The sequence below is a fragment of the Myotis yumanensis genome, unplaced genomic scaffold, assembly GCF_028538775.1.
Source record: "Myotis yumanensis isolate MYYU_CA2020_CCGP unplaced genomic scaffold, mMyoYum1.0.hap1 SCAF_13, whole genome shotgun sequence".
NCBI lineage: Eukaryota > Metazoa > Chordata > Mammalia > Chiroptera > Vespertilionidae > Myotis > Myotis yumanensis.
This window is the reverse complement of record NW_027223764.1, coordinates 17,485,937-17,774,294: the sequence shown is the minus strand read 5'-3', so window position 1 is coordinate 17,774,294 and position 288,358 is coordinate 17,485,937. Positions and strand designations below refer to the sequence as shown.

Sequence of the window (288,358 nt, the reverse complement as noted above, 5' to 3'; positions counted from 1 at the left end):
GGCTCCAGCCCTCCCCTCTGAGTATTAGTAAACTGTGAGCTATTTAAGAGACTATCTCTAAATATACACATAGTGTAGTCCCTCAGAATGCCGGCTAAGCATTCAGACAGACCTGGAGATGAAGCCTGGTTTGGCCACTTACTAGCTGCATGACCTCAGGTTCTTGACTTAACCTCTCTAAGCCTCTGTTTCTTTATCTGAAAAATGGGGATAATAATAGAACCCGCACCTCACAAGGTTGTTCCACGGATTAATTGAGTGAATGCCTGTAAAGCACTTAGGCCAGTGCTTGGCATAAAGTGTGCAATAAAAGTTTGCAAAGACTCTATTCTGGAGAAAATAAAACCAACATCGATGCCCTCACCACCCCCATATGGAAGAAAAATTACGTGGTGTTTTTTTCTAGGTCAGGGATGGGCGGGCTTCAGCTACTGGATTTTTCTTCATTCAAAATACACTGCTAGCAACATCACCCTGGGCCACAGTCTCTTACGGAAGGAAGGGATTGGCTCCAGAGGGTCCCAGCATCACCAAGTTACTTTCCCCTCCCCAACCCTGAAGGCTTCGTGCTGCTTCTGCCCAGGCCTTGCCAACCCTCCACCTCTTCCTCTCTTTTTTCCCATCCCTCCCTCCCCACTTCAAACCCTGGGAAAAAAATGAAGAAAAGCACACCAACCAAGAAGGCTTTTCACTTCATTGTGTTTTCCAGCTAGACCTGAACAGACGGCGATCAATTCAGCCCTCTCTCACCCTCCCTCCTCTCTTCTTCTCTCGTGTCCTCTTTGTTTTGTTTCTTTCTCAGTCTGTGTCTTCAGGCTTAGGAAAAAGCAGTTCCCTCCCAGCAGCAGGAGGAGACAAGCAACATCAGTTGCCAGCAGCAAACACAACATGATTGTCACAGGTCCCCATGGCCCTTGGCACTTAGAAAGGCCAAGAAGCAGGGGATCCCAGTTCAGATTCTCTGAGAAATTCCTCCGCTTGACCACTTTTGTCCTGAACCAGGCTTGGAGGCAACGAGTCACACAGAAAACCTAAAACTCCTCTGGCCAAGAACCCTCTGAAGCTCGCCCCACCCCCAGGCCAGGAGTGCTCATTCCAAGGTTGAGGAAACCGGGCCAGTTGGATGCAAAGGCAAGAGGATGGAGAAGGAATACACCCTTTCCATTTTCAAAGCAGCCTCGTAGGATTTTGTTTTTTTCCAACAGGGTGACTGCAAATTGGCAGGACTTCCAAAGCTACAAATTTCCATGTCCCCAGCCCTCACTAAAGAAAAATTTCCTGGTTACGTTGGCAGGTTTGGGGTGTGCAAGCGAAGAACATTTCACAAATAGTTAAACCAGAGCCATGAATCAAATTAGTCTAAACAAGACTCTCCCCATCCCCGTGCTGTGCTAGTTACCCTCCTTAATTCCTACCCCAAACATATATTCAAAAATAACTACTATTTATCAAGCACCCAGTGAGTACCAGGAACTGAAGTGTTTTATTTACTTATATTGACTCATTTTATCTTCAGAACTATGCAAGGTAGGATTTTTTTATTGTTTCCTTCCCGAAGAACAGACAGGTTAAGCAATTTCCCCAGTCATAGTTCTGCAGTTAATAAATGGCAGAACTAGAGTTTAAATCTCATCCCCAGCACAATAATCTCAAAGTCACTCTGCAGAGTGAAAAAAGCCAGGCGAAAAAAAGAGTATTTACTCTATGAACCTATGCAAATGAAATCACCGAAAATGCAAACTGATCTAGAGTGACAGAAAGCAAATCAGTGGTTGTCGGGGGCGTGGAGAGGGATGACTTACAAAGGGGCACAAAGGAATTTTGGGGGGTGATGTTTGTAATGTTGATTGTAGTGATGTTTCCATACATATGTGTATACATATGTCAAAACTGACCAAATTGTACACTTCACATAGGTGCAGGTTAATGTACTTCAATTATACTTCAATCAGGTTGAAAAAAAAAAAAGTACCACAAAAATCCCATCCCTTAAATCATTTCCACAAATGCATTTGCTCTTTGCTATAATTAACACTGTAGGGCCTAGCCTGACTGGTTCAGATTTTTTATGCTGTTGTGTCTGGGTCCTGTTGAGGTGAGAGGACCTAGCTGTTACTGGCTCTTCTCACTGGAAACTCCAGTTAGTCAGGACTGTGATTCTAGAAAATTTTTTGCACCACTCACCATTAGGCCCAATAGAGTATCGATGTGCTGCACATGGTGATCTAAAGCAGCAGTTCTCAAACTTTTTTTTATCTCAGGCCCTTTTTACACTCTTGAAATATATTGGGGTCTGTTTATCATATTAGAAATTGAAACTGAGGTGGGGGGGTGAGGGCATATCCTGTGGGGGTGGGGGTGCCCGGGGAGAGGTGAATGGGGGGGAAAGGAGACTTATGTAATACTTTAAACAATAAAGAACTTAAATTTAAAAAAAAAAGAAATTGAAACTGATAACTTTTAAAGATAGTTCATTCCTTTAAATAATAACTCTATTACAGATGGCATAAATAACAGTTTTATTAAAAATAACTCCATTTTCCAAGAAAATTCAGAAGAAGAATAGGATTGTTTTGCATTTCTGCAAATCTATCTAATTTCTGGCTTCATAGATGACATGATTTTTATATTTGCTTCATTCCCTCTGTCGCAGTGAATGAATGCAACAACATGAGTGCATTAAATGAAGCTTTTCCAGAAGGTTTATATTCCGTGGTTTCTGCAAAAGTCCATCATTTATTTGTGAGAGAATGAACGCGAAAAGAGCAAATAGCATCTCAGAATTATGAAAACAGTTTGGTCTTGCAGACCCTGAAAGGGTCGTGGGGACTCCCAGGGGCTCCCAGACCATACTTTGAGAATTGCTGATCTAGTGTTCAGAACCATGAACTATTTGTTTCAGTTTTCATTCTACCACTCCCACTATTTCACCTCTTCTACTTAAGACCTCGTGGAACCCTGAGGGGCCAAGGAAGGAACTGGGGCAGAGAGATGTCAAACGGAAGGCTGTCTCCTAGCTCTCCCTCTGTCACTTCCACCCTGTGAGTATGTGGCATGGGGTATTTTTCTTTTAAACGAAATCAAGAGAGCCAAAGCCTCCGCAGGACCCAGACGCACAGGATGGGGAAACTGACCCACAGTAATAGGAACACCACAGAGTTTCCTGGTGTTCCCCTCACAGAAAGCGGAAGAGCCACCTCCTCTCAGGCCTCACTCTGGTTCACCCCATACAGGGTGTCAGAGGAAAGTCCTGCGGTCCTGAGGCAATTCAGACAGACCTCAGCCCCTACTGGTCCCCAAAACAAGTGCCTGCGTGGCTGACGCGGGCTCTAGTCCAAACCCTCTATCCAGATCAAGGCTTCCCCCCTGGCATGGGGCAGCCGACAAAGCCTGAGCTCAGGAGTCAATGAGGGTGTGAATATTGTTTCCCCTTCTTACTTACAGGCCATGTAATCTTGAGTAAGTTGCTGAAATGTTTGAACCTCAGCTTCATCTGTAAAAGGGAAATCATATCTTTCCGAAAGAACTATTGTGGAGATTCAAGGATATATTATAAGCCCTAGCTGGTTTGGCTAAGTAGATAGAGCATTGGCCTGCGGACTGAAGGGTCCCGGGTTCGATTCTGGTCAAGGGCACATGCCCAGGTTGCAGGCTCAATCCCCAGTGGGGGGCGTGCCAGAGGCAGCCAATCAATGACTCTCTCTCATCATTGATGTTTCTATCTTTCTCTCCCCTCTCCCTTCCTCTTTGAAATCAATAAATATATATTGCTGAGACCGGTTTGGCTCAGTGGATAGAGCGTCGGCCTGCGGACTGAGAGGTCCCAGGTTCGATTCCGGTCAAGGACATGTACCTTGGTTGCGGGCACATCCCCAGTGGGAGATGTGCAGGAGGCAGCTGATCGATGTTTCTCTCTCATCGATGTTTCTAACTCTCTATCTCTCTCCCTTCCTCTCTGCAAAAAATCAATAAAATATATTTTTTAAAAATAATAAATAAATAAATATATATATATTTAAAAAGGATACATTATACAGGGTAGATTTACATTTGTTTATATGGAAAATAATACAATAATTAATGAATAATACAAGAATAAACTCTGTTTCACATGCTCACGAACCCACTTTTGCGCCACCCTGTATGTAAGAAACCCAGCAGAGTACCTAGAACATCACAGAGGCTCACTCTTAGTGGCGGTTACATTTTTACAGGAAAGCAAAGAGCAAGATGGAAATACCACAACATCCAGCATCAGACAGGCCTGGGTTTGAGTCCTAACAACACTGGCTTTGGGCTAATGATCATTTCACCCACCTTGTAGAGTTATTGCAAGGGCTGGTTGAAATTATGTCTGCAGCCCTAACGGGGTTGGCTCAGTGGATAGAGTCGGTCTGTGGACGGAAGGGTCCCGGGTTCGATTCTAGTCAAGAGCCTGTACCTCAGTTGCAGGCTCAATCCCCGGCCCTAGTGAGTGTGTGAGGCAACCAACTGATGTGTGTCTCTCCCCCTCCCTTCCACTCTCTCTAAAAATCAGTGGAAAAATATCCTCGGGTGAGGATTAACAAACAAAAAAAGAAATAATGTTTGTAAATTGGCATCTAACCCAAGCCGTGCAAATGGTCATTGTTGTTGTTATGCATTTGCAGCTGTGGCTACAGGGTCACTAATTTCCAGGGAACCTCATCCTCAGGGGCAGTGTCTTTGTAGGCCAGCCCTTGGTATCCCTGGAGACAGGTTAGAATGGCTGGCTCTCAGTCAGGCCTGATAGATCTTTTCCAAAGGAGTTAGCCCAGTCCTCACTTGGCATTTCTATCTCCTAGTTTTCCATCAATAGGAGATATTGCACAGAGGCAATAAAATGATAGGAGAGTTACCATCTAGGGCAGTGATGGCGAACCTATGACACGCGTGTCAGAGGTGACACACGAACTCATTTTTTTTTTGGTTGATTTTTCTTTGTTAAATGGCACTTAAATATATAAAATAAATATCAAAAATAGAAGTCTTTGTTTTACTATGGTTGCAAATATCAAAAAATTTCTATATGTGACACGGCACCAGAGTTAAGTTAGGGTTTTTCAAAATGCTGACACGCCGAGCTCAAAAGGTTCGCCATCACTGATAGGGGAACTGTTCCTAAGGCAGAGAGAGAACAGACACTGCATGTAAAAACCACCCTGTACAGGAAAGAAGCTGTACACCAGCTCTAGAGTCAGACTCAGATTCAAATCCTGGCTCTACCACTCATTTACCAACAGCAAGATCTAGGACAAACTACGTAGCCTTTGTAAGGCCAGTTACCCTACTGTGGTTGTAATGACCATACCAGTGCTAAATGTAAATAGCACTTAGCATAGTGCATGTAGAAAATATTAATAAATTTACCTATTATATCACTACTTCAATTTTTACGGCAGGACCCATATGTTTTAACAATAATACATATAAGCTCACATACCCACCTAGCCACTAGGATCACAGAGGGGCAACATGAAAAGAAATTTCCTGTTTTTACTTTTATGTACTTGCAAAAGTTTCTATAGCAAGCATTAGTGACTAGTGACTAGGATAACATGGAAAATAAACAGGAGGGGAAGTGGAGGAGGAGACATTTTACAATTCAAGCTGTGCTCAGTTCCATCAGAAAGCACTGACCTTGTCCTAGTCGGTTTGGTTCAGTGGATAGAGCAGCAGCCTGTGGACCAAAGGGTCCCGTGTTTGATTTCATTCAAGGGCATGTACCTTGGTTGCAGGCTCCTCCCCAGCTGGGGCCCTGGTCGGGGCTCATGCAGGAGGCAACCAATCAATGTGTTTCTCTCACATCAATGTTTCTCTCTGTCTTTCCCTCTCTCTTCCACGCTCCCAAAAAATCAATGGAAAAAATATCCTCAGGTGAGGATTAATAAAAAAAAAAAAAAAAAAGGAAAGAAAGTACTGACCTCAGGCCTCAAAGGACTGCACCATGTGACTGCAGTACACTTGTGCTCCAGCGGGCAGTGGAACTAAGAGATCATTGGCTGAAGGGCCAGCCAATCAGAAGGTGCTCAGGTGGACAGGATGTTTCTGTTAGCAGGACCGTGGGGCCTGCAGAGTCACCGGATTTAAAGTGGGTCAAGGTGCCACTGGTGCTGCACAGTAAGGCTCTGGCTTGAGGAAGGGCTCAGAAAAAAGTTGGGAAAGTGAGAGGGGAGGGGAACTATAGAAAGTGTTGGAGGAGAGCAAAGGTGGCCTCTAGAAATAGAAAGAATGAGTGTGGGGTGCAGGAGGGACCAAAATGAGGAGAAGGTATTAAAAAGGTCATAGAGGTGACTGGCGGTGGGACCCCTGGGGACGGGTCCCCTGCTCTCCAACGTGGGCTTGCAAATAATGCAGATTATTGAGAGCACGCTGTATGCCGCTTTGTATACTTTTGATCCTATGAAGGAGGATCGAAATATTTAGCTGCTCATAGTTCCGCAGCTATAGGTGACGGAGCCAAATGTCACTCCCGAATATGACCCCTAAGTCCTTGGCTGTCTCCTGTGCGATGGGACTAAGGGCCTTCCCAGCTTCACCTACATACATGGGACACTCGGAGAGAAAAGACAAGGGAAGAGGAAAAGCAATGGCAGTGGAGGGAGATGAGAAAAGATGGGAGCAACCAAGATGTGGAAAAGAAGGGAAGCGTTTGAGAACAGGAGGGAGATAAAGGAGAAGAGCTGGTAAAGACGGAGAGTGAGAAGGAAAGGGAAGAATTAAGAGGGAGCGAGAGGAAAGGAAGAACCAGAAGAGGGGAAGAAAAGAAAGAGCCATGGCCGAGCACGGGGTTAAACCGGAGGAGGGGGGAGCAGGAAACGCGGGTGGGGTCCTGGAGGAGCCAGAATCACCTAGAGCATAATCCTAGAAGCTGAAGGAACAAGGGTTGGGGTTTAGTAGGTGTTTGTGGTTTGCTTTTTCCTTGTGAAAGTAAGGAGCTTTGGGGATCATTGCCCATGGAGCTGTCAACAGATAGTCAGCTCAGCAAGAGTGTCAGATGGTGGGAAGTTGGAACTGAGGCCAGACATCTTATGGCCTGTTCTGTGGGGGTCTCTAAGCTGAGGCTGAGTTGCCATGTCCAGTTAATTGCTACACCAAATGGGCTCAAACACTACACTATTCTAGAGTCATCGACAATTGGAGCTGAATTTTTCCCTTTGGACCATGTAGTGGGTTTTTTTGAGGGGTATTCAAAATATATTTTGTTACCAACTACATTGTTTGTAATGTAATGTAATGATTTCACAAAGTCTTTACCTTCTCTTTTTCCTCTAAAAATCTGAACAGATCCTATGTTTCATCTTAAACATTGTGGACTAGAAAGGGCAGATTTTTCTTTTTCTTCTTGGGTTTTTGCTGGAACCCTAGAGTTAATCTTTTCAGGGAAAGTTACTGGAGGAAGAGAGTATACAGGAAAGAAAGGTGCCATGGAATATTATTCAGCAATAAAAACAAATAAGGAACTGATACACGTTACAACATGGATGAACCTTGAACACATTATGCTAAGCGAAAGAAGCCAATCACAAAAGACCATATCTGTATTCTTCCATTTATATGAAATGTCAAGCATAGGCAATTTCATAGAGACAGAAAGTAGATTAATGGTCAGTTGCCTAGGGCTAGGGGAAGATGTGGGGAATGAGAGTATGGAGTTTCTTTGGGGGTGATGAAATGTTTTAAAATTGATTGTGTTGATGGTGCCCAACTCTGAATATACTAAAAACCATTGATTGTACACTGTCAATGGTGGAATATATGAATGTGAATTATATCTGAATAAATCTGTAACAGGAAGGGAGGGAGGGAGGCAGAAAATATTGTATCTGATTTAGGAGGCATAGAATGGATTAGTCTGGCTGGCTTTTAAAGAAGCAGTTAGAAATGAAGCTGAGGCCTAATAACAAAGGGCCTCGAATTTCATGTCCAAAGAGTTTGGACTTGATCTTATAGCTCTGAGCTGTCAAATATAGTAGCCACTAGCCATATGTGGCTACTGAGCGCTTAAAATGTGACTAGTCCAAATTGAGGTGTGCTGCAGGTACGAAAGACACACCAGATTTTGCAGACTTAATATAATCAAAAGAGTGTAAAATCTAATTAATAATTTTTATATTGAGTACATGTCAAAATGATAATATTTTATATTGGGTTAAATAAAATATAGTGTTAATCTTATTTTTAAAAGTAACTTTTTAACATGGCTACTAGAAAATTAAAAATTACATATGTGGTTCACATGATATTTCTATTGGACAGTGCTATTATAGATATTGAGGGTTTAAAGGGGAACAGGATTTGGCAGATGTTTTCTGTAAAGAGCCAGACAGTAAATATTTTAGGACTTGAAGACCATAGAGTTTCTGTCATAACGACTCGACTCTGCCGTTGTAGTACAAAAGCAGCATAGACAATGCTTAAACAAATTAGTAGCTGCATTTCAACACAACTTTATGGATGCTGACATTTGAATCTCATATGATTTTTACATGTCATAAAATATTATTCTTTTTTATTTTTTTCTCCAATCATTTAAAAATGTATAAAACATTCTTATTTTGTGGGCCATCCAAAAACAGACAGTGAGAGGGGTTTGGCCAGTGGGCCATAGTTTGCCCACCTCTGATTTAGAGAGTTAAGCTGGAGTCTCTGGAAATCTTTTGCTACCACCAACACCATTGGTGCTCTCCCCCACAGGCAAGCTCACAGTGCTTGGAAAACTCCTCCTTTGCAAGCAGCATGGATTCACATAACATTCGATCTGGATGGCCAGTAGGGATCATGTACTCCTACCTTCTCATATTACATTTGAGGAAACTGAGTCTCAAAGAGGTAGACTCACATAAACAAGGTCACATTGCAGAGAAGAGGTTCCAAAGAATGGGAATAATTGCAAGACTATCAGGCAGCAGCTGGCAGAAAAGGAAGGGTCTAAGGTCAAACTGAATACCTAGGCCCCATTCAGGGACTCTAAATTTTAGCTCTTCCATCCATCCATTTATCAGTTCTTTCATTCATCACTCGTTTCTTTGAGATGGCCTTGGTGCGTCCCTATGTGAGGCCCTGGGGATCCAGACATTAATTACTTTGTTCACTGAATTAAGGAATTCATAGTATAGAAAAAAGATATTTTAAAACATATATCGGGGGCGGGGGGGGGGGGGGGAGCAGGAGTGAGGGAGGAGACAGATATCCTGGAATGAGGGGTAAAGAAAAGGACCTGTGAGATGTGGCTTAAGCCATGATCAGAAGGAGGAGTAGGAATTACAAAGTACAGGAGAAGGTGGGAAGAGTGTTCTAGGGAAAAGGAAGAGCATATGCAAAGGCCTGGGACATGCCAACATGTTTAGGGAACTGTAAATACATCATGGGTGTGGAGCAGTAAGTAGGAGGTGAAAGTGGGAGAGGTGAGCCGGGAGGTGAGTAGGAGCCAGAACATGAAGATCCTCTGTGTGAAGTTGGCCTTGATCACACTGGGTGGTGAAGAAAATCAGAGCGGTTAGAAATAGTGAAGTGACACAGTCAGCCGGCGTTTTCAAGAAATCACATTGGCAGTTTGCCAGGCAGAGAGGAGAGCAAAGAAACCGCCTGTGCAAAGGCCTGGAAGAGCGCAAGGACCAGCATCAACAGTGATCTGATCTGACTCAGGCCTGCGACAAGGAGCCGAAGAGCTAGGCGTGGGGCAGAAATTGGTTCAGGTGGTAGAGGGGCTTCAGTTCCAGGTGAGGATTTGACTTTGATGCTTCAGGTACCAGACAGAGGTAAGAGCCTCACAGCAGTAAGTGTGAAGGCAGGACACAGACTTAGGGTCAAGTTTTCCTAGCTCTGTCACTTTTTAGTTAAGCCTCCATTTCCTCGGAGGCACAATGGAGATAATAAGGCAATGAGGATTAAGCAAAAATAATGTATAAGAAGTGCGTATCACTTTTCAAGAGCCTACGTGCCATAAACACGCAAAATGTTAGCTCTCAAACCTGTAGGGAAGCACCGCATCCAAGGGCTCTCGGGGGAAGGCTCTGGTGGCGGGGGGGGGGGGTCCCCCTGCCCTCTTATCTTTCCTTGTTTATGTGGGAAAATCACTGTGAGACCACAACTGCCACATTTTGGGGTAGTTCTCTTTAGCATCCTCAGAGGGACTCACACACCTGCCGCTTTCTCCAAAGCAGAGGACAGGAAGCCAGCAACTCCACGGGGGAGAGGGTGGGGCATTCTGTCCAGGACCCGGTCACAACCTTTGGGCTCTTAGAGCCTTCCCAACACTGGTTATCTGTGCATGTCATGTTCATGTTAACAGGGTCTGTATGTACAGAATAGTTTATATATCACATGTGAGAAAGGAAACGTATTTTATGTCTATATCTTCATAAATGCATAGACTAGCTCTTAAGAACCTGGTCACTGGTCCTCTCTGGGACAGGGGATGGGGTGTGTAGAGACAGAGGTTGTGGAAGACACGGTTTCTATTCTTTTGTACCTTTCGAAGACCCATGTACATGTATTCTCTATTCAAGCAAATAAATTAAAATTTTAAAATATAACAGCATTTTGCTTTTCTGTCACAAAGGTATACCAGATCCATGGTTGGTTTAATCTCCAGTTTTGCTCTCTTTCTTTCTTTCTTCTTTTCCTTCTTTCTCTCTTTCTTTCTTTCTTTCTTTCTTTTTCCAGTTTTGCTTTCCAACACCTTGCTCTTTAGTCCAAAGCCAGAGCAGTGAACAAGAGGGTGAAAGTCTCAGCTTCCATTCCCCACTACAGGGCTTAGAACCTTTCTGTGACCCAGGCCTCCCAGCTGGGGGACGGGAGAGCGGCACTTGCCCCATGCCCCGCAGGGGTAGCACTGAGAACTGGCTATCTGTTGGTGAAGGGTTTCAGGATCTGGGAATGAAAGAGAATATATTAACACAAAATACTCCTGCTTTTTAACCTCACACAGTTCTAGGGAAATCTAATATAAAGGCTTCAGATCCACTTACAGTTGCTTCACTAAAGGTGAATGTTAATTAGTGACATTAACAATTGTCATTTTCTTTGTCAGCCTGCTTGATGGCTGGGAGCTGCAGGAATCTTGCTATATGAGCCTCCTCTCTTTGAAGAACAAAGTCTCAGTCTGACCTACCTGAAACAGACAGGAAACCTGCCCACCTCAATTACAGGTCTCAGCTGAGAAGCAGGGTTTGGTGTCCACACAGTCTCTCTGAACAGCATTTGCCTAGCTGGGTCCAGTGGCTGTGGCTGATTTTTCTAATGAGGTTCTCCCTTTCTCCTCTCTTCAGTGCCCTCACCCAGGGTGGGATGCACAGAAGGCGTTTAACAATGATGGCTGAACTGATGGCTGCCTCGCTGGCTTCGGGAATGCCCTCACTTTATAGAGAGGAACACGGAGGCACACAGAAACGCACTGCCTGGCACGAGTTCCATTATGTAAGGAATCACTGGTTCAGGCAGGACTCCCAGTTCAACGCGTAATGCTCATTTCTTCCCTCTGAACAGCTTGAAAAGCTCCTACATTTCCATCTTCAAAGTCAGGGAAATAGGAGAAACAGCTGTCATCTAGACAACCCAAGTAAATGACTAAGCCATCCTCCCTCCCCAGATCTCAGTTTCCCCATCTGTAAAATAACAGTATGAGTAAGATGATCGCTGAGGTTCGTTCACCTTCCCTCTGGTCTCTGTACCTTGGACCAATTCTCCCTCCAAGTTGTTATTTCTTTAATTCTTCCAGTTTCTCCAGAGTTTCAAGGGGGCGCTGTGAAACTGATGACCGGGCTGCCAGCAGGCTCTTCCTTCCGTGGAGCTGCCTGGCTGCACGGTCTCCCCGCTGGTAACCAAGCCCTGCCCGCCTTTTGAGCAACCCAGCCCTTTCTTATTGTGGCTGTCTGTTTCCATTTGCTCCTTTTATTCTCCAGGTTTTCCTTGACTCTGATGTTTTTCCCCCTGCTGCACAACAAGCCCTTCTGATCTCTGTGAAAGGCAAACCCGTGTCATTCTTCCAAATCATCATTGTATGACATGTTTTTATATCAGCCGGACAAAGGAGCTATTTGATCAGGGGGTATGGTGTGTGATTGTAAGAAATTCAGCTAGTCGGTGGCAACCATTGTTCCCCAAGCGGCTCCCTGACCCCATTCTGTTCCAGGAAAAACTCCCTGAGAGTGGCCTCTATTCATGGAGTAACACCAGTCCCCAGCCGCGCTCCAGGAGCATGCTCAATTCCTAGCGGTGTCACCGATAGCTGCCCGCAGCCACCCTTTAACTCTTTCATCAGCATTAGGTTTCCAACCCCACAGCTGTTATCACGGCCGTGAGCTTAGGGGGTTAGAGATATAGGCATGCTCTCTGCTCTCCCTCTTATCTTGGAGAAATTCAACCTTCCTTTGAAATGGTCATTTGGAAATTACCCGTCTGCTGCTTTCAGCACAGCAGGCCTGGCTAGCATGCCCTGCCCTCCTCGGTTTTCCCCAGGGCCCAAGTGTTTGGCAGATTGTTAATCAGTCCCCTAAAGATGAGGAAATACTTCCACACTCGAACAGATATTACTTGCTTACCCTTCCCTCCCCTTCCTTCCTGTACACACGGGGCTCCTGTCTGTGTAAGGCCTTGTGTTGGGTATTATAGGAGAGACAGAACTGTATAAAAATTGGCCCTTGGCCCTGGGAATTCAACACATTAAGGGAAATGAGACAAGTGGACATGTATCTGCAGAAACACCCATAACATTTTCTCACCGGTACACCCAAACTATTCTGACCTAACTGCATAGAACAAAAACTACCCAACTGATTAGAGTGCTCAAAACCACACACAATGCAAGCCATACCTACACCGTCTAAGGTCCAGCCTGCCCTACGTGTGTGGATCTCAGCATTACATATCTATAGAATGGCCCAGAGAATACTGGAAGATTCTGTGAAGTGTCTTAAAAACGAATAGTTTGGGGATTTTCCTTATTATCACTGCACTCATTTTACAGAGACTAGAAATGGAGGGACCTAACTCAAGACATGCAAAGCCAGTGGCTGAGCAAATGCTCAAATCCAGAGCCTGTGGTTCATTTCTCCCCTGGCTCATTTTTTAGCATTAAGTTCTGCTCTCTCCAAGAAGCTGCAATAGATTCGACTGTTGCCAGTTCTCTGTAACTACTGTCAGGGAGTCAAGGACCTCAAAGTCAATACAAATGCCAACTCAAGAGTCCAGAATCCTAAATGAGGCTCCTTCTCTGCTTTATCCCCTCTCAGTGTTACTGTGCCTTGAGCCAACCAAATAGCATCCTCAGTAAGACAATCTGAGCCTGATTCCTTCATCTCAATTCCTCTTTGGCTCCAAGGAAACACCCACAATGCAATGGCTACAATATGATTAACAGCCACATGTAGAGTGACCAAATAATGTATTGTCCAAAGTACCTATTCATGTTGTAACATGGATGAAACTTGAACTATTGTGCTAAGTAAAAGAAGCCTGAGACAAAAAGTCCACATATTGTATGAATCTAAATATATGAATTGTGCAGAATAGATAAATCCATAAGGATGGAAAGTAAGTTAGAAGTTTCTAGGGGTCACAAGGGGGCAGGGGAAATGGAGAGTGACCACAAATAGGTGTGGGTTTCTTTTTAGGGTGATGAAAAGAAGTCCTGCGATTAGATGGTGGTGATGATTGCACAACTTTGCCAATAAACTAAAAACCACTGAGTGGTACACTTTAAAGGGGTAAATTTTGTGGTTTGTGAATTTTATCTCAACAACAACAACAAAGATGGGGGCGGGGGGATGGATACCACCTAAAAAAGAAAGTTTGTCATCCAAGCCAGGACCAAGACACTTGTGAGGAATTAATAATTACCTTAGGGAAATGAAAAGTGGGGCAAAAGTAGGTTCACAGTTGTGAGTATTCAAAACACAGGGTTTATTCTCATACTATTATTTATTATTGTGTTCTTTTCCCTATGAACAACTGAAACCTGCTTTTGTCCCACCCTATATGTATAAACCAAGACATACTGTCACTCTAGCTAGAGACACTGAACCTGAGCTCTGCGTGCCATCTGCCTTTACATCTTCTCCGAGGAGCCTGAGAATGGCCTATAGAGTCTACCCAATCAAGGATTCTGTGGCCACTGGCAGCCCCAGGGACCCTATGAATTGGTGTTCTCAGCTCTTTTTAGCTTTTCTGCTCCTAAATATCCCAAGCCCATTTGCGATCCTGTTTCCTCTTGAATGTACCTCCTCTTTTGTAATGAGCTTTAAAGGTTTTCTCTACTCTGTGATATTGGACCTCTTCGCACTCACCTGAGACTTATCCATTCATCCATTTGTTCACTTATCAGACAATTATGTGATGCCTGCGTTGCCAGTCAGTCAGTATAGGGGCTGAGGATCATACAGATGGAGTCAAGTTTCTTTCCTCCGAGGAGTCCACTTTCTACTAAGAAGGTTGACATTTAACTAAAAGGAAGTGCAACCACTTGTGAGATAGAAGAGTGTACTGGGTACAGGGAGGCCCAAGGAAGGAGAAAGTTAGTTCTCCCTGAAGCTGGGAGTTTCTAGATGCCCACTGCTCGACTTTCCAGAAGGACTGTGATGGGGCCTTCCTTTGGCATCTTGCAGGAGGAAAAAGGATGCTTCCTTTGTCTATGATTTCCTCTCCCATTCCCCATGGTTCCTGTGCCTCTCGGCCTCAGCAGCTCCTGAGGACAGAGCCACTAGCAACTCTGGAGCCTCTTTCCTGGGTGACCTATACCCCAACTCAGACTCCCGTTCCCTGGATGTCATGTGGATCTTTCCTTCCTAAGTGCATTGTGTTCTTGCCCATTTTTCTGTCCACTCACAAAGGCTTATAAGGTTAAACTCCTTGACCGAGGTCACACAGCTGGTTAGGAACAAAAGCCAGGCTAGAACCCAGGTTCAGTCCTCAAAGTGAAGTCCTTATGAGCTTCCAATGAGGGGTTTTATTTTCCTAACAAAGTGCCTGTAACCTGAAGAGGGAATCCCCAGTCAATCCTAAGTCAGTTTTTAGTTTTGTTTTGTTTTCCTTTTCTTTTTTTTCTTTAGCCGTCAGCCTAGACCAGTGGTCAGCAAACTGCGTCTCTCGAGCCACATGCGGCTCTTTGGCCCCTTGCACAGAAGTCGGTATTTTGTGGAAGAGCCACAGTCAAGGGGCCAAAGAGCCGCATATGGCTCGCGAGCCGCAGTTTGCTGACCACTGGTCTAGGCCATGAAGTTTCAATCGCATGGGCCACGAAGTTTCAATCGTACTGTACATGCGCGCCCGTATGTGGTATTTTGTGGAAGAGCCACACTCAAGGGGCCAAAGAGCCGCATGTGGCTCGAGAGCCGCAGTTTTCCGACCACGGGCCTAGACCATTTCAGGGGTCATAAGTAATGATTAGTGATCCCTTCACCCCAGGGGTGCATGTCAAGGTCTCAGGACAAACACCAAACTGGGAATTCTGATCACTTGAAGCTGCTGGTGCAACCCCAGTCCCTAAGCCATACAGCTGGGAACCCACAGCCAGTGGTTTCTCACCAGGCAGAAGGAGCAATGGCACTTGGTTTCCCCTTGATACAGAAGGAAAAGCTTACACTTGGAGGAGTCAGAGGCAGAAAAGCTTGGGAATGAAGAGCTTGGGTTTAAAGGCCGACAGATCTGAATTTAAATCCTGGCTGCATAACTGTGGGAGGAAGATATTCCTTCACTTTTCTGAACCTGTTTCTCCAATTGTAAAACAGGGATACTAACTTATTTAGGAGATAAAATCCTCATGAAGATAACAACTACCACAGAGTATCATTGTGGGAATGAAATGAGATGAGGCGTATAAGGGGCTTTAGCACAGTCCCTGGTAGACAGTAAGCACTTAATAAGTGGCAGCTATTATTATTATTTCTTTTCTAAAACTACCTCTAATCTTCGAAGGGTCCTAAACTCTGGAGATTGTTGGTCAAGTCTCCTCAGAACGTGGTTACAGCCCTCTTATTTGCCCCATAATGGCAAGACCAAGCATTGCCCTGACCAATTTGGCTCAGTGGATAGAGCGTCAGCCTGCGGACTGAAGGGTCCCAGGTTCGATTCCAGTCAAGGGCATGTACCTTGGTTGCGGACACATCCCAGTGGGGGGTGTGCGGGAGGCAGCTGATTGATGTTTCTCTCTCATCGAAGTTTCTAACTCTCTATCCCTCTCCCTTCCTCTCTGTAAAAAATCAATAAAATATAATTGCTGTAAAAAAGAAGGAACTCTTACCATTTGCAACGGCATGGATGGAACTGGAGAGCATTATGCTAAGTGAAATAAGCCAGTCAATGAAGGAAAAATACCACATGATCTCACTCATTCATGGATAATAAAGACCATTATAAACTTATGAACAATAATAGATACAGAGGCAGAGCTGCCTCAAACAGATTGTCAAACTGCAGGGGGAAGGCCGGGGAGGGTTGGCGGGCAGGAGGGAGGGGGGTAAGAGATTAACCGAAGGACTTGTATGCATGCATATAAGCATAACCAATGGACATAAGACACTGGGGGGTAGGGGAGGCCAGGGAATTGTCAAGGGCAGGGGGAAAAAAAGGGACACATATGTAATACCCTTTGTAATACTTTAAGCAATAAAAAAAAAAAATTAAAAAAAAAAAAAGACCAAGCATTAAGGCAGCCAGATTGGAGTCCGTTTATTCATTCACCAAAATTGATGAAGCACCTATTATAAGTGCGGCCACAGAAGATTGCCTGCGAAACACAACGGGGAGACGACAGGTTTGGAAGGATATGTAGGCTTTCCTCCAGGCAGAGGCAACAACATGTGAAAAGACAAATGCATGGGGAACGGTAAAGAGATCTGTATCACTAGAATCTCCCGGGGAAGTAGAAATAGCTAAGTTTGGAAAGTTGTGGCCACATTATGAATTTTATCCCGTGGGCAAGGAGAAACAAGGGAGATTTTGAGCAAGCAGGTGACTTGAAAGAAATCTTTGGCTTTGTTTAGAAATTTTTATTCTGGCTGCTTTGTAGTGGAGAGATTACAGAATGAGCCCCAACCTTTGGGGCCAGGGAAGGGGGTCTCGGCCTGCCAGAAAAGTCGAGAAAGTCCTGCTGCTACTCAGCTCCCGAGAGAGGAGTTGGTTTGCTCTCCACTTGCCACATGTGCTTCTAGTTCATTCAAATTTCACACAGGTTCTTAGGGACTGCCAAAGACTTCAGAATTTGTTCTTTAACAAGACAGAGCTGAGGTGAATTCCTCTCAAAGTTTTATTGTCAGTAGTATTCAAAACTGGTATTGATTTTGGATTGTAGACGCCTGAATTTCACCTCTGACTCCAGATTAATCAGCTATATGACCTAGGGCAGTGGTCGGCAAACCCATTAGTCAACAGAGCCAAATATCAACAGTACAACGATTGAAATTACTTTTGAGAGCCAAATTTTTTAAACTTAAACTATATAGGTAGGTACATTGTTATTAACTTAATTAGGGTACTCCTCAGGCTTAGGAAGAGCCACACTCAAGGAGCCAAAGAGCCGCATGTGGCTCCCGAGCCGCACTTTGCCGACCACGGACCTAGGGCAAGTAAATCTCTATTCCCCAATCCTTCTTCCCTTCAACCAGGGGGGACCTTCCCTCTCCAGAATTCCCTAACATCTTGTTGGTACCTGTCTTAGGTCACTTCTTCTATTACATTCTGCTCTGCATTGTTAGTTATTGTTGTACTTTGCAGAGTAGAAAGACTGGAATCAACAGATCTGGCTTCAAATCCTGGCTCAGCCACTTGCCAGTCGTGTGGCCCGGAGACATTATTTAACGCTGCTGACCTCTACTTTCTTCCTCTGTAAATACAGAATCGCTGCCTAATACATTGAGTCATTAGAAGGTCAATAGGAGGAATGACTGAAATAATGTGTGTAAGCACAGTGCCTGAAACATGCGGCACTCACTAAAGAATATGTATGCAATCATACTACACACACACACACACACAGTAGTCTTGGGACCTAAGCACTTAGCTTAAAACATTTATGAGGATGGCCTCAGTGTCAATATTGACATTACATATATGCCTTAATTTTCTTATCTTTAAATGGTAATGACATTATCTGATCCATCTGCACTGACTAGTTGGAATAACATTGAAAAACACACCCATTTGTAATTGCCTATTTGATATCAGACCATCATTTGTGTATCTAGTTTCTCTTTGTAAACTTCCCTGCACAGGAACAAAGTCATTGCTTTCACTGTGGATGAGCAGCGAAGTGGAGCCCAGGGCTGGGTGCACGGCAGTGGGAAGAATAATAGTTAAGACCCACATTCCACAAGGAGGCAGCCCTCAAGCTGGGAGGTGCCCGTCTGCCTCGCCTGCTACCATTCTCAGTTGCCACCGTCTACTGACTACATGGCCATCACAAACCGTGACTCTACGTTTATCCTTGAACATGGTATCCTTCGTTTCTAAGCCCAAGTCCCAGTCACTAATGGCAGCCAGAAGCCAGGCCTTAAGATGCCCACATGCTGAGAAGTGAGCAGGAGCCAGAAGGATCTCTGTCTACCTGTGGGGCAGAGCCAGTCCTCGGTGCTGGTCCTAGAGGGTAGTCAGGAAGCCTGAGCTTGGGAGGCGGCAGGTGAAAGGCGAGTCAGCAGGCCACAGCCTGCCGCTAGGCTCCTGGCCATTAGCACAGCAGAACTACTCCTCAGACCGAAGCCGCCCGCCACGCCTAGTCAACAGCCTGGTCCCTGGGACCCAGCCCAACCACCTCACCTTTGCCCTTTTCCCAGGTCAGCTCAGGTCCAAGGATCCTCCAAAAGGGAGCATTCTACTGGATTGGGACTCAAAGTCAGTCTTCGGAGCAACGCAGAGGCAAACGAGTAGCTCAGCTAAGCACCTCCCTTACGTGGAAGACGGAAGACGAGGCGATTCAGCCAATGGAGGGCCTGGAACTGCTCTGGAGGGTGGAGCAGCAGGTTCCCTGTTGGCTCCCAGAACATCTCAAAGGCCTTGGGGTGCCTTCTAACCTACGTCTGAATCCTTAGAGGCAGGCAGGGAGGGAGGGGGTTGAGTTTAGGATAAATTCACTCAGGTCCTTGGGCTCTGAGGCGGGATTAAAGGCTGCAGAGCCTGCAGTGGCCGAAGACACTTTAGCACTTCAGAGACCAAAAGCCCTGGGTTCAGATCCTAGGTCAACCACTAACTAGCTCTATCACTTGGGGCAAACTGCTTAATGTCCCTTAGCCTTAATGTCGCCGTCGGTAGAATGGGACTAGGAGTATGATCTTGCAGGGCTATCGTGAGGATAAGAACTGACTGAAGATGCAGCACCTGGCACCTGGGTGCTCGATATGATTATTACGCTTCTCCCCTCCCTTGGGTTCACTGACCGCCCCAGCAGCCCGCTGGAGTAAGGGGAAGCAGCTGGGAGGGGGTGGGGAGGGTAAGGGAAGGGAGGGGGCAGCTTGAGTGACTGCAGCCCAGCCCTGAGGGCCTCACAGGGGATATTGGCCCTAGCCACAGGTGCACCAATTACTCTCCCCTTGAAAAGCCCGGGGGTGCACTTCCCCCTCATTTTCCCACCCGGCTCAGCCCGTCCTTTGGTTCTGCAGAAGGCAGTGGCAGCTCCACAGCACCAGTCCACTGGCTGGTCGTTTGTCTTCGGGTTTCATGGCCTCCCTGAGGCTCACGGTGCCTTGGAAGTTTTCCCTCCCTTTCCCAGCCACTTCCCAGGCAGCCTGGGAGCAGCTCGGGTTTCATTCCTGGGAGCTTTGCTCCGAATGGAAGTTTCTGGTTAAGATAATCCCTGGGTATGAGTGGTCAGTGCAGGAAGAGACAGGAGCCTCTCCAAGAAGCTGTGGGAACAGCCCCACTTGTCCAGGTGCTCTGAGCAGGCGCGGGCTCAGCTGCTGGTTCTGGAGGCACCTTCCCAGGGGGGCCAAGCGGGTGGCCCTGGACAGGGGGCCTGGAGCCCACCCAGCCCTTCCTCTCTGGACGGCCCTCGCATCCTCTTCCCCTGGGTGCCTCAGTGAAGCCTGAAGGGTTCGGACCCCCCCCCCCCCCTCCTTCAGCACCTGCCCCAGCTAAGATGTCAGACACGAAGGAGGAAATGGAGGGGATCCCAAGCCCTGAGCCACCAAAACAAGCTTCGTTTACATCTCTTTTATGGAATGGGCTTCTATACAGGTTTTCCTCCTGAAATCAGCTGCTCTTGTCAAAATATTTTTTTGAAAACAAACACTCTAGTTCAAACCTTCCACCTTCTATGTAAGGAAGTTGCGGGTCACGAAAGATGAATTTCTCTGAGGATGCTGCAGCTGCTCATTCTCAACTTCTGTTTCTCTGCGATCGCTTTTATGATTCGGTCAAGTGGAGTGCCTGGTACTCACCCACTCTTTGCTCACACCACGTGGGGTGACACCTTTAGGTTTACTAGTCTGTGAACCCCAATACCTGAGGCACCCAAGGGCAGGGACCTGGCTTTGTCTCCCCTTTATCTCCAGCAACTCAATATTTGGTGCACACGGCATGAAGTTGGGACTGAAATGAGTTGGGCTGTTCTCCATCAGACCCAGGTCCTTTCTCCCATGAGGCTGCCTCAACTCTGGGCCCTCCTTCCGCACACCTCCCCAGCTCCTCCTCTGTCTCAGCCTGTCCCACCCCTCATTCCACCTAACTGGCTACCGGGTCATCTGTGTGACACGGGAAGCTGTGGAAGTCACAGGTCTATCTGGCTTGCTCACCATTGCTTCCCAACACTTGCTTTAATGCCTGGCATAGAGGAAGTGCCCAATCAACTTCTCACATGTTAGTGCAAGGCCCTGGAGCATTGGCTGGGAGGAAAGATAAGGAGCCTTGAATGTTGACTCTGTGTTGTCTGTGCTCCTCTCCTTCCATTCTTTCCAATCCAGACAACTCACACTTGACTCTCTCCCCTGTTTGTGTGGGCTGCTTTGGGGGTTGGGAGAGGGGAGGCCAGACCAGGTCTGAGGGGCAGGGTGGTGAGGACCTGCATGCTGACCTCTGAGTGAGCAGGAAGACCACACCCCTGCAGAACACATCGTATCTGCCCCCCAGTTCTCCTAAGTCTGCAGGGCCTCAGGCCTTTGGCTGGCTCACTTGCTTGGATGAAGTCAGGCTTTAGGTGCATGAGGAACCTTGCCCTTTATCTCACCCCGCTTCCTACTACCTTGGGCGCAGGGAAAACAGCTCCCTGGAGACTCTGCCTTTCTCCTGGCTCCTCGTGGTGCCACTTAATGACATCGCCATGCAAACCTGGGCTTGCAGGGACTGAGCTCAACTGGCCCAACTCTCCCCCAGAGGCCCTCCCCACAGTAGCCACCATTTGTTAGGAATTTTTGGTAAGACCCTCGGCTAGACACCTTTCATTCTCCTGGAAACTCTAATCCTCATGACAACTCTATACGGTAGAGTACAAACCCCATTTTGCAGGTGAGGAAATTGAGGCCTAGAGAGGTGAAATGACTCCGTTTACAGTTAGGGAGCCAGGATTCAAGCTTAGTTCTGTCTGACTCCAAAGTCCTTACTCCTAACCATCTTGCCCAGCCACAGCTGACCTCTGGCTGCTCCTGTAGCCATGGCTCTGAATTCCTTCTCTGACTTCACTGAGGCCTGAGGACAGTAATAGATTCCCTTTCCCTTCCCCCTCCCCACCCACACTGCTGGTTGAGGAAAGTGCCCCCACATGGAGGCCTGCGTCCTGGGACAGGCTCCTGGTAGCGGTCCCTCCCTCCCTCACACACCTGCACTCTCCCACCTTACCAAGGTCCCCAGGACAAAACTCACAATTCCAGGCACTAGAGCTTAGGCTCTGACCCTCCTCTCTCAGCATCAACCTTGGGCTTCAGCCTTTGGTCACCGTCCCACCCTGTCCTCCCGCTTTTATTCAGAACCCCAGCTACCAGTCATGCCTCACCTGGGAGCACCCTAGAAACTACCTCTCCCTCCCTGGGCTGCTAGCACCTCCTCTCAGGAAACCCGTCTTCTCTGCCCAGGCCCCCCCACCCTCCACCCCACCAGGGAGGATCAGGCCTGGCTTAATGGAAGTGGCTGGAACTTGAGCCCAAGTAGAAAAGTCAGCGCAAACCCTCAGAAGCCTAAGACCCGGCATCCTACTGACCCAGCCTCTCCTATCGGAGCAGGGATCTGGCAGACCCTACATGGTGTATTACCCACGATGAATGTTTTATGAGTGTGCTCTTCATTACTGCCGGCTGTGGGAGCTGGGGCAGGGGAGGGGGGACAAAGCCGCCCACAATAGATGCTGGGCAGGGAAATGAGGTGGGAGTACGTTAAATGGCCAGGGGTAGGTTGTGATGGGATAGGGGGATTTCTCTGAAGAAAGATTTCACAAGAGTTGGTGATGTTTGTCCAACTGAAATGATTAAATGTCGGCAGCTAGAAATAGGAAGCAGTCCAAGAAGGTAGAGGTTTGAAGCCTGAGTTTGGGAGCTGTGAGCCCGGGGGCAGACAGAGGGACAGCTGGAATTTGGTGTTGACCCTGGCCACTCCCACCCTTGGAAGCCACTGGCTGGTTCTCTGGGGAGTCGGCTTGGGTCTCAGGGCCCAGGTCCCTGGCTCCTCAAGGGCTTGCCATTCTGCCACTCCCAGGCACTTCTGGTCCTCTGGGCTCAAGGTAGCAGGAGGCCACAAACCACACAGAGGACCTGTCCGGGCTTGGACTTGCCCTCTCAAAGCAGTGTCCCGTCCTGGGCCTTTGTTCCGAGCCCCCCCAGCCAGGTCCCCAGCTACAGCCCATCTGATCCTCATCCCCAAGTGCAAAAGCCAAGGGCGTTGTTTGACACAGGATAATGCCCTGATTCCCCTCCCCTGTGTGCCCTCACCATCCTACCAGTACACCACACCAGCTAAGGAAGGAAGGGGAAAGAAACGCCGCTCCCCAGTTCAACCCAGTGGCTCCCGCTTGTTTCGTATCGCTGAGAGGGGGACTGGGGGGACTGTAGGACTGAGCCTGAGCCCTTCTCAGCGTCTGCCAGCCAGTAGGTGGGGGACATGCATGAGGGTTAGCTCTGGGCCTGCCCAAATGGACAGTTCATCCTTCAGGGTCAGCAAGAGATCCAGATGGGGAAGAGACAACCAAAGGGACCTTATTGGCACAACCCTCCACAGTAATGTGGGACTTGGGGGTCCCCCTGGAGTTCCTGCCAGCTCCCCATCTGTCTTGCTACCACTTACTCCTCCTCTTTCTTCTGCTCTCTTTGGCTCTTAATTCCCCTTCACTCTCTCCTTTGAAGTCCCCTGGTTGCTATGGAAACCCAGTCGCAGGGAAGGAAGGAGAATTTGGGGAGGTTCTGAGACGTTCATCCCAACAGGCCCTACTTAGTTACTCGTTTGTCCAGATTCTGAGACGTTATTGCAGCTCGAGGAAATGGGGGTGAGCCTGGGCAGGCAGCCTTGGACCTTCTTTTAGTGAAATCGTGCATGTCTGGATGGGCTCAGAGGGTCATCCATCCCAGGACTCTTCTCAAGTCTCCCTGACCTTCCAGCATTTCCTAAAGCCTGACCCAAGTCCTAGGTACAGAGAACTCCCAACCCACCTCCTCCACTCAACACCTCCGAGTCTACTCACATTTTATCAGTTGATTGCTTCAACTAATGTTTACTGCATACCTACAACATACCGGCACTGTTCTAGGCACTAGATAATCACCAATGAGCAAGTCAAAGTTTCCGCTCTCTTGGGAGAGATACAGAAACCAAAAGCAAGTATATACATAAACAGGATAATACCAGATAGTGATAAATACAATAAACATTTGCGACAACATGGATATACCTAGAAGGTATTTTGATGCTAAATAAAGGAAATAAGTCAGACAGAGAAAGATGAATACCATATGATTTTACTTATTTCAGAACCTAAAAAAAAAACCACAATAAAATAAATGAATAAGTAAAATGAAACAGAAACAGATCCATAGATATAGAGAACAAGCTGGTGGTTGACAAAGGGGAGGAGGGGCCCCGGCCGGTGTGGTTCAGTGGTTAAGCATCGACCTATGAACCAGGAGGTCATGGTTCGATACCCGGTCAGGGCACATGCTCTGGTTTTGGGCTCACTGGGGTGGGCAGGAGACAGCCAATCAATGATTCTCTCTTATCATGATGTTTCTCTCTCTCTCTCTCTCTCTCTCTCTCTCCCTCTCCCTTCCTCTCTGAAATCAATACAAATATTTTTTTAAAGGGGGGGGGGAGGAACTTTTTTAAGTTTTTAATTAAGTAAATAAATAAGATAGTGGTGAAGCCACTATCCCAGGTACAAAAAGAAGAAAACATTGACAGACTTTTCTGTAATTGTCTGTACAATCACGTGATTCATATATATATAACAAAATTAGAGGCCTGGTGCACAAATTTGTGCATGGTTGGGGTCCGGTCAGCCCACCCAATCGGAGCTGATCAGGCCAGCTGGACAGGGAGAGGGGATACAGGAGGTTGGCCAGCCAGCCCCACCCCCGATAGGCCCCCTCACCCTAACCACCTGCAGCCCCTCCCCCTGGCCAGCCCCACCCCTTGGTTGAACTTCTGGTCTAGGGAACAATTTGCATATTAGCCTTTTATTATATAGGATAAAGCAGGGAGTGATGACAGAAATCTACATAATGAGCAGTTAGCCATCCAACTATCTAGAAGAGCATTCCAAGCAGAGAGAATAAGTGCGAAGGCTCTGAGGCAGATATGAGCTGGAAGGCAGTGTGGCCAGAAGGCAGTGGGTGAGTGGGAGAGAAGCGGTAAGGTTAGGGCAGATGGGACCACATGTTTTAAAATTTGTGCAAACCGAGAACAGAAAGGATTGTAGGGAGATAAGAGAGGAATCAGAGAGAGCAATTAGAGGGCTGTTGCCATGAGCCAGACAAGACTGAAGATGGCTTGGAGCAGGGTGGTAGTAGTCGATGAGTGGAATAGATGTATTGGATTTGAGGATGCTCTGGAGGGAAAGGGAGCAGGGTGAGAGGCAGTGGGAGGCTGAGAGAAGAGTCAAGGAGACTCCCGGGTTTAAACCAACTCTGTTGGCTGCTTCCTCTTGGCCCTGGGTTAGTGGAGGTGGGAGGAAGGGAAACAGTTGTTGACAGTAATGCTCTCCCCTAATCCCACTTAAAAGCTTCATGCTCAGAAATTGTTCTTTTGTCTTTATCACCAGGACACCACCAAGTCTACTCATGTTTTATCAGTTGGTTTTCCTCCCATCTATTTCATGGGCCACACTTCCTCAGCCTTCTTTGCTGGTTTCCCCCTTCACCTTGACCTCTAAATGTTTAGAGTATACCAAGGCTCAGGCTTGGAGCTCTTCTATTCTCTATTTATGCTCACTCCCTAGGTAATCCATTCCATCTCTTGGCTTTTAAAAATCACCTGTGTGCTGAACACTCCCAAATTTATATCTTCATACTAGACCTCTCTCCCCTGAATTCCAGACTCATACACAATTGCCTACTCAACATCTCCACTTGAATATTTAGTCATCTCAGACTTACCATTCTCTGCACCTCCATCCACTCCTTCCACTACACACACACACACACACACACACACACACTCATAACCTCCCTCACTTGGCTCCAGCCACACTGGTCTCCTTCCTCTTCCCCTAATGCAATAAGCCTTTGCACTTGCTGTTCCCTCTACCTGAATGGCTTCTTCCCCAGATATCTTTTATTATTATTATTATTATTGATTTCAGAGAGGAAGGGAGAGGGAGAGAGAGATAGAAACATCATTGATGAGAGAGAACAATTGATCGTCTGCCTCCTGCATGCCCCCCACTGGGGATTGATCCCGCAACCCAGGCATGCACGCCCGACTGGAATTGAACTCGGGACCCTTCAGTCCGCAGGCTGACGCTCTATCCACTGAGCCAAACCACCCAGGGCCCCCAGATATCTTAATGCCTTACCTCCATCAGCTGTCTACTCCAACATTAAGTTTTCAGTGAGGCCTTCTTTGACCAGCCTATTTACAATTGCTGCTACCCTACTCCACCTTTCAGCCTCACTTTTCTCTGTAGCGGTTGTCAGTATCTGCTATTCTACACATTGTTTGCTCGGCATCCCCCCACCCCCACCACTAGAATATGAACTTCATAATGACAGGGTTTTGTTTCTTATTCCCTGCTTCTCCCTTAATCAGATCAGAGCCTGGCACATACTTGGCACTCAATAAATAGTGAATGAATGAATGGAGTTAGGGAAAGACCTATAGTCCTCAAGAAGCAGCCTGGGTCTGAGAATTAAGACCTCATTTCTAGTACTCGCTTTGGCACTAGCTATGTGGCTTCTGGGCTCACCTTGTCTATCTGTAAACAGTGGAGAACTTCTGGTCCCTTGCTAGTGCCGCATTCTAGAATGAGGCTTAGCAGTAGCCCACCTTCAGCCATTTGACTGAGGGTAGGAGGCAGGGATAGACAGGACCTGGTGGAGTAAGAGGAGGGAACTCTTGCTCCTTCTTTCTAGTCAAGGTTTGGGTGGAGTCTTTGCTGGTTTTGAAATGAGAGGCAAGGTTTTGGCTTGGACTTGGAGCCCTGGTGAGGAAGAAGGAATGAGGGGTCCAGCTCCACACAGAGGCCTGGTCCCTAAGCCTGGGCTCCTCCTCATGGGGAATCTGTGCCTGTGAGGGCCTCATGGGAAGTGCTGCTATAGGAAAACGAGGAGAAGGGAAGGTGGGAAATCAGGATGGGTAAGAACCAGGGAGGGCGGACTGAGAGGGCCGCCTGCTGTGGGATCACCTGGGCCGCACATTGGCCTTCAGTGGATTCTGGGAGATGAAGCCTCCATGCAGACCTCAGCCAGCGCCCACTCCAAGGCAGACTGGCAGGCCTTTTGGCTGAGGAGAGCCCAGCCCTCCTCCTTTTTCTGGGCCTTGCAACAGCTCCCTGCTTGTTTTCCCCGAAATAAATGGGCTGAGCATATTGGGCCAGCAATAACCCCTTGAAATCAGTTGTTATCACAGTTAACAACCAGTTTGGCTTCAGTTCAGGCTGTGAACTATCAAACCACTAAGTGCCGGTAATGATTGATTCTTGGCCAGTTGCAGCTTGAGTGGGCTGTAAAACCCCATTAGCGAGGGTTCTGTGGAGGCAGCAACGCAAAGATAAACAAGGTGGTGGGTGCCCTAGCCCAGCCTAGCCCGCTGCTTTGGGCTCTGCCCCATGGCACCTTGGCCTGGGGTCCTGCTGGGATTCAGCCCCTTCCCAAAGCCTCAGGCAGTCTCGTGGACCACATACCCACCGTCCTGTCCACTTCTAGTCTCCCCCAACCCCGCTTAGTCATCTCCCTCCTCCCTATAGGCAGGTCCAGCTCTGTGGACAGCCCACCTCTTCTCCCTTATCACAGCCATAGCACAGTTCCATCCCACCACTCTGGAGCACTCAGGCATCATTAGCCTGGAGGTTTCCCGGGTAGCTTTGGCCTAGCCAGTAACCAGCCTTGGCCCAGCCTGGCCCCACTTTGTGGCCAGGATCACAGGCAGGGAGAGTCTGACATTCCACCCCACCCCAGACTCCCTCCTGTCCTTTGGCTTCCCCCAGGAATTGCTCTCAAACAAATGAAATGTGGGTAATTACTGGGCTAGGGGCTGGACAGGCGGCCCTACAGATGAAAGCATTTCCTGGACGGTCTCTTCATTTGCATGGCATCAGAAGCTGCTCAGAAGGTGTGACTTTTCCCACAGTGAGACCCCAGCTCCTTGCACAATAAAGCCAGGCTGCTCACCCAGAATTAATTAAAGGGGGAGGGGAGGAGATGGAGCAGAGTTGGAGGCACTAGAGCTGGGGAGCTGGAGGAGAGATGTCTACAGCCCCCCTCCCCAAGTCCCAGTGTCTATAAACCAAACCTACTGTATCCAGAACCCCTCACCCTCATAGCAGGCTAAAAGAAGTGATGTGGACAAACCCCAGGGTATCCCCAATCTCACTACTCCAAGGCTTTCCACTGAACCCTGGAATTCCTGATCCACCTGGAGGGCCTGAGCCTGGGACTTGTGGCTGCAACTCTGGGAGACCTATGTGTTTAGAAAACCTTGGGGTGCTCCCCTTCCAAAGGAGGTGCCGAAGAACAGAAGCACAGAGGGAAGAAGTTTCTGGATTGTCCTAGGAACTGGGAACCCTCAAAAGAGGTAGCAAAAGCAGCTAGCATGGGAGGCCTCAGTTATAAAGACTGGGCCAGCTCTGCCCTCGGGAGACCTGTTACTTCTGGGTTTGGGCTCTTCATCATACCATACCATGGTGTGGTATGAGACCAGTGTCACCAGTCCGCATCCAAACACACACCCCTCCACCGCCATGGACCGTCCCTTTGCCCACACCATGACCTGCTCTACTAGCCGACCTCTGCTTCCCTTTCCATCCCATGCCCAGTTCCCTTCCCTCCAAGCCCCATCTCTCCAAGGGTGGCAGCCTCTCCCTAAACCATCGTCCCTGGACTCTTTGCAGCACCTGAGCTCAGCACCTTCTGCTCACAGCTCTCTGACTGGATCTCCGAAAGCTAACACTTGTTCTGTGTCACAATTGTCAGCACCAGCCTTGGCGGTCCCCCCTCGGACAGACCCCCACCTTGGACCCTGGCAGCTGCTCTTTTCTTTCATTTTCTGGAGTCTGATACTCAGAAAGAATGAGCTTCGGCACCTCCTGTCTCTCTCACAGACCTAGGCACACACAGAGGCACTTCTTTTAGACTCATTGAGTCCATGATCGCAGCTCTGGTCCTAGGAGAGTCATCATTTCTGGCCCAGAGGTGGCCTGGGGAAGTGTTAGCAATAAATCCTGTTAAAAGCTAGGAAGTCCATGTCTCCCAGGACCAGCTAAGAGCCTCTTCTTGCTCCTTTCCCTGCTCCTGTCCTCCCAGGAAAACCCTCCAGTGACAATGATGGAGACAGCAGACAGACATGGGGCCTGAGGCTAAAGGGGGGCTATAGTCAGAGATGGGGCCTGATTTGCTGCATCTCCCAGACCCCTCCCCCTCCGCCAGCTGGGGCAGAGCAGGGGGAGGGAGATTGACCCCAGCAGGACTCACCCACCAACACACATTTTTAATATGCAAATTAAATAAATATTTTAGTCATTTAATAGCACTAATACACAACCTCCCCCAACTGACACCCACCCTTAAAACACCTGATCTAAGTGCCTACCCTTTCCTCCCTGCCCCCACCTGGGGGTGCAGTGGAGTTCCTGGCTGCCTGGCCAGCTTGCCCTGAGGGCATTGGGGGCTCAGGAGCACCTCTGCTGGATTAGAAAAGCCGCCCCCCCCTCCCCCCCCGCCCCCGCCGACTCCTGGGCCACTAACCGGCCTTCCTAAGAGTTAAGAAGACACCACAGCCAAGTGGAATACAAAAATAGAGCCTCTCTTTTGTTTAAAAAAAAAAAAAAAAAAACCAACAGCAAACAATTATCAACAACTAGAACCCGGGGCTCCCCAGCTGCTCCCCAGCCTTCAGTGGCGCAGACCTCATCTTGCTTGAGTTTCTCTGTCTGTGCTCCCCCGAGAAATCTCTGTGCTGGGAGCTGCAGGAGGGGCCGGGCAGGCGCCTATCTATCGGGGCTCGGGGGCCCAAGTCCTCTGGCTGCCCCGCAGGCTGCGCGTGAAGGGCGGGTAGTTGAGGAACTCGAAGCGCAGGCTCTGCTCGGTGGTGTGGTGGCCGCGGGGCAGCCGCTTCATGAAGTGGACCTCGCGCTGGTGCTGCCGCGTCTTGGAGCCCTTGCGGGGCCGGCCCTTGCGGGTGAAGGCCATGTACCAGCCCTCGTACTTGGCGTTCTGCAGGGCCGTGTAGTTGTTCTCCAGCACGATCTCCGTGAAGACACAATCCTTGCCTTTGCCGTTGCTCTGCAGGTAGGAGTGCCAGACACAGCGTTACTGGGCTCTCTCCGGAGCCCCCCCATCAGAGGCAGAGGGCAGGCGGCCCCAGACAGCAGGTGGGCACCCCAGCAGATGGCAGGGTGGGCAGGAGCTGCAGCCCCACCCCCTGCCTGGGCACCCGCTCTCTAATCCCTCACAACCCGCAGCCCACCCGGCAACTTCCTGTCCTCCTGGGCAGCAGTGACACATGGCTATCTACCGAAAGGGCTGGGCCCCAACACAGAGAGGCAGAGAGGGGGCCCAGACCCTGCCTGCCCTGGCCTGCTGCCCACCAGTCTGGCCTGAGCAGCTAGCACCCGTTTCCCCAGCTGCCCCCCTCAGTCCCTGAGGATTCCAGCTCCAGGGCCCCTGGGCAGCCACCCTATGGGGGAGGGGAGGCCTGCGAGGAGGCGCTGAGCCTCAAGCCCCAGAAGCCCAGCAAGCGGGGAGCTCGAGGCTGGAGAGGAGCCGTGACTAATGGGGCCATTTCAGAGCTCGGCCGAGGGGCTGGGCCTGCGGCTTACTGAACATTCCAAATGCTGGTACCATGTAATTGGACATAATAGCAAAGCAATTTGGCGATTTGTTAAAAAGATATATGGAATTTACCAACCTCCCCCAAGCCCCTTCCCTAGCCTTCCTTCTTCCCTCTTTGCCTTTATAGCTTTTCATCTCTCAAGCAGCTCCCTTCTCCCTCCCAAGCATTAGGTAACCCCAAGGTGGCCCTGTGGCCCTCAGCCCACCTTGTTGACATCCTAGAGGAGCTCCGCCAGCCCAGCCACTGCCCAGGCCCCCGGCCCCCTCCTCCCAGCCCCCTTCCTCCTGGGGCTTCACCTTGGCAATCAGCTTCCCCTTCTTGTTCATGCAGATGTAGAGGCCTGTCTCAGCTCCTCGAACCCGAACCCGGCTCCCAAAGGTATCTGTTTCCACAATGAGCTTTGCTGTCCGGGACAGAGGAAGGAGGTTATTGGAAGCTCCCCGACCCGCACTGACCTATGTCCTCACCCCAACTGGCCCACAGACTTGTCACGTCCTAGCAGCACCTGCTCGGAGGCCCAGGCACCCAAGAGGTGGGCTTCAGCCCCCTAGGTAAGATCAAGTCCCCTTGCAGGGTCTCAGGCCCCTCACCTAGGTTTACAGAGGAGGATGGACGAGATCACGGTGTACCGGCTGGGCTCTGCAGAGTGGTTTTGGGGCCATCAAATTAAAAAGAGCCTCTTAAAACCAGACAGTAAATGACTTTTATGTCAAGGCTTCATGACTAGATTTCTCCTGCTACTCAAAAGATCCAGGAGAATGTTTCCAACTCAAAATATTACGTGCACATGCCTACAGATAATTATATACATCTGGGTGCAGCGGTGACCTCCAGTCCTGAGGCTAAATGTCGAAGCATTCCCTCCTGCTTCTGGCACCTGGGGCTCTAACTCACACCCCTGGCCACCCACCTCCGCCCTTCCCCACTGCTGCTCTGCTGAGGAGCGGATAGGGATGGCGCAGCTCTCCCTAACACAGCCCAGCCAGGACTCAGACACCAGCTTGGAGGGTCCTGCCTCTTCCCCAGGCTTCCCAGGCACGTAAGTCCCCAGCCCCAGTGTCCAGAAAGCAACAACTCATCGGTTTTTCCTCTTTCAACCTCCATCACAGGCGGCTTCTCACCCCAGTGACCCGCCCTCTCTGTGGGTGTGGAGGGAGAGGACCAGGCACACTTTTCTCCCAGTCTGGAGAGGAAACATGGAGCTGAATTCTATGCCTTCTTCCCCCTCCTCCTTGCCTTCAGGCAGCCAACTTGCCACAGAACCAATTCCTCCCCACTCGCTAGGTAACTCCTCCCTCTGAGGCTGTCCCCACGGAGGGAGTGAGGGCTGAGTTAGCCCTTTGGGACAGAAGGGGATGGGTGTCCTGCCCTCCCTACCGCAGAGCTCAGCCTCTTCCCTCCTTGAGAAAGCGGTTCTGGGACTCCCAGAGCTGCCTCCCAGCCTACACTGACAAGGTGGCACCTCCTCTGCCTCTGAAACTACTGGGAAGATGGGCATCAAGGTCAGCAAGACAGCCCTCATCGCCCAGCCTGTGACTGCCCACCCCCTTCACATAGAGGCACAGAGCTGGGACCCAGCAGCCAAGACCTCAGTCTGGCTCCAAGTCAGCCAGGGGAAATGCAGCTGTCACCTCTCCTCCCACCCACCTCCTTTTGGATGCAGCCAGTCTGCTCATCCCTTTCCTGGTCCGTCTTCCTGAGCCAGGAGCGGGTGCTTTTAAGGGCCAGAAAGGACACTGACAGGCGAAGGGCAAGAGAGGACCCCACTCAGAGGACCTTGGCCCAGCGGGGCAGATCGGGATGGAGTAGGCCCCTCGTCACTTCCTGGGGCCATCAGGAAGCAGCTAGGACCTCTCTGCTGCTCTTTTCCAGACGCTTCCTGTCCTGGCTGGACACCCTGGGTCCCTGCTTTGGGGCCCTTCTGCTTCTACTCCTGCTGAGCAAGCAGGGCCCAAGGAGCCTCAGGAGAGAAGCGGGCACCAGCCCCCTGATGTTGAAGACGAGTTCTTCCATGGCCAGCGCAGCCTCTCCTTCCCTCCCCAAAACCCAAGGATGCCGGACCATTTGCTCTGATGGAGGAAACCCAGAAGGAGCCGGGCAGGCATTCGTTCCCTTTCCTTGGAAGCTGAGAAGGGCAGCCAGCAGCCACTTTGGAGGGACAAAGGGCCGATTGGCTGGCCCTGCCAGCCCAGCGGGGGAGCTCGGCCACCGTGCAGGCCGCCCCCACCCCCACCGTCCAGAGCCCCCACTCTCCTTCCTGGATGTTTCTGGGGAGCTGGGGCTGCAGTTTACAGCGGCTTTCCCGGCCGGGCTTTTGGAAAGCTTAACATTTTCAAACCTATTCTTCCACCCAGTGACAGATTTATCCCAGGAAAATTATGTCTCCTTCTCCAGCTTTGAAGGGAAGTCAGCTACGTCGACGCAGAAAAAATGCAGCGAGACATACTCGATCCCCCAAACTGGCTCGAGAAGAGGAGAAAGTATTCAGGAAATGTTAAAAAAGGTGAAAGTAAGAAGAGTTTTAATCGCTCTGCCAGACGCGGGGGTCTCTCCAGAGATTCATAGAGAACAATCTTGAACCTCTTTTTTAACATTTACAGACTTGCAACTCTTTTCAAACTCCACATCTGAAAAAGGGCTCGTTCTTTTTCTGTTTTATATCATTCTTCATTTTTCTTCTGAGCTCTTAAAGTGCCTCACCTTTTTATTACATTTTAATAGAGTCTTCCCCTCTCCTTTCATGCTTGTTTAACTTGGTCATTATTTAAAGGTTTTTAAACTCACAATAATCGCGCTCTAAAAACAACACCAGCCGCCCAGAGGGCTTGCTTTTCTCCGGGTACATCAGGACTCTGGAAACTGGCCTTGTTTCCAGGCAGGAATATTGAATGTTTTAGAAATCAATCAGTCCTCAGCCTCTCCCCCCGCAGTAGCTCCCTGTACTCAGCACCCCACAGGGAGCCGGCTCTGACCCACCACCTGGGTTCCTGGGTAAGTGGAGCAGAGAGGGCCCCTTCCCAAGCCTCGTTCCCATGTGTGACTGACCCTTCTGATCACAACATTTAAAGGTTCACAGCAACCCCCCCCCCCCCTCTAGCTGGGAGAGTTGGGGGGACTTCTCTCCCTTCTCTTTCCCACTCTCCTTTTGTGGGCCCTGGCGACATATCCTCTTTCAAGAGCTTCCCTGAAACCTGGCCCCCTCCCCCTGAACCCTCTGCCTCCACCTGCAGCTGGGGAGGGGTGTATGAAAGGGGGAGGTGTAATGGGAAATTCCTGGATTCATTCATCTGCTGGGCAGGGAAGGGGCACCTGTGAGCCAAGTACTCCCCAAGGTCCCTTCCCCAGACCTCTCTTCTCCAGCTGACCCCCAACATGCGTTTTGGCCTTAACCCCTTGCCTTCTGAGCTGGGGAGCCCGCAGGCCCCTGGCCCACGCAGTGGGGCTGGTGGGTGCAGGCCCAGCAGGCCAGCCGGGGGCGGGCAGGTTCCGCCAGCTACTGCAGGCTGCACCGCGCAGCCGCCTTACCGAAGGGGTCCCCGTCCTCCGCCATGGCGTTGATGCGCTTGTTGGCCAGGACCTGCACGTGCTTCCCGCTGGTGCGGCTGTAGAGCTGGTAGGTCCGGATGAGGCGGCGGCTGAGCTGATCCGTCACCAGGCTCTGCTCCCTCACATGCTGTGTAAAATTAGGTGAGGACTGAACAGTTACCTTTAGGAAATTGAAAAATACACAACACGCCATTATAATGCTACTCTGCCCAGGGGCCCAAGTGGCCCCCATCGCCCTGTCCCCCACCCCCCTCCACTGCCCCCGGCAGCCGGCAGGGGCTGGGGGTCCCCCCAACATGCCAGCTCAGGCCACCACCCCCCTCCCGGGAAAGCCGGGCAGACCCAGCCTCACGCGGACGAGCCGGGGGACGGGGAGGGTCCGGACCCACCTGTTGGGAAACACCCTGGGACTCGCGGCCGGCTCGGAACAGGGAAGCCAGCCCCCTGCCCGGCGCAGGCCCCCCGCCCGGGCCTTCCTGGAAGAGCAGGGCGCTGTTCAGTGGGGAGGCAGCGCGGCCCGACCCCTGACATTTATAAAGACGAATTCGCGGAGCAAACGCTGAGCTCGCGGAGGGCCGAGGCACCTGATCTTTCCCCCAGGCCGGCCCCCAGCCTCCCCCGAGAGCCCGGAGAGGCCCCGCCGCGGTCACCCCGACTTCTGACCACGAGCGCCCCTTCCTCGGCGCCAGGTGTGTCTGCCCGCGAGCCCCCCTCCCGCCCCGCCCCGGCGAGGACGCGGGGAGCCCGTGCGGGACTCCGACCTCGGGCTCTCGCTTCGCCGGTCGCCGGCTGTGTGACCCGGGGCGGGGCGCTACCTCTCTGTGCCTGCGCTCCCCGCTCGGGACAGGTCGGGGGGCGCTTTCTAAGGTCCCCCAGCCCCGCGGCGCGGGCCGCAGCGACGGTCGCGGGGCCCCTGCCCCACCTGGCCAGCGGGCCCCCGCCGCCCGGCCCCGGCCCCGGCCCCCGCCTCCGCGCGCGGCGCCTTACCTGGGCTTGGAGGCAGAGAACCAGCAAGTGCAACAGCCTGTGGGAGACAAAAGCGGGCGGAGAGAGGGGCGCGGGTGAGCGCGGGGCGGGCGCGCGGCCGGGGGGACGGGGCGGCGGTACTCACAGGCAGCTCAGCGCCGAGCGGGGGCTGCCCATGGCGCGCGGCCCGGAGCGCGGGGAGCCCGGCGGGATGACGCCGGCCCGCGGGCGCACGAGCCGGGAGCGGCGGCGAGCGAGGGCGGCTCGAGGGCGGGGGCCCGGCGGCGATGCCGACGCGGCTCCGCGGGTCCCGGGGAAGGGCGAGCTGGCCGCGCCGAGTCGCTGTGCGCCGCTCCGGGAGCCGGTGGCCGCTGGCGACTCCGGAGCCAGAGCGGGCGGAGGGTAACGGGCCGGCAGGGTGGGTGAGTAGGTGGGAAGGGGAGGGGGGAGGGGTGGGGGCGGGGGGCGCCGCACCGGGCGCAAGGGGGGAGCGCGGGGCGGGCGGCCGGAGCCCGCAGCCCCGGCTGGGAGCTGGGGCCGGGAGGCAGCCCGGGGCGGGGGCGGGGCGGCCGGGGCGGGGCGGCCGGCGGGTCTGGGATTGGGGGTCTGGGCCAGGGGAGGGGTCTGGGGACCCGCCGGAGGGGTGTGGGCCACCGGGGTGGGCGCCTCTCCCCCATCCGGGGCCTGTCCCCTCGCGCGCTCTTGAGGTTTGGACACGCGGGGATGGGGGTGCCTCGGGCGCCCGCTCGGTGGAGTCCCCCGACCCTCCGCAGGGGCTTCCCGGACCGCCGGTGCGGCTGAGTGGGAAGGTGTCTGGGCTCCACCGTGGGGCCCGGTGCACTCTCGCCCCAGGCTATGCGACCGGTTATTGAGCCACCTACTGTGCGCTCCTGCTGGTCCTGCCCCTGGGAAGTGGCCGCTGACGCTGGACCGAAGGGCTGTGAACTCGGCTCTCCGGAGGTGCGTGCGTGTGCGACAGGGAATCAAGCCCCATCCTCCTGCTGATACCTCGCCTGGCCTGTCTCTCCCGGCTTCTTCAGGCTCCAAGAAGCCCAAAGAGAGAGAAATCTCTCTCCTTCTCCCCTCCCGCCCCCATTATCACCATCACCTCCCGCCCCGGTGCCCCTGTCCCCCACCCCCACCCCATACAAACACACACGCCCGCCTAGACTTGGGAGGAACTAGGAACCACCTGTGTGAGGGAGCCCAGAAGTCCCTGGCAAGGACCCCCCAGTCCCTGCCAATCCCCAAAGCAGCTAGCTGATGGGGCAAAAATAACTACTGTCAGCTGCTTTTCCTGGGGAAGAGCCTTCATCCAGGTCCCCAGCTTTTCTCTCTCAGAGTCTCATCATTTGTGCACTTGAGGTATTTTCACACCTACTGTGTACTGGACAGGGACCGGTGCTCTGTGTCAACTGGGGTGGGGGAAGTGCCGAAGGAGAGGGTATGGGCTTGTCTAAGCCTTTCCCAGGCCCTCCTGGCTTCACCACCGCACCTCCCAGGTGGAGGGGAGAGGGAGCTCGGGAGCCATAGTGCTTCTCTGGGAGCAGCTGGTGGGTAGAGGTGCCCTGGGATGGGCACTTCTAAGCAGCAGGTGGAGTCGCTGATGCCCAGCCCAGCTGCTGCCTCTGACCACACCTCCTGGCCCCCCTGGCCCTTCGTGTCCTTGGGGATTGGGCTGGAGGAGATGGGTGGTCTCGGGAAGCCATTAGGCCGTAGGCAGAACGCAGGCCTTTTTCCAGCAGACAGCCAAGTTCTGCCTACCTCTCCTTTCTCTGTGTCCTACCTTCCCCCACTGCCAGCCATAATGCTAGCCCTGAGCAGTGTACACATGGGGAAAGAGAGTCAGAGGACTTGTCCCAAGATCTCAACCCTTCTCAGAGGAGTGGACTTCCTGAGCCCACCTGTTCTCCCTCCAGGAGTCTGTTCACTCCACTGGCTCTTGCCCAGGCAGATCTCCAGGCAAGGACCATGTCTTCTTAGCTCGGAACTGGCAGCTCATGGCACAGAGCTGGGCAGGGTTGTTCTGCAGTTCGTATTCAATGAACAAGTAATGGGGAAACTGGCTAAGCATTTAGACCTCAGTCCATGGGCTGCTTCCCTGACTTGCCTTCACCCTTTGTCCCAACAGATAATAATCATAAACACAACCATTTATTTGCTAAACCCACTGGGAGATGGTCGCATGGGTGGGGGGTGGGGAGACCGGTGAGGTGGGCTCCAGTGCCCACAGCCCAGACCATCCCTTTTTCTTTATTGTGCTCCTCCGTGTTAGAGGTCTGAGGGACACCTGTTGAGTGTCTACCTCCCCAGCTGCACTGCTTCAAGCAGGCGGGATACTCACCATCTTAATCTCATGCCTGTACATAGTAGGCCCTTGAAAAGGTTTATTTGCATACATGAATGAATGAATGAGTGGAGAGATGGAGAGCAGAGGATGGGAAGGGCCTTCTCCCCACCAGGGACCAGGCCTCTGAAAACAGTCTGATGAGAACAGGGAGCAGGACCCCGGCATCCAGCCTACCCTTAGTGGTTGTACATAGTCCTGCAGTCACAACCAGAGTCACTCTGGGCACCAGCCTTTCCTGGAGTGGGGGTGAAAGCCAAAGCTCCTGGCTCCGATCAGGGTCCAACCAGGTTCTGGAGTCCCCAGAAGGTTCTGAAGGCCCTGGGCGGAACCTCTGTGATCTTAACCCACCCTCCTCTCTCTCCCCCAGAGAAGATGGGCATCTAGGGCCTAAACGTGTGGAGGTCAGGGTTTTAGTCCTGCTCCTTAACCTCTACCAAAAGGCCTGCCTCTACAGGACCAGAATTCCTTTACATTTGGAGAACTTCCCCTGAACTTGATCCTCTTCAGTTTGGGGGGATTCTTCTCATCTCCCCAAAAGCCTGTGTCTCTAGAGGGTGCAGATGGGGACACACCCTAACCAGGCCCCAGGTACAGCCTGGGCACACTCTGTGAGTGACAGATGCAAATACTCCTTAGGGGCCCCAGCAGGCTGCTCTCTCCCTCCCTCACTCCCTTGCTAGCCTCCCAGCCAGCTCGCCTGCTCCTTTATCTTATCAAAGCCCCGTAATTACAATTGCTATTTTGTTTCCTTGAATCTGCAATCAGAGCTCCCTGGCCCTGATGAGGGAGCGCCTGTCAACCTGATGGCTGAGTGACAGCCTGGCCACCTTTCCCGGCCGCCCCCACACTTTGCAAACACAAATACTCTCTCTCTCTCTCTCTCTCTCTCTCCTCTTATAAACACAAACACACACTCCTCACCAACACAGCTTCTCTCCGCAAACACACCCTCGCGGATACCCAAACACACACCTTCAGCCTCTTTCCAAACGCATCCCTCGTCCGGGCCCACCCCTGGCCCCTCAAATCCCCCCCAGCTTGCGGAGGCCGCCGGGACTGGCGCTCGCTCCATCTCGCGCCTCCTGCGCCCGCGTTCAAAGCGCCGCGGACTCTCCGCCGACCCTTCAAATGCAAATCGTCGAGACCGCGTTAAGCACTTCGGGCTCCGTCTGGGAGTCGTTCCCTGTCTCCGCACCAAAGGCAGGCCTGCCTTTCCCCGAGCGGTCTGCAGACCCGGTGTGCGCCTTCACCCCTCTGCGCTCGGTGGCCGAGTGAATTGGCAGCGCTCCTACTGTGCGCTGAGGGTGCAGGAATGGGAATCGAGGAGAGACGGGGGCGAGGAGGGAGAAAAATGAATTCCTAGTTCTATCCGCGGGGCGCCCGGTCAGGCTGGGAAACTCCAGGACCGAGGGGCAGATGTGGATTGGGCCCCCACTGAGGGCAGCAGCCGGGAGGGGACCCACCAAGACAAAAGTCAAGGCATACAATGAGCCATCAGCGGCGTCGCTGGAGGTAAATATTTGAGCTGAGCCGTGCGCAGGGGGTAGCTGGGTCGGCCTTCCCCCCTACCGAGCCCCGAGAGATTACTTTTCCCAGCGTCCAGCGGGTCTCCCGCGCCTCCAACCGTGCACGTGCCAAGGGCTTTGGAGGCTGCAAGTGAGAGGTAGGGAAGAGCTCTAACAGGAGCCCTTCCAGTGAATGATGGATGAACAAACGAATTAATTCAGTTTTAGTAACTTATCCCCTCGCCTTCCGCCCAAACTTCGGTGGCCCAGACCACTTGCGGGGCACGTGGGCCCCAGCAAGCCTCAAGCCCCCAAAGAGGCGACGTGGGGGAGCGACACGGCCACCGGTGGTTTCACCCTCGCCCACCAGAGGGCGCCAGCTTCTCCCTCTCCATCCCTCTACTCCAGTGGTTCTCAACCTTGGCTGCACATTAAAATCACCTGGGAATCTTTTTAAAATCCTGATTTCTGGGCCTCATCCTCCGGAAATTCTGTTTGTTACTAATGTTGTGGCCCCAAAGAAACAGAATTTCCGGAAGATGAGGCCCAGAAATCAGGATTTTAAAGATTCCCAGGTGATTCTAATGTGCAGCCAAGATTGAGAACCACCGCTACTCCCTGCTGTGGGAAGGTGACTGGTCTCAAGCCTGGCTGCCCCATTCCACACTGGTTCCTGGTAGAAGCTCTTCAGGAAAGTCCTCTTGGCGAGGAGAAAGGGGCCTGCGACCCTGATCACTACAAAACAGAGGGATCATCTTCCGTTATCTTCAACTTAAGGAAAAAGGGAAGTTGTAAACTGGGCCTCTTCGATCCTCACCACAAAGAGGAGGGAACCTCTTCTAGGGGATGTGTTGAAGAGGGAATGCTTTCCAGAGACATTCTCTCCAAAGCTTACCTCAGCTGCCCCTACCAGCCCCTTCAGGTTATCTAGGGACCCCTCCTACTTGCGCACTCATCTGTGGGAGGGAGAGGGCCTGGCCCCACCAGGCACTGTTTTCTGTCCATCCTCAGCATGTCTGGCCCCAGGCTATCTCAGGAGGGAACCTTTTATTTGTTTGTTTGTTTGTTGGCATTGAGACACCCCCACCCCTTCAACACAGCTGCTGAACTGCTGACCCCAGAGTCGGTCACATAGACAACAAACACATCACATCAAGTAGATCCCTTTCTCTTCAGGGCACAGCAGCAGCCAAGCCCCAGAACCAAGTGATTCCAGGCACCAGAGCCCCTAGATCAGGCGGAGGTGTGTGTGTGTGCGAGGCTGAATCCCAAGGGCTCCTCTCTGCCCCCATATGCCAGGCCACCAGGATTCTGGTTTCCCTGTCACCCAATCTGGCCAACCCCCTCCATCTGGTCCCTGGAATCAGGTTTCTAAGGGCCCAGATCAGCTCGGAGACAGTCTGCACAGCTGAAAGGAGGAGCAAAGACTGGCCTCCTCCCTACCCTGAGCCCCCTCATGGGGCTAGAGATGCACATTCCTCGGGCTGCTTAAACCCCCTTATCTGCCCCCCTGCCCATCAGCCTGAGTGCTGACAGAGGCCCAGACCCCTTGTTTGGATGCTGATAACCTCCTGGGATGGCCCTCCCCCACCTGTAGGAACTGGAAATAGGTTTGGTGTTGGGAGGTCCTCTTCTAGCTAGGCAGTTTGGGCCTAGGCCTGGCCTAGGGATAACAGGATCCCACATTTCTTCACCCTCCCCCAGGCCTGGGGCCACCCTCAGTGCTGCCACAGTGCCACCTGGTGGTCCCTAGGGGAATGCCAGCCCAGCAGGGAGAGAAGCCACACGAGTTGCAAAAAAACTCTACACCACTTTATTTAATCCTTTATCCAAAAATGTAAAAAGTGTTTAAAATATGTAGTCCTGAGCTTCAAATGCTGACCTCCAACCTCAAAGGCAGTAGGGAGAGAGGGTCAGGACAGTTCAGAGTTCCACTCCTGGAGAAAAGGGAAGCCCCAGGCATGGTACAGAATTAGAACATCAGGACCCTATGGAGAATGGGACCCCCTTTCTCCTAGCACCAGCCCAAGACCCCACCCCAACCCCCCCTCTTCAATGAAGAAGACATTTAAAATTCTTGATACGTGTACAGCAACGTGGTGTATGGCATGTATGGCAGGCAGCTAGCTGACCTGAGGAGAGCAAAGAAGGGATCAGCATCTAGGCCCTCATCTGCTCCTCCTGCCCTCCCAGACCCTGCTGGGCACCCTGCCCTCCCACTCACCAAGGAGGGCTAGGGTCTGCCCCTCTGTTTCTTAGCAGGCAGAATGGGGCACAATTCAGCTTCCTCATTCTCCTCACTCCCCTCTTCTTCGCTCTCTTCATCCTCAGAAACACTGCTTACAGTAACTGGTGTACACACAAGCAGTAAAAGGAAGGGAGATGGTTAAAGCCAGGTCTCCTTCATATTATGTTATTCATTCATGCACTGTGGTGCTAGGCAGGGCCCTGAACTCCCAGCGCTTAGTCTAGATGGGAACAACCGCCCTAGCCAGTTTGGCTCAGTGGATAGAGCATCCACCTGCGGACTGAAGGGTCCTGGGTTCAATTCCAGTCAAGGGCACATGCCCGGGTTGTGGGCTCAATCCCCAGTGTGGGGCGTGTAGGAGGGAATTGATCAATGATTCTCTATCATCACTGATGTTTCTACCTCTCTCTCCTTCTCTGAAAATAAAAAAAAATATTAAAAAAAAATAGATGGGAAGAACCTCAGATACTAAACTGGGTGACAAAGAGCCAAAGGGTTACATCACTGGAGCTGGAGCAGCTGAGACAGGTTCCATGAAGGAGGTAGGCATGCGTAGGACAGAAAGTGAAGGAACATCATGCAGAACCTGTATGGCAGCTACACTGGGAGATAAGGCTGGGATGGGGCAAGAGTGTGGAGTCAGGAGGAGCCAAAACGGGGAGGAGGAGACCTGATGGAGAGTCCACCGACGGCAAAGGAGAGGACTCTCACCAATCTGGTGCCGCCCAGTGATCCGCACAGGACCAGAACCTGACTTCAGGCGGAAGGTGACAGGAGGTTGAAGCTGGAAGTCATCTAAACTGAGCTGGGAGAAAGACAAGGAGGAAGGTCTAGCCCAGTCCTTCCCTCCTCCCTCCTTCCCCGCTTCCCCTTCCCCAGGCACGGCCAGGGAACTCACCATGGGCTGGCAGGACAGCCTGAGGTTGGCCACGGGGACTGCAATCTCCTGGTGGTCATGACTACGGGCCACAACTTCTACCACATTACACTCATCTTTGGCCCCCTCGGTGAGGCAGAGCTGGGAAGGGTACACAAGACTTTGGGGCCTCCCTAAGCAGGTGGTGACAACACAGTGGAGGCATCTACCCTAGAATTTGCTCAAACTCAGGGGTCTCTCTGAATACCTGGCCAAGGGAGCAGGCGATTGGGGGTTTGGGCAGAGGTGACTCCCCCTAAAGAAGAGGTTGGGGGCGGGCTACAGGCCGCAGCCCACCAGTGGCCTGCTCAGGTCAAGCTATCCACCACCACCCCCCTTCCGCACCCCTCACCATGGTCAAAGCCAGCACGTGCTCCGCATCATCCTCTTCCTCTACCTTGAAAGTGAAAGAGCGGGTGTGGCCGGAAAGCTCGCAGCCTGGAAGAGATAATGGCGTGAGTGTGCATGATTGTGAGGGGTGGGGGGCCGCTTCCCCAAACTCCATCACGTGTGGCCATGGACTGACCGACCACCATTTACACGACCACTTCTCCGGACACCTGGGCGCTCAGCCCTGAGCCCGCCCCGCACATCTGGGCAGGGGTGGCCCCCACTTCCGCTCCAACAGCCGCGTGCGAGCCCCCTCCGTCCCCACCGATGCCGGGCACCCCCTGCACCCCTTCCTCTCCCCGCCCCAGGACGACCCTCACCCCTCCTTCCTCAATACCGAAGAAAAAACTGTCCATGGTGACCGGAGCTGGGGCCCGCAGCCCCCCGACACCCCCGGCCCGGGATCGGCTCTCCGGACCCCAAGACGCTAACGCGGCGGCCATGCTGCGAGGGCGCCCGGGAACCCCGCCCCCGACACGTACTGGGGAACCCAGCGGCGCCGCCCCGCCTATTAAAGGGGACGCTCGCCTGGGAGGGAACCGGAAGCGCTGGGCCCGGGCTTCCCCGCCCGGCCTCGCCCAGGAGCTCGCAGCTGCAAGGAGGAAGAGACTATGGAAGTGTGGATTTGGGATTAATGCTCCCGTTGCCCTCCTTACAACCACCAAGGCTTTCCGAGGGCAGCTCCTACCTCCATGTTCTCCAGCTCGTCACACCCTCTGTCTCCATCTCTCCCAACCCGGGGTAAACTTACGTCAAAGGGAAACCAGGTATAAAAACGGAAACCTTTCCAATTCCCCCAGCAGAGGTGTTTCGGGGCAGCATTTTTCTTATAAAAAGCAAAGGAAATGCGCTCATATTTGCATTTGCTCCAAGTGAGTGAGTAGCCTTAAGTGACATTCTACCTCCAGGCATCTCGTACCCAAATCACTCGCTCTCCTAGATACGCTTCCAGCTCCAATGACCTTGCAGCTTACTATCCATGGCTTATCTTCATTGAGCTTCAGAGGCTGGCGCTTGCTAGCAGGACTAACTCCTGCAATCTTTCGAGCTCCTCCCAAATCATCCCAGAACGTCCTTCCCCTTGGACTCCTGTCTCATAATTTGGACGACTCTCCCCATCTGTCATCGTTCAATGAAGAACCACACAAAGCATGTTCCTTATCCTGTTGGGTGGCAGGAACTCACTCAAAGGACTTGCTCCCAAGTTATTTACACCCAAGTTAAAACTGAGCCAAGAGCCAGTCTACTTTTATTTTTTGCCTTGCCTTGGGAAAACCTGAAAGGAGGTCTTTTACTGGAGATGGTAGGAGAGGACTGCCTTCAACAGTCAGTCCTTAACTTGGAACAGCTATGAAGAGGGAGGAGGAATACTTGCTTGCAGGTGAGGCATGAAGGGCAGAAAAGGTAGGAGGCAGAAAGAAATTAGGTTTACACAGTACACCACCATACACATTCACTTCAAGTTTTATTTTGCCTCTTGCATGATCTTCACATAATTTACAGTTCATTTTCTACAGGAACTGAGCTGTGATCTAAACAATCAAGGTAATGTCATTCCAACCTTAATAAATATTCACAACCATAGAAGGTAGCATAGCATTTTACAATCCTACAGTGATGAATGTACAGGCCTGGACATCTGTTTCACAGTTAGCATCTGTGACCAGAAGACTAGCCAAAGTTATTAAAAGCCAAGAAAAAGCCACAAGCGAATGCTAAAAATCTTGATTCCGTAGGAGGTTGGCCCTGAAATCCTCCAGATAAAATGCCACAATTGTTCACTAGTGTAGAAAATGTATTTAAAGAGAAACCCGTGACACTAAGCCACTTAAACCATTATCTTGTAGAGATATTCCTTTCACACCTCAGCCCTTAAAAATTCAAACGTGGTCCAAGCTTTCCAACATACTATATCCTATCAGTTAGAGGTTTCTACCCTGAAAATGAGAAGGCCTCCTTCCTTTCCTCCCTTCATCTCACCCATTCAGTGCCACTCATGGGCCTTGGTTGGAAGTCACTAGTGGTACCCCTTCTAGGTACCACTCTTGAAGACTCTCTCAAAGCCCATCCTGATGAAATCCTATCAAGAAAAGTATGTTTCAAGTTTCCTTCTCCTTGCCCTTTCCTTCTCAGCTCAAAGTTAATCAGCTGATACAAAGCTACAGGGAAGCTGATAATAAAATACTGTTATGGATCTAGGAAGAAGTCAGCCAGTCATAATGAAAAAATGAATCCTGCAGAAATTACCTGCTAGCCTCATGCTCAGAACCCTTAAATACACCAAATCTAAATTAAAATACATGAAGCTCTCAGAATCTGTGGCTAAAGGAAAAATTAATCATTAAGTCATTGATTAAAGTATACTCATTATTTGTCTCTTTTAAAAATTCGATACAAACATGCAAGAATTAGGCTGTGATTTAATAAAACCAGTAGTAACAGGTCTTGAAATTAAAGGACAACTGATCTGAGGGCAAATGGGACCAATCAGTCCCTGAACCCTACTTGACAGATGTCAAACTAACATTACACATGCTGACCTGTATTGAGGTTAATTTCTAGAAGTGACTGCACTTGCAACAGATTGAGTCCTATGAAGTTAGGCTCTTATACCCAAAGTGGTTGTGGCCTAGCTTAGGTGGGAGGCACTTTAAAAATAAAACTTCTAAAAAAAAAAAGCCTAAACAACCAACCAAAGACAAAAGAAAAATTCACTTTCCATTGATTTATATTATTCAAAGTGCCATCCTGAATCACACCTTTCATTTTCAAAATGAAAAAAAAATTACAAAACCGGTAAACACAAAGGTAGGCAGATCACAGCTAGTTTATATACAAAAAATTTACAAGCTTGTCATTTTTAGGCTTTTGCCACAAACAAATGCACATTTGTCCCTACGAAGCACAACATGCCTGAACCAATCATCACTACAGGAGACAATTGGCCACAGCTTTACAAAAAGCAGAATAACTGCCCAAAATTGAAACCATTTATTCAGCTTATACTATGCCACAACCATCCCACTTGGAATTTCCACCCTGAAGGCTCTGAAACCCACTAAAATCTTTCTCATCTCTGCCATGTCCCCAAAGAATAAGAGACATTTCATTCAATAAGCCAAGGAGGATGACAAATGATTTTGATTACTCTAAGGTGAGAAATGCAGAAAACAGTGCTGACTAGATTTATTGAAGACCCCCTTCCTATAAGCCCATGTAAGAGGTCTTGACACCTAACACAACACCCAAAAAGGGGCCCACATATCTATTTCATATAGGATTTGCAGAAGTACTATCTTCTAACCAGTGAGTAGTCTCAAAATATGATGCGTGAGTTTTACATAGTCTTCTTTGTTTCCAATCCCAATTGGCTGATCTGTGGCCACTCCAGAGGCTGAACTGTATAAAGACCCCCACCACCACCCACCAGGTGAAGTTAAGAGACTTTCAGGCAGTTCATAGTGTCAAATGTCACAGGCTTCGACCAAGTATAACCACATCCTTTGGAAATCCTTCCATTTTTGCAATTTCAAAACAGCCTAACTTGCTGTAAAATTCCAGAATTCTTTTATCATCTGGTCTCACTTCACAGAAAGCCCCCCGGGAGCCTAGAAATAAAACAAATAATCAAAATACATTAATAAGTAGAATTGTGGATATAAATTGTGACTACTCTTTTAATATATTTCAAACAAATCATAGAACTTGTCTATTAGCCTACAATTTTTAAAATTTGTATTAATATTAAATGAATATTAATAATGATTATTATTAAATACTGCAGTGATAACTATCTTAAATGATGGATATGTTAACTAGCTTGAATGTGGTTATTTCGAAATATATTCCAAGTCATCAAATTGTACAATAAGTATATACAATTCTTAACTGTCAAATATACCTCAATTGAAAAAATTCAACTGTAAGTGAAACTCTTCTCCAGAAGGAAAACCTTTTGGGGAAGAGTTTGTAAGAGACCTGAAAGCAAAGGATACCTCTGCTTAACGTTTTAATATTAAGTTCCAAGCACAACACTAAGAATCACGCAGAGTTGTTTAAATTATCCCACAAAAGGACAACACTGATTCAAATGATACAAATATGCAACAGGTGCATTCTCATGTATCAACAACCCTCTAATGAGGGCTCAAAAGCTGCCCACTTTTGTATTGTCCAAAGATTACAGTTAGTTTTTTACAATTTTAAAAGGCCGTTTAAAAAGCATTGCAACAGAAACTGTATGCAGACCTTAAAGTCTAGCATACTTATTAACTGGCCCTTCACAGAAAAAGACTTCATACTTATGTAAAGCCACATATTTTTGAAGGTTGAGTTTTCAAGCTTGGCTAAAGCTTGAAAAAAACTGGTGATTGCATTCCTAAATAAAATTTCTCCCCAAGGTTCATTTAACTTTCAACTATCATTTATGAGTCTTCTGGCAAAATAAATATAACCTCAGGTGTTCACTTCTCGTTTACTTGAGGCTCAAAATAAGCATTCATTGTGTAAGAGTAGCCTTTTTCAATGATTAATACTCATGCAATTCTTGCACAACTAATAATTCAGAAGCCAAATCATAAATGGGGGTGAAGGGAATGTACATTCACTATAATTCACTTCTTTTTAACCTAAAATATAGTCCTGTCCCCACCTAACCCAAACACCAGCAACTCCACAAATATGTACTCACCATTAGCCTTCAGTGAAGATAGGAGGCAAGCCATCATGCTTTTGGCTACACTTGGGTCAGTTACTTTTTTATGAATATCCACCTTTATCAGAGAAGGGAAGTTTGCAAGGAAAGTTTCTGGCAACACTTCCTGCTCTTCATGGAAACTCAACATTATTTTCTAAAAATGAGAATTTTCTAAAAATTAGAATCTCTTTTGACTTTCAGTAACCACTCATTCTATATTTATATCCCAACTACAGAACTCAGTAACAGGAAAAAAAATAATATTCAATAACTCCTCCAGTCATATAATTATCACATGGAGAATTAATTAACATAGTTCTAGCTAAAGCGTTTTCATTTTTTAAAACTTTGTCTAAATATAGTATATGCTGGATTGGATCTTGGGACAGAATATTGACTTTAGTGGGAAAACTGGTGAGTAGTGTAATTTATAGTAATGTACCAAAATTGGTAGACTTGGACAAATGTAGAAAATGGGTGAGGGATATAAAGGAACTCCGTAGCCCTGCCAGCATGGCTGAATGGTTGAGCATGGACCTATGAACCAGGAGATCGCCGTTCGATTCCGGGTCAGGGCACATGCCCGGGTTGCAGGCTCAGTCTCCCAGTAGGGGGTGTGCAAAAGGCAATCTATGATTCTCTCTCATCACTCATGTGTCTCTTTCTCTCTCTCCCACTGATATCAATAAAAATATCTTTTTAAAATAAATAAAGGAACTCTGTATTATCTCTAACTTCTTTAAATTTAAAATGATTCAAAATAAATTTTTTTTTTGGTTAATCCTCACCCGAGGATATTTTTCCCATTGATGTTTAGAGTGTGGAAGGAAGGGGTAGAGACAGAGAGAACATCTATGTGAGAGAGACATCAATTGATTGCTTGCTTCCTACACGTGCCCAACATGGACTTGACCAGAATCGAATCTGCACCCCTTCAGTCCATGGGCCGATGCTCTAACCACTGACCAAAACCAGCTAGGGCCAAAATCAAATTTTAAAAATTTGTCAGGCTTGCATAAAAAATATGAATGTGCTTAACACTGCTGAACTGTACACTTAAAAATGGTTAGGATGGTAACTTTTATGTAATGTATATTTTATCACTTTTTGAAAATACGTATTTCTTTTTATTGATTTCAGAGAGGAAGGGAGGAGAGAGAGAGAGAAACATCAATGATCAGAGAGAACCATTGATCTGCTGCCTCCTGAACGCCCCCACTGGGGAACGAGCCCGCAACTCGGGCATGTGCCCTGACCAGGAATTGAACCTGGGACCCTTTAGTCTGTAGGCCAACCCTCTATCCACTGAGCCAAACCAGCTAGAGCTACATTTTACCACTTTTTAAAGAAAGTTTGTTAATAGACACATTTTATATGGTCATTCTTTTTATGTTCCTATGCTGAAAACGATAATTGTCAGATATGGAGCAGCAACACATCAACAACTCAGTCACCAGCATGCTGCAGTCAGTGTCCATGCAATCCTTAGTGAGGCCACTCCCAAACAGCCTCTTATTACAAAGCCATCTGGCTAGGGGCAGAAGGTAAAAAATGATTTAAAAAAAAAAACCTACAGAGAGAATGTGAATGCACTGGTGTAGGGAGAGTTTCAGAAAAGAAGAGGAGCAACTAAGAGTCCAATATACACCTGAAAGTATTTATTGAACATAAAAAATTATCCTTAAGAAGGAACTATTCCCTGACCGGTTTGGCTTAGCGGATAGAGCGACGATCTGTGAACTCACGGGTCCCAGGTTCGATTCCGGTCAAGGGCATGTACCTAGGTTGCGGGCACATTCCCAGTGGGGAGTGTGCAGGAGGCAGCTGACCGATGTTTCTAACTCTCTATCCTTCTCCCTTCCTCTCTGTAAAAAACCAATAAAATATATTTAAAAAAAAAAAAAAGGAACTATTTTTTAAAAATGCATGTGTTGCCCAAGCTGGTTTGGCTCAGTGGATAGAGCATTGGCCTGCAGACCAAAGGGTCCCAGGTTCAATTCCGGTCAGGGGCACGTAGCTTGGTTGCAGGCTCCTCCCCAGCCAGGGCCCTGGTCAGGGCGCGTGCAGAAGGCAACCAATCGATGTGTTTCTCTCACATCGATGTTTCTCTCTCTTTCCTTCTCTTCTACTCTCTCTAAAAGATCAATGGAAAAATATCCTCAAGTGGTATTTCAAACAAACAAACAAACAATAAAAATGCATGTGCTGGCCCTGGACAGATAGCTAAGTTGGTTAGAGCATCATTCTGATATGCCAAGGTTGCAGGTTTGATCCCTGGTCAGGGCACATACAATAACCAAACAATCTCTCTATATAAAACCCTAATATGCAAATAGACTGAACAACAGAACAACTAGTCACTATGACATGCGCTGACCATGAGGGGGCGTGTGCGGAACATGGCAGGATGCTGGAGCAGGTGAGGGGGAGCACCAGACCAAGGTGGGGTGCTAGTCGCTGTTACGGGAACAAGCCTCTATTGTATTGGTTACTGAAAATTCTTTGCTCCCACGCACCGCAGTCCTGCCCAGCACTCGCTAGGCACTGTCAGCAGGTGTGAGGGGCAGCTGCCAGCCCCAATCACCTCTCAGGACTTCTCCACCTCCCCCTGCTCCTGAGGGGCGAGCGGGGCCGGCAGTCGCCTCTCGCACCCGCTGCTGGTGACGGCCCCACTCACACCCGCTGCTGGCACTGGAGCCACCACTCACACCTGCTGCCAGCGCCCAGCACCGTCAGCGAGTGCGAGTGGTGCCTGCTGGCCCCAATCGTCCCTGAGGGTTTCTCCACCTCCCCTGCTTCTGAGGGGCAATTGGGGCAGCAGCTGCCGCTTGTACCCGCTGACGGTGCCAGCCCCACTCACACCCTCTGCTGGCGTCGGCCCCAATAGCTCCTCACTGTCAGCAGGTGTGAGTGGGGCCGGCGCCGTCAGCACGTGGCAGCAGCGGTGGGAGTGGGGCTGCTGGAAGACAGGGGACGGGGGTGGAGGGGGCTGTGGCAGGAGGGGCCGGGCAGGGACATGGAGGATGGGCTGAGACCCGCCCCTGTGCCCACCGCAGCCTCGCGGCCCCCAGTTCCTTTCAAGGTGCATAAATTCGTGCACTGGGCCCCTAGTGAATGCATAAATAAATAGAACAAAAAAATGTCTCTCTCTCCCTAAAATCTTCTTTACAAAGTGATGTGTGAATAAAGCTAGTTGTGGGTAGATATATAAGTAAAATAGTGGGGTTTTTTTAAATGCATATGCAATATATAAACCAAAATAATCATTAATTGACCAATGTGGGGCACATTTTTTTAGAGGAAATATTCACTATAGTTGGAACAGACATAACAAGTGCTCCTATCAGAAAGCAGACTCTCAGAAGCTCATCCCTATTGTTGTTTAATTATGAGAAAAGCATTACTGAGAAAGCCAGCTTAGCCTCCTGACAACCAAGCAAATGTTGTCCTACACTTGTCCTGAGTACCCAGAGAAGAGACTATAACAGTCTTAAGTCTGGTGCTTCAAAACAGGGAGAGAAAAAAAGGAAGGTTGTCTATACTGTGTTTTTACCCAAGAAAGTATTATAACTATGCTTCCAAATTAAAAACAGTCCTAACAATGAAGGAACAGAAGAAAATAGCATGCTAAGAATAAGCCCTAAGCCCTAGCTGGTTTTGCTCAGCAGATAGAGCATCGGCCTGCAGACTAAAGGGTCCCAGGTTTGGTTCAGGTCAAGGGCACATGCAGGATTGTGGGCTCAGTCCCCAGTAGGGGGCATACAGGAGGCAGCCAATCAATGATTCTCTCTCATCACTGATGTTTCTCTTTCTCCCCTCTCCCTTCCTCTCTGAAATTAAAAAAATAAAAATAATAAGCCCTAAGATTCTTTTCTATAAGAAATTCAGGAAGCACTGAGATTTTAAGATGGATCTACTTTAAAAAAAAAATTTTTTTATCTGCTTACTTTTTAATTAGTACTTATTCAGTAAAAATTACTATAGTGGAATTCTAAACCTGTGTATTACCTCCGCCTCAGAGAGTTCTTTGTCACCATTTGGTTTGGTATACTTCTCTTGCATGAAGGGAATCCAAGAAATTTTACATTTTTTAATGAAGGGAGTCACATCTACAGTGCCCAGGGCATAACCACATATGCCATCTTCATCTTCTAGGACAAAGCAATAATCCAGGCTGAGGGAAAGCAGCCCTCCTACTAACCTGCTCCGAAGAAAAAAAAGCCAGAATGAGTTTGTAAGTTACTAACACAAAATACAGACTTCAGTAATGTTAAGGTCCAAAGTATTTGAATGACAATCTATGGAAACTATACTTGGTATATGAAAAAAACTGGAAATACACACATCTTAATATTCAAATTTTATTAAACGTGGGATTTCTAAAAAACTGTATTTCCAGTCATCACCTCCCCTCAACCTTTATCAGGCTTTGAAAAATCTCTACTTCCCAAATCCAACCAATCCAAATACTTCATCACATACTTGTCTCCAATAAGGTCAGGCTGACTTTGAAAAGGTAAACCCACTCCATCGTCATACATTTCTCTGCAAATCTTGTACACGGAAGCCTGAAAATATAATCCAGTTAACTAACACATCAAGAAAATTGGCAACATCATTTAACAACGTGATTCGTAAGTCAGACTAGACTTCTAGGACAGGGGGTAACAAAATGCCTGGCCTGTCATAATTATCAACCTTTGCTGTTTTAAATAAAATAAAGATTTGCTCATTGAATCATAGTTGTAAAATCAGTAGAAAGTAGCATGGTTATAGTAAACACTGAAAAGTGCTTTGTAGGGAGTGAATATAGGCAGTAAATAGTAGATTCAAAATCCAGCAAACTATAAACTGTCTCTGTTTTCTGGGATATGTTATTGTCTTTAAACAGGCTTTCTTTTCTCTGTCACTAGCCTGTAGGCATTTCCCAACTGAAAATTATAGAATACTAATACATTGGAGAAAATCAGCCAAGGACAACGTATCACTTAGACACTCTGACTGTTTAGTAATTTCAACTCTGAATACATTTCATCTAATTTTTTAAGGGAGGAATTAAAGAACTTAGCACAAGATAATAAGAGTCTAAACTCCTTAGGTTCTTCCTTAAATATACCCCCTCGCCCATGATCAGTGTTTAGTTAACTCTACCTAAAGTTCATGTTTTAAGACAGAACTAATTCTTTTAACCATGAGTTCAAAGGAAAAATAGTAATGTGCACCATAACCATACACCAGGTTGGTAGGTAGATAGACAATTACCTCATCTTTAGGAAAATATGGTCTGATAGTATAAACTTTGGAGGTAGGAGTCAGTGGGGGTGGTTGAAAAAAGAGATCATTTGCCCCATCAATTGGCAGCAAACGCTGTGGGAGGAAAAAGAAGATGGATTAGTGTTGGGAAGATTTTCATTTCTTTACATGAGTGAACACTGCAGACTACCAACTTAATATTAACTGGCTACTGCAGGCAGACCTAAAGATGAGGGGTATACTATGCTTTACTAAAATAAACACTTCTTTACTGGGGGAGGGAAGTGCTTCTGAATAGAAATTACCCAAACTGAATTACATAGTTTTAGTGGCTTATTAACAGGGATTTAAATTTACAGTAAAAAAAAAAAAATCCATTCCAATTATGACAAATTTCTTTAAAAAAAAAACAACAATCTCATATAGACCATCTTTCTACTAAAAGATGGCGGAACAGAATGTCAGAAGGAGAGGTTTGGTCTGAAGAGGGTTATCTGTCCAGGAGACGCTTAATCCCCAAAGCAATGCGCTTCAGTTTGCTGTGCGCAGCAGAGCACCTGTTGGGGGGAGAAAAGTAGAGCACCTGAAAAGTCCATGAACAAATTCTAATAGCAAAAATGCTTCATATTTTGTTCACATTTTCATTAACAGACTGTTCTTTCAAGTGTAAGTTTTATTTATAAAATAATTGTGAAAGTATCCATAAGCCCTTTCACCATCATTTGCGTAACTATTCATCCTTTTTGCTCATGGAATTTCCACTGGCAGACAAGCATGCGCGCATTGTGCATTGCGGGCGCAGATTAAAATGCTGTGCGACCTGCAAAGAAACAATGTGAAGTATACCTAGAGCCGCTGCGCTTCGCAGGCGCGGGGGGAATTGGCAGCATCTCCTTCAGAAATTACTGTGAAAGAGGAGGAAAATTTGATTTAAAATCCAGCTATGTAACTAAATTGAATTTGGGACTAGAAAGCCTTCGGCAGACCAATCCTTCCAGCCATCTGATGCGCAACATAAGGTTTCTCATAAAACAAAGAAAATGTCAATTCAGTTGTGAATTCATATTGATACCTGGAACTCTCCTGCTAGACCGCCTCTAAAGGCCCAGGGTTCTTGGTCTCCAATTAAGAACTGTGCTGAAGAATGACTACGACACCCTGTTGAGATCAGATCCAAGCGGAGAATGTTACGAGAAAGGGGATTTCCTGGGGTCTCAAATGTCCAACAAACAAACACTTTGTGGAAATAGCTCTCTAACAACAATAATCCAGGGTTTCAGGACAAGGCTGTGATAATTTTTTTTAATTCATAATGGAATTTCAATACTGATGTTCCTTCCTCTGATTAATAATCAATGTTAAGAGTTCTACCCTTTAATTGTTGGAAGGAAAGCAAGTCTCAAATTTGTCTGGGTCAAGTTTATATATTGTCTAGAAATGGCTATAAAAATCAAGTCAGCTGCTTGCTCTGTAGTAAAATTACAGTAATTATAAAGTGAAATGAATGAGACAGATAATGAGACATTTTATTATCACAGCCCATGAAGGAATTAAACCTGTCTGAAGTCACATTTTGAGGAAGGGTACAGGAAAGGGAAAAAGGGGAGAAAAAGGGTTAATCTTGTCAGAAGACTAAGTTCACCAGAATAAAGGAAATTGTTCGTAAGTTAGCCACAATGAGAACAATACATTTTTTTTCTAAAAAAAGACAATCTAAATTCAAACTGGCTAGTAATAATACCAGCCTGACAGAAACTGAGAACTAAGAAGAGCCAACTGATGCTCCTAATTTGTCCAGAACTAAGACATACTTTTCTTAAAAGTATGACAACATCTGGCTCCTCTGATTGGCTATTATAATCTTTGCAGTGCACTGAACAGATGCTTGAAGTAGCAAGGCTTTGAGGTCCAGAAGTCAGCATTAAGGTTTACCACTTCATCACCTTCATATTCACATGCAATAAAGGCAGCTAACAATAGAGATAATTAAAGGCAAATATGTGGAGGCCAAATCAAAATCACCTGCCTAGTCTTCTGACAAGATAAGCAGCGCAACACAGGTCTTTTCCATTTGAAGACAGCATTCTACCTCCTGTTCAAGTTAACAGTCTCATCATCAGTACAAGGTATATAGTGTGCTAGTCAGACAGTCCCAAAGCAAACCAATTTTTTTTTGTTGACAATTCAGGCCCATTAAGAGGTTATATCCAGGTTTGTCATTTTGTAGGGGTAGGGGTATTTTTTTAAAAAACATATAATGTAATATTTGTAAAATAAATATGAATAGGGTCAAAATTTAGGCTATGAAGAGAACCTGCCCCATTCCACAGCTCAGTGTAAATTTACACTGCAGCAAAAAACTGTACCTCTCAAACTTTAAGATCAGCCAATTTCCCCTACCCCCCACTTTGAGACTACAATGTAACTAGCACTTCCAACTATTACAATAAAAAGCTGCATGTACGAAGAGCTGTGTAAATGAAAATATGGTTAATGCCTCAGTCGCTGCGCAAACGTGACTTCAGTTCATATCTACTGCCCTTAAATCTACCTGAGCTACCTCACAGATAGAACCTTTCAATTTAAACTAATTAATCATGACGCGCTGTGAACATCTGCCGCTGTCCATCCAATAGTAGTAGACACTTGTGCTGAGGATTCTCCCATCTGTACACAATGGGGAAGAAGATAATAGAAGTCGTTAGTAATCAAAAGTACTGCACAGCCACATTCTTTAAAGGACTGAATGCCAGCTGGATTGGAGAGAGGAGGAAAACAAAGGGTTCTAATTGGTAACTCCCTGAAATTACTACAGAACCATGAAAATACTCTTTGTCGTGAGCTTTTTGTAAGCTTTTCGAAGATAATCATTTAAAACTAAGATGCTCTGCTTGTACAGCAGCTATCTATATAACTTGAGAAAGCTGCACCATAATTGCACAAAACAGAAGTAAAGCCTGAGAGGAAACAACACAATATCTATATAATCAAGAATTTAATTTTTAATAATTCTTGAATTAAAAGCTGAATATCAAATATTTTAAGATACACATTCTCAAGCTCAATAATCGATTTCAGAGTAGAAATTTAATATTTAAAACCCTACCAGAGTTCATTATAACCCTCTGGCCAGAATCCTGGAAGGCAATTATTGCCATCCAACAACCAACACAGAGGTTTTTCCTGAGCCTAAGAGCAGACATCTATCACAGAAAAGAAGTATCTCTTGGAGCCTTTTAACAAAAGGTAAAAATTCTCTCTTCTACCTGTTGTGCTATATGTAGAGAAACCCAAAGTTCTATATTTTCAAATTAACAATCAGAGACTACTCTTAGCTGCTAATTGTATCACAAGGAAACTTATTTTTTAATATTTAAGAACCCCAAGTATATAGGTAGAAAGTGAGAAATCTCATTGCTACTACTCCTTAATCTAAGCTCACAGTATTTCACACATCTACTTCATAACCAAGACCATGTAACCCATCATATTATTTGTGACTACTATGAAAACTATGACATATCAGTTAGCCTTGCTGCCTGCTGTGTGCTGTATTGTAAGTCCATTACATATTCCTTACAGCTGGAATGATAACCTGGAAATGAAATGAGGTCTCTGGAGAAACTTGGCCATGCTGGTGCTTTTTAACAAGTTTTAACATTAAAAAAAAAAATTACTGTTTTCAAAGGAGACATACAGAAGTCCATTTAATGAACAGAGTTCTTAGGGGACTACAATTCCCATCCCCTGCTAAAACCAATTACTTGGTAGAAAAATAAAGAAAAAGCCATGTGACGTAATACTAAGTAGCACCAGAATAGCCCACCACTAAAGCTCGCATGCGCACAGGGCTGGGAGGATGGCTTCCTCTTGCCAGGCCCCTTAGGTCATTTCAGCAATTGTTCTGTTAAAGGGCATTAATGTTATCAAGACACAGCAAGCAGCAGAGAGCTTACAGAGTCACAATTCATAGTGTCTCATCTCCAAATCAGACAAAAGTGGAATAAAGGGTTCCATCCAGGAAGCATTCAGTCGGAGTAAGTTAAAGTCAGTACTTTCTAACACATTTTCAAGATATTTATGCCGAATTAGCCCAAGGGAGAAAAATCAATGTACTCGATGTATTTACTGAGACTTGTACCTCAAGTCTGCAACAAAGGCTACATGTTTGAAAAAATTCTAGGCAAAGAATTTAAAGATTTGGAAATTTTCAAATTCCCTAAATGTTTTTCTCCTGTGGGATAATGTCTTTTTTTCTTTAAGGGACAATATATCTGAGAAGAGATTATTCCTGGTGCACCTACCTAACCACTGTACAAAAGACTTCACCATAGACATTATACTCTTGATATCCCAAACATAGGAGTACATGTCATAAAGGATTGTCCTGTTGGCACAATTGGAAAGCCGAGTGAACATTCCCATCACTAGTCCACACATTTCTTCAAACTTGGCTGCTCGTGACCGCCATTCTTCAATCTATTGAGAATCAATAAAAAGACTCAACATTTTGCAAGCTTAATAAAATAATCTAGAACAGTTCTAAATTAAGTTGTTTGCTATCAGGTGCCTGCTTAAACTTAGACAAACAATGAAAGTGTGTGTTGACTCAAACTAACAGATATTCCTAAAATAATCAACTTTGACTTTCCTTCATTCCTAACTATAAGGTCAAACTATGGAACTCTATGTACCAGATTTGGTAGAGTGCACATCCACTTTACAGAACATATTTTAAGATCTGGTCAATTTTCTGCCAGTTACCAGTGTACTCGTTTTAATACCTCCTCCGTGTCATCAACATGGGGACCCATTCAAGCTAGAGAAGCAAGTAAGTAAGTACACTCACTTTTTCAGAGTCTTTTCCTTTACAATTGACACTGACAACACTGCTATTTGCTCGAAGCCACTGGAACTCACGTAACATCTGTGCTCCTTTGGGTCCATGCTCATAAGGTAGGTAGAATAGATCAGCAAGTAACTGCAAATCCTCCAGAGTCACTGGTTCTACAGTGTACAAAGGCTTTTCATTTGGAGCTGGCACAAACTGCTCCTTGTTTATCTGTTCATCAGTCTGCATAGGGGCAATATCACTGATGCAGTCTTCCTGCATAGACATCTCTGGGGATTTTGATTCAGCTATGCTCTCTTTATCAGTGTCCATTGGTTTCAATTCCTCTGCCATTTTAGCTTCTACAATTTCAGTTAATATTTGATTGTCATTCTTGTGGTCTGTTTCTTCTTGTTTTTCCACTACCATGTCCATGGGTTCCTCATCTGACTGTTTCTTTTCTTCTTCCTTGGTCAGAACTGTAGATTCACCACTCAAGGCTGCTCCCTGACTCATAATGGGCTCCTGGTAAACCGTTGTAACTACAGTTGTGGCATTTAAAGAAGGCGCCGTAACTAGGGGAGTCCCATCAACTACACTTGCTTTAGCTCCACTGTGTGCAACTTGCCTACCTACAAAAACAAATTGCCACAAAAATAACCAGAATTAGAAACAGAACAAATTAGATCTAGAGACATTTTCTTATCATATCTGAAAGTGGAACCTCAGTTTGAGCTTCCAAATAATATAAGCCCTGAGAAAAGTACAATTTATCTAAAATCACCAGGAAAGTGGAGAAAGAACAGATGATAAACATTCCTAAACATGCCAACACCTATTATCCTCTCGTTTGAAGATCTGCATTTAAAAAGTTAAATAAGTATTCCAAAATAAATATTTTTAAAACAAATTAGCATTCCATCAAGATAACAGCTATTTACAACCAAAAGATTTCAAAAACTTTACTTTTCTCTAGATCCCTAATCATTTTGCTTGGTGGACCTATGGCAAGGCACAGTACAAATGTTCTTTACTTTTTGACTCAACCATGTGATCCAACCCCATTCAAAAAATGGCCCAAAACTCACTGCTGTATTGATGAGGTACTCCAAAATCCTGCAACCATTCTGTTAAAGCTAACTTTAGAGCCATCTGTGGACTATAAAGTACATCAGTTTCAATATCTTCATCACTGCCTTCATTTTCTAACTTTATTTGGATTGATACAGTACTGTCTTCACTGTCAGCTGCAAAAAAAAAACAAACAGTTCTGATTACAAAAGCCTCCTGACAAGGGGGACGAATGCAAAACACTAATTGTTACAGTACAATCAGAGAAGCAAAGAACCAAAACAACAAACCTTAAACATAAAAGTGCAAGACCCTTCACTGAACTTCACCTAGAATAGTCATATAAATGTATTACTAAATGCAAAATCCCAATTGAAATAAAAAAACAATAATTTTAGAATTACTGGAAAAGTCATTCATAAATGCCCAACGAGTACCAATTATTGGAAATGCAAGGTTAAAGGCACTATGCTTTTCATAAAGAAAGCATTCCCTACCCTTCAGGGGCTTATAACTTAATGGATAAATAATTATGAAAAAATAACGGGCAAACTAATTAAGAGCATTGGGGGAAAGAGTAAAAGTGATTAGAGAGTCCACATATGAGCACAAATAATAAGCGAGTAAGAAAGCTCTGAACCAGGAGAGTGGTGGAGAAAATTAAGTATGAACTCTGGGTTGGTATTCAAAACCCTCTATTCTTAGCTATCCTCATTTCCCTTACATGCCCAGTTGGGCTAATGTCTACTTCTCAACATGCTTCATGCCCTGCCTTACAAGAGATAGGAGCTAAGTGCCATGAATACAGAGGAATGGAGATTATATCCCTAATTTTGTGGGGTTTGGTGGGGGAGGGGAGAAGGAAGGTAACAATGACTGAGCTATAAAGGGAGGCATTAATTCAATAAACAGAACTGGAAGCAGGGGTACAGAACTATATACCAAATATATGGTGTTGGGAGATGATTTGATTGTGGGTGGTGGGAACTTAATTCAATATACAGATCATGTATCATAGAAATGTGCTCTTGAAATCTTTATGATCTTATTAACCAGTCACCCCAATTAAAAAAAACCACACACACAACTATGTAACTACCTATCACCAAGCATCACAATGTGGCATTTCCATATCCCCAAATGAGCCAAAATTCAAATAACTTTGAATATTCAGTGTCCAGTGTTTCCACCTACAGACCACCAACCCTTCAATGCCCAGCAAACTCTACTCATACTTTGACCTAGTTTAAGTATCCCCTCCTCTATTAAACTGTTTCTTACCACCAAATTTGCTTATCAAAAATAATCACTCTCTCCCTCTGTGTTCCTACAGCACTTTGTAGGTAATTATTTCAGCACTTACCATATTATAAGTACAGCTGCCAATATATTTTATACAACACCAGACTATGTTTTTCAAAATTAGGGAATACTTTATTTTTTGTACCCTTAGTGCTGGGAAGATACACTTTGCCACACAATAGGTATTTAAATGTTAATGACCCTCCAAGTAACAAAAATAAGATGATCCACTGCCTGTCAGATGTTACTTGTGACACAGACATGTCCCATATCTTTAAGGACAAGAATGAGGACATGTCCAGATTTCAGTTTCTGTCTTTGGTGGGGGACATAGCCATGGAGTAGCATCCTTTTGGGAGAAGCCAGTGATCCCAGCTCAACCTGAGGCCTCCTGAGACCCTGAGAAACAATAAGTGTCTCCTCTCCCCAGAAAAAAAAATGTTGAGTAAATAAGTATCAGCATTCTCTTACTTGGAAATCAATTAGAAATTTTTCATAAATAAAAAATCAGTAATCCAACATTTAAAAAATGAGAACATGGCCCTAACCAGTTTGGCTCAGTGGATAGAGCCTGTGGACTGAAGGGTCCCAGGTTTGATTCCAGTCAAGGGCATGTACCTTGGTTGCAGCACATCCCCAGTAGGGGGTGTGCAGGAGGCAGCTGATCCATCTTTCTCTCTCATCGATGTTTCTAACTCTCTATCCTTTTCCCTTCCTCTCTGTAAAAAGTCAATAAAATATATATTAAAAAAAATGAGAATATGTTCATTAAGCTGAATCTAAAGTAACTCAGCCCTAGCCGGTTTGGCTCAATAGAGCGTTGGCCTGCGAACTGAAGGGTCCTGGGTTCGATTCCGATCAAGGGCACATGCCTGGGTTGCGGGCTCCATCCCCAGTGGGGGGCATGCAGGCGGCAGCTGATCATGATTCTCTCATCATTGATGTTTCTCTCTCTCTCCCCTCACTTCCTCTCTGAAATCAATAAAAATATATTTAAAAATTTAAAAAATAAAGTAACTCAGATAAGAATATCTAGTCATCTAAAATATCCCATTAATAAAATCACCTAAAAACATAAACTAAATCAGAATTCTAAGGATAACATAACACTAAAAGACTAGTCAGTCTAGTAGTCAAAGCTTAAGTGACATTTTAAAAACAAAAACCTGAGGCCAAGAGGTTATTAGGTAACTTGCCCAAAGCCACTCAGCCCTTCTTTTACCATATATGTACACATCTCATTCATAGGACTAAATCACACACCTTTAAAAAACCTCTTAAACTATGACAACAAATGAACACTTACTTGCCAATGCCTCTAGTTAACCCCAGCTCTTCTCCCAAGGTCAAGGGTTAAGTAGTATACTTACTCATTACTACATCTTTTCTCACTCCATTCATGTTTGATTTGTACCAGGTGGCAAGGGTATGGATAGCAACATAGTTGGCTTCAAATTCGCAATTTGGATTAGTCAGGACTCCTTTTAACCGTGGGATGAGTTCTGTGGATCTTCCTTTGTATGGGCCCAGAAATAGTCTCTTCTGATCGTAATCATTAGCATGAATGTTATCCCAGATTACAGGAGCTCTCTTAATAATCTTAGAAACCTCTTCGATGGACTCTACTGGAATTTCTTTAGAAACAACTTTGGGACCTAGAAATAATGACGTTTTATTAAAAAACCCTCACACATGGTTCTTCAAAATACACCGCATACAACATTTTACTGTTTTTTCTTTGTTATATGTATACTTTCTAACAATTTTTCTCTTTATTCTTTTTAATTGATTTGAGAGAAAGAAACATCAATTTGTTCTTTCACTTATTTATGCATTCATTGGTTGCGTCTTGAATATGCCCTGACCAGAGATCAAACCTGCAACACTCTAGCCAACTTATCTACCAGGCCAGGGCTAACAATTTTTCTTTTTAAAGCAACACAGCAGCCCTAGCTGGCTTGGCTCAGTGGATAGAGCGTCAGCCTGTGGACCGAAGGGTCCCAGGTTCGATTCCAGCCAAGGGCACATGCCTGGGTTGCGGGCTCGATCCCCAGTGGAGGGCATGCAGGCGGCAGCCAATCAATGATTCTCTCTCATCATTGATGTTTCTATCTCTCCTTCTCCCTTCCTCTCTGAAATCAATGAAGAAATATATTTAAAATAGAAATAAATAAATAACACAGTAGTATATCTTTTTACTCAGTTTTATTCACCTTCCCACCCCAATATTTCTTCTGATTTCTAGAAATAGAATTAGTCAAAAGGTATGAATATTTAAGGTTTGGGCAAGCTTCCTCAAACTGTATGCTAATGAGAAACAGTTTTTTTATGTAAGCAATTTCTTTTTCCAATATAATATAGTATATCCTTAATTAGACCCCAATTAATCTAAACTCTAGGACAGTGATGGCGAACCTTTTGAGCTCGGCATGTCAGCATTTTGAAAAACCCTAACTTAACTCTGGTGCCGTGTCACATATAGAAATTTTTTGATATTTGCAACCATAGTAAAACAAAGACTTATATTTTTGTTATTTATTTTGCATATTTAAATGCCATTTAACAAAGAAAAATCAACCAAAAAAATGAGTTCGCGTGTCACCTCTGACACGCGTGTCATAGGTTCACCATCACTGCTCTAGGAGGATTTCTGACCTTAATTCTTAGAATGAAAGCTAATATAGCTTGCTGATTACTAGCTATCAATCTAGCATGACAGCTTTCATTTTATATAACAAAACGGTCTCCTAGGGCTGGGATCAATACCCTTTAGCCCAGTTCCCATACATCTATTATTTAGTAGTAAATGATATTTAGGTTCACTGGAAATCCTCAAAGATGTTTCTTTTACTAAGAGTGAATAGTTTATAAAAAGAAAATTTTAATAACAAAATTTTCTGGTTAAGGCTCAGTTTTTAAGAAGTATCCAATTGGGGGGCGTGGAGAGTGAAGGCTGGGGCTGGGGGCAGGCTGGGAGAGGACAATGGGGGGGTGGGGAACAGATGTAATATTTTCAACAATAAAGAATTTTAAAAAATTATCCAATTAACCCGAACAACCAACTTCTCTAGGTCCTAGTTAATGCAAGTATCACTGTATAAATCTTAAAGACTTACCTGTCCAAAGCACCTCAATTCCAGGTAGAAGCTTTTCACCCACAGTCCTTAAATAAGGAGACTGAGACACATTTGGATAACAGAAAGTGCCACAATATTCTGCATGTAAGGGGGAACATTAGTAAAATAGTTAGGAGTGAAATGGTCATGAGTTTTTAAATGGGAAAAATATGTCTACTAATTCTAAATTCTTCTCATCGAAATGATAAAAGGCCTCCATTGTCATGCTCCAAAGGAAGTAAATGCAAATGGGAAGTTCATTTAAGAATCAACTCATTTTTTTAAAAAGTCAATTCATAAAACCTAATATTCTTCCTCCAATATTAGAGTACAGATCAATCCTATGATCACAAAAGTTTATGCAGAAATAATTTAAGACTTTAGCATTTTCTACATAATTCTGACTTGTCTCCATTTTCTGAGTTACAATCAGAGGCCAAATAGACTGAATTGATAATATTGTAACAAAGAATGCAACATTATGCTCATGGCTATTAGTACTCAACTGCAACTAAATTATAATTTAGAGTGAATTAAGTTAATTCCCAGTATAATCTTATTGAACATTATTTGAGTACTCATGTATTATCAGACCACCAAGATAAGGTTACTGGTTCACAATACCCCAGACAGACAGACACACAAAGTTAAATAAATTGTCTAAAATTTCTTAGAACTTATTTATCTCTTCCTGAATAAGAAGTTAATTCTTGGGAAAATTTCTTATAAGCTGAATTTTAAGAGGCAATTAAAAGAGACTAAAACATTTTCAATGGAAGGAACCAGGAAAGGAAGGAGGGGAGGAAAAAGGGAAAAAATTATTAAGCTTTCTATGCTGACTTCTGAAAGTAAGAGCTTAGTTGGGAATGGGAGGAATGATAAAGGACAGAGATATATGGGCAAAAAAAGGAAGAAGCAGGAAGAAATGAGAAATTACTAAATTAAAAGCTATGTAAATGTGTTTTTTTCTAATTTTCATTTTGATAATATTAGAAATCCTGAAAATGTAATGTCCATATACAGTAGCTCCCCCTTATCTGCTGGGGGATATGTTCCAAGCCCCCAGTGGATGCCTAAAACCTCAGATGGTACTGAACCCTATATATACTATGTTTTTTCCTATACATACAAACCTATGATAGTTAAATTTATAAATTAGGCACAGTAAGAGATTAACAACTAATAATAGAACAATTATAACAATATATTGCACTAAGTGTGAATGTGGTCTCTCACAATACCTTATTGTACTGTGCACGCCTTTTCACTTAAAGGAAGCACTTTACAGCATCTCTTTGGCATATCTGAACTGCCAGCATCAATACTCTTGCACTTTGGGGCCATTATTAAGTAAAATAAGGATTACCTGACCACAAGCACTGCAATGCCTCAACAGTCAATCTGACAACCAAACAGCTAAATGACTAGTAAGTGGGTAACATAATATTTTCCAACTGTGGTTGACCCTGGGTAACTGAAACTGCAGAAATCGAAAACATGGATAAGGGGGGACTACTGTACTTCTAGTACTACAAATACATAAAATCTTTTGCCTATTCAGTTATCATTTATTAGGTCCTAAAATTTCTCCAGTTTAAGACCTTGAGAAATATCTTCTAGAAAAAGAATTTCTATCTTTATACACCCAAGGGAGGGGGTACAGCACAATGAAGCCCAAACATGGTCCTTTGAAAGTTATGTATTTCAAGACTAAATATAAAGCTATTATATACAATACCTGTGGGACAGAAGAGGAAAGTTTCTGGCTCTCCTAGGTACTGATAAATTTCATTTGTGATGGAGACCTGAGCGTGAGCGAAAGAACTGAATACCTCTTTATCTGCTGCACACATATTATGGTCAATATCATCAAAAAGCAAGGCAAATGACCTGCACCCAAACTGAGAAACCTAGGGAAAGAAAAAAACAGGAGGCCTTACCAGCTCATCTTAGAGTAAAAAATATAGAATTCCAAAAATTAAAGTATATACCTAATAGTTATATTTAAAAGTCACTTGTAAGCATTCTTTTAAGAAAGTTCTTATGCAAAATGAAGTCTGAGAAGCACTGATACCTCCAGTAAACTTTAGAAAATACCCTTCTATCAAAAGCATTAAAATAAAAAATCTGTACAGAAACAAAAAGTATGAACTTGGTTTCCTTTTAACATCATAAAAGCAACACAGAAAACTTAGTTTCAGGTACTGATTCAGGAAAAAAGAATGAAAAAGTTAAGGAAGTTACCTGGTCAAGTTTGCGTTTCAATGTAGATATTTCCTTGGGATTAGAAAAGGTAATATCCAATCCAGGTGAGATAGCATAGATGAACTCTATCTCATATTCCCGTGCAGCAGAGATGAGAGTCATAAGTTGTTCTAAAGAACAGAGTCCATGTTTTTAGAAAGCAGCACAGAAAACTAAAAGAACCTCACCTTTTGATTGAAGAGGTCACTTTCTCCAATTTACAATGAGTTAAGAAAGGAAATCCCTTAATTTCACAAAATTGTTATGTTCAATGTGACAATAAAAAGAAAAATGTTTTCTTAAAATACAGGGTTAAGTGATGGCCTTAACAATCCTGCCCCCTCATCTTTGTAACTATAGTAAAAATATTCATTACAGATTTTAAGTTTTTAAAAAATGCTACAGTTTTCCTATATAAACTGAAATACTATTGCACAACACAGAATATATCTTTAAATAAGTTTCAGTGGTATCTCAAAATACATATTGATTATGGATCACATTAAAGTTCATTACCAGCATCTCCAGAAAACAATTAAGTTGAAGACATTTATATAAAGTAGTAAACAACACTCAATGGAAATGGGATTAAGTTTTAATTGCTTCTTCATAATTTAAGAAAACTTTCTGTCTTTAGTGCCTTGGCTGGGCTCTATAACCAAACATCTTGTTTTACATATGTATATCATTTAATTCCAAGTATGAAAATGTTTCCCCATTCACTCAAGTCGCCCTATAAAAGCACCATTTGTCACCCTAGCCGGTTTGCCTCAATGGGTAGAGCATCAGCCTGCAGACTGAAGGGTCCCGGGTTAGATTCTGGCCAAGAGCAAATGCCAGGGTTGCGGGCTCAATCCCCAGTGTGGGGCATGCAGGAGGCAGCCAATCAATGATTCTATCTCATCATTGATGTTTCTATCTCTCTCCCCCTCTCCCTTCCTCTCTGAAATCAATAAAAATATATTTAAAAAAAAAAGAACAGCCCTAACCGGTTTGGCTCAGCGGATAGAGCATTGGCCTTCGGACTCAACGGTCCCAGGTTCGATTCCGGTCAAGGGCATGTACCTTGGTTGCGGGCACATCCCCAGTGGGGAGTGTGCAGGAGGCAGCTGTTTGATGTTTCTCTTTCATTGATGTTTCTAACTCTCTATCCCTCTCCCTTTCTTTCTGTAAAAATCAATAAAATATATTAAATAAAAAAAAAAGAACAAAGCCATTCTCTTATTTAAAAAAAAAAAAGCACCATTTATCTAATTTACAAGGAGGTTTTGTGATATACTACTTTATTTATGAATTTTATATAACTAACTCAACATAAAAACACATATAAGGACAGTTTGAGATTGCTTTTCACTTCAGTACAGGCCTGGACTCTGGTGAGGTCTTTATTTTAAATAAAGACAGGACCAGTAATAGTAATCAAGTAGTCAAGACCAAAACATACTTAAGCCTAAAGCAGAAGGATCAATAATACTGATCCTATCTTTATTTAAAATGTTGGTATTTTGTTAATGGATTTTTTTGTTGCATTAACTTTGGTTTTAAAAAATTGCATGAAATATTATTTATCCCCCGATTTTGTTTTTGAATCACATAACATTTGTGTCCAAGATGGGTGCCTCACTTGCCTGGCTCCAGGCATACCCCTACTTCAGCACCCTTTCATCCAGCAGCCCACTATTTAGACCACTGGCAGAAGTTAAAATGTACAATTTATGACCACAGAACAGATGGAGTCAGACTAGCATACCCACGAATAACACCACGGCTATGCACAGTTAGCACTAGTCTTTTAATCTGCACTAACTCATGTAGTTACCAAATAGAACTACCTACAAAGTGAAAAAATACTTCATAAAATTCTTGTACCACTATATTAAAAATATAGCTGTTTTCTTCACATATTCTAAATTTATGGATAAAAAAGAAAAAGATTACCAGCTTCCTCCACTGAATACATCTCTCGCCAAAACATCCTATGTTTGTAGTCGTCTTTTGGGGCATACAGGTATGTATTTAATTCCCATTTCTGGAGCCTTAAGGGGAAAGAAAATGGCATTATGTATAAACAGGCACATGCATAGGCTGTAAATCTCATTTTTCCCCCTTTATTGAAGCATCTCTTAAAAAGCTAATAATATTCTGGGAAGTAGCTTTTAACCTTTTTGTAATCCAGTAGAATTGTAAAAAATATTACAACAAATGTCAGCATATTAAACAATCTTAACTAAAAACACAACTACTCCAAATGAGGCAGTTGAAGCCCAAAATATATTTAGCTTCCCCAGGGAAGTCTGAAAACCAATGGCCTAAGTTTAGAAGAGGTAAAAGACCAAGTTCTACAACTGAGAAATCATCAAATTGCATCTAGCTTCTTGTTAGTATTTCTTCAAACAAAAGGAAATGTTAATGATCTAAGACTCTCCATCATAAAATAAAAATTTACCTTCTAAAGAGTTCTTTTCTCTGTTCCATAACCCAAGGTCTTCCATAAAATCCTGGATTCAAAGTAAGAATGAAATTATTTTCAAGTTTCAAAATGCATTAAACTGTTTGAGAAAAAGCAGGTTACAAAACAAACAATACAATCCCATTTTTTAAAAAAATGTGTACAATTATACCAAAATCTGAAGGGTATTTAGTAAGTAAAACATTAAGGTGTCTTTGGGTGGTGATATTATAGAGGAATTTTTATTCCCTTTTTGTTGGGATAAATTTTCTGATTTTTCTACCAGGAACACATCTATAATAATAAAAGCGTGAAATGCTAATTAGACCAGACATCCTTCCGGATAACCTTCCAGATGAAGCCGGGGCTCCTAGGGAAGCTCGGGTCCCAGGTGCAGGAGGGAAGCAGGTGCTGGCAGCTGAGGAAAGGAAGGCCTACTCTTGCACAAATTTCGTGCATCGAGCCTCTAGTTATTTATAAAGTCATTTAAAAACAGCAAAAGAGCTCTAGCTGGTTTGGCTCAGTAGATAGAGCATCAGCCTCTGGATTGAAGGGTTCTGAGTTCAAGTCCAGTCAAGGGCACATGCTCGGGTTGCTGGCTCCATCCCCAGTGGGGGGCATGCAGGAGGCAGCCGATCAATGTTTCTCTCTCATCATTGATGTTTCTATCTCCCTCTCCCTTCTTTTATGACAGCAGTTCTCAACCTGTGGGTCGCGACCCCTTTGGGGGTCAAACGACCCTTTCATAGGCGTCGCCTAAGACCATCGGAAAACATATATAATTACATATTATTTTTGTGATTAATCACTATACTTTAATTATGTTCAATTTGTAACAATGAAAATACATCCTGCATATCAGATATTTACATGACGATTCATAACAGTAGCAAAATTACAGTTATGAAGTAGCAACGAAAATAATTTTATAGTTGGGGGTCACCACAACATGAGGAACTGTATTAAAGGGTTGCGGCATTAGGAAGGTTGAGAACCACTGCTTTATGAGATCAATAAAAATATATTAAAAAACAAACAAACAGCAAAACAGTCCTGGTTGGTGTAGCTCAGTTGGTGGGCATCATCGTGGACACCAAAAGGTTGCTAGTTGGATTCCCCATCAGGGCACATGCCTGGGTTGTGAGCTTGGTCCCTGCTAGGGGGCGTGCAGGAGGCACTGATATTGATGTTTCCCTCTCACATTTTCACATTGATATTTCTCCCTCTCCCCTCCTCTCTCTCTAAAAATCAATTTAAAAATCTTTTAAAAACAAAACATAAAAACAGCTAAACACTGTCTCTTTTTACTTCCAGAAAAAAACCAAATATATTTAAATCTAACTTTTAAAAAAATTATCTCAATCTTACAATGGGGGAAAGAGAAGCAAAGTAACCCAAAATTGCTATTAACAACAATTACTACTTAGGAGGGGAGTTAAACTGCTTTTAGAGGAGGAAGGGGAGATAATAAGTAAGGTGGGTGCATTAAGAACAGAATTAGAAAAGAATCTGACTGACCTAATTTTATCATCAAAATTTTCAAAGTTCCTGATATAAAAGGAACCCCAAAAAAACCACCTTAAACTATATTCACAACAAATTCAACAATGGAACTGGCCCAAACAGGAAGCTCTCAAGCAATCTCAATTCCAGAGGAAAGGTTTGAACAACTGATTATTCAAGAATATTACTTGCTCCAGTGTGTCCCAGGTAGGGAGCAAAGCACTAGTAATGCACATTACAGGAATCAAATTTGCAGGCTGATGACTTTAGTGGTATAAGCACCAAACTGGTATTGGAGCTCAATGTTGTGCTTATCACACTTTACAAATTTGCCTAACCTTTATTTTCCACCTCTCTCAGTCTATACATCTGCAAGAAATTAGGACAACCTCTCAGAAGTACCATGAAGAAGGTTAAAATTGCATTTTGAATACAAAATGGTCTACACACACACACACACAGTCTACCTACCTATGAGACTAACTTAAAACCGAAATTTTTGAAATTAAACTCCAATATCTAGACAAGATGGTTACTCTGCACCACAAACATGGACAATGACAGACCCTCCCCCGCCAAAAAAAATTCATTAAATACAATGTAACAAACTAGCATTTTCAATCTTGACAATCCAGTGTTACCCTCTTACAGGTGATCACCCTCTTAAGGCGATCTTGCTTAACAGTAGGTAAATTTTATACAAATCTTTAGAGCTTTCCTAGAACACTTAACATTATCATTTTTCTCTTAAAGGATTATGCATTAAAATCACTTTAAAGCTGCCTCAATATAATAAAGAATCATTGTCAGAAACCCTAACTTTGCTCTTGGAATGTCAGGTTGGTTTTGGTTAACTGGCACCAGAAAGCGGAAGCAGTGCTATTACACAGGAGTTAAAACCAACAAAGGAAACAAAAAAGGAATTCTGATAACACCTACAGTATTTCTATCCCAGTTCATTTTAGGGAGAGTGCCAACTTACAGGTACAAAAAAACAACTATTAGGTGCTTCGTAGCCACCAAGAAAATATAGGAGGGAATGGGACACAGGTGGGACAACACATAAGAGACAAGAAAACTCTATTCTCTAAGAATAGTTCACTCTCAATACCATTCTGAAGAACAAACCAACTTATTCAAACTACAACAATCGTTTATGTAATTACTGAAGGCAAGTTTCCTTAGACTCACTCTAGTCCGGCCGTGGGCAAACTAGAAATGAATAAAACTAAAAAAAAAAAGACCGTACCCTTTTATGTAATGATGTTTACTTTGAATTTACATTAGTTCACACAAACACTCCATCCATGCTTTTGTTCCGGCCCTCCGGTCCAGTTTAAGAACCCATTGTGGCCCTCGAGTCAAAAAGTTTGCCCACCCCTGGTCTAGTCTAAGATTTCTGCATCCTCCAGCACTCCTTCAACGCCAGTCAAATACAAAAGTAGTTTTCCATTCTGTCTTCCCCCAAACGCTGTATGTTAACTTGGAACTGTTTCCCTCCTTACTGAAAATCAGTCTGTTCTCCCCTACAATTTACCTAGAACACAGTAACTGTCCCCCATCTTTCAAATGAACACACTATGCCAGCAAATTGCAACTGGTGTGGGACAAGAATTTTTAAAACATAACAGCCAACACAATAGCTATCCGGTATGAATTAATCAAAACTATCCCTATTTTTGTTTTTGTCAGATTGGCCAAAAAAAAAAAAATGTATTTTTTAGTGTACTGCAGATTTTCAGTAATTAGTTTATATGTGCCATGAGATGAAAAAGGCTGAAAAATCGCTGCTGTATACCGATCACACTGATACTAAGAGGGCAACAATCCTTCCTTTTCCATGCCTTTTTGGCTTTTTATAGACTAATTTTTATGCACTTTTACTCCTATACATACCATTATAGACAGGATAGAATAAAGCAGACAGTTAGGAAACCCTGGGTCAGCGAAAATACTTCAGTAACTCAAATACATTTGTACATGCTGTACTCGAGGAAACAGTAACAATGTAACTGATGGAGGCTTCCACACAGCACATACTGCCGAATATGTGTCCATTATATTAATAAATTGTGATACAACGTGTTCTGTCATTTCCCCCAACTACCAAAAAAAGTCCATCGTTCCCTTCAGCGGTTCTCAACCTGTGGGTCGCGACCCCTTTGGGGGTCAACGGCCCTTTCACAGGGGTCGCCTAAGACCATCGGAAAACACATATATAGTTACATATTGTTTTTGTGATTAATCACTATGCTTTAATTATGTTCAATTTGTAACAATGAAATTGGGGGTCACCACAACATGAGGAACTGCACTAAAGGGTCGCGGCATTAGAAAGGTTGAGAACCACTGCTTTAAATGGAAGTGGGAAGGGAGGCCTCGAGAAGGGCATTTTAAAACCACGTCTGCAGTCACTAAGTTAAAATTCCGAATCTCAGATATTAAAATGAAAGCTTCTTCCCTCGGGGGCAAAGCACAATGGTTGGCAAGGGGCAACTTCCTAGGCTGCACAAGAACCTTCGAAGGGTGGGGGGTGGGGATGACCGGCCAGCAAAGAAGAATTCCAAGCTAAAAGGAAAGAGTGACACCATGGGCCTACTGTGCTTCCCTCCACCCCAGGAGGACAGCAGGCAGACGGGGGCGGGTTATTTTCTCCCAAGAGCAACTAACATCCCAAGAAACAAGCATGGATGAAGCACAACCCGGAGCCCAGCACCAGGCTCCCGCCGACGCCTCCGCCGGAGAACGCCTGGCTCCCAGCCCGCGGCGGGTGGGGTCGGGCTTCCTTGCCGGAGGGAATTCGACGCCATTGAGGAACCAGAGGGGAGACTGGCCCACCTTCCCGCTCTCGCCTGGGTTAGCAGGGTCCAATTCCAAAACCAGGGTTCTGAGCCGCCCGGCACCGCCGCCCCCCTCCCCCACCAGGACAGAACCTGTGAGTCCCGGGGCGAGGCGGGGGGTGGGGGGGTGGGGGGACGCTCCCGCCCGGCCCGCGCCAGAACGCTCACCTTCCACCACGCCGCACAGGAACTTGCGGGCCCCGCCTGCCGCCCCGGACACCGCAGCTCCCCCGGCGCCGGCCGGGCTGTCTTCTCCGGGGGCCGGAGCTGCCGGGGGCTCCAACGATGCCCCCGCGGAGGTGGCAGGGTTGGCGTTGAGCTCGTTCTCCCGCTCCTCCAGCGCCGCCTGGCTCTCCTTCTGCACCATCTTCCTGCCCGCGACCGCCGCCACCGCTACGGGTCCTCCTCGGCCTCCGAGTGCTGGGCCCCCGGCCCAGAGCCCTGGACAGGGCCTCGGCTCCCAGTGCTCGCCGCGCCGGCTCCGGCCCTTCCCCCTCCGCCCTTCCCCCCTCCCACGCCGCAGGGACCCGGATGCCCGGATGAGAAGGGCGGCGGCACCAGAGCGAGCCCTTTGTCAGCTGCAGCCTCAGCCTCAGCTGCGGAGCGGGAGGCCTCTGCCGAGAGCGAAGCTGCACCTCTCGTTCCCTGGAGGCGGCTGGCAAAAGCTGCTTTCCTCCTTCTCCGTTAGCCTCGGCTGCCGGCCCTACAAGCTTACTTCTTCCGCTGTTTCCCCCCGAAACCCCGAGATCTCTCCTGCCGCTGCCTCTACCACCAGCTTCCTGTTTATCCGCACTGCGCCTGCGCCGGAGACCGGCTCAGACCGGTCGCCTCAGCCCGGCTCCCCCTCCTAGTGTCGGGCCAGCCTATTGCGCTGCATCCGGCAGGGAGATTGGGAGCCCAGGCGGCGCGCAGGGCGGGAGGGAATGAAAGCTGCAGGATGTACCACTGATGGTCGCCACCCTCCAGGACGAGCCGGGCGCCCAGGGACGGACCAGCACCCCACCCCAGGAAAGGCAATGTGGGAGGGGGCTGCAGCCGACGGGGCAATTGGGAAAAGGGGAAGAGAGCTGTTTACTCTCTCAGTGCGCAGGCGCGAGCGCGAAGCCTCTGGTTCTTAAAGACGTAGGAGGGCACTGACCTACTTCTGTTGGGGTTCTTCTCAGGGGTGGGTTCATGGCGACGGCCTGACACAGACTCGGTTCTGCGAAGACCACACTTCACGGTGCTCAGCTAACCCCTGTGTCTTGAATCATTTTCCTCTACCCCAGCTTGGCGCTAACCCCTTGGAAAGATCCGATCGTTCGTTCCTTCATTCCGCAGACACCTACGGAGCTCGCCGCGCGCTGGGTGCTGGGCTCTCGGGCCACTATGAGCTCACAGCATGGTGGCGGAGACAAAGTACACACACAGTCCCCATACAGAGTGCAGAGAAGGGGCTGATGGCATCCTCTTTGGGGGAGAGGCAGTGGCCGTGATGGTTTTGTGTTTTGAGTTGGATGTTAAAGGATGAGGAGTTAACCAGAGTGAGTACTGAAGAAGGGAGAACGCCCCAGGCAAAGGAAGCAGAGTACAAATGTAGGGAAGGGTGAAAGCGGGGGGGGGGGGGGGGGGGGGGGGGTAGGAATGAATTGTGAGTGAGAAGTGAGATCCCTTGGGCCTCAGCATAAACATCAGTTCCTTGGGGAAGCCTTCCCTTCGCCCTAGGCGGGCCTGGATCCCCTTGCTGTGTGTTCTTAGAGCTCCCTGTAGCTCTGTCAGAATGCACTGGACATTTATGTAGAGAAATCTGTCCCAAGGTGGGAGGTAGAAATGTGGAATAAGCACCTCAGTCTCATTCTGATTACTAAGGCTTGGTATTGTCCACCTTCCACTTCAGTTTCATATTTGACTCCTCCGGTGGTAGCTCAACTTGTAGCTCTGAGGACTCTTACAGCCCATGTTCTTTTTATTCCGGGAGTGTTGAGATTGGGGTTAAGGGAAGGCATTTTCTTAGGGGGTTTCCTGTGATAACAACTGGGAGTCATAAGCAGCTTCTGTGGATACTGTGATCACTTGGGGGACCTGGGACTCTCATTCCAGCTGACCCCAGCCTTTAGTCTCATGACACTTTACTCTTTGCCTCACACCTCACACCATGATATCTGCTAGCAAGTCAGTAGCCACAGTTTCATCTCTCCACAGTCCAGACTCGGGTCTGTGGCCCAGGCAAGATCCACTTTCCATATCTGTATCTCTCAAACTTGAAGGGTAGTTCTTGCTACACACTTTCTCTCCATACCACACTTACAATAGGAATCAAAATTTAATAGGCCTGTGATAAATATCTGTGGGTAAATGAAATAGGGCCCTGCTCTCACAGAGTGTACATTCTAGTTGAGGAAACAGGCCATAATAAATTCAATACACACACAGGAACTCAGTTTGTGATAAGTAATATGAACGGAAGAAATTGAGGGAGGTGATAAAAAGTAACCACCACAAGGAGGGGCTACTTTAGTGGAAGAATAAGTAGTGATCCAGGTGAGTAATGACCGGGGCTTCGACTAGGGGACAGCAGTGGAGATAGAGAGGCGGTACACCTTTGGTGGTTGATTAAAAGGGGGGAAGAGGAAGAGGAAGAAATGAAGAATTCTCAACTAGATGAGCAACTAGGTGGATGGTGTCATTTACTGAAATGGGGAAGACTTGGAAGGCATGAATCAAAGTTCCATTTTGAACATGTTAAGTTTGAACATTTCAGGTCCACATGAATATGTCAAATAGATCATTCTGGAGCTATGAACTCAGGAGTCCTCTGCATATAAATGAAGCCATGGGGTTTACTGTGATTTGGAGAAGAGGCTCAAGTCTGAGCTGTGGGGCCCAATGTTGTTTAGAATTCCAGTTGAGAAGGATGAGTCTGCAGGGGGAGGAGTCAGAAGGGTCATCCAGAAATGTAAGAGAAAAACCAGGAAGTATAAAATACTGGAAGGCAGGAAAGGAGGGTGTTTTGAGATGGAGCAGCTGACAACATTCAGAGTCTGACCAATGGCTAGAAAAAAATCAGAATGCCAACCTGTTTTTTTCTGGTTCCCATTGGTGTGCTCTGGTTCTGGGGCACTTCCTACTCCACTAGAAATGCTCAGCCCAGACTTCAACTTCCCTTAAACATGGATCTACCCTAAAACATAGAAAATGTCTCCAAACCTAATCCAGTTATATACACACACTCACTATGCTCATTCATCCAATCACACAATTATTGAGTGCCTGTTATTTACCAGGCCTTGAGGATAAGATAGTGAGATGGGGGAACCTAGTCCAAGCACTCAAGGAGCCCTCAAGAGCTTACAGTGTATCAAAGAAGACAATCACCCAAATATATAGTTATAAACTGAGAGGTGCCATGAAGGAAAAGTATAGGGCACCATGAGAGCCTGTCAGTGTCACCTTGTTTAAATTATGCATGACATGCACAGCATCCATCTTTCACACACAAATCTCTACTGTGTCACAAGGCCACCCTGAACAGACTTGGGGGACTGAGTCTAGTCTCAATCCTCCTATAAATGTGCCTGTTTCCTCTTCTCTACAATGGAAGGCTGAAAGGTAGACTGGATCACAGATTCTTAACTTAGGGCCCGTGGATGGGCTTCAGGGATACACAAATGAATGGAAAAATGTGCATTGTTTTTCCTTCTGGACAGTAAACCCATAGCTTTCATCAGATCCTTCAGAGGTGTTGTGACCCAAAGAAATCCAAGTACCTAAGGATTAGATAATTGTGTGATGTGAGCCAGGACAGATGACAAAATGATGCACTTTGGAACTATTTGTTTCTTGGATACCACACCCTTCCCTTGACCTTGTCAGTGTGTAGAGTAATAGAATAGAAGGCCTGATCCCTCTTCTATGGATAGTTAAGCTTAGTAACTATATGAAGTTACCTTAGAGAAAGAATGGGAGGAATCTACCATTGGTGGCTACTCTCCTGGAACAAAACAAAGAAAGGTTCCCACCCCACAAAGGAAGTCTCTATTACCCTAGTGTCACCTGCTCCATGGTCACCTGCCCTGGGTCCACTCCATCAGATCCATTCTTGGCTGGAGTATAGACACAAATGTATGTCCATACTGGAGGCAAGGTTGGGATGTTTACACAATGAAATTTTCATTCGAAACTAAAGGGAATGCTCCCCCTCAAAAGAAAGCACTTTGAGATTAACTGATGTCTGTGAATTAGAAATTCTTGATTCAACTTGTAATAATGTCTAGACAAAAGACCGTTGGTTTGGCACAGTCTTTTGGACATTAATATCCTGTCTCTTCCTTGTCTCCTCTAAGAGGAGAGATTCCCATGGGTGCTCTCTGAGGTCAGGGAGGTTTCCAACCCTTCCAGAACCTGTGCCTTGATCTCCTGTCAATGGTTGGCCGGACTATGGGAAAGAGAGACACTTTCTTTGGGATCTAAAAGGTTTCAGGTACATGAGTTAGAGGTATGTGTGGGGTAGGAGGGACAAAAAGGCGGAGACAGAAGCCTGTGCATAGCCATTGTGTTTTTATTGGATCTGGTGTATTTCTTATTTTACAAAATATACAGAAGAGCCAAAAATGCAAAGCAGTCAACAGTGTTCTGATGGGAAAGGGAGCTTCCCAGGGGCCCTTCCCCTCAGATCCTAGCTAATGGGACAAGCAGGTATATTAAGGAGTGGCAGCATGGCAGGGGTGCTGTTGATGATATGGGACCTGGTTCCTATGATTCCTGACTTCTAGGTGTGTTCAGGGGCATCTCTGGGTAGATTTAATAGAGCAAGAGGCGACACTAGATGGGAATTGGGGAGGCTACCTGGGGGGTTGAACTAAAGCCTGGGTAGATCAGATTCTAATGAATGCCCCCCACATTGGGTGTAGATGCTATGCCTGCCTCCCTCCTTCCCTTTTCTTCTAATGCATCCACTGGGTGGTCCCTAACTCACTCCATACTGAACCTTTGGCAGGAATCAGCCAGGACATCTCCCAGCCATATTCTTCTGCTGCCACCATACAAACAGGAAGGAAGGAGAGAGAAAAATTCTAGGGATGAGCCAGACTTCACGATCCCAGAATCTCTTGGCATACTGAACATGGTATGGAAAATTTCTGGGGTGTTTCTAAGGAGCCAAGGTCTTCTAAAGAGCCTGGAAACTCATATTCTGGTGGCAGACCTGTGGAGCTCAGAGTCATAGCCTTAGCTCTCACCATCTCTAGGCCTTTCTGCTTTACACTCCAGCTACTTCCTAGGACTTAACCACTGCCTGAAGCCTGAGAGTTCTCCCTTGTCCCTCTCCTAGGGAGCTCTCTGAGGCCCTGGTCTGAAAGGCCAATCAGTGCCAGGGACAGAGCAACCTGTCTGAGAAGGGAGTCTTAAGGAAAATGTTTACGATATCAGGGATGGGGGAAGCACCATAACAGGAGAAATTTTGTCTAGTGTTGTGGTTTCTAGAGTGGGGGTTGGAGGTGGAGAACCACTTAATTCCTTCAGCAGGGGCATCCTCAGCACTGTCAGGGAGGGAGTGGGAGCTGTTGGGAATTGGGAATACCAGCTGATACACTCTGCCCACTCCCTGGCTCCTTCGGCTCCAATGATCTGAACCACTGAATCCCCAGGCTCTTGGATTCCTACAGGCCCTAGGGCAGGTCTAGGGTGAGGAGAGAGCTAGGAAGAGAAAGATGAGGTCCAACTGGACTAGGGCTAGAGCATGGCCCCCCCAGGACAACTGACCCCCTCTCCTGGTGAGCTAGATGACATTGTCAAAGAGCTGCATGGACCTCATGATGTTCTCATCCTGTAGCCGTGGTGTGAGAGAGGCAGATTGGAGAAAGAAAGAAAAAGAGCTTGTCAGAGGCAGGGAGAGACACTGAGTCATAATGAGGACATTCAGAAACACAGAGAGGCAACGAGGAAGGAGACACCCAGAGAGACCAGAGGTGAAGAATGGCAGGCCTCCCCCAGTTGTGAAGGAACAGGATTGGGAGTCAGGGTGAGTTAAGGAGCCTTCTACTATATCATTGAGTTAGGCCCTGAGTCCAGACCAGGGAAATGTGGAGGGTGGGGACCTGTACCTTTTGACAAGATTCAATGAATTCCTCAATGGTCACCACGCCATCCTTATTCCTGTCCATCTTCTGCAAAAAGGTAATTGGGAGGGAGAACAGAATGGATGGCAGGAGAGAGGCAGGTAGAATTCAGGCAAGTTCCCTACTGGGACCTCACCTTCTCTTCACTCCAGGACCCTCCAGCCTACCCAGTCCCAAGCACCTGGAAGAAGCTCTCCACATGTTCTCTTGGGGCCTCCTCTCGGAGTGCAGGATACGTATACTTGCCCATCATGTCATAGATGGACTTCATGATATCAAGCATTTCCTGTTAGACCAAGAAAAAAAAAGGATCCCTCTTCAGAGCCTCTAGCCTCCAAACCAGGAGGCCGAGGCCCTAGGCAGGCATCACCCTGCTGGTGATGCCTATGTGGGTTACATTTCCTTCCTGTGGGCCTTTTACACCTCCCCTCCAGCTCTTCAGTTGCCTTGCACACCTCCTTGGTGATGCAGCCGTCCTTGTTGAGGTCATACAGGTTGAAGGCCCAGTTCAGCCTGTCATCTATGGTTCCTCGAAGGATCACTGACAAACCAGCCACAAAGTCCTGGGAAGGAGGCAGGGGGAAACATGTCTTTAGACATCCTTTACCCAACCTCCTCTCTGGGTTTGGCCTATACATTCTGCCCTGAAGCCCTAGGCCTCCCTGCCCCACCACCTCCAGCTTACCTCAAAATTGACTGAGCCATCATGGTTGGTGTCAAAGGCATTGAAGAGAAAAGTGGCATATGTGCTAGAGTCTGCAGAATATGTGGGGATCAGTAAGCTTGACTTCCAGACAGCAGAGGGCTTCCTATCTCTACGGGATTCCCCAAACACCTCTTATCATTGGCATTCCCAGCCCCTCCAGAACCCTCTCCCCAACTCAGCCTAGAGATGAACAGCTGCTTCCTTGCAGGCCTGTCCCCTCACCTCCTTGAGGAAAGAACTGGGAGTAAATCTGCTTGAAGTTCTCCTCACTGACAATTCCGCTGGGACATTCCTGGGGAGGGGGGAGACCAAACTGAAGACAGAGACAAACCCCCTTCTACTGACTCTTCTTCCAGACCCCGCTCTCCTCCATGCCTAGAGAGTCCCAGGCAAGGACAAAATCTTCATGTCTCCCAGAGGCTCAGCATGCAGCTTTTCTAATGGGAGGCAAGACTTCTCCCAGGACACAAATAAAATAAAATAAAAACACAGAACTAACCTGACAGTCTGGTCTGCCCATCTCAAACAGGCCAGAACTCCGGCTAGAAGTTCGGCCTGGGAGGGGAGGAGGAGGGGGTTCTCCTTGCGCCTCCCCTTCCCTCTCACACCCCAAAGCCTGGCCACCTTCCGAGAAGTCCTGGATAGGCCCCGCCTCCTGTCCCACCCCTCACCCAGTTTGGCTGGCCTTGCACTCACGTTCTTGAAGCCTCGGTACAGGACCTGCAATTCTTTGCGAGTGAACTTGGTTTGCTCTTGCAGCTGCTCCAGACCCTCGGGCCGGTGACACACGGTGGACAGTTCAAAGTCATCCTCCACGCTGTCTGCGAGGGTTAGGGGGGACGAGGGGAGGGAGAGCCGAGCCTCAGGCCCGGTCCCCACAACCCTTCTTCAAAATCACGGACCCATACATCCCCCTTATCTCCAACTCCAGAGACCAGCCTGCCAGTTCACTGGACCTCACGCCAAGGACATGAAGGCAAGGAGAGAAGACACTGGTCAGCTTCGAGGTCTATCAGCCCAAGGCCAGTGCCTGGTCCCAGAGCCAGGGATCCGACCCGTCTCAGGCCCCTGGGCCCTTGGTTCCTGGTTGGAGGGAAAAGCCCCAAGCCCATCTTCATCCCAAAAGGGGTTGGAGTAGTAAAGACAGGTTCAAGCTCTGGGACTTCCCGCACCAACTCAGATCTGCCCAGTCCCAGGCTTGCCTTTTTCCAGATCCTTCCTTCCTACCAAACCCCGCCTACCCCAGCCATGCCTGAGCCATGCCCCGCCCAGCTCCAGCCAAGCCCCATCCAGACCCCACCCCTGCCTCCGCCCTGGGTAAATCTTAGCCAGGGCCCCACCCTCGGCCCCATCTCAGTACCCTCCCCAGCCCCCGACATCCAGTCCCCAGGCAAATCCCCCCACCCCGTGCTCCCGGAGCCCCCGCCCCCGCCCCCACCAGGAGAGTAAGTCACCTGGGTCCAGCGGGCGGGGTCTGTGGGGGCGTAGGGAGGCTGGGGCAGCTAATGCTGAAGGGAGCGAACTGTCACCGAGAAAGCTGAAGACCCGGCCAACTGCAAACACACACCTCACTCCTCACACTCACTGCAAATCTCACAGACCTGCGTGTTACAGTGCGCACACCCAGCCCCGCACGCAAAAGCACACATGACGAACGGGCACAGACACATGAAATGGACCCCACGCACACGTGCCTGTCCTTTTTCCAAATCGATCCCCACGTGGGATCAGGAATCAAACAAACACTCAAATCACCACAAGACGGGCCTTTAGAGCTTGCAGAATGCAGCACGATCCTATGCCCTGGACAAGGCCCCACTGAAGAAACAGGCCTAAGACAAAGGGGGACCACGCAGCTGGGAACCAGGCTGCCACTGGAAAACCCAAGCATCCTGGCATCTGTGGACGGAGCACTCCATTCGCATGGGCGACAGACATCTTGACAACCAACACATGCCCAGGGACGCGACAGGAGGCCCGAGTGGCAGACAACCCAGCTAAGCCAGGCACAGACCTGCACAGCCGCCTGGACCCGCCGCTGGCTCAGGCCTCAGCCCCACACACCGGCCACGCCCACACACAGGCCCCACCCACAAGCAGGCACCTCCCACCGACATTCAGGCCACGCCCCCAAACTGGCCACCCCCACAACCAGTTTCTTCTGAAAGAGGTAGCAATGCTTGCTGCTCACTCTGTGCCAGCCAGCGCCCACCCTACCGACACTTGGACACACACACACACACACCCGCTCCCCACACACCGGTCCCATCCCACATTGGACACACACACACACACACACACACTCCCCACACACCGGTCCCATCCCACATTGGACACACACACACCCGCTCCCCACACACCAGTCCCATCCCACATTGGACACACACACACACACACACACACACACTTCCCACACACCGATCCCATCCCACATTGGACACACACACACACACACACACACTCCCCACACACTGGTCCCATCCCACATTGGACACACACACACACACTTCCCACACACCGGTCCCATCCCACATTGGACACACACACACACACACACTCCACACACACCAGTCCCATCCCACATTGGACACACACACACACACACCCGCTCCCCACACACAGTCCCATCCTACATTGGACACACACACACACACACACACACGCTCCCCACACACAGTCCCATCCTACATTGGACACACACACACACACCCGTTCCCCACACACCAGTCCCATCCCACATTGGACACACACACACACACACTCCCCACACACCGGTCCCATCCCACATTGGACACACACACACACACACACACACACCCGCTCCCCACACACAGTCCCATCCCACATTGGACACACACACACACACACACACACACACTCCCCACACACCAGTCCCATCCCACATTGGACACACACACACACACACACACACACACCTGCTCCCCACACACAGTCCCATCCCACATTGGACACACACACACACACACACACACACCCGCTCCCCACACACAGTCCCATCCCACATTGGACACACACACACACACACACACACACCCGCTCCCCACACACAGTCCCATCCCACACAACAGACCCCGCCCCGGAAGTACAGGAGCAGCACTTGCTTTCACTGACTGAGGGCAGGGCTTGGGGCCCGCAGCATGGCAGCAGCTGGAGGAACCGCTGCTTCAGCGCTTTTTTAGTAGGCCCTGGAGGGTGGCCTGGGAAGAGAGAAGACCCCAGGAACGTACATTAACCCCCACTGCCCCTCCGTTCCCTTTCCCACCATCACAAATTAACCCCGGTTGGGGGCGGGTGTTGGGGGAGAATTTAGAGGAAATGGCGAGGGTAGCTGGGGCTGGGTTAGAGGAGCCGAGTGGGTTTCAGAGGCATGGAAAACCCACTGAGGCCGCTCGGGCACCTTGAGTCGTGGGATGCAGCCGGGGACTGCGAGGCAGCCGGGGGAAAGTAGCACTGGCTTCAGTGTCCGCTGACCCAGTGCCCTTGCCTCCACTGTTATGGCTGAACCTCTGAGGGAGATGTCCAACCCAAGGATTGCCTGGGTAGGAACTCCTCTCTCTCACACACACATTCAGACAGGCATGTATAGTGACACATAGAATGATAAATCACGGAGTAAAGGATGCCATACAGTGACAACCTGATACCCAGTAACTCACACCCAATGGCCTAATTAAGCAGGCTTACACACACACACACACACTGACCTAAAATTCCTTAATACAAACAAACAAATGTGACCTAGGAAAACATATACATGAGGACCTCTACAGGCCACCTTACACACAGCATGATCAAACCACACAAAACACACAAGGACCCGGGGACATCATGACACAATGTGTTAACGACACACTAAGACCTTATAATATTACGCCACATATCAACGTCACAATGTCACATCCCGTTATCATATTGTGATGTATGTGCCCATGGCACCCAGATACCTAAGGCTGCACCTCACCCACAGATTCCCTGTCTGTCCTGGATATGCCCACCTTTCTGTTCCACAGCTCCTCATTCCAAGGCACCAAATCTTCTTACCAGTGGAACAGCGTTCCTCATCAGCTGACTCATCCACCCTGAAAGCATCCCTGCCCAGTCCTTTCTAGTATGGCTAACTCTTTGAAGGGGAAATGATAGCAAAGGAGGCAATAACAAAACTTAAGGTGAGTATTTTGGTGTAAGGTGGGGCTATACAGAGCCCACCGATCACCATTCGTCTCCCTTCCTCTTATTTACGCTCATGTCCTACAGCTCTAATTGCATCCTCAGGCGACCCTCCACATTCATGTGTGCCTGTCTTCCAACTGCACCCACCTCCAGACTCCAGGGCCAGAGTCCACAGGTCCTGGTGCAGACACCGAGGACCCCAACGTCCTTTGGTTGTCGGTTACTTGGGCATCCCAGCTCCCACACGGGCCCTGCCCTCCCAAGTCAGTCTCCATCTTCAGGAGGTAAGTGCTAGAAGTTATGGCCTTCTCCTCCAATATGTCCTCTCTCCCTCCTCCGCAGCAGGAGCTATGGAGAGGTGGGAGGGAGGGAGTGGGTCGGCTGGGGGATCGATGGCAGCCTGGCCCCTGGCCCAGGACTCCATTAGCCTGGACTTTGGTTTCCCGAAGCCAGATTGCACCTGGGGACTTTGGTGGTAGAGTTGCCACCAGGCAGGGGAGGTGGGGATGGGGGTAGGGACTCCCGCCCTCTTCCAACCACCACCTCTTAGCACATCCTCCTTACCTGCTCCCAGGACTCAATCTCCTCCCTCTAGGCTCCTCTGAAGGTAGAAAGAGAAAGGGGCTGCCTTCAGCCTAAGGGATGCTGGGTTCCCTAGATGACCCCTCTTCCCACTAAATAGTCTAAAGGGGGTGGCAAGTTAGAGCCCAACTGATTTCATCTTTTTAAAACTGGATGAACCCTCATTCATCTAGGACCAATTCCTGTTCCCCACCCCATCCCAATAAATGCAGCAGAGGATGGAGTTTTTTGCTCTTACTGAACACTAGAGCAGGCAATGCATGAACCTTCCTTTTCTCCCTAGCTCCTTCCACATCTCCCCTGCAGTCTTCCTATCATGGTTCTTGCTTGTTTTCCCATCCCTGGTGGAATTGGGGAACAGCCATGCTATGAAGCTACACAGCTCTTGCTGTAAAGAGGAGGCAGAGGCCAAAACACTCTGGGGGAGGCAGAATATGTCCCCTCCCTACCTCCGTTATCACTCTCCCCACTTGACTTTGGGGTGGAGTGGAAAGTTGATCTCCCACTCCCAGTGTCTGCACCCTGGAGACCATTCTGCCATTGGATCCTGAAAGGATATGGGGCTTAGGAAGCAGGGTCCCAATCTGACCCACCCCCCACCCTCCTGCCAGAGCTGACCTGTGAATGTTCCATTCACAGTGTTCCTTCTCCTGTCCCTCCAGAGCCCATCCCCATCCTAAGTCTTGGGTATAGAACTGTTATATTATCAGGGAACTCTGGGAACAGCCACACCCACAATCTGATACCCAAAGAGGCTCAACACATACGCTGTCCTCCCAGGCACAGTCACATCTACCATCTGACAAAGCCACATACTCTCTCACTTTGACACATTAAATCACATCCCTGTCACAATACACAGGCTTACATTGTCACACTTTTGTCCTTTCTCATCACACACATGAACACACACAATCATATCCCCTGTATCTGTCACCCACTGAGTCCACAAACACTCTGTTACCTATACGTGCAAGGATCGAGGTGTGGGAATCACACATCTTCAGAGCCGTTGTGGACCCCTGACCCCAAAAGGGACTCCCCAGAAGTCTAGTGTTATGTCAGGATTCCCGGAACCTCCTTCTTCTACCCCAGATACCCCTGCTTATCTCCAGACCTCTCCTCCTATCTCCCAGACTTCCCTCATCTCCATACTCCAGTCCTCCTGCATTGCACCCTTTATCATTTCTCAAACACCTGTCCACTGGTCTTCTCTCTTCACCTCCCAGTCCTCCAGATTCCCTCCTTACCTCCCCTAGATGCCCCACCACAGAGTTCCCGTCTTTACCTCTTCCAGATGTCCTGTTCCCCAAGCATCCCTCCTCACCTCCCGGAGATGCCCTATCCCATCACTAACCTGCTCACTCCTCCTCCCAGTCACAAAAGTCAGAGTAGCCCCTCCCCAATGCTGCAGGCGCTGTCCCTCCAGCCAGCAGCCCAGAGCTGCCCAGGCCCCTGGGTTACCTTCCAAGGAGACAGGCTCAAAAAGGCCAAACTGCTCCAGGACCTTGACAAACAGAGCGAGGACCACAAGCACAGCGACCATCTCCAGCCCTTCCAGGTTTATGGTGGGCCTGGGGCATGGTCCCCAGGCTGAGACTCAGCAGGCCTGCCAGCCCTACTCACACCACCTCCCCCTCAGGCTCCCCATGGAGAGTAGGACTGCCGGCAGCCTCCCTCCCCTTCTTCTTCCCTGGATCTCCTCCCTCTCCCCACCTCCCTCACCCCGCCCCTGCCCCACTGGCCTCTCAGCCACAGCTTCTTCCTCTTCACAGGCCACTTCAGCCTCTAGACTGGCATCTTCTTGGGAGCCTTTGGTGTGAAGGATATGGGCCAGGCCAGGCCAGAGGAGGGATACAGTGACCTAACTCTGTCCCCAGGACAGCTTCCCCCAGACACTCTGTGGCTATTCTGTGCTAAAGGGAGGGGGTAGAAAGAGGAGCTGTCCTTAGGGAGAAGGCAGGGAAGGGCAGTGTGAGAAATTACGAGTAAGTAATAGATGTATGGGTCAGAATATGTTATGGGCGTCTGGGTGTTTTCTGGTGTGTATATTCCTGTGTTTGTCTGTATGGAGAATATGTGTCTGTGTGCTTACACCTGATTATGCACCTATCTGTTAGGTGTGTGTCTTGTGTATAGGGGTATGTGACCTGGGTGTCTATGGTGTGTGTGAGAGAATGTATTGAAATATTTCTGAGTGTGTATGGGTGTAAGTGTCTGTGTTTCAGTAGACTTATGGGCTGTGGGTCTGAGGACTGGTAATATGGATGTGTCCTATAATTAGGAGTACAGGTCTCTGGTGGTTGTGTAATTGTATCTGCATGGAACTGTATGAGAATATAAGAGGGAAGAAAGCAGTGACCTCTCCCGCCCAGAGGACACTACCAGCATCGATTGCGGTTGCCATGGAGACAGTGGGGGGTGGGGCAAAGCGTTCTCTTCCCACTGGCCACAGACAGGAAAATTGAGGCCCAGGGAGGGAGAATTAGGTCCAATAGCCTGGGCAGGAAAAAAGTCTGCAAGGATAGAGGCCTTAGCCTTATCAGGACCTTTTTGGGAGGAGAGTTATTGCACCTGCCTTTGGGACAAAGAGTCTCAGTTTCTTGGGAGAGGAGGAGGGACTGTGCTCTTCCCTTCCTCCTGACTGGGGCTCCCTAAGCCCTGCCTGCTCCTAGGGAACCATTACTGAGCAGATGGAGAAGCCCAGGGTAGAGAAATCTGAACCAGCCCAGGGGACCACCCCCACTGCACCCCCTGGAACATTCCTGGAACTCCTCCCCCATCTTCCCAGCTCCTTCGGGGTCAGTGGTGGTGGTGAGTGTAGGGGTGGGGAGAGGCCTGCAGAGCCAGAAGACTAGGGCTGCTGAGTTACTGCACAGCTGAGTAACACTGAGCACTCACTGTGTGCTAGACAGAGTTCTATGTGCTTACAGACACTATCATGCTGAGTTTTCACAATAAACCTGTGACAGCAGTAGGATTATCCCCACATTACAGGTGGTGAAATTAAGGCATAAGAAGGTAAGATCAGTATCAGAGCCTCAATTTTATTTTATTTTATTTTATTTTATTTAAATATATATATTTTATTGATTTTTTTACAGAGAGGAAGGTAGAGGGATAGAGAGTTAGAAACATCGATGAGAGAGAAACATCGATCAGCTGCCTCCTGCACACCTCCTACTGGGGATGTGCCCGCAACCAAGGTACATGTCCTTGACTGGAATCGAACCTGGGACCCTTCAGTCCCCAGGCCGACGCTCTATCCACTGAGACAAACTGGTCAGGGCCAGAGCCTCAATTTTAAACCAGTCTGACTGTGAGCCTGCTGCACTCTAAACCACCACACTACACTGGCTCCCTTCTTAGACAGCTTGCCCACCCAGGAGGCCCAGTTTAGGATGATGGACCCCAGAGGAAGCCCTCTTTCGGGGTCCAGCTCTGGAATGAGTGTGTGACTGAGCCCCAGTTGTGGGGTGGGACTCCATTTGAGTCACTGATCTGTAGTTCTACAGCCCACCACTGGGGGTCAGGCCATATCTTACCCCTTTGGCTTTCCCCGCAGCCCAACATCCCAGGAAGGTGTTGAAAGGAGGGCAGGAGGGTAGCACCCCAGGCTTGATCCTCTGCTTTCCCTCCTCTCCTCCCCCAAGAAGAAGTCAACTCAGGGACTGCTTTCAGGTTCTCACACTTTAGAGATTACAGATTAACAGGTGAAACCAGCAAACACCTTCCTGTCACAGTCCAAATTCCACATCTGGCATTTAATACCCTCCCCTTACCCTCATCGGCAGATCTCTTTTTCTTTCAGCCATTTGGCCTCCTCACTGTCTCCCAAATACACCAAACTCGGTGCTCTCTCTGTGCCTTTGCTCCTACTATTCCCTCTGCCTGGAATGCCCTCCCTTCTGCTCTCCTTCGGTCCTACAGTTCTTACCTACCTTTTGGAGACATCTTACATTTCCTTCCCTTCAAAGCCTCCAGCCCTCAGCGGACTCTCAGATACCTGAATTTCTACTGAACTCAGTGTTGGGCCCTCAAAACTCAGTACCTAATTCTGGAATATATTAGTGGGAACAATAAAAGGAGGCAGCCTAGCATACTAGGTAATTGTTAGGTTTTGATCGAACAATTGAATCAATACCCCTCCCCGGGGAACTGGCTTTTCAGGCCATTTCACTATGGACATTCCCTTTGCTTAGACCACATCTCACTTGCTGCGACCACATTCCATTATCTCCCCTCCGGGTATGCATAAAGAAGTCTCCATCCAGAAAAAACCCCGCCAAAAGTCCTTTAAAAGCCGCTGACTGCTGTCACTGGGTGCTGGAGCCATCAGGCTCAGCCACCTGGTGTGCGGATGATTGAATAAATTCGTGATCCCTCACCCTTTGGGCCTCGTGCATTCCTCCTTTGGCGACCTAACAGTAATAGCGTGGGCCAACGTGCCAGACTGGGTTCAAATCCCAGCTTTGCCACTTAATTTAATTTGCAATTAAATGAGCAAGTTCTTAACCTTTGTGTGCCTCAGTTTCCCATCTCATGTTTGCTGGTTGGAGTAAATGAATTAAAAATGGAAAACTGATAGAATAACTCCTGGCACAGAGTAAGTGCTGAAGTGTTTGTGACATTTATTTATTTATTTATTTATTTATTCCTCACCCGAGGGTATTTTTCCACTGATTTTTAAAATATACTTTTATTGATTTCCGAGAGGGAGAGAGGGATAGAAACATCAATGATGAGAGAGAATCATTGATTGGCTGCCTCCTGCCCGCCCCCTACTGGGGATCAAGCCCACAACCAGGACATGTGCCCTTGACCAGAATCGAACCTGGGATGCTTCAGTCTGCAGGCTGATGCTCTATCCACTGAGCAAAACCAGCTCGGGCTACATTAATTTTTAGAGAGAGGGGAAGACAGAGAGAAACATTGATGTGAGAGAAACACATCAATTGGTTGCCTCCGACATGGGCCCTGACCAGGACCTGGGCTGGGAAGGAGTCTGCAACTGAGGTACATGCCCTGGATGGAATCGAAACCAGGACCCTTTGGTCCACAGGCTGATGCTCTATGCACTGCACCAAACTGACTAGGGCTGTGACTGTTATTAATAACATGCCACTCCCCCCTTATATTTCTATAGCTCTTAACAGTTCACAAACTGTTTCCACATTGTTCTCTCAGTGGCTTCTCATGACAACCCCATGAGGTAGGCAGAGTGATTAGTGTTGTGCCCTTTTTATTGATGAGTTAAACAAGGCCCAGAGAGATAAAAGGACTTGCTCAAAGTCACCTCCTTAAGTGATGCAGATTTGAACCCAGATATTACTGGATTAAACCTGCTTCCTCAACTAAATTCCAAGTTCCTAGAGGGTGAGGATGTTAAAAAAAAATTGTATAGACAAATTGAATGCCAGGCTCTGAGTCGGTGCCTGTGAAACAAAGATGAACCAAACAGGACTCTGGCTCCCACTGGGCAGGGAGAGACAGCTCACTGAGAGAACTACAAGCCATCTATTCATTCAAAAAATATTTGTTGCCCTAACCGGTTTGGCTCAGTGGATAGAGCGTCAGCCTGTGGACTCAAGGGTCCCAGGTTCGATTCCGGTCAAGGGCATGTACCTTGGTTGCGGGCACATCCCCAGTAGGGAGTGTGCAGGAGGCAGCTGATCGATGTTTCTCTCTCATCGATGTTTCTAACTCTCATCTCTCTCCCTTCCTCTCTGTAAAAAAAAAAATCAATAAAATATGTTTTAAAAAATATTTGTTGCATGCCTACTACATGGTAGGAACTGTTCTAGGCAAGCCATGAAATGAGCTATAGTAAAAACTTTCTAAGTGGGAGGCCAGGCAAAACTTGGAGAGGTTATTTTTTGAGCTGACTCTTAAAGGATGGCTACAATGTCAAAGGACCACCATAACAAAGGGATCATTTATTGAGCACATTTTGTGTCCTGAATACTTTACATATATTACCTCACTTAGTCCTCATAATAAACCTGATAGATAAGGTCTATTATTCCTGTGTTTATAGCTGGCATGGTTAGAATGAGTAGTAATAAACCTATTTTTTTAAAAATATATTTTATTGATTTTTTACAGAAAGGAAGGGAGAGGGATAGAGAGTCAGAAACATCGATGAGAGAGAAACATCGATCAGCTGCCTCCTGCACATCTCCCACTGGGGGTGTGCCCGCAACCAACGTACATGCCCTTGACCGGAATCGAACCCGGGACCTTTCAGTCCGTAGGCCGACGCTCTATCCAATGAGCCAAACAGGTTTCGGCAATATACCTATTTTGCAGATGAAATAATTGGGGCTCAGAGAAGTGATGTTCCCAAGATAGCACAGATGATAAGGGATAGAAGAAAACTTGAACCAGGCCCTGGACAGTGTGGCTCAGTTGGTTGAGCATTGTCCCATGCACTGAGAGGTCATGGGTTCAATTTCCAGTCAGGGCACATGCCCAGGCTGCAGGCTTGATCCCCAGTAGGGGGCCTGCGGGAGGCAGCTGATCAATGTTTCTCCCTCTCCATTCCTCTCTCTCTAAAGTCAATGAAACAACAGGAACAAGACAGGGATACCCACTCTCACCACTCCTGCTCGACATAGTCCTGGAAGTATTAGCCATTGCGATTAGGCATCCAAATCGGAAATGAAGAAGTAAAACTGTCCTTATTCACAGATGACATGATATTGTACATAAAAAACCCTAAAGACTCCATCAAAAAACTATTAGACTTAATAAATGAATTCAGCAATGTAGCAGGATACAAAATTAATGCCAAGAAATCTATGGCATTTCTATACACCAATAATGAACTTACAGAAAGAGAGATTTAAAAAGCAATCCCATTTACCATCACACCAAAAAAATTAAGATACCTAGGAATAAACTTAACTAAAGAGGTAAAAGACCTCTACTCAGAAAACTACAGGACGTTGAAAAAAGAGATAGAGGAAGACATAAACAGATGGAAGAACATATCATGTTCTTGGATTGGTAGAATCAACATCATTAAAATGTCCATACTACCCAAAGCAATCTATAGATTCAATACACTCCCCATTAAAATACCAACGACATATTTCACAGACCTAGAACGAACTCTCCAAAAATTCATCTGGAATAAAAAAAGACCCTGAATAGCTGCAGTGATCCTGAGAAAGAAGAACAAAGTAGGTGGGATCTCAATACCAGATATCAAGTTGTATTACAAAGCCACTGTTCTCAAAACTTCCTGGTATTGGCACAAGTACAGACATATAGATCAATGGAATAGAATAGAGAACCCAGAAATCAACCTGAACCAATATGCTCAATTAATATTTGACAAAGGAGGCAAGAACATACAATGGAGTCAAGACAGTCTCTTCAATAAATGGTGCTGGGGAAATTGGACAGATACATGCAAAAAAATGAAACTAGACCACCAACTTACACCATACACAAAAATAAACTCAAAATGGATAAAGGACTTAAATGTAAGACGGGAAACCATAAAAATACTAGAGGAATCCAAAGGCAACAAAATCTCAGACATATGCTGAAGCAATTTCTTCACCGATACATCTCCTAGGCAGTGGTCGGCAAATTGCGGCTTGGCAAACCTCGGCTCACGAGCCACATGCGGCTCGTCGGCTCCTTCAGTGTGGCTCTTCCACAAAATACCGACTTCTGTGCATGGGCCACGAAGTTTCAATCGCACTGTACGTGTGCGCCCGCACGTGGTATTTGTGGAAGAGCCACACTGAAGGGGCCAAAGAGCCACATGTGGCTTGCGAGCCGGGATTTGCCGACCACGGTCCTAGGGCATTGGAAACTAAAGAGAAAATAAAGTCAATGAAACAAAATGAAACACTTGAACCAGAACAAATGATCTGCCAGCTCCCTCAGGCTGTCTCTCCAATGCATGTGGATATGGCAAGCAATCCTGGATGACTGACTGTAGCTTAGTCACCCAGGAGCTAAAAGTGATAAGACAAAAGGGTCGGAGTCCATGGAGCCTTGAATGCCAAGCCAGACTACTTGGATTGAAAGAGTTAGTACAGCATCATCTCCCTGACCTCTGACGCTGATTCACAGATGGACAGATTGACAACCTTGCAGCCAATTGCCCTGTCCCTGACCTTCTACTTTCCTCTCTCACTCCCACCCTCAACCTTTAGAGACCCTGACTTAGCCTTGACCCAGCCTTACAGGGACTCAAGGTCCTACATCGATCAGGCCTCTGGTGGGAGGGTCTGTCAGAAGTGAAAGAGTGAGTTGTTTTTCAGGTTCTCCCTTCTCCCTGCTCAGAGATCTCTCAAGTCCATGGCCCTGTGAGAAACCTGCCCAGATGTGTCCTCCTCTAGCACCTCTAGCATCCTCTAGTTCTTTATTCAAAGGAGTGAAGTCTTTTTTAAAAATATGTTTTTATTGATTTTTAATGTTTTTGTTTTGTTTTGTTTTGTTTTGTTTGTTTTTTGTTAATTCTCACCCGAGGATATTTTTCCATTGATTTTTAGAGAGAGTGTAAGGGAGAGGGAAAGACGGAGTAAGAGAAATATTGAGACACATCGATTGGTTGGGGCCAGGGATTGAGCCTGCAACTGAGGTATGTGCCCTTGACTGGAATCGAACCCAGGAATCCTCAGTCTGCAGGCCGATGCTCTCTCCATTGAGCCAAACTGGCTAGGGCTTATTGATTTTGGAGAGAGAGAAATGGAGAGGGAGAGAGAGAGAGAAATATCAGTGTGAGAGAGAAACAGATGGGCTGCCTCCTGAACGTCCCCCCAGGGATCAAGCTCAAAACTCAGGCATGTGTCCTAAGCCTGAATTGAACCACTGACACCCCAGCGCACAGGGAAACACCCAACCACTGAGCCACACCAGCCAGGGCAAAGGAGTGAAGTCTTAATGGAAGTGCTTCAGACAGAGTGAAGGCTCACGGGAAAACTTTCTTGAAGCATTAGGTGGGCCCTCCCTGGTTCTCTCAAATCTCAGCAGAGATACTCCTACCATTTAGTCATTCAGACCTCATGCGGGGACCCACCCTATGTTTCTGTCCCACTTTCTCCATCCTTCCTCCTCCAGTGAAGATCCCAGCCAGTGAAGATCCCAATCGTTCTCTCTCAGTCCCCCGGCTCCACTCTGTCCCAGCCAGGCCAGAAGACACAGCAGCCAGAAGACACAGCAGCCCCCAGCTGTATCAGGTGATTAATGAACTCCTAGGCCTTTGGGCTATTTTGGGGCCTGGAAGTCATGCCTATGATTGAGAACTGGCCCTGCCAGGCTCTAGCCATCTGTCACCGAAGACAGGCCCAAGCAGTGGGCTTGGGGGACGCAGGCTCCCCAAGCAACTTCTAAGTATGACTCTGGCTCAGCCCCATCTCCCCTCCTTCTGAGGAGCACAAGGCAAGGAGAGGCCTGCCTATACTCCAGGGGCTCAAGTGGATACCATGGAGAGAGCCAGAGAACTACAGGTTCCAGAACGCCCCAGGGTTAGGTTGTTTTGGGGAGGGGATGCTGGGTTTTCCAGGCAGCCCTAAGGAAACCCAAGTGCAAGTGTGTACAAATAGCAGTGCCAACATAAGATGCCCATAATCCCCATATCATAAATTCCACAAATCCCACACCAAAGTACAATCTTGTGAAGGCTGCAAAACTAATGTAGTGTGACTCAGGAACCCCCAGCCCAACTCTAAAGCATAAAACTCAAGTACATGCAGTTCCACTGTCACAGAATCCCAGGGATATGCAACCGCAGGGACACAGCCCCAGCGTTCACAACCCCACTGATGTACGCACAACCCCCTCAGTACGACTCAGAGAGACAAAACAGTGACATGTAATCCTTATGCCACACAAGTTTACCCACCCGTCATGCATGAGCTCACTAGCCGAGTTCATGTTGGTCCGGTCCTACCTGAGATTTTTTTCCTTTGGACACTCACCCCAGTCATCTTAAGATCCCATTAAACTAAACAATCCAGTAAAGGGCTGTGCATTCCCCCTGCTCTGCTGCAAGCTTCTTCCTTTTATCCCTGTGAGGTGTCCTGCCTCCTACATTCACCTGCTTGAAGCCCCCTCCTCTGCCCTCAATGAGAAGCCCTGCCCCCGCCTCCACCATGGGGAGGGACCATGATGCCCCTCTCCTTTCCTCCTTGACGACCCCTATCTCCTCCACCTCCTCGGTAAGGAACCCTATCCCTCCTCCACTCTGTCAGGGGTACTGCCCTTTAACCCCCCCTTTTTTGGAGGGATCCTGCTCCCTCCATCTGCGAGGGGCCCTTTCCCTTCCCACCCTTGTAAAGCTCCATCCCACTTCGCTCACTTTTTGAGGGGTCCAGCCCCTTCCTCCCTTCCTCATACCTGGCGACAGTGACCCAGTCACCAGCTGGTAGAGGGATCGTGCTGCCTGCCCCAAAGGGCTCCTGCACCTGCGGGGGCAACGGCTCATGATTCCGCTGAGAGCACAGTGGCCAAGCTCCGCCCCCAAGGCCGGGGGTGGTCTGGTCTCCGCCTTGTGGGCCCTGCGTGGGCGGCGCGGGAGGGCCGGACCCGCAGGACCAGGACCTCAGACAGCAGAGCCTCCTTCCACTCCAGGTCTTCTCCGGACCGCACGAGGGGAACTCGCCCTAGCCCTAGCCCCAGCATCTAGAGCACGGGACCCCAAAGTTCCTAGACTGAGGCTGCAGCGGAGGGGGCACGGGAGGGGGGGGGGAGGGGGGCGGGACAGCGCGGGCTCTCTTCATAGCCTTCTTTGGGAACATTTTCTGGATTTCTGCTGGGGAAGAGCCGCACCCACGGGTTTTGAAAAAGGAGTTGTGCGTAAATGAACCTTATCTTTTACTGCCCTTCTTCAGCCCTTCCTCTGCTTGTCACACCCTCCTCTTTGCATTTTGGCAGAGATATGAAGGGGTAAGAGGTGAGAGGACACAGTTGTCATGGCAACTTCCCACACTTCCATACTTCCTGGACCAATGGGGGAGAGAGCAGAAGGGAGGAGGAGGAACTGGCCAGTGTATTGGGCAAAGAAGAGGTGGCAGGGATGTGCCTCTACTGATCTCTCTCCTGGCTCCAAATTCCTTTCTCTCATAGCTGTTTGTTTGGTGTCCCTCTGTCCCAGCAGGTTCACAGATTCTCCCATCATACACTGACTGCCAGCCAAATGCATTGGGAGAAGCCCCCCTTTTTATAAAATATATATATATATTTTTTAATTGATTTCAGAGAGGCAGGGAGAGAGCTAGAAACATCAATGATGAGAGAGAATCATTGATTGGCTGCCTCCTGCACGCCCCCTCCTGGGGATGGAGCCTGCAACCCTGGCATGTGCCCTGACGGGGAGATGAACAGTGACCTCCTGGTCCATAGGTCCACGCTCAACCACTGAGCCACCCCGGCAGGGGGAGAAGCCCCCCTCTTCTCAGTCCGAGCCCTGACCTCTTTCCTGAATTCACTCCCATCCGGCTTTACCCAAAGTAAACCCTTTTCATTACGCACTATGCTTTCAAACTGCTGGGACAGAAGGGACATAATTCCACTCCTCTCGACTGGCATCCCGTATTTTTGTTTGAAAATCTTACGTTTACAAGGCAAGAGTCGCAGCCGAACTCCATGCAAATCTTGCCCTTTGATTTGGTAACATCCCCATACAGAATCAGCTCCGTAAGCATAGCTCCTTCAATACCACACGGGGGCGCCCCAGTCCGGGGAACAATATTTATGGCCATTAGGACGTGATTCCGGAGATTCCAGGCCCAGCGACTGGAGCGCTGGCCTTGGCCAGCCAGGTGCATATTCTCTCATCTTTTCCAGTCCTTTCTTTGTTTCCAGCTAGGAAAGGACCGCCATTGATCATTGATTTTTCCCACCCCGCCTCACTGCCAAGCGGCCCTGCCAGGCTGTCAAGACCAGGGGTGTTAGATGCGGGGCGGGGTGACTCTCGCCCTCCCCGCTTCCCCCAAAAGTCTTCTCGGTCTGCACAGGGAAGGTACTTTGGGAGGACCCGGCTGCACCTCTCCCTGAACGTTCTTCAGTACCGTGGACAACACTCCCCTTCAGGTTTCTGCTCAGGCATCTCTGAGCGCCCGGCGCTTTACCACAGGGGGCATTCCAACCCCATTTGTCTTCCGCTATAAAATAAGGCCTCCTTCGCAAGGAGAGATCCTGGTAGTCCTATTTCTCTTTCACAGCCGTGTGTAGAACTTTCTACAGAGAGGATGCTCATGACACAGAACATGATTCTTGATGCTTGCCAACATTTGACCTTTCTCTTGCCCTTGGGAGGTCGGCAGGCAGGAGGTAGTATTCCCCATTTCACAGATGAGAAAAGTGAGGCTCAGAGAGAGAAAAAGTCACACGTACCTGGTATTCACATTTCCATTCCTGCACCTTCTAATAAAAGTGCTTCCCCACCGTCACCCAATCAATCTGATTCACACAGCCCAGTGAGGAGGGGATGCTTCCATTATAGGGAGAATCAATTAAAACAGGAAGCAACACTGACTAATGTGGTGCTAATAAGGGCCCTGGGCCCTTACTACGCTCAAGGATCCTGAGATGAGGACAGCACAGAGCAGAAATAGACAGCGGGACCTTTGGATTCCATCCAGATCTGAGGCACATCTAGGGCACATCCGGGGCTGCCTGAGTGAAAGGGCTTCCCTTCTGTGAGTCTGAGCATAGGAACTAGGACCTCCGCAGGCTTCGTGAGTCGGAAAGACACATTCTAGTCCTCTACTCCATCCCTAAGTCTTAACCTCATTTCCATCAGGACAGACAAGGATCACAGCCTCCTTCCACCTCCCCAACTTGTTTCACACACAGAGGAGACACTCTCCCTCCTCATTTTCTGTTACAGGGTTTGAGCAGGCTGCACAATGAGAGACAGAAACGCACATGTACATGGAAATGTACACAAGGTGTCACCCACACAAACACATGGATCTGCCTCCCAAACCCAGGAATGTGCACAGGCACAGAGGTACTGGTCTCACATACCTCCCAATGTGGGAGAGAGAGGGTATCTGGGCAGCAAAGTGGTTTGGGGGACAATTATAAAGGGAGGCCACACGGCACCTCCCAGGCCTAGAGCTTCTTTCTATCTCTGGGTCTAGAGGGAGGCAAGAGAGTGCGTTTCCCTTTGGGTTTGGGTGAAGTTCTGGGAGGGCTGTTGTGTATCGAATGAGCTTCAGTTATAAGAATGATCTCTGAGTACTTTATGGGGGGTGGGGTGGGACCTGACCCAGCACTAACCAAAGCCCAGGGACAGGGGCCAGATGCTGCTCCTAAGAGCCAGGCTGGGTAGCTAGGACACTAGAGTTCCTCCTGGGTCCACCTGGGGGAAAAAGTGATGTGTACTGAAGATCTCCTTGTGCGCCAGGAAGCTAGAGAAGCAGCCAGGGTAATACGTGTCATAGACACTCACAAAGCTCCGCTGAAGACACCACCACATGAAAGTGCGCAATCTGCATCAAATGCCACTATAACCCACATAGTCTCACAATCACAAAACACAACACAACCCACTTTAACAAAGGCTTGCCCCAGGAAGTTCACAACATCTTACAAAGAGACATACCACCATAAAGTGAAGCCCTGACACTAATGGTAGTCACATGCAACTTCATACAGGATCACACACTCAAAGCACAGAGTTGCACATAGAACAGAAACACATGGTCAAACAACTTCATCAGTGCACTCGGTACTACATAACCTCACTCAAACATCTGACGAGATCATACAATCCCACAGCCACATACAATCATGCTCACCCTGGCTGTCACCAAGCCCAGGGCACATGGCAACTGGCTGTGGGAGGCGCACATATATATATACACAGATACACACAAAGAATGACAGGCACTCACGCACCTCCCACCAGAACCCTCCTGCCTTGTCTCCCCACCTGCCCACCTACTCTCCCCACCCCCAGCCATCCCCCCTCCGTCCGCCCCCGTAGGACCCAAGGCTTTGAACCTGTGTCCAGGGGCCCAGAACAGCCGGGAGGTGCCTGGAAATGGGGCAGAGTGTGGGTAAGGGCTTGGCAGGGTCAGAGGCTTAAGGGTTTGGAGGAATGGAATCTACCCTCCCTCCCACGAGCCCCGATCCACCGACTCACCAGTGAGCTGGTCATAGGATCCGTCCAGGTCTCGGGAATCGGACAAACTCTCCTTGCGACCCTGGCCCCGCATGGCCCCCGGCGACCCCCTCCCGTCCCGCCTGGGCTGTGGGAGGGGGCGCCGGGTGGCTGGGATAGGGCGCTCACACGGCGCCCCCTGGCGGCGAAGGGGCTGGGGGCCAGGAGAGTCTGGGTTAGGATTGAGTCTGGGGACCGGGAGGGGTCTAGAGCCCACCCAGGGGTCCCGGGGCAGGAGCGGAAGGGAGGCTTGGGCAGTAGGTGAGCGCAGAGCCTGAGGCAGAGCAGAGCTGAGCGCGGAGCCAGAGCCAGCCGCCTCTTTCCTCCCGCCCCCTCCCCGCGGCTGTCACCACTGCCTCCCCCCTTTGGCGCTGCCGGGATTGGCTCCCCCTACCCCCGCCCCCTCCTCTTTGCAGCTCCGGGAGGCACCCGGTGAAAGGGTGAGCTGGGAAGTGCGGGGAGAGAGACTGGCTCTCCAATCACACTACCCCCTAAACCCGAAACCCTGGGTTTTGGAGGTGGAAGAGAGAGCAGGGCCAGAAAGGCCCCTGTGAGGAAACTCCGCCCCCAATTCTCAGGCACTTTTCCCCTCTAAGCCAGCACAGGTCGGGTAAGTCTCCGTCCGAGTGCCGGTAGTCAGTCTGTGTAGCCCCTATTTTTCTCTGTTGCTCTCTTCCTATGTATGAGGTCTCTGTGCCTCCCTCCTACCCCTGCCCCCACCAGTGCCCACCCTGCTTGAAGGGGGTGGGGACTCAGAGGGGTCAGCGCCTCTAATACAGACTTTTCTCCAGCCAGTGGGCGACAATCCCCTTCTCTCTCAGCAGTACCCCAACCCTCATCACTCCAGGACTTTGGGCCCATTCATTCTCAGGGCGCCTTCTTTCCTGATCTAATGACCCCTGTTGGCCAACTGGGGAGAAAAGGAAAAGTGAAACAGGTCAGCTTCTCAAGACTTCCTTGCTCTTCTGTTTCTTCAACTTGCCTGGCCTTCTCTCTTCTATCACCTGCTCTGTCCTAGATTCCTCGTTTATCCATAAGATTTTTTTGCGGGGAGGGGTGGCAACTGAGAGTTTGAGGATCCAGGTGAAGATCCACAGTGGGGAATAAATGCTCTTGATGTGAGAGCCGCGCTCCCTCCCCATCCCCCTGACCCCCCACCCCCCATGAGGATGGAGGGGAGGGCAGTGTCTGGTGGGTCTGGATGGTATAGTGGCACTGTCCTGGGTAATCCTGCCTGCCCAGTGGCTCCTTTGGAGGAATGACCTGTTTAGACCGAAAGTTTCTGCTAAAATGACCCAACACGTTCAATTCCTTTCATTGGATTTAATTTCCAAACATTTGATTCAATTAACCCAGCAGGAATTAAGGTGGGAGACTAGGCATGAAAAGGGGACAAGCAGCCAAAGGAAAGACTGTCTTTGGGAGCCATGTCCTGGTCGTGGCTCTGGAGGGCCCTCCTAGACCTGGCCCAGACACTGGGGAATGGAGAGAGCATGGCAGATGCTTTGGAGTTCAGTTCTAGGAGGGGATGGGATTCCTGTTTAGAGTCCTTAGCATAAGGTGTATAGGCCAGAGATGGAAGGGCCTTGACATTGGAATCCTTTATGACTTCATGCCCTTGACCTGCACTTATTCACTTCATAGGAAGGACTAGCAGGGGTCCATAATGGGCTGGCTGCCCTCCTCAATACCGAGTTTGGAGATAAGGGGACTTTCTTCTCCCTCTTTCCATCCACAGGACTTCTCTGAACTGAATTTGCTTCCTCTGTGGCCAGGAGACTCCAGAGGAGAGTCTATAAGGATAGGCAGGGCCCCCATAGCCAAATGGGACCAGTACCTGGAAATTACCTTAACAATGTATTTGAGAAATGAGTTCTGGGTAAGAGATTAAGGAAAAAGAAAGACACTAAAAAGACTGTCCCATACAAATCAATTTTTAATCATTTCAGCTTGCCACCAGCTTCCAGCTCCAGTTCCACTAAATGCCCCAGGTTGAGCTATGCATCTAGTGAGCAGAGGTGACCCAGCTGCTGATCTCTTAATCTACACCTGTCCATGGCAGCATGTTGGTGGATTCTCTGGTACTGGATTCATAGTGCATTATCTGCCCAATGCTGGAGGCAGAACCCTGGTGCCAAGAGGGGGTTGGGGGGCCAGTATCCCTCCCTGGAAGTTTAAGTGGAACAGTAGCCAGGGAGGTCCCTGCACTCACTCCTAGACTCTTCCTGCGCTGCTTGCTCCCTGCCATCCTGAGGCTTTAGGAAGTGTTTTAGAAAGGGAGGATCTCAGAGCAGCAGCTACTTAGGAGGCAGCTGTTGGGTAGGGAAAGCCTCCAGTAGTCCTATGGAGGCCGTTCAGAGGAGAAATCACAGGCCAAATTCTCAGATGTCAGGAGTCTTGCCTGTGGCTTCACCCACAATGTGGGTAGACGGGATGGCCTCTCCATGATGCTCACCTGGCCTCTTTTGGATGGAGGGTACTATGCCCCCAGCAGGTTCTCTCCATCCTAGGCACCAAACCACACTAGAAACAGATCCCTCCCCAGAGGAAATTCTCAGGCAGGCTGGATGTAAACAACAGCCGGGTGAGGGGGTGGAACACGTGGAGGGAGCCAGGCAGAGGCAGGCAAGGCTCCCAGAGGAGGGGTGGCTAGGGAGGTGGGAGGCTGCTGGAAAAGGAACCAGCTAAGTAGGCACCTGAGGGCTCCAGAAAACCTGTCAATGTTTATTTCACACAAACATCCTAAAGACAGTTTAAACCAGATTTGAAAATGAAAAGCTAAAGTTGTGACCCTAAGGTGTGATGAGTCAATGGGTGGAAGGCAGGGGAAAGGTAACAGGTACTCCTGGTACCAAGAATCAAATCCAGAAAGTGATGGCTGGACAGCAGAGCACTGGGTGGATTCTAATCTTCAGTCTCCCAGATAAGTCAGCTTTGGATTTAGAAAACAGAAAAAGATACTCCATTCCTACCCTACCCTAAGCCTGAGCTAAGAGTCCTAATGACTGGACAGAGTGATAGCGGGGGCAGGGGAGACAGATTTCACGTCCAGCTGAGCCCCAGGCCAAAGGAAGCAGAATTAGTTCCACCTACATCTGAGAGTTGTCTGTTTTCAGAAGCCTTGGAGAGCCCTTGATCCTCAGGGTACTGGCATCACCCTAAGGCTTGCCCCAACAGCGCCTGAAAATTAGTCAGTAGCCTCAACTTGTAATTGCGATTAGAAATGTGAAGGGATGTCCAGGGAGCCTTCTCTCTGTGCCCACCCACCCCTCCCCAAATAAGATTATCCCTGGCTTGCCCCTCCTGGCCTCTGCTGTCCAAGCTCCCCTGAAGCATGGCCTTCACCGAGAGAACTGGGTGTCTGTGTTGTTCTCCAACCTTGGGGACAGCCCCCTCTCCTCTGACTCCCCCTCCAGCCCAAAAGCCTCATGGGTAAGGGCAGTCAGCGGCTGGTCTCAGGAGATAGTGGAGAACTCCTTGAGCAGGACTTCCTGGCTGAGTGTGTGGAAGGCCAGGTTTCTCCGGACGTTGGTGCTAATGGATCGAACCTGGGAAAGGGTGGGGGGAGATAGGAAGAACACAGGCAGAGAGAAAAGAAGAGAGAGTTGTTACAAACAGTAGAGGGCAGTGTTTGAGGCACAAGGCCAAGATTCAGTGCTAGAAGTTTCTCTCAGGAAATAAACCCTTAATAGCTATCATCCTGGAAGGCAAATGAGCAAACAGCTCGGTGATGGGGGAAGAAAAGGAGACTGGGAGACAGAAGCTCTCGTGGATGTGAGAGGAGGATCTGAGCACCTAAAGTGGTGGAAGCAGCACAGACAAGTAAGGACAGGGCAGGCCTTTGTCCTTGCTGGGCCTTGCACAGGGTGATGGAGGAGAAACTGATGCTAGTGGGCTCACACTCTGGAACTACCCCCTTTTGGATGCATTTCTAGTCTTCTCACTCTCCCTTTGTATTTATCTACCTTTTTGGGTTGGGAAGAATGTTTAGAGATGCAGGCCTTATCTGGCATAGATGACAGGAGTATGATCCATGGAGGACGATGACCAGGATCAGGCCATATGGCTAGTGAGTCCCAGGCCTGGGGCAGGACCCAGGTTTCTTAATTCCTAGTCCAGCCCTCTTTCCATACCACAAATATGCGCTCCTACTTTAGAGGAAGTCTGGAGTGTGCCCTTGCTGTGTCCTTCCTGCTCACCTCACATGTCTTCTACCCACAGACCCAGAACCTTGCAGGAAGTGGTGCCTGTGTCAGCAGGGAAAAGATGGATGGAAAAGGGGTCAGAGGGCCAAGCTGACTCTGGAAGGAGATCCATTCATAGGAAATAGATGTGAATGTTGTATGAGAGAAAAGGGGAGGAGGGAGGAAGGAGAAAAAGAGTGCGTAACTCTGCTGGGCCCCAAAGTCCAGGGAGTTTTCCTTCCATTTCTGCTTTGCTATGGGAAAGATAATGTAGTCGTCAGGCTGGGAGCAGAGGAAAAGGAGGCATGGCAAACAGCAAGCATCTCAAGCTCATTAGCTCCAACCCTACCAGACTGTCTCTGCTCCCCTATGCCAGAGGTACAGGTATAAGGAGAGCTGAGTAAGGTAGCAGCTGGTGTCAAAGAGCCTTGAGATAGAGCTCCTCTAATGTTCTCCTCCACAGCCATCTCCATCTCCCAATAACTTAGTCTCTTTGTTAAGTTGATCCCAGTAATTCTCCATCACCTTAAAGACTTGCCAACTACCCCATAAAAATACTCTATTTCCTTACACTAAAGGCTTCCCTTTTTACCAGCTAACTCAACCCAGAGTATGTCTTCCTCACCCTGGGGAAGTCCCAAATCCTGGAAATGTCAAGTTAGGGTCAGAGTTGGGCTGTGTTTAGTTCAAGACAGATGAGCTAAATAAAATCCAGAATCTTCATCTTGGACTCAGTCAGCAGAGAGTAGTAAAAGCTGGGCTGATGCAATTTCTGCCCAGCAGTGGGAGGTCTGAGGACATGGGAAGTAGGTACAGAGGCCTGTGTGTCCTGGTCTCAGCCCTCAGCCGGGATGTTCATGTGCAACCAGGCAGGCGGAGTGGCAGGACTACAGGGAGGTTGAACTTTTCCTGAGAGTAGCTCTGAGCAGTGTGCAGGAGGGGGACCATCAACAGGGAGAGGCCAGTTCTGTGAAGAGATGCTGACTGGGAGGTGGAGTAGGAGGCAGAGCAAATGCTCACTGCTCCAGGTGGCCATGGATGGAGGCTGTAGGAAGCTGAGTGACTGGAAAGTGGGAGTAGGGACAGAGAGTGAAGACTAGAGAACTTGGTTTGGGGGGTGGGGGAGGGACACTCAGACCAGGAACCAGTTAGGAATTTAGAAAGTGACTGCATAAGGAGAAGAATCAATTATTCTTATTAGTTGCTCTCTAGACAGGATAAGGAGTAATGAGCCAGAGCTGCCACTGGGAACACATGTCAAACCCCAGGCCCAGCTGGAGCTGTGCAAGGGCTGTCTCTATGGCTGCAGAAGAGAGGTGGGCAGTGCTGTCTCAGGCTTCTCACCCTTCCCAACCTGGCACCAGTACCCTGGGGAATGTCTTCTCTCACTGCCTGGTCCTGCGCTGCTTTGGGAGAGAAGTTTGCACACCTCACCAGCCTTTGGAATACTGCAGTTGTTCTCAGCTGCTAGACGCTCAGCTGCAGAGTAGAACCAAGTGGTTGGGAAAGGGTCCCCAGAAGACACAGATAGAAATGGAGCAGGGCAGACTTACCAGCTCTTTGAAGAAGGCAGCTTCCTTGTGCTGCTCCGAATAGCGCTCATACTGGTCCAGGCCATCCTGCAGCTTCAGTGTGAGTGTGTCATAGTTGGCTCGTACTACCTCCAGCACCTAGGGGAGGTCAAGAGCCAGGCAGGGCTTAGTACAGGCAACCCCTAGATTACTTGCCCCCAAGCATACCCCTCCTGCTGCCCTACTGCATTGCTCACTACTTAATAACCACCACCCCCCCAAAAAAATCCCTAAACACGGGGAGCAATTCCTCAGGATTTCAGGATCACTTTCTAATCTCTTCCGTTCCCCACTTTTCCTGACTAGTCAGCCTGGCCACCAAGGCTGTTTACTAGGGCTGTGGTAAAAGAGCATGAAAGAGGTGACGGAATAACCAATGTCCCCAGACCAGAAATGTGTTCCAGCCACATCCTGCAGCTTTCTCTGGCCAGGTTGCCACAGCAGCTCCGTAAGACTTTGCCAATGTATCCTTCCTTCTTCCTTTTTGGGAACCATATTTCTTCAGTTCTGGGATGTTCCTCAGCACCATCTGCCACTTGTTTTCATCTCTCAATGCCAACTCAGTCTTCCTATCTATTGCCTGGATCGAACTTTTGGGTATCTCAGCTTTGGTGTGTAGAGAACACTTTCTAGACCAGGGGTGGGCAAACTTTTTGACTTGAGGGCCACAATGGGTTCTTAAACTGGACCGGAGGGCCGGAACAAAAGCATGGATGGAGTGTTTGTGTGAACTAATATAAATTCAGAGTAAACATCATTACATAAAAGGGTACGGTCTTTTTTTTTTTTTTTAGTTTTATTCATTTCAAACGGGCTGTAGTTTGCCCACGGCTGTTCTAGACTAAGCTACAGGTAACCTCATCTTTTGTTCTGATGTGGGTCTCTCCCCCATCATACCTCTCTCTGACTTTCTATGGTAGGGATTCAGACTCAACTGACACCAGGAACCTTGGATCTCTGTTGTTCCAAAAGGAAGGGACTCTCATAGCTGGTCCTGATATGACTGCAGTTTATAAGACCATGAATTAAAGGCAAGGACAATTAGGAAGAAAGGCACTACATCAAATTAGAAGAAATGAGCTGGGCAGAAAGAGAGACCAGGAGAGGAAATGACTGTTCACTCTGACAATCTGGGTGGTAGCTATTTTGCAACTTGATCTGACCTGGGAGGGAAGTCTATGATGTCATGGAGAGCTCCCTGCTCAGTAGGAAGCTTAGGAGAATGAGTAATGAGAGAGGCTTAGCTCTAACAGCAGATAAGGGTGAAGGGGATAAGCTAGAGTCAGGACTGGTCAGAGGGATCAAGGATAAACTCCTGAAGGGCGCAAAGGTGCCTCTGGGCTGTTCTCAGCAATTTAGTCTTGTGCCAGGGCAGACTTCATTTGGTAGCAAACACTTCTGCCTGCCAAGAATTCCTGAGGGGAGAGTATGGATGGAGAACACTGGGAAGGCTGTGTACCCGAGTCTGGGGGGAAGGGACAAAAGTCTGGCCTAGGCTCTAGGATACCGTGGGCAAACTACGGCCCACGGGCCGGATCCAGCCCGTTTGAAATGAATAAAACTAAAAAAAAAAAAAAAAAAAAAAGACCATATCCTTTTATGTAATGATGTTTACTTTGAATTTATATTAGTTCACACAAACACTCCATCCATGCTTTTGTTCCGGCCCTCCAGTCCAGTTTAAGAACCCATTGTGGCCCTCGAGTCAAAAAGTTTGCCCACCCCTGCTCTAGGATCACTACTCCAGAGCTCCTCAGGTGATTTTGCCGATGTATCCCAAGACCCCAGTATGAGCTGGCTTTCTTGCTTCAAATTCCATTTGAAAGCTCTGACAGGAGGTGGGCCAGTACCCAGCAATGGCAATCGCCCATAAGGTAACCTGGTCCTTTTATACACCTGGACTATGTTCAAGGCTGGAATATCTACAGCCAAGGTCTTGGCTCAGAAGTGAATGGCTCAAGTCCGGAAAAAGGCCAAACGCCTCCAAGATGAACCAGCCCCCAGAAACCAGGCAGAATAGAAGAATACATGCTGCCCAAACCCTGAACAATGGCAGCCTCGGCAACATGGGCTCAGCCTTTCCTGAAGGGTGTCAGTTGCCAAAAGACAAATATCATGCTAAAGCCAATTTCTGAGAAAGTGAGGATGTCAAGAGATGCTTCATTCCAAGAGCCTCACACCTCAGGCAAGGCTGGCTGCCTTGATCACCTGGACTTTCTCTTCCTGCCAGGGCAGAATGGAAGCTCTGAGATCTCACTCAGAACAGGGATTTTTCCTTTTCCAGTGAAGTTGATTTTTGCCAGAACAGCTTCATTTGTTTTTTTGCAGGGAGGTGAAAGCAAACAAGGCCCCTGCACTGCCAGCCCCCTAGAAGAAAACCACAGGCCTTGCTGGACTTAATGCATGATCCCAGCTCTCCTCTGTCCAGACCTTACTTCTTTTCTTTTTTTTAAAATATATTTTATTGATTTTTTACAGAGAGGAAGGGAGAAGGATAGAGAGTTAGAAACATCGATGAGAGAGAAACATCGATCAGCTGCCTCCTGCACACTCTCCACTGGGGATGTGCCCACAACCAAGGTACATGCCTTTGACCGGAATCGAACCTGGGACCCTTGAGTCCGAAGGCCGATGCTCTATCCACTGAGCCAAACCGGTTAGGGCAGACCTTACTTCTTTTTGCCCCCTTTTACCCAAGGGAAAGTTGCCCTTCAGTTCACCAAGCCTTTGTCATCTCCTGCCCTCATCATTTCTCTTAAATTCCTAAAAGAAGACATTCTAAACTCAAGTCAGGGCTCTAGCCCATTCGGGACTTAGTTTGGGACTTTGCCTTCTCTAACTCCACACTTTAGGAACATGTCCTATTTGGACCTCACACTCAACAACGGCCTGGGACGTGGCAAGGGCAGCACTTGTGCCTAACGACCTTAGGTTTTACCATAATTTTCAGCCTTGGTCTCTGGCTTCCTGGCCTCATCCTGGCTGAGATGCCTCCCTAATCCATCTTCCAAGTACAAGCCTACCTTCTGTCATCAGCTGTTGGGATTGCGGGCTTCCTAGAACCATGCTCACCACCTCAGCTCAAAGTAGCTCCAAAGTCAGTAAATCACCTGTAAGCCACATGCTCTCTAAGGAGTCCATACCTGCTCCCCACCCCCGAGACCCTCACCAGACAGAAACGTGGGTCCTGGCCAGAGGCCTGACAGAACAGAACGGGTAGTCCCGCTCTTACTATCGGATCTCAGACAATCACTTAACCTCTTGGAGCCTTAGCTCTTCTCTCTATAAAATGGAACTTGAATTTGTCTTCCTAAAATGAGATGGGAATAAAATGTTGAATTCCTAAAAGTAACATACAATTGATGGAAACATCATCCCAATGACTAAACAACTACCTGGAGAGTTCTTGGGACTCAAGGTAACTGTTTTCACAGCCCATTTCAAACTATCTCAACGATCCTATGTGCATAAATGATTCTTCATCACAAAGGAACATCTTCTGGTTTTAAGTGGAAGACACAAAAGGCCTCAGTTTAGGGAAGAACAAACTGGGGGGCGGGGTGAACCTAAACCCCTCCCATGAGGTCTCTTGAGGGGAAGGGCATGACATAGGCCTTAAGGTCAGAGAGACCTGAATTTTGGTCCCATTGACCACTAATTAGCTATGTAAACATATACACATAATGTCTTTGAGCCTCAGTTTTCTTATCTGTGAAATGGAGATAACACTACCTCATAAGGCTGATGTGAGAATGAAAAGAGATGATTGTCCAATGTCTGGCACATAAGGAATAGTCAATAAATCAGCGGTTCTCAACCTGTGGGTCGTGACCCCTTTGGAGGTCGAACGACCCTTTCACAGGGGTCGCCTAAGACCATCGGAAAACACATATATAATTACATATTGTTTTTGTGATTAATCACTATGCTTTAATTATGTTCAATTTGTAACAATGAAATTTGGGGTCACCACAACACGAGGAACTGTATTAAAGGGTCGCGGCATTAGGAAGGTTGAGAACCACTGCAATAAATCGTTATTAATTATATGATGAAAGCTTCTTTCTGGTGACAATGAGCATTTGGCAGTTCTGCTTATCCCCAGATAGAGTTAACCATAAGCCTGGAGGGCCTTGCACATATTCATTCAGGATACGGCAGATTCTGGTGAGGAGAAAAATCTACTTTCTCTGTTCAATAAGAAAGCAGGCTTCCCATAATGACCACACTATCCTGAGTTAACTGGCAATGTATCAGTCAAAAGTCAGAGAATACCCAGTACCTACCACTGCCAACCTTACCAATCTTGGTAGTGCAAAGGGATACAAGTTATACTGAAGAAAAACTGATCAGAAATACCCACAGAGGCCAGCCTTGCGTCATACAGATTCTGAGGCTCGTGGTGACATCAGGATCAGGAAGGAAAGAGGTCCCAGTGCACGAAGTTAGTTCAAAATTGCTGACTAAATGTCAGAGAGACCCACACCCTCCCCCTAACACACACAATAGACATTCCTCACAGTCTATTCAAGAGCCTGTGCCCCATTTTTTAAAACAGAGCCTTCAAAATGGGAAATAACTTCTACCCTGAAGACAGCAGCAAAGGAGAACATTCAAGCTGGTAAAGTTCCTGGCAATGGCTATCCAACCTTGATGTCAGAGAGGCTCTGTCCTGTGCCTGAAAAATTGCTTAATCTCAAATTGCTGTTGGACTGAATTCCCAGCCGAATGAGAATTAGGGGACAACTAAGGAAAACGATATGACCTGACAGCAAGCTTGTGTTCATTACCTTCTTCTCAGTTTGAACACATCTCACAAGGGCAGTTCAGAATGGATCAAACCTGGTTTCTAAGAAATTAAAACTATGGATTGTGTATTTTGGGAGTCAAGTAACATTACTTCCCATCCTTTTTACCTTTTGCTCATCCTTCCCCCCCCACCCCCCCATTGATTTCAGAGAGGAAACGAGAGTGATAGAGAGATAGAAACATCAATGATGAGAGACAATCGTTGATTGGCTGCCTCCTGCACACCCCCTTCTGGGGTGGGAGGATTGAGCCCACAACCCAGGCATGTGCCCTTGGCCAGAATCGAACTGGGACCCTTTAGTCTGCAGGCCGATGCTCTATCCACTGAGCCAAACCGGCTAGGGCTGCTCATCCTTTTTGTAGGACTTATTTTCAGCATCAGAGCTGAGTCTGAACAATCTGCCTTTGAGGCGGAGCCTAAATTGTCAGTGCCAGAGTCACAGACCTGTCAGAGGTAATGGCTGTCCCTACAGCTGACGTCTCAGGGCCCCTGCTCGCTGATGGAGAATCTTGCCTTCAGAATTAGCTGACACAGTAATGTAAAGTAGAGGAGGTGGCAGACAAAATAGAAGAGACCTTGGATTCCGTCCTTTTCCCTGTCTTAAAAGGTGTGACGTGACTTCAACCTGGCTGCCTATTCACTGGTTAGTTTTGTAGCTGACTCCAATCCACACTTAGTGTTACCAGCTGAACCCTATTATGTGCTTACATCTGTGGGCATGCCCTTCATGGTGGTTTATCTTGACTCCCCATTTTGCTTGTTAGCTCCTTAAAGGCAGGACATGGCTTTGAGGGCTTTAGAAACTATCAGAGTGCTGAGAACAGTGCTGGGTGTACTGTAATGGCCTAACTCTAATCTTATTGTGTGACCTTGATGAGAGATTCCTTTCCTTTTTGGTTGGGCCTGAGTGTTACTAAATTAGTCTACAAGTATGTTGAATGTTTACTGTTTCTTAGGACTGTTAGGTGCTATGAAAAATCTATAATGTAACAGTGGGTCTCTTCCTTCAGAGTGCTGAGAATCAAGCTGTGACACAATTCCAGTGAGGAAATCAATAGTAGTAGCATTTTTGTTTCTCCAGGAGAGAGCCTGCCACTCTGCCTGTCTACAGCTGCTGATGTTTAAACCTTAAAGCATGTGTTCTTTCCGCCACAGTATATCCCTCATTGGTAAGCCTGTAAAAGACAGGTCTCTTCCAGAAAGTCAGGGAGGGGAGCATTTGCTCATTTATGGCAGGAGTTGGAATTTCAAGTCCTAGAAAGCAGTTATTCATGGTCATTAAAATGAAAGAGATAATAATACAGCTAAGGTTATTAGGCACTTTTTGTGTATCAAGCAGTATGCTTGGCACCTTATATATGCATTTCCTTATTTAATCCTCACTATCGGCCCTATATGATAAACATTATCATCCCCATTTTACAGATGAGAAAACTGAGTCTCACCCAGCTCCACTCTGCTAGTAAGTGGTAGAGCTAGGATATGAGTTCAGGAAGGCTGAATCTAAAGCTATACCCTTAACAATGTTATCTTAAAAATTACTAGCTATTGGTTGAAACTCTTTTTCAGAGTCTAGGCACAACTAGACCCAGTGGTGATCCACCACGGTATTTACTTGGAGAACATCTTTGTAGTGTTTCTTTTTTAATTTAATCGTCACCCAAGGATATGCCTTCACTGATTCGAGAGAGAGAAGAAGGGGGAGGAGGAGGAGGGAGAAACATTGATTGGTTGCCCTCCATATACACCCCAACCAGGGATTGAACCTGCAACCTGGGTATGTGCTCTGACAGGGAATTGAACAGGCGACCTTTCGGCACATGGGCTGACGTTCAACCAACTGAGCCACACTACCAGGGCTTCAGTGCTTCTTGTTTATTTTTAACTAGTCCTAAATTTGGAAGAATAAATATGGATTATGGAGGAAGAATTGGCTTTTTCCTTCTCTGTCATCATAATTTCCATTCCAAGCTGTCCAATAACTTAGTTGTGAGAATGCCACTGAGAGCCTGTCCTTAGACTGGTGAAATTACAAGGTTAGGGACAGACCTTTATTGATTCTGGGAGAAAAGAGGGTTGTTCCTCATTGGGAGATCCATAATCAGTTCTGGGGAAGGTCTGGTTTTAGCAAAGTAAAGGAATGTGGGAGGCTATATTAGCTCCCTTCAGAGAAAACGAAAGATCAGAGCTCCAATGTCTCTTCAGTTTCTTGTCAAGATAATAGAGCAGCCGAAACTGGTTTGGCTCAGTGGATAGAGCGTCAGCCTGCGGACTGAAGGGTCCCGGGTTCGATTCCAGTCAAGGGCATGTACCTGGGTTGCGGGCACATCCCCAGTAGGAGATGTGCAGGAGGCAGCTGATCAATGTTTCTCTCTCATCGATGTTTCTAACTCTCTATCTCTCTCCCTTCCTCTCTGTAAAAAAAAATCAATAAAATATATATTTTTTAAAAAATAGAGCATTTCAGCCCTATAACAAATCCAGAGAAGGGAGTGAGGCAATGCCCTGAGTAGGTCATTCTCATTTTTACAGGAAAAGTTATCTTCCTTTGAGTTTGAAGACGTTTATCAGGTAGTAGAAAGAAAAAGGTTTTGTTTGCTTTTTAAAATATATTTTATTGATTTTTTACAGAGAGGAAGGGAGAAGGATAGAGAGTTAGAAACATCTACGAGAGCGAAACATCGATTAGCTGCCTCCTGCACATCCCCCACTGGGGATGTGCCCGCAACCAAGGTACATGCCCTTGACTAGAATCGAACATGGGACCCTTCAGTCCACAGGCCGACGCTCTATCCACTGAGCCAAACCGGTCAGGGCGAGGAAAAGGTTTTGGTCTTCCTGGCTGAGAAAAGGTATGCTTGACTTTTGTTGTTCCTCCATGGATGACAAGGAGATCTTATTTTGCTTTTACCATAAAAATTGCCTGCAACTACTTGGATCTTCTCCTCTCTGGCAGTCCCGTTTGCCACTGACCATTACTGAAGGACTACTCTGTGGTCAGCACTATTTCTTTTAGAGATAGGACATTATGCTAGAGCAGTGGTTCTCAACCTTCCTAAGGCCACAATCCTTTAATACAGTTCCTCATGTTGTGGTGACCCCCAACCATAAAATGATTTTCGTTGCTACTTCATAACTGTAATTTTGCTACTGTTATGAATCGTAATGTAAATATCTGATATGCAGGATGTATTTTCATTGTTACAAACTGAACATAATTAAAGCATAGTGATTAATCACAAAAACAATATGTAATTATATATGTGTTTTCCAATGGTCTTAGGCGACCCCTGTGAAAGGGTTGTTCGACTTCCAAAGGGGTCGCGACCCACAGGTTGAGAACCGCTGTGCTAGAGCAACGAACAGTTTAGAGCAGTGGTTCTCAACCTTCTGGCCCTTTAAATACAGTTCCTCATGTTGTGACCCAACCATAAAATTATTTTCGTTGCTACTTCATAACTGTAATGTTGCTACTGTTATGAATCATAATGTAAATATCTTTTTTTTTAAAAATATATTTTATTGATTTTTTACAGAGAGGAAGGGAGAGAGATAGAGAACTAGAAACATCGATGAGAGAGAAACATCGATCAGCTGCCTCCTGCACATCTCCCACTGGGGATGTGCCCGCAACCCAGGCACATGCCCCTGACCGGAATCGAACCCGGGACCCCTCAGTCCGCAGGCCGACGCTCTATCCACTGAGCCAAACCGGTCTCGGCCATAATGTAAATATCTAATATGCAGGATGATCTTAGGCAACCCCTGTGAAAGGGTCGTTCGACTGCCAAAGGGGTCGCGACCCACAGGTTGAGAACCGCTGGTTTAGAGGCATGGTATGGAGAGCAAAACTGATTATTCAGACTTTGGTTCTGTGGGCACATGGATAAGTTTGTCCCAAATCTGGAATAATTGTAAGGGACAAACATCACTTCCCAACAACTTTCTATGGAACAAAATCTTTATTTTTTTCATCATCAGTCTGCAGAATAAGCAGTAACCACTGAGCTTCCTCTAATTGATGGGAGAGAGAATTCAGGGCAACGTTTAGACTTATGCCTGGTGGTGCTCTTGTTTGTGGTTTCACAGCTTAATCTCTCAAGCTGTACTTTCCTGCCTTGTGGAAGAAATGGGACCAAAATATCATACTCTCTAACTAGTGAATCAATATCTGAACTAGATCACATGGCAGTGGGATTATCATGAAAAATCCTTTAAAAGCCTTCATCTTCTTTCTTCCTTTAAACTATTATGTCTGTTTTAAATCACCCAGAGATTAATTTTTCTATGATTAGGGATTTGGCTAGCTTAAAATAGAAGAGCATGGAAATGGGAATAGAGAAATTACAGTCTCTTTTGGAGAATGGAAAGTTGGCCCTGAGGTAGGAGCATTCATGTAGAAGGGATTCACTGAATCCTTTTAACACCCATCCACCCAAGCCTGGAGATCACCTGACAGCTGTGGCTAAAGAAGCCCAATAGAGCCCTGACTGGTTTGGCTCAGTGGATAAAGCGTCGGCCTGCGGACTGAGGGGTCCCGGGTTCGATTCCAGTCAAGGACATGTACCTTGGTTGCGGGCACATCCCCAGGAGGGGGTGTGCAGGAGGCAGCTGATCGATGTTTCTAACTCTCTATCCCTCTCCCTTCCTCTCTGTAAAAAAATCAATAAAATATATTTTAAAAAAAAGAAGCCCAATAGATTAAAGACCTCTGAGTTTCAAGCCTCTAAATGGGTATTTTTTTAAAAATATATTCCATTGACTTTTCAGAGAGGAAGGGAGAGGGATAGAGAGCCAGAAACATCGATGAGAGAGAAGCATCGATCAGCCGCCTCCTGCACACCCCCCACTGGGGACGTGCCCGCAACCAAGGTACATGCCCCTGACCAGAACCGAATTCGGGACTCTTCAGTCCCCAGGCCGACGCTCTATCCAGTGAGCCAAACCGGCCAGGGCCTAAATGGGTATTAAGTAATTAAAATAGCAACCCAAACCAGATTTTGCTGATAATGAATTTGGAGTGGTCTATAAAGTTTTGCTGGTGGTTTTACCAACTAGGACAGGGCTGAGCAGCGTCTTCACCTGCTACTGGTGGAAACAGAATCCCTGGAGCTCTGAGGACCTGGAAATCTTTGAAGCTCAAACATCAAACCAGCCTTTACCAGGTTACTTTCCCAGCTCTCCATAGATCATCCCTGCCATTTCCTAGAAGAGAATTTGATTTCCTTGAAAGTTTGTTCTCTAAGAGACCAAGTTTGGCCCGTAAGGTCAGGAACGTTCCCCAAGTTAGACTAGGCTGCCAGTACAGGAGGAATCGTGGATGAGGATTAAGAACCCTGCATGTTTTCTAATTCCAGCTTTTTTCTTTGGGTAGTTTACAATCTTTCTGGACATCTGTTTCTTCACATGTGAAGTGAAGGCCATGAATTAGGTAAGTGCTTTCAAAGGTTCCTTGCAAAATTACTATTTCTATGATTTTATCCCTATGCTAACACTTTGCCAAAAAGAAGTATGGTTGCCTTTTCCATGTCATTATCCTCAAATATTAGTGTTAATTCCATATGCTCCTGGCCACCATTTAACCACCTGATTCAACTTATTTGAATACATCAAATACTTTCTCTTTTCATTTTTCTTCTTTGTTCCCATAGCCTGCATTCATTTGGCACCTTTGTATTTGCTAGATGTTATCACTTATATTTTTATATTTATTTTATATATTATTTCTCTTTTCAAAATATGTTTTTATTGATTTTAGAGAGGAAGTGAGAGGAGGAGAGAGAAACATGCATGTGAGAGAAACGTCGAACGGTTGTCTCACGCATACCCCCTACTGGGGATTGAGGCCACCATAGACATGTGCCCTGACCAGGAATACAACAGGCGACCTTTTGGTGCATGGGACAAATCTCAACTAACTGAGCCATATCAGTCAGGGAATATATTATCTCTAAACTTCATACTATTATTAGAAAATATTATGGATAATAACGATGACTATTTTACAGATAAAGAAACCAAAGCTCAGACAGATAAAGGTCATATAACTAGTAAATGATGGGTTTTTGAATCCAGGTTTCTGATTCCATAGCCTCTTTTCCATTACCTCCCACTACAATCTTCTTGCTATGTTCCATGTTTATTTCCTATTTTATAAGTCTCAGTAAGTTTCTCTATTGTTATCTCGTGGTTTCCATCCTCATTTGGCAGCTTAGCAGAGAAGGCCATACATGTTGTCCGGACTGGGAGTGGGCTGATGGCAGCCTTAACTAATCTCCCCTGATAGGTTATACTGAAGATGTCAGATCAAACTGAGAAGAAGGTAATGAACACAAGCTTGCTGTCAGGTCACATCCTTTTCCTTAGTTGTCCTCTAATTCTCATTCTGCTGGGAATTCAGTCCAACAGCGATTGAGACTAAGCAAATTTTCAGGCACATGGCAAAGCCCTCTCCCATCAAGGTTGTATAGCCACTATCAGGAACTTTTCCAAATTTAAAAATGAGGAAAGAAGATAATTGACTCTTTTAAGCAAAAAATAATTTCAAAGTACTGTGAAATTTATAACAAACCTTGAAGAAAATTGTATGACAACACTAGTACAAAGGACAGGAGGGGGACAAATGGAAATAAACTACTGCAAGGTTACTGTATGTTACATGAAGTCATATATGTTACATGAACATTATTTTGATGGTATATTGCGGTAAGTTTAAAGATGCATATTATAAGCCCTAGAGCAAACACTAAAAAAATAAATAAAATGAAGAGGTATAGCTAAAAAGCCAATAGTAGACATAAAATGGAGTACTAAAAAGTATACTCAATCCACGAGAAGGCAGAAAAACAAAAAAGAATAAAGAACAGATGGGAGAAATAAAAAAAAAAAGATGGCAGATTTTAACTCAGTCATATTGATAAATCAAATGTAACACTCTAATTAAAAGGCAGAGATTGTTAAACTAGATATAAAATCACAACTCAACTATGGGCTGTCTAAAAGAAATCCATGTAAAATACAAAGACAGATATGTTGAAAGTAAAAAAGAGATAAAATGATGTGTTATAAAACACTAATTGAAAGAAAGTTGATTTACTACATTCATATATGACAAAGGAGACTTCAAAACAAGGAATTTATCAGGAACAACAAGTGAAATTTCATAATGATAATGAAACGACATTATTAGTGTCAATTCTCCCCCAGGTTATCTATAAAGTTAATGTAATTCCAATCAAAATCTTAACAGGCTTTTTTTTGGTGGTGGTGGTGGTGGTTACATAAATATATTTTATTATATGTTAATTATACCTCAATAAATTTAAATTAAAAAAAAGTCCAGTAAATCATGACTAGTCAAAAAAAATGCCATGGCAGTAAATTTGTCTTTTTTCTTTTCTTTTTCTTTAATTTCAAAGAGAGAAAGGGAGAGGGAGAGGAAGAGGGAGAGGGAGAGAGAAATAGAAACATCAATGATGAGAGAGAATCATGGCTTGGTTGCCTCCTGCACATCCCCCACTGGGGATGGAGCCAGCAACCCAGCACATGCCCCAACTGAAATCGAACCATACCTCCTGGTTCTTATGTCAATACTCAACCACTGACCCACACCAGCTGGGGAGGTTTATGTCTTTTTTTGGTCTTACCATTTCATTTTTGGTTGGGGCAAGAATGATTGAGACTGATATATCAGTCACTCTAAACTAGGAGTTCTCAGTGTTTCAACAATGTCAAGGATTCCCCTCATTGTACTCCTCCCCTCCACTTCACCACTGGCATTCTTCCCTGACAAATGAAATGGACTCTGGGTAGCAATCAACAATGTTTGAAATAATATTCAGCTGGGCACTAGCCACATGAGTTGTTGCCTTTTTTTAAGTGAGTGCACTTAAACTGGGCTTTCTGACAAAATCATTTGCCAAGCTTAGGGACTTATGCCATGGATAACTAATGAAGATTCTACTTTTGCCTTTTTAATGAAACTGAGGCAGGGATAAAAGATATGGCTCTCCATGTGGAAATTCACTCCAAATAAGGGTCATTAGCCAACCTTTTATGGATTTATAATGAGGCAGTATTTCACCAGGGTACAAGGAGAACAGGAAGGTTTATTTGTCCTCTTAAGGCTTGTAAAGAGTCAGGTGGGGCTACTGTAAGCATGCTAAATATATCACTGAGGGAGGTCTACAGGGAAGCACATAGGAAAAGGTCTAAGCAAGAAAGTAGTGATCCTGATTCTTATACCAAGAAGTCCTCAAGGATGGGCAAGTATGATTTTTGTATTTTTATAACCCCTGGCTTGGCACACAGCAGATATTTCTGTCCTTTTGCACAGAAAAGAAATAATAAAATCTGGGGAACTTGAAGCTAGAGCACCCATTATTCCTTGTCTGACTGCACTAACCAAGAACACCCAGAAACAGATAATTCTCATATCAAAGCAGGATCTGAGATATTCTTGGAAGGCAAGAATTCTTTCTTTTTCGGAACACTTTAGCTCAAAGTAGTTGAAAAAAGAAAAGAAGCCAATAGCACAGGAATTAGAAGAGATAGCAACCTGATAATAAAATCATAGACTTCATTGAGTGAGCATCTCTCTCTGGGTGCTTACAGTGACTTTCTGTCCAGGACAACCTGCATATCTCTCTAGGGCACAATTATCCAACATATATGTTTGGAAATAAGGACCTAAAAATGGACACAAATCTCTTAAGCTAAAAAAGATAATACCTTTTAAAAGATAACTATTTCCTCTATACAGGCACCCTGCATATAGAATTATAGAAGTTTTTTCCCCCTTTCTATTTTCATCTCATATACTTCAGGACCAAACACAATTTTAGAACCAATGTAAGTCGGCCAGTTCTCCCTGTCTATCCATGTCTTCCAAGCCTGCTACCAAGGGCTCTCTACTGCCCTGAGATATATTGATCTGACCGACTGGCTCTGCCCTTCAGCAAGGTGGACCAGATAATGAACCTCACAGTGGGTGATTAGCGAGAGACCATCAGTTGGTTAAAGGAGTGGTGACAGTGACTTTCTTTAATTTCCCTGGGCAGTTGCCCCACCTCTCTGACTTTATTTAGTTGAAGCCCTAGACACTCCTTGTGAAGCTTTTCTTTGCACTAATTACAGATCCAACATGCCCAGGTCTTTACCCTGCACAAGCAAAGCATGCAATCACACTAAAAAGCAGCCAAGGTAATGGGGGTGGAGAACATGATACACTAATAGCACATCAGGCCTTCTCCTTCTCTATGGTTTATTGCAGCGGGACCACTCTGCCCAGCTCAAACCAAGATGCAGATGTCTTTGTTCTCCCCATTTGAGGTTTCTTTCCTTGGAAACATATCACATCTTAGGAAGGAAGACAGAAAACACAGTCTCTGTGCCTAATTCACTGGAAATTCAACATGGGCTCTCTGTCTCCCTACCTAGCCTCACTTATCTGTCCCTCCCTAACAGGCAGTTCTTATTAGAAATCCCATCTGTGAGCTCTCTAGTTACCCTTCTGGCTGACTGGGTTATTTTTAAAATTGCATTTTTCCTTGGGCAGGATCACTGAGAAAGGTCAAAGTGCTATTATGGTCCTTAGCAAAAACACTTTCAATTAACACTTATACTAAAATAAAAGTTTGCATAGGAACACTTCTGGTCTCTGATGTTACCACGGTGGCAAACCATGCTTTTCTGAGGACATCTTACACAGTTTTAAGCTACCTCCTTGGGAAGAGGTCTTGATGGAAACAAAACAAAAGTTCCCAAAGATCTATTTGGAAGGAAGGAGGTGGCTAAAATCAAATGGAAGAAGGAAGTCCTACCCATATATTCTCATCTAACAACTGGGGTATAGGATCTTTCTTAGGTTAAGAAAGCAAGGATTATTGTCTCCTGTAACCTCTTGAAAAGCTGACAACTACTGGAATTCCTACAGCTCCAACACTATTCTTCCTATGCACTGCCAATGATGCTTCACTGGCAATGAAGCCTGACTGAGGAAGACCAGAAGTTTATGCGATGGACATTTCAAAATTCGTACTTAGTTGGAGAAAATGCTGACAGTGGCAGAAGAAGAATAAGCTGTGCTCTTCACCAGTGATCTCAGATTCATCTAGCTTGGCTCTGGGACATTAATTTTGAGAGTCTTCATTTTGCCTTTTTAAAAAAACAAAATGGAACTACTACTTTAAAAACTATTAAAATTCAGTGTGGCCCTGACCGGTTTGGCTCAGTGGATAGAGCGTCGGTCTGCTGACTGAAGGGTCCCAGGTTCGATTCCGGTCAAGGGCATGTACCTTGGTTGCGCGCACATCCCCAGTAGGTGGTGTGCAGGAGGCAGCTGATTGATGTTTCCCTCTCATCGATGTTTTAACTCTCTATCCCTCTCCCTTCCTCTCTGTGAAAAATCAATAAAATAAATTTTAAAAAAATTCAGTGTGTAAAATTTTACATTCTGACTCACATAAGTATATTATCTATTAAAAGAAATAAAAACTTTAAAAAATCACCATGCTCCTTTGGTGTGTAGAAAAGTTGTATTTCTCATTAGTGACCTTCCTGATATGCTTAGATGGAATAGGAGACTCTTCTCTCACTTGTATTATAAAGTTATCATACTGTGCCAGGAGCCTCTACTTAGGCATTTCTGCCTAAACTGGCAGCAAACTCTCCAGGCCCCTGTGTTCAGTGATTTTTTTCCTCAACTGAAAGGGTCCTTCCCAAACCAGGACCTTTCCCAACTTTCAGGAATGAGCCCTATTATCTTCACTCTTCCTGTTTCTCCATCCACTTTCCTATCCCTGGCTAGCCTCTTCCTTCAGATTAACTGACAAGATCGAGGTTGTCAAACATGCCTCAATCTACGGAAACTAAAGAAAAAACAAACAAATGGGACTACATCAAACGATAAAGATTTTTGTACAATAGAGAAAACCATCAACAAAATGAAAGGACAACTCACTGAACGGGAGAACATACTTGCTGATACATCTGATAAGAGGTTAATATCCAAAATGTATAAAGAACTCATACAACTCAACACCAAAACATACAAATAACCCAATTAAAAAATGGGCAAAAGACCTGAATAGAAACTTCTCCAAAGAGGACATAGAGATGGCCAATAGAAATATGAAAAGATGCTCAATGTCACTAATCATCAGAGAAATGCAAATTAAAACGACAATGAGATAAATCTACAAACAAAGGTGTTGGTGAGGATGTAGAGAAAAGGGAACCCTCATGCACTGTTAGTGGAAATGCAGGTTGGTGCAGCTACTGTGGAAAGCAGTATGGACTTACCTCAAAAATTAAAAATGGAACTGCCTTGCCCTGGCTCAGCTGGTTGGAGCTTTGTCCCAAACACCAAAAAGGTTGCAGATTTGATTCCTGGTCAGAGCACATACCTAGGTTGTCAGTTTGGGGAGCATATGGAAGGCAACTGACTGATGTTTTTCTCTCTCTCTCCTTTCCTCTCTGTCTAAAAATCAATAAACATATTCTTGGGTGAGGATTTTAAAAAATTATCCCTCTGCTTGACTCTGTGTCTTTCCTGCTTTAGTGAATCCAGTAAACAAACAATTCACATCAAACTTTTTTTTCTATCAAACAGGTCAAGTGAAATGCCAGAATCCAAACAAAGTCAACGGAAGGTATAGTCAGACAGCCAAAGCTTGTGTCACATGCTCAACATTCAGTAGGAGTTACCACCACAACCATCACTCAGGGTTATAGAGAGGCAGTGTAAAAATGTACACTGTTGTAGCAAAACAGGATACCAAGTACAGGAAATGGAATTATGGCTACTGTGGGAGCCTGAAATCTCAGCTCTCCAGCATATGTCTCTGCCAAGGCTGTCTTGAATGGCGGTTAAGACGCTGTTCTAGGCTGAGAAATCATCACAGGGGCTCTCAGAATGGGCTACTCAGAGGCCTCAATTGCCTGGGGGAGAACTTTATATAGGTGGCTCCCCTGGGGAAAGTGAAGCATACTCACCTCCTGCTCAGAAAGCCTTAACTCACAGCTTTATAGGCCCCTTCTCCCAGTCTTCCTCAGCCACCAGGGAGCTGGCCAATGCACACTTGGCCTGTGGAGTTGAGTGTTTAATTTTCAAGCATAGTTAGAGCCACTTGGCTTCACGTTGGCAGCCATGGTGGAAGCATTCACACACAACGCTACAGAACAGCCCCCTTCCCACCACTCACCCCCTCATATTCTAGTTGTTAAACATTTACTAGCACACCAAGGGCCAACAACTCTGAAGCTGAAGTATTAGGCTCCATTTTCCTCATAAGCCTTGAAGCTCTTAGGATATTTCTCCAAGATCTTTCTGGGCTTTCTCCTAGATGTTCCCAAGTAATGGGTGCCACCCAGGGCCCCTAACAACGATTGCCCCACAAACTAGGGCTCTTCTTATCTCATTCCTCTCTGGGAAGATAAAGCTGGGTTTCATTAGGATTTGTAAACACAGCAGTTATAGTGGCTCTTAGGACTAGGAGAAAATAAAAAAGGTTTAGAAAGACAACTAATAGATGGAAACAATACTTAGCTTCCAATGCAACCTTCACTCATTCAGCTGGGAAGCATTTTTTGTCTATTTCCCTAATTTACTTTAACATACTCCCCAAAATGAATGATACTCTGCTTTGTCATAATACTTTTGAAGATACCTTTTGTAATGTACAGCATTATACAGGCCTCCTCTGAATCTAATATTCAAAGCTCTAGTGAAAGTGGAGACTTAAAGAGATAATGGGAGGTGAAACTCCATAAAATTCCTAATATAGAAAACTTAGGAATCTGGGTACAGTATCCTATGGTCCTTGACATATGGGGTATCTGCAGACTACCTTCTGATCATCCCAGAAAATTCCTAAGTATGTATGTAGAGAAATTTTTAGCAGGCCACTTGGTTGAACACCAGCTTCAAGATAGATTTAACTACTCTTAGAAACAGAAAGTAAAACGGTGGTTGCCAAAGGTGAGAGATGGGGGGTAGGAGGAGGAGTTGTTAAATGAATAGAGTTGCAGTTTTGTGAGATGGAAAGGTTCTAGACAGCCCTAGCTGGTTTGGCTCAGTGGACAGAGCATTGGTCTGTGGACTGAGGGGTCCCAGGTTCAATTCCGGTCAAGGGCACATGCCCAGGTTGTGGGCTTGATCCCAGTAGGGGGTGTGCAGGAGGCAGACGATCAATGATTCTCTCTCATCATTGATGTTTCTCTCTCTCTCTCCCATCCCCTTCCTCTCTGAAATCAACATATATATTTTTAAAAAGTTCTAGACAGAAACTGCACAACAATGTGCTTATATTAACACTACTATACTGTACACTTAAAAATAGTTAATATGGTAAATTTTATGTGATTTTTAATAAAAATTAAAATAAAAAAGAGATAGGCTTGCCCATTAGGTCTTATCACATGCCTAGCATTGAGGCTGGCTCATACTAGGCCCTTGATGAACGCCTGTAAATTGAATGAAAGGCAGTGCAATTAGGACAGGGATGAGAGTCAGTGCATTAGGGCTTATAGAAGCTGTGATACTTTAAATGACTGAATTGTATTCCTAAATCACCCAGCCTCTGCGTACCCTGGAACCTAAGGGTAAGACTTACAGAAACTCTCAGACTCTTCGTTCTTTCTGTCCTTTTTAGGTCCCTGACTTTGAGTACATTTTATAATCTATGCCTCTCTATTTATCCAATACCTATTCCTCTTCTTTCAAGACCCAACTCAAATCTTCTCTCCTCTATATGGCCTTTCCTGACCACCACAACTTGCAGAGATATTTCTCTAACCTGAACTCACAGATCTTACTACTAGGACCGTCTGCTACTGACAATAAGTTGCCTTAAGCCATCTCTTGCACTTATTCCATTCTTTGAGAACAAAGGCCCTTTATCATACTTCAGTATCCCTCAAATGCCTAGCACAATCTGAAGCACACAGCAGATACTAAAAGCTAAAATACTGAGCCTGAATGAAGGCTGAAGAAAGCAAGAGTAGGCCAATCATTTACTTGCTTTCCAATGGGATATTTCAAAGGAATAAAATTGGTCATGAATGTGACTGAAAGCTTAAGGATTCAGATACTCAGAGAAGGCTTTGACTTGAATCTTAAATTGCCACTAAGTACTCTAGATATTCAGAGCTCTAGAGAATCTTCTGTAAAGTTCTGCTATGAAGCCTTCTCTTGCCCATAAGGAAATTAGAAGTGATATAAATCAATATGTTATACCATTTGTAAATCAAAACAAATAGTGAATAGCTTAAAAGGAGCTCAAGATCCTCAATGGGCATTTTCAAAGATCTAAGGGCTTTTGGGGCAAGGAATGTATGAGATAGTACTCAAGGCAGCCTGAGTGTCAAAGACTGGTTGAGAATTTTAAGAAAGATGGACCTTCTTCAAGAAAAAAAAAAAAAGACATACAAATAATTTTAAACACAATTTCACAGTGTACAATAATTCTCTAAAGCCTATTTTTGGACCTTAGGTTAAGAACCTGTGAAGATTTCATGACAGACCTCTTAAGTGTGGACTCATTTCTAATATGGTCTAGCTAATAATAATAAAATACTTTTCCTAATTTGAAAAATAAGAATAAAGGAGAGGGAGGAGTATAAAAGAGTTTAGGGTAAGCCAGGTAGGGGGGAGAATCCCTTGAAGAGCTCTTTTATTTCAACATAGTTCTATAAAGGGAGCATTGCAACATCTGCTGGAGGCTAAGACCAACAAGTAGTTAACATATAAATGCGAGAAGTCCCTCAGAAGGCTGATGGACTTTGATATTCAGCAAGGGCTGAGAATCAGCATTGTATTACCCTGCTGCTGGCTGATAATCCTTTATTGTTTACCAAACCTTACCATTGATGTCTGTTTGCTTTGCTAAAGGGAAAATGTATATTCTAGTAAATAAAAAGGTTTCAGTCCGGAGATTCAGAGAGCCTCTCCACTAGAGAGTAGGTCTCCTTCTGGCTCCCACAATAATTTCTAAATTTATATTTCTTATCTAGTGTATCCGTTTGTGTGCAGCCCCTTCTCCCGATCCTGAATCCTAGCTGCAAAAGGTTGAGGCATCATCAAAACAAGATGTCCTCAAAGCATCCAAACCCAAGACTTAGCCTGGGGTCAAGAGTTTCTCTTAAAAACTTTCCATCTACATTTATTTAGTACAGAAAAAGGGTCACATTTATGAAACACAGGTTGGTGACTCAGCTATCCTCCTAGGAGAAAAAAATCAGGGTGTAGGCCACTAGTGGGAGGAGAAGCATATCAAATGATTCTCCAGCTAAGGACAGGTCCTTACCAACAAGCCATACTGGGGAGAGAAAGGAGCTAAATCTCAGCTGAGGATGGGCAAGGAGCCTGAAGGGCAATTTTTACAAGATGTACTAGAGATAAACAAGGCCAGTAGGAAACAAACTGGGAGTAGTTTCACAGTTCTTGGAAAAACAAGCTGCATCTTCTCCATAATCTTGATTCATAGAAATATGTGAAATACAAAATGGCCAAATACCCTTATCGAACACCATACAAATATTAACTTAAAATGGATCAAAGACTTAAATGTAAGAGCTAAAACTATGTAACTCTTATATGAAAACATAGGAGAAAAGCTTCATGACATTGAATTTGGCAATGATTTCTTAGATATGACATCAAAAGGGCAGGCAACAGGTCAGCCAGTTTGGCTCAGTGGTTGGGCATCATCTATGAACCAGGAGTTCATGGTTTGATTCCCAGTCAGGGCACATGCTGGGGTTGCCGGTTTGTTCCTCAGTAGGAAATATGCAGGAGGCAGCTGATCAATGATTCTCTATCATCATTGATGTTTCTCTCTTTCTCTTTCTCTCCCTCTCTCTCTCTCTCTCTCTCACATCCTTGTGCTCTGAAATCAATTTAAAAAATTAAAAAAGGATAGGCAACAAAAGAATAGAGAAGTAGGATGCATAAAAATTCAAGTTTTGTGCATCAAGGGACACTGTCAACATAGTAAAAAGGCAACTCACAGAATGGGAGAAAATATTTGCAAATCACATATCTGAAGAGGAATTAATATCCAGAATATAGAAAGAACTCCTAGAACTCAATAACAAAAAACCCAAACAACCCAATTAAAAAATGGGCAAAAGGCTTGAATAGACATTGTCCAAAGAAGATAGGCAAATGACCAATAAGCACATGAAAAGACACTCAATTTTAATGATTAGGGAAATGCAAATCAAAACCACAATGAGATACCACTTCACATCCATTAGGATGGCTAGACATATATAAAAACAAACAAACAACAGAAAGCAAGTGTTGACGAGAATGTAGAGAAATTGGGTGTAAAATGGTACAACCACTATGGAAAATAGTACGGTGGTTTCTCAAAAACTTAAGCAGAATTACCATTTGATCCAGCAATTTAAATTCTTGATATATATACAAAAGAACTGCAAGCAGGAACTCAAATAGCTATTTACACATCAATGTTCACAGCAACATTCTTTAAATATCCAAAAGGTGCAAACAATCTAAATGTCCACTGATGGGTAAATGAATAAACAAAATGTGCTCACACACACACACACACACACACACACACAATGCAATATTATTCAGTTTTGAAGAGGAATTAAATTCTGGCACATGCTTCAACATGGTTGAACCTTGAAGACATTATGCTAAGTGAAATAAGCCAGATACAAAAGGACAAATATTGCATGATTCCACTTATATGAGCCACCTAGAATAATCAAATACACAAATACAGAAAGTAAAACATAGTTACTAGGGGCTGGGGAGGGGGAGGAGAAATGGAGAGTTACTGTTTAATGAATATAGGATTTCAGGTCGGGAGATGAATAGTGGTGATGGTCCACAAAATGTGAATGTACTTAATGCCATTGAACTGTATACTAAAAATGGTTAAAATAGTAAATTTACGTATATTTTATCATGCATAAAAAAGGAGTTAAGATGAACAAGCTTCACAATCAACTTCAGACAAATATGACACCTGTGTATACAATATAAAAATGCATGCAGTTTATTACATTAGAAAATGGACAACCATTCAGTTATGCTGAGGGTATTAACTGATTAAAGAGTTTTGCCCTCTATGAAGCCAATAAGAATTAACAGAAAAATGTCATCTATCTTCTGGATAACTAAAAAACAACAACACACAAAAAAAGTGAGAGAATGGACTTTGTTTAATAAGCAATAATGGATTTACAAGCATCACTTTGCAATGCCTCAAACAGAGGCTGGAATGTGTCTGGGGGTTATCAAGCTCAAAAACTCACAAATCTGTCAGAAAAAAAATGGCAGGCTGGGCAGGCAGATCTAACAAAGAGTCCTCTCTTGTCTGCTATCTTAATAGGTGCTATAGATTCCGGTTAACTCCTGTTTGTGGTCTTTAGGTTTTATTTTAGGAGTCCTTTAGAATCTATTTGGGGATTAAGTTCTTGATTTTTTTCTTTCTACTTAGTTTGCTGCTAACAACTGCAGGTCCCTACTGCATCTCAAAGCCAGCTTTTTGGGAAGCTGTGAATACACTTAACATTTAAGTGATGTTAGCTTTAATGTTCATAAGTGAAGAGAGAGAAGTGCTCCAACACATGTTGGAGATTAACAAGGCAGTCAAATACTTTGAATCTGATAGTGCTGAGAATAAAATCAAGTGTACCCTAAACTGTCATGTAGTGCCCTTCAAAGTCAGTTAGGGAAGCGAAGCAACAACTATTTTGAGAGCAGTTTTGCAAAGGGTCCCAGAATAGTATCACCCTTCCCCCATTTCCCAAGTGAAAAGGATTGGTAAGAGAGGTAATGAGTGTACAAAAACTCCATGAGAATAAGAACACTTAAATCACTCACCACTGATCCTCATTACCCAGCGCCATACATTGTATACAGCAGGCCTGTAATTATTTATTGACTAAATAAACCTTTGAGAGCTGTTATCCCTTCCCCGTTCTCAAACAGAACTATCTACTCTCCTCCATAGAAATTGCCTCATCTCTGGTTGTAGACTCTTTTTGAGAGGCACTTTCATCACTTCATTTAACTTTGAAAGAAGTTGGAGGAGGGTGAGGACATGTGCTTACTAATCATCCTTTTCCAGATTGCCTCATGCACCAGAATGGATTTTTATTATTGGTCTATGGCTGTTACTGCTGTAGAAAGATTTCAGCCTGACCTTCCCAAGCTACTGGGGGATGAACACTGCACATGGCTGACGGAGAAAAAAAATCTTCCTTTAAAAAAAAAAAAGCTTTTAGACTAACCAGAGCTCACTGTGGTAGGAAAGTCACCCTTTCTCTCACTGAACAAAATTCAAGATGTTGTATTCTTTTGTATAAAAGTGGTATGTAGTAAAATCAATCTGAATTGGTCCATCAGGAAAAAGGTAGCATCTTGAAGTACCTTACAGACAGCAGTGGTATCAAAGAACAGGATTCAGGAATGCCCCACAGGCAGAATAGAAAAAAAAGAAAATGAAGCCATTTATAAAGGCAGTTTAAATAACAGGATGGATTCTCACTGGTGGCCTCATGAAAGAGAACAAATATGTCACAGGGAACAACTGATATACTAATAGAGTCCTATCCATCTGGCTGAGGAAAGAGCCACTGGTTGGAATACTGAGAAGCTTGTCTGTTGGGAAAAAGGCTTGCTGGGTGCCTCACTGGAATAGCTGAATCGCTTTTAGGAACGCTGGAACACATGGTCACACTGTAGCTGGCTAGTCCTGCTAGCAAGAGGTTCAGAGAAGGGTTACACTGGTGCACTGGCAAAAAAAAAGCAGAGCAGAGCATATGTGGGCTTTTAAAAATTGGCTTAGAGCCTATATACTGGTACCTGGACTCTCACCTCATGCATACCCTGGCCCTCCAACTTAAGAATAAAGTGAGAAGGAAGGGAGATTATGTGAATAGGATGTTTCATTTGTTGCTTTTAAAAACAGGACTCGCCTGGACGGTATGGCTCAGTGGTTGGGTGTCAACATATAAAGCAAAAGATCACAGTTCAATTCTGGCCAGGGCATATGCCTGGGTTGTGGGTTCGATCCCCAGTGTGGGTCTTGCAAGTGGCATCTAATCAATTATTCTCTCTCATCATTGATGTTTCTGTCTCTCATTCCCTCTCCCTTCCCTTCTGAAATCAATAAAAAAAGAAAGGACTCAAGAGTCTCATTCTGAAACCAAGTTCAAGCCCCACCATGCGCTAAAGTTCCATCTCTACTTTTATATAATGCAGAGCCGAGGGCCGGCACTTTGGGAGATGGGGAAATCAGGCCAGACTCCAGGAAAACAAGCACACAATGCTATCTGAATCTCCAATCAGTCCATACCATAGAAAAATCTACTCAGAAATAATTGTTCAAGCCATATAGAACTCAATTACTAAAGAAAATCTGCCCCAATGAAGGCTCACGTTTTAACAAGCCAAAAAGCATCAAATTAAGCTGAACTCAGGGTTTTTCTAATTGGCAGTTTCATCCATTTCTAAGTTTTCATTTCTTATTTTCAAAAATCAAAATGACTCTCTGCCTAAAATAAAAAGAAAAGAAATGCCTTATCACCCACTCTAAAATAAGAATTCTCCAAATTTTCACCTACAGATCTTATATATAATTTAACAAACCTCTCATATGGCACAAAAGCTGAAGCCATCACTATTTAAAGTACTATCAACAAATCACTTACTAATTCCTCTTAGCAGCCTAGCTCTTGCCACTCCCACTAGAAGCTCAGTCACAGAATCCCTCTGCCATTAGAGAGAGGGCAACTACTTGATCCTAGCCACCAAGCAGGGTCACTCTGGGGAGAGTAGTAGCTTACCTGCTCCTCAGACAGTTGGGATATATGATTCACAGCAGCATAGGATTCAATTTTGGGGTTAAAGTGGTTGATGATGGCTCTGAAACAAAGAATTAACATTAATATAGCACCAGATGGAAAGAAGAAGAAATGAGTTAAAAACAAGTATTGCGTACTCTCTGGTTTAGAGTGCAAAAGCATGGGAATGATTGTCAGAGGGTAATTGTCTCCTTACTGAACATGAGATCATATGAGGGTGAACTGATAACTCTGAAGGGGGAAGGGTTTAATAATTTATTAGAGACAATAGAATTAAGCATCTCTGCTTTGCAAATGAACTAGAGAAAACCTCCCAACCAAGCAAAAAACAAAACCAAGCATCCTTCAGACAAGAAACAGGACCCAGTGGGCTGTCCACTAGGGGGCCCTGGTGTTTCAGTCAGGATGAAAAGTACTTGGCTCTGCTCTGAAGAGCTCCAAGGGGAGAACAGGGCACTCTGGACCTACATGTACGCTAAATGCAGCCTCTGAAGAAGCTGAGCTTTATCAAAGCCTAGAATCAATCTTCATACTTGTTAGTTAATATTTCAAATCAAAATTTTATTTCCAGCTATTGAAACCAAAATCTGAGTGTCACTCTCAAATACTCCCTCTCTTTTACTTTCTCACATTCAAGGTCACCAAGTCTTATCAAATCTACCTCTTAAAAAATCTCTGAAATCTGAAATAAATAAATTTCTCTGAAACCAATGCCTTGGTATAGGTCCTTATTTCTTGTCTGGTATAGCAGAAAAATCACAGGTTTTAGATAAATATTTGTGTGTATGACAGCGTAATAGAAATCAATGTTTTCTTTTCATATAACTTATTGATTGTAAAGAATTACAGAACCATTGAATCTAATACAGGTAAAAAAAATATAAACCAGAGATCTTACAAAAACATGGTCTGGAATCCTTCTTTGACCACTGATGATTCTGAATGATTTTAGGGAAGCTATATCTCTCATTAGAAGGAAAAATGTGGGAATAATAATACCTATCTTAGCACTTAGCACAGTACCTAGGAATAGTACATTGTAGGCGTACAATAAATGTTTGTTGAAAGAGTGACTAAATCTTAGAGGATTCTTACAACATTTATATAATAAAGCAACATCAAACACCTAGCACAATGCCTGGCACACAGCTGGTGCTCAGTAAATATTCAATGAATGAAAAAATTAAATAAGACAGAAATGGGTCAGAGTCCTATGCTTTATGCTGCAGGGCATGAATGCTCATATTGTTTGGCGGAGGATATGACAAATTTGCCACTCTGGGAATTTATATTTGGAATGAAGATAAAATCAACCTCCAACCTGCCCCGTGACATTCTCATTCCAGAGCTTCAAATCTCAGCAGGTGATTAAGGTCTCCCACCAGACAAACTGAGGGACTGTTTAGGAACCTGAGAGATGTGGAACAGTCTAAATCCAGTTAGTAATCTCTAACTCAATACCCACGAAGGGCACTTGAGTATATGTCTCTGCTTTACTTTTCTTGCTGTTTTTTTAGGGTTGTTACTTGAAAAATCTGAGTACTAATCTGATCTACTGGAGATGCCAGGTGCAGGGCACTAGGCTTAAGAGATAAGAAAAATAGCCGAAACCGGTTTGGCTCAGTGGATAGAGCGTCGGCCTGCGGACTGAAGGGTCCCGGGTTCGATTCCGGACAAGGGCATGTACCTGGGTTGCGGGCACATCCCCAGTAGGAGATGTGCAGGAGGCAGCTGGTCGATGTTTCTCTCTCATCGATGTTTCTAACTCTCTATATCTCTCTCTTCCTCTCTGTAAAAAATCAATAAAATATATTTAAAAAAAAAAAAAAAAGAAAAATAACCTGACACTGACTGTTTTTCCTGCCAGCCTCTTTAGGAAGGAATTTGAGAGCGGGATTAGGAGCTTCATACTGTTGAAATAGAAATATGTTCTGAGATAGCAAAGAGATGACAAACACTGAAACCAGGCTAAGTCAGCCCAACTGAATGACACAGGCCTTGACTGAAATACTAAGCTTCTCCTTCTCTAGGAAGTTTGGAGGCTACCAGGGCTCATCTGGGTTGTGATTTCACACTGCCCCCACCTGGCAATGGCCCTAGACTGGGACTTAAGCCTGACTAGCTCTCAGTGGAAGAAAGAAGAAGCACCAGATTTATGGATGAAAGAAGCATCTTTTTTTTTTTTTTTAAGGCTTTCCTTCCCACTGATATTATTTCCAAAAGGATTTACTGCCATCTCTTCTGAAGATTGTGTGGGCTAAGGGGTAGAAAGAAGAGGAAATTTGAGTAGGGAATAAATCATTAAACAGACCCATATGGAAAGATTAAGGCTTCCCTTTGATAAAGGTGGCAAGACAATCTAATAAGAAAACAATAGTTTTTTTTCAAGAAATGGTGCTGGGATATTGGATATCTATATGCAAAAAAAATAAAGTTAGATCCCTACCTCACACCATATACAAAATTAACTCAATGTGGATGACAGATCTAAATGTAAGATCTAAAAACTATAAAATTCTTAGAAGAACACATGAGAATAAATTTTTACAAACCTGGGTTAGGCAATGATTTCTTGGATAGGATACCAAAAGCACAAGTGACAAAGAAAAAGTAGGTCAAGTTAAAAAATGTTTGTGCTGCAAATGGTATTATCAAGGAAGTGAAAAGAAAACCCAGAGAATGGGAAACAATATTTGGGCATCAGACAGCTGATAAAGAACCCCAATGAGATACCACTTCACACCTGCTAGGATGGCAATAATATAAAAGACAGTAACAAGTGTTGGTAAGGACATGGAGAACTCTCATACATTGCTGATGGGACTGTAAAATGGTACAGCTACTTTGGAAAATGATTTGGTAGCTCCTCAAATGTTAATAAATAGAGTTACCATATGACTCAAAAATTCTACTCTTAGGTATATACCCAAAATAATGAAAACATTAAGGCTACAGAGAGCCATGGCCAGATAGGTCAGTTGGTTAGAGCACTGTCCAGATATACCAAGGCTGTGGGCTCGATTCCTGGTCAGGGCACATAAAAAAAATCAACTAATGAATGCATAAAAAAGTCAAACACAAATCGATGTTTCTCTCTCTTGCTCAAATCAATTTTTAAAAAATATTATGTCTACACAAAAACCTGTACACAAATGTTCAAAGTAGCATTATTTGTAATAGCCAAAAAGTAGAATAATCCAAATGTCCATGAATGGATAACTGAAGAATGGATAAACTGAAGAAAGGATAAACAAAATGTGGTATGGCTACAATAGATTATTCAGCCATAAAAAAGGAATGAAGTACTGATAAATGCTACAACATGGATGGACCTTGACAATATTAAATGAAAGAGGCCAGACACAAAAGGCCACATATTGTATGATTCCATTTATAGAAAAGGTCCAGAATAGGTAAATTATTATATATAGAGAAAGCGTATTAGTGGTTGCCTGAGGCTAAAGGGAGGATTAGAGGAGTAATAAAGATTGACTGCTAATGGGTATAGAGTAATTTGGGGGGGAGGGGAGATAAAATATTCTAAAATTAGATTGTGGCGATGGTTATACAATAAGTTGTACATGTTAAATGGGTGAATTATAACATATATGAATAAAGTTGTTTAAAAAAAAAAAGACTAAGGCCTCTGCCTCCAGCAGTTCTTGAGAAAGCTGCTTTCTCCAGCAACCAATTCTGCTAGAATTTACAGATCCCAGAGTGTTTCACTTACCAAGATGACTTTCCTAGAGCCTGCATCTGTTAGCAATGCTGGTGGCAGGAGGAAAAGAAACTCATTGGGCCAGCGACTATTTTATAAATTACAGCAGATAGAGTTTAAGGATCTTCTGTATATGTCTGAGATTTTTTTGCCTTTGGATTCTTCTAGAATTTTTATGGTTTCCTGTCGTACATTTAAGTCCTTTATCCATTTTGAGTTTATTTTTGTGTATGGTGTAAGTTGGTGGTCTAGTTTCATTTTCTTGCATGTATCTGTCCAATTTTCCCAACACCATTTATTGAAGAGACTATCTTGACTCCATTGTATGTTCTTGCCTCCTTTGTCAAATATTAATTGAGCATATTGGTTCGGGCCCAGATTCGATTTTTAAAACTGAATGAATGAAAGTCTGAGAAGGTTTCTGTCCAGTCTCACCACTAACAAGGAGCTCCATGATCACCAGTTATTCTCTAAAAGTATGAAAATAGCAGTAAAAATGTTTTATCCCTATCCTGGGAGAAAAGGTGGCTCAGACAGGAACAGCTGTCCTCCAAAGAAGAAACAAAACTTGTCACTAAAGACAATAAAGGTTTCTCATCTTCAATCATACCAGGAGGCCAGAGAAAAGCTTTCTGGCATTTCCTATTAATCTAGTAGCTTCTGAAAGTAAGCCTAAATTTCTGTTTATTTGGGAGAGCAGTGGGGGAGTGTGTTACACTCTGGTATGTGACCTCCTAGTGCAGCTGAATTAGTCCCAAAGGGGAAAGAGAAAAGAAACAGACAATGGCACAGTCAAGGGTATTTCAAAAGACAGCCTCCATGAGGGATGACTCTGCACCAAAGCACCTTTAAGGGCAAGAATCTGGGGCACCCTCCAAGCAACTGTCAATTTCTGAGTGCTGAAGACAGGGGTCACTTACACAAACTGAAGTAAAATGAAGTGGACAGATGGAACAGCAAGGCTGAGCTGGGGATTTCTTGGTCCATTTTTAACTTATTCTCTCTGACTCATGGCTCTGCAAAGCAGCTTTCTTTTCCCTAGTGCTGGATGGCTGATGGCTGAGACACAAGTTAATGCCCAACTTACCCAAAAAAATGTGTGGAAATGTTACCTTAACAATGTAGGCAATGTAGCTTAAGAGAAAATGTGGACTCTTCCTCATATCCAATGTGAATCTAAAACAAATCTCCAAAGATGCAATTTCTCACAATACCAGCTATCTTCTACAGACAGGGGGAACATCTAAGGGTCTTTCATGAAACATTAAATAAATAATGTTTCATCCAGGAGCCTAGAACATGGTGATTGTTTCCTGACTGAGATAGCTGAAGGAAGCAGGCTGTCTCTGAAAGCTGCTATGTAAATCCTTCAGGAAGAAATGGCAAAAAGAGACCTGGCAAAGTGGCTCAGTTAGTTGGAGCATCATCCTGTAACCAAAAGGTTGCAGGTTCAATTCCCAGTCAGGGTACATATAGAAGGCAACCGATCCATGTTTCTCTCTCCCTCCCGCCCCCCCCCCCCCCCCCGCCCCCGCTTCTCTCTAACATGAATAAACATATCTTCAGGTGAAAATTTTAAAAAAATATTACTTTTTAAAAAAGGAGAAAAACAGGCAAAGGTTGTTTACAGGAAAAGTTTTTATAGCTCTTATTCCAAGGGAGGAAACATAATTAGTATACTTAACTTGGTACATACTGGGAAGATTCTTCAATGTTTCACCCTAAAATTATTCCTATAAGGCTACCAGATTTACATTAAAGAGATTATGACTAAATACCTAAATACTGATAAAAATAAATCTGGATCTCAAGCCTCAAACTCCTAGAGCTATAATCCTGTATTTTTAAATACTTGCTAAACATGTACAACTAGATGTCATGCTTTTGTTTACATGGTCTTCTTCACATGAAATGCTTTTTTCCCCCATCACTAAAAAGACTAAGTCTTATTTTCCCTTGAAGACCCAGTTAAAATACCATTGTTTCCTTGAACATGGTATATATATAGCAAGGCTTTAGTTTAGAGGCAGTAGATCTGACTTAAAATCCTGCTTAGTCCACTTCTAGGCTGTGTCACTACAGGCAAGAGAAGAATCTCTCTGACTACCAGTTTTTTTGTCTAGTTCAGTGGTCGGCAAACTGCGGCTCGGCAAACCGCAGCTCGCGAGCCACACGCGGCTCTTTGGCCCTTTGAGTGTGGCTCTTCCACAAAATACCGGCTCTTCAACAAAATACCAACTTCTGTGCATGGGCCACAAAGTTTCAATCGCACTGTACGTGCGTGCCCGCACGTGGTATTTTGTGGAAGAGCCACACACTCAAGGGGTCAAAGAGCCGCATGTGGCTCGAGAGCCGCGGTTTGCCAACCATGGGTCTAGTTGGACTTCCTTTCCAAAGCTTTTCCTCTGTTTTCCTATATTTATACCATCTAACATGAGCTAAAGGGAACTTCCCTCCAACCCACACTCAGCTTCCCTTTTCCTAGACCCAAAAGAGCAGTCCAGTGTGATATACTACAGAGTATGTTCTCAGATATCTGGAGCTAAAGACAAGAAAACCATCATATTCATAATTGCTTCTACCTGGGAAACCTTCAAACATACAGCTAAAAGATTAGCTTTGGAAAAGGGGTGAAGGTATGATTAACTGGTATGTAACAGTGTTTAAAATGGTTTATCTGAGGTTGAGTTACTTAATTTCAAACTAACATTTCTTTTCATCTTCAGAACTGCCTCATATACTCCGATTTCATGCAGTAATAAGCTTTCTTCTTCATGGAGTCAATGAATCTTCAGCCCATCCAATTCAACAACAATAACAAAAAAAGCAATTTCCCTTGACGCCTGTTAACAGCAGTGCATTACAAGCCTCAGAGATTCTGCTAATTAACATTAAACAAAATAAAACCTCAAATAAGAATTACCTTCTAACCTTTTCACTTTGAAACTATCTACTCAAAACTTCAGTGACTGACCTGTTAAGGTTATTCCTCTAACTTATTCCCTATGTACCACGTCTTAACCCTTTCATGCCAAGTAACCCCTTCCTTATACGGCAGTTCCTGTGGCCATTCTTTTTAGGACCAGAGACACAAAAATAGAACCTTACTGTAGAAGCCATTTTGACAACCATCAGGAAGAATGAGCTACTGGCAGGTATATCTAGTTGCTTGCTTTACCCAATGATCCAACTATGTAAACTGGCCCAATTACTAAAGAGAACTTGATTTATTTGTGTACACAAACTTATTGGTCGAAAGGAGAACAGAGAATGTATATCATTGACTGCAACATAGTAACTCTCATATTTTAACCTGGAGAATGAATGATATGAATCAGCATTCCTCTTGATTTCTAGGTGAGAAATACATATGTCACACCAGGTAAGTTATTTACCTATTGGGTGACATTTTCATCCAGGCACTGCATTGGACAAATGAAGGCTTAAAATTCATTAAGTGAAGCAAAACAGGAAAGAGTTAATGTATGTGAAATGTACATGCACACAGCCTGAGGGGCAGTTGCCTCATTTTCTGGAGCTGTGTGCATGATTATACATTTTGGCAGTTGGAGCTTTCTACTTTGATGCATGACTTTGTCCAATGCAGGTTTCCACCTCATCACCTGCTGGAAATTGGGCAATTGGTTATAGCTACTTTGCTTGAAAAATGAGCTAATTTCTAGTTACAGTGGCCCCAAACCATAGATTTAAGCCAAGTAAGAGGCCATTGGCTTTACACTTTGGCTAAATTATTTCCTCTAGCACTGCCATAAGAAAATAATGAAATTCCTTCCTGTTTTAGATACCAACCTGACATTTTTTCATTGTTTACATAATCAGAATGAATGTAAAATGAACCACAGGAGTTGAAGGAACTACAAGTCAAATGGACCATCTACATTTCCATAAAAGATATTACTTAATTCGTTCCCCTTAGAAATGTCTACTTTTTATTAAAAGTATGTCTCTATAAATGAAAAGAGGCTCCAAAATTTTCCTAGGGGTAAAATTTACCCCTAGACAAGATTAACCTATCCCTGGCCCTGGCTGGGTAACCCAGTTGGTTAGACTGTTGCCACAATACACCAAGGTTGCAGGTTTGATCCCTGGTGAGGGCACATACAAAAATCAACCACTGAATACATGAATGGGTGGAAAACAAATCTCTCTCTCTCTCTCCCTCTCTCTCTCACTCAAATAAAGAAAGATTAGCCTATCCCTGCTCAGATCCCATTATTCTGTGCTTCAGCTTCCTTTAATTTGTCTCTAGTGGCAAAGCAGGATTTGGTGGCACAGTTCCAGGGAGTATAGAATGCAAACCTTTGATAGCTTTTGCAATTAGATTGGCCCTGGATTTCCTATCTCCAGAAGCAAGGCCTCTCTAAACTCTCAGATATATCTAATGAATATAAAGGAATAAAATGTGCCATGTGAAAATGTCTATTAGATTTTCTGTCCCACTTCAGGACACAAGAAAATCCTAATACATACGTGGGAGGACTTCTCAGGCAGTAGAAAGCAGCTCAAAACCCCAAGAAGTAATCTAATTTTAATTAATGGTGAACACTGCAATCCCCTGAATGTGACTCAAAAACTTTTTAAAAACTGGCATGAGCCAAGAACCTGAAATATATTAACAACATCTCATTCCCATGAGCCCAATTAATCAATTTATTATAAAACATTTAACTTTGAGCAAGAGGGCAAAAAAAAAAAAATTAGCAGTTGGCTTACTTAGACTTCTTTTTTTGATCATTTCAAAAACAGAGGGAAGCCCTGGTTGGTGTTGCTCCATGGTTAGAGCGCCAGCCCATGCATCAAAGGGTTATGGGCTCGATTCCCGGTCAAGGCATGTACCTGGGTTACCAGTTCGATCCCTGGTCCTGGTCAGGGCTTGTGCAGGAGGCAACCAATCGATGAGTCTCTCTCACATCAATGTTTTTCTCTCACATTGATGTTTCTCTTTCTCTCTCTCTCTCTCTCTCTCTCTCTCTCTCTCTCTCTCTCTCCCCCACCCTTCCACTCTCTCTGAAACACACACACACACACACACACCTCTTCCTATTCCCCAAAATGGCCATAGGTGACCTCTGAAAATGGTTTCCTACTCACTAGACCCAGAAAACCCCACGGAATCATGCATATAAGAGGCTCAAACTTTGTGTTCACTTGAAGAACACTTGTGAAACTGCCGGGCCATCAAGGACATGCATATTCTAAAAGACACCAAGTATCTGAAGAATGTCATTTTAAAGAAGCAGTGTGTGTCATTCCATCATTACAATGGTGGAGTTGCTAGGTGTGCCCAGGCGAAACAGTGGGGCTGGACACAGGGTCGGTGGCCCAAAAAGAGTGCTGCATTTTTGCTGCACATGCTTAAAAATGCCGAGAGCATTGAACTTAAGGGTTTAGATGTAGACTCTCTGGTCACTGAGCATATTCAGGTGAACAAAGCTCCCAAGATGCAGTGTAGAATCTACAAAGCCCATGGGCGATTAACCCATACATGAGCTCTCCCAGCCACATTGAGATGATCCTCATTGAAAAGGAGCAGATTGTTCCTAAACCAGAAGAGGAGGTTGCACAGAAGAAAAAGATATCCCAGAAGAAACTGAAGAAACAAAAACTTATGGCCCAGGAATAAATTCAGCATAAAATAAATCTAAAAAATAAAAATTAAAAAAATCCTTGGGTGAAGATTAACAAAAAAATTTAAAAAGAGGGAAATTATTTTAGTAGATCACATGCTGGACTAGAGAGAGAGGGGAATTGTCTGTGGATCCCATACTAGTTAGAGAAAAAAGGTACACGAATCCCAAACTAATCAGAAGAGCTGTGCATATACCTCAGTGGTAGCAAGGGAGGAATGGGATCCCATACGGACAAAGGAGGGAAGAGGCTGTCAGTATTTCCGAGTGGTCTAGTGCGGGCATATGGACACCACACTAGACAGGAGTGGTCCTAATGTTCATGCATAGCAGAGGGGGGATGGCAGACAAATGGATCACATACCAGTTTTTAAGTACTCCAAGTAAAGAATGAAATTAAAAGACATGGAAAGAGGTTTATGCTCTATCCCAGGGGTACCTTTTGGAACTCCTCAGGAAAGGCAATCAGTGAGTCTGCCAAAGTAATTAAGCAAGTGAACATTTACCATAAAGCCCACATCAGTTAAGTGAACAGAGATGAATCTTATTACAGTGCACTGTCAGCTCTGAGCCTGCAGGTACTAACCACTGAGATGTGGCGTTTCTCGGCCCTGTCTGCTCGCTCACCCATCGTGACGGAGAGCTTCACCCTTCTTGTCAGCTCTAAAAAAACAGGCTGCTTTCACCTGCTCTGGCAGTGACTTATGTTGCCTTCAGAGAGGCCTTAGCACCAGTGTTTTTTTGTAAGAAGCCTGGCTATAAATATTGGGGGAAGAGGTGTGGTTGGCTAGAGAAAGGAGCCTTGAGAGACAGAGTGTCAGAGATATGGGAGAAAGCAGGGGAACTGCATAGAAGTTTGATTAGTAAGGTAAGAAAAATGGGATAGGTTAGTAGGCCAAGTAGTAAATGAAGCCCGGGCTGGCATGGGTAAGTGGTTAGAGCATTGGCCTGAGCACTGAAGGGTTGTGGGTTCAATTCCCAGTCAAGGGCCTCTCTCCCACATCAATGTTCCTCTCTCTCTCTCTCTCTCCCCCACTCCCACTCCCTCTCCCTCTAAAAATCAATAGAAAAGTTATCCTCAGGTGAGGATTAACAAAAAAATAAAGAAAGGAATGAAGCCCTGCCTGATCTCATAGCACATGCATAGCAGTGACTGGAACATTGCCTATACTGAAGGGTTTTGGGTTTGATACTAGTTAGGGCGTGTATGGGAGGCAACCAATAGATGTCTGTCTGTCTGTCTGTCTGTCTCTCTCTCTCTCTCTCTTCCTCTCACTAAACATATCCTCAGGCGAGGATTAAAAATAAATAAACAAAAAAACAAAACAGTAAGCATTGCTTTAAAAAAAGAAAATAATTTTTTAAAAAAAGGTAAATGAAGGATAAATAAGCTGCTCAAAGTACTGGACCATTCTGCTTGGGTGAAGTTGATAGTATCTCTCACTGGATAGGGGAAAAGTTAAAATTTCACTGCAATATATTTTTTCTACAGAAAAAAAAAATACTACTGAGGCATGTTGCTTTTCCAATGTTATTGATAGCCTCAATATCAGCTTATTAATGAGTTAGCTCCAAAGCAAAAGGGTTAGATTTTTCTCAACAACCTAATCCGTATCTATTATTGAACAAAATGCACTATTTGCTAGTGAAATGGATATTTATCAATTATCCTAAGATTTACAAATGGCACCTGGGCCCTAATCGGTTTGGCTCAGTGGATAGAGTGTCAGCCTGCGGACTCAAGGGTCCCAGGTTCGATTCCAGTCAAGGGCATGTACCTTGGTTGTGGGCACATCCCCAGTAGGGAGTGTGCAGGAGGCAGCTGATCGATGTTTCTCTCTCATCAATGTTTCTAACTCTCTATCTCTCTCCCTTCCTCTCTGTAAAAAATCAATAAAATATATTTTTTTAAAAAAACAAAAAACAAATGGCACCTGGAACAATTTTTGGCCCTATTTATTTCTGAAAATAATTATGAGAGACAAAATGGAAGTCCCAAACTGACTAAATGGTAGCCTACTAAGTCAGGATCCTCACAAGAGGAAGACTGCAAGAATACCTGTTGAGACAAATCATACAACATTAAAAAAAACTCATCACAGGCCATGTGTCTATCACTCAGAGGAGCAGGTAAGCGCAGACAGGTAAGTAGGTAGGTAAGGCCCCTGTGTTCAGAAGCCAATAAATCTCTACCTCATTATAGAGAGGAGATCCTGAAGACATTGCTGGGAGATAGACATGATCAGCCAATTGAAGAAATGACATGGAATGGCTTGTGGCTGAAATTGATGGAAGTCTCATAGCACATGCACATGCAGGCACCCATACATTTGAGCTTCCCTCTAGGCCTAGAACAAGAGCAAACAAAGAGCTGTGGTAGAAAATGACTTGCAACCCTACTTTCTACCACCCTACTTTCTACCACAGTGCTTTGTTTGCAACAGGCCTGCAATTTCCTTACATTCAAAGCCAGTGGGAGGTGGGAAAAGGAGGGGAGACTAGATGACTACTATTCAAAACCAAGCAGAGCTGCCCAGGAGAGGACTTAATTGGAGGATAAATTTGGGGACTGATTCTTTGACAGCACCTCCAATAATAGCTAGTAAAGCAGGGGATAAGAGCGAGCTCCAAACATTCATCATAATAGTGCAACAAGATGAACATCTTTGGGGGAGAGTCTATGAGATTCTGGAGTAAGAAAATGAAGCCCATGTGGAGGGTGAGGCAGTTGGCTCTGGCAGATTGTCCCTGTGGGAGGCTGGATATCATTGTTTTATGCTCACAAAGTTACTAGTTGCTTTCTCTTCAATATACCAGAAATAGTGGTAAGTTTTTCCCTTCCTGAAAAGGTGACATTGTCCAAAGGAGAAATTTGGTTTTATAGTGATTACAGAATTTTATACTATATGCACCATTTTAGAAAGAGAGAATTTCTATATTTTCTCCCGCTCCCTTACTCTGCAAATTGACTGCTTTCTCCACTTGATCTTAGCCATAAGGCCGAGAAGTGATGACAGCTTTCTTATGTAGTGAAGGAACAATCGTCCCTAGAATAAAATTCTACGGTTTCTGAACCTAAGGTTTTGCTAGTACAGCCACTGACTCTTGATAGTTCAATTTGTTTGACAAACATTTGAATATTTACTATGTGCAGGTACTATGCTAGGAAATGGAGGAGGCAAATGAAATTTGATTCCAATTAGCAAGGAATATAGACGTTAATGGAAAAGACACACCATAGACAATTTCATTATGATGTGGTAAAGGCCAAATGGTATCATGGGAGCACGAGGAGGAGGCGGGTATAGCCCAACCTAGGGGCTTAGGAAAGGCATCCTGAAGGAGATAGTGTCTGAGTAAAGTCTTATTTTAAAGCTTTCCCAGCTAAAGAGTAGCAGGATACCTTTGTGAAAGCCACAAGCCTGCCAGGGTCCTATTTGCACCTTTTTGCTCAGTACTGACTCAAAGATGCTCATGGAGTTAGGCTATGGCAGATTCTGTGCCTCCTTTCACGTAAAACGAAATGTAAACACACAGCAGCTACCTAAGCTGAAGGCAGGCTTTTCAGTCTCATGGGAATGATGGATCTCAGCGGCGCTGTGCCCACCCCGCCGTCCACAGTGTGTCAGTCTCGTGGCAGCTGTTCCACTTAAAGCCACACTGAAGCCTTGAGTCTCTGATCTCCACCAAACCACACTGAAGAGAATAAATGGCTCTGCTTTGCAGCTGCCTGTTAATTATAACAGTTTCCTTGGTCCTTTTTTGGCTTATAAGACAATAATATGCATTTGGGAAGTCCTCAGTAAGAAATACATAAGAGAACTTTACTTCATAAAGAGCCTGAAAAAACACCTACTGCCAAGAGCACTAAGGTATCCAAACACCTAAAACCATAGCACGTGAAACAGCATCAGAACACACAGATTCCTTCAGCAGGGCCTCTAGCTTACATAAATGACAGCAATCCATCACTAAGCCAATGAGAGGGCTTTTAAGAAGCATCCTTATAAAATCATCTTTTAAATTCAGGAGATCTGTAAGATAAAAATAGCATTAATTGCCTTGACTTGTTACTTCAAAAAGGAAGAAAGATAGCCCTAGCCAGTGTGGCTCAGTTGGAGTATTGTCTTATACACAGAAAGATCACGGATTCAATTCCCAGTCAGAGCACATACCTAGATTGCGGGTTCAGTCCCTAGTTGAGGAGAGTACGAGAGGCAACCAGCCTCTCTCTCTCTCTCTCTCTCTCTTCCCCTTCCTCTAAAATAAAGATAAATAAGTAAATGATATATCCTCAGGTGAGGATTTAATTTAAAAAAAAAGGAAGAGAAACAATGCATGACGCTATTGATAATTCACTTCAAAGTGGCTTTAGTTGTCTCAAAGCCCCATTTTAGATAATTAAAACTTTTTGGCTGTCCTCTTGTTACTCTAGAAGGAATTAGTAGTAAATTCTACTATATTGGGATAAACAATTCAGCTCATCAATGAGAAAGGGAACTCTTCTGATAATTCCAAAGCATACTTCCTGGCTATCCTAGATTAATTCAGGAGTTGCCAAGAATGTATTTCCTGTGGTCCACTGTATGGTAAATGGGAACATGGGCCCTTCCCATGCTCCAACTCTCCCTCCCACCCTGTAAGCAGACTGTGAGACCTTGGGAACCTGGCCAGCAACTCAGTCTAAAGGCCAAAGAGAAACTGCTTCTAGATGGGAGCCTGGATTGTAAACAGCTCATGTTTTGATCTCACTACAGGCACATCCCCCTCCACCTGCATGCTCTGTTTTTCTGTTTTCTATATTCTATAAAACCTTATGTTGGGAAAGCCTAAGTGGCGGCAAACGAAGAGCACTGGTTGGTTGACTCTAGTGTGGCCCATCCGTAGGCCGGATGGACTTAGCGGGACAACTTCACTGGTGGCAGCCAGTGTGGCAGTAAACTTCATCAGTCGGCTGCCATCAGTGCACACATAAATCCTAATAAACCCATGTCTTTCACAGCCAGTCCTCTAAGTTATTTCTTTGGAGTCCATGAACAATATGCAGCACTTTGCATAACATCTATTAAGATCTGAAGCACTCTTTTATATGGGGGCCCCACAGAAACATTGGGGAGCACAATCAGAAGGGGAGCTCTACAATCACTTAGGCATCTCAATATCCACTTCCTAGCTTAGGACCTCAGATCGGCTGATGATTCTGGAAGATGGTGGTGGCAATATTAAGGCCTTGGAAGATAAAACATTCATTCCAGCCATCCACTCATTCTTTTACTGTGCTAGGGGCAGTGATTACAGAAGTAAAACAAAACAAGACAAAACAAAACAAAACATTGTCTCTGTCCTTAGGAGTTTGCCATCTAGTGATGGTCAGATAAATGAATGACAATACCACAATGTGACAAGTGCTTTAAGAGATGTATAAAGTCCTGTGGTAATACAGGTGGGAATCATACTTCTTCAAAGAACCCAGAAAGCTTTCAAGGAAGGTGACATCTGAGATAGATTTTGAAGCATAAATAGAATTTTGCTAGGTGAAAAGAGGAATGGGAAGACATTCTAGGTAAAAACATGTGCAGAGGTATGACATTTGAGATTCTGTGGTCAATTGTACTTTGGCCAGATCTTAGGACAGATGGGAGAGTGATAGTAAATAAAGCTAGAAAGGAAGGTAGGCTGAGGTCAAGGTATCATGCAAAGAAGTTTGGACATTATCCTATCCCTATCAATGATGGGGAATCACACAAGATTTAAATCTGGTAAGTTTTTAAATTAAATGCTTCAGACATAGAAAAGGGTGCAGAAAAGAATATACTGAATATTTATGTACCTAATATCCAACTTAAGAAAGCATTACAATTACCTTCGAAACCCTCCATGTACCTCTTCTTTAAAAAAAAAAAAAAAAAAATATATATATATATATATATATATACACACACACACACACACACACACACACACACAAATATATTTTTTAATTGATTTCAGAGAGGAAGGGAGAGGGAGAAAGAGATAGAAACATCAATGATGACAGAATCATTGATCGGCTGTCTCCTGCACTCTACCCACTGGGGATCAAACCTGCAACCCTGGCATGTGCCCTTGACTAGAATCAAACCTGGGACCCTTCAATCCACAGGCCGATGCTCTATCCACTATGCCAAACCAGCTGGGACCACATACCTCTTCTTGACTGCATATCTATCACTCTCTTCCCCAAATAAATAGTCTCTTGATTTTGGTATTTATCATTCTTATAAGCTGCTTTACTCTTTTAACTAAATAACATTAATTTTTGTGTGTTTTTAAACTTTTTGTGCATATTATCTTACATTCTACAACTTACTTTTTTATTCAATATTATATTTGTGAGATTTTTATTGACTTGTGTTGCTCTAATCCAACTTCAATGTTGTATAATATTCCATTGTATAAATATACCACAATCCATTCTACTGATTGAAATGTAGGTGGTTTCTCATTTTCTTGGTATGAAAGACAATATTGAATAAATGTTCATATATATATATATATCTCCCTGTGACCATTTGGGAGAGTGTCTTCAGGAAATATACCTAGGAATGTAGGAATGGAATTACTGTGTCATAGGTTTGGGAAACTTGCACTTAATTAGCTATTGCCAAATTGCCTGAAAAATCATGGTACCAACATATACTCCCACCAGCAGTGTAAAGACCTATGCTTCTGAAATTCAACTCTATGATTAAATAAATGGGAAAGACTGGAGGTAGAGAACAGTTAGGAGGCTCTTGTAATGTGAGAGGTTATGAGGCCTTGAACTAAAATGGTGATTGTCAACACAAGAGTGAATTTCCTTAACCTGGACAGATGTTGCTTTGAAGTAAAATGAATTTTAAAAAAGATGAAGCACTTAAATTTTTTTAAAATTTATTTCAGAGAGGAAGGGAGGGAAAGATAGAAACATCAATGATGACAGAAATCATTGATCAGCTGCCTCCTGCATGCCCCCTACTGGGGATCGAGCGCACAAACTGGGAATCCAACCATGACCTTCTGGTTCATAGGTCGATGCTCAACCACTGAGCCATGCTGGTGAGGCAGATGAACCACTTTTATCAATATGGATGCAAATGTTACGGAGAAATTATTTTTACTAGTAGTTACTCAGTTATTGGAAAACCTTTAAGTAAGTTTGGACAACTTGGATATTTAACTCTACTTTTTCAACTGTAAATTTTATGAAATCTAAATAGAGATAAAATATTTCCAATGAAAATACATCACCTGAATTGATATATGCTTTATCAGGTTGAGGATATGCTCTTCTATTCTTAGCATTCTGAGAATTTTTATTAAGAATAATGTTGTGTCCTGGTCAGTTTTGCTCAGTGGATAGAGCGTCGGCCTATGGACTGAAGGGTCCGGGGTTTGATTCTGGTCAGGGGTACATGCCTGGGTTGTGGGCTCGGTCCCCAGTGGGGCGTGCAAGAGGCAGCCAATCAATGGTTCTCTCTCATTATTGATGTTTCTGTCATTCTCTCCCTTCCCTTCCTTCCTGAAATCAATAGAAATATATATGTATATATTTTTAAAAAGAATAGATGTTGAATTCTGCATTTCCTAATGACTGATAAACAAACAAAAACCCCAAAACAAAGCATACTTGCACATGTATACATTATGGCTGGAAGAATATGCAAAAAGGGAGGGAATTCTTGCTCTAGCAGAAAGCTCTTGTTTCCAAGGTTAGACACAAGGAAGAACATCAACCTTAACTAAAGTCAAGGCCACCAGACTCTAGTGGGCAAATGTCCTCAACAGACCTGTTTGGTTTAGTGCCTCCTCCTTCCTAGAGTGACTTCCATGACTTCACCGGAAGGAGGGAACACTTCAGAAACTCTCCAGAAGCAAATGATGGGTGGTCATCTCCCGGAGCTTTTCAAAGGAGCTATAGTCGGAACATAGCTATTCTGGTCATATTAGAGGCCCAGTGCATGACATTCGTGCACTGAGGGGCAAGGGGGTTCCCTCAGCCTGGACATCCCCTGAGGGGTCCTTAGTGCTGCCATAGAGGCAGGAGAGGCTCCCACCACCGCCACTGTGCTCTCCAGCCGTGAGCCAGGCTTCTAGCTGAGTGGTGCTCCCCCTGTGGGAGCACACTGATCACCAGGGGGCAGCTCCTGCGTTGAGCATCTGCCCCCTGGTGGTCAGTGCGCATCACAGCAATTGGTTGTTCCACTGGTCGATTTGCATATTAGCCTTTTATTATATAGGATTCTACCTCAGGTACAACATGATTGCACCCTGGACTTTAGATGTTCTTCCAAAGTCTTAATTGCAATGGTACTCTATGAAGTCTTGCCATGTGGTACTCTCAATGCAAGTCAGGAGCTAAGGGCATGGGGTTGTTATACAGGAAATACATAAGTAACTATGACTAGTTAAGAGTCAGCCAAGATGGATCTGCATTTCCCAGCTAAGTGAAGTACTATTTGTCTACTACGTATTGTCAGTAAATTGCACTTTAAATCCTTTCTGGGTGGGAAGGGGCACAAAAATACAGGATTAAGATATGATACACAGCTGACATAAGCCCTTAACTCATAGTGTTTCATTATCACCTATTTATCTAGTCAAAAATTTTAAATGTCATCTTATGATTTCTCTCCCTACTAAAACTTGTTATTTTTTACAAGGTTAATTACAGCTTTATAATTACTATTTGCTAGACCCTGCAAGTATTAGTGAACATGTTAAGTCAGAAAAAGAAAACAATAAGCCACTTGATATAGATGGCTATGAGAAAGTCCCATTTCATTAGTTTAATTTCAACCCTGAAAATGATTAGAGTGCTGTTCCAACAGCAGACTTCATCTAACATATATGCATTATTTATCACACTAGAAGGAGAAGAAGGGACAGAATTTTTGTAAACAGGGGATACAAATCAATATGAGGTTTTAACAGATGGAGTCTTGGTTGGGAGCCACAGCAGCCCCTTCAGGTCCAGTGCTGAAAATCATTCAGCTGAAAACACTGAAAGACCGAGAGACATTTGCTCTGCAAGTCATTTAGGGAGTCAGCATCTTGCTAAATGTAATCTTCCCAGTCTGGGTCAGAATGATGGCCACACATCTGCTCTGGGTAGTCAGCAGTTAGCACACTAAGCTGCAGCCACAGAGCTATACTGAATATTATCGCTGCAAGTAGTGCAATACTACCATCATATAATTTCCCTCACTGAGATATTTTTAGAGATATTGAATAGATATTGAATAGCTTGGCATTCAGGGAGGTGCTTCAAGTTGGACATGTAAAGCAAATACTCTACACAAAGTTTAGAACATTGAAGACATGGGGAAGAGGGGCAAAGGGGTGCAGCAGGTATCAGCATTAGTTTAGCATTTGTGGTTCACCTATCCCTGATATGGTGCAAACCTGACTCAGACACCCATAATGTGACCAAACTTTTTGTTCCAGTCCAAATGCAGAGACTTATAGAAGTTGTCTCTGAAGTCAGTTCTGGGACACAAATATCCCTGGCATTCTTCTGTGTCTTATAACATTTCAACAGTGGGATGGCCCAGACAGAAGAAATAAACAAAGCTCTAGGACAAAAATTAAATTCATAGAAAACCCAAATAATTGGATTCAATCCATAAATTGGGGAAATGATCCTCTTTTCTATGTCTGATGGCTATCAACAAGGTCCAAGAGCTCCTTAACTGATTTCATTCTTAAAATAACCCTCTCATCAGTATACAGGTTTATATAATGCTAACACCTAAGGCAGTGATGGCGAACCTTTTGAGCTCGGCGTGTCAGCATTTTGAAAAACCCTAACTTAACTCTGGTGCCGTGTCACATATAGAAATTTTTTGATATTTGCAACCATAGTAAAACAAAGACTTATATTTTTGATATTTATTTTATATATTTAAATGCCATTTAACAAAGAAAAATCAACCAAAAAAATGAGTTCGAGTGTCACCTCTGACACACGTGTCATAGTTCGCCATCACTGATCTAAGGAATATCATCACCACAACCCACCCTCCCATTTCTGCTTCCTTGGAATTTGAAAGCAACATGAGGAAAATCCAAATCCTCCAATTCTACTTCCTATTACTCAAATTATTTTCAAAAAATTGCCACATATAAAGAATGGTAGTGATGGTCAAAAATTGAATTTCTTTCCCCTCCCTCTGAAGACCTTTTTTTTTTTCTAATTTTAAAATTAAGGTAAAATTCACATACAGAAAAATTTACCCTTTAGTGTGGAATCTACAAGTTTTGAAAAAAATGCATACAATCATGTAATCAACACCACAATCAAGATACAAAACAGTTCCATCACCCATAAAGTTCCCCTGTGTCCCTCCTCCTCCCAAGTCTAGCCCCTGGCTGATTTGAATTCTGTTCCTACAATTTTGCCATTTCCATAAACATAGGATCATACACTATGTAGCCTTCTGAGTCTGGTTTCTTTCATACTACATAATGCAATTGAATTCGTTGTTACCTGGTTCTATGTATGCTACTTCTATAAAAACAGTTATATACTTTCCCAATGGAATAGCTGTGATGCTATATTTGTGATGTTTCTCTTCCTGGTCCATCTATATCATTTCTTTGCTCTCCTGGGTATAAGAAACATCTCTAAATCATTATCACTTACAAACTTCATTAATACTTTGCTTACTTTTAGCCCTAACTCATTAATAAAAATGCTAAATATGCCCGATTTCCTCAACATCCTGCAACATCTTAGAAAACAACACTCATACCCAAACCACACACACTACCATTTATTTTACACTTGATTTATAGCACACATTGCATCAGTAGCTTCTCCTCTATATTTTTAATCAATTTTCAGTTGAGCCAAGAATTTTCAGTATATCACCTTTAATAACTACAGGAAAACCAGAGCTTTCCCCAATTCATCTTCAGTTAGTGTACTTTCTGGACATCACAGATACAGACAAGGACCTATAGAAAACAAACTCAGAAAATTCGAAGTGTTACTCTCTAACACCAGCCTAAAAGAAACATTAGGCTTTGTCCTCCTTCCATTCTAAAAAAGGTCTTTCAAATAAATGCTGCATTAATTAAACCACAGAAGAGAAGGAAAAAAAAGTCAGCATAATTAACATACAAAGCAACAGTATGGCCTAATTAATCACCATGAAGAGCAATTGAATAAAATATTATGCATTTCTATGGAGCAATTTAATCTGGCAAGTAATTAATCACAGAAACACTAAGCAAAACAAATGGATTTCCCTTTAAGGAAGTCACATTTATCATCTGTAATGTATCCCAAACTCTAATTTGTTATCCTACTCAAAATTGTCCAGGAGACAATGAAGTGTCAGCCGTAGTAGAACATGCTTTCTGGTGAAAAAGAACACTGAGTTTTTCAAATCAAGTTACAGTCCCTGAGCAACCAAAGAGCAAAGGTTACAGGGCATAGGTACATGGCAATAGGCATGGAGGTCTTCCTTCCTCCCTCCCTCCCTCCCTCCCTCCCTCCCTCCCTTCCTTCCTTCCTTCCTTCCTTCCTGGCATAGAGGTCTTAACCTCAAACATTCTAAATCTAGGTCAGTTTAGTCAAACCCATAGATAATTGCTAAATGACTCATTTAAAAAAAAAGAGAGAAACACTTAGCATTAGGAGTGACAACTATAGGTCACAGATATTACCCAAACGCCAAAGGGAGGACCCTCAAAGGCTGACAACAGAGATAAACAGCTTTTGATCTTCAGAATAAGCAAAGGGGGAAGGGGCACATTTCAATGCAGTGAAATTTAACTCAAAGAAATATCTTTTACTCCTTCCTTCTGTCTTTAAACAATGGCCCACCTTCCCTAAGCCCCAACAGCTTTACTAGTTTGAAGAATGTCAATAGGCTGAGTTTTTGAATGGCCTCAATGTTCAAAGACAGAGGGACACACATTAGCTAAGAAGGTATAAGAGGCTGTCTTCATAACTCCTTCCTCCCAACTACCCTCTCTGCTTAGCTATATTTGAACTGTTCCTACTCCCTCTTTTTTTTTTTTTTTTTTTACCAATAAAGCTCATGGCACTATAAGCCTTTAATATTCCTATCTCTTGCCTGGCTGACCGTGGCTCAGTGGTTGAGCGTTGACCTATGAACCAAGGGGGTCACAATTCGATTCCTGGTCAGGACATATGCGCGGGTTGCGGGCTCAATCCCCAGTGTGGGGCATGCAGGAGGCAGCTGATCAATGATTCTCTCTCATCATTGATGTTTCTATCTCCTTCTCCCTCTCCCTTCTTCTCTGAAATCAATAAAAATATATTTTAAAATGTTCCCATCTCTTCTTGACTTTTTTAGTAAACTCCTATAGATTAAAGCACCTGAGAAAGCCCAGGCATCTGCTGGCTGCAACCAAAGTGGTGTTTTCTTTACTGACCTGCTTGACCTCCAATGCTGGGTCCCATGAAACATTCAATACTTACTCAACTATAAAGGGAAAATTGCGCTTTTCACACTTCCACCCAGACTGAGTTTACAATTTGAGAAAAGCTGTTGCAGATATCCTATTTGGCCCAGGCATTTTCCTCTAGATTTTAACCCTTGCCCTCCTTCAAACCATTTTGCTCTATTATCCTTAGCTCTATTATTCAGAGCCATTGACTTGTATCTGAACTCTTCTACTTTGCCTGGCCCTTCAGTCCATTTCTCTTTTGTGGAGTCTGCTTGGCAATTTTGTTCAGTATTTTGACTCATAGCTCATTCCAGATCAGGCCCAGCCAATCTGAATCCTCACTGTCTAAGAGAGCAGAACTCTGTTTGTTGATCTATGTTTAACAAACATTCACTGAACACAGACACTGTGTTACCTGGATGAATAAGGCATGGATGCTGCCTGCCAAGCTCACAGCCTAGTAAAGACAAATAGACAAGCAGATAGTTAGTTACTACTGTAGAATGGCCAGGTCTGGCCCTAAGAATGAAGTGATACTCAACACGTACTATTTCAGGAGGTAAGCTGGTAAGTTGGGGAAGGAAATCTAAGCCAAGGAGGCACGATAATGTATAGGATGAGGAGTATAAAACAGTTTGTTAAGAAAACTCTAAGTGTCTCTGGTTTCTCCAGAGAACTGTAGGTAGTCTGGCATAGCTGCAGTGAGGACAGAAATTCCAGAAAGCATATTAAGAGTGGAATTGTATGCCACACTATAAAGCTTAATTTTTATTCTGCAGGTGTTGAGGAATCCAGTGAAGGAGACAAGCATAGGAAGGAGAACAAGACAGAGAGGAAGGGGCAGAGAAGATGACAAGTAAGGCTATAGGCTTAGAAAATACAATTGAAAAAGAAATAAGAAGAATGAATAAATTAACTGTGGTATAGTTATATAATAATAAAATTCTGCTCAGCAATAAAAAGGAATGAACTACTAGGTATTTGCACACCCATGTTCATAGCAAATTATTCACAATAGTAAAAAATGGAAACAACCCAAGTGTCCATCAAAAGATGAAAAAATAGCCCTAACTGGTTTGGCTCAGTGGATAGAGTGTCAGCCTGCAGACTCAAGGGTCCCAGGTTCGATTTCCATCAAGGGCATGTACCTTGGTTGCGGACACATCTCCAGTGGGGAGTGTGCAGGAGGCAGCTGATCGATGTTTCTCTCTCATCAATGTTTCTAACTCTCTATCCCTCTCCCTTCCTCTCTGTAAAAAAATCAATAAAATATATATTTTTTTAAAAAGATGAAAAAATAAACAAAATGTTATACATATAATGGAATTCTATTCAGTCTTAAAAGGGAAGGGAATTCTGTCACATACTCTAACATGAACGAACCTTGAGAATATTATGCTAAGTGAAATAAATCAAAATAGACGAACAAATAATGTATAATTTCACTTATATGAGGTATCTAAAGTAGTCAAATTCAAAGAAATGGAGGAGCTGTTGTTTAATAGGTATAGAGTTTTCCTTTGTCAAGATGAAAAAGTTCTGGAGATCTTTTGTAGAACAATGTGAATATACTTAACACTATTGAACTGAACTGTACACTTAAAAATGGTTATGATGGTAAATTTTTTGTTGTATGTTTCTTTTTTTTTTTTTAAATATATTTTATTGATTCCCCACAGACAGGAAGGGAGAGAGACAGAGAGCCAGAAACATCGATGAGAGAGAAACATCGATCAGCCGCCTCCTGCACATCTCCCACTGGGGATGTGCCCGCAACCCAGATACACGCCCCTGACCGGAATCGAACCTGGGACCCTTCAGTCCGCAGGCCGACGCTCTATCCACTGAGCCAAACTGGTTTCGGCTGTTGTATGTTTCTTATAAGAATTTTAAAAATGTTTATTTTTTTAAAGGACTGAACTAATATACACCATTAAGTGGATGAATCTCAAAAATATTATATTGACTGCAAGAAGCCAGACACAAAAGAGGACATACTATAGTTGACCCTTGAGCAACACAAGGGGTTAGAGGCATCAACCCCCACATAGTAAAAAATCCATGTATAATTCTGAAATCCCCCAAAACTTTACTAATAACCTATTGTTGACTAGAACCCATACCAATAACATAAACAATTACCACATATTTCATATTACATGTATTATATAGTACTAGAGGACCGGTGCACGAATTCGTGCATGGCGGCTGGGGCGGGGGTGGGGGGGCAGGATGCGGGAAGTTAGCTGTGGGAGTGCACTGACCACTAGGGGGCAGCTCCTGTGTTGAGCACCTGCCCCCTGGTGGTCAGTGCACATCATAGCGACTGGTTGTTCCAACCATTTGGTCATAATGGTCGTTTAGGCTTTTATATATATAGATATTTTCACAATAAAGTAAGGTAGAGAAAAGAAAATGTTAAGAAAATCATAAAGAAGAGAAAATATATTTACAATATATTTCAATATTTATTGAAAAAAATCTACTTAATAAATGGGCCCACACAGCTCAAACCTATGTATACAAGTATGTCAAGGGTCAAGTGTATATATCTATACGAAGTTCAAGAACAAGCAAAATTGGGTGGTGAACACACAAGACAATATACAGATAATGTATTATAGAATAGTACACCTGAAACATATAATTTTAGTAACCAATGTCAACCCAATAAATTAAGTTAAAACTAGAGAATCATAAAAACAAAAACAAAACAAAACAAAAATGGCAAAACTAATTTATGGTGAAAGAAGTCACAAAAGTGTATATAGTTCAGAGAAGGGGGTTGGGAGACTGGGTAAAAAAGGTGAAGGGATTAAGGAGTACAAATTGGTAGTCACAAAATAGTCACAGAGATATAAAATACAGTATAGGGAATATACAGTCAATAATATTGTAATAATTATGTATGGTGCCAGGTGGGTACTGGAGATATTGAGGAGAACACGTTGTAAAGTATAAGATTGTCTAACTACTATGCTGTGCACCCAAAACTAACACAAAATAATATTGAATATAAATTGTAATTTTAAAATACAATTTAAAAGAAAAAGAAAAAAGTCTGGTTGGTGTGGCTCAGTGGTTGAGCATTATTAACCCATGCACCAAGAGGTCACTGGTTTGATTCCCAGTCAAGGCACATGCAGGCTCGATTCCCGGTGGGGGCCGTGAAGGAGGCAGCCAATCGATGTTTCTCTCTCATCAATTTTTCTATCTCTCTCTTCCTCTCCCTTTCGCTCTAAAATCAATAAAAACATTTTTTTTTTAAGAGAAAGAAAAATGTAAAAGCTAGAAAGATACTGTCATGGTTGTCTTTAAAAAATGACATTATAAAAACAAGTGCATAATTCCAGGAAGAAAAAGGCCATGAGGGAACTTCTGGGGTGATGGAAATATTCTGTATCTTAATCTGGATGATAATTACATGGGTACAATGTTGTTCGATTAAATACCTAAGATATCACACATTTTACCGTATATAATAGCTCAATTAAAAATAAACAAAGATAGGGTTTCAGTGAATTTGTAACATTCTTTTTTTTTTTAATCCTCAACTGATTTTTTGTTGTTGTTTTGAGAGAGGAGAGACAGAGAGAGAGAGAGAGAGAGAGAGAGAGAGAGAAGGAAGAGAGAAATAACGATGTGGGAGAGAAATATCAACCCAAATGGGGATGGAACCCGCAACCTAGGAATGTGCCCTGACTGGGAATCAAACCTGCAACCTTTTTGCTGCATGGGACAGCATTCCAACTAACAGAGCCACCCAGCCAGGCCAGCATTCCATTTCTTTTTGCTTTTTTCATATATATATATATATATTTCTTTATTAATTTCAGAGAGGAAGAAAGAGGGAGAGAAAGATAGAAAAATCAATGATGAGAGAGAATCATGGATCGGCTGCCTCCTGCATGCCCCCTACTGGGGATTGAGCCTGCAACCCAGGCATGTACCCTTGGCCAGAATTGAACCTGGGACCCTTCAGTCTGCAGGCTGACGCTCTCCACTGAGCTAAATTGGCTAGGGCTACATCCTATTTCTTGAGGTGAGTGGTTCACAGGCTCATTTTAGGATCAACCTTTATTACAATCATGTATTAATATACTGGGGGCCCATATTGCACTCTTCAGAATTTATCAAATAGTTCATATGTTTAAAGTAGGAAATTAGTTCAGATTAAATGGCCAAAAGGAACAGATTTTAATCCATCCTATCTAAATCCCATCTAGTAAATTTTTCCTTAAGAAAGATGTGTTACAGTCAAAACCCTGTTCAGAAATCTTTTGTCCCCTTCTACCCAAAATGAGCTCCAACTACAGATGGCTATTTCTGCTGCCTTTACAGAGGTGTCACTAAGATGAATGCAGGAGAGGGGAGACCAATGAGAACCAACTGTCTCTGGAACTTCCTTGAAATTGAGAATTTTCATCATATAAAAATAGTGTCAAATGAGAAGAGATAAATTAATGTTCTTTGGTATACAAGATAGTGAAAATACCTCTCAGCATACCCTCTGTTTGACATCCCACTCACATGTTATTGGTTTTAAAAGAAATAATATAGAAACCAATTAGAACGAAAACATCTCATTAAACCTCTTACAACAGGAGCCCACTTTGCTAAAGCATGCACAATATCTGGGCTCCAGAGAGAAATGTATAATCGAGGTAAAATTAATCAAAATCTACATAAAAATAACAGCAAGAGACAGTTTAAAAAGAAAATCTTTCCTCAGTGTTAGAAATTCCTAAAGTCTGATCACTGAGTGCATAATTCCACTTATTATTTTCTTCTACTAAGTAACACTATATTTATAATTAGGCTGATATCACAGTAAAATGACAGTACGATGCACACAATTCATTTAACAATTAATCTACTGGAGCTAAAAATTCTTACCATGTCATTAATTGCCTGCTTAAAATGCTGCCTCAGTTTTAGTTCTAGATTATCACACACCTTTAAAAGCCCAGAGGAAATGTGATGCACAAGGCAAGGCTTATTTAGAGGAGAAATAACAGGCAGCATTGAGCTTCACACTTTTCTCTCCCAATGGACCCAAACACAGAAGAGACTTCACTGTGACCACTAAGCTTACTACTGATTAAAGGAGCATCTTCTTTCTCAGTAAAGCTCTCACACCCACCCTCACCACAAACTGCCTTTTTAACTGTCCTTTATCTGCCTGTTCACTCTAATTTTCAATATAAGAACAAATATTAACTACTATCTTTTCCTCCTCTTCCTCCTCCTCCTCCCCCCCACCTCTTCCTTCTTTAATATTTCAAGTGGTAAACCTCTCTACAGGGGTTTTGGGAGAGTAGGAGGATAGAGAAAGACTTGAACTATTCTATGAAGGCTGTCATCTCTGATTTCTCTATAAAAAGATTTTATTTTTCCAGTCTGGCTCTGGTTGATGATTTTCCACCCACAAATTTATTCTTTACAAATTTATTCTTTACAAAGAGCTTTGCAGTTGATTCTTAGGGAATTTTTTCAGTCTTCAAGTCCATTTTATATAACAGCAGCAAGCCAAAACTCAACGAGGGGAAAGATTGTTCCCAAATCATCCACCAGAGTCAGGATTAAATAAAAGCACCTGGATAAAAATTTAGAAGGCATATTTACCAAAAGTGCTGATGATGCAAAACTGCAAAGGAAAACTAATACATTAAATGACATAATCAGGCCTCAAAATATATCCTAATAGTCCTGGCTGGTGTGGCTCAGTTGGTTGAAGCATCTTTCCATACACTAAAAAAGGTTGCAGGTTCAATTCCCCATCAGGTCACATTTCTATAGCATTAAAACAAAACAAAAAAACAAACTACCACAAAGCAAAACATCTTTACCAACTAAATAATTACAGGATGGGAGAGAGAGCTTGGGAGCAGGTCACTTTAAGCAGATTTGCAGGTTTTAGTAGGACCTAAGCTTGTTATGAAGCAACAATGCAAGTCCACTACTGAAAACTCATGTACTAGTATAATTGGAGGCTACAAATAACCTAGGTGCTAATAGTCTCCCTATAATTTAACCTACTCAGATTATATTTGGATCTCGTTTTAGATGTCATTCAATCCAATAAACATTTACTGAATGCTTATTTAGTACAAGGCACACCCTAACACCATACTTGTAGGAGGTAAATTGAGAAGTTAGGATATGACTTTTTTAAAAATCACAGTAGCCAGAGATTTTGAGACTATTTCATATGAAGAACAATTGAAGGAAGAAAGGATGTTTTGCCAACAGAATGGCAATCATATACATGTTAGCCCTCTGAAGAAGTTTACATGTAGAAGACAGGAACATTTCGGTGTTGCATCTGAAAGAAGAAATAGAATCAATAGGTTCAGGTTATGAAGAGGAAAATTCCAACATGAGGAAGAAATTCTCATCCCTTAAAAAACTGAATGGAATATAGCCTAAAATATTAGGAACTATTTTACTAAGTGTTCAGGGACTTAGTAAATATCAGTGGATATTACCTAACAGCTTTGGGAAGGAGAACAGGGTAGATGGCCTCTTAGGTTCTTTCAACGTTTAAGGTACTGTGATCCAGGCACTGCTAATCTGCAAGATCAAAGTCCAATAAAAAAAAAGAGGAGGTATGTACCTTAGCCATTGTGGTGTAAATCTGAGAATTTAGAGTGATTGAGCTTCTATGGAGCCAAAACCACGTCTCTCGTTATTCACAATAATCCAGACACCTAAACTTTCATCTGCTGAAGAGATGCCTATTTGGGTTTGCTGATAGGATAATATATTGCTACTCAATAGTAATGGCTTTTTCATCCCATTAGCAGGTTAACAGTCTACTTGTTCAACATGGTTAGAATACCTGAGTTAAGTGACCAGGATTTCGCCTGATTTTGGGAAAGATAGAGAGGGGGAAATAAGGGATAAGATGAAAAACTGCCCACAGTTTTAAAAGACTACTTTATAAAGTAACCTACGATAGAAGATGCAAAAGGGAAAGGAATTAGGGACCTAAACGATGCCTATTGTTCTCATTTGTGGCTAAGCTCTTTGTAAGTTACAATTAGAAACCAACAGTTTGTGAAATAAGCCATGGTTAAGTCGGTACCTATCCTACCTTAAAAAAAAAAAATCAGTCGAGGAAAATGAAAAAGTTCTGGAGATGGCTGGTGGTGGGGTTGCACCACTATGTGAATATAGGTGGGGTTGCACCACTATGTGAATATACTTAATGTAATAAAACTGTAGACTTAAAAATGGTAAATTTTGTTATGTATATTTTTCCATACTTAAAAAAAAAAAAATCGGCCCTAGCCGGTTTGGCTCAGTGTAATAGAGTGTTGGCCTGCAGACTGAAGGGTCCCAGATTCGATTCCGGTCAAGGGCACATGCCCTGACTGCAGGCTCGATCCCCAGTCGGGGGCATGCAAGAGGCAGCCAATCAATGATTCTCTCTCATCATTGATGTTTCTATCTCTCTCTCTCCTTCTCCCTTCCTCTCTGAAATTAAAAAAAAAAAAAAAAAAATAGAGTGGAAAAAAGACCCCAATGGAATTTCAGCTTGAGGTAAGCAGTTTTCATATACTAAAGTTACACTCACCTAAAATCACAGTAGACCCAACTAAAAATCTTAATATTTTATAACACATATTTGAATCTCCTAAATCAAGACTTCTTTACTGTACTGCAATTCACCAAGCCAGCTATGACCTAATGCAAAACCTCACTTTGTAGCATAAACCAAGTTAAGGCAAAACAGATTAGCCACATGGTTGTTTTTCATTTCTAACTGTAGTCCTAAGAGATTAGGCAACAGCAACCATCAGAATAATATGTAATGCTCTCTAGTCATTGGGGAAACAATATAATAGCAGCCTCATTTCAGTGCTTTGTTTTAATCTGCATAGTGCTTTTCATTCTCTGTAAGAGCTCAGCGGATCTGATTAACAAAAGAAAGGTCATTACTGACAAATTCTAACCTAGGGGATCATCTGAGCCTGTCTGCCACTTTAGAACAGACAACTGGAATAAGAGACTATGTTCCTGTATTTCTTGCTACTCGAGTCATCAGCCCAAAGCCTCTGCTCCTTTTCACTTTAATCCATATTTACTTTTCACTAGACTAAGTTGCAACCTTCAGCTGAAGTGCTTGGCATCAAACTGCTCCTCTTCCCCACTCATCAGTATCTACTCTGATAAGAGAACTGTGACTAATATTGTAGCACGAACAGGTGCATGGGCAAGAGGGCTTGGGGGGATTTTGAATGACTCAGCCCCCACATTCCCTTTCCAACCTTAACTCTGTGGCCATCAACAGTCAGTGTACTTTCTTTGATTACTGCCTGAAGGTTTTTATTCTGTGACATTCAGTTCTGAATGAACTCTATGCACAACTTCTCCAAAGGTGTTAACTCCCCTTATCTAGAGGCCACTAAGAGCTATTCTTGTTCCTTTGCCTCCCTGGCAGAGTGCACATTTAAAGCTTTTCTTCTTTTTTTTGGAGGGAGTATTTTTTTAGAGTAAAGGAAAATAGCTACATAAGCAAATAAGCAGGAAATGGTGCGGGGGGGGGGGGGGGGGGGGGCGGGGCTCCTTAGAACAAAAAAGACCATGGAGCAAGCAAGGTAACAAGAGGCAAATTCATTAGGTGAACAATTAAGAGATTTACAGAGAAATGCACTGAAGTCTTTTTTTTTTTTAATATATTTTATTGATTTTTTACAGAGGAAGGGAGAGAGATAGAGAGAGTCAGAAACATCAATGAGAGAGAAACATCGATCAGCTGCCTCCTGCACATCCCCCACCCGGGATGTGCCCGCAACCCAGGTACATGCCCTTGACCGGAATCGAACCCGGGACCTCCCAGTCTGCAGGCCGACGCTCTATCCACTGAGCCAAACCGGTTTTGGCATGCACTGAAGTCTTATTCCAAACCCCAGGCTTGTCACTAACCGAAGCAATATCTAAAAAGTCGTTCTTGAGCCCTAGCCTGTTTGGCTCAGCGGATTTAGAACATTAGCCTGCGGACTGAAGGGTCCCGGGTTTGATTCCGGTCAAGGGCACATGCCTGGATTGTGGGCTCGATCCCAGTAGGGGGCATGCAGGAGGCAGCCGATCAATGACTCTCATCATTGATGTTTCCAGCTCTCTCTCTCTCTCCCTTCCTCTGTGAAATCAATAAAAAATATATTTAATAAAAATAAAAAATAAAAAGTCATTCTCGAAGAAAAACTAAACACATTCCAAATAAAGGAGAAAATTAATATATTAATCATAGAGTTCAAATTTTATCCAACTTAAGAAAATTACAGATCAGGAAAAAACCTATTTGCAGTGATTTAGCTTCTACTTCTGTGAGCAATCAGAGAATAGATTGTGAATCTGGCACTAATAAAATGTTCATTAAGTGAAAAGCATTAAGATGTTAACTTGAAGAGATTCATTACAGACTTCAAATTACTTACCTTGAAAGTAGTTTGATTAGACGAAGGTCAGATTTTAGTCTAACATTTTTCTTTTTCTCTTTTGACAAATAGTCAGCAGACATCTATAGGACCCCAGTAAAGGAGCCTGCTAAGTGGTAGCAGAATATATTTAGCATAGACGTCTCCAAGCAAAACTTCCCAAATGTTTTCTCCTTCCATCCCTGCACATGTTCCTTCTCCCCTTCACGCCCCCCTCCCCCACCCTACACACACACCAGAGTGTTCTTTTGTGGACTAGTAGATCTGTGGAGACAGCTGCAGTAACAATTATACCAAGTAAAATTTTAAAGGTGGAGCTATATTTTACTTTTCTTGTGGCAAAGCAATGGAACAACCCTCCCATGGGGAGGAATAAACAGAGCTCTGTATGTTAATGACATCGGTGTTCCAACAAAAATAGCACTTTCTAAGCAGCTGCATTTTAAGAGTATCTCTGAAGGATCAAATAGGAAGAGAGAGACAAGTTGTTTAAATACAAATAACTTTGACAATTAAAGAACTAGCATGACTAAGCGAGGAAAGACAAGTGAAAAGCAAACAGTCTGACACTTGCGCAAATTTAGGACTCCAAACATGTGGGAGTACTTTTAATTTTCGCTATCAGAATCTAAACCCCAAAGAACAGACAGGCCTGCAGCCTTTTACCTACTGGTGAGATACTATATTACAGTTGCCATCAGATGTACTGCATTCCAGAAAATCCCAAAGGCATAATTTGTAGCTGTCATCAACTAGCAAATCAGTCTCAGAGGTCCTCCCAGCTGTTACATATCCAAGCCCTTCCCATGGCTATCAAAGAACTTACTATAGGAGAGGTAGCTAAGAGTTTGCTCTGCCCTAGAAATCCTTTCCAGGTCTGGGATCAACACAAATACTTTTATAAACAACAGAAGTAAATGTTACATAACATCACAATATTACTCCTAAACCTTTATAATCAACTTGATAATCAATTTGGTGGCGAATAGTTAAATGTCTCACAGTATCCTTGGGAGATATTTAACCCACAGGTCCAATTTTCTGACAGAGTCTCCTGTTTTCTAAATAATTCAAATTTAATAGTGTCATGGATGTACAACACAACGTCTTAGAAAAAAAGAAAAGGAGCATAAACGGCAGCACTCATTACTGTTGGCTCAGTGGGACACAGACTTCTTAGGCATATCACTTTTTTGCCCTCAGCTGAGAAAAGAAAACTCCCTGGACCACCCTTATACAAAGAATCAAAATCAAGCCACACAAAAAAAGCAAAATACCTTTTAAGGCTAAGGGTAACATCTTAACTTTTATAAAAGGGACAAATGAAGACCTAGTTAGGAAACATTCTAAGGAAGGCTCAAAATGCTAGACCTGGTATGGCAATTCCTTAAAAAAAATTAAACGAAGAATCACCATATGATCCACCAATTCTATTTCTCAGTTAATGCCCAAAAAAAGTAAAAGCAAGGAACTGAACAGATGTTTGTACACCCATGCACAAATAACCAAAATCACAATAACCAAAAGGTGGAAGTAACTTGCTTGGGGTTCGTCAATGGATGAATAAATAAACAAAATGTGACATATACATACAATGGAATATTATTTAGCCTAAAAAGGAAGGAAATTCTGACACATGCTACAACAGGAGTGAACCTTAAAAACATTAAGCTAAATGAAATGACCAGTATTTTATAGTTTACTAAGTGCTTTCATATACATTACATCATGTAATTCTCACAACCACTTCCCTATGAAACAGTTGATATTGCCATGATCTCCATTTTATAGGTAGTGGAAAGAGTTCAGAGAAGCTAAATAACTTGCTCAAGGTCACACATTAAAAGACAAAAACAAAAAAAAATCCAGTTTCTCTAACTGAAATTTCCATACTCCTTTCAATATATCATGCTGAGTTTTCTGTTTACCTCCATGGAAGCCTTTGATGCAACTCTATAGAAGGAGGCAGTATGGTACAGAACAGGAGTGGGGAACATCTGGCCTGAGGGCCTATTTATTTGGTCTGGCCCTGCCAAGGCATTAGGGGTGAGTTCATTAAATGTTTGACAATATATATTAAGGAAGGCTAATTTTTAAGTTGACAATTTTGTATGGCCCGCAAATGATGTTATACATATCCAAATGACCCTTGGAAGAAAAAAGGTTCCCCACCTCTGGTGTAGAAGAAAGAGCCCTGGACTTGGGAGTTAGAAGACCTATGATTAATTCTCAGCTTTGCCACACGACAATTGTGAGACTTTCTGCATTTCACAATAGCTTTAAGACTCAGTTTCTTCATTGGTAAAAGTGTACTTTAAGTTTATAATATAGTCTTCTTTATAGAGTTTGATAATTAAAGAAGACAGTAAATGAAAGAGCAGAACAAAGTTTAGAACTTAAGTGAAAATAAATGTCACAAAGAAAAAATGTAAGCTTTCACAGGCTAAGCATCACCAATATTTCCCCCTGATCTGGCCTTAGTGTGATAAGTGGCACTTATCACAAACACATCTTTCTAGGAATCTCCTGAGAAAACTGACTACATCTCTGATACATGTGACACATACTCTGAGTCTAATTCATTAGCAACAGTGAAAATGATATAATAATTATTCTCTTCAGCAAATTCATCAAAAAAGTTTGAGGAATAAAAATGGAGTACAAGCCTAAAAAAGACTTGCAAAGAGAAGAAAGAGATCATAGTCATAGGCATCTGCTAAAAACTTAACCCAGTCCTGGGGGCGAGCTGGAAGGGGTCAATGGAGGGAAAGGGAGGGACATATATAATACTTTCAACAATAAAGAATTATTAATTAAAAAAAAAAACTTAATCCAGTCGTTTCTGGTCTATTCAGAAAAAGGACAGGCCAAGACCTTAAACCAGCTGTTTGATGGCCCTTGAAAAGAATAAGGACAGTAGCCAAGCCAGAAGTCACTGAAAGGAAAAGCAACAAATTAGAAGATAAAGCAAGCATAAAAGAATGTGATCAAGGAAACAGATCCCAGATGAAAAGGAGCTGCCTGGAAAGACCAAGTAAATATATGAATAAATAAACATAATGTAATTTATACCCATATGCACTTTATAATCTAACCCAGAATCTTGTGCTTCTTTCAAATACCCACATTTGTCATATTGCCCTCGGGTCACAAAGGGATATTTGGAATAAAGCAGTTTGTAATTCCCGATTCTTACAGAAAATCATATTTATTATAAGGCCTCACTACCATATCTGGTTTACTTGCTAGGTGCAAATATACATTTATTTGTGAGATTTATAAAACTGTATTTGCTACAAAATGTCTCTGGGGCCAAACCGGTTTGGCTCAGTGGATAGAGCGTCGGCCTGCAGACTGAAAGGTCCCAGGTTCGATTCCGGTCAAGGGCATGTACCTGGGTTGCGGGCACATCCCCAGTGGGAGATGTGCAGGAGGCAGCTGATCGATGTTTCTCTCTCATCAATGTTTCTAACTCTCTATCTCTCTCCCTTCCTCTCTGTAAAAAATCAATAAAATATATTAAAAAAAAAAATGTCTCTGGGGTCAGGTAAGGCAGATCAACCTTCAGTGCAATCTTGTTAGCACATCTCACCCTCATGCTCCCTCAGCCCAGCCCTCACAACGCAATTTCACACTTTTCCTTTCATTCCCAGACATGCCAAACACTATAGTTAATCACTACAGGGATAGGACAGTTTGCCTTAAAAAAAAAAAAAAAAAAAAAAAGCTATGGAAACAAACACTGACTCCAAGCTCTGTCACACATTAGGATATATTAAGTTGTAAATGTATATTACTATTACTGGGAATGCCTGGCAAGGCTTACATCTGGAGCTAAATCAAGTTTCCCCATCTGTTGGGTTTGCCTCATCCACTCAGTGTTAATTTTTCAATTGTTTGCAAGAACAATTTAATAACTGTTGAGAAAAATGGAAAATGATAGACACAGAGGAAGCAAGAAATATAAGAAAAGTAAGTCAGCTTTAGGTTTCCCAATACTGAAGGCATAGTTTCTCCATTTACAAACAGCTCACTCCAGTGAATGTGTGGTATTTCCTTCTATGTCTCTGGATCTATTTTGTTCATCAGCTTATTTTATTCATTAGATCCCACATATGAGTGAGATCTTGTGATATTTGTCTGTCTCTGACTGGCTTATTGTGCTGAGCATAATACTCTCCAGGTCCCTCCATGTGGTATTTCCTTAAGACCCTAAACCAACTCCATGTATGACTCAGTTTTATCCAATACCTACAGCACTCTGTAATTGTCTTGCTGCTTCATAAGGAACCTAAAATGACTTAGCCCCACAAGCTCCATTCCATGTGCCTCTATTTACCACAAATAGAAATAGCCATGTAAAGCAAAACGTCAAAGTTCCAGATTCCCATGAGTCATTCTTTGAACTGAGAACGGCAGAAAAAATTTTCAAAGAAAAGCTTTCAGATGCCCTATACACAGAGGTGCCTGAAAAGGCCCTGCAACCATCTCTGAGTAAGAAAAGAAAATTCACAGAACAGCACTGTGAGTTATTTCAATGACAAAATGAAAGTCTCATGCACGCCTGCTTTTCTTGATCAAGTACGACAATTTCTTCCACTCCTACAGGCATCAGGGCTTAAAATAGTAGTGGTGTTCAACAAACTACTTAGAAAAGTACAACACACCTGAGGATGAACCAAGGAACTCTGAAAGAGAAAATCTCATTCCTTACCTGATATTAACCAATGCATGGGTCACCTTGCTAGCAGCTTCTTTCCACTGGCCTGCATTGGTAGAAAGCCTCAGGACTGTACAGAAGGAAAGAACAAAGATCTGTCAGACCCCTGGTATAAAACACAGATATGAAGATGAAGACACGTCTCAGAATAGCACTATTAGAATAAACAAACAGAGCCTGTACCAAGCTTCTGTTTAAAATGTCCTCATCCTGCCCTGGCCAGTTTAACTCAGTGGATAGAGCGCCGGCCTGCGAACTGAAGGGTCCCAGCTTCGATTCCGGTCAGGGGCACATGCCCGGGTTGTGGGCCCGATCCCCAGTGGGGGACTTGCAGGAGGCAGCCAATCCACCATGATTCTCTCTCATCATGGATGTTCCTATCTCTCTCTCCCTCATCCTTCCTCTCTGAAATCAATAAAAATATAATAAAATAAATAAATTAAATGTCCTCATCCTAGCTCGAGCTGATTTGGCTCAGTGGATAGACCATCCACCTGAGGACCGAAGAGTCCCGGGTTCAATTCCAGTCAAGGGCACGTATTTCAGTTGCAGGCTCTTTCCTGGACCAGGCCCTGGGTGCATGCAGGAGGCAACCAATCGATGTGTTTCTCTCACATCGCTATTTCTCTCTGTCTTTCCCTCTCGCTTCCACTCTCTCTGAAAAAAAAAAAAAAATCAATGGAAAAATATTCTTGGGTGATGATTAAAAGAATAAATAAAATTTAAAAATAAAATGTCCTCATCCTAGAGTAGCGATTTTCAACCAGTGTGCTGCAAGAATTTTTTTTTAAAATAAATATATATATATTTTTTTTACAGAGAGGAAGGGAGAGGGATAGAGTTAGAAACATCAATGAGAGAGAAACATCGATCAGCTGCCTCCTGCACACTCCCTATTGGGGATATGCCCGCAACTAAGGTACATGACCTTGACCGAAATCGAACCTGGGACCCTTCAGTCCGCAGGCTGACGCTCTATCCACTGAGCCAAACAGATTAGGGCTGCAAGAATTTTTAAACATGCAATACCTATCTAGTCAGGAGCACTGACCTCTTTTCCTGTAGACCAGCGGTTCTCAACCTGTGGGTCGCGACCCCTTTGGGGGTCGAACGACTCTTTCACAGGGGTCGCCTAAGACCATCGGAAAACACATATATAATTACATATTGCTTTTGTGATTAATCACTACGCTTTAATTATGTTCAATTTGTAACAATGAAAATACATCCTGCATATCAGATATTTACATTACGATTCATAACAGTAGCAGAATTACAGTTATGAAGTAGCAACGAAAATAATTTTATGGTTGGGGGTCACCACAACATGAGGAACTGTATTAAAGGGTCGCGGCATTAGGAAGGTTAAGAACCACTGACCTAGACCCAGCTTATTCGCTCTGTCTGTCATTTCTTCATCCTTTCGCTGCCCTCACTCAGGCTTTCAAACCCTTGGCTGAGCTGGCTCGGAAACCAGACTAATATCCTTCATGAATATTTGCAAATCAAATCCAACAACACATAAAAATGATAATAAGTTACAATCATGTAGGGTTGGTTTAACATTTAAAACTCAATCAATCACTCTAGCAATACTCTACAGTAGGAAAACCATGTGATCATCTCAATAAATGCTAAAACTGTTTTAATAGTATCCAACATTTATTAATGATAATACCTCCACTGAAACTAGAAACAAAAGGGAATTTCTTTAACCTGATAAAGAGCATCTATGAAAACCTATAGCTAATATCACATTTAATGAAGAATAATTGAGTATTTTATATTGGAAACAAGGCAAATATATCCATTCTCACAACTCTAATTTAACATACTACTGCAGGTCCTAGCCAGTGAAATAAGGCAAGAAAAAAAAGGCATACAAATTGGAATAAAAACTGTTTTATTCGCAGGTAACATGGTCTACACAGAAAATCCCAAAAAGGTTATAAGAAGCTACTAAAGCTAATAAGTGAGTTTAGCAAGATGACAGGATACAAGGTGAAATTTAAAAATTAAAGTGTTTCTACATATTTGCAATGAACAAATTAAAAAATTGAGATTCTAAATAATACCATTTACAATAGCACCAAAATCCATGAAATATTTTGAGATAAATTTAATAAAATATATTTAAGATTTGCCCTGGCCAGTGAGGCTCACTTGGTTAGAGCATTGCCCCATGCATCAATGGGTCACGGGTTCGATTCCCAATAAGGGCACATATGGGAGGCACAGATCAATGTTTCTCTTTCACATCAATATTTTTCTCTCTCTCTCTCCCTCTTCCTTCCTCTATCTCTAGAATTAATGAAAAACATATCCCCGGGTGAGGATTAAAAAAATACAGGGTGTACCCCCCCCCCGCAATGTATACATACTTTAACAGCTGGTAGCTAAATTTTGAAAATGAAAAGTATTTTAATAAACACTGGTTTTAAAATTATTCAAAGAGTGTGTACACATTTTTGGGGGGACATGATATGTGTGTGTGTGTGTGTGTGTGTGTGTGCACGTGCGCACAAGATTTTCATGCTGAAAACTACAAAATAGCATGAAAAAAACAGAACTACAGGCATGGAAACATGGAACAAACTGACTAATCTCAGAGGGAAGTGGGGAGGGGAGGCAGGGAGAAATTAACCAAAGATCTTATATGCATACTAGAGGCCTGCAGGGATCAGGCCAAAACTGGCTCTCCGACATCCCCCAAGGGGTCCCAGATTGCGAGAGGGTGCAGGCCAGGCCAAGGGACCCCACTGGTGCACAACTGGGGCTGGGGAGGGACCACGGGAGGGCTCCAGAGCATGTCCTGCCTGACTTGCCCAGTCCCAATCAGCCGGACCCCAGCAGCAAGCTAACCTACAGGTCAGAGCGTCTGCTCCTGGTGGTCAGTGCACACCATAGCGATCGGTCAAACAGTTGAAAGGTCAGAGGGACAATTAGCATATTAGGCTTTTATATATATAGATATGCATTACATATGGACATAGACAATAGGTTGGTGAAGGCCTGGGGCAGGGTGGGAACTGGCTGGAAGGGGACAATGGGGGAGCGGGGGAGGGAGACATCTGTAATACTCTTAACAATAAAGATTTTAAAAATAAAAATAATAATGTATCTGCTTTGGAAAACAGTTTGATAGTTTCTTATAAAGTTAATATATTTATCAAACACCCAAAAATCCCATTCATAGGTATGTAATCAAGTGAAATGAAAACTTGTACTCACACAAACCCTGCACAAGAATGTTTGTAGAGGCTTTATTTATAATTGCTAAAAACTAGAAACCTCTCAAATGTACTTCAATTGACAGATAAACTAAACTGGCATATTTCTACAATGAAATATTATTCTATAACAAAGAGGAATGAACTACTAATACATGCATCAACATGGATGAATTTCAAACAAATTACTCTATAAAAGAAGCCAGATTCAAAAGGCTATATCAGTGGTTCTCAACCTTCCTAAAGCCGCAACCCTTTAATACAGTTCCTCATGTTGTGGTGACCCCCAACCATAAAATTATTTTCATTGCTACTTCATAACTGTAATTTTGCTACTGTTATGAATCGTAATGTAAATATCTGATATGCAGGATGTATTTAGGTGACCCATGTGAAAGGGTCGTTTGACCCCCAAAGGGGTCGAGACCTACAGGTTGAGAACCTTTGGACTATATGATCCCATCCACGTATATGTATTTTTTAACTTTTAAAAAATTTTTTCCTTTTTATTGAATTTATTGGAATGACACGGATTAACAAAATTATACAGAGGGAGACCAAGATGGCGGCGTAGGTAAACACCGGAGACCGCTGCCGCAAACAACCATTTCAAAAATACAACTAAAAGACTGAACGGACATCACCCAGAACCACAGGAAGGCTGGCTGAAGAGAGACTCTACAACTAGAAGGAAAGAGAACAGCAAATCGAGGCTCAGAGGCGGCGCAGTGTGGAAAATACAAAGGTACCGAGGTGCGCGCGCAAAGCGGGCTGGTGGCTGAGGGCGCGGTTGTCGTTTTCTGTCGGGAGTGAGTCTCAGACTCTGGGCTCCAGATCTGGGCGAGTCTCTAGGGACCCAGACTCAAACGGGAGAAGCGAGATTATCCGGCATCAGTTGGAACCTGAGGGCAGCTTTCTCTCCGAAGTTTGCAGCAGCTGCCGGGGTTCTGAGAAGCAGAGCCTCTGGGAACGGGACTGAGTGTGGCCATAACTGCTCCCTCTGCCCGCCCTGTTGATCCCGCCCCGCCCAAACCCTGCGCACAGCCATTTGCCGATCGCCTCAGGCAAAGGCTGGATTAGCGCCTCCCCAGAAGGCAGACGTTTTCCATACAGCTGATTCCTATAGCCAGTCGGCCTGGTGGTCAAACCCCTCTAGTGTTAACTACAACAATTAAGGCTTGGCTAGAACAAGACTGCGCACAGAGACCACAAGGGGGTGCACCAAGAAAGCATAAAAGATGCGGAGACAAAAAAACATGACAGAAATGGAGGATATGGAGCTAAGAATCACAATTTTGAGGGCTTGCCATAAATTTGTGCAGAGCCTCACGAAAACTAATGAGACCCTCGATGCTACGATAAAGAAATTAGAAAGTAAGCATACACGGACTGAAATAAAGAATATTATACCCAATAGCAGACCAGAGGAGCACAATAATCAAACCAAAGATTCGACAAAAAACACCCAATTGGAAAAGCAAAATGAAAAAAGAATCCGAAAGTGTGAAGATAGTGTAAGGAGCCTCTGGGACAGCTTTAAGCGGTCTAATATCAGAATTATTGGAGTGCCAGAAGATGAGAGACAGCAAGATATTGAAAACCTATTTCAAGAAATAATGGCAGAAAACTTCCCCCATCTGGAGAAAGAAATGGACTTACAGGTCCAAGAAGTGCAGAGAACCCCAAACAAAAGGAATCCAAAGAGGACCACACCAAGACACATCATCATTAAAATGCCAAGAGCAAAAGACAAAGAGAAAATCTTAAAAGCAGCAAGAGAAAGAGGCTCAATTACCTACAAGGGAATACCCATACGACTGTCAGCTGATTTCTCAACAGAAACTTTGCAGGCCAGAAGGGAATGGCAAGAAATATTCAAAGTGCTGAATACCAAGAACCTACAACCAAGATTACTTTATCCAGCAAAGCTATCATTCAGAATTGAAGGTCAGATAAAGAGCTTCACAGAAAAGGAAAAGCTAAAGGAGTTCATCACCGCCAAACCAGTATTATATGAAATGCTGAAAGGTATCCTTTAAGAAGAGGAAGAAGAAGAAAAAGGTAAAGATACAAATTATGAACAACAAACATGCATCTATCAACAAATGAATCTAAGAATCAAGTGAATAAATAACCTGATGTACAGAATGAACTGGTGATTATAATAGAATCAGGGACATAGAAAGGGAATAGACTGACTATTCTTGGGGGGAAAAGGGGTGTGGGAGATGCGGGAAGTGACTGGACAAAAATCATGCACCTATGGATGAACACAGTGGGTGGGGAGTGAGGGTGGAGGGTGGGGTGGGAGCTGGAAGGAGGGGAGTTATGGGGGGAAAAAAGAGGAACAAATGTAATAATCTGAACAATAAAGATTTAATTAAAAAAAAAAAATTATACAGGTTTCATGTGCACAATTCTACACCACATCATCTGTGCACTGTACTGTGTGTTCACCACCCCAAGTCAAGTCTCCATCCATCACTATTTATCCCCCTATACCCTCCTCCACTGCCACAATACCTCCCCCCACCCCACTCCCGCCCCACAATCACTACACTGTTATTCCTGTATATATATGTATTTTTTTAGAAAAGGCAAAAACTATGTGGACAGGGAACAGATCAGTGGTTGCTAGGGGTGGTGGGTAGTGAAAGAGTTGATCTCACAGGAGCACAAGAAAAAGTTTAGAGGTAATGAAACTCCCATATCTTGAATTTTTGTGGCAATTACACTTCTATATGCATTTGTCAAAACTCAGAATTGTATGAATCTCAGAGAGAAGGGGGTAGGGGGTGGGAAGAGATTAAATAAAGAATGTGCATGCATTTATACATAAACTATGGACACAGACAATAGTGCGGTACGTCTGGGTGTGTGTGGTGAGGTAGGACAGAAGGGGTCAATGGGGGAAAAAAGGGAACATCTCTAATACTTTCAATAATAAACATAAATATAAAAAATATACCTCAAAAAACTTGACTTAAGGCCTAGCTAGTTTGGCTCAATGGATACAGCGTCAGCCTGTGGACTGAGTCCCGGGTTTGATTCCAGTCAAGGGCACATGCCCAGGTTGCGGGTTCCATCCCCAGTGGGGTGTGTGCAAGAGGCAGCTGATCCATGATTCTCTCTCATCATTGATGTTTCTATCTCTCTCTCTCCCTTCCTTTCTGAAATCAATAAAAAATTAAAAAAAAAAACGACTTAAAAAAGGCTTTTTCCATCAGAAGTTTCATCATACTTTATAAAAAATGGAGAGTGCTAAAACATGCTATCTCCATTTGTTGTGCTTAATTTAGTGAAAATTTCACTTTTCTATTTGTGTTTTCCAGGTTAACATTTTTTAAGATAAATTTTTTATTGTTGATAATATTACAGATACTTTCCATTTCCCCACCCTTTCCCCCCTCCAGGTTAACATTTTAATTCCCTTGGCAGATTTGAGCATTCCCAGATATCCTCTCTCATCTTGTTGCTATAGCTACAAGGACTTAATCTCATTTACGCTGTACATGGCCCAGTTAAGCAGGTATGACAGGCTTCTATAAAATATCTCTCCCACTCCAACTCTTTTTCTTTCCTCATTGAAAGGCACCTTTATTCATCTATTAATGGGTGCTGAAGCCTGGAATGTATACGTGTATATATAATAGCTTCATATACATATGTATGTATATGTGTGTATATATGTATGTATGTATATGTATATATACATATATATATGTGTGTGTGTCAAAGAAATAAAATATTGTATACTACTTTAAATGAGTGCACTTCATTATATACCAATTACACCTCAATAAAGCTATTAAGTTGGGGATTTTTTAAAATATATTTTATTGGTTTTTTTACAGAGAGGAAGGGAGAGAGATAGAGAGTTAGAAACATCGATGAGAGAGAAACATCGATCAGCTGCCTCCTGCACATCTCCCACTGGGGATGTGCCCGCAACCCAGGTACATGCCCTTGACCGGAATCGAACCTGGGACCTTTCAGTCCACAGGCCGACGCTCTATCCGCTGAGCCAAACCGGTTTCGGCTAAGTTGGGGATTTTAATAGACAGCTTTACTAAGTGAATTTCTGTTTCTGTGAAATCTTTCCTGAACTTTCAAACTCCAGGTAGGTTTGACTAGACTCTTTACTCAAATTTATAGGGATACATGACCTCTTTCAGAAATATAGGTGGGGCAAAAGTAGATTTACAGTTGTGAGTATTCGAAACACAGAGTTTATTCTTGTATTATTATTTATTAATTATTGTATTTTCCTACAAACAACTGCAACCCTACTTTTGCCCCACCCTGTAGTTGTACTCATTATGGCCAAAGAGTACATTTCAGTGAGCCAATCACCAAAAGGTTTGCAAAAAAGATTTTTATTTAATGCCCACTTCCTCTTCTAAGTTATGCTAAAATACATAGGTATATTAAAACTCCTTAAAATCTTGTACTTTCTCAAATAACACAATGTTCTTCCTTTGGGATCCAAGCTCTTCTATTTCCACTGTCAATTCCCACCCACTCCTTCTCTCCCATCTCACTGCATTCACTAATGTCCACAAGCCTCCCTAGTCTCTCTTTTTCTCACAAACATCAAGAAAGGGCTACAGGGCTGCTAACCAGCTTTTTACTGAGATGAATTCTGAGTTCCTGAAGGCAGAAAAGCCCACATATTTCTTCTTATTGCCTGAGAAGAAAAGACTACTGCATTTCTATGCCAAGCAAGGGCAGCAAGCAACTACAGAATCTTTTGTAGTCTTTTTTTATATGCTAAAAATCACAGCTGATGCAGAGAGCTGAGCAAAAAGAGGGGAGAGAGGAGTAAAAAGAAAAGACAGCTTACCCATGGAGTACAGGTTGTCAAAGCTCTGGTGCATGCGGATAATCTCATAGTAGAGTTCATCATAGCTGCTTGGGGTGGGCAGGAATGTATCACCATATGTGATAAACATATTAAATAGGTTCACAATCTAAAAAAGAAGCAAAAGCCCATACACAGGTATCACACTATGAAGACTGGAAGGTATCAGTTGTATACTGCAGCCAGCTCTTACTGGCTTGTAAGAGCTGATTGTTACATTTTCAGGAATTTGTGAGCTAGTTATTAAACAAAGCCATTATTAAAAAATAATTTACATAAACTTACAATTTAATAAATTATATTACAATGAAAGTAATAAATACTAAAACTCATCACTTCCCAATTACTTTCTATCTTTTAGTATTATCTATGCTCTTGAGATTAATATTTTTAAAATATATTTTATTGATTTTTTACAGAGAGGAAGGGAGAGGGATAGAGAGTTAGAAACATCAATGAGAGAGAAACATCGATCAGCTGCCTCCTGCACACCCCCTACTGGGGATGTGCCCACAACCAAGGTACATGCCCTTGACCGGAATCGAACCTGGGACCCTTCAGTCCGCAGGCCGACGCTCTATCCACTGAGCCAAACTGGTTAGGGCTTGAGATTAATTTACAGCTCTTAAATCTGATGTGATGGGAATACCATATATAATGGTGTGTTATGCTTGTCTTTTCCCAACTCTGCATTCAATGATGCCATTTTGATAACTTTGAAATTGGCCCTGGTGGGTATAGTTTTACCGTGGAAATCAGCAAAAGATATAAATCAGGACTTTTTCCCCAAAAAATGTTAAACATTTATGAACACACTGGGTAATATCTTGAGAAGACAGTAAAAAGGCAAAATGCCCACCTATTACCCCAAATAACCAGTCAGATAAGCAGGCATCTGCAATGTCCCTCAGAAACTAAGTACAGCCATGATGGAACTATTCACGTGGCTGGGACACCTCTAGAGGCTTTGCTATGTACCAACATAGATACTATAGTACAGTCTCTCAACTGGGAACGAAGCTCACACTCATACACAGAGATCTGACCTATACCTGCCCCTGCCAAGCAATATTAAAGAGAAAGAGTCCTGCCCTGGCTGATGTGGCTCAGTTGGTTGGAGCGAAGGGCTGTAGGTTCAATTCCCAGTCAGGGCATATACCCAGGTTGCGAGTTCAATCCCCAGTCAGGGCATGTATGAGAGGCAACCAATAGATATTTCTCACATCAATGTTTCTTTCTCTCTCTCTCTCTCTCTCTCTCTCTCTCTCTCTCTCCCTCCCCCCCCCCTTCCTTCCTCTCTAAAGTCAGTAAAAACACATCCTTAAGTGAGGATTAAAAAAAAAAAAAGGAATAGAAAGTGTACCAGGTTCACCAAAGACATAGGTAAGAGTAGGGAGCACCATTACAGAGATTCTAATCCAAAAGGAAAGTAAAAATAAAGACCTGGTTCCCTATGGCTTAGTCCCCAGAACCCAGCTCCTGTTTCAAACCAGCCCATCTCTGTCTTAGGGTAGAACTTCAGAAAAATAAATATTTTTTGGTTACTCACCATAAGGGCTAATGTAAAAATGTTGTGTTTGGCCAAAAGTACAGTCTCGTTTGACATAAGGAACTTCAGCAAATTTATCAAGGCTTAAAAAAAAAAAAAGACAGACATCAACAAGTTATTCAAAGCATAACTAATAAAGTTAAATGAAAGCAATGAAAGTCAACTAGCTCTACAGAAATCCAAATAGGGCTAAAATGAGTAAGTCACAGCTACTAAGAACTTTTTAAAAGCAGGTAAGGTGGGTATATTTGAAGAATTAACCTTCCCAAGCACAAGTCTGCTTATCTGCCCATGGAAGGTTTTTAAAAATCTACTTCTTTTTGCCACCTCTTTAAGAGCAATTAAGCTCAGAAATTTGACTATAAAATACATATTAAGTATTCCAAATTTATACCCCCATCAAATTTGCTCAATTTACAAGTCAAAATAAGGGTTCCCTTCTCACCCTAGGCTGCTAGCATCTCCTGTCACCAAATTTTAGCTATGTACCTGTTTCAAACATCATTGCTAAGAGGGACATTTTTCAATTCTAACTAATCACCAGATGAGCCAGCTATGTTGTAGAACTTACACCTGGGCTTCAGCTCGGAATTGGAAGAGAGCTCATGAAGAGGAAAAATAAAAAAGCCATTAACTGTTCTAACTATTCAAACAAATGTACAGCTCTGCTCTGTCCTTTCTCAACCAAGACAACACTTACTGAAAAAGTCCTCTCTCTGCCTGGCAATCCTTATTGAGGGGAGAGATTGTCAAAACCCAAATAATCTCAGTAAAGAGACTGCCAAGTCCATAGGTTAGCAGTGCAGCCTTAAAGACATTTTACAAATAAATATTAAGCATAAAGAAAATTATCACTTGCCCTGTACTCATTCACGTAGGACTGTGAAATTAATCCTGCTTCTGTGTCCCTCATGACCATCAGCTCTGTCTTAGCAGCCCTATTTGATGGCAAACTACAAAGAAGGGGTTTGGCAGTTGCAAGCAATTGGTGGTCCTCCCGTCTTCTCTTCTTCAACCCTCCTCACTTCCACAGACACATGAAAAAAGGTTTGACCTCTCCTTTTCTAAGACCATATCTGCTTCTTTGCCAGCAAAGTCCATTCTACAATGTTCTCTGAGCTTTGTGTGAAGTTTACTACTCTTAGAGAAGAGACATGGACTTTGATTTGAAACAGCAGGGAATAATGAGTAGGAGTAAAATTCTCTCAGCACTGGCTGCCTGCCACACAACACCCCTCACTCTCAAAACCTCTAAAAGCACAGGTACAATAAAGAAGCAGCAGGTAAGGAAAAGTACAAAAGCCTGTCCACATTCTGTTTCTAAGCCTGAATCTTCCCCTCAAATAGCAAAAGTCTTGCTAAGGATGAAGGCGGTAGGAACTCATTCATGAACTCTTTACTCCTGCCCCAACTCAAAGTCTTTGAGGTTTCATAATGGACAGGCAAGTGATAGGCAGCTGGGCCTTTTGATATGGTCTGTTAACAAGTGATCTGTTAGACTGGAAAAAAAAAAAGAAAAAACTCCATGGGAGGATCACATAATCTGCTTAGCTCCTACCAGGAGCTCAGATAATGAAGGGGACTAACATTAAAATTCATACAAAACTAACCCAGACCAAATCTCTCTCATTAATGATCACTTTGTTGAGTTCATTTAAGGGCTGCCCATTCCACCCTCTACCTCAGAGCTTAGACAAGCCCTACTAATGGATAGATCACATGACAGTCACACGCTATAAACTCACAGGAGAAAAAGAGGAATTGACAGGTAGCACACGTGGAACTCTGCAAAACATAATGGCTGGAGAGAGATAAAGCAGCTTTTGCACAAATCCAATCAACAAGGATTTTGTCCCCAGCACACACAGCACAAAGATGCAACTTCAGCAGTGGTTATATGATAAATAAGGGACCCAAAACCTGGAGAAAAGGAAGTGGAAACAACGATTTATTGCCCCTCTGCTGGACTACAGTTAGTCTTGATCTCTCGGATTCAGAGTCAGGGATTACAAAGTGATAAATATTAGAGAAGGAAAAGAGCAATTCTGGCACAATCCAAGAGGTGACCTGTGTCCCAACTCAAGAGACATCAACAGAGCTGAACAGTAGTGAGGAGGAGAGTCAGGCACTATAATACTGAGAGTCAGTGCCAGGGGATACCTGCATCTTGCCCCTGATAATTTAGGTCAGATCCCCCCTTTGCCTCCAAAAAACAAGCCAAGATTTTATCACCTGGAAGTAGCCATTCTCTAAAGCAGGGGTCAGGAACCTTTTTCCTACCAAAGGCCATTTGGATTTTTTAAAAATATATTTTTATTGATTTCAGAGAGGAAAGGAGAGGGAGAGAGAGATAGGAAACATCAATGATGAGAGAGAATCATTGATCAGCTGCCTCCTGCACATCCCACACTGAGGATCGAGCCCACAACCCGGGTACGTGCCCCTGGCTGGAATCGAACACAGGACCCTTTAGTCCACAGGCCGACGCTGTATCCACTAAGCCAAACTGGCTAGGGCCCATTTGGATATTTATAACATCATTCACTCAATATAAATTTATGTTGTGCCCAGCCTGCGTGGTTGAGTGGTTGAAAGTTGACACATGCAGCAGGAGGTCACGGTTCAATTCTCGGTCAGGGCACATGCCCGGGTTGCAGGATCAATCCCCAGTGTGGGGTGTGCAGGAGGCAACCGATTAATCATTCTCTCTCACCATTGATGTTTCTCTCTTTCTTTCCCTTCCTTTCTGAAATCAATAAAAATAAAAAAATAAAAATTTATGTTGCTCTGAAAAAAGCTCCTAGATTTATTGAATTTCAAGTCCAGCTTGGCAGGGTCCAACCAAGCAGGCCTTATATGGCCTACGGGCCGGAGTTCCCAACCCCTGCTCTACAGGGAATTTAACAGGCAGCTAAAAGGAACAAAGCAACCTTAAAATTGGCTCCCACAAGCCTCTGACATCAGGGACCACAATTCCTCTCCAACAGAGAATGCCCCAAATATCCCATGAAATAGTGCTTTTTTTCCTTCATCATCTCCCTGACTTTGCACTCATTCTACCAACTGTTCAGTGTATTCTACATCACTATACACACATTGTCTTTTACCTCTGACCTGATGTGATGAGAGTTCTAAGTCTATGAGGCTTCAACATAGCTGATTATAGATTTTTTAGAGCTAGAAAGGACATTAAAAGTCATTTAAGGTTTCGGGCTCAATCCCTAGTAGAGGGTGTGCAGGAGGCAGCTGATCAATTATTCTCTCTCATCATTGATGTTTTTATCTCTCCCTTCTTCTCTGAAATAAAAAAAAAATATTTTAATTTGTTTAAAATAACAGACAACAGATCAATGTATTTCTTTCCATAGAAACTAACATGATCCCCACAAACACTCCATCTCAACTTTCTATAACCTCACCATAACTGATTACCAGCTGAAATTTACATTACGGTACATAGTACTAAGTACAGGGCCAAACATACAAAGGTATTTCATCTCTGATGGGGAAAGGAAAGGAGCCAAGTATATTCAATCAACAGAGAGAGCCATGAATTCTTGGGCAGGAATGCAAATTCAAAAGGAAATCTGGGCAGCCTTCAAGACAAACCTATGGCAGTCTTCAGAATAATAATCGAAGTTCACAAAACCACCAATGCACTGAAGCACCGACAATATTCTAGGAAATCCTTGGGAATCCTGGGTTCGACTCCTAATCTTTGCTATCTCTACTAAATGAAGCTCCAGATACCTGGCTCCAATGACTCTTTTTTTTTTTTTTAAATATATATTTTATTGATTTTTTACAGAGAGGAAGGGAGAGAGATAGAGAGTTAGAAACATCGATGAGAGAGAAACATCGATCAGCCGCCTCCTGCACATCCCCCACTGGGGATGTGCCCGCAACCCAGGCACATGCCCTTGACCGGAATCGAACCCAGGACCTTTCAGTCCGCAGGCTGACGCTCTATCCGCTGAACCAAACCGGTTTCGGCTCCAATTACTCTTAACTTGAATGAAAAATAGATAAGTTATGTCAGTGCAATATTTGAGGTATTATATTACGCATTCAATACATTGTTATAGGGAAATGGGTGTTCCACACACACAAATTCTTCATTGTAAGGTCTTTTCCATCAGGCACTTTGAAAACTTAATTTCTGGGCTCTTTTTCAGGAACTAGAAATTGACTGCAACTGCTGCCTCTTTTGACTCTGTACTGGAGGCAACTGTCAGTATCACACTTAGCTTTGGCCCAAGCTCCTTTCCTTGGGGAATCTTGTGCATGAAGTATGGCAGTGGTGTGCAGCAGTTCTGACTTACTGAATGCCGACAGGAGGAATAAAGGATAGTGTGCAGGTTCTGGGAAGCTGAGCCAGGAACAGGTACCTTGATGGTTCCTGGGTCCCAAGTGAATTCTCAGAGGCAGAGACAACCAATCTATTTTTCAAATGGGAAGAGTTCAGTACCATCACCTGAGAATCCTGCCACCTTATACATAAGGTCCCCCTTCAACCCTCAAGAAACCTTGTTTGCCAAACTGTTCCTAGCATTTACGTACCTCACATCATGAAGACTCTCAAATTTTGTCCTATTTTAAATTCAAATTGTATTGCCATGTAGGAGAGTAGAATGAATAATGGATATGGGAACTTCTCCAGAACTAAAACCTGTCCCCCACACTGAGGTAAACCAGGTGCACAGATGAACAAGCCAACCATGGAAAGACACAATTAAGTGGTCCTCAGATGCCTGCCTCATGAGAAGCAAAGGGGAGGTTTAATTACAAACCTAAGTGAATGACATTTAAATAAAATTAAAAACAGGAAGGAGACAGAGAGCCTCCAGCAGAACATAAATAAATCTCTCAGAAAATTCAGGGCAGAGAGAGCTGTCTGTTGGACAGCTTTTATATGCTATGAAGAGAAAGAGATACAAAGCAAAGACAAGAGTTTGCCAGGCTCTATTTTGTGGCCTGGCATGGAGCTAGGATAAGATGCCACAGATCACAAATAAAAAAAAAAATCTGCTCATTAGGGGAAACGGATAAATAATTTCACAGGGACTGATAGCAGAGAAATATTAGCATTTCACTTGCTTAGGAGAGAGGTAGAAGAACTTAAAGGACGGACTAGAAATAGCACTAGTGTAATAAGCCAAAGCCTCCAAAACCCCAGAGGCACTATAAACTCCAGCCAATTCTAGCATCTCTGGACAAAATCACCAATTGTCCAGGGACATTGCCAGCAATCAGTAGCCTCACTGTCAATCAACAAAGTGGCACAGGAAGGATTTAGAAGCAAGCACCCACCAATAGAATAATTTAAAAATACACTAGGTGGCTTTTCAGAATACAGGCATCTGTTTGACTGAAAACTCAAACACCTCCCTGAAACAGAGGCCAACAAATCAAAAAAGAAAATGAAATGGCTTTGGTTGCAAGCTATGAACCTCTCCAGGTGAAGGTTGCACAAAAGTCTGTACATCTGGTAGGAAGATTCTGGGACGATGGCAGAGTAGGAAGCACCAGGACTCTCTCTCCCCAGCTGGACAATTGTACTGGCAGAATCTGTCTGATTAACTATTTTGGAACTCTGGACTCTGATGAAAATTTGCAGGTTACAGAAGACTCGGATGGTATATTTTGGTTAATTGTGGTCAATTTTAGCTCCTAGCACTATATAGCAGCTACCCACCCCCCACCCTCAGCCATGTGGCAAGAGCTGGGCACTTGTTCCTGAAGCAGCTTGCACACACACATCTTGTGGAAGCTAAGGTGGCAAAACTGACCCTGTCCTCCTAATATTGGGGATATGTGCACTGATGGCTGACTGCTGGTTTTGATTCTAGGGGTGCAAAGTGGTGGGCAGCATTGTTTTGCACCTCCCCCATTGTTGCAAGCCCTTCCCCCTCCAGATATGTGACTTCCAGGAGATTAAAGAGTCAGTACTCCTTTTTCCCTTGCCTTCATTTTTCACATTTCCCCTTTAGAAAACTAGACATTGCCCTGGCAGGTATGCTCAGTGGTTAGAGTGTCGGCCCAAGCACCGAAGGGACATAGGTTTGCTCTCCAGTCAAGGGCATGTATCTGGATTGCAAGTTCACTCCCCACCTTGGTTGGGGCATGTGCAAGAAGCAACCAATCGATGTGTTTCTCTCACATCGATATCTCTCTTTCTCTCTCGTCCGCTCCCTCCCACCCTTCCACTCTCTATTAAAAAGAAAAAAATCAATGGAAAAAAATATATCCTCAGGTGAGGATTAACAGAAAACTGGACATTAAAGACTAGCATACTAAAAAAAACAACTGCAAAAACAGGGAAAATTAAAAAGTGACTGTGTATGCCCAAGGAAAGGCTCAGAAGAGACCTAAGAAGACATTCAGTTTAGAGCTCAAGCTGATCCTCAACACAGACAGCCTACAACAATAAAACAACAAAACAATAATAAAGTCAGCAAACGCTGAGGAAGGGACAGAATCTGATTTCTTGCACCTTGAGGACATTATGTTAAGTGAAATAAGCCTCACAAAAAGACAAATACTGTATGATTCCACTTATGGGGTACTAGAAAGAAGACTGGTGGTTGCCAAGGGTTGGGGGAAGGAAGGAATAGAGCAGTGATGGCGAACCTATGACACGCGTGTCAGAGGTGACACGCGAACTCATTTTTTTGGTTGATTTTTCTTTGTTAAATGGCATTTAAATATATAAAATAAATATCAAAAATATAAGTCTTTGTTCTACTATGGTTGCAAATATCAAAAAATTTCTATATGTGACACGGCACCAGAGTTAAGTTAGGGTTTTTCAAAATGCTGACATGCCGAGCTCAAAAGGTTCACCATCACTGGAATAGAGAGTCATTGTTTAATAGGTACAGAGTTTTAGTTTTACAAGATGAAAGGAGTTATGGGAAAAGATGGTGGTGATGGCTACAAAACCATGTGAGTATATTTAATACCACTGGACTGTATACTTTAAAAATGACTACAATGGTAAATTTTATCTTTTGTGTATTTTATAAAAAAAGGTCAGTATATCAACAGGCTGTACTGCCTAATCTAGATGAACTGGAAAAAATAACAAATCCTTTCTTTAAATGGAAGTTAGGTTCTATTTTACCATTTTCCTTGTTTTTGAAGTGTATCTACTAAAAGAGAAAATATGGTTCTCATCTACCTCCAATTTCCCAATTACTTGGAACACTGCAATTCTCACAGTTACCACTCACCGTCTTCTTTCTCATGAAAATGAGCTTTTATGTGAAAGTTTCCATATGGAGCATGCAGGATCCCATATATGTACCTCATTCCTGTGTAGCTACCTCTAACTAAACATGCTCAGAAGCCAACACTGCCCAACTGAGAGATAGCCAAAATCACTTTTTAAGAAATCTAACAGTCAATGAGACCATGTGTCTGAAGTAGATCCAAAAACTTTACTTTCTGCCAAAATGAATGAAAACCAATAATAGACCTGTCCTGCTCTCTGAGCCAGAAAACGAAGATACCAATGAAACCAAATGATATGTTCCTTTAGAACAGGGGTGGGGACATCAGAATTACAACTAAAATATAGAACAACCATCATTCAGAACTGCCTGAAATCTGGCTGAATGGAAATCCTACAACTAGAGAAGTAAAGAAAGTACACTGGGACTGGTAGGAGGGGGGAGGCATAGAACGGGCTGGTCTGACACCCACGTGTGGCATTTTTTTTCAATCAGGTTGGACATCTTGGCTGCAGAGGCCTCCTGTGAGAAGCAAGGGGTCCCAGCCCCACATCAGACCCCTACCCCAGGATTCCAGAGCTGGGAAGAGAAACCCCTGTAATTTCAGGCTATAAAAACCAGTGGGGCCGAAACCAGTTTGGCTCAGTGGATAGAGCGTCGGCCTGCGGACTGAAGGGTCCCAGGTTCGATTCCAGTCAGGGGCATGTACCTGGGTTGCTGGCACATCCCCAGTAGGAGATGTGCAGGAGGCAGCTGATCGATGTTTCTCTCTCATCGATGTTTCTAACTCTCTATCTCTCTCCCTTCCTCTCTGTAAAAAATCAATAAAATATATTAAAAAAAAAAAAAAAAAAACAGTGGGGATTATGGCTGAGTGACATGGAGGCTGCTGGAATCCCAGGCAGTTCTTACAGGGTACTGCTTCCTCTGAGCTCCAGTGCCCAGCAGCAGCTTTGGGGATCCAGGGACAAACAGGGAGGAACTGGATTGTCTGGCATCAGGAAAGGAACTCGGGGACGGCTTTGTCCAAGACAGGGCATTGTTCCTGTGCTGGGATCTCCCCTGCCGCAGAACTGACTGGCTCCCAATCAGAAGAGCAAAAAGAAAAAAGAATCCAAAAATATGAAAGAAATGGACTTACAAGTCCAGAAAGCACAGAAAGTCCCAAACAAGAGGAACTCAAAAAGGCCCACACCAAGACACATCATAATTAAAATGCCAAGGGTTAAGGACAAAGAGAGAATCTTAAAAGCAGCAAGAGAAAAGCAGTTGGTTACCTACAAGAAAGTGCCCATATGACTGTCAGCTGATTTCTCAACAGAAACTTTGCAGGCCAGAAGGGAGTGGCAAGGAATATTCAAAGTAATGAACAGCAAGAACCTACAACCAAGATTACTCTACTCAGCAAAGCTATCATTTAGACTTGAAGGTCATATAAAGAGCTACACAGACAAGAAAAAGCTGAAAGAGTTCATTACCACCAAACTAGTTTTACATGAAATGTTGAAAGATATTCTTTAAGAAGAGGAAGAAAGCCAAAACCGGTTTGGCTTGGTGGATAGAGCGTCGGTCTGCGGACCGAAAGGTCCCAGGTTCGATTCCGGTCAAGGGCATGTACCTTGGTTGCAGGCATATCCCCAGTAGGAGAAGTGCAGGAGGCAGCTGATCGATGTTTCTCTCTCATCGATGTTTCTAACTCTCTATCTCTCTCCATTCCTCTCTGTAAAAAATCAGTAAAATATATTAAAAAAAAAAATTGAATCTAAAAATCAAAATAAACAAGGAATCTAATTAACAAAATAAACTAATGAATAAAATAGAATTAGAGGCATGGAAACATGGATCAGACTGACGAATCTTGAGGGGGGGGGGGAGGGAAGAGATTAACCAAAGATCTTATCTATATATATAAAAGCCTAAGCGACCATTATGACCGAATCTATATATATAAAAGCCTAAGCGACCATTATGACCGAATGACCGGTCAACCGGTCACTATAACATGCACTGACCACCAGAGGTTAGACGCTCAACGCCCCCTGGTGGTCAGTGCACTCTCACAGCCAACCTCCCATGGTCCCTCCCCCCGGCCAGCCAGCCAGTCCCAATCAGCCCCGATCAGGACTGGGCAAGATGACCCTGATCACTGGCCAGGCCAAGGGACCCCACCTGTGCACAAATTCATGCACCGGGCCTCTAGTCCCATATAATAAAAGTGTAGTATGCAAATTGTTCCCTCAACCAGAGTCTTCCGGGAGTTCGACCAGGGGGTGGGCCGGCCGGGGGAAGGGAGGGAGGCCCGGGCACTGGCAGGTGGCTGGGGGAAGGGAGGGAGTACCCGGCCAGCAGCCGGCAGCCTCTAGGGACCCTACTAGTGCACGAATTTTGTGCACTGGGCCTCTAGTATGCATTTCCTATGGACATAGACAATAGGGTGGTGAAGGAACAGGGCGGAAAGCAAGTAGAGGGGGGACAATAAGAGGAAGGGGGACATCTGTAATACTCAACAATAAAGACTTAAAAAAAATAATAAAGAACAGGGGTGGGGAACCTTTTGCTGCCAAGGGCCATTTGGATATTTATAAAATCATTCACTTAATTTAGGTAATTTAGGTAATTTGTTACTATAAAAAAGCTCCTAGATTTATTGAATTTTGAGTCCTACCTGCGGTTGCCTTGACAGGGCCAGACCAACCCGCCTTATACAACAAGGGCCTTATACAACCCGCGAGCCAGATGTTCCCTACCCCTGCATTAAAAGTAGGATAGGCACATCCACAAAAGCATAGCTACTCCTTCCTCTGCCTCTTTAAGTGACAAGACACTAATGGGCCTCTGGTTAGGAAGTGACTTCATGTGCAGAGAAAAGAACAGAGATTGCTCACTCTTTTAGTGGTTTTTAGGTGGGAATCTTTTTCTCCTTATAACAGGCTAAACCTGTTAGAAATTCTTATCTTTTTCTTCTGCCAAGTTTCTGAAGAGATGAAAGAAAGATTCAAAATAGTGTAAATTTTGGATTTAGTCAAATGTGGTGATTTGAAGAGGATAAAAAGAGTTTCCTGGCATTCTTTTCCAGTCCTGGGGCTTTCTATACTGCTATACAGAATTATATAACAAAACTATGGAAACAGATAAATATACTCTAATGGCCTATATTAGAACACTCTAACCTTGAGAACTGATTATCAACAGAAGATAAAAGCCTCCATCTTTTTGCACATGAAAGCTAGGACTGTTGAGGTTATTTTTTCCATTTATTTATTTTTTTTGTGATAGTAGAGGGGAGGGAGAAGGAGGAGAGAGAAGGAGGGAGAGAGGAAGAGAGAGAGAGAGAAAAACATCGATTGGTTGCCTCCTGCCTGAGCCAGACCAGGGTCAGGGATCAAGTCTGCAAACGAGGTATGTGCCCTTGACTGGGAATCGAACCTGAGACCCTTTGGTCCACAGGCCAACACTAACCACTGAGCAACAGGCTGGGGCACAGAGCAGTCTTAATTAAGTACATCAAGCCTAGCATACATCTTGTAATATATTCCCCTAAATCATAGATAATTGGGGGTAAAGAGGAAGAACAATTTAAAAAGCAATTTAAAAAACAAAATAGTAATAGCAGCTACCAAAATTCATCTTCCCATCTACTCTAGCTATTTACTGCTATGTTCTTTCCCACCTAGATATTCTCTTCAAAACTAAAAGAAGCAATAATGTAGTTATATAAGATGTCACTATTAGAAGAAGCTGGGTAAAGGACACAAAAATTTTCTGTACTATTTTTGCAACTTCCTGTGAGTTATAATTATATCAATAGTAAAAGTTTTTAGCCGAAGCCGGTTTGGCTCGGTGGATAGAGCGTCGGCCTGTGGACTGAAGGGTCCCGGGTTCGATTCCGGTCAAAGGGCATGTACCTTGGTTGCGGGCATATCCCCAGTGGGAGATGTGCGGGAGGCGGCTGGTCGATGTTTCTCTCTCGTCGATGTTTCTAGCTCTCTATCTCTCTCCCTTCCTCTCTGTAAAAAATCAATAAAATATATTTAAAAAAAAAAAAAAAGTTTTTAAACTAAACTAAAAGAAGTAGACAGTTAAAAGTTTCCCAAAGGATAATTTCCCAAAATCAGGAGGGGCTACCAAACAGTCAAAATTATACTATACAAGAACTACCAGATAAATCTATGGCTCCAGTTATTTTTTCTCTTGAAAATGTTCAGTTCCATATTAACAACAGTATAACAACAAAAGGCTCTCGATTTCCAGTCTCAAGGTATACCTAAATCATGAAGTCATAGGCTTCTGCCAGTGATGAGAAAGCTAGCTAGACACTCTAGGTTTTTCATTTTCCCAGTAGGTACCTGAAAGGTCAGGCAATGTACAATTTCTCTCTTTTTCACAAAGCTGTGAATGCTTTGGATGCTATTTAGCACAATGGAGCTAGACAGATTGTTTTGGGGGCTTTGGAGGCCTTTCTTCCTGCTGGGAGGCAAATGTTGCCTAGTGATCACATCTGAGCAAAGAAGTCAGGAACGCTAAATTCTAATCTGTTTAGTATCTGGTTCCATGATCCTTAGTAAGTCACTTCCCTTCTATACCTCCACGCCCTTCCCCAACAAATGGCGATAAAAATAATGACTTATCACCCAGGAATGAGCAGGGCGAAAGAGTAAGAAGGACTGTGATCCCTAGATAAACATCGAATATAAAATGACAGTATAAATCTGCCTTTATAGCAACCCATGTTTTTAGACTGTGGAAAGCTGCATTATTTAAATGCAAGCTGCCTCCCTAATGCCACTTCTGCCTGAAGTGGTAGTAAAATAAGCTGACTCCATGGAGCTCTGTTCAAAGATTTCCCTTTCCAGCAACTACATGCTTCTCTCTAAACATTCTACTCATTCTTTAGTTAATGGCTTAGAAACCATCAGTTTCCATTTTTACTTGGTAAAAAGCAATCCATGTATCTGTAGGTAAGGAAGAATGAGACAAGAAAAGAAAAATTACTCACCACTCCCTTTCACATCAATAACTAAAATTAAAAGGTAATGGCCTGGCCAGTGTGGTTCAATGATTGAGCATCAACCCATGCACCAGGAGGTCCCAGGTTCTATTCTCAGTCAGGGCACATGCCAGGGTTGTGGGTTTGATCCCCAGTAGGGAACATACAGGAGGCAGCAGATTGATAGTTCTCTCGCATCACTGATGTTTCTATTTCTCTCTCCCTCTCCCATCCTCTCTCTGAAATCAATAAAAACATTTTTTTTAAAAAAGGTGATGAAGTCAGCTCAACAGAAACATGACAACAAACATCCTGCTGGGTTCTATTATTGTTGTTAGTTCTAAGACCCAAACACAACACTGTGCTGCTTTAAGAAAATATTAATTCATCATTAATGGAAATTCTAATATTCATTCATTTATTCTTTCAAAATTTTACTGAGCCCCTATCATAACCCAAGTAGTGTACTGGGGATGAAATAATGATTAAAACATAGACCTCCAGAAACTTTTTAAAGAGGATAGATATTTAAACAATTCATTGTTCAGACATTTGCAAACATAGCAAAACAATGTGATGTGCTAAAATAGAAGCTCCAAGTGCCATAGGATGACACAGGAAATACAACATAGTGACCAACATGGCCTTTAGCCTCAAGAAGTTCAGAGATGAGCCCTGGTCAGTGAGGCTCAGCTTGTTGGAGCATCATCCAGTACATCAAAAAGGTGGTGTGTTCCATACCCGGTCAGGGCACATACCCAGATTGCAAGTTCGATCCCTAGTCAGGGGGTAGAGGGAAGGCGGTGGAGGGCCAAGTGCAGGAGGCAACCAATTGATACTTCTCTCTCATAATGATGTTTTCTCTCTCTCTCTCTCTCAATTTTTTAAATAGATATTTTTATTGATTTCAGAGAGGAAGGAAGAAGGAGAGAGAGATAGAAACATCAATGATGAAAAAGAATCATCGATCGGCTGCCTCCTGCACACCCCACACTGGGGATCAAGCCTGCAACCTGGGCATGTGCCCTGACCAGGAATCGAACTGTGACCCTGGTTCTTAGGTCAACACTCAACTGCTGAGCCACGTGGGTCAGGCTCAAGTCAATTTTTTAAAACGTTTAAACAGAAGTTCAGAGAGGAAACTGCTAAACTAAAGTTCCCAGGAAGAATGCAGTATGATCGGCAAATACAGAAAAAATATTTAACCAGAGACTAAGATGTTCTGTGAAAACAATTAATTTGGAGTCCACGGAACCTAAAATTAATATAGGGATTCTTAACATGGAATCATGGAGGGACTCTCAGAGGGTCCATGAACTCCCTGAAATTACATCTGAAATTATAATATGTATGTGCAAACAGATATATTTTTGGACACAAAGATCATATCTTTCATTACATTCTCAAAGGTAAAGAACTATTTCACTAGGATCTTATCCTAAAAACCACTTTTCTATCTGTATCAGAGGAGAGTTTCAAGGCCTAAGGTTTTACTCAAAATAGGAGGTCTGGATAGCCTAGGTGTCAGAGAAGAGTTTCTGAACTTTCCATAACTTGGTGAAAAATAGTGATTGCTGAAAAGAGAGCAATGAGAGAGTCCTTTCCATAGTCTAGTTGAAGTCAGCTTAAATATATTTGCCCACATACTCAGATGCCATGGTGACAGGCATCATATAAATAGACAGTGGCAGCAGGGAGTAGGTCATGGCTTGTAGTCAACAGATCAGCAGAATTAAACCCTCAACTAACACAGCTGACTTGTCCTTGTCCATGAGACAAAGCCTGGGAATTCCATATAAGAATTTAGAGGGGGACCTTTGGCTATCTCCCCAATAACAAAAAGCTACAATAGCCAACAACATAGAAATAAAAATCACTCAAAGTGCAGGTATATTAAACAACCACATTCCAAATGACAAAAGGCATTTGGATCCTAGCTGACTGCTTCTTAGATACCCAGGGACTTCTGTATGTCTAATCTGATGCCACATATGCCTTACCTGTCTTATTTATAAATAAAATGTAATTAAAGTTTGCAGCACATGTATGGACAAGTATCTATACATGTAAGCATATTTGCCATGATGAGTTTCAACAGCTCCCTCAAATCCATAAGTCTAGAAGGCAAAGAAAGAGTGAAAACATGGGCATACCATTACAGAGTGGGTGGATCCTCTAGTCACATTTGTATTCACTGATTGCAATATTACACATTATTATGGGCTCTGATGCATCACATGTAGTGTGATATTTTGCAGTTTTCCTTAACACCTGCTGCTCTACATCTCACTGTATACTCCATGTACGAACACATGGAGTCAGGGTTCCAGGAGGGCTCTTTCAGTCTATCATGGAAAAGAAGCTAACCCCACTTGGCAGAGAGCTCTAGCACAAATGCCTATGCTTTAGAAGCAAGCAGTTATCCAGATCTCACTAATGACACTCATATACCTCCTCTAAATTTATCCAGGGCGTTAGGATGTCAATCAATCAGTTCTGAGATAGCACATAATTATAAACAGAGCTGACATCACAGAAGTACTCAAAGACATCAAGTCAACTGACCAACATCAGAATGGTCTCCTGACCCACAATTTCCTAGCCAGATGGGGAAATGGAAGAGTCAGAAAAGATAAATATAAAAGACATTTTTAAATTTCTTTAAAAGATAATTGCCTCTTTAAACAAAAATGATGGCAATGAATTGTGGAGTTTATAACCTAGGTAAAAGTAAAATGTATGACAACAATAGCACAAAGGGCAAGATATAAGGTAGAGGTAGGAGAACAATGGGAAGCCCAGGGCCACAGAGAACAGGAGAAGGCAATGTGGAAAAGGCAATGTGAAGAGTGCAGTGAGGAAGAAGACAACAGATGATGAGGATGGGAGAGAAATCCAGAGAAATCCCAGGGCCAGAGATATGATGGCTAGGATAGAGAGGAAAGAAAACAGAGTAACAGAAAATAAAACCAGAAGAGAATCAAAAGCAAGCAAAAACAACTACTACCACCAAACTTCAGTTACAATGTATAACTTCATATCAGTTACATACATAAGCCATTTGTACCTGTTATAAGTCCTATAACTGTACCAACAGACTTGCATCATTTTTGTATTTCTCTCTAATCCTAAATTTTAGAGCCTAACAATCATATAGCTAATATTCATAGGCAAACATAGTAGTCCTTTATATTAAAAAAACTGTTCCTAAGAAATTCTACTAACTTTAGTTATTTCAATCTCTTTTGATCTCTCCTTAGCTCTTCTGTCTTTCAGACATCTCCTCAGTCTGAAACTCTCACAAAATGCTACTATTGCCATTTAGTGTTATTCTCCTACTCCCCCTTCACCACGATAGGCATTAACTGAAAAGATCTTGCTAATCCATTAATTAAAAATCTCTACTTCCCATTATGGATGACTAAATTTAGAAAGCCAAACTGGATTGGGAGGAAACAAGTCACAAGTGAAATGAATTCAATAGAAGGGGCAAGATTACTGACCCTTTTCTTCTTTTCTTAAAAAGCCTCTGACACTAACACACCCTCCACTGCTGAGACTACAGAGAAACTCTCCCAGGGTGGGGTAACCATTCATCACTATTAATTATCTGGAGAAGACTTTATTGTACCATCAGGTCAGAAAGCCACAGGACCTATCAGCAAATGAATGAATGCCTCAGGGAATATGTCTCTCCTCTGCTTTCCTGTAAGCTCTATTTAAATTGCACCAAAGAAAGGGGTGGCAAGCCAGCATTAATTGTACCCTTAGAGAAGAGCCACTTACCGCCTGCAGGCATGGCAGTGACTTTACTGGGCTACCAAAAGGATACAAAGACAAAAGTAAACACTGTAATTTGTTGTTTTTGTCTCTGGCACAGGGGGAGTGGTACAACTGACACTGTCTGTAAACAGTAATAATACCAGATGTAACACAAAGAACAGGATTCCCCCATCTCTCCACCCCCTCTGCACCCCCTCTCCCTGTGACATTCCTCCTGAGATTACTCATCTTGAAGAAACACACAGAAGCCTCCCTATAGTCCATATGCTCCTACCAAACAGAATTGAGGAAGAACCCAAGTTTGTACTGACTACTCTCTCTTACTCAAAGGATGAAGCATTGGAACTCAATAAATATTCAACTGTTTCTAACAGCTGACCAAAAAAAAAAAAAAAGAAAGAAAAAAAACCACAGGGAGGAGAGGGAACAAGAGAATATGGAATAGATATGTGACATGCTCAGGTCTGGATTAGAACAAGGCTGAAATGACAAAAAATATAAATGAAAATAGAAGCATCCTAAACAAACTAAAAAGTTTTTTTAAAAAATCATCTTGTGCTCCAGCCTAAGAGCTCGTAAAAGATATAGGAAAAGAGGAGGAATTAAAAACATAAAATTACCTGACCAGAGTTCCCGCCAGGTGTAATGCAGGCGTACTCTACACTTCTTCTGGTAACAAAGTAGCTTATGTACTACCTGAATGCAGCGTCTGTAACAGAGAAAGAGAAAAACTAGGATAAGCCTAAGAATATGGCGCAACTCACCAAAGATACCCTTTCTTTAGGGAGGCAACTTTGCTAAGGCCACTAAAGATGCTGGATATGAATCTGTACACATGCAAAAGAAAGGAATGCCTACCTGCAGCCTTCCAGTGAATAAAACACGCCCCTCTGCCCCCTCCCCACATACACACTGCTTGCAATAATTCAAGTATCTTCAAGAGTAATATTAAAAATATTTTGCAAACCATAGAGAAATATAAATATAAATCAATATATACGTTAAAAAATTTTAGTTCCTTTATTCTCTAAATAAACTATATCAAAGATACTTACCAAGAGATAAAAATTATAATGTAAATCATCCTAATAGTTTCCAAATCATTTGTTCAACTTTGGAAATTGTGGTATGATCTCTACTGTATGATGTAGTTGTCACTAGCTACAGGATGCCCTTACTTGAGCCATGATTTAACTTAGGAATATACAAACTCTCCTATCAATTTCCCCATTAAATTGATAGTCATTAGGTACCTGGTGCTGAAAGCTTTGTTGCAGCCAGCAAGGGTGGCTGGATGCTGCCTGTGCATGACCACCCATGCACGGTACATTCCAAGATGCCAGCACTTCTCACATGGCCTGGTTGGAGACAGCCTGCCTGCACCTGGCTCTTTTGAGAATGCCTTCTCAACACTGAGCCACTGTGGAGCAGCAGTGAGATATAAACTATGTCCCCCACCCCTGCTGCAACCACATTCTGGTTAAAGGCTATTGATATCCACTCCTGCACTGTTCCTGCCTCTGCAGCTACCCAACACATGACATCATTAGCCTTGTGGTCTCAACTTACACTATTTACCAAGCAGAATAAAAATTTTAACACTGCTACTACCTTAAAATTATATATTGGCTGAATGACTCCAAATTTCTTTCATGCATGTGTCAACACAAGTGTCAACACAAGACACTTCCAATTTAACCTGAAGTATTCTTGTGAGGTCCGCTGAAGTCTCTACTTTCTTCTGGTGCCTACCCACAGATTTGGGGCTCTCTGACTTGGTATGAGTCCAAGTTTTCCATAAAGAGTAACTTAAAGGAGAGTTTATTCCTCAGAGACTATTTCCCCTCAGTCCCAAATCAGTGGAGATGGCAGCAAGAATCAAGGATTACAGCCAGGAGTGGAAACGGGTTGGGTTTTCCCATCTCTTTCTTTCTCGCTTCTTTTCTTTCTACCTTCCTTCCTCCTTCCTTCCCTCCCTCTCTCCCTTCTGACCTTCCTTTCTCTCTCTCTCTTTCCCTCCCTCTCTCTCTCTCTCTCTCTCTCTCTCTCGCTCTCGCTCTCTCTCTCTCTTTCTCTGTATAAGCGCCTTCTTCCATTATTATTTTACCTATAGCATTTATATACAGATGTGAAATTATTTCGTTTCTGACCCAGATCTGGTTTTGAGTATTAAGTCTTTCTACACTCCATATTTCTTCATATCTCACCAGGAGGATTATAAACTTATCTGAAATGGTAGAAATTCATTTTGCTTTCAACTTCTCATTCTGCTGTATGCTGCTGAAAAGCTTTACATAATAATAAGTAGAGCAACAACCTGGCCTGATGCCCAGCTGGGAGCAGATAAGTTTACCTAAAAAGGACTTGATGCTCCAAATGGCAAAAACTGGAAAGAGCATTGGAAGAGAGGGAGGAAGATCTGAAAATATGCCCATAGGCAATAATGAAGAAAGTGAATTCAGCCTGAGACTGGGACCTTCTGCCCAGCCTCTGTCAGCTTGATGCCTCATTATCTTCTCCATCTTCCCTAACCTTAGGACATTAAATTAGGGAGCAGATGGAAAAAAGCAACTGAGAAAGCAAGAGAATATAGAAAAAGTTAGGAACTAGAAGGTTGGGAGGGGTCTAAAGTATTTAGTGTAGACCAGGTTCATTGACTGGGATATAAAGGTTTGGGTAGACAGATACATACCTGTAACTCTGTACTGAACACACAATATTATTATGTCATCCCCATCTTCAATTGTTCCCCATCATCCACTTAATCTCAGGAAAAGTTTTTACTACTCTCCTATCCTACCTTCATGCACCCTATACTCCAATCATCCTGCCTTACTTTCGATTCTCCAAACATGCCACATTTCCAAGCCCTTGAACATATTGGTCCCCTGCTTGGTATGTCCCTCTCCCACTACCTCACATAGAAAACTCCTACTGTTTCTTTATGACTCAGGTCAAATGCAACAACCTTGGGATATCTTTTCTGATACCCCGGTCAGCATTAGTCACTCTCTGTTACTTATCACAGTATTGGTTAAGAGCACAGCCTCTGAGGTCACAGAGACTTGCGTTTGAATCTTAGTGATACAACTTAACTAGGTGTGCAACTATGATAGCCAGCCTGCAAGATGGCCCCAGTGGTCCCCACCTCCTGACATTCACATCTTTGTTTAGTCCTTTCCCACATTGTATCAGGGTGGGTCTGTGTGCCCAACAGAAATGGTATGTCATTTGAGATTGGGTTATAAAAGACACTATGGCTTCCATTCTAGGTCTTGGTCTCTCTCTCTCTCTCTCTCTCTCGGATTACTTGCTTTGGGGGAGGCCAGCTGCCATGTCAAACAAGCCTATGGAGAGGCCCAAGTGGCTTGCCAACAACCACGTGAGCTTGGACACACATTCTCTAGCCTAGTACTGCCTTAGATGCCTGCAGCCCCACCTAACACTGTGATTGCAGCCTTGTGAGAACCCCTATGCCAACACTATCCAGCTAAACTGCTCCTATATTCCTTAACCACAGAAACTGAGATAATACGTGTTTGTTTTAAACCACTAGGTTTTGCGATAGTTTGTTACATAGCAACAGATAACTAATACACCTGAGAAGGAATGGCAACAGCCTAGAATTTATAGTAAGAAAATTTGGGATCAAGTCTAGGCAATGGTGCTTAATAACAGAATAAACCTAGGCAAAGCATTTCCAAATCCTGAGTTTCCTTACTTGGAAAACAAGAAAACTGAGGCTATAATAATATACTACAAACTAAATAGCATATCCTAAAAGTAGAGCATAAGATAATCAAGCTAGAAATAAAGTCTCTAGCAAAAACAATCTGATCCCTAAGGTAATGAGGTTCAGAGATTCCATCTAAAATAAGCAGAGCCCAGCCGCAGTGGCTCAATGGTTGAGCATCAACCTATGAACCAAGACCTCTCGGTTCGATTCCCAGTCAGGACACATGCCCAGGTTGTGGGCTTGATCCCCAGTAGGGGTCGTGCAGGAGGCAGCTGATCAATGATTCTCTCTCATCACTGATGTTTCTATCTCTCTCTCCCTCTCCTTTCCTCTCTGAAGTCAATAAAAATGTTAAAAAAAATAAAATAAGCAAAAAACTCATCAGATACAGGTTCTTTAAAAAAAAAAAGCCTTTCATCATCTTTGAATTAAAATAAAGGATCAGGCTAATTCTAAACACCCAAAAGATATGGAAAAAATGCAAACTATAGCCTACTTACCTAAAAGTAAAATTTGTATCATTATTTCAGACTTAGGACACTAAGACTATCTAGCTTACAAGCAGTCTAAAAAGCTGGAGGTCTACTCTGTTCCAAGCAAAATCTTTTATATTCCCTAGATCACAGGCCTGGCATTAGAATGAGGTACACTGAGCCTCCTTTCTGCACACCAAACTGCTCTCTCTTGCTCAAAAAAATGGAGGTACCAATTGTGTTGTCAGATGCTTTTTAAGGAAAAAAGATAATATACATATTTGGCATAGCAGTTCTTGGGCATTAAAGATAGAAAGACAGCCCTGGTCGAACTGCTCAGTTGGTTAGAGCATTGAACCTGTATTCCAAGGTTGCAGGTTCAATTCCCAGTCAGGGCCCATACAAGAATCAACCAATGATAAATATCAAAAAAGAAAAAAGAATCAACCAATGAATGCATAAATAAGTGGAACAACAAATCAATGTTTCTCTCTCTCTCTCTCTCTCTAAAATCAATGAATAAAAAATTTTTTAAAACTAGGCATTTCTCTCTCTCCCCCTTTCTCTCTCTCTCCCTCTTCCTCTTTCTCTCTAAAATCAATAAACAAAATTAAAACAAAAAATAAAGCAGAAACAGCAGAGAAAGAAAGACTTAAGGCTTAAACTTTACTAAAGTATTTTCAATTGCCTCTAGTTATACTGATTGTTAAGAATTGTGAGAGCCCTAACTAGTTTGGCTGAGTGATTAAAGCATCGATCCACAGACAGAAGGGTCTTGGATTTGATTCCAAGTCAAGGGCGCACGTACCTGGGTTGCACATTCAAGCCTCAGCCTGGTCAGGGTGCGTTCGAGAGGCAACCAATCAATGTGTCTCTCTCACATCTCTCTCTCTCTCTCTCTCTCTCCCTCCCCCTCTCCCTCCCTTTCTTCCTCCCTCCTCCTCCCTCCCTTCCATTCTCTAAAAAAAATTAATCCTCAGATGAGAATTAAAAAACAATAAAAAAATAATTGTGAGAGACAATCAGAGCTCCTCAGGAGGCAGGAATCTCCTAGCTGGGCCAGTATATACATAATCTATCTAGTTAACATAGTTCTGGGCAGGCTGCTAGGACAATGTAAGCTAAAAAGGGACCAGAAGCTCTATCTCTCTGGCCTTTCTCTACCTCCTAACTGTTGCTGACCACTTTGATGCCAAAGGCCAGGGATGACTAAGAGGTCCAATGGAATTCCATATCTTTGGATTAAAACAGCCACCCACGATCACTGCTTCAATGCATCAGCCCTATTCCTCATGCAATGTGCCTACAAGTGATAATGAAGATATGTACAGAATCCAAATTGTGGTTATACTTTTTCCCCCTTCTGGAAAGATGTATATTATAAATCCAGGCCGTAAAATGCTCCCCGACACTTCTCCACACACAAATTTGTTTTTCCTGAAGTACACACAGAAATTTTGTGACTACAAATGTTCTATCAATCAACTATAAAATAGATTTGCACACATTAAATAAACCACGGTCTCACTCATTTGTGGAATATGATGAACAACACAAACTGATGAACAAGAATAGATCCAGAGACACAGAAGCATCAAACCTTAGAGCAGCGGTTCTCAACCTGTGGGTCGCGACCCCTTTGGCGGTCGAACGAAGACCATCCTGCATATCAGATATTTACATTACGATTCATAACAGTAGCAACATTACAGTTATGAAGTAGCAACGAAAATAATTTTATGGTTGGGTCACAACATGAGGAACTGTATTTAAAGGGCCAGAAGGTTGAGAACCACTGCCTTAGAGGAAGGGCAGGAGAGTGTGTGGGGGGTGGGGGGGGCGGGGTAAGAGATCAACCAAAGGATGTGTATGTATGCATACAGCATAAACCAATGGACACAGAAATAATAGTAGAGGAGAGATCGAAGATGGCGGCATAGGTAAACACCGGAGATTGCCGCCGTAAACAACCACTTCAAAAATACAACTAAAAGTCGGAACGGACATCAACCAGAACCACAGGAAGGCTGGCTGAGGAGAGACTCTTCAACTAGAAGCAAAAACAACAGCATTCCGACGCTCAGAGGAGGCGTAGTGTGGAAAATTTAAAGGTACGGTGGTGCGGTGGTGAGGTGGTGCGCGCGCAAAGCGGGCTGGCGGATGAGGGCGCAGTTGTCGTTTTCAATCAGGAGTGAGTCTCAGACTCTGAGCTACAGATCCGGGCGAGTCTCTAGGGACCCAGACTCAAACGGGAGAAGCGGGACTGTCTGGCTACGGCCCCTCCGAGGTTTGCAGCGGCTGCTGGGACAGAGAGGCAGAGCCCCTGGGGACGGACTGAGAGCAGCCATAGCTGCTCCCTCCCCCCGCCCTGTTGATCCCGCCCCGCCCAGGCCCTGCGCAGAGCCATTTGCCAATCGCCTCAGGCAAAGGCTGGATTAGCGCCTCCCCAGAAGACAGACGTTTTCCACACCACTGATTCCTACAGCCAGTCGGCCTGGTGGTCAAATCCCTCTAGTGTTAACTACAACAATTAAGGCTTGGCTAGAACAAGACTGCGCACAGAGACCACAAGGGGGTGCACCAAGAAAGCATAAAAGATGCGGAGACAAAAAAACATGACAGAAATGGAGGATATGGAGCTAAGAATCACAATTTTGAGGGCTTGCCATAAATTTGTGCAGAGCCTCACGAAAACTAATGAGACCCTCGATGCTACGATAAAGAAATTAGAAAGTAAGCATACACGGACTGAAATAAAGAATATTATACCCAATAGCAGACCAGAGGAGCTCAAGAATCAAACCAAAGATTCGACAAAAAACACCCAATTGGAAAAGCAAAATGAAAAAAGAATCCGAAAGTGTGAAGATAGTGTAAGGAGCCTCTGGGACAGCTTTAAGCGGTCTAATATCAGAATTATTGGAGTGCCAGAAGATGAGAGACAGCAAGATATTGAAAACCTATTTCAAGAAATAATGGCAGAAAACTTCCCCCACCTGGAGAAAGAAATGGACTTACAGGTTCAAGAAGCGCAGAGAACCCCAAACAAAAGGAATCCAAAGAGGACCACACCAAGACACATCATCATTAAAATGCCAAGAGCAAAAGACAAAGAGAAAATCTTAAAAACAGCAAGAGAAAGAGGCTCAATTACCTACAAGGGACTACCCATACGACTGTCAGCTGATTTCTCAACAGAAACTTTGCAGGCCAGAAGGGAATGGCAAGAAATATTCAAAGTGCTGAATACCAAGAACCTACAACCAAGATTACTTTATCCAGCAAAGCTATCATTCAGAATTGAAGGTCAGATAAAGAGCTTCACAGATAAGGAAAAGCTAAAGGAGTTCACCACCGCCAAACCAGTATTATATGAAATGCTGAAAGGTATCCTTTAAGAAGAGGAAGAAGAAGAAAAAGGTAAAGATACAAATTATGAACAACAAATATGCATCTATCAACAAATGAATCTAAGAATCAAGTGAATAAATAACCTGATGTTCAGAATGAACTGGTGATTATAATAGAATCAGGGACATAGAAAGGGAATGGACTAACTATTCTTAGGGGGAAAAGGGGTGTGGGAGATGCGGGAAGTGACTGGACAAAAATCATGCACCTATGGATGAACACGGTGGGGAGTGAGGGTGGAGGGTGGGGTGGGAGCTGGAAGGAGGGGAGTTATGGGGGGAAAAAAGAGGAACAAATGTAATAATCTGAACAATAAAGATTTAAAAAATAAAAATAAAAAATAAATAAACCAATGGACACAGACAGTAGGGGGTGAGGGCCTGTGCTGGGGGGCGGGAGTGGGCTGGGAGAGGTTAATGGGGGGAAAGGAGACATATATAATACTTTCAACAATAAAGAATTTATTTTTCAAACAAACAAAAAAAAGAATTTATTTATTTTTTTAAAAACCATGGTACTTACACATAGAGATCCATTGGAAACTCCTTCATCATGTGTGTTACAATAAATTCTACCATCAGGTCTGAATAGGGAAAGGAGAAAAATTAAATCAATCAGAATTAAATTCATTCCTTGCCTTTGAGTTGGAAAAAAACATCTGAGTACACCTTGTACTCATGCTGAGTGGCATCCACTAAGCACATTTTTATTCACATGAACTTAAATTTATTTTACATAAGGCACTTTGGCAACACTTTCACCACCTGCCACTTGTAAAGTAACAAGAAAATTACTTCACTCTCCTACTTCCAGAAGGATGCCTTGACCTGCCAATAAATTCGGATTCAAGGGAGAGTTCGCTGTACAGGTTTTTCATACCATGGTACTAATACAAAATGCCAGCGGGGAATCATATTCTGAGAACCCAGTGATGAGGTTAGCAGAGAGGAAATTATGGATCACATCCATGTAACCAGATACTCAGCTCTAAAGCAATGTCTATCTCATGTCACTATCACGCTCAGTTTGACAGATATTGACTGAAAAGGTCCATAAGGCTTTGGATCAATAGAAGTTTATTATATAGTCTTAATCATTGTTTCTAAAGTCAAGTAGATTTAGAAACTAGGGCTTAATATTCAAATGAAGTGAGATTAAGAGTTCAGATCATTCCCCTGAGGAAAATGTAGCATTCTAACAAAATTATCTAAGATATAACTCTGTCAGCCTCATCTCAGTTTAATTTACTCAGAGGAAGTTTTGCAGGCCTTGAACTTCAAGCCTCCTGGCCAGCTGACACATCAATTTGAACCAAGAAAGGGAGGGAAGAATTTGAAATCTTGATCAGGAATAAGGTATTTTACAAATGTAAATCATGTCTCAAGCTTAGCCTTAGTCATTTATCTCCTTAGAAAGATCTTTTTCTTTGAACAAGAGCACCCTTTAATTGAGCATTTTATTCATTGGAATTGCTTTACCAAACTCAACAAAAAATATGGTTCCTTAGGCCAGGGAAGAAACATAACTAGTAAAAACTTCTCTGAGGAAGAAGTATATCAGCCAGGATCTATGCCTCATCTTATTATTTTTTTTAATATATTTTATTGATTTTTTTACAGAGAGGAAGGGAGACGGATAGAGAGTTAGAAACATCGATGAGAGAGAAACATCGATCAGCTGCCTCCTGCACACTCCCCACTGGGTATGTGCCCGCAACCAAGGTACATGCCCTTGCCCGGAATCGAACCTGGGACCCTTGAGTCCGCAGGCCAACGCTCTATCCACTGAGCCAAACCGATTAGGGCTATGCCTCATCTTAATCATAAAAACCTGTCACTGACTCAGAAAAATGCCAATTATGATGATACTCACCCAGGACTGCACATACTAAAGGACGGCAGGGAAGGTTCTTGTCCGCTGCCTTCTTCCTGTGTCGCATAGGCTTCAAACAAAAAAGAAATGAAATTAATAGGCATCTGAATTGACATCCAATGGCTCACCACCATGGGCTTCATGCCAATAACATCGCGACTACAGAGATGCTATCTTTTCTAGTGGTGGTGGGGCGGGGCAGGGAGGACTCAAATGCTACTCAGTTATCAATGCAAGCCTATGGTAAAAACACAATTCACAGCAAAATTTACAGTCCCAAAGGGTACTGGAGCATACTACACAACGGGAAAGCTGTTATTTTTTACTTTGATTTTACAAGTGGCATTACTAACAATAAAAGAGGCATACTAATATTTTTCTTTGATAAAATAATAAAGAAAAAAAGAGGACACAGTGACTGTGTAAAGGCAGCAACAGTGGCAGTTACAAAAAACAAAAGTAGTCCGGCCAGTATGGCTCAGTGGTTAAGCATCAACCTATAAAACAGGAGCTCATGGTTCGATTCCTGGTCAAGGCACACGCCCAGGTTTCAGGCTAAATGCCCATAGGGGGCTTGCAGGAGGCAGCTGATCGGTGATTCTCATCATTGATGTTTCTGTTTCTCTCTCCCTTTTCCTTCCTCTCTCTGAAATCAATAAAAACATATTTTTTTAAAAAAATTTTTTTTAAAAAGTAAGTTTCAGATATAAACTTCTATGTGATATTTTTTAACATACCTCCAAGTTTTAGGAAATTTCCTGATCCTTCATATCATATTTCCCTCACTACTTAGATGAATAAACAAAAGCAGCATTTAGTTTTGTTTTTTTTTCTTTGTGCCCTTGACCAGAATCGAACCCAGGACCCTTCCGTCTGCAGGCCGACGCTCTATCCACTAAGTCAAACCGGTCAGAGCAGCAGCATTTAGTCTTAACTAACCAAAGATCATACTACATTTTAAAAACAAAAGGCTTAGGCCCATCTCCTTGTTAAAATCTATGTTACTTATACATTCTAATACTACTACCATGGGTAATAATCCATCCTCTCTTGAGTCAAAAACAGCTCCATGACACACACAAAAATCCCGACAACAGGCATGGGTTTGTTGAGTAGCAGTCAAGCAAGAGCCCTTTAGCACAACATTCCACCCACATTTGTTGTAAGTAGGATCAAGTTCATCCACCCCAATCCTGCCAACACAAAAAAAATTTCCTCTAAGAAAAAACAAGAGCCGAAACCGGTTTGGCTCAGTGGATAGAGCGTCGGCCTGCGGACTGAAAGGTCCCGGGTTCGATTCCGGTCAAGGGCATGTACGTTGGTTGCGGGCACACCCCCAGTAGGAGATGTGCAGGAGGCAGCTGGTCGATGTTTCTCTCTCATCGATGTTTCTAACTCTCTATCCCTCTCTCTTCCTCTCTGTAAAAAATCAATAAAATATAAAAAAAAAAAAAAAGAAAGAAAGAAAAAACAAGAAGCAAAAAGTCATACCTACCATTTTATGTAAGTTTACTCGAAAATTCATGTTGTCATCATGCAAAAATGCATTGGCATACTGATCCTAATAAAAATAAAAATACAGAGACAAAGTAAGGAATGAGAGCCATACTTCAGTTTGTAATCTATCACACTTCCTACAAATCCTTGGTCTTTAAGAACTACTTACAAGGACCAATTGGAGAGCTAACAGGATGAACCTAGAGCCTTTATGTCAAACCCTACTTAAGCCATGAGATTTTACTATGGAGTAATTTTCAGTATGTCTCTACCTGGACCAAAAACGCTAAGCAAATTACACACAATAAAAATTAAGGCACAGGGACTTGAAGCAAATGCTGAGAAGAATCTATTTTCCTATTCTCTCTTCCTTCCCATCTGCCCAAGGAGCCTGCTCTGTTTGTGACAGCTTGAAGGTTTCCATAGGGGCTGCAGGATGCATGTGCAGACTCCATGGGAGGATCTACAATTGGGAAGAAAGGTCTGCATCCACTGGGAACGGGTTTGGCATAGCAGAAGAAAACTGCTACACAGGCAGCATGGCAGTAGGCAAGACCCTGTCTATCTCTGGCTTCACCAAAGACTGATGGGAAATCAAAAACATCTCACCATGGATCAGTAATAAACATCCCTTGGCCCTTTCCCAACACCTTAGTTGAAGATCTGACATGCCTATAGACTAATTACTAAGAACTGTTACAATTTGTGAAAAACAACTCCTTTAAAGATTTTCTTAGAACCAGCCAGCGTAGCTCAGTGGTTGAGCATCAACCTATGAACTAGGAGGTCACGGTTTGATTCCCAATCAGGGCACATGACCTTATGGGCTTGATCCCCCATGGGGACTGTGCAGGAGGCAGCTGATCAATGATTCTCATCATTGATGTTTCTATCTCTCTCTCCCTCTCCCTTCCTCTCTGAAGTCAATAAAAATGTTTTAAAATATATTTTATTGATTTTTTTTTTTTTTTACAGAGAGGAAGGGAGAGGGAGAAGGATAGAGAGTTAGAAACATCAATGAGAGAGAAACATCGATTCAGCTGCTTCCTGCACACTCCCTACTGGGGATGTGCCTGAAACCAAGGTACATGCCCTTGACCGGAATCGAACCTGGGACCCTTCAATCTGCAGGCCGATGCTCTATCCACTGAGCCAAACCGGTTAGGGCAGCCGTGGGCAAACTATGGCCCACGGGCCGGATACGGCCCATTTGAAATGAATAAAACTAAAAAAAAAAAAAAGACCGTACCCTTTTATGTAATGATGTTTACTTTGAATTTATATTAGTTCACACAAGCACTCCATCCATGCTTTTGTTCCGGCCCTCCGGTCCAGTTTAAGAACCCATTGTGGCCCTCGAGTCAAAAAGTTTGCCCATCCCTGGGTTAGGGCAATAAAAATATTTTTTAAATATTTTCTTAGAAAGATTTTTGAAAAGCAATTACACTGGCCCACTGTTAATCAGCAGCTCTTCTATAACAAGCTATCCCTAACCTAGGGAAAAGGTCATCTTTTCACAGAGAACGTAAAAAGGGGAAGACTGAGAGAGATCTCTCTCTATTCCACATAGATCACCTTTAATGATTTAATGAAGGGGGAGGTTGAAGCTACAAATTTAGCTCTAAAATTGACTCAAGTTCTGCCATACCTGTGTTGCCACCAAGATCCAGGGTGAGTTCAGGACTAATAATCCAAGCAAAAGTACCTCCTTACAAAGCAAAAGCACCTCTTCTTTAACTCCTCAGAATCTTGTTCACCAAACTGCACTCAGCCCAACTTCACTCACTTTCCAATTGCCTTCTTTGGTTTTTCTCTCCACCTTCCCCCACAGAAACCTGAGCTCCTTTTTTCATTTTGTGAAGTGGAAAAGACCCAATCTGAGCAGCTTCAAAGGGGCAGGATTATATTTTCTAAGGAGGGTTAGGTCTCTCAAACTATTAAGAGCTAGAATCTGCCCTGGTCTGTTGCTCAATGGTTAGAGAGTTAGCGCTCAGACTGAAGGATCAAGGGATCGATTCCCGGTCAAGGGCATGTACTTTGGTTGCAGGTTCAATCCCTTGCCCTGGTCAGGATGCAAGCAGGAGGCAAGCAATCAATGTGTCTCTTTCACATCAATGTTTCTCTCTCTCCTCTACCCCGTCCACTCTCTCTTAAAAACAAAAATAGTAATAAGAGCTAGAATCTTCCAGTTCTCAATTACAGCATGTCATAATTCATGCAGTAAATATTAATTGAGCCTCTACTATCTGCCAGACACTGAGAATAGACTGGTGAGGGAGACATAATACCTGCTATAGAGCTTACATTCTAGCAGGAGAAGACAGACAATAAAAAAGGGGCATATTTTCTCTCCCAAGCTTTAGGACCCTAAAAGTCAGGAACTGTGTGAGAAAGGCAGAAAAAGATAGCACTTTGTAAGAAATGAGCTAATACCAGAAGATAGATGAAACCTACCTCTGCAATACATGTGAGGATAATCAGGCAGAGTTTGCCGCTATGAAGCCGGTGCTCATCTGTAAAATAAAAATAAAACCTTCTCTCTAAACCATCCATACCATGTTTCTATTAGAAGAGAATAAAGATGTGTATCATCAAAAAGAACATTCATTCTTCCTTTCCCCACAAAAATTCATGAATTCATGAATCAAGGTTCTACTAAAGTAATTCTTACTTTTCTTCTAGGCAAAAGAATTCCCCCAGATTTTTTTCCTTAAATATTCTTGGTAGTATGATGGACAGCTAACTACCTTCAGAGAGCCATCTAATTACTGTAATGGTTCTACTGTCATGGCCAAAATCATGGCCATGTCCTTAGCTTTCATATCAGCCCTTCGCTTCTCAATAGTCAGGCCCATTCCCTTTCCAACACTTCCTCATCCACTAGCCATTAGCAACACCATCTATACCCACCTAACTATTCATAGCAAATTGGCAGTGGAATCAGAATGAACTAATTGGAGATCAGGGTCAAGCCCATGCTTCTCCTTGCACTGTGCACATTATTTACAAACAGGAAAGCTGTGAACTGGATCATTTTTCTTCCTGCCAAAGTCATTCACTCTATATACTTACTTAGTACCTACTATATAGCAGGCAGTGCACTGGGCACTGAACAAAACAAAGGACCCTGGTCTCCCAGAACTCACATTCTAGTTATTAAAAGAGCAGAAAACAACCTTGAGAGTAGGGCTCTAAGCCCTACTCAGGACCAAGAAAGAGCTACTCCATCCCCTCCAATTACCAGAACCATCAAAGCTTATTTACTTTCAAGGATCTTTGTGGGTGAGGGGGTGAAATGGAGGTAAGAAGAGGTGCACACCAACTTATCCAAAATAGAAAAATGGCTTATGATGTTTCAGATTAGCTCTGACAGGACACAGATTGAAGTTCATTCTGGAGAGGAGGTCTATTAACAGATTACAGTGCTATAGTAAAGTGAGCTAACATACTTACCCTAACATTAACCTGCTACTTCCTCAAAGATGGAATCTATCAACTAAAACCTGACAATTAAAAACCATAATGGCCGAAACCGGTTTGGCTCAGTGGATAGAGTGTCGGCCTGTGGACTGAAAGGTCCCGGGTTCGATTCTGGTCAGGGGCATGTACCTTGGTTGCGGGCACATCCTCAGTGGGGGGTGTGCAGGAGGCGGCTGATCGATGTTTCTCTCTCATCGATGTTTCTAACTCTCTGTCCCTCTCCCTTCCTCTCTGTAAAAAAAAATCAATAAAATATAAAAAAAAAAAAAAAAAAAAAAAAAAAAAAAAAAAAAAAAACCATAATGGAGGTTGTAGTCCAGAAATACATCTACCTCTCCTCGGAGATAGGCGGTGCAAAAAGAGTAACGATGACACTCCCCAGCTGACATTCCCCATAGCTTACACCAGAGCCCCAGGCAGGGAAAGAGAAGTGCCCCTGCCATGCAAACCTAGATTCATGACACTCTTCTACCTCTACCTCTGGCCACGGAGTTTCTCTGGCATTATTCTCCCTTCCCCCAAAATCTGATGAGCAATTCTCATAGGAAAGCCTACGGCTACTTCTCCACTTTTAAAAATAATGTTTCTGAATGCAAAAATAAGGCATATTTTATTATGAACATTTTTTAATTCAGAAAAGGACAATAAAAACTAAGCTTAATCATACCACCCAGATGTCATATCTGTTAAAATTTTGGTGAATCAACTTGCAGTCCATGTATAGATATACATGTATTTTTAAGTATTTTTGCCTAATGTCTATTTTAAAGATTAAGCAGATTCTCCTTTAAAGTGACACTACTCAAGTCAGAAGAACCTCAGGGGGAAAAAAGACTTTGAAAGCAGAGCCAAATCAATGGAGAGATAAACAAAATTCTGGAGAATTGAGAGGAAAGGAATAACTGAGAGGAAAGGAGACACACAGGTAGCTTCCATGTCATTAATAATTGCTTAAGTTGGGTGGTAGGTTCACATATGTTCACTTTATTATTATACATTATAACCTATGCTATTTATATACTTATAAACTTTATAACAATATTCATATATATTAAAAGTATATGTATTTATATCTATAACAATAAAAGCATAATATGCTAATTAGACCAGACATCCTTCCAGATGTCCCTCTGAAAGACCTTCCAGATGAAGCTGGGGCTGTGAGGGAAGCCCGGGTCCTGGGTGCCAGAGGGAAGCTGGTGCCGGCAGCTGGGGGAAGGAAGGCCTATTCTTGCACGAATTTCGTGCATCAGGCCTCTAGTATATAAAATGATAATGAAGAAAAAAAACGTAATTCCCGGAGAGGCTAGGGGGAGGGGAAGCAGAGCCAAGAATAAATGGCTTCTATGCTCCCCAAAACATAATGAGATCGCTTTAGCAAGGGCATGCAGGTCAGGAGCTTAAGAGACAGGAAGAAAGCCAGTCCAATGAAGCCACACAGGAGCCATTTTTGAAATTAACACTTCATCATACCTAACCTTGCCCCTTGCCATATTTAGGCTGCTTGTTGGCAAAGACCTAATCCAGCCTGTGTTTAGAGAAACAGCCTGAGGCAAACCATAGTGCAATTAATCTGCCCTCAATTTTGCCTTTCATTTCATGGATGGCAAAATGACCAGGACAAAGAGGTTTATATAATCATTAAAGCTAAAAATGAGTTCCCAGGGCCTCAATTCACTGTGTTATATCAAGCAAAGCTAAAAGATCATTTTCAGGGTCACATCTACAGTTTCTCTTTGCTGCAATATGTTGAGAGAAACAAAAAGGTTACCCCTTCCTATAAAGGAGAAGCAATGGCCTCCGGAAACACTGATACACAAGAGTCTTATTATCCTTGCCTGCCTGATCTCACTTGCCAAGTCCCAAAGGTTCACCATCTCTGCAGCTCCCAATGGACTGCCCTATGTTAGGAGTTTGTGATATGGGCTTCTAGCATCTCTCTTGAAAGAGCACACTCACAGGCATAACAGAAGAAAAAGTCTAAGTTTATAAGGCAGAAATCTCCAAGAGCTAATGCAGTATGTATGAGTGTAACAGGATTTAGATTCTGCCCACCCAGCTTCCTTTTAACTCTGGCGATTTATTTCCCTCATTTACTTTTTAGTTTTCTAGCTCTACCAATGTTTCCTTCTAACTCCAAAAGCCCCCATATCCTGGTCTTACCCTCTTATGCTGCTTTTCGGCTCCATTCTGGAATTCCTGAAACCTGCCCAGCCTACCTGGCAAATACTTAATGCCTAAGGGAATGTTAAACTACCTCACAAAGCATTAGTCCCTCCTCATGGAAAGTAAAGTGACAAAAGCAATAGCATTTTAGCAATTTTATTTCTACAATGGAACTGGATTTTTTGTTATCTGGGAATCTGTAGCTTATCCATAGACCATAATTTAAGAACCCAAAACAAACTTCAACTACTGAGCAGAGAGAACAGTTGGTTTCTAAAATAGGATTTAAAGATTCTTACAAGAAAGGCTAATTTTAAAAAAGAATATACACCAACTTGTTAAGAATAATTAATTCTAAAGAGTTTAATTCCAAAAAAATTTCACTTTGCTAGTTAACCATTGCTAGAATGCTTTATTTTTTAACAAATACTATTCAAATTACTTTTGTAATTAGGGAAAAAATATATTTGTAAATGGGAGAAGCCCACTGGATCAACCAGTAGGTACTAAATAAAATGCTAGTTAAAATATTCATTGAAATGCTATGTGTGGCCTGGGATATGTGCCTCAGTGATTGAGCATCAACCTATGAACCAGGCGGTGGCAGTTCCATTACCATTTGGGGCACCGTGTTCGAGGTTTTGGGCTCGATCCCCAGCAGGGGGCGTGCAGGAGGCAGCCAATCACTGACTCTCATCATTGATGTTTCTATTTCTCTATCCCTCTCCCTTCCTCTCTGAAATCAATTTTTAAAAAATTTTAAATGCTATGTGTGGCTAAGAAACTATCAGTTATGAAAAACATTTTTGGGACAACTGGGAAAAAACTAAATATCAACTGACTATTACATGATATTAGAGAATTATTGTTGATTTTCTTAGCTATGATAATGGATATCTTGGAAAAGTCTTTAATTTTGAGATACATGCCAAAGTACTTAAGGTGTGAAGTAGAATGATGTCTACAAATTACCTTAAAATGATTCAGCCAAAATAATAACACACAAATAAATTTAGAGACAAACCAAATATGGCAAAATGTCAATGGGTACATGAGTGATCACTGTAGGATCCTTTCAACTTCTCTGTATATTGGAATTTTTTCACTTTAAAAATTTGGAGGGAAAATACTATCTAAAAGGTTTATTTCCAGAAAATCGAACTTATATGAGGTACCTAGAGTAGTCAATTCATAAAGACAGAAAGTAAAATGGTGGGCAGGGAGGGAGGTGGATGGAGGTGGAAGACAGGGCATAGAGGGGATAAATGGTGATGGAAAAATAAAATTAAATTTAAAAAATAAGGGGAGGGAGACCAAGATGGCGGCGTAGGTAAACACCGGAGACCACTGCCGCAAACAACCATTTCAAAAATACAACTAAAAGACTGAACGGACATCACCCAGAACCACAGGAAGGCTGGCTGAAGAGAGACTCTACAACTAGAAGGAAAGAGAACAGCAAATCGAGGCTCAGAGGCGGCGCAGTGTGGAAAATACAAAGGTACCGAGGTGCGCGCGCAAAGCGGGCTGGTGGCTGAGGGCGCCGTTGTCGTTTTCGGTCGGGAGTGAGTCTCAGACTCTGGGCTCCAGATCCGGGCGAGTCTCTAGGGACCCAGACTCAAACGGGAGAAGCGGGATTATCCGGCATCAGTTGGAACCTGAGGGCAGCTTTCTCTCCGAGGTTTGCAGCGGCTGCCGGGGTTCTGAGAAGCAGAGCCTCTGGGAACGGGACTGAGCGTGGCCATAACTGCTCCCTCCGCCCGCCCTGTTGATCCCGCCCCGCCCAAACTCTGCGCACAGCCATTTGCCGATCGCCTCAGGCAAAGGCTGGATTAGCGCCTCCCCAGAAGGCAGACGTTTTCCACACAGCTGATTTCCACAGCCAGTCGACCTGGGGGTCAAATCCCTCTAGTGTTAACTACAACAATTAAGGCTTGGCTAGAACAAGACTGCGCACAGAGACCACAAGGGGGTGCACCAAGAAAGCATAAAAGATGCGGAGACAAAAAAACATGACAGAAATGGAGGATATGGAGCTAAGAATCGCAATTTTGAGGGCTTGCCATAAATTTGTGCAGAGCCTCACGAAAACTAATGAGACCCTCGATGCTACGATAAAGAAATTAGAAAGTAAGCATACACGGACTGAAATAAAGAATATTATACCCAATAGCAGACCAGAGGAGTACAATAATCAAACCAAAGATTCGACAAAAAACACCCAATTGGAAAAGCAAAATGAAAAAAGAATCCGAAAGTGTGAAGATAGTGTAAGGAGCCTCAGGGACAGTTTTAAGCGGTCTAATATCAGAGTCATTGGAGTCCCAGAAGATGAGAGACAGCAAGATATTGAAAACCTATTTGAAGAAATAATGGCAGAAAACTTCCCCCACCTGGTGAAAGAAATGGACTTACAGGTCCAAGAAGCGCAGAGAACCCCAAACAAAAGGAATCCAAAGAGGACCACACCAAGACACATCATCATTAAAATGCCAAGAGCAAAAGACAAAGAGAAAATCTTAAAAGCAGCAAGAGAAAGAGGCTCAATTACCTACAAGGGAATACCCATACGACTGTCAGCTGATTTCTCAACAGAAACTTTGCAGGCCAGAAGGGAATGGCAAGAAATATTCAAAGTGCTGAATACCAAGAACCTACAACCAAGATTACTTTATCCAGCAAAGCTATCATTCAGAATTGAAGGTCAGATAAAGAGCTTCACAGATAAGGAAAAGCTAAAGGAGTTCATCACCGCCAAACCAGTATTATATGAAATGCTGAAAGGTATCCTTTAAGAAGAGGAAGAAGAAGAAAAAGGTAAAGATACAAATTATGAACAACAAACATGCATCTATCAACAAATGAATCTAAGAATCAAGTGAATAAATAACCTGATGTACAGAATGAACTGGTGATTATAATAGAATCAGGGACATAGAAAGGGAATAGACTGACTATTCTTGGGGGAAAAAGGGGTGTGGGAGATGCGGGAAGTGACTGGACAAAAATCATGCACCTATGGATGAACACAGTGGGTGGGGAGTGAGGGTGGAGGGTGGGGTGGGAGCTGGAAGGAGGGGAGTTATGGGGGGAAAAAAGAGGAACAAATGTAATAATCTGAACAATAAAGATTTAATTTAAAAAAAAAAAAAATTTAAAAAATAAAACTGAGTTCCTGATCAGTAAGGCAAAAAAAAAAAAATAGAGTGGAATGGTGGGCTGGGGAAAGGAGAGACTATAGAGAATGCAGAGTTAGTGTTTAATAGGTACAGAGTTTCAGTTTTGCAAGATGAAAAGAGTTCAGGAGATGGTGGTGATGGCTGCACAATAATGTATATGTACTTAATGCCAGTGAATTGTACAGTTTTAAGTGGTAGGTTTTATGTTACGCATATTTTAGCACAATAAAAAATAATAGAAATAAATAAAAATTGTGAACACAGATATATCTAGTATAAAGAAAAAAACTGAGTTAAAAAAACACAAAACTGAGATATATATTTAATGGAATTTGCCAGTTTCCTCCCAATCCTTTTTCACCCCTAGCCCAAAGATTCTACTACCCTACCACCAATTAAAAGATCATAGAAAAACCATAACAGAAAGAACAGGAACCCAAACAGAATAAACTCAAACTTTCCCATCACCCATTTTTCTCCCACTTTCCTTCTGCATTTCTGGATGGGTATTGCCACTTTTATTTTAAGTGTTAAGGAACATAGTCCCTCTGAATCTCACCTCTTCCTACTGTACTCTGTGCAACAGTCCTCTAATTCTCACCACAAGCTGGTGCTTTCAATTCTTGTCCTCAAAAGGGAATTCCCTGAAGTATGCTAATGCCCCCACTTCCCACACAAAAGAGTTTGCATCTACTTACCAAAATCTGCTAAGAAGACTTGCTAGTTTTTGTAGAGACCATTTTTTTTCTGTTCTATTTTGTAGCACTCCCCCTCCAGCTGCAGGTTTTCCTAACACCACCTAACTGCCATCTGGCAGTGAGAAATCACTGTTTTCCAGTAATCAGGACCATCACCCTGCACAGGAGGCCCCAATAGTTCATCTGTGGAAGCTTCGAAGTATTAATGCTGCTCCTTGATTCTAGCTAAGAATTCTGCCACACCTCCTGCTTCCTGAGCTCCCGAAGCAGCATGTCTTCCTTACCTTTGGTGTCCTGCATGACAATCGAGCTATATTTTAAGAAGGTTATCAGTAGATTACTGGTCTGTACATCTGCATCCAGTGGGAGTTCCACAGAACTTATAACTGCAATAGAACAAAGAAATGCAGTTAGCCTATATTACTTAACACTTCTACCTCCGTAGCCAATTTGCCAGCAGACAAGGAAATCACTAAATAAGCTTTTTCTGCAACAGAGAGACCAAATGCTTATCATAAAACCTTTACCTTCCTAGGCCCTTGGAGTCCTTCCAAGATTAAACTCAATGCCGTACTCTCCTATCCAAGCACAGTCTCCAGGAACAGTGCTTTTATCCCAACATCCTAAGAAGGGTATTTTTTTTCAGTTACAGTTTACATTCAATATTATTTTGTATTAATTTCAGTTATACAGCACAGTGGTTAGACAATCATATACTTTTCAAAGTATTTCCCCCAATATTTCCAGTACTAAAAAGGGTATTTTGATTCCACTTCTAACTCCAAATAACCCAAAAAGATTCAGGGTCCTTCTTAAAGGCACTTTGATTTGTACCTAAGGGAAAGATCTGTACTAAATATAAATGAGTTTTGCTTTGATGAGTCTTCCTGCTTAAAATAAATGACAATTCTTTCCTAATAAGGAGAAATCTTGCTCAATTTTTAGAATAAGTTCTTAGGCTGGAAATACCCAAGACGGAAGGCAGAACTACATTCAAATGATACTCCTTAGTCCCTTACCCCCAGTGAAAGGGAGCCTAAAAGGAAATACCAGAAAACAGGATGACAGTATTATTTGAGACAGCCTGGGAACTGACTTTTATACACCCAGCTGCTTGCTGTTTCCCAAAGAAACTAACCCCTCCATGGCTCCCTAAGCCACAGTCCCAATGACCAGTGAAGAACCAGACCAGGGCTGACCCGCACTGAACAATCTTATGTAGATCCCCCGAGTTTCTAGGACTTTAAATTAGACTTAGACATTTTGGTAAGTGCTTTTACACTAAGACATAATACATAAGCAAAAGGAGGCTGATAATGGCCCAGATAAGCTAGAGAATCTATAGCTCCCTGCTGTATTTCCATCCATGAAGACTCAACTGAGTTTGGGATATTATTCATAATATGTATTCATACCATAATGGATCCCTCTGGAGTTATTATGATATATGCATAGAATGTTTATTAACAATGGGAAATATTTGCATATTATCGATCCATAATACAGAGCAAGCACAGCAAAAAGCCTCATGAGAAGAAATTAGCATGCCCCACCCTTGGCTGTTTTCCCACAGTTCAGCCCCCAAAAACTAATAAAAGACAAATATAGCCCTAGCCGGTTTGACTTAGTGGATAGAGCAGGAGTGGGCAAACTTTTTGACTCGAGGGCCACAATGGGTTCTTAAACTGGACCAGAGGGCCGGAACAAAAGCATGGATGGAGTGTTTGTGTGAACTAATATAAATTCAAAGTAAACATCATTACATAAAAGGGTATGGTCTTTTTTTTTTTTTTAGTTTTATTCATTTCAAACGGGCCGGATCTGGCCTGCGGGCCGTAGTTTGCCCACGGCTGGGATAGAGTGTCAGCCTGTGGACTGAAGGGTCCCAGGTTCGATTCCAGTCAAGGGCACATGCCCGGTTTATGGGCTCAATCCCCAGGGGGAGGCGTGCAGGAGGCGGTCAATCAATGATTCTCTCTCATCACTGATGTTTCTATCTCCCTCTCCCTTCCTCTCTGAAGTCAATGGAAATACATATTTTTTAAAAAGACAAATATATTTTTATGTTGAAATACTAAAAGGTCTTAATTCATGCTATAGGTAAATGACCTGAAACTGTCATTTCAAACTACTACAGCCTATTTTGAAGCTCAGAGCCCATAATCATTCTTTTGTCCAATACATCTAACTGGTAGGTGGGACTTTTTCCCCATCCACTCACAGCAATAACTGGAAAACTATCTATATATATAAAAGCCAAGCGACTGGAACGGCCGGTTTCTATGACATGCACTGCAGCGGCCAACCAGCCCAATCATGGCCCCAAGTGGCCCCCCTAACCTCCCGCAGCCCCTCCCCCCGGCTGGCCTGGCCCCCGATAGGTGTCCCCTACCCCAATCAGAAGTGGGATGACTAGCCAACCTCCCACAGCCCCCCCCACCCCCCGCCAGCCCTGTCCCTGATAAGCCCCTCCATCAGGGCGGGGCCGGCTGACCTCCTGCGACCCCTCCCCCCCCCCCCGCCAGCCCAGCCCTGATCGGCCCCCATAGGGGTGGGGCAGCCAGACCCCACCCATGCATGAATTTGTACACTGGGCCTCTAGTCTTATATAATATATAGAAATGTAAAAGTATATGTATTTTTACTTTACCAGAAAGTCCTCTCATGCCAAGGCTGAGTTGTCAAATGTCAAGTCTGAGCTGAGAACAAATGTTACAGCTAAACTGTTGGCTTTGAGTGATATACCTTCAAATATAACTGGGCTACTGAACACCACTATAATTAAGAACCAAAACCTAAAAACAAGGTTGTAATATTTAGGACCCCTATAGAAAGGAAATGAATTAGGAGGAAAAATAATAAAAATAGCCCTAGCCAGTTTGGCTCAATGAATAGAGCATCAGCCTGCAGACTGAAGAGTCCCAGGTACGATTCCAGTCAAGGGCACATACCAGTTGCAGCTTGATCCCCAGCCCTGATCCTGGTGAGGGCGCATGGGGAAGGCAACCAATCGATGTGTCTCTCTCACATCAATGTTTCTTTCTCTCCCCCTCCTTTTCACTCTCTCTACAAATCAATAGAAAAATATCCCCGGGTGAGGATTAACAACAACAAAAAGAACAAAATAGAAGAGAAAAATAAAATCCCTCACAAATTAAAATCTCCTTCCTAAGGAAATTTTCCTTGATCTCTGTCTTCATAATTCTTTCCAGCAGCCTTTGTCAAGGGAGACAGTCATTTGAAAGTGGGCTGACTCCATCTTCCCACTAGAAAAAATAAAAAGCTCACTAGTTGTAGGTAAGTAAGCACAAATCCTGCCATTGCATAATCAAGTGTGTGGGTGGAAGTGCTCACAATGAACAGTTTGAAAGGCAGTTCTCTGAAGCATCCAAAGCCCAACATCACATGGAACTCAGATATGTGTGTGTGTGTGTGTGTGTGTGTGTGTGTATCCATGGTAACCAGGCAGGCTTTATCCTTAAAGAAAAAGAACAGTATTTCCATTGGATTATTCAGTGACCTGAATAAGCAGAGACAATTAGGCAATCCTCACTACTTGTTCCTTCTCATTAAAATATTTTGGAATTTGTCTTTCAATTTTAAACAGATCCAATTTGCTACCATAGACCTGAATATCAACAGCACCTCCTTGTCATGCTTCTGCATGAATACTGCTTTACTACCTTGAAATGCTACTGCCACAAGTCCAATATGAAAATTTAAACGCAAGAGAGCAGATCAAAGAGGTCATTTCACATAGAGATAACAGGGAAGCATAAAAAAAAGATCAAAGTTAGATTTCCTGTATTTCTTTTTTTTTTTTTTAATACGTTTTTATTGATTTTAGAGAGAAAGGAAGGGAGAAGGAGAGAGAGATAGAAACATCAATGATGAAAGGGAATCATCGATAGGCTGCCTCCTACATGCCTTACACTGGGGATCGAGCCCAAACCCCGGGCATGTGCCCTCACAGAAAATCGAACTGTGACCTCCTGGTTCATGGGTGGATGCTCAACCACTGAGCCACACCTGTCAGGCTTATTTCCTGTATTTCTTTACCCAAAACGTGGTCAACATTTGAGGCAAAACATCAAGTATTAACAAAGATTAATTTTTGGTTAAGGTAGTCCATCAAACAGACTCAGCTTACAGTAAAACTAACTCAAGTGATATACAGTTTATTGGACAAAATTCATAATTTCTTTTCTGTTACCTTTTTCTTAAGTTACAACCATAAGATTTATACAGTGGAAGGTTTTTTTTGTTATTTTTTAGGAGGACAAGTCTTAAATACCCACCAAACTCCCATCAAATCTAGTTATTTTCTAAGGGTTAATGGCTAACAAACACATAACAGTGAGTAAATCACAGGTTCACTCTCTCATTCATTTATTCAACTAATATTTACTAAGTAATAACCATGCCAGGCACTATACTGAGCAGAAAGTAGTAATAAAAATATACACGGTTCCCTGCCTTGATTCATGTCTTGGTTCTTAATTGCAACTCTCATTAACCTTAGGCAAACCACTTATTTCTCTGGCCTCAATTCCCTCATTTGTCAAATCCTATATAATAAAAAGGTAATGTGCAAATTAACCATCACGTCCTCGCACAAGATGGCCGCCCCCATGTGGTCAAAAGATGGCCACCACAAGATGGCCAACAGGGGAGGGCAGTTAGGGGCAACCGGGCCAGCAGGGGAGGGCAGTTAGGGGCGACCAGGCTGACAGGGGAGGTGAGTTAGGGGCGACCAGGTCGGCAGGGGAAGGCAGTTGTGGGGGACCAGGCTGGCAGGGGAGGGCAGTTAGGGACGACCAGGCCAGCAGGGGAGGGCAGTTGGGGGCAACCAGGCCAGCAGGGGAGGGCAGTTGGGAGCAACCAGGCCTGCAGGGGAGGGTAGTTGGGGCAACTGGGCCTGCAGGGGAGGGCAGTTAGGGGCGACTGGGCCAGCAAGGGAGGGCAGTTGTGGGGGACCAGGCCGGCAGGGGAGGGCAGATGGGGGTGAAATCAGGCTGGCAGGGAAGGCAGTGTGGGCGATTGGGCCAGCAGGGGAGGGCAGTTGGGGGCGATCTGGCCGGCAGGGGAGCAGTTAGGTGTCGATCAGGCTGGCAGGAGAGTGGTTAGGGGGTGATCAGGCTGGCAGGAGAGTGGTTAGGGGGTGATCAGGCTGGCAGGCAGAAGCGGTTAGGGGCAATCAGGCAGGCGAGCAGTTGGGAGCCAGCAGTCCCAGATTGGAGAGGGTACAGGCTGGGCTGAGGGACACCCCCCCACCCCCGCGCACGATTTTCGTGTACCAGGCTTCTAGTAGTAACATAAGATAACATTACAATTTCATATTTATGTCAGTGAGATATTCATAACATATGTCATCTGAGTCTCACAAGTACCCTGGGAGTTTGGCAAGGCAGGCATCACTGACCTCTGAGGTCCTTTTAAGATCTAGCACTTCATGACTCAACGATTTCCTGAGGAGGACATGCTGGAATTATGTAGCTTCTGACACAGAGAAAAGTACTTAACTATCTTTTCCAAAGTTTTCTTTGGAGCTTAAGGAGTCCTGAAGGGCAGTATTTTTCAGACAATTTCTTAAGTGAAACAACAGACAACTGTGTTCTTTGTTCAACACAACTATGCTCACCCTGAAAGATTCAAAACTATATTAATCAAGAAAACAAAAGAGGCTGTGGGCTTACCATCAGAAGAGGGCGGTGTGGTACCAAGTGGTGTGGCTGGGGTTGTTGGAGCGGGACTGACAGGGGTTGTCACCAAGCCTATCTCTGGATGACTCTGAAAAAGAACACAGATGGGTAAGGAGAGAAAATCCAGTTACGAGTATCCTCTTATTAATATCCTTTCTGGTATCCCTGGCCTCAGAGACAGACAGCTCACTGAGAGGGGACTGCTTCAACATCTAATTCCCATGACTACCTGATTACTGTTGATGCTTGCTAAACACTAACAAGAAGCTCTGTGGGCTAGTTCTTTCTAAGCAACCAAGATCTCATTATATAAGCTTTTCTGTAGAACCATACAAATAAAAAACTGGACTAAACAAATACACAGGATTATTCTACAAAAAAAAGGGGGAGGCATTTGCAGTCCTACCTAAACCTGAAAAAGACTACTCTCATCAGATCAACCTCATTTACAGATTATTCTGATGATCACATAGTTGATAATAAATGCAGGTGAGCCAAGAGGATAACAGGTACTATTTTAAAAAGCTATGCAGGTTATAGCCTTCCTGTTCCACAACAAATTAAGAGTGTGTGGGATGGGGAAGTAAAGACACAAGGTACACATACACTGGGGACCAAAACAGATGGCTCCTCTGTCCCTGACCTTCTTTAACCACCCCTGACACATCAGCTCTTCAGAATTAAGCTGAGTGGGAGCCACTCACTCCTCCCCAACAGCTTTACCAATCTTTTATTTCCTTTAAAATCAGTTAGTTATAGAATTCAGAAAGCACATAAGGAACATAGTGAGAATAGTAAATAAAGTCTCATGTTATCAGTTGTGAAAAATTATGTGTCCTCCTAAGCAGACCCCAAAGCAGCACACTGCTTTTTAAGCATGGCTTATTTTTGTTAAACTCAATCAGGGGATCTCATACACATCTGCCCTTTGAGAAAAAAACATAAGCAAATCTTCCTTTAAAAGAAACCTAAGCCCGGCCAGTGTTGCTCAGTGGTTGAGTGTTGACCTATGAACCAGGAGGTCATAGTTCAATTCCCGGTCAGGGCCCATGCCCGGGGTGCTGGTTCATCCCCAGTGTGGTGAATGTGGTAAGTGGCTGATTGATGACTCTCTCTCATCAGTGTTGTTTCTGTCTCTCTCTCTCCCTATCCCTTCCTCTCTGAAATCAATAAAAATATATTTTTTTAAGTACGTATTAGGTTTCTTTTATTTTTACATATATATGTGTGTGTGTGTGTGTCTGTGTATATATTTAATTTTACAGCTAAACCGGGTTGCAGGCTTGATCCCTAGTAGGGGGTTACAGGAGGCAGACAATCAGTGTTTCTCTCTCTTTCCTTCTCTCTTCCTCTCTCTCTAAAAACCAATAAACTGGGAGTGGGTGGAAGAGATTAACCAATGAACTTATATGCATATATACATAACCCATGTACACAGACAATAGTGGGATAAAGGACTGGGGGGAATGGGGGCAGGCTAAAAGGGGTTAATGGGGGAAAAGGGGGACATGTGTAATATTTCAACAATAAAGTTTTTTTTTTTTAATCAATAAACTATTCCTTAAAAAAGAAAAAAATCCATATGGGTTGATAATACCAAGGGATTTCCAGTGAGCCAAATGAAGTAATCTCAACTCATCTGGGTTAACAGAATCAGTAAAAACTTTACATGTTATCCGACCCACTTTGCACCAGATGGAAACATACATATCCGAGGATAGCACGAAGCAAAAGCAACTGATGCAACTCTGTGTTACCACCACTTACCAATGCAAAGCAGGGCTTAAACAGGCAAAGCCAGAAGGCTTGTCAAGGGGATGAATCTGTAGGAAATTCAGGAAGAAAAAGGATTGGAGTTTTTAATATAACCAACCTGAGCTAACACTGTGATGAAGTTGCGATTTAAATGAACAGCTTCATAAAGTGCCAGGAGGATGGCCTCATTGGTTCTAAAGAAAAAGAGAACAAAGTGAAGAGGCTCTTATAATGGAGAAGTTAGAACAATATAACCATCAAGATAAGATTTCACCCCAGCTCCCCATTATCAATCCTTTGGAATTTCTGATGCTCCTTTTATTTCCTCCCTGCCCCAATATGTAAAGTGTATATAGGCAAAGAGAAAAAAGTAAAGAGCCTTAACTTTAATTACTTAGTTCTTATCTACTTCATTCACTATTGTCACTCTCACTGCTTCACCCCAATCCAGTTAAGTCCTTAACTGGCTCAGATACCCAGCCCTCTTGCATTCCACTTCAAAGATAGCTGGAAATAGTTTCTCAGCTTCCTGGGGCTCAATACACAGGAACCAAAGTAGAGGTTCCTAAGAGTCCATTCTCAAGAAACACTTGATATATCACCAAGAAAGTGTGAATCTATAAAAGATTAACAAGAGGTAACGTTTCACACTCCCACCCACAGTTGGTGAGCCCACATTAAGTTCAAGTCATTGCACAAGAATGTCAGGCACTTACTGTACTGAGATTTTCTCATGGGCATCTGCTATGAACATGTTGCCCACCTGTGGAAGAAGAGGGGAATTGCACACTTACAGCAGGAAAATTTAAGAAGCCATTAATCAGTGAAAAAACAAGCTACTTGCTGCCCAAGGGAATTTGGAGCTCTGGCCCACCAGTCATACATACACAAAAAAATCAGCCCACTTTGAAGATCTTAAAAGAATCGTAAGTAATAAATGAAATAATGAGAATTCCAAATCATCTTTCTTAAAGGGACTTAAAAACAATCCTTGTACTTTTGTCCAGCTCTCCTTTTCAATTTAAATTTAGTAACCACTGACAGGGAGTAAATGTTAACCTAGACCAGTAGTCGGCAAACCCATTAGTCAACAGAGCCAAATATCAACAGTACTTCTTCAAAATAGATTCCCCCAGGCTGAAAACCGACTTCTGCGCATGGGCCACAAAGTTTCAATCGCACTGTATGTGCGCCCGCACGTGGTATTTTGTGGAAGAGCCACACTCAAGGGGCCAAAAAGTCGCATGTGGCTCGCGAGCCACAGTTTGCCAACCACGGACCTAGACCATCATTCTGCATCTTTCCTGGAAGTTGCTTTGTTAAAGTCAAAAACTAATTCCTGCCCAGCCAGAGTGACTCAGTGGTTAAGCGTCGTCAACTCATGAACCAGGTCACAGTTTGATTCCCAGTCAGGTCACATGCCCAGGTTGCAGGCTCAATCCCCATTGGGAGGTATGCAGGAGGCAGCCAATCAATGATTCTCTCTCATCGTTGATGTTTCTATCCCTCTCTCCCTCTCCCTTCCTCTTTGAAATCAATAAAAATACATTTTTTAAAAACTAATTCATAAAGAACATCACAGAAAGTAGGCTAATTTCATCCAACATAGAGCCATCTTCCGGGGAATAATTGAGTTTCAGACCAAAACTGTCTATGTGAAATCCATGGTCCATCTATCAGATCACAAAATTTTTAGAGTGTGTCCTAGGGAGGGCAGCCAAATAAGTAAATGTTGCCTCCAATATGGTTAGAAGCACCGAGAAAGATGCCCATCCCTCTAAAAATACTGTTCCACCTGTTTACTGATGTACAATACAAAACTATGCAGCTGGAGTTTCATTTGTTTGTTACAAAACTTTTTCTTCTTGACTAAATGGCAAAGATCCTTGAGAGCAATATAATTATATCTAAGTCATTTAACCAAACACCAATACAGCACCCTTACTGCTCTGACCTCTGAGAGACTTTAGTTATTGATGTTTCAGAGTTAAAGAGCTTATCAAGTCCTTCCTGAGAGTAGACTCTAAGAAAGAAGAAGGGCATAGGCATTTGGGGTGGGGAGGATTGACTTTTGGGGGGTAGAGGGATGACTGTTTCTTGCAATGAACTCAAAACTATCCTGCTCTAGTCCTTGACCAGCTAGCTCAGTTGGTTAGAGCATCATCCCGATATGCCAAGGTTGTGGGTTTGACCCACAGGCAAGGCACATTATAAAATCAACCAATGGGGGGAAAAGGAGGATCTATGTAATACTTTCAACAATAAAAATTTGTAAAAAAAAAAAAAAAAATCAATCAATGAAACATAAATAAGTGGAACCACAAAACTATGTTTCCTTCTCTCTCTAAAATCAATCAATATAGCCGAAACCGGTTTGGCTCAGTGGATAGAGCGTCGGCCTGCGGACTGAAGGGTCCCAGGTTCGATTCCGGTCAAGGGCATGTACCTGGGTTGCCCTTGCGGGCACATCTCCAGTGGGAGATGTGCAGGAGGCAGCTGGTCGATGATTCTCTCTCATCGATGTTTCTAACTCTCTGTCTCTCTCTCTTCCTCTCTGTAAAAAATCAATAAAATATATTTTAAATAAATAAATAAATAAAATCAATATAAAAAAATATTTTTAATTGTCTTGCGCTAAGGCTGATTATTTGACTACTAATTCCCAAGGAGACTTTCTGAATCTGCCTAGAGCAGCCGTGGGCAAACTACGGCCCTCAGGCCGGATCTGACCCGTTTGAAATGAATAAAACTAAAAAAAAAAAAAAAAAAAAGACCGTACCCTTTTATGTAATGATGTTTACTCTGAATTTATATTAGTTCACACAAACACTCCATCCATGCTTTTGTTCCGGCCCTCCCGTCCAGTTTAAGAACCCATTGTGGCCCTCGAGTCAAAAAGTTTGCCCACCCCTGGCCTAGAGTCTAATACTTGCTAGATTTATCTCTTAAAAATTAGTCACAGACTATCTGGCCCAAAATGCCTATGATGCCGAAGTTGAGAAACCTTGCTCAGCAGTCTTGTAAAGTAGACCAGTAACTTCCCTAGACCATGGACCTCTCAGCCCATTAAGCCATTAGGCGGGTGGCTCAGATCCACAGCACCAATCCCTCGACTCCAGGAACAGCTACGAGGAAACAAGTGGCCACAGCACACAGCCAAGGAGCACTCAGGGTTCTATTCGGATCTAAACCCTCCTATTCTATGTTCCATAGGGTTGGTCTTCAAACAAAGCCAACTCTTTAGAAAGCAGAAGTCTGGTTTAATATGTAACTTTATTGTAGCCTTAAAAACTAAATTAATTAATTTGAAAAAATCTATCTCAGAGAAATCGAAGCTCTTCTTTCTCCTTACTTCAGTTTGGAAATCACTAAGAGATACAGCTCTCAAAATAATCTGTTCTGAGTAGCCCTCTCACTCCCCTCATCATGCCATCACCTCAAACTTCTGAGTCCAGATTTGTCTACCCCTACAGACCTCTTACATTTCTGAATGGTAGAGAAAAAATTAGTAGGACTTACCATATTTGTTAAAGCAGAGAAAAAACCGCTCTGGTGTTCTTCTTCCTTGTCTTTATACTGCCTAAAGAAAAATAACTAAATTCAACTTTAGTATTATTTATCAAGTATGTCTTTGTCCTTAGCATTCTAGGTAATCAAAGCAGGACACTCATAGAATTCACTGACTCCAGAAAATAAACGCACTATGACAATCTAGTCACTGCAGTTTCTCCTGCAAGCTAAAAGGCACCCATCTGCTCTTGAGGTAGTGTGTACCAAAATGCCTGGCTACTTTGGTAGAGACTTAGAAAGCAAGCTGCAAAAGTGTGAAACTACTCTAACATATGGCTGATCCAGTTATTTCCCAAACAGACTATTACTTGAAAAGTGTGACAGTGAAATTACTTCAAGGCTGAAATAGTGAAAATCATGTTTGTTTTTGAAGGAAGAGAATGGAAGTAATCTGTAAGCTAAACTATTTGTGGAGATGGGACAGATTTTAAATTCCAACACCCAATTGTGTATGAGGAAAGTATGGAAAGAAGCAAGAAAGATCCTGCCTGGCCCTTGTGAAGATTGGAGACTCTTCTGGTTCCCGTTCACTGAATATCAGATACTTCTCCATCCAAGCAGGAGAAAAAGCAAGCATCACTGAAGTGAGTCCACAAAAGAGAAAGGGACTCCAGGAAACTGCAGTTGATTCCTGATGAAAAAGAAGCATCTGGAAACCTAATTCAATGTTTTCTCCTGTTATTTATATTTTGAAGCATACAAAAAAGCAGTGTTTCACAACCTTTTTTACATAGAAAATTATATTTGTGTGATACACTGGGCTAAATGGAAGAGCCTGTTTGTGACTGAAATACTAGTTAAAATGCTCTGAGATAAAATACTAAAAGCTGCAAAGAATGTGCCTAATTGTTTAAAGAAACAATGGACACTAACCTGATGGCTTCTCCCTTGGTGTTACAAACAACCCCTGCTAAAGCCATCCAGCCAAACTAGAGCAAACACATCTGCCAGCAGCTGTACCTCTGAATACTTCTAGCATAGGTAAGGCAAGTTCACCCAAGAACTCAAACAAACCTGTTTCCCTTCTCTCCTGGAAAGGTAGACTTACCTGTTGTATTCAGATAAAGCCTGAGCAATCACAAGCCCCATTCCCTAGAAAGCAAAAAGACAGCACAGGTGAAATAAGGGGCTGGCAGTGATGCTACGATTAGGCCAGGGAAAACACTAATTACACCATCATGGTCCAAGACCAAGAAGTTCTACCTGAAAGTAGGCAACAAGGACAGAAATTCTGAGAGACATTGCGAAAACATCAAAAGCAACTTCTTTGGCCCAGCTGGGGTCGCTAAGTGGTTGAGCACTGACCCATGAACCAAGAAGTCACCAGTTCAATTCCCAGTCAGAGTACATGCCTGGGTTGTGGGCTCCAACCCAGTAGGGGGCATGTAGGAGGCAGCCAATCAATGTTTCTCTCTCATCGATGTTTCTATCTCTTTATCCCTCTCCTTTCCCCTCTCTCTAAAAAATCAATAAAAACATTTAAAAAAAAAAAAGAACCTCGCCTTTCGGCCGGAACTGCCATCTTCCAGTAGTTCACCAAAATGACTAACACAGAGGGAAAGAGGAGAGGCACCTGCTATATGCTCTCTAGGCCTTTTAGAAAACATGGAGTTGTTCCTTTGGCCACATAAATGAATCTACAAGACGGTGATATTGTGGACATCGAGGGAATGTGCACTGTTCAAAAAGGAATGCCCCACAAATGTTACCATGGCAAAACTGGGAATCTACAATGTCACCCAGCATGCAGTGGGCACTATTGTGAACAAGCAAGTTAAGGGCAAGATTCTTGCCAAGAGAATTAATGTACATATTGAGCATATTAAGCACTCTAAGAGCCGAGATAGCTTCCTGAAACGTGTGAAGGAAAATGATCACAAAAAGAAGGAAGCCAAAGAGAAAGGTACTTGGGTTCAACTGAAGCATCAGCCTGCTCCACCCAGAGAAACACACTTTGTGAGAACCAATGGAAAGGAGCCTAAGCTGCTGGAACCCATTCCCTATGAATTCATGGCATGATAAGTGGGAAAAAATAAAAAAGACCTCTGTGCTGATAAAAAATAATAAATAAATAAGTAAATAAATAAAAGGAACCTCTTTGGAGAGATTTCTCTGATCTAATTATCTTGCTGTTACTTAAAAGAGTAACGGGGTAAAACAGACCAGCTCAGATCACGGGCAATTTCACTGGGATCATTTTCACTTCAAAAGAGAAAACTGAATTAGAAGCTTCAAACAAAAAAATCTCATATGTCTCTAAACAAGCCACTCTTCAAGCCACAGGAGTATGAGAAGAAGATCTAATAAAAATTAAAGTGACTTATCAACTTTCCCTCTAGAATCTATTAAACACAACACAAAGATCAATTAAGGCCACAAGATGAATAATGGGTACTTCTATTCATAAGGGAAATTAGAAGAATGAAGAGGGCAAGATGGAAAGAGAATAAAGCCAGACACCTGGTCATCTTCCTCCTCCTTATATTCAGAGATCAGATGTTATTTCCCAAACTTTCAAGGACATACTGCAACAGATATATACCATTATCCATGTTTCGGCTTCACCGAGTCAATCTATAAATACCATCTGGCTAGTTGTACAAAAAGGAATTTCTGATCGTTTAATCACTTAAGCCTCTTTTTTCCCCCAGCTTTCTTGAGGTATAACTGACATATGAAATTGTAAGCTATTCAAAATGTACAGCATAGTATTTTTTTAATATATTTTATTGATATTTTACAGAGAGGAAGAGAGAGGAATAGAGAGTTAGAAACATCGATGACAGAGAAACATCGATCAGCTGCCTCCTGCAAACCCCCTACTGGGGATGTACCCGCAACCAAGGTACATGCCCTTGACTGGAATCGAACCTGGGACCCTTCAGTCCGCAGGCCGTCGCTCTATCCACTGAGCCAAACCAGTTAGGGCCAGCATAGTATTTTGATATATCATTTAAGCCTTCTTATTCTTGGAAATGTAACTTACTGGACTTTGTAGGATAGTCAACCTCAGCACACTATAACATGAAATATAACCAACCATTTCATCATGATTAGCAAACAAATGTCCCTTCAAATCTTCCTTCCATGATGAGAAGATAGAATACAATACGATAGCTGCACTAATGCTCTAAAAAGAAACACAAAGTCCCTCTTTATAGCCAGATGAAATTAACACAAAAGCCCTCTGCTCTCTAAATATCCACTGCAAGTAAGTTTATTGAATGCAAGCAATTAAAACAATACACAAAGATCCAGATACTCACATTGAGCGTGGCCTCGTCATCCACAATAGACAGCTTCACAATATAAGGATTCACAGACTGTTAAAGAAGAGAAGAGACTCAAGGTGACTGTGACCTACTTAAAAACCCACTATTTAATAAGGTGTTAATAAAAATGCAGGTATCAGGCCCTCTCTCTACAGCAATGCTCCTACTACCCAGACCCAAGCCCATCTTATAAGCTGACTCCCCCATTTCCAGTAAATCTCTCAATGTGCATTGGGCATTCACCAAGCACACACATGCATATACACGCATACATCTGCACACACATGCACACACACAAATTCTGTTCTACCTGCATTTTCCTCTGGGCTGAATCAGCTCAGGCCTATGTCTGGCACTTCTACCATCTTTCCTTCATATTTGTTTCTAAAAAGTAAGTGAACACTCCACAAAACTCACTCTGTCCTATCCTGCCAATAATTTACTGAGTCCATAGGGACAACTGTCTTTTGGGGGACATAAAAGCTTCTTTGCCATAAGGCACAAATTTGTAAGTTGCTAACTTACATTCTGATCCCAAAGGCTCCCTAACCATTCCACAAACGCTATGCAAGGACTGATTCACCCACCCGTAAAACAAAGCCACCTGGGGGGTGGAAAGTGGCAGCTGCTTAACAGCCAGAGAGGCCATTTGTGGATCTGATACCCAAATAACACTGCAGGGGAACTGAAAAAAAAAAAAGGATGTAATTACCCAAACTACAATCTGGTCAGGACACTGGGATTTAATGATTGTCCCATCACTTATAGCATTGGAAGATTTCCTGAGTTTTTCCAGACCCAATCTCAGCTGGGCAGCATATGGAAATGAACATATATTTAAACTCATTAAGCAGTTGGGCCATCTCCTACTGGTGAGATGAGAACCAATGACCTGCTCACCTTGAAAACATCCCACCCATGGGATGTGAGGAAAGATCTCATGTAGATCAGGCACCAATTCTAACCCAAGGCAAGCAAGGAACAATAGTTCTCAGATTGGCAGTTTTTACAGCAACCAAGAAAACTCATTACAGAGAAACTTAGAAACCCAACTAAAAGGCTAACCCCCCACAAAGACCTTATTTAGTCAAGTTTCTGAGGGCATCTTTCGAATGTCAGTTGGGAATGGAGAGACAGCTTTGCTTTCTTAATAGCCAAATGTTTATAAGGTTTTCTGCAACACAACTCAAGAAGGTAAAACCCACTTCATTTGTTACTTGATGTAACAGAGGAAAGCTCTCAACACGTCTTCCTGTAACCAACAGTCAAATTCTGCTGGTGCTACAGATTTCAGATAAGATTCAATGCAAGTGGATGTTTAAAAAAAAAAATCACCAATAGGCTGACCTAGCAATGCAACCATGATTAGAACAACACCAGAAGAAAAAGACCAGTTTCTTAGCATAATTTTTGAAAGTCCTAGCCACTCACCTTCCAAAAAGTACACTGTTACCGGTAATAATAAGGATCATCTGATTACCAAGAATAGTCTGTGCTTTTTCAGCAGTGGGGGAAAGGCCAGGTGGCTAAAAGCAAGGGTTTGATTTCTAGCTCCTCTACTTATTAACTGTAATAAGTTAAGCACACCAATTAACAGAAGCTCAATTTCCTCATCTGTAAAATGGGAATTATAATTTCTTCCTTGGAGTTGCTATGAGACTTAAATGAAGTAAGACATGTAAAATCCTTAGCATAGTATCTGGCATATGATAAGGGCTCAATGATTGGTAACCATATTTTTTTCTCCTTTGACATTTTTATCACATTCGAAGGAAGCTCTTTAGGAAAGGAAGAGAGAGAAAGAGAGAGAGAGAGAGAGAGAGAGAGAGAGAGAGAGAGAGAGAGAACGAACTTCCAATTGGACATAATAAACAATTTTGTAATTTCTGGAAAATGTCATGTTCAATGGGCAACAGTTGGAGAATGAGTCACTTCATCTCAGATGTGGCCAACCTAGAAGGCCAGGATATTAATGCTGTGAAAAATTCTATTCTCCAGACACTGATTCTCCTTAGCACTATGTACCTGTTGTGCTGGTCATGTTTTAAAACTGGAGGCAATCTACTTTTCAGCCACAAAACAGAATTACAAACTCAGTGAGGCATCATGAGGTTACTCTCATAGAGTCCTGCCTTTATTTGATCTAAACCATTCCATTCTTACCATTTTTCATTGCACTTTAGGCCTTTTTTGTTGTTATTGCCTCCTCTATCTCTTTAAATAAAATGACTAAAATGGAATGCATTACTTGAGGTGAGGAAGAACTATCTTTTACATTTACTACATGACATCTTTTCTATCTTTTCTATTACTTCCATTCCTTAAGTCCAATACCTTATTTGATTTCTCTGTGTTTAGCTGGGCACCCAGCCTCTCTGGTGCCCTCTGCACCTTTCTAGAAAGGTCACAAATTACTGCATTGGTCATGGAATTGGTTCTCCACAGCACATACCTCTCATACTAGCTTGTATAAAATTTCACCAACTTTTGGTTTTGCTACATTCATCTGGAATTCCTCATGTTTCTTCAAAAACCTGACTCCTCCCTGGTCACCAGGCTTCCTTGATGGTTTCTGGTGAGTGACTTATATCAAAAGCTGCAAAGCCCAGATAAATTATGCCCACCAGCTTGACCTTGCCTAGTATATTAATTCTTCTGGGGCTTCTGACAGACTAGATGCATGCCTCGCTCCAGAAATATGATTTTCTCCAGTTCCTTGGCCATGCCCAATTTTTCAGGCTGACATTTCAGAGAGCCCTACTGGGCTGAGCCACCTTTCAGTTCACATTCAGAAAAGCCAAGCCACTGCCTCAGAGTGGCCTGCATCCAGCAGAATGTTCCAAAAATACTCATTACTGATGATGGTGCTTTCCTATCACATATAACTCAACTCTCTTTAACTATCTTCAGCATTTTTCCTCAGCTATTTTTCTTGCTGTTGTAATAAGACCCCAGAGGCTACTATACATGACAGAGATCAAAATGGCTGCCATGCCAACCCCTCCAGATCACCAGTAAAACAGGTTTTGATGATAAATTACATATTTATTAATCACTTTAAACACCATCCGTCAATTCCTCCAAGACAATGAAAGCAATCAGCTCCTGGGATTTGTAAGACATTAACGCTGGTCCACATATTCCAGTTCCTCTTTAAGTGTTCCTTTCTCGTGGCCTTCCCTTCTTCCATATCCCTCCAGATGTTACTCATCATTGTTGACCTGACTAGGAATCTTATCAGATATCACTAAGCGAAGATCCAGAAGTTAGGAAATGATAATCCTCCCTCCAGCTGGCCCACTTCTCATAGCATTGCTACTTATTAAGTGAAGAAAGTCAGGTTGCCTCAATGCACTTCCTGACTTCTGGGTTTAATAAAGTACTCCTAGTATCCAGGATTGAAGGCTAAATGCTCCTTATTAGTCCAAAATTATCCCCAGTAAGGCCCCTGCTCTTCCCTAAGTGGCATTTTCTGTCTTTTGAGGGGAATCAAGTAGACACACCAACCAATCCAAGTAAAACTCTGAGTTCTGCTCTTCATCTCAAAAACCTATAAATTTGCCCCAATTAATTCAGGGGCAAAAAGAACTCCAGAATTAATATGAATAAGGCTCTGTCTAAATTTCCATTAAAATGAAAAACAGCCCTGGCTGATTTTGCTCAGTGGTTAGAGTGTTGGTCCACAGACCCAAGAGTCACAGGTTCATTCCTGGTCAAGGGTGCGTACCTCAGTTTCGGGTTCAATCCCCAGCCTAGATCAGGGCTCGAGCGGGAGGCGACCAATAGCTATGTCTCTCTCAAGTCAATGTTTTTTTTTCTTTCTCTCTCTCATCCCCTCTCCCCTCTCTTCTACTCTCTCTAAAAATCAATGGAAAAAATATCCTCACTCCTCAGGTGAGGATTAAAAACAAAATCAGAAAGAATTCCCAGACCAACAGTGATACTTTTATAAGTGGATTGCATTAAGTAAATCCAACATATGAAAGTCCAATCTTTCAAAACAGATGCATAAGGTCAGTGTTTCCAATCCTGACTAATCATCATATTCAACAGGGAAGATTAAAAAAAAGATTCCCAGGTCCCACCCCCAAGAGATTCTGATTCTGTGTGTTGAGAGTAAAACCTGGACATTTCTTCTTTTTTAAAAGTTCCTAGGCGATCCTAATGATAAGCTGGGTCTGGAAACCACTATATTAAGGGATATTTACTCACTTCATTAGAAGTTGCACTACAGAATTCCTTTTAAAAGCTACATCATCTGCCCCATGCATTTAATATAGGGTTTTTAAAATTTGGCTTATCAAAATAAATCCATATATCATTTACCAAAAGCATGTCTTCCATATTAAGCAAAGTCTTCTAGGAGTAGCCACATGTAGGAAGATTATAGAAAGATAACAACTATTGATTAAAGAAGCCACTTACCTCATATTTTCTGTAGTTCACCAACAAAGCCAAGAGGACTACAGCATCATACCCATGCTCCCTACGACTTGGGGGGTGGGAAAGTATCTGTAATAAGAACCAGAAATGTGTGATAGTGCTAATTCCTAGTTCCTAGGAATGCAGACAGAGAAGATTTGAGGAGGTAGTTTACCCAAAAGAGAAAGAGGTGACAAGGGAATTGACCAACCTGTAAAATTGCTTCAAATATGCTGTTGATCATTACATACTCCAGGATAGTGTTCTGGCTGATGTTATCTGTCACCTGAGTGCAATAAAAAGCTTTTTAAAGACTACCCTGAGATACTCTGATATTGCATATATATCTCCTTTGCTAGCATCTAAGAGAAACAGAAATGTTAAAACATTCTACTAGATACTTACTGGACCTTTTTTAAAGCTCCCCCAAAGCCACGATAGCCTAAACAGACACTAGACTAAAACAGACACTAGATGGATAGGAAATTAGGAAATTAAAACTCCCTAAATTTTTTAACCTCTCATTGTTTCTCTCATACCCTCACACAAGCATTTGCTTAACAGTTTCTTGGATTTCAATCCTCAAATGCACAGGAAGAAGTTTATGATCCAGAAGTCTTTGAGTAGTGGCAAGGAAAGGGAACCACCTGAAGTAAATGAACAATACCTTGCCCTCCTCCCACTAGAAGGTACAGGCCAGCTTCATGCTAGAAAATCTAAGTCAGAATAAATAAAAATATTCAGAATTACAAAAACTGTTTCCAAATGAGACCTGATGAGAAGGGCAAAGCTGATCATGCAGAAGAGAGTAGTTCTCCAGGAGTGGTACCTTTAAAGTAGCAAATATCACATATCCTGCAGGTTAAAATGATAGCAGTTGCTCCAAAGAGCAACTTTCAGGAAACGAAAGACCATACAACTTCCTCCTATACATTCAGACACAGCAGAGTGATGCAATGCCCCAGTACATAATTTATTTTTCTCTTTTCCTCTCTAGCTTTGGGCTCAAATATTCAAATAAGCTTGCCCCTGCTGTTAACTAATACCCTTGACAAAGAAATATAGATGAGTGACTTACAGTCACTAGGCAAAGGAGAAGTTTCAGGCATAAACTCTTCAGACTTTCAGAACCTTCGGCACAAAGCAATGAATCCAAACTCTCCATCAAGTTCTGAGAAAGAGAACGGTTAAGTGTTAAACCATATCAAGTAATATCTACACTGTGTCTTTGTCCAATTCTGGGTTATGTTACACAGAGTAACGTGAGTAACACACAAGGAAGCAAGCATATCACCCCCTGAGGCCCTTGCAAAATTAGACAAAGAAAAGGAAGACTTCTAAGTCTACCTATTTTTAGGAAAATGCTTTAGTAACAACAGCATAGAATAATAGAATTCACTATTCTACCAAATAAATGTTTATAGCCTATCATCCTCATATAAACTTTTATTTTAGAATGAAGTACATTTTTAAAATATTTAATAATTACTTAATAACTAGAGGCCCAATGCACGAAAATTCGTGCAAGAGCAGGCCTTCCTTCCCCCCGCTGCCAGCACCAGCTTTCCTCTGGCACCCAGGACCCAGCCTTCGCTCCAGCCGCTACCAGGCACCCTGGACCCGGGCTGCTTCCCTCCAGCTGGACGTCCGATCTAATTAGCTTATTACTCTTTTATTATTATAGATGGGTAAATTAAATAATAAGTATATAAACTAAAAAAAACAAATAAGCTAACAATAAAATAAATTAAATTAAAAATAACAAATATCAAGCTGTTTTGATTAGAGTGGCTTTGTAGTATAATTTGATATACCAGGACTCCTCCAGGGAGGGTTGTATTTTGAAAAATCAGTAGGAATTAATTAAAACTTGAGGAGGAAAGGAATTCGACAGGCATTAGCATGATCAAAGACAATGAGGAATGAAACAGCTCTGAATATGAACTTCGAATACAAGTAGTTTGTTATTATGGAAGTATAATGAGTGAGGCACAGTGATGAAAGATGAGACTAGAGAAATAAATAGGGAGCAGGTCTTGAAAGTTTTATAAGGCTAACTAAGAGTTTGGTCTCTATTCTGTTAGTGATAGGAAACTAATAAAGGGTATTAAGCAGAAAAAATTGAGTGTAAGATACAATACCTCTGGTGTCAATGAGAATGACAGATTTAAAGATGGTAAGCCTGAAGGAATGGAGACAAATGAGGACTAACCTATCAGTTTTCTGAAAATAGTTGCCATGTCTTATTTGTCTCTGTATCCCCAGTGCCTGACACGCAGAAGCCCAACTGATGTTTGTCAAAAGAATGTATAAAGACATCACTGCAATGGTTCAAGTGAGAGATAATGGGGACACTGGTAACGGGGGGGGGGGAGGGCGGGGGGGAAGGTATGAGAAATATGAGCTGAGGTAAAATTAGCTGAACCTGGTGATCATTTGGATATGAAAAATGAGAGAGAGAACAGACTAAAGGATGACTCCTAGGTTTTTTGGCTTTAGGTACTGATAAGACAGGTACTTCTATTCTGATAGGGAATGAATGAGGAAAAAGAGATGTAGGGAAAACAATGAGTTCCATTTTAAATATGTTTAGCAAGAGATATTAGGGAGTGGGTATATTCAACAAGTGCTTACAGAGTACATATACAATTCTGAGACTCATGAAGGGATGTTAAAGCTAAAGTTAGAGACTTAATAATCAGTAGCATATAGGCAGTAGTTAGAATGATGAGGATGAAAGAGAAATATGGGATTTTATTATGATATATACATGAACCGTATAGGCTAGAATTAAAAAATGACTCCAGCTCTAGCTGGTATTGCTCAGCGGTTAGAGTGTTGACCATCAAACCGAAGAGTCTCAGATTTGATACCCGGTTGAGGGCACATGCCTGAGTTGCAGGTTAGACCCCCGGACCAGTCAGAGTGCATGTGGGAGACAACCAATCAATATGTCTCTCTCACATTGATGTTTCTCTCTCCCTCTCTCTCTCTCTCCCCCACCTCCCTTCTACTCTCTCTAAAAATCAATGCAAAAAAATATCTACAGGTGAGAATTAACAAAACAACAAAAATGACTCCAGGTAGTAAATTTTGTGTAGTCATAATTGTCTATCCATAAGTTTTAAAAATTGTCTAATCACTATAAGGATTCTTTGGCACACAGATTTTTTAATGTATTTTTAAATATATTTTTATTGATTTCAGAAAGGAAGGGAGAAGGAGAAATAGAAACATCAATGATGAGAGAGAATCATTGATTGGCTGCCTCCTGCACGCCCCACTGGGTATCGAGCCCACAACCTGGGCATTTGCTCTGACCGGGATCGAACCATGATCTCCTGGTCCACAGGTGAACACAACCATTCAGCCACGCCGTCAGGGCTTTAATATATTTTTATAGCCCTAGCTGGTTTGGCTCAATGGATAGAATGTCAGCCCATAGACTGAAGGGTCACAGGTTCAATTCTGGTCAAGGGCACATACCTTGATTGCAGGCTTGATGCCCACCCCAGGGAGATGTGTCTCTCTCACACCGATGTCTTTTTCTCTCTGTCTCACCCACCCGCCTCCACTCTCTCTAAAAATCAATGGGAAAATATCCTCAGGTGAGGATTAACAAACATATATATACACACACATATATATATATACACATACATACACACACACACACACACACACACAGATATGTTTTTTTAATAGCCTGGCTGGTGTGGATAAGTGGTTGAGCATCAACACATGAACTAAGAAATCATGGTTCAATTCCGGGTCAGGACACATGCCCAGATTGTGGGCTCGATCCCCAGTGTGGGGCATGCAAGAGGCATGCAATCAATGATTCTCTCTCATCATTGATGTTTCTATCTCTCTCTCTCTCTCTCTCTCCCTTCCTCTCTGAAATTAATAAAAATATATTTAATAAAATAAAATAAAAAAGGAAGCTTAAAGTTTAGAACTAAAGTTACCCTTGTATATTTAGTGACATTTTATTTAAGTTCATACATGTTTTTAAAACTGTATGATCAGATGATATAAATCATAAAAAAGCTGCTCAGTCATTATCCTGCAGAGAAAGAATGCCTCAATTCAAATCTGAATTTCAAATTTTCCTTTATTTAGATAAACCAAATCTGTAGAATAAAAACATCCAAATTCAAGGCCAAATTCAGTCATCTACATCTATTTGAGTCCAAATCTTCTAGTACAGCGGTCGCCAACCTTTTGGACCTCACAGACCACCAGTGGTCTGCAGACCACCGGTTGGCAACCGCTTTTCTAGTACATCTAACTGTCTGCAGATGGTATCCATGAAAAGCTGTCAGAAGCAGCCACATACAGGCACAGCTGCAGCTTATGCCTCACCTTCATGCACAGCTCCGCCTTGTCAAAGCCCATCAGCATGTTGATAATGTCAAACCCAGAGGTAGACTTATTCTTTTGATGTACTCCTCGAATGAGTGCACACAAGGTCTGCAGAGATGAGAGAAAGAATTCTGGAGAGGCAGTCTCAAAACGAAGGGCACTGGACCTGTAGCCTCACATTGCAACCTCAGAACCTGCTCCTGGCACTGACATTCAAGTGCTCTAATTCTTGAGTCCCAAAACTCAGTCTAAGTCTTCATATGTGCAAAATCCAGAAAGCAAAAGAGGGACAGCAACTAAAACTATTTTTATCCTCTTTTTCTGTTGCTTTACAGCCATCCTCTTTTTTAAAATTGCAGTGGAGCCAAAATCGGTTTGGCTCAGTGGATAGAGCGTCGGCCTGCGGACTGAAAGGTCCCAGGTTCGATTCCAGTCAAGGGCATGTACCTGGGTTGCGGGCACATCCCCGGGGTGGGAGATGTGCAGGAGGCGGCTGATCGATGTTTCTCTCTCATCGATGTTTCTAACTCTCTATCTCTCTCCCTTCCTCTCTGTAAAAAATCAATAAAATATATTTTTTTTTAAAAATTGCAGTGGAGACAAAGACTGGAAGGTGATATGCAAAAATAAAAAAGTTTTTGAGTTTGTATCATGGGATTGATGAAAGTTCCCTTTATTAAAATTAATTTTAGTATTTACATTATAGTTTATCATTTTTAATAATTATTTTTAATAACTACAAGTTATTTAAGTCCCTATATGATAATAACCAATTGCTTCAAATCTTAAATTATTTACATTCCACTAATTAGCTGTGTGAGTCTAAATTAGTTAACTTTTCAATGCCTCTTTTCTCATCTATAAAATGGAAATAACAATAGCACCCATCTCATAGGAATGTTGTGAGAACTATGTAAATTAATACCATAAGGCACTTAGAATAGTCCCTACAACTTTGTTAAAGCTCCAATAATAGTATCTTGAATGTTGTTAAAGTTCATTAAGTATCAGCTATTACAATAATGTACTATATTTTAATTGGTCACCAAGTGGTTTAATGTCAATTTATTTCCACCAAACTAAAAACAGTTTACAATTCATGCCCCCATGCAATTACGGAAAGTACACTTTTCAACTTTCAATGAGCCCTTACAACTGTGGAATTTATTGTGCCAAAGGTTAACAAAGCTACAGGATAAACATAGTCCTTCTTTCTGGAGCATCAGCTCAAGAAGTAATTTCTACATTCTACAGATGAGAAAACTGGGGCTCACAAAGTGATCTAACTAGTAAGTCAGAAACTTAAAACCAAATCAACCAAAACTTCCAATAAAATCCTTTATGCTGTCTGTCTATCACTGCTCTAAATCTATCAATCACTAACCTAATACTCAGCCCTAGATTGGCTACCCTTGGAGGTACTAGATAATAAACTTTAGAAACTGCCCATCACTCATTCAGTAAAAATTTACTTATAGAGTGCTATTTGCCAGGCACTATTCTACCATTAGGAACAACGTTTTGAATGAAACTATCAAAGTCTTTGCCTTCTGGAAGTCTAAAATGTATCCCCACAAGTCCAATAGTTAGCACATAACAGTCATCTAAGAAATAATTATTCAATGAATCTTCCTCTTGATCATGCCACTTAGCATTAAGAACAATGATTCTTAATGTTTTCAGAGTTACAAACCCTTTTGAGAATCTGATGAAACAAAGCCCTCTCTCCAGAAAGATTATACATATGCCTATAAAATACTACATATAACTTCAGGGAGTCAAGGACCCTCTGAAACCTCAGATTATAAACTCCTGACCTAGTGAGAAAATACTGTATTAAGAATCTCCTCTGCTCTGGCCGTGTTTCTAAGTGGTTAGAGCATCAACCGTGCACTGAAGGGTCTCGGGTTCAATTCCCGGTCAAGGGCACAGACCTAGGTTGCAGGTTCGTTCCCCAGTCCCACATGTGGGAGGCAACCAATAGATGTGTCTCTCTCACATCAATGTTTCTATCTCTCTCTCCTCCCTCCCTCTCTCCATTCCACTCTCTCTAAAAAAAAAAAATCAATGGAAAAAATATCCTCAGGTGAGGATTATAACAAAAAAACTCCTCTGATTTTTGCTATAGACTAAGTAAACTTGCCTCAGTTTCCTCTCTATTTCTTCCTTTCCTCAAGTAATAATAAGAATTCTGTCAAACATGCCGAGACTGGTTTGGCTCAGTGGATAGAGCGTCGGCCTGCGGACTGAAGGGTCCCAGGTTCGATTCCGGTCAAGGGCATGTACCTGGGTTGCGGGCACACCCCCAGTGGGAGATGTGTAGGAGGCAGCTGATCGGTGTTTCTCTCTCATCGATGTTTCTAACTATCTATCTCTCTCCCTTCCTCTCTGTAAAAAATCAATAAAATATATTAAAAAAAAAAAAAAAAAAGAATTCTGTCAAACAATCTGCCTTGACACTAGATCAAATTATACAAATGGACAAGATTACTACTATATGCATCAATTTGTTTAACCAGGAAGATGACTAAACAAACATGATATAGATGTTTCATTACTTAAAGAAGTAAAGGGAAAAAAAAAAGTAAAGAAAAAAGAAAATCTCACATGTAAGGCACTTCTAAGTTCCTCAGGTCTCAACAGATGTGTTACAATTCCTTTTTCCTATCAAACAAGACTTCCCAGTCTCCCAGCCTTGTACCTGCAATGCATTGACAACTCGAATTGGATGTTCCTCTCCTAGAGCCTGGATGCAGTGTTGAAATAAGCAATTAATGTTGTCCTTGATCTTCATTAACTCCTCACCATCAAGAGATTCCAGTTTGCCTTCTAGGTAATCTAAATTCACCTACCAAGGAAACGATAAGAACCTGAGTTCACTTTTAGTACAGTGCCTAGAACACATGAGAAGGCAATCTCAGTTACCAGGAAAATCCACAGATGCCACCAAGTCTTACCTTCATGAGGAAGAGCTCCTCCCAAAATCGAGGACTGCACTTACTGGGGTCCTCTGTCTGAAATCAAGATAAGCAGGTTCAATATCTGCAGCTAAACATCAAATCACTAAGAATACATTTGAAAGAGTCACTACCCATAATCAACATTACCTGACAAAATTAACTTTGAAAATTACCCTTTCAAAATTAATTTTTTACTTGGTCAGTATAAATTATTGTAATGGGGAACAACAGTTTTGGGATTTCCCCCCTCCCCCAAATGAAAAGCACTTTGCATATGTATTTATTCTCTGAACCAAAAGTTAAATAATGGCTCAAAGAATCTCCCTCAAATCTTTCTCTTCTAACACTTGGATTGCGGGAAACGAGTTAAGTCGGCTCGCGTGAATTGCGCGTACTCCGAGGGAGCTGTCTTAACTCGGTTCATATAGATTTGCGGTGGAGTGCGGGAAACGTGTAAACTCGGGCCGATTGTAACTGCGTATTACCAAATATTTGTTTGTTTGCCGTTCACAAAGATACCTACCTGCGTATGCGAACCGCCATCTTATATTTTGGCGGGAAATTCACCCGACACCGTAGTGCTAACAAGAAGTGCACCTAGCCCTAGCCGGTTTGGCTCAGTGGTTGAGCATCAACCTATGAACCAGGTGGCCACAGTTCAATTCCCAGTCAGGGCACATTCCCAGGTTGCGGGCTCAATCTCCAGTAGGGGGTGTGCAGGAGGCAGCTGATCAATGATTCCCTCTCATCACTGTTGTTCCTCTCTCTCTCCCTCTCCCTTCCTCTCTGAAATCAATAAAAATATTTTTTTTAAAAGGAAGTGCACTTAATCATCCAAATAAGTTAGTCAAATTATATGTCCCCACTGCATTTGTATCAAGCTCAGTTTTCAAAGCCCATTCACATATTTATAATTAAAGCGTAATATGCTAATTAGACCAGTCAGCTGAACAACCTTCCGACATCCTCCTGGACGTCCTTCCTGACGACCTTCTGGACGCAGCTGGGGCTGCGAGGGCCAAGGCAAGCCGCCACGGCTGCAAGGGCTGAGGCAAGCCGCTGTGGTTATGAGGGCTGAGCCCCTTGCACGAATTTCGTGCATCGGGCCTCTAGTCCTATATAATAGAAGCCTAACATGTAAGTTGTCCCCTCTACTGGGAGTTCAACTGCTCCCTATGACATGCGCTGACCACCAGGGGGCAGGCATAACATGGTGGGCGTCAATGATGTGGCACTGGCAGCAAGCGGCAGTGGAGGCGCTGCCAGCCCCAATGGGCCCCAATGAGAGCAGGACTGTGGTGGGATGGTGCAGCAGGTGAGCTGGCGGCGCCAGGACAAGGCGGGTGGGAGCGGGGCCCCAATCGCCCCACCAATCGCCCAGCAGACAGCAGCAGGGGGTGTAACCTCCGCCCGGCTCCCAGGCACTGAGATCCGGGTCGGGGGGCAGGAGAGGGAGCCCCAATCAATCGCTCCACAGGTGGGATGGTGAAGTGGGTGAGGGGGTGGCATCAGGCCACCCCGAAGGCCACCCGAGGGACCCCACCTGTGCACGAATTCGTGCATCAGGCCTCTAGTATGAAATACAATGACCCAGTGAACCAAGTATGATAGATATAACCATTACCTCCTTTTAGGAAAGAGGGTCAACAAAGTTAAGTGACTTATTAAAGAGCAGGAGCCTGAACCCAAATCATTTCAGTAACGCTATCACGGTTTTTACAACATCCTGTGTTGATTGCTTCTACTTGCCCTCACATATGTATTTAGTCCTTTGTACAGAGTTTTTAACATGCTCTTTCCTTAAATTGGTCCAAAAGGTTAGCAAAAATTATAGTGCTAAGATCCAAATTTCTCAGCAATAATTTTCAAACAGAAATTCTAGACCAGCGGCCACCAACCTTTCGGACCTCGCGGGGACCACCGATTGGTGACCACTGCTCCAAAGGTTTTCTTAAACCAGCGGTCGCCAACTTTTCAGACCTCATGGACCACCAGTGGTCCGTGATCACTGTTCTAGACAGTCAGAGGCTTCCAGTTAATGAGTAAAATAAGAAAAAAGATAACCCTTACTGCCACTTTACAGGAAAGCTAATGACAAAAAGCAGTAGGCCTGCTATCACCTTTCCTTAAGTTGACCTTTTAAAATTACTACCAAGAACTAATGTCTTAATACTAATGAATTCTAACATGGACCATAAAGGAGATGGATTCTGGAAAATCAAGGTTCTAACATTACCTAATGGGAGGAAAAATGTTTAGATCTTGATTTTGTTGCCCTATCACAGATTCCTCTTCTTAATTAACGTCTATTCACACAAAAAAAATAAATAAATTTTAAAAAGAACTAATGTCTTCATTATTTAAGAACTCCTGCTCTAATAAGAAAGTATTATACTAGGAATCTCTTCTGGATTTTTCATTGAGGATGATTTCTGGCCTTCTTAACAGGTTCTCATTTAGTCTCTTTCTCTCAAGTCCTGCTCCCAAGGAGAGATCCCACTTTGACCCTCACACTTTTGTAATGTCATTTTGTTGTCTATATATGATACTCAGGGAACTAATGGAGCTGGCACTTCTCATCCTCAAAACTCACGCAAGCAGGAGTCAAATGTATACCAAGCTTACTTAATATAGAAAAAGCCCTAACAAGATCCTAGTACCTGCTCATTTTCATTGTATAACCACCTGTACTGACCCGGGAAATTTTGTGTTAATTTTCTGCATGTCAAACTCTGTCTCCAAGGCTTTGCCAAAAGTTAAATGTTTTACTTGATTGGATTATTAATCCTGGGCCATGTGGCAAAGTTGAACAAGTAAGGGCTCTGGAGTCAGACACTAGAGTTCAAATCACCTTCTAGCTATGATCCCCAATTTTCTCATCTATAGCATAATCTTTTACATGGCACATGTAAAAAACATAGCCCTCTTGTACCATTCTTGTCAGAATTAAAGCTAATGTATTTAGTGATACATTTAGAGTAATGCCAGGAGCATAGGAGAAACTCAATGTACAATAACTTTTTTTTATAGGTGTTATTCTATTTTATATGCACTACTACTTATGACCAGGACTTCAGAAGGCAAGTACCCCTACAAAGCATCTAATTATTCTAACCTTCCCTGACAGGGTATATTTTACAACACAAGCATGGACCATGATCACTCAGCAGTTATGAAGACCCAAAGAAATCCAACTACTAATATTCTTCAGTTAACGCATATAGAGAATAAGATAGTCTAACTAAACGACTGTTCTGTCACCTAACAACTTTAGATGGAATATAATAGAGCATCTTTTTTTAAACATCTGAAACATAGAACTCTAGGGTCAAAAAGAACTTCAAGAGACATTTAGGACAGAAAGGTCCTTAAGTCAGCTCATAAGGAAGACAAATCTTAAAGATATTCAGAAAAGAAGCTTCCCCAGCCTGGCTTCCTCCTTTCAATTGTTTTACCCAGCTTATGACAACAATCTATATTAATTAATACATGATCATAATTTCTACTATGAGAGAGCTCACTTTCACCCTTGCTCTCTCTTTCACCCTCTGAAGAACTGGAAGGTAGCAGGCAGAGGGGAGGTTGTCATTCATTTTAGAACAAGAAACTAAGGAATCAAGCCATGCAGAATATCAGGGCTTCAGGCCTTACCATGAAGATCTCATCATACATCAGCACCACTTTTTCCTTCAGTGGTTTTTTGGAGGCTGAAGATTTCCGGAGCAAACCCCCTCTTTTCTCTACCTGTGCCATGGTTAGAGAATCTGTGAAAAGAAAACCAGAGTCAGTGCTAGAATTGCTCTCCAAGATTCTGGAGACTCTATTGAAACACCTCTTAATGGGAAATTATTTTAGGAAGAAGAAATGATAAACAACCATGCTATAGGTCTTGCACATCTGTCCAACACCCCCTCTCCTGACCAGGTAATTTCAAGATTTAAATCATTACTTGGCCTACAGCACAACACATTTTACATCCCTAAGACATGTCAGTAGACAAGGCTTAAAGCAGACCAAAACCAAGCAGGAAAAGTGTAACTAGCTCCATCTGTAATAGATCTGGCCATATATTTGAGGTTGATGGAAGGAAGGCTGCAAAGTACACACTGCCCCAGACTGATGGTGAAGTTAAATTCCAAGTATTGATCGAGCTTAGGACCATTAAGACAGGAAGTGTGCTGCAGACTGATGTGCTCCATTGATTTTCCCCAGAGTAAGTAGGTTCTCGTCACTGCAAAGCACTTGGCCTTCACTACCTCATAAATCACAATGCACTTGACTGTCTTCAGAAATTCCTCTGGAAAGAGACCCGAGGTAGAAAATACCAGTTAAAGGCCAAAAATTAAACTTAATTTCAAAATAACTGAATATAACAATATACTCCTTTTAAATTTAATTATACATGTATGTATGTGCATATATACACTATTGCAGATCAAACCTCAATGTATTTTTCAATTCTATATAAAAGCAATTCCATGACTCATGCCCAAATTTCCCCATCTTGCTTCAAGGAATTCTCATTTTTTTATTTTATTTTTTAATTCTCACCTGAGGATATGTTTATTGATTTTAGAGAGAGGAAGGAGAGGAGGGAGAAGGAGAAAGGGAGAAAGGGACACATCGACGTGAGAGAGAAACATCAATTGGCTGCCTCCCTTACGTGCCCTGACCAGGGATCAATCCTGTAACCTAGGTATATGCTCTCACACGGAATCGAACCCGCAACCTTCTGGTTACCGAACAACACTCCAACTGAACCACCCAGCTAGGGCTAGGAATTCTCAATTTTTTAAGTGAGAACTTAAAATCCAACAGGTCTTCACTGTGAATTTACACATATTCCCTCACTTCCCAGATTCTTCCTACCTGAAGGGCCCAAATTCCTGTCTCTCTCTTAAACACTAGACTCTAGTTGTGAAACTTAATCTCAACCAATGGCAAGTATGGGGGGGTAGTGAGGAGCCTGATTTTTACTTCCAGACTAACCCAAAGCAGAACAAAATTAATTTTGTTCAATGACTTTTGAGAAATATCCAGTATCTTTCAAATCAAAATAAAAAGTTTGTTTAAGAAACAGATGCATTAAATAGCATAAAAGATTTTATCTCAGACATTGTTTTTCTCTAATACAGCTAAAAAGGAGATTCACCTTTGAACACAAAAAGCATAAAGCACAGAAAATTTCCCCAACTAGATATTAGGCATCTTTAGCAAAGGGAATACATCTATACTTTCTCTATAGCCCCATGGCTCATGGTATGCTCATTGCTGACTGAGTCTGAAATGGGGAAGATGGGGGAGAGGTGGCTGAAAAGTACTAGATCTGACCTAAAATGTTAGTAAGACCTATCTTTATTGAGGCCTCACTAAGCCCTCAAATTCCATTATGGTGCAGAGAAAACTGAAGGGGAAAATAACAAAGAAAAGATTCTTGTGGGCAATTTATGCTATATTGATCATGGCTTTGCCTTAAAACATGAAATACAGCCTCTGTTTTCAAAACATTCCTGTGTCTCTTACATAGGTTGTCAAGAGGAAGATGTCCTTACAGGGGATAAAACAAATTGGAAATCAAGAGGATCCTATTAAAATAAATCAAAAGCAATGCAATTCTAAACTTAGTGGGTATAGATGTTTCATGTACTCAGCTTCAACCAGTTGATTAGCAGGAATAGTGGGAACCACGAGTTCCTGGATGTGAAAAGCACATGTTTACAAACATCCCCCTCTGAGGATTTATAATTGGGTTCCAGCTAATCAATGTCTACCCCAAATCTAATAAACTCACTTTCTCTATTTCAGAATCAATACTTTCTAATAAGCAAACGGGAATAGTGGAAGAGGGAAAAACAATTCCAATCCAAAGTTCCAAATTTCCTAAGAAATTAAATTCTTTTCATCACTCTCCTTCAATTTGGAGCAGGGGGGAAATTCAACCAAGGGCTTCAACTCATTACTCTCTGTCATCATCACAAGCAACTGGAATTTACCACCCAAGCTGTCGAAAATGTGACTAGAAACTGATAACATAAACCTCCTCCTCCAGCACTTCTATCCATGAAACACAGCAAAGGTATGTCTAGGGTGGTAGACTGGGAGAAATGTAGAACTCTTACAGAAGGTTTTTAGGGGAGGGGGTATCTCAGAAATTAAGCCTGTGCTACTAAATTTGAAAGTAAAATATTTGACCTGTAGAGCAGTAAATTGCAGCACATCAGTAATGTGAGTGTTATCTATTTACATCCTCTCAGTGCATTTTTTCCTCTTTCACAACCCTCTCCTGTTGTAGAGAGAATCAGCGCCAGCTGAGGAGCATGAAGGCAGAATGGAACAACGAACCAACAGAACCGAACCTAGAACACCAACTAGAATCTCAGTGATGGCGAACCTATGACACGCGTGTCAGAGGTGACACGCGAACTCATTTTTTTGGTTGATTTTTCTTTGTTAAATGACATTTAAATATATAAAATAAATATCAAAAATATAAGTTTGTTTTACTATGGTTGCAAATATCAAAAAATTTCTATATGTGACACGGCACCAGAGTTAAGTTAGGGTTTTTCAAAATGCTGACACGCCGAGCTCAAAAGGTTCGCCATCACTGAACTAGATGATAGAGTAGTAAGTAAGTCTTTACCCCTCAGTCTCCTTACAAGTAAAGCAAAGGGATTGGACTAGACATATCATCTAATGATTCTCTCAATATCACTTAAATACCATAAACACATAAGGCATGCCTACATATTATAAAGCACTATTTTAGGCATTTCAGGGTTACAAAAAGCAAACTTCATACCTGATGCTCTGGGAGCTCACTATTGGCAGAGACAGACACGTAATAAAGCATAGCACAAGGCAATAAATAGAGAAATAAATAGAGTAAAAGCACCAAAAAAATTTGTTTAATGCTATGGGACCACAAGGAAGGGAAAGAAGCATCCTATGACTATGGCCTTTGTTGATCCTGGCTTTTAAATCCTTGTGGTGAAGAAGCAAATACAGCAAAGCCATAGTAATCCCACAGAAATGTCATCTTAGGCTTAGTACAGTTTCTCAGAAATAAGACATACTAGGCAAAATATAAAAAAGAATCAGGCAACTTTTCAATAGTAATTTCATTTACCACCAAACAGGAATGACTTCAAGTCCCCCCAACTCAAGAGTAAATAAATGAAGTCTTTTATTCCTAAACCTCAGGGACTGCTGATCCCATGACCAGTAGTACAACTTTTCTCTGAAAGATCCAAGTCATATAATTTCATATATATATATATATATATATATATATATATATATATTTGTTTTTTTAATTGATTTCAGAGAGGAAGGAAGAGGGAGAGATAGAAACATCAATGATGAGAATTATTGATCAGCTGCCTCCTGCACGTCCCACACTGGGGATTGAGCCCACAACCCAGGCATGTGCCCTGACTGGGAATTGAACTGTGACCTCCTGGTTCATAGGTTGATGCTCAACCACTGAACCACGCTGGCCAGACCATACAACTTCTTAAGAACTATATATTTAAGCAATCCAGCCACATACTTCTTTTTTGTTGTTACTGTTGTTGTTAATCCTCATCTGGGAATATTTTTCCATTGACTCTTTTTTTTTAAAGAGAGTGGAAGGCTGGGGGAGAGACAGGGAGAGAAACATCAATGTGTGATTGATTGGTTGCCTGCAACAGAGGTATATGCCCTTGACCAGAATCAAACCAGGGTCCCTTCAGTCCTTGGGCCAATACTCTATCCACTGAACCACATTTTTTATATATATTTGTATTTATTTCAGAGAGGAAGGGAGAGGGAGAGAGAGATAGAAACATCAATGATGAGAGAGAACCACCGATTGGCTGCCTCTTGCACGCCCCCTACTGGGGATTGAGCCTGCAACCTGGGCATGTGTCCTTGACCGGAATGGAACCCGGGACCTTCAGTCCACAGGCTGACACTCTATCCACTGAGCCAAACCGGCTAGGGCTAGCCACATATTTCTTAAATGCATATCACTTCACATCCCTACAGGACGAAAAAGCCAAATATCAAGATTTTAAAACCTAAAGCCAACTATTCCAATGTCTAATATGCAAGGAATGTTAGTTACACTTAGCCAGTTATTCATTTATTTTATTATCATTACTACAATATTTGCCAACTCTAGTATCAAAAATAATTTTAAGCCTGGCTGGCATGGTTCAGTGGTTGAGTTGACCATGTTCGATTCCCAGTCAGGGTGCGTGCCCAGTTTGCAGGCTTGATCCCCAGCAGGAGTCGTGGAAGAGGCAGCTGATTAAAGATTCTCTCATCACTAATATTTCTATCCCTCTTTCCCTCTCCCTTCCTCTCTCTGAAATCAATAAAACATATTTTTAAAACAAATTTTTTTTAAAAAAATTTATAGAAATTCACTCTGATTTCAAGAGAGCTGCCACAGTTAATCTATCAAAAGTCTTGGGCCCTGGCCAGGTGGCTCAGGTTGGAGCATCGCCCTGTACACCAAAAGGTCACAGGTATGCCCTGACCGATTTGGCTCAGTGGATAGAGTGTTGGCCTGTGGACTGAAGGGTCCCAGGTTCGATTCCAGTCAAGAGCATATACCTTGGTTGCGGGCACACCCCCAGTAGGGGTGTGCAGGAGGCAGCTGATCAATGTTTCTCTCTCATCGATGTTTCTAACTCTCTATCCCTCTCCCTTCCTCTCTGTAAAAAACCAATAAAATATATTTAAAAAAAGAAGAAAAAAAAAGGTCACAGGTATGATTCCCAGTCAGGGCACATACCTAGGTTGCAGTTCGGTCCCCAGTCGGGGCAAGAGTGGGAGGCAACCCATAGATGTTTCTTTCTCACATCGATGTTTATCTCTCTTTCTTTCTCTCTCTCTCTCTCTCTCTCTCCCTCTCCCTCTTTCTCTAAAATAAAAAATAAAATAACCAAAGAGTTAACACTTATTTAGCACTTACTATGTATCAAGCGTTCTAAACACGTTATATACATTAATTCACTGTATCCTCACAACAAACTTATGATCAAGGAACTTTACAATAAGAAAACTAAAGTATGATCCTGGCCTGTGTGTCTCAGTTGGTTGGGTACTGTCCTGTGCTCCAAAAGGTTGCTGGTACCATTCCCAGTCAGGGTACATGCCTGGGTTACAGGCCAGTATGGAAACATGCAGGGGGCAGCCAATCGATGTCTCACTCTCACATTGATGTTTCTCTCTCTCTCCCTCTCCCTTCCTCTCTAAAAATCAGTTTAAATAAAACTTAAAAAAAGAAAAAGAGTCTAGCCAGCATGGTTCAGTGGTTGAGCATGGACCTATGAACCAGGAGGTCACGGTTCATTTCCTGATCAGGGCACATGCCCAGATTGCAAAGTTGATCCACAGTAGGGGGTATATGGGAGGCAGCAGATTGATGATTCTCATCATTGATGTTTTTCTCTCTCTCCCTCTCTCTAAAATCAATACAAACATATTTTTAAAAAATACTACCACTGTCTAACCATGAGCCATTCACCCAAAACACAAGAGCAGGCAATATGTTTATAAAGCCAGAAATAGTCTCCAGCCCTGACTCTCCTAAAAGTTCCCTAGTTCTTCTAGATCAGTGGTTCTCAACCTTGGCTGCACATTAGAATCACCTGGGAATCTTTTTAAAATCCTGATTTCTGGGCTTCATCCTTCGGAAATTCTGTTTCTTTGTTATGGGGTGGGACCACAACATTAGTAACAAAGAAACAGAATTTCCGGAGGATGAGGCCCAGAAATTAGGATTTTAAAAAGATTCCCAGGTGATTCTAATGTGCAGCCAAGGTTGAGAACCACTGCTCTAGATGAAAGGGTGTTTTGTTTTGTTTTGAATCTTTAGGCACAAGTTATCTGTTCCCTAAATTTTCTGCAAGATACACCACACTCCCTGGAGGTAATACTAGCAGTGTAAGCCTTTAAGAGAATGCAGGGTATTCCTCTAAATCTCAACCTTCATTTTTCAAACTAGTTCCTAATATGCCTCTTCATTTCTTTGTCTTCTTTTTTTTAATCCTCACCCTAGGGCCTAGGACATGCTTAGAGAAAGGGAGGAAGGGAGGGAAGGGGAGAGAAGAGAGAGAAACACGAATGTGAGAAACATTGATCAGTCAGTTGCCTTCTACACACTCTGATTGGGGATCAAACCCAAAACCCAGGTATGTGTCCTGATCAGAAGTCAAACCAGCAACCTTTCGGTATATGGGATGACACTCAATCAACTGAGCCACTCAGGCCAGTCGCTTCTTCATTTCTGGAAGCCCCAAGAATTTAGCTCACTTGCTGGCCCACATAGTCCAGACTGGCCTTCTAACTTTAACCTTGTCTGAATCTGTATTTACTTCACTTTCCAGACATAGGCATGGGCACTGTACTGTGTTGCTACTATTCCTCATGGTTCCTTGCCATAGCTTCTTTTTTTTTTTTTTTTTTAATCCTCACCAGAGGATATTTTTCCAGTGGTTTTCAGAGAGAGTGGAAGAGAGAGGGAGAGACAGAGAGAAATATCAATGTAAGAAAAACATGTTCCTCCAGCCCTGGCCGGTTTGGCTCAGTGGATAGAGCGTCGGCCTGTGGACTGAAGGGTCCCAGGTTCGATTCTGGTCAAGGGCATGTACCTTGGTTGCCGGCACATCCCCAGTAGGGGGTGAGCAGGAGGCAGCTGATCGATGTTTCTCTCTCATCGATGTTTCTAACTCTCTATCCCTCTCCCTTCCTCTCTGTAAAAAATCAATAAAATATATTTTTTTTAAAAATGTTCCTCCAATTCCACCCACTGATTGGCTCTAAAGTAAGCATACAACTCCTTTCCATTTTAATGAATTTTTAGTGCTAGTCACTCTAAGTCTTTTATAGCTTCCAAATGGTGTAAGGCCTACATTCTTGAAGCCACCTTGCTGATTCCCTCCTTTCATGGAGAGCTCCAGGGCAGGCCACCATCCCCTTACTTTACATTTCTTTTTTTAATTCCTGGGGATAGAATTCATCACTTATTCCTCCAAATCTTTCAAAGCACCGCCTCCCACTCAGGGTATTATATAATAAATAACACGACTGAGTACTCACCACACATTTGGCAATGTTCTAAGTGCTTTAAATATGCTATATTTAATCCTTACAATAACCAGATGAAATAGGTATATTATCATACTTTTACAATGAAGAGTCTACTTTGCCCCAAGTAACACAGCTAGTAAGTAGGTAAAGCCACTAAATATTTCTCTCTGGTCGCCCTTCTCCCTATCAGAATACCTGTTAATGCAAAAACTCGGGTGTTGACTAGAATATTCAAAATCCAGATTCACTTAAAGTTCTATGGAGACTCCATACTGATATCCATAATATCAGCATTCTCACTTTATCCAAGAAAAGCCAGTCAACTCGGGACCTTGTCTGACAAGCATCTTCCCTAGTTTCTACATACTAGGACAGAATCAGCCTGATTCAGTAAGCACACGAGCCACTATGGGGCAGCATCCATATCCTGTGTGTGCTCTGGGCAATGCTCACCTCAGAGTGAGTGTTGTACCTATACTTGAAAGTGGAAGTAATTCAGGGATTTTCCCAAGACTAAGCAGCAAGTGGCAAAATCAAGAATTTCCCAATCTCCGCTCTAGGTAACAACAGCTTTCTGTACCTAGTAAAGGTGAAGTAGCTTCACAGAATTCAATCCAATCTCATCAGAATTGACCAAATCTGCCTATCTTCACAAACTGATAATACAGATGAAGAGGTTTAAGTAAACATGACGATCTCAGGTTCCCTTTCAAATTATTTTACACAAGAAAGATGCACTTGCACCTTCAGAAAGAGGAACCAACTCCAAATTGACAAGATTTCAGAAAACACTGATTGAAAATCACATTCCTCTGACATCTCCCAGAATGAAAATTCATTGTACGATTCTCTTTTCAATGAGCAGGAGCCTCTTGTAAATTAACACTGTCTATCTCCTGCTCAAACCCTGAACTTCCTCAAGCAGCACAACGTCATTCATATGTTCTTCATTTCCTTTCCTACTGAACCATACAAGCCTCATGAATACCATCTAAGTATAATATGAAAATTATAAGACAGACTCCCAGAATCTTCTTTAAGAAAGCCCAAAAAGGTAACTGCAACCTTACAAAGTAAACTGATTTCCTGCTAACTTAATAACTAACCTGATAATAACACAGGCATAGTATAAGACAAAAAGGGGACCTAAAATTACTGTTATGGTCCCTGCCTTGAGAAGCTCACTATTTAATGGAAGAAGTACATATTCTGATACTTCCTTATAAACAAACAAAATAAAGATTTTCCCCAGGATTTTTTTTCAGATATGCCCTCACTTACCATTGCCAATGTATTGAACTCACTTCCAGCTGCCTACTAATATCTCCATATACTGGTACACATCCCACAAGGAACTTGACCTCAGCACACCAGACTATCTCCTCTGTACCTCTTTCCATAGCCACCCCAACTCTTTAAAAATATGTTCTACTTTTCCCAGTGCATATCCTGGCCAGTGGAATTCCCATTCAGCCAATCTCTCAAATTAGAAACCTTAGCCCACTCTCTCCAGTCATTAAATCCTATTGCATCTATCTCCAAATTACTTCTAAAATCCATTCTTCATGCCCACTGCCACACTTTATTCAGACTCTCACTTAACCGCACCAACTCTAACTGGTCTCACTGCCTCATTTCTCATTACTTTAATCTGCACTTCTGTCATTCCGTAACATAAAAAGCACCTCCTGACAACTTCCCCACCACATATCCTGATTGGGACAAATTCTGACGTTTAAACATCATGTTATTTTTTTTCTCACATTTGCACCATTTCTATGTACATACTATTCTCTCTAACTGGAATGCCTTTCCTTACTTGTGCAAGCTCCTACTCATTCTTCATCACCCAACTAACGTATCTCCCCCTTGTGAAGATTTCCCTGACTCTCCCAGGCAATGGCAGTAGTCCCTTCACACTGTATAAATTCCTTTATAATGACATGTAACACACAGCACAATTTTCATATGAATAAGTCTTTCTAATGTCCTTTAGGAAAGACACTCCTATTTCTTTTTTTCTTTTTTTGATTGATTGTAGAGAGAAAGAGGGAGAGAGACAGAGAGAAACATCAATTTGCTGTTCCACTTATTTATGCATTCATTCGCTGACTCTTGTATGTGCTCTACCGGGCCAGGGCAATACTCATATTTCTAACCCCAGTCCCAGTTACATAGCAAATGCTCAATAAAATGCATGTTGAATAAACAGTTCAGAAACAGTATCCTGAATCAATTTATTTGACTATTTTCCCCAAATATTCCCCAAATGAATTCTTGAATTTGATTCTATGTGAAATTTCAAGTTTTATAACAATTTCTTTTGAGTTTTCAAGGTTTTTCTTTTAAATTATACAAATGTTGAACAGGTGAATGAATTAATGCCTAAATTTCCAGAGAAAACACCTTTCAGTGGTTCTCAACCTTCTGGCCCTTTAAATACAGTTCCTCATGTTGTGACCCAACCATAAAATTATTTTCGTTGCTACTTCATAACTGTAATGTTGCTACTGTTATGAATCGTAATGTAAATATCTGATATGCAGGATGGTCTTAGGCGACCCCTGTGAAAGGGTCATTCGACCGCCAAAGGGGTCGCGACCCACAGGTTGAGAACCGCCGCCTTAAAGGCTCCTCTATTCACTAAAAGAACGGTAATTCCCCCTTTACAACCCTAACAAGAAGGATCCACCTGTCCCTAGACTGGTCATCTAAAAAGACTTTACATAGGACACACTGTGCACACAAATCCAACTGAAGGCACACCCAAACAATTCCAACGAACTTGTGCTAAGTTAAGGGCAGGTACATAAACCACATCTGCCCTGGTTTACACGTCACTGAGAGCTCAGGATAGCAAAGAAACAGCTCTCGCTCAGCTCCAAACTTTTTCTGTAGAGGAGTAACTGGGGAGGGTCTTACGATCAAAAAACATTTATTCGGCCCGGCCCAAATTCTACTTCCCCACTCTGCAGAGGCAGCACTCCACGGCCTCTGGTAGCTCTCCTTCCCCCGGGAACTAGTTTATTCCCCACACTTGTCTGGGAACAGGTTCCTTTCCCAGCCTCGCACCAAGTAACCAGGAGAAAGCACGGTGGCTCCATTGATTCTGTGCGAAGGGTGGGCTGGAGACCGTCGGTCAGTGACTAAAAGAGCGACAGGATGGGGCCCTTCCGGGACACCTGAAGACTAGGGTCAGGCCGGCCCGCCCCTAATCCTTCTTAAGGGTCTTGCCCAAGCCAGGCTGGGCTGAAGGCCACCCAGGAGCGGGAACAATCTGCGGAGGGGAGGCTGCCTGAGGGGTCAGGGTCAGCCCCGTGTTGGGGTCAAAGGTCGGCTGCCGGGAGGGCCCAACAGGGAGCAGGAGGGACTTGACAGGCACCGGGCCGGGTGTTCCGAGGGACCCGCGGCTAGAGAACCGAAGCGCTTCGGGCTCCGCTCCGCTCCGCCGCCCCGGGCCCAGCCTCCTCGCCTCACGCAGTCTCAGCATCTGTCCTCCCTCCCTCTCCCCGCTCCCCCGCCCGCCACCCCAGTCGTCCCCTAGGCGAGCGCAGGCCCCGCCCCCAGAGCCGCCACAGGGCCAAGGCCTAGTTACAGCAGGAACCGCAGAGGTTGGCCAGGTTCGGAGCCCGGCCCGGGCCCGCGCCTCTTACCGAGCCCCCGACTCCTCCTCCACTACCCGCGCCGCTCCCGGGCGCGCTCGCTCCCGACGCCACCGACGCCGCCGCTGCTCCGGGCTCACGGCCGCGCTCCCGACCTCCCGACCCTTCCCCAGGCCCACAGTGCCCCGCAGGGTCCTAGAGCCCGCCCTCTGTAGAGTCGTCCACACCCTGAGGCAGCTCAGACCACGACTCCCAGCAAGCATCACAAAGACAACAACTCCCAAAATGCACCGCGAAAAAAAATTAACAAAAGAAATATCTATGAGGATCTGCTGGATGCAAGTTGCAATAGCAATGTTTTTAAATATGGCAGAATCTGAATATGATTATACACTGGCAGAGTTTGGAAAGATATATGTTCCAAGCTATTTATGGCAACTTTGTAAGTGAAAGATTGGAAACAAATTCATTTAACAAATATGTATTGTGTGACTATGTGCAGACCATCGTGTAAGGCTGTGTTAACTTGGCAAGTAACCTGAGTCTGTTTTTGCATACGCAAAATGGAAGATTAAAAAATATATACTGGGCCCGGCAGGTGTGGCTCAGTGGTTGAGCATCGACCTATGAACCTGGAAGTCATGGTTCAAGTCCCTGTCAAAGCACATGCCCGGGTTGCAGGCTCAAACCCCAGAGTGGAAAAAAAATAATTTAAAAAAAAAAAACAATGGGTCCTGCAGGAGGCACCCGATCAATGATTCTCTCTCATCATTGATGTTTTTCTCTCTCTCCCTCTACCTTCCTCTCTGAAATCAATAAAAAAATATGTATTAAAAAAAAAGCTATACTGGGCCCAGCTGGACTGGCTCAGTTGGTTGAAAATCATCCTGTGCATGTTCGATTCCCAGTCAGGGCACATACCTGGGTTCCATCCCCGGTCAGATTCTCTCTCTCTCTCTTTCTCTCTCTCTCTCTCTTTCTCTTTATTTCCTCTCTCTAATCCTGTCCTTGGGTGAGGATTACAAAAAAGATATGCTGGGCAGTAACTTCAATGATTTTATGGAACTGAGCAAATATAAATATTTCGGAGCCATTGGCTTAGTGGTAATGGTTCAAGTCACGAGAAGAGAGGGAATGACCTAGGAAGAAAGTTAAAAAAAAAAATAGGATCAAGATAGAATTTAAACACCTACATTTAAAGAATGGTGGAGGAAGATGAACCAATAGCAAACAAAATTCTGAAGATAGAAAAGAGGAAATTGAAAGGAAACAGATGCTGTGGAAACCACAGGAGGGACTTTCAGGTAAGTAGTTGTTTGAGAAAGGAATGGAAGAAAACGGAGGCAGCAAACGCTAGAGGATCTTTGCAAGAAACGACTGAAAGGAAAGAGAGAGGGAACAATAGGGCTAAAGGTAATAAGGATGAACGAGTGACTTCTACGACAGGACAGGTGGGAGTGTTTCTATGACGAGAGCAAGAGGACAGAATGAAGCTGATGAAGTAGAAATGAATGCAGGTTCTCAGGGAATTTGTGGGGGAACAGAGGGAGAAGCAGGACTCATGAAGAAGGACTCGACTTGGAGGGAGGAGGAAGACCGACCACATGACCTGAAAAGGCAGTCAGAGGTGGAAAGAGCCCCTGCATATCAACTTGTAGGTGTTGCTGGAGAAATTACACCCAGAATCAGTGCCTCTAACATGTTTTAATTACGTTTTCTAGCAGGCTGTTAGTTTTAGTGATGCATTGTTGATAAAGTGCTTTGGTATACTGACTCTGGACTCAGATTACCTGTGGTTGAAAGCCCACCTCTACCTCTACTGCTTAGTAGCTGCGTGATCTTGGTCAATTTACTTAATCTCTCTGTGCTTTATTTTCCTTATCTGTAGAAGGGGCTTGTTGTACGGAAGTATTAGCTATTATAATTATTTTCCATTAAATTGTCACCGCTACGAGGTCGAGGGTTTCTGTTTTGCTCAGGACTGTCTATTCAGCGTAAGTGCTCAATAAAATTTCATGAATAAATGAGTGAATAAGTTGGGGTGAGAGAGTGAGGCTGCGAGGGAAGGAAAGCCTTGGGGAAGGGCTTTCAGTTCAGGGCTCAGCGGGACCGGAATAACCAGTTCCTGAGTCAGATTCTGGCCACTCCGCGGCTTCCCACATCCCAGCTCAGAGAGCGTCCCTGGGGATGGCGAGGTCAGAGGCGCGGCCACCAGGGTGCTCCGGGGGCTCCGGGGACTCCTCCCTGCGCGGCTTCCGTGACTCCTCCCCCGGCGAGCGGGGGCCAGCCCTCCGCTAACCGGCGGGCGGGGCGGGGCGGGGCGGAGGCACTGAGGCCGGGCCTCCGCCCACCTCATCGACCCGGGACGGAAGTCTCAGCTCCTCCGTTGACCTCCCCTAGGAGCCCCGGACCCAGCGCCGGGCCCAGCCCCACCGGGCCGCCGGCACCATGAAGCGTGCGGCGACTCTGCGCCTGCTCTCGGACCTGAGCAACTTCAGCGGAGCGGCGCGGCTCCGGGAGCTTCTGGCTGCGGACCCAGCCGTCCGAGTCCGCTGCAGCCCCGATGGCCGCCACCTGCTGCTGCTGCGACCCCCGGGGGCGCCGGCCCCGCAGCTGCTAGTCGCAGTGCGTGGACTCGGCGAGGAGCTGGAGCGTGCCTGGCCGGCGGGCCACCCCTCGCCCCTGGACGCCTTCTTCCTGCCGTGGCCCGTGCGACCCGCGCTGGTCTTGGTGTGGGCGAGTGGACTCGCGGAGGTGTGGGGTGCGGGCGTGGGGCCTGGCTGGCGGCTGCTCCAGTGCACCGAGCTGTGTCCGGGCGGCGGATCCCGCGTGGTTGCCGTGGCGGCACCCCGAGGCCGCCTGGTGTGGTGCGAGGAGCGACCGGCTGATGCGGAGGGCGGGGTACCGCCGGCCGCCGCCGCTTTCAGCCACTGCGTGTGCGTCAGGACCCTGGAGCCCAGCGGGGAGACCGGCTCCAACCTGGGCCGCACACACGTCCTCCTCCACCATTGCCCCGCTTTCAGGCTACTGGCCTCCCGCAAGGACCTCTTCCTGGTGCCCACTGCCACCACCTTGCCTGGCGTGAGCCACATTCTGCTCATCTGGAGCCCAGGTAAGGGGAAGGTGACGGTGGCTGCCCCAAGTCTTCGCCTCTCCTACAGTAAGAGCCTGAATCCTGGACGAGGGGACACATGGGACTTCCGGACCCTGCTCCGAGGCCTTCCTGGGCTGCTGTCCCCCAGGCAGCCATGGACTGTACATACCTGGGCCCCAACTCCCCAGGGCCTGCTGTTGCTTGACTTCAGGGGCACTGTGAGCCTGGTGCAGTCCCACGGTGGTACCCGAGCTGTGGGCACCTTGCAGGAGGCACCTGTAGGCCTAGCAGGGTCTGCAGCACTGGGAACATTTCATGGCACTCTAGCCTGTGTGCTGGGCTCCACATTGGAATTGTTGGACATGGGCAGCGGGCAGCTGCTGGAGAGGAAGGTCCTTAGTACAGACCGAGTACATGTGCTTGAACCCCTAGCTCCTGGCACAAAAGATGAGGAAGAGATGGAGACCCGAGGGGGTCTTCGTTTGCTTTCAGCTTTGGGTCTGTTTCAAGTAGTATGGGAAGCCCCACAGACTCTTGAGCTGCCCTCAGCTGAAAACCTGGTGTTTGAGGAAGCCTGCAAGTACTACCAACGGCGGAGCCTGCGGGGTGCCCAGCTCACCCCAGAGGAACTGAGACAGAACAACGTATTCCGGGCACCTCAGGCCCTGGCCTCCATCCTCCAGGGCCATGTGTCCCCATCTACACTGTTGACCACATTGAGGGCCGAGCTTCGAGATTACCGGGGCTTAGAGCAGCTCAAAGCCCAGCTGGTGGCTGGGGATGAGGAGGAGGCTGGCTGGACGGAGCTGGCAGAGCAGGAAGTGGCACGTCTGCTAAGGACTGAGTTGACAGGAGACCAGCTGGCTCAGCTCAACACCATTTTCCAAGCCCTTCCTACAGCAGCCTGGGGTGCCATCCTCAGGGCTCTGCAGCTCCAACCAGATGGGAATGGCAGGTTGAGGTCTCAAGCTCCCCCTGATGTGTGGAAGAAGGTACTAGGGGGTACAGCAGTTGGAAAGGAACCCCCCAATGGGGTACTGCCCCTCTTTGAACTCCTGTGCCAATGCCTCTGCCAACTGGAGCCACGATGGTTGCCACCCTTTGTGGAGCTGGCACAGCAGCAGGGTGGGCCTGGTTGGGGGACCGGGGGCCCTGGGCTTCCCCTGTATCGCCGAGCCCTGGCAGTACTGGGTGAGGAGGGGACCAGGCCTGAGGCACTAGAGCTAGAGTTGCTTTTGGGCAGTGGGCGGCCCAAAGCTGTGCTCCAAGCTGTGGGGCAGCTGGTGAAAAAGGGGCAGTGGGAGCGGGCCCTAGAGTCTGGCTTAGCCCTCGGCCACTCCAGCCCCCTACTTCGAAGTGAGATCTTCAAACTGCTATTGGCCGAATTTGCCCGGCACCGCCAGCTTGATGCTCACCTCCCCCTCCTGTGCCGCCTGTGCCCACCAGACCTAGCTCCAGCTGAGCTCCTGTTGCTACTGCAGACACATCTCCCCGATGGGTCGGAGCCCCCTACCCCATTCCCTGAGCCTGGAGCAGAACCCCCTCTCACTGTGGGCTTGCTCAGAGCTCTACTGGAGCAGACTGGGGCTAAAAGACAGCCCTCAGGCCCAGTTCTAAGCCTATATGAGGACATCCTCTGGGACCCAGGCACTCCACCCCCTACCCCACCTCGGGGACCTATGACTACCCTCCAGGCATCAGACCATCCAGGGCCAGGGGCCTGGGCACCATCCTGACAGGGCCTCTGTGTGACTGACACAGACTGAAAATCGCTAGGGAAGGATGCCTAGGAGTTGGAGAGGGCCAGTTTGTGCAATACTCTTCTCAGTTCTGGAGCAATGTAAAAATATATATGTGTGTTAAATATTGTGGTATAATAAATATGTTTGGTCTTCATCCTCAGGTTTTTATTCTGGTACAGAGCTCTCCTAAAACCCTTGGACTTCCCCAAGTGATAGGAACATCTTTTGTTATTCATAACAGACTCCTTTAGATCACACCTGCCTTTATGCTAACGAGGGTGTGGCCCCCAGCCGCCGATGGGGCTGGTTACCAGAAAGATCAAGTGATGAGAGGGTTGGAACTTTCAGCTCCATTTCCAATCTCCTGGGAAGGCAGTGGGTTAGAGATTGAGCTCTATCTAGAAAAACTGCTGAATAGGGAAATTTGAGCTTCTAGCTGGATGAATACATCAAGGTGCTGGGAAGGTGACACCTAGAGAGGTCATGAAAATGACAGGCACACACATCCATCCTGTGCCTGCCCTATGCATCTCTCATCTGGCTTTTCCTGAGTTGTATTTCCCAGAGTTCTGTGAGTCATTCTAGAAAATTATCAAATCAATTTATAATATGGGAATTCCACCAGTGTCTTGCAACTGGCATTTTAAAAAAATCTATATCATGCCCGGCCAGTGTGGCTCAGTGATTGAGTGTCAACCTATAAATTAGGAGGTCACGGTTTGATCCCCATTTGGGGGCATACAGGAGGCAGCTGATCAATGATTTTCTCATCACTGATGTTTCTATCTCTCCCTTCCTCTCTCTGAAATCAATAAAAACATTTTTTTAAAAAATCTATATCATTTTAGCCCTGGCCTAAATCTTTATCAGTTGGGCATCCTCCCATGCACCAAAAGGTTGCTGGGTCAAATCCCAGTCAGGGCACATGCATGTGACTGGCGTTTGAAAAGTGGGCAGTCTCGTGGGACTGAGCCCTTAACCTGTGAGATCTGAACTAACTCCAGGTAGTTAGTGTCATAATTGAATTGACTTGTAGGACACACAATTGTGTGTGTGTTCTACAAGAGAAATGACTGTTGATGTTGGAAAATACTCCAGAATTATATACACAGTTTGTACATGCATGTCTTTTAAAATATGCTTTAGAGAGAGAGAAGGGAGAAAGAGATAGAAACATCTATTGGCTGCCTCCTACACACCCGCTACTGGGATCAAGCCTGCAACCTGGGCATGTGCCCTGACCCGGAATCAAACCAGCAACCTCCTTGTGCATGGGATAGTACTCAACTAACTGAGCCACATTGGCCAGGGCGGTTTGTGTGTTTTTGAACAGCTAAAGATATCAGAGGGTTGTGAGTTATAGAGGGTTGAACCTAAATCTGTTGACTAAAGTGGCCATTTCCAATAATGAACCCTTATGAGCATTTAATATGTGTCAGGTACTCTGCTGGTTTTTTAATAATCCCTCATTTAATGCCTCTGATAACCCCATCAGGAAAGCACTAATATTATCCCCATTTTACAGGTGAGGAAATAGGTTTAGAAATAGGAAGTAAGGTTTAGAAAGATTAGTTGAGATCAGTCAACTAAAAAGTAGCAACTCTTTTTTTTTAGAATACATATTTGTTATTGATTTCAGAGAGGAAGGGACAGGGAGAGAGAAATAGAAACATCAATGATGAGAGAGAATCATTGATTGGCTGCCTCCTGCACACCCCCTACTGGAGACCGAGCCCGCAACCCAGGCATGTGCCCTTGACCGGAATAGAACCCAGGACCTTTCAGTCTGCCGGCCAATGCTCTATCCACTGAGCCAAACCAGCTAGGGCGCAACTCAAGATTTGAACCACTTCCCCGTACAGCCCAATAGCTACTATCAGCTTGGTCTTGAATGCACTTCTCATTCCTGGCTCAATGCTAGCTTTTCTAGCCTGTTGTGAGGAGGGGGATCTGCAGAGCTGGACCCTTTCCTCAAGACTCTTCTGCTCCCACATAGGAGCTGTGATAGGTCCTGGGCCCATGCTTTTTCCCCCCAGAATTCCTGGAGCAGCCCCTAATTGAGGCAAGATTTGTCACAGACAGAAAAGCTACCTGAGTAGGGTTGCTTGGAGTACCCCACATTCCTGTTGACTCCCTAAGCCAAGAAACAAGAGCATCTCCAACACAGATTTCTGTTTGTCTGGATTTATTCAGTAAGACCACTTCCGAAGAGGCCTTGGCCCTATGCCCACTTCTACCCAAGTGACCCCTCAGCCTGGTTCTAGGTTTAGGGTAGGACCCCGGATACTGCTACTTAGCATCATCTTGGGCCCCCAGCTATCCCTTGTCCAAGACTTGGGACAAGGTAAAAACTGCCACTCAGCTTTATCCTCAGCTGGTACCTACAGCTTGGATTCTGCTCAGCCTTATCCTGTGCTTAAGGTGGTCCTTTGGTTTCCTATGGTTCTAGAGACAGTTCTTCAGTCTCTTGGCAAAGTGGGGCAGCTTCTCAGGCTTGTCAAGGCCTGTTGCTACTCTTTAGCCTCATGGAGGTACTGAGTTGGCTCATCTACATGGCCAAGTCCTGGGATGGCTCCCCAGTTTCATTGAAGTGTTAAGGGTGATACTTTGGCCTCATCCAGGACTTGGGTGGCCCTTGTCCTGGCCTCAAGCCCGGTTATCTACCAAACACCACTCCCAGAGGCCCAGAATTAGGGAAAGGTCATCCCTCAGCCTCCTCTTCCTCTTCTTGGTTTTGAGGCTGGGCCCAATATGGCTCTTCAGTGGGAAACGGGATGGACAAAAGAAATCTTCCTGGTCATGATCCTGCTGAACTGTGGTTGTTTCTTTGCTTGAAATTTGGGTTGAAACTCCTTTTGTGCTCAGAGGAGAAGGAATTGTACTCAGTAGGCCCCTGGGGGCACAGGAAAAAGAAGGGGACCAGTTATTCCTTGGAGTTGTATGACTCAAGAAGGTTCCTCAGGGCCACCCATTAGTAGAGCCTCCAGTGAGGCATGACCCAGTCTCGCAGCTCTCAGAGGAGCAGGTGGGCTTAGTCGGGAACTTTCACCTGCTCTAATAGGCTGGGCCCTTGATTGCTCTTGTCTTTGCTCATGTCTCACCTCTAATGTGGGGGAGGTGGGACTGACCCCAAACCATGTCTTAGGACTTTGAAAAACCGCTCAGGCATGCATATGTCATCATGTGACTGTATTCTGGTGGAGTGTGTAAAAGGGCCATCATAGAAATGGCCCAATGTGAACCTGGCCGGCGAGGCTCAGTGGTTGAGCATCAACCTATGAATCAGGAGATCATGGTTCGATTCCAGGTCAGGGCACATGCCTGGGTTTCAGGCTCAATCCCCAGTGTGGGGCATGCAGGAAGCAGCCAATCAACGATTCTCTCTCATCGTTGATGTTTCTATCTCTCCTTCTCCCTTCCTCTCTGAAATCAATAAAAATATATTAAAAAAAAAAAAAAGAAAGAAAGAAAGAAATGGCCCAGTGTCATCTGCCTAAGTCAGAAGACTCCAAACTTTACCAAGGAATCTGCTATGTGAACACAGACCAGTTTCCATGCTGCCCAATGACTGGACCATAGGACTATAGCAACCAGCCTGAAAAAGCCAGAGATCAGAGCCTCACCCCTTCCTCTCCATGTGGCCTGTAGGAAATTGGACCTCGTGGCCAAGGTGGGCCAGTGTCCAAACCACTCCTGCTTTCCTCCCATGCCCTGACCCAGCAGTAGGCCTGGCCCCAACCACCTATCATTGAGACTGTTACCATGGGTTCCTGGTTGGTATCCCTGTCTTCTCAAATCTAGCCTTGCCTACCCAGAATATTGTAATAAGCAAATCTGATCAAGTTCAGCACCTATTTCAATATTCAGGGTAAAGGCCAAATTCTCAACAAACACATCTCTTCCTTCATTACTGGATCTGCCTTTCTTTCCAGTCTTCTTTCCAGTCACTCTTCCTTCTCACACCTTCTGAAGAATATATTACACTTTGAACTACTTTGTTGTTCCCTGAACTCACTAGGTTTCTTATCCCTGTGCCTTATGTTTGGCATGCTTTCCCCCTTCTTCTCTGCCTGGCCTAAACTCTTTAAGATACATTCAAATATCATCTCCTCTCCTAAGACTTCCCTGCTCACCTCCAATAAATTTAGTTGCACCTTCTCCTGTTCTCCCACAGTTTTTGGTGCATACCTCTAAAACAGCATTTATCAAATTATGTTGTGTTACCTACTTATTTGTCTCCCTAGTAAACAAATTCCCTGAGGGCAAAGACCATGGTTATTTGTACTTTTGTACCCTTAGCATGCATCACAGTACCAGTGTCATAATAGTTTAAATTATTATTACAGATGCAGGAAGTAACTGGTCCCTGTGACCTTGAATGAGAGGGATTGGACTCTGGGTTTTTATGGATTCTCTGGCTTTCTTCCCTTCTTCCCTTAGGGAAGACTTACTGTTTGGTTGATCCAAACATGAAATGGATAGAAGTAGGTCAGCTGGATCTGAAGGAAGAACCAGCCCACCTGGGGCAATGGTGAGGGTGAAAAAGCTGCTGAGCCAAGAGCCATCTTGGGAGCTGGGGTGGAGGTGGAAGGAATGGATATAACTGGTACTACCCAGGGTCCTCTGATCCCCAGACCAGGAGGGAAGAAGGACAGGTAAAGCCTGGGTCAATGTGGTTCTATGGGAGGAATGGGTAGAAGGAGCTAGAGAGAGTAGGGGGGTCAGGTCAAAGAACTGAAGATTGATCTCCATGTTTGTTTGTTTGTTTGTTTGTTTTAAATATATTTTATTGATTTTTTACAGAGAGGAAGGGAGAGGGATAGAGAGCCAGAAACATCGATGAGAGAGAAACATCGATCAGCTGCCTCCTCCTGCACATCTCCCACTGGGGATATGCTTGCAACCCAGGTACATGCCCTTGACCGGAATCGAACCTGGGACCCTTCAGTCCGCAGACCGATGCTCTATCCACTGAGCCAAACCGGTTTCGGCTGTTTGTTTGTTTTTGTTTTTTTAAATATATTTTTATTGATTTCAGAGAGGAAGGGAGAGGGAGAGAGATAGAAACATCAATGGCTGCCTCCTGCACGCCCCCTACTGGGGGTCGAGCCCACAACCTGGGCATGTGCCCTTGACCAGAATCAAACTTGGGACCTTTCAGTCCTCAGGCCGACACTCTATCCACTGAGCCAAACCAGCCAGGGCAATGTTTGTTTGTTTTTAAAATATGTTTTTATTGATTTTAGAGAGAGAGGAAGGAGAGGAAGAGAGAGATAAAAACACCAATCAGCTGCCTCCTGCATGACCCCCACTAGGGATTGAGTCCACAACCCAGGCATGTACCTTGACTGGGAATCGAACAGGCAACCTCTTGGTGCATGGGATGACACTCAACCAGCTGAGCCACACCGGATGTGCTAAGCTCCATGTTGAATACAGCTATCGGGGAACTGTCCTTAGGAAGTGTTCAGATGCACCAGAATTTGATTCACACTGACCTGGGTGGTGTGAGAAAGAGAGGGGGCTTCAAAGAGTGGGAAAGAAGGAGATCCAAACCCCCCACCTCCATAGGGAGCTACCCCGGGCTGGAATGCCTGACACTTTCACTTCCTGGAGAGAAGGGAAGAAGTATCCTTCAAGTAGCTGAAGTCTCCACTTAGTTTCTTCCTAGGCACAGGCTCCCCCTAGTGGTTCCTCTTGTCACATCCAGCTGCACCCACTACCTTAAACCTGCATGCACTTGACCATTTCTTAAGGACAGAGGAAGCCTCTGGAGATGATAAATTAATGTTCTCTGCGGACAAGAAAGGAGGAAGAGGATGAGAGGTGGGGAGGGGAGGGAAAAGGAGAGTGAGGGGTGGCCTTCACCAAGAATGAGGGTGGTGCCCTGGCCGGTGTGGCTCAGTTGGTTGGGCATAGTCCTAACCCTCTTCGAGTTAAAGGTCAATGATGGACAATGATACACAAGGCTAACAAAAGTTACTGGTTCAATTCCCAGTCAGGGTACATGTCCTGGTTGCAGGCTTGATCCCCAGTGTGGGGTGTGCAGGAGGCAGCCAATCAATTATTCTCTCTCCTCATTGATGATTCTATCTCTTCCTCTCCTTCTCTCTCTGAAAACAATAAAAACATTTTTTTTCAAGTCACATTCCTGAGAGAGGCTGAAACAGCAAATACGTTTGCCACTGTGGGGCTTAGCACAAGGGACTCCATTTGGGGCCTGTCGTTTCTTTCTAACGGTATCTTTTAATATCCTTTGTAATAAACTGGCAATCTAGTAAGTAAACTGGTTTCTTGAGTTTTGAGAGCTGTTCTGGCAGATTAATCAAACAGATGAAGGGGATGTCCCTCCCCTCATGAGAATGTTCAATTTACAGCCAGTTAGTCAGAAGCACAGGGACAACCTGGACTTGTGATGGATGTCTGAAGTGTAGGTCAGTCTTGCAAGATGGAACCCTTAACCTGTGGGATCTGATATTATCCTCCAGGTAGATAGTGTCAGAATCTAGTTGAATTATAGGACACCCAGTTGCTGTCAGATAATTGCTTGGTGGTGTTGAAAAAAATACAGTGGGGATGGAGGGCAATCCACAATTGATCCCCAGCAAGGACCTGAAGTCTGGGGGAGACAGGATAATAAACCACCAGAGCTCCCCACCGCAGGCTGTTTCCATCTCACCCAGCAGGTTGGATTGGATTTTTCTAATGGGCTTCCATCCACAGATAGTATTTATATCCCTGTCCTGGGAGGTACTGTTTATATCCATGTCCTGAGGGGTAGAGGGAGCAGGGTCAGGATACCAGGAATAAGGGAAAGTTTGAGGGAAGAGGGTTTCCTGCCCAGAAATAATCCCTAGGGAGAAGAGCCAGAGAAATGAGGGTAGGCTGGGGTCAATCACCTGTGACTGCGATGCCTGGAATCTGACACTTCTGAGTGTGTGACCCAGGCTCTCTGGGAGGCTGGGATTCTGGAGTGGGGGTGGGATCTGAGTCTGGCCCAGAGGGAAATTCCCAGGGTGGAGGGAGAGTTAAGTCCACTCTGTGCCTACAGGGTGAACTTAAGGGAGGAGAGGTTGTACTTGTTATTTCTGAGGGAGTAGCTGCTGTAGGAAATGGCTTCATACAGCTGCTTATTGTTTATAAACTGCAGATGTTCCAGCTCCAGGGGAGACAAGGCAGGAGGGAAGTGAGAAGCAGGTGGGAGGGTAGGATGGGGGGAGGGCAGAGGACATTCAAGGCCAGGTCAGAAAGTAGAGAGAGGTAAGAATCAGGAAAAGAGGACAGGTGGAAGAGTGTAGAAGTTAGGAGGGTGCCCTGAACGGTTTGGCTCAGAGGATAGAGCGTCAGCCTGCGGACTGAAGGGTCCCGGGTTCGATTCCGGTCAAGGGCATGTACCTCGGTTGCGGGCACATCCCCAGTAGGGGGTGTGCAAGAGGCAGCTGATCGATGTTTCTAACTCTATCCCTCTCCCTTCCTCTCTTTAAAAAATCAATAAAATATATATATTAAAAAAAAGAAGTTAGGAGGGGATGGATGGAGGTGTGGCGAAGGGGTGGTGGTTAGGAGTGTAGGGAAGTCAGGAGTGAGGGAGGAAAATGGAAGAGGTGTCAGGGGCAGATGAGAGGAGCCAGGGCATGAGCAGGGGTTGGGTTTGGGAAGTTCTGGGTAATGAAAGGGGATGGTTTTTGGAGTATGGGGCCCAGATAGTCAAGGTGGGGAGGGGTCACAGGTTAGGTTGGGATCTTCCTGAGGAGACCAGAAGGGGCTCCTGAACTAAGGGACCAGCTTTTAGACAGGAGGGGTGGGCACTGGGTAGGGGAAGGTCAACATACAGGAGGAACATGGTCATGGCCAGCAGGAAGCAGGTAGGCAGGTTCTGAGGACTCTACTGATGGAACTAATAGCTTCTGCAGAATTCACACAGGCAGTTATACAGTCTGAGGCCCGACAGAAAGAACGCCAGACCAAAGATGAGGCAAACACCATTACGTAGCCAGCCTCATATTTCAAGACCTGGGAGGGGGGCCAGGCAGGAATGTGGTCTTGGACTTCAGCCAAATACCGGTTAGCTACTCACACATCCTATCCTACCTCCTATGTGTGCAGGACAGGCCGGGGCAGTGACAGAGATGGCCTCTGGAGGCCAGACCAGCGAACAGAATTCCCTTTATCTTCTAGCAGCCGTCCCACTAGCTGGCCTTATTTTTTATGCTCTAGGTCTAGGTGGGGCAGGAGGCAGAGTGCTAAGGCAGAATGGACCCAATTCAGCACCTGCTGCGCAAAGGCAGACAGTCTCTCCTGTGCCCTCTCCTTACACCATCCAGAAAGCATCTTGCTATACTGACATGGGACAGGAAGGCTCTGCTGGGGTGCTCCAGAGCCTCTCTGCTTTACGGTTACACTACCCTACTTGTTTTGTAGTTTCTTAGTTCCTAACTCTCCATTCCTCTACTCCAATCCTCCCACACATCCCACTTCAGGGTCCCAGCCATTCCCATTCCTGTGAGCTTTGGAGCATCCCCTGGGGCAACCTCCTGGCAGTGAGCTGGCTGGAAGAGGGGAGATGAAGGGACTATTTCTGTACTTTCTAAACTCTCTATTATTAATCCATCCTCCTAACAATCCTATAAGACAGGTGCTGTTATTATCCCCATTTTAGAGATGAGGAAACAAGCTCAAAGAGATTAAATGACTTGTTCAGGGTTACCCACCTATGAAAGGTTGAGCCAGGGATTCAAAGTGTGCATCTATAGCAAGAGCCCATGCTCTGAACCATTGTGCTGTGATTACTCAAGGGATCCTCATTTTATTATATATATATAATATGTATATTATATATATTTATTATATATATTTTATTATATATATTTCAGAGAGGAAGGAGAGGGAGATGGAAACATCAATGATGAGAATCATTGATCAGCTGCCTCCTGCACGTCCCTTACTGGGGATCAAGCCCACAACCCAGCCATGTGCCTTTGACTGGAATCGAACCCAGGACTCTTCAGTCCGCAGGCCGATGCTCTATCCCCTGAGCTAAGCAGGGATCCTCATTTTAGTTTAAAATTTAGCTGCCAAATTGTATCTGTTCTCCTCCTCCCTTCCCCAGACTCACCACAAAGGCCCTAATCTAGGTCTTTGTTACTTTCCACCAGGATTCTGTCTCATTTTTATGCTTAGTATTTGGTGTTATAAAGATAGCTGAGGTCCGCTCCCTTCTGGGAGCACGCCCCTGCCTTTCCCTTTTTCCCCCAACTCCCGCCCCCCACCCCATAAAAAGATAGCTTAGAATTCAATCATCTTAATATAACCATTGTACTTTCTTCCCATGTATTTTTTCCTATGAATAGATTCCTTTATATAATTGCAGCCACCCCTTCAGATGATAATTTATCATACTATTTCAGTTAACATTTATCATGTTTTTTCACATTCTTTTGACCTCTTGGTAAACATAATTTTGATGGCTGTGTAGCATTCCATTGTTAGGATGTCCCATAAGTTAAGCAAGCCATTCTCCTATCCATCACTTTCTGGAGTTTCCAAATTTTCTGTAGTATACATAATGCTGTGATTCCCAGAAAGGAAATTAAGGGGTCAATTAGTGTGCACATTAATACAAGTTGCTTTTTTGAGAGATTACCTTACTCAAAGTGTATGAGATTCTAGCCTCTTCACAGTCTTCCCAGCATTAGGTAGGACCATTGAAAATCTTTACCCAATGCTGGGGGGTGGGGGTGGGGGTGGGGATAGAAGAGGATGTAGGGAGAATAAATGGTGATGGAAGACAGATTTGACTTGAGGTGGTGAACACACAATACAATATACAGATGATGTATTATAGAATTGTATACCTGAACCTATGTAATTTTATTAACCAATGTCACCCAAATAAATTCAACAAAAAAGAAAATGTTTTCTTTCCTTTTTTTAGAAAAAGAAAAAGAAAATAAGTTGTAGTGATGAATATACTAAAAGTCATTAATTGTACAGTTTAAATGGGTGAATTGTATGGTATGTGAATTATATCTCAATAAAGCTGTTATATTTTTTAATTTACTGGGGAAAGTGTATTTGTTAATTTAATAAACCAAAAAAGAGCCATGTTATTTTAATATACATTTGTTTACTATTTTTTAAAATTAGTGATTGATTGATTTGTATACAGAGAGAGAGGGAGAGAAGGAGAGAGAAAAAACATTGATTTATTGTTCTACTTATTTATGCATTCATTCATTGGTTGCCTCTTATATGTGCCCTGACTGAAGACCAAACCTGCAACCTTGGCACATTGGGACAATGCTCTGACCAAATAAGCTACCTGGCTAGGGCCTGTTTACTGTATTTTTATATGTATTCTTAGTACTTCCTCCTCTGAAATTGTCCTTTACCCATTTATCTAATGAGGGGCTTCTTTTTTTAAAAAATATATATTTTATTGATTTTTTACAGAGAGGAAGGGAGAGGGATAGAGAGTTAGAAACATCAATGAGAGAGAAGCATTGATCAGCTGCCTCCTGCACACCCCCTACTGGGGATGTGCCCGCAACCAAGGTACATGCTCTTGACTGGAATCGAACCTGGGACCCTTCAGTCCCCAGGCCAATGCTCTATCCACTGAGCCAAACCAGCCAGGGCGAGGGGCTTCTTTTTTAAAACCTATTTTGCATCGATTAGTTATACAAAAAGATTGTAATTCATATTTCCTGCAAATGTAGGAGTGATGAAAATGTTTTTTAAAAAAGTATCTGCCCTTTTTTTGGTGGGGTGGGGGGAAGGAGGGAGAAATGTAGTTTGTTTTTTATTTATACACACATACTTACCAAAGTTGTAAATTTAGTCTATATGTAGTCAAATTGATCATTCTTTTTTTCTTTTATTGAGTGTTGACGTGAAATTCACTCTTTTCTTTCTGATTTCTTCCATGGTATTTAAATTTTCAAGTTTGTCTTCCCTACACATACTCCTAGAAGATTGATGAATATTATTTCATGTCATTTTTTTCTAATTTTATTTACTTACACTTAATTCTTTAAAAAAATTTTTTATTAATTTTTAGAGAGAGAGAGAGAAACATCAATTTGTTGTTCCATCCATTTATACATTCATTGGTTGATTTTTGTATGTGCCCTGACCAGGGATCTAACCCTCAACCTTGGCATATCTGAATGATGTTACGACCAACTGAGCTACCCGGCCGGGGCATACATTTGATTCTCTAATCTTGTACGATTTATTTAATGAAAAGTTAGGAACTTTTTGTTTTGGTTTTCTGTTACTAGCTGCATGGACTTCATGTCTTCCTAAATGGTTCTTCTTCTCTAGTCCTATACACCATATCAAACTAATCTTATTTAAAAACAGATCTAAAGCCCTGCCCAGGTAGCTTACCATAGTCAGAGCATTGTTCTGATACACCAAGATCTCTGGTTTAATACCCGGTTAGGGTACATACAAGAAGCAACCAATGAATGCAATAACAAGTGGAACAAAAAATCAATGTTTCTTTTTCTCTTTCCCTTCCTCTCTCTTAAAAATCAATAAATAATACTTAAAAAAACATATCTAGCCCTAGCCGGTTTGGCTTAGTGGATAGAGTGTAGGCCTGCGGACTGAAGGGTCCCAGGTTCTATTCAGGTCAAGGACACATGCCTGCTTTGTGGGCTTGATCCCCCACTAGGGGGTGTGCAGGAGGCAACCAATCAATGATTCTCTCTCATCATTGATGTTTCTCTCTCTCCCTCTCCCTTCTTCTCTGAAATCAATAAAAATATATTTTTTAAAAATCTAATTAAGTCACTTCTCTGTTCAAAAACTGTTGGTGGCTTCCTATTCCCTATAAAATTAAGTCTAAACTTCTCAGCCTTTCATTCAAATTCTCTACAATTTAGGACAGGGGTCCTCAAACTATGGCCCGAGGGCCACATGCAAATACAAATATTGTATTTGTTCCCGTTTTGTTTTTTTACTTCAAAATAAGATATGTGCAGTGCGCATAGGAATTTGTTCATAGTTTTTTTTAAAACTATAGTCCGGCCCTCCAACGGTCTGAGGGACAATGAACTGGCCCCCCGTTTAAAAAGTTTGAGGACCCGATTTAGGAAGACGGTGGGAGTTTTACGATCCCTTCTCTCCCATCCAGCAATGTACCCACCATTCCTTCCCTTGACGCCTCGAAATCCCACAGTTTACCCCTTGCTGCTACAGCCTCACTTGCTTAATTATCTTCTCCCTGGACCCTCCTGCTTCAGTACCTTCCCTAAAGCTGTCCCACTACTTAGACTCAACCTTCCTAATGCCTCGACCCTTTAATACAGTTCCTCATGTTGTGGTGACCCCCAACCATAAAATTATTTTCGTTGCTACTTCATAACTGTAATTTTGCTACTGTTATGAATCGTCATGTAAATATCTGATATGCAGGATGTATTTTCATTGTTCGCGACCCACAGGTTGAGAACCGCTGACTTAGAGTGTCTATAGGTCCTTGCCAAAATTACTTGCTACAGATCCACCTCCCTTCAACAATCACAATCAATTTCACCTTCAGCAAGAAACTTTCCCAGATCTCTCTGGTCAAAACAAATTTCTCTTCCTAGAGGTTTATATCACTTTGCCCACCTTAATCCTATTTCATGACGTGTGCTTTTTACTCACATTGTGGTAGGGCCTGATTTCTCTGGCTCTGGGAGTTTCTGGGAGGCAGGGGCCAGGTCTTAATCGTCAACTGCCTTAGCCCCTTCAGCGACAGCACACTATGTTTGGATGCAATTCAAACCCTTGCTGACTCTGTGACTTTGGGCAAAGTTGCTTGCCTCTCTGGCCTGTAGTTTCCCCGTTTCTGGCCTTTAGTGTTCTCCCATTAATGATAGATAGTAACAGTACCTACATCACAGAGTTGTCAGCTTTCGTCATCATCATCATCATCGACACCTGGGCATTCGTTGTCTCATCTGGCCTGAGCCTCTCTCCTGCCACCATTTCCCCTTGCTCACTAGGCTCAGAATCTACTTTTGTTCTAGTCTCCCAACCCACCAAGCACTTCCCAGCATGAGGACCCGTTTCCTCTCCCTGAAATCCTCTTCCGCAAGGTCCATCTGGCTAAGTTCTCCTCATCCTTCAAGTCTCAGCAGATACATCATCCCCTCTGAGAGACCTTCCTTAACATATCAGTTTAGATTAGGTCTCCCTATTCAGTTTATATCATAAATTATAATTACACTAGTGGCCCAGTGCATGAATTCATGCACATTGAAAAAAAACTAATTAGAAGAAATATTTTAATATCGCTATTCGCCCTTTCTCTATAATAGCAGTGTCAACCAAATTCATGATTGACAATGACAGATTGAAACACACACCTGTGATTGGCGCCAGCGAGAGCTTTATATGTACTGCGCATGCACGAGTCAACTTAGCCTTTTATAGATATAGAATAAACTTGCTTAATTGGACCTGCTTTCTGATTTAGCTAAACTTTTCCCAGCCCAGTGAAGCACCCCAACTTCTCTTTCAGGTAATTGTCAGCAACACAGCAGTAAATATCAACACAAAGCAGATTATTATGGTAGATCACACAGGGAGGACAAAAGGTAAAATATTTAACTGCAGCAGCGTTTGACTATATTCTGAGCAGTGAGAAAACCTGAAGTCATTTTTAAGGTCCACCATTTCTTACTTCTTTTCAGTAGGGTCAAGTTTCTAAACTTTCTAAATCTCTGTTTTCTGGCTAATGAAAAGAAAATAGGATTCCACCGAGTCTCCTATCTACCTACTCCATGACTTCTGTGAGGATCAAATGAGATGAGGCATGGGAAAATGCTCACCTGGCTATAAAGCAAGTTGCATTCCTAGGCTGAAGAAACTCCAAGGAGGCTAGTCGCTAGGGAGAGGAAGTCGGGCATGGCTATGTGGTCATTACCCAGCGCCCACAGCGACCATATCCAGGCTGGGGTGGGCTGTGGGCTGCATTTTGCGCCATGGGGTCTCAGCAGCGTTGGCTGCGATTTGGTGGGCTGTTGCTCCAGGGTGGTGGCGAGGCCTGTGTCCCACTTGCGGGAAGCTGAGCGTTACTTTGTGGGCGCCAGGTTCATGGTGCCATTTCTCTGTAAATGGCCAGTGCATGTCACGGCAGCTCCTGTATTGAGTGTCTGCCCCCTGGTGGTCAGCACGCATCATAGCTACCAGTGGGACAGACACTTAGCATATTAGCCTTTTTTATATATAGATATGTATGTAACCATCTGTTCAATATGCTTCCCCTGCCCAAGTATATGTGTCATCTTATCTTGTTCACTATTCCCTCCCCAGCTCCTGGCATATTATAGATGCTCATTAAGTGTAGCTTGAGTTTGGCTGAATGAATGATGAACAGAGTGGTTTATATAGCAGGTACTCAATAAGTGTTGGAACTTTAATTCAAGTTAACCCTAGATAGATAGATACTCTGCCTGGGCTTCAGAGGTGGAAACCTGAGTTTGCAAAGATTATGTCTAAATATTATAACCAAGAAAAACTCTGCAGTGTACAATGGGAGACAGGAATAAAAACATTCATAAAAATACACTTTATGATAGCAAAAACCTAGGAAAAAAAACAAATGTTCAGTGACAGGAGAATGAAGAACTATGTATGGTACAGTCACACAAATATTACACAGCACTAAAAATGAATGAGTTGCAGCAGTATGTAACAATATGAATCTTTTTTTTAAAAAATATATTTTATTGATTTTAGAGAGGAAATGAGAAGGGGAGAGAGAAACATCAATGATGAGAGAGAATCATTGATTGGCTGCCTCCTGCACACTCCCCACTGGGGATCGAGCCCGCAACCCAGGCATGTGCCCTTGGCTGGAATCGAACCCAGGACCCCTCAGTCCACAGGCTGACACTCTATCCATTGAGCCAAAACAGGTAGGGCAACAATATGAATCTTATTAATACAATATTAAGTAAAAGTAATAATCCATCAAAAATTACATATAGCAGTACTTCTTTATAAGGTTAAAAAAAACTCCTAAATTTTAAAAAATATTAAGTTTTAGGAATATATATAGTAGTAATAAATACCAGATAGCTTAGTTGGGTAGAGCACCATCTAAATACATCAAGGGTGTGGGTTCAATCCCTGGTCAGGGCACATTTGAAGAAAATGAGAAAGAAGAAAAAAAATATATGTACATATGAGAAAAAAGAATGATGAATAGCTTGGGAGAGGGTGGAATGGGGATGGACCACAGTTAGATTTTAGCTATTGCCTAAATCCTAGCTTTCATGTTGATGAGTTCTTATGGTAGTGTTATAAGTAAATAAATGTGTCCTGTGCATGGAGCAATGAAAAGAGTGTGCCATAAACCAAGGTTATGATTAATCTAATTCTGTGTATCTGACATCCATTAAAGGATGTCAGGCAGCCTTGGTTGTTTGGGAGCAATGGGAAAGGATTCTTCTCTCCCATCCCTCTCTGGGACTTTTTTCCAGGGACTGACTCAGGTTCTCCTTCTAGAGAGGTGAACTGGTGGCACAAAGGTGTGGCAGCAGGAAGGGGAGTTATCCAGAGTTTAGCTACTTCAGGAAAAGGATCCCAAAATTGATGGGGAAATGGCCCCTTCACATTTTAAAAAACGTGAAGGCTAGAGTAGGAATCTGGAGGTGTGGGTCAGCTTCCATTCCCATTCAGCTTAACCCATTCCCCAGGTTAAGAACTGCAGGGTGTGTAGTTCCCACCCATTTCCTGTTCTGCTTCATTGAAGACCTCAGCGTGGGGGTGGGGAGGAGTTTCATAGGTGGGTCCTGAGAGAATGGGACTGTGGTCACAAGGTAAGCACTCGGGGTACTAGGAACTGGAATAAACAGGGGCCAAAACCAGCATCTTTAAAATTCAGCTTTGGGAGTAGGGGACCACTGACTTAAAACTTTTTTACACATTCCTTTCCTTTCAGCCTGGCCCACAACATGCCTGGATCATCTTCAATACCTCCTATCCCTCATCTCCCTGCTTTCCCTTCATCTAGGCTGTAGTTCTTAATCCTCTACCTTCACCTCTACATCTACCAATCCTCCAAATAAGCCCTACTTTATGAAAAGAAAGGAACAGGGGAGGCCCTGGGAGGGTAGCTTAGAACCTTTCACATTAGGGGATGGGACTTGAGGTCAGATTGAACTGGGTTGGGCTGTCTAGGCTGGAGTCTTACCTTTGGGGAAAGGGATTACAGAGCAGGCTAGAGTGGGCTAAGGATATTAAAAGGGCTGGAGGTTGAGCAGTCCTAAAAAAGTGGGGCTAGAGGTCAGGCTGAATTGGGCTGGGATAGGAAACATGGGGAAAGAGTTGAGCCCAGGCTGAACTGGGAGTCTGGGGTTCAGGGCCTGTGCCTCTGCAGTGGGGCCTAACTGGGCCAAAACAATTTTTTTACGTATCATGCTGGGACCTGGGGCAGAGCCCTCACCTGTTCCTGAAAACAGAGAGGATGAGGGCCTTGAAGGGACTCTCCCTTCCCCTATCTCAGCAACTCCTCTTGACCAAGGTCCTTCCTCAGGGAGGTTGCTGGGGCCAATAGGGAGGAGCCAGATCTGCGGCTCCAGAGGAAGTCTGCTGGCCAGTTTCCTGAGTTCAAAAGTGGGTCCCCCAGTCTCTCTGACACACTCCCTTCCTCCAAGCAGGGCAGAGTCCAAGCCTGGCAGTTCACCTTTTTTTTAAATCTCCCCACCTCCTCCAACATACACACACACACACACACACACAATGAACCTTCATAGGTCCAACCCAGTCACACAACTACTGATTCAACAGCCCCCCAAACCCAACACATACTGCTAAGCCATGTATTCATTTCTGTATTTGAATGCATTCTCATTTCTGTATTTGTAGCCTCCCACTCACACTCAGCGGTCATGCTTTCTCTGCCTTGTTCAGAACCATAGCCCTAGCACCTAGAGTTGTTCCTGGAACCCAGAGAGAGCTCAATGAATATTAGCTGAATGAATGAATCCACTAAGACACATACCATAAACAAATGCATATACTATCCCACATACATATTCACATGCATCCGTTCCATTACATACACATATCTAAGTCCTCTCCCACCTCATCAGTCACATATACACATACAATGACACACACTCAGGCAAAAACGTTAAATGTACACCTAGTGCCAGACAGACACACTGCAAGGTGTTACCTAGCACTCCCAGGGTGAGTTGGTGGTAGCAGCTGTCTGGCCAATGTCCTTCAGTCAGGTCAGGCCTGCAGAAGAGGAGTGGTGCATTTGTGTGTATGAAAATGCAGCCTTTGGGGTCCTGAGGCACTGGGCAACAAGGAGCTGCGCTGGCAGCAGGCAGGGCCAAGATCCCTCCTAAGTTGGAGAGGGGGCGGGGTAGGCCATGAACTGCTGTCCTTCTGCTAGCTGGGAGGTGAGGGTCAAGACACAGGTCCATGAGGTCTTACTTCAGATCCAGAGACACCTTAGTGGGGGAATAGTCTGAGGCCTGTTCCCCTGTCTGGGATGAAAATGAGGGAGACTGGGTAGGGGGCTTTGTAGGTGCTGAGACCCCATTCCCAATCCACAGTAGGGTGTCCCTGTCTTGACAATCCTTTTTAATGGTGGGGGAAGAGGGGACTAGAGGTGGGGAATTACTACCTAGAAAGAAGTTTAAGAAGTGTCCTATTCCTCTTTCCATCCTTCTATGGAGCGTCAGGCTGCTCCTTAGCAACACCGCTTAAGCATTCTCCTCTTTCCCTCCATGCCCCACCCAAAGCCAGCAAGGAGATAAACAATCCCGCTCTGACTTGAGACCTAGGCAACTGGGCTGGTTGGCCTCCCTAGTAGTGGCCTGAATCTCACGGACTGAGCCTCCCAGCACTCTAACCACCCAAAACTCCTTCAGAGACACTGTTCTCCACCCCACCCCCACCCCCACCAGCCTAACCCAGGGGAGGATATCCCAGGAACCCTGCCTCAGGGCCACCTTTCTGGCAGCCCTAAGACAGGAGTGAGGAACAGTTGGGGGGAGGGAAAGGGGGAGTCAACTTTTGAGGGACAAGCGGCCAGATTGGGATACATTAGAAGCAACACCAGAATGATGAGGGGGAATGTGAGATGGGAGTAAAAGGGAATCCACAGTCCAATTCATACCTCCTCCCCAATTGACTGGTCTTAGGACTGCAGGAAGGAGGAGAAAAGACTGCCTTGGGCAGTCATTATTGGGCACCAATGACCAACCAAGACACACTCAAACCCAAAAGTTGCTTTATTGATCTGTACCATACATGACTCAAATGGCCAAAAAAAAAAAAAAAAAGAAAAAAAAAAAGGCATTACAGTTAGGGTGGGACATCCATCTTCCCCACCCCCTTCCCTCAGCTCCTGGCACAGTACCCTTCCAGCAGTGGCAGCTAGAGTGAAGGAATCAGGGTGTAGAGGGCCCCGGAATCCAAAAGGAAGAGTGGGAAGAGAGGTGGTACTAACACTTCCAAAACTGGCAGCGGGAAATGGCAGAGAAACCAGAGCTGGGCCCAGACTCATAGGATCCGGCTTTTGGCCTCAACCTGGGCTCAGAGCTTCCACCTGTCCAACTGAAATAGAGCTGAGGGTCCTGGCTGCCTTCCCCTTCCTTCTACGAGACCAGGAACTGGAGGGTATTGGGAGATGAAGATCCTCTACTTCAGCTGGCGAACAGAGGCCTACTCCTCCCTGGTGAGCTTAGAGCTGGGACATCCTCAGTGGCTCCTCTATGGAGGGCAGGGGAGGACTAGATACAAAATTTGAGGGATTGGAGGAAGAGTACTGGAGAATATGGATGAACCCCCTCCCCCATCCCATGCCTGCCCAACTGAGACAAAACAAAACACAGTGACAAACAAGGCTGCTCCCTTCCCTCCAGACTCCCTAAGGGAGGGAGCCTCCCCCTCCTCCCATCCAAGGCAGCTGCTCTAGTGTAGGGCTTGTAAAGAATATACACATCATGGGGGGAGAAGGGCGCTGGGTTTGAAGGAGTCACAAGCACTAGGAGGGCAGGCCAGACTCCTGGAGGATGGGGAGACAGACAACACCTGGGAGCTGTTACAAAGGTGAGGCCATCAATGGCCCCCTACCCCATGGCATGCCTTCCCCAACTCCAGTCACCCCCGAGGAAAAGGGAAGAGAGATGGCAAAGTGTCTCCTTGGTCTGAAGCTCTCAAACTATATAAAATGATGTGTAACCCCCTTACCCTACCCCCACACTCACCTCCACCTGGACCCTAAGCCCCCCATCTGCCAGGAATAGGGAGGTAGCTGGACTTTTAATAAGGGGAAGAGGGGGGACATGAGTGATTTTTTTTAAACTTACATTTTTAATAATATTATTTTTTTAAAAAACGTGAAGCTGGGAGGTGGTAAAAGGGAGGAGCCCAGAGTTGTACCCCTCTATTACCAGCCACCTAGGTGAAGGGCCTGGGGGAGGAGTGCTTAACCAAGCCCCATAAATTTAAGTCCCTAGGAGCTGTGGGTATAGACAACCCCAGGCTTGAAGGGGGCAGAGTCAGGAGGATGGGGAACCCAGAACCTGGGGTGAAGATGGAGGCAAATGCTCTGGGGGTGGTCAGAACATTTCTCAGAGGCCCAGGGTCCATGTAGGCATCCACATGAGTACCCCCCTTCCCCCAAAAGGCTCTGCAGAGGCCAGGCCCAGCCCAGGGCCACTGCGGGGCAAAGCTTGGCACCTGCCCCCAGTGAGTCCAGTTCCTCCCTGAAGTGGGTGGATGGAGGCTGCCCATTTTAGATGCTCAGTCTCTTCATTCTGTCTTCTGCTCCCTGGGGCTTCGAGGGGTGGGGCAGGTAGGCAGAGCGCTGCATGGCCCTGGTGAGGCCTTTACTGGGAGGCTTGTGATGTGGGGTTCTCCGATTTGCTTTCTTGGCTGGATGGAGGCTTGCTGTTCCAGGGGCTGTTGGCGCCCAGGGCAGGGGAGTTGTTAAAGCTGTCCTCGTCGTCAATGCCGTTGGCCGCGTCAAACTGGGTATTCTCCAGCCGGGTGATGAGCCTCTCGTCCTCGTCCCCGAACTCCCCGCCCATCAGGGTGGGCTCCCCCACCACCATCACATCCTGAGAGTGGCGGAGGTCCCCAAACATAATCGGGGCAGGGGCTCGCCCGGCCCAGGGCGGCAGAAACCCCCCAGAGCCCCAATACCCACCCAAGAAACTCAACACCCCCTCCCCCTTCTCATATCCCAATTTCAAACATCGACTCCTCTAGTCCCTGAATCCTTCCCACTGAAGGACTGCATAGCATCACACCCTTTAACCCACATCCACTAGAATCTGGGAAGTCAATTTACTCCCCTAGCTCCCTATTCCATCTCCCCCAAATTTTAGGTGGCTCCTAAACTTCTGTCCACATGTAAGAGAGGGAGCAGATAAAAAACACCAATGGGGAAAGTATGTGCATGTGCATGTCAGTGTATTGTAGATTCACACATATTGAGGCTGCATGGCCCTCTATCAATGTGAATGTCTCTGATGGTGTGTGCCCCTAAGCTGTCTGTCCTGAACGTCCGTATGTTATCATGTCTGACTCTGTCCCTTTATATCTATATTGCTATGTCTGAGTCTGTGTGACCACAACTGTGCATGTGACTACTAAGGACTCATCAGTGATAAGAGTCAGCCCATACTGGCAGAGTACATTGGTAAAAACCGTCTGTGCTTCTATGCCTGCTAGTGAGCTCACAATGGGACAGGGTCAAGGGTCAGGGGTCAGCAGTGGGGCAGCCCAGAAGAGAGAAGAAAGCCGAGATGCTTACAGGTACCTGGCTGGAGAGGGCGAAGGTGCTGGCTGGGCTTTTCTTCTTGCTGTTGCTGTTGTTGGTGTTGCCACCCCCCGAACTCATGGTGCTGCCCCCTGACATCTTCCGTTTCCGCCGTTTGCTGGGCTGCTGCCGGGCGGGCTCCGCTGTGCCAGAAAAAGGAAACTGAGGTGGGGCAGGGTCCTGGGGCCCTGGCTCCGTATTCTGGCTCCTAAGGAGCCTGAGCCTACCCTGATCCCAATCTTGCAGACCCAGGGGCAAGAAAAGGGCTTCAGAAGAAACAGCCTTAGGGGATGGCATCAGATCCTGGTAAGAACAGGTGCAGGTGCAAGGCACTCACCGGGGGGTGCTACCATACGCTGCCACTTCTGGAAAAGGCAGGTCTTGAGGCAGTCACGAGGGCTGAGGCTGTAGGTCTTGTGGCGGGACATGAGCTCCTGCATGGGCTCGAGTATCACACAGAGCTGTAGGGAGACCAGAAGGGGGCTTTTCAGGGGAGGGACATGGAACTGAGACCAAATGGAATGGGCCAGAGACTGGGTGATCAGACTCACTCGGAGGTAGTTGAGAGTGGAATTGGACAGCCCACAGCGTGTGATATTTTTGGAGAGCTGATCCAACATCTGGGGGTCCTGGGCCTAGAGGGGGAGAAAGAATACTAGCACTTGGGGTGCAACTGCTCACCTGCCCTATCATCTGAGCCTGTGACACTCCTGAAAGAGAAGAGGGGCTAGTATTCAATCATGTTTTAGGTGGAGAAACTGGAGAATATGGATGAACCCTCTAAGGTCACTGTCAAGAAATAGAAGACCTTATTCCATCCTTCCCACTGTGTGCCCCCGCCCCTCCCCTTGTGTCTTGGGTTCTGCCCACACTCACATGCATGGCAAGGATGCTGCGGGGGATGAGCTCCCGGTGCTGCCGGATGCTGAAGTGCCATGTCTTTATCCGCATCATGTCATCAAACATGAACTCCAGGTACAACCGCCCCTCCACACATACCTGGAGACAAGGTTGTCACAGCTCTGCCCCCTCCCCATACCTGAAAGTATACCTGTTCTCCCATTTGCTCACAACTCCCCCAACTGCATATACTTCTGCTCCCTGCACCTAAATCTGGGTATGTAACTGACATGGACTATCCCCTCACATACCCCTCACACCCTTGACCCTTACACATATACACATACACATAGAAATGCTTAACTGATCCTTTCTTCTCCAATGTAGCTAGTGATACACTCATCTGCTATGGGCTTTCTATTAGGGCAGGCTCTTGTTCACTGGTGTACATACCCCCGTGGCCTAGAATACAGTCATATACAAGCTCAGTAAATGCCTGCTGAATGCTGCAGCACACCTGTTCTCCCTTCTTGTCTGATAACTTCCCATTATGCCTCCTTGGGGAACAGCTGAGTACATTTTGGGAAAGAGGAAGGGAATCAAACTCAGGTGCTTCAGCATTCCACATCCAGCTGGATTGCTGACCTGGGTGAACATGGGTTTGCCGTGCTGGGTCACCATGCTGCCCTGGTCACAGTCGAGGGACACAAAGTTGCTGTGGAATGCCTCCTTGGGGTGCTTAAGCACATAGTACAGCTCTGTAGCACCACCCTCAAAGATGCTGCGGAAGTAACGTGGGATCAGGGTCCGGCCAATGGCTGTAGAGATGGGAAAAACTCTTTAGAATAGAAGGACCTCAAAAGGGGTCAGGCAGATGCCATCCCTGCCAAAACAGATACCCTGAGACAAATACCCACTCCCAGAACTTAGATTCTCAACCTGGGGGTCGAACAACCCTTTCACTGGGGTCGCCTAAATACATCCTGCATATCAGATATTTACATTACGATTCATAACAGTAGCAAAATTACAGTTATGAAGTAGCAACGAAAATAATTTTATGGTTGGGGGTCACCACAACATGAGGAACTGTATTAAAGGGTCGCGGCATTAGGAAGGTTGAGAACCACTGCCTTAGAAGGCTACAGGAGGTACACACTCCCACAGCAGAACTGGCAGAACCCCCAGAGGCCACTCACTGTATCTCTTTGGTCCATCCTCCAGACAGAAAGTGATGGTTAACATGGCATCATCCTCAAAGAACTCAGTTGTGAAAGCATCCCACCAGAGATTGTCACACTCCTAAGAGCACAGGGAGAGGTATTTGTGTGTGTATCAGAAGATTATCACACAGGGGTGCCCAGATGGCCCTCACCCTCCTCTTTCCCCTGGATACCTCTGTCCAGTTTTGAAGCCGTTTGTTAAGCTCGAATATTCTGTAGTCAGTTTGGTTGCCATATGGTGTGTGCCTTCTGGGGTAAGTGTAGAAGGAAGTTAGTAGGAGCAGAGCCTCCTCCCCACCCCCACCTCTGCCTTCACCCATGTAATAGAAAGTACCTCCCACCCCATTGGACTCCACTTACCCAATCCCAGGCTCCAGGTATGTAGGCGGGTACATGGGAGTTGGGCTGTATAAGGGAAGAGGCTATGAGAATGGGGGTGGAAGACAGGAATTATTGGGAGATGTCACTCCCTCCCCTCTTCAGGCAGGATCCCATCTGGAAAAGGGCTGAGAAGTGAACAAGACTCACCCCACATCCCGATCTAGCATGGTGCCGGGATGGAAGGGAGGGAAGGCGTTGCCGTTCGGGGGCTCCTTCGGTGAGTACAGCTTGAATGACTTTGAGGAACAACCTGGAATGGAAATGAAGGAGGGGCATCCTGAGTCCCTCTTAGAAGCTCTCCTAAAGTTTGCTAGACTGTGTGGACAGTGAACTAGGGGAGGGGAACTACCCTAGGGAGTACCTATCTCTGCTTTTAAATCTGGCTCCAATCTTGTTTTATTAAGAAACTAGAAGTACCCAGGCCCAATACCCAAGACCTTATTTCTTCATGTGGCTGAGGCCTGGATGATAAAATTGAAACTGGGAAGAAATGTCAATACCATAGAATAAATAAATATCTAAGCATTATAATCTAATTTTGACAAACCCCCTTTTCAACTACATTATTTTGTTCAATCATCACAACCATGATGTGAGGTAGCAGGGTCAACTGTAACATTCCCATTTTACAGATTAGCCAATTGAAAGCTCAAGGGGACTTGCCAAGATCATAAAGCTAGGATTTGAGCCCAGATCTTCTGATTATTCCCATATCCTGCAGTATTTCTACCTTTCTGTTCCCTCTGAAGATCAAGTCAGTCATGGGAGAAAGAAAGGGAATTTGGACAACTCCCTGCCCCTCCTCCACACCCAGGGTCTCAGGAGGGCAGGGGATGGAAAGATAAAGGGGGGTGGGTGCCTGCTGGGTGCTGCAGACCAGATAACCACTTGAGCCTTCTGTCCCGCCCCCCTGCAACCCCCCTCCAACGGCCATTCCCTTATCAGCCAGCCCCCTCCCTCACACCTACCACCAATCTAGTATTGTCTCCAAACCAGAAACCCAAAGCCTCAACCCATTTTGTCTTTGAGACTTACAGTCACTGGATCGTGCTCTACTTACAAAAGGAAAAGAGGAGGCCTAGGAAGGAGACTAGCTTCCAGGAGGCTCCATCTAAGAGGCAGGTGGTAACTAGACAGGGATCTCTACTGGTACCTGTGCTCCTCTCTAGCTCACCTCACCCAGCAACACTCAGTTCCTAGCGTACTATATTACCTGACTGGAAGAAGTGTTATATTCATAGCTGGGTATGAGCCAGGTACCCCTGTAATGCTATTTTCCCTCTCCCTACAAAATGAGGGGAAACTGAGGCACCATTCCAAAGGTCCCGACCCCAGTTACAGGTGCTTCCTCGTCCCCAAACTTGATTACATTTGGAAGGGTAGCTGTATTGGTTGTGTCTGAGCCTCCTCCTCAATTTAGACACAAAATCTACTTTGTCCTTAGGGGGAAGAGACAAAGGAAGACCCTGTGCCAATGTGTCATTTAATTCTCTCCCCAGGGACCTTCCTCACAACACAGGCAAAAGGAGGGTCCCAGAAGGGCCTACACTATACAGTCCCTGAAGAAGCCAAGAGTCAGAGCCTGTGTGTGCCTGCACACATGTGTGCCTCATCTTGCCTAGCAGGCTTCTACCCTCAGCTCGCCCCAACATGCCTACCAAGGGCTGGAACCCAGCAGCCCCAGGCAGGATCAGAATGCCCAAAACAGGCCCTCGCCCCATGCATGAGCTCACACAGGCCACGTCCATGTTCCCAGCACAGCACACACGGCCTTCACATGCCTGTCTGAACTGAATGAGGAGCCTGTGTCCTCAAGAAAAGGGACAGTCCCACCCAGCCCCAAGTCTCCCCACTCCACAGACAGGTAGACCAAAGCCCCGTAGGAAGCCCAAACTCACACAGCTCACCACAGGCCAGGCCTGGCCTTAACTAGGCCATCCTTCCCCTAAAAGCATCACTGCCCTTGCCCTTAGTTTCAGGGCTACTTGGAGAAATGTGTCAGCTCAAGACCCTAAAAAGAAGGGAGGCAGGACACCTGGGTTCCTCTTTAATTCTGAAAAAAGTTTCAGAACTTCAATTTCTCTCACTAGCAAACTGACAGGCATTGTCTGGAGTTGGGTAACAGTTCTGAAGAGGAAAAATTCAAAGCTCTGTGGACTCTATTTACACCTCCAGTGAATGGACGCAAAAACTCAGCACCTCTCCAGAGGCATAGCAACTCCCAGTAGCCCCAGCACAAGGGCTTGGGAGTGAGAAGAGAAGGGGAGGGAACATCACCCAGACCATCTGTCCCTGTTGCTGCCTGTCCCCTGCAGCAGGGGTAGAGGGAGCAAAGTGGGGGTGGGGATGAAAGGGATGTGTCATCCAGACTTGGAGTCAAACAGAGCCCCCCTCCAATCTCTAGCAATCTGGGAAACCTTTAGGAAGAAGGAGAAAGGGAGAGCCCAGAACTAGTAAAGTTTTCTCAGGATGCAAGCTGCATCCTAGGGCGGAGGGGGGGCACCTCCAGCTGGGCATTTCCATGGTAACCAGCCTGACTTGAGGGCAGGCTCCCTCCCTTTGGGGCTGACCAGAGGTCAGCAGGCCTGGGAGCCCTGGCCTCTCTGAGTTGAGGCACCTCTCCCCCAGCCAGCACACCAGGCCAGGGCTAGACCCAGGACCTTCTACCCACCCCCTACAGGCTCGCAGGGCGCTCAGACTTACCTGGGAGAACTGAGGGGCCCAAGAGAGGTGCGGGGAGCAACTGGCAGCCCACCAGGGCCCTGGCAGGGGTGAGGACTGAAGGGGGGCCAACTTCAGCCGCTCATGTCCCGAGTGGGACGGGCAGGCCTGGCTGGGAGCTCCACTCTGCGGGCCGCACAAAGACTCGCACGCACTGCCTTGGCCTGCCCCGTGGCGGCCACAGCCCCGGGGGAAAGTTATAATGGCCACTGGGCCGGGGGCCGGGGGCCAGGGGGCCGGCCTGGGGGGCGGGGGGCTGCGGGGAGTCCGAAGCCTTCTTTGTTTGCGAGGTTTCCCTCAACAATGGCTGCTCCGCTCTCTCCTCTCTCCTCCTCCTCCTCGGCTCTCCCCGCCGCCGCCTCTCGCAGCCTCTGCCTCCAAGCAGTCCACCCGCCCTCCCCAGGCCACCAGGCCCCTCTGCGGGGGCACCAGGAGAGGCAGTGCCCGGCACTCACACTCACTCACAATCGCACACGCACAGACACACACAGCGCCCACCAGCTCACAGCCTTTCCTCCTTTCTTTCCCTCCCTCCCAGCTCGCTCTCGGAGCCTCTCTCAGAATGAGGCCCCAGGGCGGGCAGAGGGTGGAGCTGGCCCCACCGGCCCCGCCCCCTCCCAGCCGGGGAAGAGGAAGAGGGGGAGAGAGAGAGGGAGGGAGGGAGAGAGGGAGGGAGGCAGGCAGGCAGGCCTGGAGGACTGTTGAGAAAAACAAAGAGAGACAGAGACTGGGAGAGACTGGGATGGAGAGATGGAAACAAAACAGATGGGGCCTGCAGAGACCTGGATGGAAGGGAGGCCTGTGGGGGCCAGGCACTGAGATGTTTCACTGACCCCTCCCCAACTCACATGAGGTGCTCAGGAGTGAGCAGGGGAGCCAAGCCACAGGCAGGGATGCAGGAGGGTGCCCTCCCCTCTGGAGACTCCCAGTATCTTCAAACTGCCTCCCAAAGGTGCCCCACGTCCCTCTGCCTCTCCTCTGTGATCTCTTGGGTTGAACACTGGTCTGGGCTGCCACCCCTGGTGAAATCCCAGAGCAGCTAGCTGGGGGGAGTCTCCAGGGGGTTACTTTTGACAGAGATAGACTCTGACTTCAGCCTGTAAACACTGATTGGATGGAGGGGGACACTCCAGGCTCCTGGGCCCCCAACCCAGCTAAGTTCCAAGCCCTGACTTAGATCTGCCTTAGCAGGAGGCCCCTTCCTCCTCCTCCTCCACCTCCACCACCACCACCACCACCAGAGACACGTGGGTGCAGGAGAAAGAGGCGCAAAGCCACGCTTGCCCAACCAAGGGTCTACAGAAGGGGCTTAGTCTGAGGCTGAATCCTCCCCAACACCCCAGTAAAAAAGATATGTAGTTACTGGAGCAGAACCTGTTCTCCAATGCCAAGGGTAATCCCAAGAGAGGAGGTGTTTCTAAAACTTGGGTAGTGGTCCAGACCCCTACTCCCTGGACAGATAGGAAAAAAGAAACATACACACACACACACACACACACACACACACGCTAGAGGTGGCAGCGTATGACCTCCTACTTCATTGAAGGCGGAGTTGCTGCTCCCTACTTCCTACTCACCCCCACCATATTCACACATAGTCCCACGACATACACACCAGTTGACTGTGCAGAAATAATATTGCACCCGGCTCTGTGAACATCCTCCACACATAAATAACACATCTCACTTTCACATAAATCAGTACCTGATACACACCTGATACACACTTTTAACCAGTGATAAACCTCAAACCCTAAATAAAACCAAACCCCAAATGCACATGCACCGTCTATTAAAGACCCTGACTTCCACACACACTGTGACTAGTGACACACATTCCCTAACCCTAATATACACACCAAAAGTGCATTATATACCTCCTGAACTTGTGACAGGCTATTAGATACACATACTGACCATTGGTTATCCAGGGTTGAACCCCGTAAACCACACTTCCTGAAACCTGCACGGCATTCTCCATCACAGCCTGGCCACGACACACCCCAGCTTTCACAAACATCGAAATCTGTGACATTCAGCCAGACCCTGCAAAATACTGCCTACACCAGGACTTGCGCCATTCCCACGGACTCCCAAATTTACAGTTCAACTCTGGGATAACCACACTCCTCCCCCACTGACAATTCCTGTCATTTGTTTAGTGCCTTTAAACTTTCCAAAGTGCACTCATAGGCAGTACCTTAAGAAATCCTTACAGCACACAGAGCCAAATATTACCCTAACTAGAACAGACTATAATAAGACAGAAGGGCCTGAGCCTGGAATCCTGGGTTTCTAACCTCACTCATCCAAGCCCAGTCCTAGGGCATTGCAGCCATTCCTGCTCTCTTCCCCCTCCAAGGAATGCCCATTCCAGGCCCCAAATGCGTGTCTGCTAGTACATGGGAAGGGGTATAGGTATATGCTCTGGCTTCTGCTCCAGTTCAGAGCTCAGAACCCTGACCCAGTCTGTCTCCTCAAATTTTGGGGAGAAGGGCTCCTATGTACCAAGACACACCAAGGCTCTGGCATATCATCCAAAACGGGCCCTCTCTTAGTTCCTTCTCTAGCAAGTCTACTCCTCCCTATGTTCTGACTTAATTCTCTCACTTGCACAGGGGCAGGAGAGGTCCAGCTAAAGAGAACAAGTCTGAATTAAAAGGCCCTATTTGGGGTGGGAATGAGCAGGGAGCAGCAAAGAATGACAAAGGTGATGAGGAAAGAGTAGAGGGAGAGCACCCCTCCTGGAGGTGAGAACTCTGAAGGGCAGCAGCCTGCCCCAGCCCACAGGATAATGTACCAGCACTGCCCCCTGCCCGGGCCCCTGGGGCTCCCTGACCCAGGCCTCCAGTGTGCCTGCCCCCCTTCCTTTGTCTGTGCCCGGCCTCCCGTTGGCCTGGCGCTCTGCCATCCTCCTCTCCTGGCTCCCAGCCGCCACCACTGCTGCCTCCTCCCCTCCCCCCACTCCTCCCTGCCTTAACCCTTCTGAGCCACATGCTGCCCCAGACAGGCCCTGGCCCCTTCAGCAACCTGCCCTGCCCAGGGTGATGCCCCTCAGCAGAGGTTCTACCTGTCCCTGACCAAAGACCCAGAAGCTAGTCACCACCCCAGGAGCACTATGGGAGCTGAGTGTGTGTGTATGTGTATCTTGTGGTGTGCATGTGTGTGGGTCTGCGTGTGCTCTGGCTTCCCTCAGTCACATGTGTGGGGCATGTGCTGTCTCTGCTGGGCTCGGGGAGGAGGAGGAGCTGGGAGACAGCAGAGCACAAAGGAGAGACTCAGACAGGCAGGCAGGCAGCAGGCGGGCGGCCTGCCAGGGCGCCTCAACCCCCACCCTAGGGCTGCTCAGGTTGGGTGGGGGTGGGGGTGGGGGTGTCTTTGGGCCTGGGCTGTACATGCTGCCACGATGTCCTTGTGTTCAGCCATGTGCTCCCACCCACCCATGCAAGCCTGGTCCCCTCTCTTACCCTAACTCCTACCGTTCCCCACCTCCAGGGCCCTCCCAAGCCCTTCTTCATGTGGTTCTCCTTTAACCTCCATCCACCCGCTGTGACATCAATCCGCAAGACTTCTTCACATTTGGTAAATGATTCCCCAATCTTAGCCATCTTTTGCCCCCTCTCCCACAACCAGGTCAAGACACAAGAAAGGAACATGCCTTTGGGGGCACTGACGGAATATGCCCCTCCCCCCCCATTCCCACCTCTTGGTGCTTGAGTCCTCTTCCTGTCCCCATGCTGCTACACTACAGGCTGAGGGGGAAACCTTCTCCCTTCTCTACTGGACCCAAGCCCCCTGCCTCAACTTCAGGGCCAACCTCCCATCTACCCTTAGCCTGACAACCCCTCCATACCCACCTCCTGCCCACCATTTGTAGGAACTCAGAATCAAAATATAAGACTCAGTCCTCTAATTTGTCCAGAGCCTTCGTTTCTGCTATGCTCGTGTGTGGCAACGGAGAATCAAGGCCATGGGGTGGACTCAGAGCATGAATGGATCCGAACAAGGCACCCAGCATGGAGCAATTTATAAAGAAAATACACACATAAATATGCACACCAAGCTGGTAGGAGGAAGACTGATGGGACTGGGCAGGATTCCAGCTACGTAAGCTCTTTCCTCTCCTCTTCCTCACCCTCTGCAGCAGGAGCCAGGGGTCCCCCACACCCGGATATCCCAGGACTCTCAGGCTCCCCTAGCCCTCCTCCTGGGCCCTGGGCCCCTTAAACATCAGCCTCAGCAGGCACTTTAAGTGTGTGCCCAACCCAGTTTGGCCAGGGTCACATGATTTTCAAGGAAGCTTCCTCACTGGCAGCTTCCCTTGGGGATGGGGGGGAGGGGCAGTTGTGGGGTATGGGCCTCCCACAAAACAGAGCATCCCAGGAGCAAAGGACCCAAACCAGACTAGATTCAGGGAAACCTGACTATCAGAAGAAAGCTAACTCCAATCTGGGACAGGAGGGCGTCCCGGGGAGTCCTGGGGAGGTGGAGCGACGGCGTTCTGAGGCCCCCTGAAGACTACCTCCCCAGGCACATCGCCTCTCTCTTCCCCCAGGCAGTGAAGGGGAGCCTTCCCTCCCCACCAAAGAACTCAGATCCAGGCTGTCACTGGCAAGAGCAGTGTTTTGGGGAGGCAGGGATCTGAGCCTAAGTTCTCTCTCAAATTCTTATTTTGGGTTCAAGCATTGCTCCCCGCAACTCAGCTCTCACAAATCACTCTAGCTCCTATTTTGCCTGGGGCTCCACATTCCCCCTCTCACGAGGGCGGGCAGGCCAGGCCCCAGGGCCCAATTATCTGCCCCCTCTCCCCCCAGGAATACCTTCCGTCCCTCAGGATGGCCAGCCTTCCCTGGCAACAGGCAGGGACATTGGAAGGGGGGAAGGGGGGGAAGGGGGGCCCCAACTAATCCCTCCACCCAAACTCGGTCCTCAGAACCTGCCTGGAGGGGGTGTCACAGGATCCTAAGAGGGAATAGGCAGCAGGGAAAGGGGGGGGACAACCCAAACCAGCCAATCGCAACTCTATGATGACCTGAGGGGGGGGGTCAAAAGTCCAGACTCACTTCTGATTGGCTAACACCCTGGAATTCTGGGAATTCCAGCCCCCCCAACCCCTCCCCAAGTAATCTCTCCCCCACCCGCAAAAAAACCCTAACACAAGCTGCCCCCAGCACCCCCTCCCCGCGCCTCCGGGCTGCTGCGCATTTACCCCTTTGGGGAAACCCCTCCCCGGGACCGAGGCCCCGCATCCCCCTCACAGCCCCTACCTCCGCCATGCCACCGACGCCCCCCACACAAGTTCTCGCCAAACAAGGGGTGAGGGATCCGCAGAGGGAGAGGGAGGGAGGGAGGGAGGGGCCGGGCGGCCGTGCGCCTCACTCACCAGGACAGGCACAGCCCACTGACATCTTCACATCGCCCGCCGCTGGGAGCCCAGCCGAGTCACGGTGCCCGCCCCGCGTGGGGACAGGCCGGGCATGAGCCGCCGCCGCCGCCCGCGGCCCCTGCTGCCCTCGCCGCCGGCCCAGCCAGGCCCGGCCTCGGCCCGGTGCGGGCGGGCCCTGGCTGCAGCGAGGAGCCTGTCAGGCGCGGAGCAGACAGGAAGCAAGCCCGGCGGGAAGGCGAGCTGCCCCTGCGTGTGCGCGCGCGGGTGTGCGTCCTCCGAGTGTGTGTCCGTGCGCGCGCGTGTGCGTGTCTGTGCGCTCCCGCCGCCCGCGCCGCCGCCGCCGCCGCCGCCGCTCGCCCTCCGCTCCCTCTCCCGCTCCGCCCTCCCGCTATCTCCGGCGCCCGCTCCCCGGCGCGGGCCGGGCTGGGCCGGGCTTTATTAATATGCTAATTGCCTGCTGGGGGGCGGGGCGAGCGTGTCAAAGTGACCCGACGGGCGCAGCGAGCGGCGACGTGCGTGCGCCGCGCGGCGGGCGGCGGGCGGCTGGGGGCCCGGAGCGTTCAGGGAAGGCGAGCATGTGACGCAGCTTTTAAAAAAGGAGACGGAGGCAGAGACCCCGGAGAGGGAGGGCGAGGGGGCGGGACTGGAGGCGAAGCTTCACCCTCCGTGTCGGTCCTCCCGGCGCATCGCCGAGGTGGGAGCCGTGACGAGCCGGAGCGGGAGCAGGGACGGGGGGAGGCGGAGCCAGGGCGGGCTGCGAGGAGTAGCTCTTTCTCCACCCCAGCCGCCACCCGGGAGGGAAAGGAGACTGCTGACCCCCCCTTCCCCATGCTCCCCGCTGAGACCCCAGTCCTACCCTGGGGGCCCCTTGTGAAGCGCCCCCATGCAACCTGGGTGAAGAAAAGAAGCTTTATCCTAATTCTTGTGGCCGCCCTCCCACTGGCCTCCTCCCTAAATTAACCACCCTCCCTTGCTTGCTAAACCAGTTGGGACTAGAGCTGAAAGGGTTAATTAAGTGGGGTCCCCGCCCTCCCCCGCCGGAGGGCCTGGGATCAGCGTTTTCCTGGGGGGAGGGGGCAGAGGCTTGACCGCTTGGCTGGACTGGGGAGTGGGAATCGGCAGGCTGTCCTTCCCTCCAGCAGGCTCTCTGACTCATCCGTCCAGACACTCTCCTCCCTTCCCCCTTCTCCCTCCAGTCTCCGCCTCCCCCACCCCACCCCACCCCCGGCCCCCCGGCACTCCCCTGAAAGCTGCTCTCTCCTTTGAGGGTCTGGAGACGGGGGGGAACCACCCCCCCCCCCCAGTGTGCCCTACCCGCAGGGGCTTTGGCCACGGTGGGAGTGGGGTGGGAGGGAGGAGGATCTGGATGGTCAGTGTAAGGAACACTCCTTCCCTAGGGAGGAGCCTCCCAACCTTCAGGCACTCCTCAAGGACTCCCCCACCCAGCCTTAGGAGGGGCTGCTCCATCTCCTGCATCTCCATCCTTTCCCCAAAGCCTAGCCTTAGCTGCCTCATAAACAGGAAATACCTATTAGCAGGGGGAGGGAGGGGAGCCGTCTGGAAAAGAGAGTTGGTCC

At 44.6% G+C, this 288,358-nt stretch overlaps 7 protein-coding genes and 1 pseudogene across 19 annotated transcripts; 2 read left to right on the top strand and 6 right to left on the bottom strand.

Annotated features, from left to right (window-relative positions):
- Positions 1 to 29,372: 29,372 nt before the first annotated feature.
- On the bottom strand, positions 29,373 to 35,110 carry FGF8 (fibroblast growth factor 8). The gene is made up of 5 exons (XM_070431840.1): positions 35,060 to 35,110; positions 34,936 to 34,972; positions 33,928 to 34,108; positions 30,699 to 30,805; positions 29,373 to 29,852 (listed from the first exon to the last, which is right to left on the bottom strand). The coding sequence occupies exons 1-5, from the start codon at positions 35,089 to 35,091 to the stop codon at positions 29,562 to 29,564; spliced, it is 648 nt and encodes a 215-aa protein (XP_070287941.1). The 5' UTR covers positions 35,092 to 35,110; the 3' UTR covers positions 29,373 to 29,561.
- A 5,449-nt stretch (positions 35,111 to 40,559) lies between these two features.
- Positions 40,560 to 42,770, bottom strand: NPM3 (nucleophosmin/nucleoplasmin 3). Of its 2 annotated transcripts, XM_070431838.1 has the most exons (6): positions 42,661 to 42,770; positions 42,286 to 42,371; positions 41,916 to 42,035; positions 41,729 to 41,822; positions 40,994 to 41,118; positions 40,560 to 40,901 (listed from the first exon to the last, which is right to left on the bottom strand). In XM_070431838.1, exons 1-5 carry the CDS (start codon positions 42,764 to 42,766, stop codon positions 41,003 to 41,005), a joined length of 522 nt encoding a protein of 173 aa, XP_070287939.1. In that variant the 5' UTR covers positions 42,767 to 42,770; the 3' UTR covers positions 40,560 to 40,901; positions 40,994 to 41,002. The 2 variants fall into 2 exon arrangements, with proteins under 2 accessions (XP_070287939.1, XP_070287940.1); XM_070431839.1 differs by lacking the exon at positions 40,560 to 40,901 and having other exon boundaries at positions 41,055 to 41,118; positions 41,688 to 41,822.
- A 999-nt stretch (positions 42,771 to 43,769) lies between these two features.
- On the bottom strand, positions 43,770 to 72,576 carry OGA (O-GlcNAcase). 2 transcript variants are annotated; one of them, XM_070432452.1, is made up of 16 exons: positions 71,797 to 72,504; positions 67,283 to 67,334; positions 66,775 to 66,872; positions 64,837 to 64,967; positions 64,331 to 64,502; positions 62,593 to 62,691; positions 60,847 to 61,131; positions 58,192 to 58,350; positions 57,122 to 57,735; positions 56,577 to 56,751; positions 53,345 to 53,430; positions 52,282 to 52,386; positions 51,502 to 51,587; positions 51,028 to 51,220; positions 47,014 to 47,173; positions 43,770 to 45,931 (listed from the first exon to the last, which is right to left on the bottom strand). In XM_070432452.1, the coding sequence occupies exons 1-16, from the start codon at positions 71,993 to 71,995 to the stop codon at positions 45,795 to 45,797; spliced, it is 2,751 nt and encodes a 916-aa protein (XP_070288553.1). In that variant the 5' UTR covers positions 71,996 to 72,504; the 3' UTR covers positions 43,770 to 45,794. The 2 variants fall into 2 exon arrangements, with proteins under 2 accessions (XP_070288553.1, XP_070288554.1); XM_070432453.1 differs by lacking the exon at positions 47,014 to 47,173 and having other exon boundaries at positions 45,815 to 45,931; positions 71,797 to 72,576.
- Positions 72,577 to 77,210: 4,634 nt separating this feature from the next.
- Positions 77,211 to 97,647, bottom strand: KCNIP2 (potassium voltage-gated channel interacting protein 2). Of its 7 annotated transcripts, none has more exons than XM_070432450.1 (10): positions 97,319 to 97,642; positions 81,552 to 81,647; positions 79,884 to 79,982; positions 79,126 to 79,250; positions 78,652 to 78,721; positions 78,409 to 78,479; positions 78,179 to 78,286; positions 77,905 to 78,009; positions 77,709 to 77,771; positions 77,211 to 77,431 (listed from the first exon to the last, which is right to left on the bottom strand). In XM_070432450.1, the coding sequence occupies exons 1-10, from the start codon at positions 97,389 to 97,391 to the stop codon at positions 77,384 to 77,386; spliced, it is 858 nt and encodes a 285-aa protein (XP_070288551.1). In that variant the 5' UTR covers positions 97,392 to 97,642; the 3' UTR covers positions 77,211 to 77,383. The 7 variants fall into 7 exon arrangements, with proteins under 7 accessions (XP_070288551.1, XP_070288547.1, XP_070288548.1 ...); XM_070432446.1 differs by having other exon boundaries at positions 79,884 to 79,937; positions 97,319 to 97,641; XM_070432447.1 differs by having other exon boundaries at positions 79,884 to 79,937; positions 81,562 to 81,647; positions 97,319 to 97,406.
- Positions 97,648 to 99,254: 1,607 nt separating this feature from the next.
- Positions 99,255 to 250,802, bottom strand: ARMH3 (armadillo like helical domain containing 3). 2 transcript variants are annotated; one of them, XM_070432442.1, is made up of 26 exons: positions 250,658 to 250,802; positions 239,571 to 239,683; positions 235,917 to 235,973; positions 235,661 to 235,807; positions 232,960 to 233,067; positions 229,673 to 229,765; positions 228,806 to 228,880; positions 228,598 to 228,684; positions 224,167 to 224,223; positions 221,949 to 221,992; positions 220,850 to 220,910; positions 218,047 to 218,093; positions 217,449 to 217,524; positions 215,570 to 215,663; positions 210,158 to 210,259; positions 202,805 to 202,863; positions 200,349 to 200,414; positions 198,854 to 198,923; positions 197,504 to 197,564; positions 189,982 to 190,070; positions 173,360 to 173,442; positions 171,793 to 171,919; positions 163,714 to 163,789; positions 127,732 to 127,810; positions 103,074 to 103,190; positions 99,255 to 100,884 (listed from the first exon to the last, which is right to left on the bottom strand). In XM_070432442.1, the coding sequence occupies exons 2-26, from the start codon at positions 239,670 to 239,672 to the stop codon at positions 100,792 to 100,794; spliced, it is 2,070 nt and encodes a 689-aa protein (XP_070288543.1). In that variant the 5' UTR covers positions 239,673 to 239,683; positions 250,658 to 250,802; the 3' UTR covers positions 99,255 to 100,791. The 2 variants fall into 2 exon arrangements, with proteins under 2 accessions (XP_070288543.1, XP_070288544.1); XM_070432443.1 differs by lacking the exon at positions 250,658 to 250,802 and adding an exon at positions 243,472 to 243,489.
- Positions 222,442 to 222,937, top strand: LOC139021456 (large ribosomal subunit protein eL21-like; annotated as a pseudogene).
- A 2,121-nt stretch (positions 250,803 to 252,923) lies between the features above and the next one.
- HPS6 (HPS6 biogenesis of lysosomal organelles complex 2 subunit 3) lies at positions 252,924 to 255,596 on the top strand. Its single transcript, XM_070431837.1, has one exon. It carries the CDS (start codon positions 253,055 to 253,057, stop codon positions 255,434 to 255,436), a length of 2,382 nt encoding a protein of 793 aa, XP_070287938.1. The 5' UTR covers positions 252,924 to 253,054; the 3' UTR covers positions 255,437 to 255,596.
- An 18,079-nt stretch (positions 255,597 to 273,675) lies between these two features.
- LDB1 (LIM domain binding 1) lies at positions 273,676 to 287,016 on the bottom strand. Of its 4 annotated transcripts, none has more exons than XM_070432439.1 (11): positions 286,779 to 287,016; positions 278,822 to 278,924; positions 278,654 to 278,698; positions 278,467 to 278,539; positions 278,270 to 278,372; positions 277,716 to 277,888; positions 277,107 to 277,229; positions 276,782 to 276,865; positions 276,568 to 276,691; positions 276,225 to 276,373; positions 273,676 to 275,526 (listed from the first exon to the last, which is right to left on the bottom strand). In XM_070432439.1, the coding sequence occupies exons 1-11, from the start codon at positions 286,801 to 286,803 to the stop codon at positions 275,296 to 275,298; spliced, it is 1,233 nt and encodes a 410-aa protein (XP_070288540.1). In that variant the 5' UTR covers positions 286,804 to 287,016; the 3' UTR covers positions 273,676 to 275,295. The 4 variants fall into 4 exon arrangements, with proteins under 4 accessions (XP_070288540.1, XP_070288539.1, XP_070288541.1 ...); XM_070432438.1 differs by having other exon boundaries at positions 278,467 to 278,542; positions 286,779 to 287,015; XM_070432440.1 differs by having other exon boundaries at positions 276,231 to 276,373; positions 278,467 to 278,542; positions 286,779 to 287,015.
- Between the last annotated feature and the right edge of the window lie 1,342 nt (positions 287,017 to 288,358).

Excerpts from the sequence above, each read along its gene's own strand:
- OGA (XM_070432452.1), bottom strand. The coding sequence starts at position 71,995 with ATGGTGCAGAAGGAGAGCCAGGCGGCGCTGGAGGAGCGGGAGAACGAG. Across the intron at positions 62,692-64,330 it reads TTTCCTCTTCTGTCCCACAG|AATATTGTGGCACTTTCTGT; the intron begins GTATTGTATATA and ends CCTTACATGCAG. Across the intron at positions 45,932-47,013 it reads ATCTTCACTGAAGGCTAATG|GCTCCCGGGGGGCTTTCTGT; the intron begins GTGAGTACATAT and ends TTTTATTTCTAG.
- KCNIP2 (XM_070432444.1), bottom strand. The coding sequence starts at position 97,391 with ATGCGGGGCCAGGGTCGCAAGGAGAGTTTGTCCGATTCCCGAGACCTG. Across the intron at positions 81,648-97,318 it reads ATCCTATGACCAGCTCACTG|GCCACCCTCCAGGGCCTACT; the intron begins GTGAGTCGGTGG and ends CTCTCTTCCCAG.
- NPM3 (XM_070431838.1), bottom strand. The coding sequence starts at position 42,766 with ATGGCCGCCGCGTTAGCGTCTTGGGGTCCGGAGAGCCGATCCCGGGCC. Across the intron at positions 42,372-42,660 it reads CATGGACAGTTTTTTCTTCG|GCTGCGAGCTTTCCGGCCAC; the intron begins GTATTGAGGAAG and ends TATCTCTTCCAG. Across the intron at positions 42,036-42,285 it reads ACGTGCTGGCTTTGACCATG|CTCTGCCTCACCGAGGGGGC; the intron begins GTGAGGGGTGCG and ends TACCCTTCCCAG.
- LDB1 (XM_070432438.1), bottom strand. The coding sequence starts at position 286,803 with ATGTCAGTGGGCTGTGCCTGTCCTG. Across the intron at positions 278,925-286,778 it reads AGTGGGCTGTGCCTGTCCTG|GTTGTTCCTCAAAGTCATTC; the intron begins GTGAGTGAGGCG and ends TTTCCATTCCAG. Across the intron at positions 275,527-276,224 it reads CCCTCTCCAGCCAGGTACCT|GATGTGATGGTGGTGGGGGA; the intron begins GTAAGCATCTCG and ends CGCCACTCTCAG.
- HPS6 (XM_070431837.1), top strand. The coding sequence starts at position 253,055 with ATGAAGCGTGCGGCGACTCTGCGCCTGCTCTCGGACCTGAGCAACTTC.
- FGF8 (XM_070431840.1), bottom strand. The coding sequence starts at position 35,091 with ATGGGCAGCCCCCGCTCGGCGCTGAGCTGCCT. Across the intron at positions 34,973-35,059 it reads CGCTCGGCGCTGAGCTGCCT|GCTGTTGCACTTGCTGGTTC; the intron begins GTGAGTACCGCC and ends TGTCTCCCACAG. Across the intron at positions 29,853-30,698 it reads AGGGGAAGCTGATTGCCAAG|AGCAACGGCAAAGGCAAGGA; the intron begins GTGAAGCCCCAG and ends TCCTACCTGCAG.
- ARMH3 (XM_070432442.1), bottom strand. The coding sequence starts at position 239,672 with ATGGCACAGGTAGAGAAAAGAGGGGGTTTGCTCCGGAAATCTTCAGCC. Across the intron at positions 217,525-218,046 it reads CATGAGAAAATCTCAGTACA|AACCAATGAGGCCATCCTCC; the intron begins GTAAGTGCCTGA and ends CTTTTTCTTTAG. Across the intron at positions 127,811-163,713 it reads CATGCATTGGTTAATATCAG|AGCCATCATCAACCACTTTA; the intron begins GTAAGGAATGAG and ends TCTTTGTTTCAG.